We start from the raw sequence: 253543 nt of genomic DNA, 5'->3' as shown, positions 1-253543 counted from the left end.
AAGCTGAATACCTACATGCTGAGAGGAACTCGGCTTGCTTGTCACAGTCAGTGCAGCACAGGGGGACATTGAGCATTGCAATGCTGGCAATAACAGGTTTGGAAAATTCACTTTCCCCTGCAGTTATGTGGTAGAGCAAAGAATTTGCTGCTGTTACCACTGAGTTCAGAAAGAACATGGCTCATCCTCAAACCCTTGACTGTACAAGAAAGGATAGAGTTATAACCCACTTCTACTGCTCATGATAGGATTTCTGTTTTCAGTATGTATAAGTTTAAGCAGGTGGTTGCAGGCAGAGGTCAAGACAATACCTGAGAGCAAAAAGAATTTAATTTTAAAAAATGAAATCTGTTTTATTTTATTGAAAGGATACATTAAGAAATAACAATGTGCATAAATTTCAGTTGAGGACACCTATAAACAACAAAATGGAAGAATTTTTTTGTGTTAGTTAACAAGAACAGGAATAATGGGATGAAGCTGAGAAAAATTAGGCAAAACAACCTGGTGGGATTTCAGATAGGTGTCTGAATGGTCATCCTTGAGACAACAAGGCCAGAAAGAATTACCCCCAGAAATGCCTCTGCACTAGTCAGAAATGGTCAAAGTGATCTCACAAATTCCCATCTTTCTTTATGTTTTGAGACCTGACTGTGAGAATGGCCTTCCAGGTTACTCATAGAAATAGGGATTCAATTAGTTTGTCAAGGCTTGTGATAAGAAAATATCATACTGTAGGATTAACTTGAGGAGTTACAGGTTCTGCCTGTGGCTAAACAATAAACTCAGTTCTTGCCAAGAACCTACCATATTACATTGTGTGGCACAAACATCAGCCACAGCAAAGCAGAGGGACAAGCAGCACTTGGAGCCCAGTGGGAGAGCAAGCAGGGTGATACAGGGAGGTGGCACAGCTCTGTCTCCAGTGCTCATGCTGCTGTTTGGGTGCACTAGCTCAATCTTGTGTCATAAGCCATGGTCACAGGCCTCTCAGCAATTGGCCTCTGCTCTGGGCAGGTGTCCCCCAGCTCAAGGCTGCTGGTAGATAAACAGTTTCATGTTTTCCAGAGTATAACATCTCCTGTGGGGCAGAGAGCACTACTGCCCAGCTTGACCAGTAAATCCTTAGCAGAAATATATTTGAGAACAGTAGAGTTTACAAGAAACAGAGAAGTATGAGAGGCTGTGATACAGTAGAAGTCCTTTGGGAACCTGTAACTGATTTGGTGTCAGGAGCATAAGTACCTTATTTTGAGGAGTTTTCATCCCACAGGAATTTTGAAGTAAGGCAGACAAACCTCTGCTGTGGACATTTTCCTGACCTTCATGGCCAGCAGCCTCAGAGTCGGGCTCATAGAAAATTACCTGGTAGCATGGACCTCCCTTTCTGTGTCTTGTCTAGCCTTGGGACAAGGACTACCCTGGACAGCAGAGTCGATCTGGTTCACAAGGGACATCCCACCTCCACCTTCGTCCCCTGTTCTTCTGGCCCATCCTGGAGTGTGGCTGCTCTCTTCATTCTCTTCCCAGTGCTTGCCAGATCATCCATAAGGCCAATACAGGTTCCTAACTTTCTCACTCACTTTTGATCCATGCCAGTTTAATGAGCTAATGGGGTTCACGCAAGCTCAGATGAACACCAGAATCAGGACTCAGAGCATGAAGAGAAGCAGGACTTGTTGAACCCTCAGCTCAGTTCAGCCATTTCACCCACTGCACCCTTCCTTCCCATACAAGGGCATGTTGACATTGTATCTAATGTCCTTCCTCTCTTGGCAGCTCTCCTCTCAAAGGACACTTCCCTCCTTTGCTGATGGGAGATGTTACCCCCCCACCATATAATGCCATGGCTTTGTCAGCAGCCAGGGAGCCACAGTAGCAGGGAAGATGGCAAAAACCTCCCCTGTAATGTTTTACTCACAATCTGTTTTAGAAAGCAGGAAAGGAAACAAAGAGCATTTGCTGCTCCATCTGTTTCTGTGTCCCATGCTGCACAGTTGGGTTAGAGCCAGCTGCTGCATTGCCAAGCAGTAACGCGGCAGCACTGCTGCTTACTCTGCAAAGGTTGGTAAGGCAGAAAAAATTAGGACCGGAGGATTTTTTAAAAGCCCCATTGCAGAACATCTGGCTAGTTATATAAACGTACATCATGACTGCTAAGGAAAAAAAAACAAACAAACAAACAAACAAAAAAAAACAAAAAAAAAAAACAAAAACACACCAAACCTGCTGATTGGTGCTTAAAAATGTGTATTTTACAAATGGTAAAATATCTTCAACTGTCCTTTTCCAAAGGACTGTCCTGGGCTATTCAATATCATCATCTTCAAAAAACATAGGATTAATGAAGAACAGGGATGCTTTTTTCTTTTCCTCATACTTGCTAAGACCATTTGCCAAAGAGAACTCTCACAGCACACAATCCAAAGAACTTCAGCCAGAAACGCCTGCAACCAAGTCAGCCTGGTTCCATACAATAAGGTCTTTGAGACACTGGATACAAGATGTCTGTGCTGAAATACTGGAGAATTCACCACATATGGTGAATTTGAGCCCAGCTCAAACCTCTAGCTCCCTGATATGGAGTTACAGATGTGTTGGTTGGGAGGGATCTTTCATGAGCATTAGCTCAAACTCTTGCTTGAAATGAGATCATCACCAATACTAGATCAGGTAAACCATGGCTTTGCATAGCCAAACCTTGAAAATCTCCAAGGACAGAGATCTCATCACCCATCTGAGTGAACTGTGCCCCCAATCAGCCCAGCATGTGATCTTTGTTGCAGCAAAGAGCTCTCCATGGTGAGCCCACATGTAAACACTTGTAGGAGTATCTGGGCAGTAGTTTGACCTATTTAACACAAGGCTTTCACAGCATGTTTTGTGGTATTATTGGCTCCCTCATCACAAGAGCACACTGAGCTGCTCCTGCTCCCGTCCCCTCTTCCAGCCATGGGGGCTTGGGGTGCTGGAGGCAGGAAGGGATGACAGATGAGCAGGAGACAAGGTGACGGCATGACAGCTCCATATTCACCATGCAGAAGTAGCAGAGAGTTTGGTGTCAGTAACCAGGGCTAGCCAGGGTCGAGTGACTGCTGACCAAGTGAGTGGGCCCAGCACAAGCTTCAGTGGAGTACAGCTGAGGTGAGATCAAAGCTGAGGACCTGAGCTCAAATGCAGTTCAGGAGTAGCACAGGAAATCTCCAGTGAAGCATCTCCCAACTTTCACACCATTGCTGGTGCCCTGGAAGGTGCATCCAAGGCTACAGATGCACTGAGGCAGTGCTGGATGTAAGCCTAGCCACACAGACCTTGCCAAGTATTTTAGGCATCTACTTCCAGTATCACCAGTCTCTCAACAAAGGAGCTGTTACTCCCCTCCTTGCTGTACATGGAGTTACTGTGCGTCTGGTGCTGGACTGGACTGGTTCCAAGTTGTTCAACCCAGTTTGTTAATAGAGGCAGAGCAAGGGCAGTGCCTGCTGGCCCAAACCTCTAAGGCAATGTGCTGTCTGCACTCACATCTGTAGTATACATGCCCAGGGATTGCCAGAACTCTCAGCCTAGGACATACAAGGAGGACAGCAGCACTGCAATCCTAAGCTTTCCATAGCTTTAGCATCACTCGTCCTTCCACACTCCCACATGAGGAAGACCTCTCATGCCAGGACCTCCACCTGCCATTTCCTGACATGGAGTGTATGCCCAAGTATGAGCACCAGAAGAGCTGTTTTATGAAAGGGTGTACAACTCCAAACAGTTAATTCCACTTGGGAGCAGAATCTGAGGAACAATTCAAGCGTGATCTCAGAAAACTGCCTCATTTTGCAGTTCTGCGGTGACAGTTGTACAGTATATCCTTCAGCCAAGAACAAGCAGCAAAAAGATGATTTGGCCTGGAAACACTGATCTCTTACTGCATCTTACAGTGGTCTGGTGTTCAGAGCCTTACAATAAATTAAGGCAATTTCTTCTTTTATTAGCACTAGAGCCAGGGCCCTCTGCTCTCAGAGACACTGTGGTGTTTTTTCCATGCTCTCAAGCTACTTCACATTCACCTCCTGCTGCCACTTTTGGTGTATTGATAACAGGCCTCGTGACTGGTGGGCTTGATCTCCCAAGTATGTGTCACAATGACCCACCTGTATCTCTGAAAGAGAACTGCCTTGTGTTATTGCATCAGGTACCACTAGCAGAAGTTTTTCTCAGCCCCTGACTGTCCGAGCTGTGAAAGTCTCCGAAAAAGTTCCCACAAAAGAAGCTTTTCCTTTAGATGCTTCATTTTCCCCCTCTGGGATTACTGTCCCCCTCCCTGAGGCACTAGTGCACCATTGGCACCTTTGTACAAGGTTCAGCCTCAGAGCTGTTTGTTGTGCTGGATAACTGAACCTTCTGTCACCCAGCTTTCCTTCTCCAGCAGTAGGGACCTCTGCTCCCAAGTGTCCTAGATGTCAGCAGGTGTGTGACCCTCCTCTAGTGGGGAGGTTCTGCTTTTAAGGTGGCTTCCTTGCTCTGCATTTTGATGCCCTTCTGCTGTGTGACTTTGTGCAGGTCAGCAAAGAGCTGTCAGCTCATGAGTTGGACTGACCTGAGATGTCATGTCAGTGTGCCCTTTGTGTCCTTGAGAGCCTCCAGTTTGCCCGTTTTGGCCTGAAGAGAGACAGGATCTCTCAGTGCAGAATAACACCCCAAGAGTTTGAGCTGTGGCAGCCAAGAGGTGATGTTTCGGTTCTTCAGCAAGGCTGCCAGAGGTGTAGGTCGAAAACAGCCTACACATTATCATCAAACCCTGAAATACACAAAATAAAATTAGAATGTTGCAAAAAAGATGAATATTTTGTCTGGTCCCTCCTGCAACCAACTTCCCACTTACTGTGTCAGGTCACTCATTTTGGGGGGCCCTGAAGCTGGGCCTTCTGAAAACTTCCATGTCCCCAGCATCTATTTTCAGCATGTTCAAAGGACCTTGCTAGCACAAAAAATACAATCAAACTGTTACAATTCTTACACACTAAGTCTATGTCTATGGGAGTCCTTGAACAGAGACTATCAGGCTGTAATAAGCATTCTCCTAGTATTATTGTTTTCCTGAGGACAGGTGTAGCCTGTATGGGCAAAGATAAGCAATATCTGCATCTCCACAGGAGGGATGCCAATTTAATCATGATAGAGCTACACCAGCAAATTTTTGTTTTCAACACAGACCTGGTTCAATTCCTCCTTTCCTTCCCTGCTAGTCTATGCCTCAGCCCCTGAACTTTGCAGTCCCACAGAATGCAACTTCTCCTGACTGCTTCCCCACAGCACCTCAGACATCTCCAGCATCTTCATAGCCCCTGTGGGGGTCCCCACTTGCCACTGGCCCCCAGCTGCAGGGACACACTCCCCTCCCCTACCTGCCCTGCCGCCCTCCCCCCCCCCCCCACTAAGCACAGTGCAGCTGTGTGACCAGCTCACAAGTGCAGCAGCCATGATCTCACTATCTCTCTATTTGCTATTTAAAAACGCAGTGCGAATTTAATGGGAACATCTTCAGATCAAGTTACCCTCAAGTTCTCAATAGTGCCAAAATGCCATTTGAAAGTAAGAGCAGTGTTGCTCTGGATAGGACCCTGAGCCTTGGTTTGCATGAAGTCATTAATAAGCTGAATGGACTAATTTCTTACAGACATTTGCTCCCTGGTGTGACATGGGCCCCAAACACTCTGTTAGTGGGAAAATCCACCAAGTACCTGTCAAGCCTTGTACCCCCAGTTATAGGGTCAGAGAAATCTGGGCAGCTCAACCCTCAGGATTTGTCTCCACATGGGATTGTTTCTATTCTGGAATACCAGGATAAAAGATTCCTTAGAGCAGTGGCACATTGCAGCAATTACTGAGATATACAAGCTGCTCTGTACCACGCCAAATAACATACCCCAAAACAGAAGGTGATCTAGCAGGGCTGACCTTTAAGGCACGGCTTGTTTATTCAGAGTACTCAGCTGGCCGAGGAGCATGGCTCTACTTGTTCTTGAAGTCTCTGAACCTATGCTGTTTGTACACTGCTGGTGGATCTGTGCGTCTGCTGGAGACACACCTGATGTTCCTACACAGCTTTGACCAGTCTCCTATGTGCTCAGGATAGTGAAGAAACAGCAAGTCTGTAAAATGTGCCCAGACAAAGCTGCTGGGGCAAAAAAAGAGAACACATCTGGGCAAACCCAGAGAATGGCAGCCTTACAGCTTAGGCTGACTCAAATGTCTGTACCTTCTCCCCCTGGAAGGAGAGACAGCTCAACACCCAACATTGGCAAAGGAACTTCCCTCTCTCAATGCTCCACACTGGTTCAAGTCTCCCCTGCCACTTTCCATCCACACTCTTGAAGGATGCCAGGAGTACCAGAGGGCAGAGCAGAACCAATAAAGCGTCATGTGCCCAGGGCAGGGGGAGGCAGCGTCAGACAAGGTTCACCGGTACAGCTGTAATCCAGCGGCGCGCACAGGCCGCATCTGGGGCCCACAACTACAGCGCTGCCATAAGGTCCCCGAGAGCAAGATGTGACCTGCCAGACCACGGCTTTCCTCACAAAAGGGGTCACGACCGCTGACTTTTGGCATTGACTTGTTACTCAAATAAGGCTTCCGCGGCTCCAAAACAGATGTCCCGGCTCCGCTTCCACTCTCGTTTCCACTCCTCGAGCCGGAGCTCCGCGACGCCGGAGCTCGGCGGACTCGGTCGGATTCGACAAAGGCCGCACCCGCTGCCAGAGCCTGCCCTCGACCCAGGGCTTCGCCACTAACGCCGGCCTCGTCAGTCCCGACCAGCCCCGGCCCGCTCTGTCCCAGTGCAGCAGCCCCCGGCAGAGGGACCCGGGGAGCGGCCGGGGGTCCCGGGTCGGGCCGCACCGCCCCCGGGCGGGGCTGGGATCGGGTTTCACATCCTGCCCCGCTCGCACGCAGAGCGGCCATGGCGGAGAGGTGAGTGCGACCACCACGCACCTGTTGAGCGCCGGGAGAGGGGAGAGAGGCGTTGCCACTTCCCTGGGCAGTGGGCCTGGGCCGGGGCTGGGGGCTGGGAGCCACTCCCGGCTCGGGTGGACGCGGGGCCGGGCAAGCCGACGCGGCAGGTGAAATGCAGCCGTGCTGAGCCGAGCCGTGCCGAGCGGTTAGACTCGTGCGAGGCGGTGGTCCCGGGCCACTTCCCGTCGCGCTGGGCTGTCTGTGGTGGGACCTCCTTCTCGCACTGCTCGAGCTCTCGCCGGGGCCTCCGCTCGGGGCCGGGACTGGGCTATTTGCTGCCTCCGAGCAAGGCGGGCGGCCGTGAGCTCGGTCGAGCGGGGCCGGCCCGGCCCTGACTCGAATCCTCCCTACTCCTTGGCCCCGGCGCCTCCTCGGAGGCTGCGGCCGGATTCTGTCGGCGCCCTCGAAGACGGGCGGCTCGTCGGGACCACACCATGGTTTTGTGCCCGTTCCAGCCCAGGCTCGGTGGCGCTGGGCTGGGTGCCCCGTAACTTTCTCTCTTTCGCTTAAAAAATAAGCGCTTTTATGGAATGACATTGAAAATACTGTCGGGTGTGGCTGTTGCACTGTGGCCAGGAGAGGGTTCTGTCCTCTCCTGGAAGTGAGTAGGGAGACAAGATCACCTGTTGGCAGTGAAAATGGAGGGCTAGGTAGCCAGGCCAGTTTCCCAGGCTGCATCCGGCTTCCGACAAACGCAGGCGGATTTTACGGGTCCAATGAATAACCCTGTTGAAGGAGAACTCTTCCTGTTCCCTCTGTGCCTGGGATCGTCGGCCAGAAGTGGTTAAATTAAGTTTGTTTCTGCCACGAGGAAAGTGCAGAGCCTAGGAGAAGCGCTATCCTTGCTGTTGGTGATGCTACTTGCTGTTGTGCTGGTTTGCCGGTGTTTTTTTTCATCCTAGGGTAAATACATGACCGATTTAAAATTCCTGCAGTGCGACTCTCCAGGGGTACCAGATTTCAGCTGGCTTCTCACATTCTTGTTGGCTGGGGGAGAGCTGCATTGGCCTTTTGCTCAGTGCCTCATTGGTGATGCAAGTGTTTGAAATAATTTTTAATTGCTCTTGCATTTGAAGTTGTTTTATTTCTTTTTACTTCTGCATCTCCTGCAGCAGACCAGGAGCATCTTGGGATGGGATAGCAAATCCCATTGAGAGTGGCTCTAGAATACCAGAATTCAGACAGAGCAAAATGATGAACACAGTCACATTCTCACATCTTGCCAGGAACAGCAACTCACAGCAGCTGCCTCTGCCTCTGTGCTTGTGACAGCCAAAGATGCTTGGAGATCAAGGTTGTAGATTCCTCATTTGGGGTAAATTCTAAAGCCTGACAAAATTGTGTAGATTTGAGGGTATCCTTCCACTAGCTAGTGCAGATGAGTACGGAGCTTCTTGTCCTGGATTTTACTGTGTTTTACCTGTGTATCCCTCGCTGTCTCTTTAGTGCTTTTGAATTTGTTTTTTGTTGGGTTGATGAGACAACTCTTCCTATCAGTTGAATAGAGGCCATTTGGAGCTGAGATCACAGTGGATTATAGGAGTGCAGATTTGGAAGCCACAATTTTGTTCAGATAGTTCACATGACTTCTGTATTCACAACAAGTTTGCCTAGCTGAAACAGATATCTTGGCCTTAGCTGGGTGAACATAAGCTACAGTGAGATCTCAGTCCACAGGTTCGGTGCATTTTGTAACAGAGATTTTTACGGTTATCCTTGTGATGCAAAAGTCTGCCTTCAGCCTGACCCTGACTGGATTTGCAGCAGAAATCCTCATGGGAGACATGCATGCATAATATGCCATGCAGAACAGGACTTACCGAGTGCTGCCCTGCTTTAGGGGCACAAAAAAGTGCCTCCCATTCAACTGACTTACTTTCTAGAAAAATGTAATGTGTAGTACAAAGATGAAAGGAGAGCTTGGAATTCCTGTAGTGAGGTGCCTATGGGGTAAGAACATCTTGTGGATTTCACTCTATTAGTGTCTGAGCTTTGAGGCATTTTTAAAACCTGTTCTGCCATTCTTTTGAGGCTGCCTTCACAGGATTGGGGTAACTGCCTGATAACAAACGAGTAAAGTTTTGTAAACCAGGGACCAAGGGATTTTTTTCTCCTGAGAGCCATGGAGGAAGAATTATTAGCATTGTTGAGGGACTGTGGGAAGAGCTTTAAGATACACAAAATCAGCATTAATGGAATTACTTCTGCAATTAAAAGTAACAATGCATAAACAGCTGTAGGATTCTGACTTTTTGGCCCATGAGGATGGTTTGATTTTTTCCGCTGACAGTGCCAATTTAATAAATATTCATGTTCATTAATCCTTTTTTTGAATCATGCATGTCATATCTGTATTTCCTGATGGGTAAATGCTTTAGTAATGATACTGCTTGGGTTACTATTTTACTTATGGAGAAGAAAGCTTTTAAGGTTGGACTTGCTGTTTTAGTAGCATGTTTTTGGCTGTTTGAGTTAAACAGCCTCAGGATGGGTGCAGAGGGTGATCTTCCAGCCTACCCAGAACTACTGAGGTTGCTGAAGTCATGTTAACTGGGTGGAAGGACTGGGAATGGTACTAAGTGTGCAGGAAACAGGAAACCCGCTGTTCTGGTTGGCTGTTTTAATTTGATTAATACAAAATGTAATGTGTTTTGTTGTGATTACAATGAGGACTCTTAATTTTGTTATTGAGTCTTGAGTCATTTTAGTATAGTTTGTCATTCTTAATTAATTCAGGCTTTAATTTGAGTTTGCATGAATACCAGTTTCCATGTTTTTTAGCAACTTTAATTTAGGAGTGAATGAAAACTTGGACACTTCGTCACCCTGCCCTGGAGCTGCTGATGGGCTCTTTGTGTCTGAATTCAGCTGTGACTTTGCAGCAGAGGAGTCTTCTGGTTTTGGCAGAGCATCCAAGCCTCTTACTGTTGTGCCATGCAGAGCCCTCCACATCCTCTGAACTGGGTTCATGTGCCCTGTTCTGGTTTAGCCTCTTCTTAGCTGGCTTAATAAGGCTGTGAATAAGCATCTTCTCTGTAGCTAACTTGGACTGCAGGACAAGCCCATGCCCCTCAGCAGGTCATCCCACTCTTGTCTGCTGAATTAGCCTTTTCCTGGATGGGCTGGATTCTGGTAGTTCACTTGGCAATAAATAAACTGGGATAGTAAAAGTCTCTGTTAGCTCTGCAAAATCAGTAGAAATAAGTGCAGGTGGGAGAAGTTATCAGTAAGCCTGACCTCTGCCATATGCTTGCTCCTGTTGTCACCTCTCCTCTAAACATGCTGCTGAGCTGGTAAGCTTACCTGGGAAGTTTCCTCGGAATTAAATATTTTAGAGGTGACGGGCTTTAAGTGAATCCAGGAGTTTGTTTTCCTTCAGTAGCTCTTCTGGCAGAAGCAGAAGAGGTACTGTAGAGGACAAGGTGGTTGTCCTGTCTACCATCACTGCAAAACCTTTTTAAGGTGCTTCTATCAGCATGGCCCGGAGCTAGCTCCAAAGGGCAGTCAAGCCTTCCAATGTTTGCCTATGCAGATAAAGCCGAGTCTTTAGGAAACGCCTTTAGCCTAATCAGAGTCTTTTGATGGAAACTAATCAGAAGTTCAAAGGAAAGGACTGTTTCCTCCTTCTTGTTGTCTCCTTTTCCAATGTTTTTGTTCCTGCTGTACTCCTCAAATGGCTTTCTCAGTGGATGATGCAATTAGGAGATGCTTGCAAGCTTTCAGCAAATAGATAGGTCAGAAACTGAATTGCTCCATTTAGGCTCCATCAGTCCTTCCCAAGTGGAGTGCAATTATTTGTGCCTTGTTGTGATGTTTGCATTTCTATAAAAAGCCCCACAGGCAGATTCAAATAGTTCAGGAAGTCCCTCTTATCTGTAATAAAAAGAAATTCCGGACTAGGCACTGGGATTTGGTTTTAGCTGGATTCATAGGAGCTTCCTGAGTTCTGCTGTCATTATTACGTATTTAATGTTAATACCTGCCTTTGCCAAGAAAGGCTGTTCCTGCATAGGAAAGACAGCTTTAATGAACAAATAATTTCTTGTGCTTTTTAGTAGCTCAGTCGTGAGTATCTATTGAAGCAAGCTGTCTGTTTGATGGGTTTTATGCTTTTCATGAGGAAGAGTAATCTGCTTTGGATAGTTTTTTAAAACAATCAGTTCTTGGTGTGGCAGGAAAGTATTAACTAAAGCAGCAGCCATGAGGTCTGTCTGGTTCATACATCTGGAAGAGACACTGTAGGTCAAAAGAAAATTCTTTTGTGCTTGGTCTTTTATCTCATGGGATAATGGAAATACCATTATATGGTATATATTCTCTCATCCTAATTATGGTTCCGAGGGTTTGAGGTTACTGCTGTATGGATTAAGTGTTTTATATTTCCAGTTGAATGTAGCCCAGTAAATTCCAGTGTAGCTGGTGTCAGCTGTCTTCCAGCTACTCTCCCAAGCTTTTTTCTTTGTGCGTTGTCAGCTGCCATTTTTTGGTTATGCAACTCACACAGCCAAGAGATATTTGGAAAACTTAGAGTGCTGGAGATCAAGACTGTTTGCTTGCAGTGAAGCATGGGAGAGGGAAAGGAGTCTGTGATTCCCAGGCGAGTATTGGCATGGCAAGGAGACATGGCCTCCCCTTGTTATGTGCTTCAGGCAAAAAGAGGGGTTTTGAGGTAGACGATGTCAGCTTTAGAAAATTCTTCCTGAAAAAAACACACTGAAAGACTAAAGTGCCGGAGATGCTGAGTTTATTATTTTTTAGGCTCTTTTGTCTCATTGTACTTTAGGTCTTGTATGAAATTCCAGCAAGGGCTCTATGCTGCAGAGTGCTAGAATTTCTGAAATAAAAAGGTCTTAATAAAATTGTTTGCTGACATCTTCATGAGCCACCAGAGGCAAATAGAAGTCTGGTTCTCTAAGGAGGGTGTATTTTCTTACCCCTCTTGTATTCTGCTTGTGCCCAGCTCTCTGAACCAATCTTTTGGTATGCTTTGCGTTCCTCAGTGGCAAGTACTTCAACACAGATGAAATGAAGATGAACAGGGAGCAACCAGTGCTCCCCAGAGTTGCTATGTGTTCCTGTCTCGACTTGAAGCAGAGCAGTCCTGGGCCTCTCTAACCAACCTTTTTCTTAGCTGCAGGGTTTATGATCTACCAAAATCAAACAAGCCAAGCAGTAATGGTCCCCCACACAAACCTGTGCTGGGTTCACTTGTGTGGAATTTTGCAGCTGTGGGACACTGCCATAAGGCACTTTGCTGTGATAGATGGGGCTGCTTCCTACCTGAGCAAGCAAGGTTGCTGCTTTTTGCCTAGAAACCTGTTAAGTGAGGCAGATAAGACTAATGTAGTAGGATTTTGTATCATTGTGGACATCATGAACTCGTGGCCCAGGGCCAGGTGCACTGTAGCAGGGACAGTCTCTTTGTTCTGTAGGTCTGTTTTTTTTGTGTTATCCTTTGCTTGTATCATTCATCTGGGAAAAAATAAACAAAGAGGCTTACTGTCTCCATCACTAGTGATACCAAGAAAATCCCTGCACAATGCTGCCTGAGGACCTGAGACTGAGCTCAGCAAATCTGCTTTAACCATGTGGAGTTCAGCTTTCTTGGGTTTTTCTGACTGAGGCAGTGCAATATGTTGTGTACAAGCAGCCAGGGCTCAGGTTATTTTTACTCAGAAATGAAAATCAGAGAAAAACTTACAGGAGACTTTATAGCTGAATAATTAAATATAGGCCCAGAGAATGCAGTGTATGAGCTGTGCTGTGTAGTCTTGCTTGAAAAGGTTCCTCTGCACTGGCTGGAGTGGCTGACCCACATTCTGTTGGAACTCCAACCTGCCTGCTGGTTCTGGCCACCTCAACTGCTCCAACCTGCTTCTCACCCCCCCCTGCTCATCTGCTGGCACAGTTGTACCACACTGTGTAGTCTTACCTGCTCTGGGCTTGTCCCTGTATGCTGTTGGTGCCATGTGGGAAATATCAAGTGCAGGGTTGTTTCCAGACATGGAATAAGCTGTGGGTGGTCCTATTGTAATCTAGGCACTGAGTCTTCCAAGTAGGTGTTTAAATAGTAACCCAAGATTCAGCTGTTGGTTTCAACATGGTCAGTTTCCTGTAAAGTGATAAATGCCATATTTGGTCATCTTCTGGTCCTGTACCCGTTTCTTCCTTGTGTACATTTTAGTTCTTTGATATCTACAGCTATCCAAGGGTGCATCAACCACATTGTTTAGCTCTTCCTGGCTCCCTGGATCCAGTAGTTATGTTTGGGATTTTTTTTTATTAGACCTTCCAAGTATTGCTCTAAGCTACAGTGAGAGGAGAAGCTCCAAGTGTTTTATGTGTTCTTGATCATCATCGATCGACATGAAGTGAAGCAAAGAGAGATGGTGAAATGGCTGTGAGCTGAGGTGCAGAGCTTAGAATGCAGCTGGCACAAGGAGGAGCGTTTAATGTAGGTCTGAGGACAGTTGCTTAGCACGTTGTAAGGTAGAGGTATATTATGTTAGCAATGTATGCCCCTGTCATACAGTGAATAGTCTGGGTGGGATATGACTGAGTGTATTTAATCAGCCCTGTAAAAAGAGTGTGAAGGAAGCAGCATTGGGGCTTAAAGGGCAACTTTGTGCTTCAGTTGGTGCTGCCCTTGGGCTCTTATCTGCTGGCCTGAGTTAGAGTACTAATGGCTTTTGAATTGCAGTTTTGGCTTGGAAACTCCTTAGGGAGCTTGCTCCTGAATGATCTACTCTAATTCTCATAAAATTAGTTTTAAAATCTCTGAAAATAATGGTGAGAAGCAAATATGCTGCTTTTTGTACAGTGGGCTTAGAAGCTGCTGAGGAAATGTCTGGTGGTGGTATGACAATCCAGCCTAAATACACTAAAGCTGTAATTTGAAATTAGTCTAAAACACAGGTTTAAGATTCTAGAGAATTCCAAAGTAGAAGTCTGTTTTGGGATGGCAATAAGCAGAAAAAATAAAAAAGACAGTGATGATCTGGAGGTGAAGCTGTGCACTGCTGCCTTACTTTTTTTCTGGTTCTGAGTCTTTGTTACCAGAGTGCTTGAGTTCACTAAAGCAAGAGAAAACCATCTGCTGTTAGTTACCAGGGTGAGTTATCCCTGTGAAGGATTTGAGGAGCTCTACTGGCCTCATGTGATGAGTGCTGGGGATGGGGAAGGAGTGGGAAGGAGTAATGGAGAACACATCACTGAATCATCCACTCTGATTTTAATGTGCCAGTGTGCCATTGTGCCATGATGTTATAATCCTGTTCCCTCTCCATGGTCTGCTGAGCCAGCTTTGAATGTAGTGCTGTTGAAGTGACTTCGGCCTTGAATTCTAAACAAGAGGAAGGCTGGCAGAGAAATACTGTGGGCAGAACTTCCTTTAATGGTGACAATTCTTTGGATTGCTCTTGTTCTTGAAACAGGGAAGGCTGTATGAGTTGGCAGTGAGGGGCATGTCAATGATTTCAATCTTTCTGTCTCCCCATAACCCTTCCCTAGGAAGGTGACCTCTCAGTGTCCAATGATGCCTCCCCGATAGCCATCCAGAGCTCTAATAGCTGAGCAATTTTATGCTTAAACTTTATTTGGTCTTGGAGGGATGAAATCACTCACTATTTTCTCTTTAGATAAGCAAAGCTGCTATTGAGCTGTGACAGGTATGTGAAGAAGCTTTTTGGGTACCTGGTGTTCAGTGAAGTTGTACTTGCTGTGGGCTACAGGGAAGTTTCACCTTAGGCTGCTTTGTCTATCCCACTTTCCCTGGGGCAGGACGCAAAGACTTCAGATGGGAAAGAGTGAAAAGAGCATGGTGATCACCAAATAGTTTAGTGAAACTACCTGGAGTTCAGCTGGAAATGCAAAAACGAACATCTTTCAGTAGTTGTTGTGCTCTGGCCTGGATGGCTCAGGTGGTGAGCTGAGCTCCAAAGTTGTTGATTTTGAGCTGCTGTGGAGTCTCACTGGGGAGTAGCAAAATTTTCTATTTTAAGGTGTCTCCTGATATAAGGTACATCTTGTACTCTGGATGAGAAATAAAATAGCCACTGCAGCTGGCCCAGAGGGCTCTGTTACCCTGGTCTTGCCAGGGCACATGGCACCAGCTTCAAAGTGGAGTTGGGCCTCCAGGACCTGCACATGGTGTGCCCTTGGTGCAGGCAGAGGAGGGCAGGCAGTTAATTCCTATTGCTTTGCTCAAGCCTGTGCTGTTTGCAACGGTAGTTATTTCTTCAAGAAAGAGCATGCGGGTGGTCAGAGAACAGACAAATTTGTCATGGAACTGCCAGCAGTGCAGCTTTCTTGTCCTTCAAATTCTGGCTGGACCTGGCTTAAATCCAGAGGTATTACGGGCTGCAGAGATTTGAGGGACTTTAGATGAATTAACAATATTCTCCAGAAATTACCATTTTGGGTCTGTTTCATATGGTAAGAATCTGTACTGCTTTGCCTATAGATCTGTAGCTGTAAACCGTGCTGAATGGTGTGGCTGTTTGTCCTGGGAAAGGCAAATATGAACTGTGACATGAAGAGCTTTAACAGTGAGATGTGTCTGTGCTAGAGCTTGGACTGCTCTGTTGACCCTCTGGGAAGTGTGGCCTGTCATTAGGACAGGCAGTATGTGGGCCCATGGACACAAAGCAGTATTGGGGTGGCTGACTGTGAAAACTGGGTGCTGCTACCAAGGGCATTCAGCCTGCCCCTTCTTGGGTGCAGCTCTGTTGTAGCAGAGGTCTTTGTGCTGCTCAAGATGCAGGACAAGATTGGGCTTCATCTTTGAACTTCACACCTTGCTAAGCTGTGAGAGAAGATGGGAAAAGGAATGAACAGCTGAGAGATGTAATCCTCACTTTCACTGTGCTTCAGGCAATAATTGATCCATGATGCTTTTATTTTTTAGATTAAAACCTGTTGCTGACTAAACTTGTTTTGCAGTTTGTTAGCCATTGGACACAGCTTTTTGTCTCTTGCACATCTCCTGCCAAGGTCCTGCTGGCCTCAACCTTGGCTACAGTTCTATGCTCAATAGTGCTGAAAATAAACAAGGGACAAGGTCCAAGCTCTGGCAGTTCCTTGGAAGGGAAATGCTCTTGCAGGGTGCTGCTCTCCTGGAGTATTTTCTGCCCTTTGATGTCATCTTGTATTCCTCCTGGGAAGGTGAAGCCTTGACCCCTCTACCTCTCATGTGGTGGGTGCCTCAGGAGGTACTTTGTTTGTGTAATATGTTTCCAACTGGAAAAGCATCTAATTTTGGGCATCTGGAAACTGTGACTGTGCAGTTACCTGTGAAAACTCAGTACATATGTGCTGAATAGTCATAAAAATGCAAAACCTGGGGTTATGATGGGATCTTTATGACTGACAACATAAAAATAAAATAAATGAGATTTTTTCCTCAACCTAGAGCTGGTGTTTACTCCTAAGTCTGCTAAAAAGGGGCTGTCTGTTGTCTTGTAAGAACCCTGAGATCTGTTCCTTGGTTATAGAGGAGTTGATAGGAACAGAGGTGGCATGGAAAATATTTAGTGGTTCTATTACCAGCTTAGAAGGAGTGGGTACCTCCACCAAGAACAGATCAGACTTTTTTGTTTGGTCTTTTAAAGAAAGACACAAAAAAAGGGAAAGAAGAGGAAAGAAGGACAGTGGAATGAGAAGCAGGCTTACCAAAAAGGGGAAGTTGTATCCCAGCAAGAAGACCAAAACACCTATCTATTTCAGCAGATTGCATGTAAAATCAAAATAAGGTGGGCCAGATTAAGACTTTCAAGGAGTGAATTTGCCAGGTATGATTAATTTTGAAATGCATTGAAGCCTTTTGGAAACTGGAAGCAGAAGAGATCAAAGTGTGAGAGGCACAGAAAATAAGCTATCACAAAAAAAATCTAAACCATTTTTGGCCATCTTGACTCCTGTGGAGGAGCTTTGCAAACTTCAGGCTTCCTACAGAAGAACTGTAGGACAAGTTGTCTCACATGGTACATCAGTAGAAATAGCTTTAGAGCAAATAGAGGAACTGACAAGAAACTAAGGAACAGATAGCATTTACTCAAGGGTGCCAAAGGATCCTAAATCTGAAATTGCTGAGATACTTTCATGTGTATCCTGCTACTAAAGTGACCTTGGTATCACATAAATTGGTGGTGGCAAATGCAATAGTATTTTAAAAAGTTGAGAGTCTTGAGGAAATTGGGGAAGTGGCTCAGTATTTGTCCAGGTGCACTGCTAGGGAAGGGCTGTGAAGAGTATTCAGGGTTCCATGGACTGTTGGGTCTGACCCCTGTGCCTAAGTCTCTGCAATGAAGAACAAGTTTGCTGAAGGCGTGGCCGAGCACAGCTGCTTGGAGCAGTGTTAGAAAGGCTATTGTAAAGGCAAGCCCTGCCTCTGTCTCACTGACCTGCTGGAGGTTGATGAGCATTCTGGGGGCAGGACCACTGGGCTTCATGTGTCTGTGTTTTCAAACAGCCTTTGTCAAGGTTCTCTGCCAAAGGCTTTGAGGAAAGAGTCGTCGTGGAGTAAGAGTCTTGTTATGGACCAAGAGCTGGTGAAAGCATTGACTGCAAAGGGTAGGGCTTACTGGTCATTTTTCAGCCTGGGGAACTCAGCAGTAAGGCTCGAGAAACTGGTTCTGGGAGTGTTTTGCACCTTATGGGTAACCTCAGGTATAGAGGGGCGCAGGGACATTCCCAGATTTGCAAAGCATCATCAGTTTCTTCAGTGGGTTGAATAGCTCACTGAGGATGAGGAAATCCATAAGAACTTCACAGAACTGAGGAAGTGGACTGATATGTGACAGATAAGCTTTAGTGTAGGAAAACATGGTGAAAAGGGAAAAATTACCTGTACTGGACCTGTTTGATACTCAGCCTGGAACTAGTGGTTATAGCTTGAGAAGGAGCTTGGAGTCATTGACAGTTCTCTAAAATCATCAGTTCTGTTTGCCAAAGAAACCAATCAGTTTTGGTCACCATCAGCAAGGGAGTTAATACTGAAGCAGAGGGCATCAATTTGACCCTCTTTAACACTTTGTTCATGTCTTGGAGGCTGCATGCTGTTCTGATGTCTGCATTGTGAGAAGGACAGTGGTGTTAAGAGAGGCTGCAGTGAAGATAATTAAAATAACTAAAGGACAGAGCAACTGCCTTATGAGGAGAGAATGTAAAATTTGTGATTCCTTGGTTTGAAAAAGTCTTCCATCGCAAGATCAAAGTATGCAAAGTCATGAAGGTAATAGAATCAGAGAATGGTTTGGGTTGGAAAGGATCTTAAAGATTACCTACTTCCAACCCCCTGCCATGTACAAGGAGATCTTTCTCCAGGCTAGATTGCTCAGAGCACCATTCAGCCTGACCTTGAACAATTCAGGGAACAGGCATCCATGATTATTCTGGGCAAGCCCATTCCAGTGCCTCACCACCCTCACAGCAAAGAAGTACCTAATCTAAACCTACTCTCAGTTTGAATCCATTCCTCTTTGTCCTGTCACTACATGCTCTTGTAAAAAGTTCCTGTCCATCTTTCTTGTAAGCACCCCTTAGGAACTGGAAGGCTGCAATTATGCCACCCCTAAGCCTCCTATTTTCCAGGCTGAACAAGCCCAATTCTCTCAGCCTTTCCTCCTAAGAGAGTTGCTCCATCCCCCTGAACTACCTGGTGGGCTCCTCTGGACTGGCTCCACCAGGTTCATGTCTGTCTGGCACTGAGGACTCCAGAGCTGGATGCAGCACTGGATGCAGGTGGGACCCCCACCTGAGGGGACCAGAGGGGCAGAATCCCCTCCCTTGACCTGCTGCCCACACTTCCTTTGATGCAACCCAGGACATGGTTGGTTTCTGGGTGCCAGCACACACGGCTGGACGTGTGCAGCCTCTCATCCACCAGCACCCCCAAATCGTTCTCATCAGGGCTGCCCTCGATCTGTTCCTGCCCTAGTCTGGATCAGTACTGGGACTGATACCCAGCCCAGGTGCAGCACCAACATCTGTCCTTGTTAAACCTCAGGAGATTCTCATGGGCCACTTCTCAAGCTTGTCCAGGTCCCTCTGGATGGCCCTGTCCTTCAGGTGTGTCATCTGCAAACCTGCTGAGGGTACACTTGTTCCCTTCATGTACAACACTGGTCCCAGTACGGACCCCTGAGGGACCCCACTTTTCATGAATGTCCATTGGGACTCTGAGCTATTGAGCACTACTCTCTGGATGCAACTGTCCAACCACTTTCTTATCCATCTAACAGTCCACTCATCAAGTACATTTCTCTCCAGTTTAGAGAGCAGGATGTAGTGGGGATCTGTGTCAAAGGCTTTATGGAAGTCCATATAAATGACATCTCTGTCCCCTCCCTTGTCTACTGAGCTATGCCATTGTGCAAGGCCACTGGGTTGGTTAGGGAGGACTTGCCCTTGGTAAAGCTGTGCTGGCATCTTGAATCATGTCCATGTCCTTAGCAGAGCTTCCAGGAGTGTCTGTTTCATCATCTTCCCAGGCACAGGGGTGAGACTGACAGGCTGATAGTTCGCAGGGTCCTCCTTTCTACCCTTTTAAAATTTGGGGACAGTGCTTCCCCTTTCTATGGATAAGTTGATTTTTTTTCGACCAAGTCTTGTGGCCGTAGAACTATAGGCACTTGGTGAAACCTGAAGGAGATTGGTTTATAGCAGATGGGAGGAAGGCTGTTTATTTTACACAGTCTGTGATCAACTTCTGATTTCAGTGTTCTTGAGGGTTGTGGATACAAAAGGCATCATCAGGTTGAAAAAGTATTTGGGTAAACTTACAGTCAGACTGAAATAGTTACTAGGAAGAACAGCTAGCCATCTGCCTTTAGCATCTGTAATACGTGTGTGGGTTCTTGAGCAATGAGGAGGAAGATGGAGAAAGGGCATGACCAGGCTTATATGTTTTGCTTAACAAACCTCCTTGAGTGTCTCACCTGTAGGCAGAATGGAAGGGGCACTTGGTTTTATCAAAAGTGCATGTCTTACACTTCAATGTTTCCAGAAACCAGTAGTAAGTGGGAACATAAATGGGTGTGACATGTTGGGGAAGAGCTAATATGGCTTTTGTAGACCAAAACTCAGCTATGTGACTCCACTGGTACTTGGAAGTTATTTCCAAGTACATGGCAGGGCTGATCAAGTGGAGTGGGCTCATGGACCTCAGTGAAATGTTTCAGCACAGGATATCAAGGAAAAGTCCATCATGGGTGAATAAATGGTTAAAAGAGTGGGCTGCAAAGATGAGGAGTAGATGGTCAGACTTTACAGGGGAGGGAAGTCCTGGGGAAGCCAGACTGGGATCTCTGCTGCTCACAGTGTACCTGATCTAGAAATGGGGATGAAAGTAGTGGCTGGGGAAGAGCAAATGAGGGAAGAAATCCTGAGCACTGAAATTCAGGAATGAGTTGAGGGTAACAGATGGTTCTGGAAAGTATCAGCACTTTCTACATGCTCAGTGCTTGGCAGGGCTACAGGAAGGGAAGAGGAGGCTGGGAACTGTGAAGATGAAAGCAAAGGACAGAATAACACAGCATCATTGTGTTCTGCTGCCATGTTGGATATTGAACGTCAGGTCATCCCGTCTTGGAAGAGGCCTTGCTTTAAGTGCCTCTTCAGTTATTTGCTCTTGTTTTTTTTTATCAGTAGCAAATACTTTGTATTGGGTACATAGTGTTTGGCAGATGAAGACTGTCTAGATGGATATCAAATAAAAAGTGAAGTTGAATGTGGTCCAGTTTCTGCCCCAATCCATCAACCATGCCATTGCAGAAGGACAGAGAGTGGTGCCTGCTTTAATGTCTTCCTGAATTTGTCTCTGTCATGGTTTGACACGGAAAAAGAATTTTCTTGGAAGGAAAAGGTCAATTTGGGTATTGACCAATTGAAGGTGGGCACACCTCTGAGAACACAGAGTGGCTAAAAGCAGAATTCCCAGGAGAACTCGGTCTTTTTGGTTCCAGTCAGGGTGCAGTGCAGGCTCTTCACTGCCCTGCAACGAGCTGGGTGGGGGAGGGGAAAAGCCATGTGGCCTTCCGAGGTAGGCCCAAGGGTGCAGGGACTGGGACCGGGTCTGGCCCTCTGCAAATGGAAGGGTGGAGAAATCTGGGATGTCTCCATTCCCCCCCAGAGTTTCTCTCTCTAGAGAGAGAAAGAGACAGCGGCGGTTTTGTCATCAGTACGCAGCAGGGAAGGAGAAGAGCAGGGTGGGGCGGGCTGCAAGGTGCCCAGCCACCTGTGGGAGCCAGAGCCCGGGCAGTGAGCCATCCTTGGGAGTCGGGACTTTTAACCCTTCCTTGAGAAATGAAAGCTTTGTGAAATTTTACTCCTCCTTGGTTTGAAAGAGAGGAAGAGAGACAGCTTGGACCCTGGGATGTTGGAAGGAGAAATTCTAGGTGGGAGGAGATGATAGAGTGGCTTTTTGGCTGGACTTTTCCTTGGTAGCCACAGACTGAACCAATTTTCTCCTCCAAGAGAGAGACTGTATTTTAGGAGGATGCTGGTGAGCCAAGAGACCTGCTTCAGCAGCTGAGAAAAGACAGGAATGGAGCAAACAGAGAAAAGTTGGGGAGGTTTGTGGTGGTGCAGATCTCTGTTCTTGTACCCTCCGCCCCAGGGGGAAATGGGGGGGACTGTGGTCCCAAGAATGAAAAACTGAACTGTTGTTTTTCCCCTCTTGGCAGGGCATCCTTGAAAGGAAAAATCCTAAGAGCAGTCTGTCCATCCATGCATTGCTGATGAGAGCACTGTGCATGGAAAGGAGAGGGCCACTATGGCAAACGTTTTTTCTCCGGGCGGTGCCATGTGTGACATGGAAACACAGGATGTGGAGCTGTGTTTCTTGGGGGGTCTGTGGCACAGGAGAGACTCTTTCTCCCTCGATGGACTGAGTATCGATTGTCTGGAAGGTGGAAACCTGATTGGGGTCCAGGTTGTGTCTTGCTGTGGTTTGTTGGAGTCGGGTGGTGGGAGGAGGAATGCTTTGGAAGTTTTTAATTCTGAATTTTGTGTGGTTTTTTTCCTTTCTTTTTTTCTTTTATAGTAGTATAGTAGTAGTAGCTTAATAAAGTTTTTTCCCTTATTATTAAGTTTGGCCTGCTTTGCTCTGTTCCCAATCGCATTTCACAGCATTCAATTGAGAGGTTTCATTTTCATGGGGGCGCTGGCATTGTGCCAGTGTCAAACCATGACAGTCTCTTTTTTGCTATTTTCCTTTCCACTGTTGAAAGTGAAAAGCTCAGTTTTGGACTGAACACAAGCTAATAAATATGTGGGTTTTGGTGGGAGAAAACAAAAGGAACTTGTTTTGGGCATAAAATCGAGAAATGTATTGTTCTCACCCCACTGTTCACTGTTACCATGTATAGCAATTACTACCATGGCAACACGTTTTCATGAACCAGCCAAGATCTTCCAGGGCTGCAACATAACTTCTGAGACTTGCTCCTTGTTATGCTATTAATAACTGTGTTTCCCCCTATCATAGCCAGGAAGCTGCTTCTTCCTCATGGGCAAAGTACAAGGAATAAGCTCATTTTAAATAATTGTGGGGAGAAGTGACACTGCAGATTTCCTGGGTTTTTTTTGTTCTGGAGATCCTGTCTAGTGTTGCCAGCTCTGCAGCCACCCACTGCACTCTTTTGTGCCATTTATAAGAAAGTCATGTCTCAATTTTCTTTTTAATTCAGTTTCTTTTTCTTTTTCCTTTATCCTCCTTCCTTTAAACCAGGACAAACAGATGATACATATTTACTCCTCCAGCTATGTGAAGTAGCTTAAGTGTTTATCTCGGACTGACTTGGTGAAAGGGAGAACCTTGTGCAAATCAGACATGATCTGGGCCAGGCTCTGGTGTACAGGATTTCTTTACTTGTCTCCTGGTTATTTAAACAAGATAAACTCTGAGTATTTAAAGTTGCAGTTCAACTGTTCTTGGAACTGGTTGAATTCAGTGGTGTTTAAAACCCCAGAGTGCATTAGCATGCTTGCATGAATCTGGTTTGAGTTGGAACTGTGTCAAAAATACCATCACCAGTGTGGTTTTTTGGAACCTTTTAAAGAGCTCTGGAAAAGGTGAAACCTGGGCTTTTGCTTAAAAGGGTGGTTCCACTTGAGCCTGAGCATCTGTGGAGAGCTGTGATGGGTTTGAACCAGGGTCATGAGTCTGTCCCCAGCTCTGGTTCTAGGTGTACACAAGTCACAGTTCTCCAGTTTCATCCCTCCAGAGGAAGAAGTTGTTTTGCCAGACCAGTCTCCTCTCATCTGGGGTGTCCACTTTTCTTCTACTGAGGTGTAGATATTAACTGTATGTCACAGGTTGATAAGGAAGTGAATTTTCACGTGAAATTATAGTCAAACCAATCAGTGGTCAGCTTTGAATATTGACACCTGGTGTGACCACTGAAGACATTGGACATGCCTCTGAGAACATAGTGGGTTAAAAGCGGAGAGCTCCCATGGGAAGGCTCTTTTTTGGTTCTGGTCAGTGAAGAGAGCAGAGCTGCTGTGCCTAGCCACAGGCTTGGTGGAGGAGCGGCAGCTATGTGGCTGTGGCTGAGGGAGGCTGGAGCCCCAGAGAGAGAAGGGGGGTGAGGGGAATGGAACCTGGTCAACCCCTGCAGGACAGAAGGGTGGAGAAACACTGAGATGTCCTGGGCAGGCCCCCCAGAGGGAGAGAGAGAAAGAGAGAGCCCATTCTACCTGGAAATTTGATATGTTCTGGCAGTACAGTACACACACAGAGGAGGAAGAGGAGAGGGAAGGTGCCCAGCCGTGGGAGTTTGGCAGCCTGCTGTGAGATCTCAGCTGTCCTGGGAGCCCGAGACTTTTAACCCTTTCTGGGCAAAGAAAGTTTTGTGAAACACTACTCCTCCTTGATTTGAAAGAGAAGAGAAACCGTCTGGGACCTGAGATGTTAGAAGAAAAAATCCTAGTTGGGAGGAGATGATGGAGTGGCCTTGGCTGGACTTTCCTTGTATAGCCATAGACTGAACCAATTTCTCCTGCAACACAGACTGCATTCTAGAGGGATGCGATGACTTGAGCCAAGAGAGTGACAGGAATGGGAGTGACATCATGTGCAGGAGTGAAATGAACAGAGAAAAGATGAGGAAGATGTGATGATGCCCTCTGTCTTCAGGGAAGAAGATCTCTGTTCTCCAGACCCTCAGCCCCGTGGGAGGAGAAAATGGGGGGGGGAACTTTTGTCCCAAAATGAGAAGCTGTTGTTCTTTGGTCCTTGGCAAAGCATCCTTAAAGAAGCTCTATGAGCAGTCTCTTCGTGCACGGTGGTGAGAGCACTGTGACATGGAAAGGAGAGTGTCACACTGGCAGATTTTCTCCGGGCAGTGCCATGTGTGACATGGGAACACAAGAGGTTGCAATTGTGTTTCCTGGGGGAGTCTATGGTACAAGAGAGACTCCTCTCTCCCGTGATGAACTGAGAATTGATTATCTGAGGGGTCGTAACTTGATCGGGAATCCAGGGTTTTGTCTCACTGTGTTTTGTTGGAAATTGGTGGGGGGAGGAAGAATGTATTAAAAGGTTTGCATTCTGAATTCTCTGTGTTCCTTTTATTATAGTTGTAGGTTAATAAAGTTATTTTTCTTTATTTTTAAGCTTGAACCTTCTCTGCTCTGTTTCTGATCACATCTCACAGCAGTCATTTGAAAAAAATATATTTTCATGGGTGCACTGGCATTGTGTTAGCATCAAACTATGACACTGTACAACCCTGTCTTCCTTTCCTCACCAACTTGAAAGGTTTTTTTTAGCAGCCTTGAAACTTGCAGCTTTGGATATCACTGTCTTTGATATTGAACTTTCCCTGATCTCCCTGACCTGCTGGATTGATAGCCTACTGTCATTAACTGAAAGAAAAAAATACAGTGAAAACAGGGAATTCTTTATCCTTCCGACCTCCTTGGAGAGGCTGAAGAAATGAGCATATGCCCTGCAAAAGGTTTGTCCAAAGCAAGGAATAATTGTGATGTCCCCAGTGAGTGACTGCATCCTTCTTTAATTGTTGCTCTCCCTGTTTCTTGGGGGCAGTCTGTTCAAGGTAGTACGTCCAGACATGCAGCCTAGGGCTGAGTCTTTCTGGGGAGGCATCATGCGCCATGCAGGACTGCCTCCTTCTGCAGCTCAGTTGGTTTTTCCTGAGCATCTCCAAGAAACAGCTGAGAGTCTTTGGTGGCTGATGCAGTTATTTGCCATGAGCTGCCTTCTTGTGGACTCTTGGGAATCATAGAATATGCTGAGTTGGATGGGACTCATTGGGGTCACTGAGTCTACAACCTCCTGGCCCTGCATAGGACACCCCAGTTATCCCGCCCTGTGCCTGAGAGCATTGTCCAAATGCTTCTTGAGTTCAGATGGGCTTGCTGCTGTGAGTGGTACCCTGGGGAGCCTGTTTGAGTGCTCAGCCACCTATTCGGTAAAAAACTTTCCTGGTATCCAACCTAAACCTCCTCCAACTTCATGTTCTTTCCTCAAGTCCTGTCACTGGTCACAAGAGAGAAGAGATTGGTACTGGCCCCTCCACATCCTCTCATGAAGGAGAAGTAGTTGAAGACCACAATAAGGTCTCCCTGTGGTTAATCCCACCTGTTTCTATGACATGGTGAGAGCAAAGGCAAATTTGGGCTTTAACTAATTGTGCTTTATTTTGTGAAATTTTATATCTGTGAGATTGAAGAGATGTTCAGTTTTAAAAAAGATGTGACTGCATTTTAAGGCAAGGTCAAACATTTCAGTCTTTCTTTCTCATTGAATCAAGCTCGAGCTTGTTAGTGACAAAGCACTGAAACTATAGATAACTAGTACTTTGGTTTACTTGGAGTTCAAGGTGTTACTGTAGTCACTGCTGGTCTAGAAGATGCAAGTGTGTAGCAGACAAAGAAGAGGCTGAAATACAGCTCACAGGATGTGACTCCTACTCACACTGTAATGTTGTAGAGACAATGAGGAAAAGAATGTGAGTTTGGGGCAACAATTAAGTGTGCCTTTCCTTTTGGAGGAAGCTTTTTTCATGGTTTATTACCTCAGAATAAAAAACAAGATAAAATAGTCAAATATGGCCTGTGTTTTTCATCCCAAACTAAGAATTCACATAGGGATAGGTAAGCTTTCCAGAGCTGGAGCTGTGCATAGAGCAGGGACCCATGTTCTTCCTTGTGGGGCAGGCGTGCAGGAGGGGAGGCTTTGGGGCCGCAGAAGGGACCGATGCTCTGGGTCCAGTGCATTGGCTTTGCAACATCCTGACTCCGTTGTGTCTGATATGCTTGTTGTTCAGCAATTCCTGTAGACAAAATAAATGGAAGGACCTCTTTTCCATGATATATTTATTTTCCTTGCTTGCTGTTTTATAAAGAGCTTATGAACTTTGTGCCTGAGGTTTTCAGCTACATACTTACTATCTCTCCTTCTTTGCCAGAGGAAATTGGTGTGCTTTGGGCTGGAGAAAATTATGACACTGAAGTGGCTCCTCTGCACAGGGTCCTATTGGGATGAGCTTCCTGATGGCATCTCACAGGACGGGAGAGAGTTGTTTGTTTGCAGACTGTTATTCCTTTGACTTACTGCCAACTCCTGCTCCTGTTCTTTCCTTTGACTTGCAACCAAATTCCTCTGCTAGCCTGGTGTTGTGGTGGTTAACTTGAGTCACACATAACAAGCTTGGACAGCTAATACTTTCAAGAGCTTCACTGCATCTGTTCTCCCATTATTTTTTTCAACAGAATTGGCAGAGACAGCTGCAGTTGGAGTTCTTGCTGAAGAATGAATAACGCTAAAGAACTTATGATGAAGTACTGTTATATTTGTTTTGTGCTTTTAGCCCACAGTGTTTTGTGGACCCTGATATCTGAGGAATGACTTGGTACCTTGCTATCCGTGGCTATGTTGTGCATGAGTTTTAAAGAGACTCTGTTTTTCAGCTCATAAATGACTGGTAGCCCTTCAAATGAGCAGAGACACAGGGCCATTATTTTACTAATGTCATATTCTGGGAACTTAGCTGCCTTAGATATGTAGCTTTGCTGAGTGGTGCTTGAAAGCATTATGCTCTGTGATCTGGCTGTTTGTAGGGCATCGTCTGTTGGCACCTGGGGTGACACAGTCCAGTTGTGCATGGTCTGGCGGTGCAGGTTCTCCACCCTGTAATTACAGTTTCAGTCTTCTGTTCCTGACCATTGCCAGCTGATGTTCTGCCTTTAGAAAAGGTATGATTGTCATGGTTTTTTGATCGTCTGGTGCAATTATTTTAGATCAGAGGTCTTGAGAGGTCCTTAAGTCCCAAGCCCTGAGTGCTCTCACTATGGTGGCCATTTGGTCCTGAGGACCAAACAGTCCTGGATTTCCCTTTCCTGGTTCTTGAAGTTTCTTTTCTGTTCCTGTCTTCCTCCTCTTCACTCTCTGACACTGTTCAGAAGTCTGTGTAAATGTTTTATTGTCATTACTCAGTGTTCCCTTCTGCAGAAAAGAAACATCCCTGTGTATGATGCAAATGAGCCTTGGGAGCTGGCTATTTACTTTGTTCTGTTCTGGCTGCTATGGGCTCTCTCTTCCCTTCAGTGAAGATGGCAGAGTAATGGTTGTTCTTTTGTCCTCCTGTATGGGGAAACTATGCTGCACTGCAGTGTGTGTATGTCTGTGCACTTCCTGGCGTGTCACCAAGCCCAGGATGATCCATATACAGAAGTGACAATCAGTCACTGCTGAGTCCCAAGGTCCTGGAGCAATTGCTGGGTTTATGTGGTAATGTGGCTTTTCTAAAACAACTTCTGATTGTAGAGCCTCCTATTCCCAGACTGCTTTGTTTGGCATCAACTGTCTGAGGAGGCAGCTGCTGTGTTGGCTTCATGGCAATGCTGGGAGAAATCCCTGAAATCAGGAGTGGTGACATAGGAGGCAGTGAAGAGTAAATCTCAGTCTTGAAGCAGCTGGGGAGCAAGCTAGATAAATCAAGATCTTTGTCAGTAATTATAGGATGACAGGGCAGTGGCTGCTGCTGCGTCCTTGAAATAGCAGGGATATCACTGATGTGACATTACTTGCTTTGGCTCAGGGAGAGCACTTGGTGTATGCTGCTTTTCCAGAGCTCTGGGCTCTTGTCCTACGTAATTTTGGCAGATACAACTTTTTCACCTCATTCCTGCAGTTTAAAAGCTAGATGCTCTTCACCCAGGGTGCAATTTTGTTGTCATTGGGAAATGTCATCCTGCTTCACGTTCAGTTTACTTCTGTTCAACAGCTGCCAAGAGGTATTGGGGCCTTACAGGTCTGTGGAGCCATGTTCAGCTTTTTAGTCACTGACAAGGGTTTCAGTCAGCAGGTAGTGCTAAGAGGTACTGGGGCTCATTGAGAAGGCGGGAGACTTAGGGGTTCTATCTCCATCCTTTCCTCTTGTTTGTATGTATCCTTCTTAAAAAAACACAAACAGCCCAGGCCTGATTTTAGAGTTTCATTCATGGTGGGAGGCTCTTAGCTGCTTTGAGTACCATTGTGGGCAGATCCTGTATGACTTGGTGCCTGCATACACTCTCAGAAGAGGATGAAGCTCAGGTCTGCTTCAGCTGGCATCATGTATCTTAGATCGGTGTGTCCCAAGAAGACATGGAGAAAGTAGATCTACTACCTTGGATACCTGCCTGTAGAGATTTACACTCCTGGAAGGATGGCTGGTGTATCTGGTGATGACTTTACAAGAGCCCTGCTGCCCCCTTTGGTGGGATCCTGTACAGGTAGGATGACCATGGTGATGCTCATCGAGCCATGCTTGCAGTGTGCCTGCACAAATCCTCCCTGAAACCAGGGGCATCACCATGGGAGCAAATGGGAAGGCATCAGGTTGCCTCCTTGGGGCTGAGCCCAATATGCTGCCATGGGGGAGCACCAGGGGTGGAAGGTAAGCAGTATGCATCCCAGCCGTGGTCATAATTTGTTGCTGAACTGGCAGGTTGTCCTGTAATGCCTTTACCTAAGCAACTGTGAAATAATTTCCTCTCTAGAATAATGACAAAATTGAAGTTTTCCCATTTAAATCCTGTCTGTTGGGGACAAAGTCTAGTTATTAGCATGTTGAGGTGGGATGTAGTCACTATCAGGTGCAGTGGTGCTAGCATTGGTCCCAATCCTGGTCTCAGTCCTGCGACAGACCTGACAATGTGTCCTGGGATTGATGCAGCCTAAGGCTGTGCAGGTAGGAGGCCATCACTGAGCTGTGCCATGTCTCAGCTCCCTGCCAAGGCACCTTGTGTCCCCTGGGCAGGGACCATCCTTCCAGCACTGAGCTTCCCTCCACAGCTGCCTGCCTTCCAGCAGCTGTAGTTTAGATGCAGCTGTGGATGCACACAGCACATTTTGGAAGGAGAGGGGATGAAGACTGCAAGTTTTTTTTTTCTTCTGCAATTTGTTCTTAAGTACTCAGCCCCTTAAAAGGAAAAATAACTCTGCTTAAGCTTTCATTGAGCTTAGGAGGTGCCACTTCATCTGGGGCAAACCAGAGCTTTGGGGAGGCTGTTTAAGTACTGGAGTTTTGAGCTTGTGCTCTGACCTGCAGAATGAAAACTCCAGCCATAATGGCACAAGAGACCCAAGGTATGCTATGACAGCACTTGAGGGCTGGACAGGGTGTCAGGGCAGGTCCCATAGCCCAAGAAAATTAGCTCACTTCTCTGCTGTGGCCTGGGGCTCAAACTCCACAAATGATTTTGCTCCTCAGCATGTGAAACTCATGGGCTGGCTGGGACAGATAGGCAGGAGGGGCTGCCTGCCAGATATGTGCCCTGGCCAGCCTGTGGATTATTGCAAAGAGTAGAGGGAAACATTTGGAAACTTATTGATGCTGAATGTTTTTTGACATGTCTTTTGCCTTCTGCAGTGGCAACAGCTGGTCTCTAGCCATAACACAGGCCAAAGTGCTCACCCTCAATGACAATTTGAGGAGAGAGAGAAGTGAGAGGCCCTTGGCCTCCAGGGAAGCGGCAGGTAGCTCTCTGGTGGAAACCTGTACCTGGTTTGCATTGCCAAGATTTTTTTAACAGGAGTGGATTTTACTGCCCCTCCTGCCCTCAGGTTCAGTTTCCTTTAGTGTTGGTCTGCTGGTCACCAGGCAGTCCCCTGGTGCCTGTGTCTCCAGTACATATCCTCCTTCTGCTCAGTGTCCAACCAGCACGTGCTTTGTGTTTTTTCTCGAAGCCATTAAAACAGGGACGTTTTCTGTCCCTTGATCTTCTCTCTGTTGCAGAATTGCCCATTCTGTGATGGGGGGCTAAAGGATGGGGTGGGGATGAGCAGCAGTTCAAGCCCTTCTGTCTTCCCCTCCCTTGGAGTGCTCCCTTTGTGGCTCCAGGGAGTGATTTCAGGACTCAAATCACTCCAAACCTAGTGGACAACATTCAGCACAGAGCGGATAATAGAGAAACATGAAGGTTGGTGTGGGAGTGTCTGTGCTACCTTCCCTCCTCCCTACTGACATACAGAGCTCTAAGATGTCTGTGCATCCATTCCACCCAAGGTTCAGGTACTGGTCTTGGGCTGTTGGGCCTTATGCCTTTGAGACTGTTCTGGACTTTATTTTAAACTGATTATCATTGTCATAGGTCTGTCCTTCCTTATGCCCTTCCTCTCTCCTTTTTCAGAGACCCCAAGACATCTCATCTGTGTCCTAAAAGTCCTTTTTTCTTACATCTGTCTCTCTGAGACAGGATATTGGGGGAATTTGCTGGTAATTTTGGTGTTGCTTCAACCTGCTCCTGTGGACTGAGCTACCCCTTTACTGTCTGTTCTGCTCTGGACTTGGCATAAATCAAGAGGCTAACAGCAGCAACATGGAGCCAGCAATGCTGGTACCTGGGCTGGCGGAAAGTTTGGGAAAACTAGGAAAGAGGCAAGAGCTGTCAGAGTCCAAGCAACCAGAAAGCCATCAAGTTTCCCATCTGACATCATCTTTGAAAATACCACCTAGCAGAAGGCTTGTGGCTTTGGTTTTGTTTGTTTTGTTGTTTTTTGTTTTCTTTTCTTTTTCATTAAAAACACCAAAGTAATAAGATGTTTTTTGTGATAAGACCTTTTCCAGGCTCTCTTGTATCACTAACCCACCCAAACGATGGTGTTATTCTCTCTCTTCTGTGCAATGTGATGCCAGGCTGCGCTCTGCTTTCAGAGGCCTGTCCCTGTTCTGCTCTTGCTGGAGCTAAGCATATGTGCTCAGACTTTGAGCAATCAGCATTTGTTCTGGATTTTCGCAGTGTGGTCTGTCTTTGGCAAAGCAGAGGTTGGTTTGTTTGCATAGTGCTTATTTTCAGGAGCAGGAGAATTTTATGAACAGCCTGACATTATTTTTGTTCTCTATAATTTTTTGTTAGAAGGAGGCATGGGTATTCAAAAGAAGTTATAATGTGTATATGTGTGTGTGTGTGTGTGTGTGTGTGTGTGTGTGTGTGTAGGAGGGAGATGTTTGTTTTGGGTACTTTTTTCGTCCTAAGATATAAATTACAGCTTTTCTGGACTCAGGTGAGAGAAGCCAGTGAATAAAGCCTGAATTCTCTCACTCAGCTGAAGGAGGATTCCCATAAGGAGCCGATGCTAGAGACCTTCTGGAGGGTCTCTGCAGTTCGAGGCTAGAGATGAGTTTTACAGCCTTGTCCTGGCTTTGATACGGAAATCTGAGTCAATCAGAACCACCTGGAGGTTGTGCTTGTTTCTCAGCATATGTACTAAGTGAATTTTTCTGAGGTGGCTTTGCCTGTTTTGAAGAAGGTGAAGGGGCAAGTGTGATTTTAAAAAGTCTGTAGTGGCTTGAGTTCTTTAACACAGCCCGTGCTGTTCTTCAGTCAGCTGGGAGCCTAGACCCACAGAGGAGCAGCAATGTCAGTAGCAGTGGAGCCTCTGGGTTGATACCCATTTCCCATTCCTGAACTGGCTTGCCATGATCTGCCTCAGGGGCTTCCTTTTAGAGGACTCAGGATGGTGAGCATGGCATTATTCTCTGTATGACTGCTTCTGCTCCTTTTCATTGGTCCTTTGTCCTATGCTCCATTAACAGCAAATGAAAGAGGATTTGAACTTGTTTCTGTGGGGCAGGTTATTTCAGATACCCATCCCCATCACCCCAGTTGGTTGCTATACAGCAAGTGGCCTTCCCTGCACACACTTCCCTGCCTTTGGCTGGTGTCACCATGACACTGTGGTCAGTCTCTGAGAAACTTCACTCTGTGTGTGATGGCCAAACTGCATTCCTCCTCCTCAAGGAGGACCTGTTAACAACGCACTTTGTTTTGGCAGTGGCACATCCTCAGCTAGATGATCTCTGATGATGACACCAACTGGCATTTTGTCTTGGGACTGGCTTTGAGTATGCTGCAGGCCTCCATTGAGGGCATTACTCTTGAAAAATCCCACTTGGTATGGAGCCATGTTTGGCCAGGAAGGACTTAGTACTGCCTCAACTCTCTGCAGGGCTTATTCCAAAGAAGGGAAGTGCAGGAAGGAGATGGGATCTTGGCTTGAAACACAGAAATCCAAAAATTAGAGTATGGATGTTGCCCTGTTCTTTTAAAATTTTTAAAGTTCTTTTGAAAGTTTTTTAAGCCTTCTGATGTTTACATATTTCTACTGGAGTTCTCATGCACTGTTCACATAAATAATGATTGTTTTGCATTCTTTGTGGGAGGAGAGAATTGATGGACTCTAAGTTTGACCAGTGTGGTTGGAGAGGTGGCCATTTCATCCTCCAATCCACTGTCACTTTTGGAATTCTATATATTGGGGAGTCAGAAAATAAACTTCCTCTTTTTCTTCTTTTAAATCATAAAGTGAGTGTGTGAGTTATTTTGTGTCGTAGTGCAACACATGGAAGTGAAATAAGTCATAAGAGGAGTCCTTGTAGCCATGCAGAAGGGTTTGTTGGCAGCCTGGTGTGAAGCTCCCTGAGGCAGTTGTTTCCCATGGCTATACTTGGTGCTCTCTTCCCCTTGGTGGATGTTTGCCTCCTCAAGCTGGTGCTGAGCAGTTTCCACATGTGAGGCCGTAGATCACGCCAAGCTGATCTTGAGCTGACAGGTCCAGCTAAGAAAACATCTCTACTATTCTTACGGCCTTGGGAAGAAGTTTTGCTGTCCCAGGATTGTGCTTGGCTGCCTGGGCTGTGTTGTCACTTGGGTGATGGTGCCAGGAAAACCAGCTGTCCTGTGAGGGAGTGCCTGTTTGACTTCTTGGGGTTCCTCAGCTCTTCCTGCGAGTGACTCTTCTCTTGTACCTGGTCCATTTCATTTCTGGTCCTGCTCAGTTCTCTGTAGTTAAAAAAAATGTATTCCTTCCTACTAAGCATTTACAGGCTTTGTGAGAAAGACCTAGTGAGGAGATGCTTGCAGATGCCCTTTCGGGATGAAACACCATTTCTTAAAAATTACTGCTATTATTTTTTATTCCGAGGCTTTGCCAAGCAGGAGTGGCAGCCAGGAAGAACTCAAGCTGGTTTTGAGGGAGCAAAGTTTGAACATGTCCATCCCCTGTGACCTTGAAGATGCAGGACAGAATGCACCAGCTTGGCTCTTAGCTGTACTATCTATTACAGCACTTTATTAAAAAAACAGCTGTCCATCTGTGAGGCGAAGCCTTCAGATCTGTCTCCATGTATCACCGCAGGCCCCCAGACAGCTAATTATTAGCATTGACTCTGTGATTGCAGAAAGCTGATCAATTGCTTTATTATATCATCCTATACTATATTATACTGTACTTATTAAGAAACTCAGTAACCTTTACAGCCAGTCCAGTACAGCTTTGAACTAATTGGTCAATCAATCCAAACATTATCCAGTATACAATTAAGAAATCGCCCTTTGGTAAACAAATCTCCATGACACGTTCTACATGAGCAAAACAACAGGTGCAGCAAGTGAAGATAAGAATTGTTTCTCATTCTTTTCTCTGATCTTCTCACCGCCTTCCCAGGGAAAATACCTGGGAAAGTCTGTGCCTGCTCTCTGTGGCCAGAGACCTGCTGCCACATACATGAGATGTGATTATGCACAAAAAGCCCTACACTTTCTTCTGCTTTTTGCATGCCTGATGCACTATCCTGTTCACAACATGCTGCTGCTTGGGGGCTGACCCCTGCAATGGCCTTGCCACTCCTCCAAAACATCAGCATGCTCACAGCACAATGTTGCCGTGCGAGACCAGCTCAGGGCGGGTGCCTGTGGGAGCACGGCGGGAGCGGGGAGAGGCGGCGCCGCTTTTCGCCTTCGGCTCTGCGAGGCTCAGTTCTAGCGCGGGAACAGACGAAATGGCGACACGGGGCTCGGGTGCAAACACGTGTTTATTGTGGGAGCGTGTCCCCGAGACCCCGGGGCACCGACCGACCGAGGGTCGGTTATACCCCGTGCCTGCTGGGGGAAACATGAGCCGCGGCCAGGGAGGCAGGGGCAGGGAAACCGCGGAGACCCCGGGGACAGCGATGGGAAGGGGGGGGGCAGGGACAGACCGCGTGGCGGGGGGGAGTGATAAGGGAACAAAAGATCAGGACAAGGAACCGTGCGGGGAGGGGGAGTGATAAGGGAACAAAAGATCAGGACAAGGAACCGTGCGGGGAGGGGGAGTGATAAGGGAACAAAAGATCAGGACTAGGAACCGTGCGGGGAGAGGGAGTGATAAGGGAACGCAGGGTCGGGGGAGGGGGGAATGGGGGGGTGAAGAAGAAAAAATTACAAATCCCGCAGCACAAGCCATCACAGTTGGGGGCCTTTGCCTGCTGGAGTGAGCAGCTGGAGCTGCGTCCTGTTTCCCAGCTATGAGGTCTGGAAAGTATTACTCAGGACACAAAGGAAGCTCCTGGACTTTCTGACAGTACAGGAGGATGCACCTTGGGAATGTGGGTTGCTTTTGGAAGCGAGTGGGGGTTTTGTTGAAATCCCTCCACCTTGCAGGCTCTGGTGACTGCGTTAGTTCCCTGGAGCCATTGCGATGCCAGCAGGCTGCCTGTCCTGTGCTCGGGCAGTGGAGGGGTCGGGCAAATGGGACTGCAAGCAAGTCGTGTTTTGGGGACACTGAGTCACAGGAGCTGAGATGAACTGAAACTATTGCCGTGATCCTGCTGGTGGGAGCAGGTGCTGCAGTGCTTGTGGGGTGGGTGCACACTTTGTGCCTGCTGCATCCCTCAGCACTTGGAGCTGAAAGGACGAAGAAAAGCATTATTTAAACCACCCCCAGGAAACTTCTTTAACCTTGTAAAGTGGAATATGAATTAATTTTGGTTTTTGTGTGTCCAAGTTACAGCCTTATCTCTGCAGTCCTGGGTTTATCACATCTTTCCAGAGTTCCTGATGTTATTTTTGAGGCTTGTGTGGCAGCCTGGGGCTGGCCCTGCTCCAAGAATGTACTCCTTGCTTTTCCTCAATTTTGAGGACTGGCCTGATCTAAAAATGATCTCCTGAGTTCATTTTTATGAGTACATGCCAGACTGCTCAGCATTGATTGCTGTCAATCAAACCCACAATTTTCCTAGCAGGGAGGTGCAATGGGCAACTAAACCCTCACCTAGATTTGCCTGGTGATAGGAGACATCCTGACCATTCTCAGAAAGCCAGGACCAGGCACAGGAGCCTGGGCTGCCATTTCAGGCACTGCAGTGCTGCCACCATCTCCTGACCCTTCTGAGGACCTGCAGGCTGGCAGCTGAGGGTGTGAGAGGGATGCAGTGGGATCTCCCTTCTCCCTCTTCTGCTGTGACTTCTGCTGTCATACCCTCGACGGAGAGCAGCTGGCGGTTGTGTCAGAGTGAACCCATGGGCAGGAACAGGTTTCAAGAGGGGCCTTGGACTTGTCATCTTCATACGGCTTGTATCAATAGAAAAGTAGCTTTAGTTAACTAGGCTCTCCTTCCTGCAGCCTCCACCAACATTTGGATGGAGGCCAGACTTTGGAGTGTGGGAGCAGTAGGGGCTCATGTTGTTTTTCAGCATGCTGAGCATACAACTTGGTTCAGGATCACTTTAGGCAGCATCTCTCCTTTGTGGAGGGAGACTTTGCTGGGATTGCACTCCCTTCATTTACCTGGGCTATCCAAAATGGTTTGGGCTACTGCATTGGCTTTGCTGAGCTCCTCAAGCCAGCTCTTAAGGGTTGATGTGTCAGTGATATGGTTGATATGCCATGTATGATGGATGTGCAGCCCTCTGCACGAAAACCACTGTGCTGATCTGCCTGGAAAGCAGTCCTTCAGCACTACCTGCCTTGCTCTCACTGACTGGGCCAGTATGGGTGCTGATAAAGGGACCCTGGGGTTCAAGGAGTGGATCTTTAGGGCTGCAAAGGGTTATGGATCAGCAGCAGGGCCTGTCCATAGGGTCACCTTACACCCTGCTGAAGGCTCTGTCCCATCAGACAAGGGGTAGGGGGAAGAGCCTGCAATGAAGATGGTCTCATCCACCAGGCATACCCCACATATATCTTTTGGACAGAAGTGTGGGCTCTGAGCACGGTCCATGGGACACAGAGGTCCCTCCCAGCCCCACAGCATGTAGAGCCTGCAGGCAGGCACTTGCATGGAGCAGGTTGCTCGAATTGTTGGGAGCCAGGGCTTTGGTCTCCCCAGGTGGAATGTGCAGCTCTCAAAAGGAGCAGATCTCCCTGCTCCTGAAAGTCAAGTCCCCTACACTCCTGCATCCTGCACCCTGCATCTCCCAGGCACTGGCACTCCTGTGACTGGGCCAGCCCTTGATGTGAGTCATCCCAGCATCAACAGACAGTGCTTGCCCAGCCCCATGGGTTAGTCTTGGGCTGGTGAGTGGGAAGTGACGGGGCCAGGCTGATGGGGCTGACCTCCCCTTCCCTGTGCCAAAAAACTGCTCCTTTGTAGCAGCCCCATATCCAATCCTTGCCCTGGCTTCTCCTAAGATCATTAGACTGCTGAATAGCCCCAAGCAATGCTTTGATCTGCAAGCAGACTGCCTGGCCCAGTGGCAGCAGTTCTGTAGGACTCTTCAGACAACCTGTTTGCTTTGGGCCTCTGGCCCAAACTAATGTGGCTCTTGTGTCCCTGCAGCTCAGACTGGGTGGAGATAATTGAGCCTCGCTCCCAGCAGCAGATGTACGTGAACCTGACCACTGGGGAGTGCAGCTGGGAGCCCCCTCCCAACCTGAAGGTGCGCCAGTCAGACCAGAAGCAGTGGTGGGAACTCTTCGACCAGAACAACAACCGCTTCTACTACTACAATGCCATCACACGGCAGACAGTGTGGCACCGGCCCCAGGGCTGTGACATTGTGCCCTTGGCACAGCTCCAGGCCATGAAGGGCAGCTCCCAGCCTGACTGCTGTGGCCGAGAGCACCGAGGCAGCACCAGCAGCAGTGGCAGAAGCACCCCCATCCAAATGGCTGTCTTTCGGGAGATGGAGAAGGGCAAGTGGAACAGTGCAGCGGAGAAGAGGAAAGATCCTGCCAGGTATGGGGAGAGCTTCAGCCTTCTCTATTTATATCTACTGGGTGAATTTAGCTGCCAGGCAGTCCCTGTTAGGCAGTTTGGGAACCATGCTTCCTCAGGAGAGTGCTGTGCTGCCCCAGGAGGGTGCAGCGCTGGGCAAAGTACTGCCAGGCCCCCAATCACTGCCATGTGCCCTCCTCTTCTTGGGGTACAGCTGTCTGCTTTCACCACTGCCTGAATGTCCCCAGCTTGGGCCAGGCCATCTTTGTGTGATATACCATAAAAATACATGTCAAAAGATAATCTTTGCTCTGGGTGCTACAATAGAAAGACAGGGGGACAGGCAGGAGTGTCATGTAGTGATGAAAACTTCTCAAAAACTTGCAACAGGGTTTGTTGGGATGGCCATAGCTCCTGTGCAGTGGGTCAGGCTCCTGTGGGGTGTGGGTGAGCCCATCTGGTCTGGTTCCTTCCTTTCCTACTTGCTCAGTTGCTGATGTCTTGCAGCTTCAGCCAGGGCAGGAGGTGGGGCTGCAGGGACAGAGCTGCTGGCATAGTTACGTGATAACATCAAGCCTGAAATAAAAGACCAATAACAAGATGCTATTTTGTTTGACTAAGAGATTTTATTTTACACTAAAACTAGTCTGACAGCAATTGGGGATTTCTTTTATTGTATATGATTTCAGCTTCAGCTGCACATAAGTATCCCTTCCCCAATCTCTGTTGGGTTGGCCTCTCTGCCTGGGATACTGTGTGGGGCTGCTCTGCCTCCCTCCTGCTCTACCTGGGCATCATCCTCCCCTGGAGGATGTGGTACTGGTAGCTGGGGAGGCCATGCAGCAAGCAAAGTTGGGTCATATTGAGAACTGACCTGAGGGCTAGAGCAGTGCTTGGGTAAATCTGACTCTCCTGCCATATATGCTGGGATGCCTTGTCCTGGTTCTGGGCAGTGCAGCAAGTGCTAGCACCTTGGTTTTTAGATCAAGACTGCCTCTCTATGTGCAGGCAAGGATAGAAGAAAAATGCCAAGTTAATGAAAGCCACATAGGATGGCAGTTCTGGAAAGTATATGCACCCTTAAGTGAGGCTTATCACATGTCTGCTTCCTGTGAGACACTCCTGTATTCAGTGCAGTTCTTAATGGTTGCAAGACACTGGTGATGCACATAAAGTGCACCAGAAGGAACCCAACACTTTACTGGTACTTGTGATGCTCCCTGAGCCTCCTGCCCCAGAAGCAGCTCCTCTGAGCTTCCTATCCATGCTGAGAATGATCCCTGCCCTGCCAGGAGAACTCCAGTAAATGTCTTAGGCACATGGGATTTGACATGAGACAGGTGACTTTCCTTCCTTGTCGGTCTACAGCCTGCCACTCCAGGGCAGCCGGGATGGGCACCATCAAAACTACATTACATGTTTCCAGAGAAATGAGTGTAAGAGTCCTGATAGAGTGTAAGATATCATGAGCTTCACAGAGCCCAAAGTATTCCTGACTGTGCAGCAATCTTGGGGCACCTTGTGCCTGCAATGAATTGAAGGGCAAGTGCTGAGAAAGGCATGAGTGGCAGCTTGCATAGGAGCTAATAGGCTGCTTGGATATGCAAGGCTCTTTCCTATTACAAGGCTCATACCAGGTTGAATTAAACTCCAAATAAGCCACTCCTCTTCCCCTCACTGTTTCCGGTAAGGGAGAGACAAAAGCAGAGATTACGGGTTGAATTAACAATTAACAATTTACTGAACGCATAAAGCAGTGGAATAAGAAACACACAATAACAACAGCAATGTTAATAGCAATAGTATACAAAAAGAGGACAGAAAAAAATGTTAATAGCAATAGTATTCAAAAAGAGGAAGTGTTTTGCCCACGAAAAGTTATTCACTATTGGGAACAAAACCAAGATGGCAGATGCTCCTTATAAGCTGCATCCACATGGCTTTCCCAGGCAAAGACAATGTGGTGGCCATTCATGTACTGCCCATGTGGCCACTGGGAACAAAGGCATGATGGTGGGACAACTTCTATGACTAATGTTTGTTTCTTCCAGCCAGAAAACACAAAAACCAGTGACATACTTCCTGAAAGCTGAATTGTCCAAATAGTGTCATGCAGCCACTCCACTGGGCTCAGTTCTGCACAGGTAACTGTGCCACCATTTCTACTGCCCTGCCGCACTAGAGGTCAGCCCTGCAGGTCACTGCTGTTTTTTTGTCCTACTGCTCAAATGCTCTCCTTTGGGCTCAGTTCTGCTGGGTTTGGCAGGGCTCCTTTCTGCTCAGTTTGATGGGCTCAGTGGGGTTGGGCTCACTCCCACTGCTGGACTGTTCTCTTCCAGCAGCCTCCTCCTTGCCAGTGCTGATGGTTCAGCACTGCGATCAATTTGCGTTTTCACTGCTCCCTTTCTACACCATGTTCCGTAGTTGTGTACTGAGAAAACAGGAGGGGAACCAGCAGGGGAGCAAAGGGACTGGGCCCCTCAGGGGTTGATGCTGACAGTCCCTCCTCTGGAGAGAGAGGCAAAATGGCACTCTTCAGATAGGGTGCCTGGCTTTCCCTCCTGAAACCGTGGTGTGGTTCAGGAGGGAAAATGTTATTCTATACCATGATATGCATGGTTTAGAGTAACAGCAGCACTAAGCTCTGGCCTTGTCTGCAACCAGGACACTGACTCAGTCTCTCAGGAGGAAACATGGCCTCCTCTGCCTTTGTATGGGGAGTTGCTGTGCCTCAGGGGAAAAGTGATGCCAGTTTGCCCTCTCAGTAGGGAAGAGCCTTTTACACAGTCCCCTCCTATAGAAGGAAGGGGGAGTGATGCAACATGGGCAGCATTTTGCTGTACCTTTCCTTGCCTGCCAGGGTAGCATCACCATCACTGCTCATTCTCCTAAAAGGAGGGGAAGTGGGAAGGAGTTCTCCTTTGTTCCATCCCTAGATCAGGTTTGTGCAGCAATCTTGGGGCACCTTGTGCCTGCAATGAATTGAAGGATAAGTGCTGAGAAAAGCATGAGTGGCAGCTTGCATGGGAGCTAACAGGCTGCTTGGATATGAAGGCTCTTTCACATTACAAGGCTCATACCAGTAAGGTGACGTCTGCAAAATGTGCTTTCTTGGAAGCAGGAGATTGGGCACTTTTTCCTTGCACATCTATCATGTGTTCTCTCTACTGTGTGAGCGAGAGTTTGATTTCTGTAGTCGAGCCTGACACCCAAGGAGAGCTTTTGCTAGCTTGTAAAACAGGGAGCAACATGTTGAGCCAGAAGCAAATGCTCTCAGGTGGGATCTAATGCCACTGCTGAATGTTTGGTATACTAATAGCATGACCACACTGAACTTTTAAGTTCTGTTGTCTGTGTTGTTCTCCAAAGACAACCTCAGGTATGTCCTCCTCTGCTCAGAAGAAATGCAGCTGCATAAACAGAGGGTGAACACATGGAGTGCTGTTGGTAGTATTTGACATCTTTATAGTTACTTGCACCCAAGACAGTTTCATTTTTGTCTCTTAATGCCAGCACAAAAAATAGTGGTTTTCTTTCCTTCAGGTTTGTCATCCTGTGATAGATGGAGAGACCAGCAGAGACCAGTGTAGTCCCCAAGAGGGGCCTCCTGCAAGCCTATTCCACAAAGATCTGGTGGAAGGGATTTCATTCTAGTTTTAGTTATACTTTGTGATCAAGGTTTTTTCTTTTAGTAAACTGGTTTTTACCACCTTTCCTCTCTTGTGCCTTCTATCAGCACTGCTGAATTTGTTGTGCCCCCTGCCACATCTCAGTGCTGTGAAACCCTCAGCAGCCTTGAGAAGAACATAGAAGTTCCCCAAACCTTTGCTGCCTGTTCCCTCTGTCTCTATGCCCATGCCACCCTTCCTTCTCTGCCCCACAGCTTGCTGCTGCTCTTCCAGCTCTTGCAGTGGCTTGGAGTAGTCTTCTCTAGATATCGGCCTTTGGCTTCCCCAGGCAGCACAGGAGGGTAGACTCCCTAGGGAAATGGCAGCTTCTTGCAGTGGGCTGAGATGCTGGTGCCACTGACCATCTCTGAAGCCTTCTGGAGAAGCTCCTCTGCCCATGCTTTTGCTCCCATTCTGTCTTTCAGCTGTGCTCCCTGGGGCTGCCCAGCCCAGTGGTGACTCTGCTTCTCCCTTGCTGGACAAGGACAGCAAACAGCACTTGCCTCACAACTCCAGACTCATCCTGAGCTCTTACAATCCTGTTAGGAAGCAAGATGGACTCTCGTCAGCAGAAATGATGGCCAAATTATCCTTTCACACACTAGAGTTTTTGGTTTGGGCAGTTTGCATCCCTGCCTCCAGTGTGGGAATTAGGGGCAGAGCAGCAGTGCTACTGGAGTACAAACATCCCTGTTCACTCACCTTTGTCACAGCACTCAGAAAACAACTTCTAAAAAGGGCAGAGCTAAGGTGCAGGGCCTTTTCTCCAGGCTTCTGGGAAGAAGAAAAACAAACATGGGAGATCTGGAGCCTGAGAAGAACTGCTAGATATGCTGGGCCTGTTGGAGCTGGGTGCAGGCTGAGAAAATCAGTGCCAAATTGAGACCTTTATATTGGAGCTACTTGAAAGCATTCCTCACAGAAACAGTCCCAGAGGATTCATCAGGGTCTCTGCTGCTGGTGGCTGAAGAGCTCAGCTGAGAGGCTGCATTGGGACACTTCTCCACTACTGGCTTTGCTTTTTGTCAGAACTTTCACAAGGACAAAATTGAATCTTCATGCTGGGAAGTCAGGAAGTCCCTCTTGTCTTCTTCTTGGTCTTATCAGGAGCCTGGGGATAGAGTTGAAAGAAGCTGTATCCAGACGTGGCCCTAAGAAATCATTCATGGCTGTGGAAATGGCCTTTTCAAGACAGCTTTGTCTTTTCTGTGAAGTTACTTCTTTCCCCTCATCTCTGGCAGCCAGGGAGGCTGGAAAGGGCATGATGTGTCCACAATGGGAATGATGGGTGAGGTGGGATACTGTACACATTCAGAAGTTTCCCTTCACTATCACATTCCTGGGTCAGGGAGCATGGTGGCACTTGGTGACATGGGAGTGGCACAGCTTCTCAGTTTCCTCTGGCCCCTGCATCTAGGTGCTTTGCCTCTTACCAGTGCCCATGGTAGACCAGCTGTGGCAGTCTCATGTGTTTCTGTTTTTCCTCAAAAAAAGCAGTGTCAGTGGGTGAGCTCTGCCAGCTCCAGGGGTTTGCAGCGGTCTGGAGAAGGTTGAGTCCCAATGTGCGCCTTGACCTAGGCCTGAAGGAGAGAACATGTTGGGGCACAGACTGTAAGTGCCAGAATCCTGCTACAGGGAGGCTTGCTGCCTGTGGCAGAGCCACTTCTTCATTGCCTTGCTGTGGCTGTCTGTCTAACTTGTCTTGCTGTCCTGACAGCTGGGCTCAGGGCAGGTGCAGAGAGAGTCCTGTACCAGTGCAGAGCTCCTGCCTCTCTCCGTCATGTCCCACCCATGTGGCCAAGTCTGTGTTGAAACCCCAGCACATCTTCTTGTCCTGGGTAGGCCCAAGGTGAGGGATGTCTTCCTTGCACCCTGATAAAGGGACTCTGGGCAGTGAGAAGCTGTTGTTCTTTGGATTGCCTTTTGCCTTCCAGCTTACTGGGGCTCACAGGTAGGTAACTTGCCTCTACAGAAGGCTGTTTGTAGAAAACAGCACGCTCCTGCACGGTGTGGGTGGAGGGAGGCAGAGATCTCTGAAGGTTGCTCTTGGGGAAAGAGGTTTATTGGGGGTGCAGGAAGGTCCTGCCTTGTGCACCCAGACACAGCACGTGGCTGGGCCTGAGAGGGTGGGGGAGGGGAGTGACAAAAGGAGGGTTTAGGAGAGGGGAAGCTCCAAGAGGGGAGGAAGTTCCAAGAGAGTGCGTGGCCCCTCGAAGCCTCCTTATCAAGGGGCTTTGAGGTGAGTTGGAATGAGGCATGCCCGATGGGGTTGCATGCAGTAATGTTTTCAGGGAGGGACAGAGGTGTGGGGTGGACCATACATCTTTTGGGGGGGTGGGATGGAACAATCCATTTTACCCCAGGACCCATCCAAAGGCAGGGGCATTGTCCGGCTAGCTGGGAGAACTGTTCTCATCCCGATGTATTATTTATGAACAATTATATTTATCTATCATCTGCAACAGCTGTTAGCACAATATCCTCTTTTCTTTTTCAGATCAAATCCCTCATCACTCATCTGAGGCCTAAAATCTGGCCTATGCTCTTTAGCACAGATGCAGGGGCAGAGGTTGTTGCCAATTGAGGTCCCACAGGGCTCTAAAAGTTATAATGCCACACTGGAGCAGGAACCTGCCTCTGATGGGCAGGTTGGTAGTGTTCCGGAGATGCCCAGGCCCACACCTGAGCAGTGACCAACAGGGATGTTCCCAGTGCTGCTCTGGGGGTGTGAACTGGGACAGATGGGGCAGGAGGTGGTGCCAGTGCCTGCTGTTTGGACAGGGAGGGGCTCCTTCCTGTGGCTCAGAGCTGAGCAAGGAGGTAGCAGAGCTTCAGGCTGAGTTCCTGTTCATTTATTTTCTGGTGTCAGACAGTACCAGTGCATGATGAGCCTGGATGGGGGGCACAAGTCTGGCCATGCTGTACCTGGCTGAGGCAGGTCTGTCAAGCCTTGGCTGAGTCAATGGTTCAACTGTGCACAGCTAGCTGGGCCTGCAATGGTGCACATCAGGGAGAGGAAAAACTTCAGGAGGTGGCTTGTGGGATGTGAGTGTCCAGCACCTTTCCACAGAGCACAGGGTTATTTTCCAGCCCTGCCATAACTGGAGATCTTTTAAGGCAGTGGGACACATCTGCAGCTCTGGGCTATCGCTCGGCAACCTCACAACTGGATAATGTTGGTCCAGATGCAATGATGATTGCTGTAGGGTTGAGCTAAAATATGTCCCAGTCACACATTTGTGGCCTGCCTGCTGAGTCAGGAGCCTGTGGATTGTTCTGTCCTTTGCCAGTCTCCTGTGCCATAAAACGAGAGACTGGCAGTCTGTCTGATACAGCCATGGGGATGTCAGAAATCCTCATTTAAAAGCCTATCAAGTGTTGCTGTTCTGGTTCTTCCTGTTAGTCCAGGCACTCTTCGAGGAAGAGCCTAGTCTTCAGCAAAGCTTGGGATTGAGACTGGAGCTTGGCTGTGCACAGGGGAGATGGACTGATGCAAAGAGCAGGCCCTGTGTCCCCCAGGGAGGGATACCTGGTGGGTTGTTGAGCTGGGTCTCCTCATGAATGCCACCCTCATCCTGCTGTTACCACTGGTGGTTCCCTGTGTGCATCCTCACTTGGTACTGCTGGCGCTCGACCCCCTGCACTAGGCATCATGCCCCAGGAAGAAGCATGTGGAGGACAAGCCACTGAGGGCTAAACAGGAATGGGAGAGCAGGGGCTGTGCTGGATGGTGGCTTGGTCAGATGGAGAGAAACCAATCTCAAATTTGTCAGTGTTTCCCAAGCTACTCTTGGCATAGGGCTTAGGTCAGCGCTGGGTTGCAGTGCTGTGAAGGGAATGAAGGTGGAAGCTGGGAGATAGGCCTTCCTCATGGCAGTTGCATCACCATCCAGAAATAGTGTCAGAAATTCCCTTAAAATAAAATCCTTGGTGCCTCAGTGGGAGGCACCAGAGGTCCCAGAGCAAGAGGGGGCCCCAGGGTTCGAAGCAGAGGAAGACAGCCCTTTCTCAACGTTCTCTGGCCACACCTGGGTAGTTGCACAAGAGAGCTACATGGACTCTGTTGCCTGAAAGGAGCCAGCCCTGCAAAGATGGAGGTGCAGCTAAGTGTGATCAGGGTGTTGTGAAGCCTTTGGACCCTGGCCAGGGGTCAGGCACTGCACCCATGGCAGGGCAGTGCCAGCCTTGTCTTCGCCACTCCTGGTGCCATTGTGTCAAGATGGGATTCACAATGACACATTGCCAACAGAGAGCATGTTTTGCCAAAAATATGGTAAGGAGTCGATGAGGAAGGAGCACGCCACCCCTTTAGAGGGGGCAGCGATTGGGAACAGATGTGAGACATGAGGTATGGGACAGAGGATGTGGGGAAAGTGATTGGAGTGTACCAGGTGAAATAGGACACCCACAGTGATGTGGGGCAGGTATGGGGAGAGCAGGGGGTGTGTAAATGCACTGGCAGGATAACCATGGGGGAAGGACAGGCATAATACCCCAGGGAAGCTGTGTTGAAGGAGGAGGCTGGCACCTGGCCAGGTGAAAGGGCTCTGGAGAGCACGAGCAGAGCAAGAGGGCTGGGGTATCCATATACTTTGGGGTTTGGCAGGGAAGGTACAAGAGAGCCAGACATTGGTGGGAGGCACCTCTGGACATGCAGCAGAAGTGGGGTGTCTGCCAGCACAGAGGCTATAGAGGGCAGGTCAGCAATGTGGAGTGGGGAGCAAGTTCAAGGTGCAAACAGCAAAATAGTTATGAAGGTGTTAGGAGAACATCTCTTGTCTCAGATGGAACACATGTAGTAAACCCTCAGGTCCTACCCAGTGATGGTTGGTAGCAGATACATGGAGGTAGGGCACAATTCAAGTGGAGGTAGAGTCAGACTCAAGTAGACCTTCCTGAGGACTGTGATATCTTGGAAAACCTGGAAGCTCTGCTGGTTTAATATCCTTTCCATTCCCTTTTCGTCGGAGCTCACAAACACAGACTGGCCATGGTCACAGCCTGACAGCAGGTTGTTGTTGCTACACTGTAGAATATACCCTGGGAACTGAGGTGTTGCAGTGGGCATGTTGGGTTGTGGTGGATCCCAAGTACTGCCACGGATCAGAGGTGATACTCCCAGCAGAGGAGGGTTTCACAGCCGTGAGAGCCTGAGCAGGGCGAGTTGGTGTGGCCAAGGATACCAGATCCAAGTGCATCTGGACAAGATTGAGTGGAGGAGTGGCAGGTTGTGTGGGAATGTAAACTGTGAGTGGAGAGTGGCCACCCCCATATACCTCCCATAGACCTTATAAATTTTCCTACAAAATAAACGCACATCTGGAAACTAAAATAAAAAAACAGCATGGTCTGGAAGGACTCTCATCATATTTGGATAATCTGAAGGCAGGTGCTTGGGATTATTTTCCAATTTAATGCTTGAGTTTTATGTTCCAGAATAGCTTGGTGGTCTTCAGCCAGTTGTTCTGGGTGCCATGCTATCTGCTGAGCCTTGAGAAGCATAGGTTGTGTCCTATATCAGTGCAGCTGATACCAGACAGGTTATAGTATAATGAACTAATTTCATCTTGTTCTGCTCTTCATGATTTAGAAATTTATTATGTGAATAACAGCAACGTTTTTCTGTTTCAGCAAGGGGGATCTCCAGGAAAAAATAATTTCCTGATATTACTGGTTGGGGAAGATTCAGGCACTTTGAGACGAATTATTTGGTATTTGAGTAGACATAGAAGTTACTTCAATAAATACAATTCTTAAATAATTGTGTGTATTTGTACCTTTCTTCTTTTAGGGAGACTCCTACCCACTGGCAGCCTCTGCCAGGCACAAAAGCAGCCTTGTTGGTCAAAGTGAACAGTTTGAGGCAGATGCAGAACTTTTCAAGCAGTTCTCTTCAGCTGCAGGGTACTCCAAAGCCTAACAGCCCAAAATCTCTTCCCAAATCGGCTATATGTGCTCAGCCTCAATCCATATCCCAGACCTCTGGAGCCACAAAGCAAATACTGGCTGGAGAAACAAAGCAGTCTATGCAGATCAAAAAGACGGAGAGTGGTGGGTTTTGCCTGGTGATGACGAATGGTCCTACTTCTCAGACACCTCCAAGAAGCTGGACAGGAACTCCCCAGCCTGCATCCCCCACATATGCCTCTCCTGCACCTATATATGATGAGCCATCTTTAGAGTTGCCAATTTATGACGAGCCACCAGTAGATATGGACACTGAATGCATTTGTGGCAGTGGGATGTCTCCACCAAGGTCACCAAGCAATAGCTTAAAAAAGCAGTTGCCACCAACCAAGTTATTGCAGCATCCTAGTATGCAACAACAGCAAGCTGCAAAGAAGCATGCAAAAAATCCCTCTTCCACTGAATACAGCCCAGCTGGCAGAGAATACATAAAACATATGGTCAATGTTGACCAATCTGCCAAACTCTGCCATTCTTCTGCTGCAACAATGGATACCTCCACTAAACTGCCTGGTCAACTTGCTTCAAAGGAAAACTTCAAGGAGTCTTGGAGGATCTTGGAAGCCAATGTCTTCAAGAAAATGGAACTCCACCACAGTCAGCAAAACAGCCTGCAAGCTCAGGAGTACCCAACTGGTATAAGCCATCAGGATTCTGGTTATTCAACTGGCCCATCTCTAAGCTTGAGAAAAAGGAAAGGAAGGAGGCAAGGAACAGGTCAAGCAAGACCTGGCTCTGTGGGTAGCAGCAGTGAGCTCACAGCTCTGAATGATAGAGTAATTGCTGAGATGCGTACTGTGGTGGGCAGGTCAGCAGCTTGCAGGGGAAGCAAAGCCAGCCTGGATGCTGAGAGCCCAGAGAGCGATGTTCCAGCAGAGAGCAGCAAGGTCAGGTTTCAGTCTGACCACTTGAAAAAATGCATCAGCCAGAGCTCCAGGGATGATGTCTCAGCCAGCAACAGGTCTCTGTACAGACAGGACCTGGAGATTAGGGAATTCTTTCCCAGCAGTGTGGCTCCACAGGACACAGTGAGGCAGAAGAGAACTTTTGAGAAAATAGATTCTTTAGAAAAGAACATCACCAGCCAGACAAACTTTGCTTCATCAGGTGCTACATGCCATTCTTCACAGGTACTTCCCCATCTGTGCCTTTTCTTTTTTTTTTTTTTTCCTTTGCTAGACTTGCTACACTCATAATACAGAGTCTGGAGGGGGGTTTAATTCCAGGGGTGTGCTGCTGGCAAGACATGTCTGTTCCTGCAGAATAGCAAACAGGTCATGAAGCTTCACAACTTTCCTCATGGAAGGCCTGTTTCAGGCCCAGTTTCAGGCCTGGCTTGAGAGAAAGCAGAATTGTGGGATGGGGCTCATGTCTAGCAAGGCCTCAGCACTGTGGGTAGCTCTGCTCTGTTATTTGGGTAAATGTGCTTGCCTGATCATGTTACTGGCACTCATGTCTTCCCTCGTATGTACTTTCTTCACTGGAATGGTCTGAGTTGGTGGGTACGGCATCAAGATTTGCATAGCCACACAACAGCAATTCCTCTTTTTCTCTCTCTTTTTTTTGAATGGCTCCTCATATGCTATTCTCCCTCCCAATGCCTGAACACGGAATAGCAATATTTAGAAAATCAGTGTCAGTGGCTCTAGCATCTTACTGGAAATTGCTATTTTAAAGCCCCATTAGTGTGCCTGCTCAAGGGGAGTGGTTTTCCTCTCTAACACAGCACTTCTGCAGGATTATTTTGCCATCCTTTTTTCCTGCTTGGATTCAAAGGACTATCTTGCTTCCTAGTTTTAGTTCGTATTTTGGTTCTTTGTAGATAGTTTTATATATCCTGAAGCTTTTGCCCTTTTTCCTCTTTTCTCACTCTTCCAGTTATTTTGCTCCTATTTTGAACAACCAGAGTTTCTGCATTAATTTGATGAGGCAGAGCTGATAATCATGCCCCATGCTGAAAAGTCTTCTTACTTTTTTCTAGTTTTTCTCCTGTTTGCTGCTACAAAGTCTTTCATGAAGAAACTTGGGAAAGCTCCTTGACTATTCCAGATTGCTCCAGCAGATCTGTGAGGTGTAACTTTTCTTTGAAAGCTAGGCTGACACCTCTGCTTTATCAGATTTATCCGTATATGTTCTCTTTATTACCATTTTGGATCAGTAAGTGCCTTGCTTTCATCTGAAACCTTTTGGAAAACTGATATCATGTTCCCAGATTTCTCACTTTTCAGGTACAGAGACACATCAAGTTTACATTACTTACATCTTATTATTAATAGTTCAGCAATTTCATTTCATAGCCTCTTTGGACTTTGTAGGAGACTGCTCTCCAGTCTTCTGGCTGTGTTTCACCATGTTACATTGACAGAGAGAGCTGAAACTTGATTATGCACGACAGATGGTGGGTTGGGAATAGACTGTGAATGGCCTTGAAAATGAAGAAAAAAAATTTGTATGTGGTAATATGGAGAAGCAGAAGACGAAAGGAGACTGATGTTGTGGTAGAGGCAAAAAGAGTCTATAAAAAAAAAAAAATATTCACAGAAATACTCAAGAGTCCAAGTAAGGAGGTGAGGAAGTTGCAGAAAATATGGCGGCAAGATCGCTGCCTCACCTGAAAAACCTGAAAATAACATCAAGTGGCTTGAGTGAGCAGTGATGTCCTGTGCTGGACTTGCATGATAGAGAGGAAAATCCAGAGATAAGAAAACTTAGTGTCGGAGGAGGATGGGCAGAATTTTTGGGACAGGCTAAGCAGAAGTGGCTGTGAATGAGAAGTGAGAGAGAAGCCTCAGAGAGAGCAGAGGAGAACTGAACCTCAAGATAGTAAGAGGAGGTGACTCTTCAGAAGGAGCATGCTGAAGGAGCAGGTAGGGTGATAGAAGGAAAAACAACTCCAGGCACATAAGCTGGTTTGAAGGAGACCAAGGATGTTGAGATGGCAGAGAACTGCAGGTGGGGATTTTTAGTCAGTGTGTTGAGTGAATTCAGAGAGGGTGAGGAGGTAGAGGAGTAACTCAAGGGATAAAAAGAACAAAGTAAAAAACCAGGAGAGATTATTGTGCCCCAGGCTGGCAATGAGGGGTGGAATATGATGAGTGCTAATCCCGTCATCTGCATGCAGAGACGTGGGGTGTGAGATGGGAAAGGGTTGGACTGCAGAAGCTTCTCAGGAGTTTCTCTATACTAAGAAGGAAACACTGACTTGCTCTAAACTTCTAAGAACTAATGTGTATTTTGGGGTTAACTGTAGACCAGTGTCCCACCCTCCTCCTGGGCTCCTGGAGCTCCATTGGAACTGAGGAGTGAGGAGTGCAGAGATACTTGGTTCCTTGGTGCTTGGTGCCACAGAGCTGTGCTGCTGCTCTGGAAATCAGCTCACCTCCTGCTTGTCCCCGTAAACCTGGCGACAGCTGGGACACTCAACCCTGTTACTCCATGTCCCAGCACTTCCCTTAGGGGACAGCATTAGTGTGTGGCTGTGCCAGCCAGGCTCTTTCAGAACTACAAGTGTCATCCACCAATTCAGTATGCATCAAGTCATGTTTGTACAGATTCACCATTGTGCAGTTCCTGGCAGCTTCCTGTCTCACTGTGGATAATTTTTCTAGTTGGGTAAGGAGTCACCTAAGCTGATTTTAACATGTCTGTTCTTCTTTGCAGCCTGAGACCATAGAGCTGGAGCCCAAGCAGGAGGGCAGCAGCCAGCTTGGTGGCTGTGTGGGATGCCATTTCTCTTACAACACCCTACGGAAGCCCATCTCTCAGAGCAGCATGGTGGATTGGGCTTCCAAAAACCTGAACATGCACACGCAAGGCATCTTCCGACGAAGGATCTCCATCTCAAACATGCTGTCCTGGAATGGTGGCTCCATTAAAAAGCCAATGCTCATCACCAGCAGCCGGACCATCAAAAAAGAGGCATGTGAGATGTTCAAACTGGTGCAGAGCTATATGGGAGACCGTCAGACTCGCATGGACCGCAATCACGTGGCATTGGTCACAGTCACCAAGTGCTGGAGCATGCAAGGCTTGCGAGATGAGCTCTACATACAGCTGATCCGGCAGACAACAGATAACATGTGCTACCGAAGCCTGGCATGGGGCTGGGAACTGATGGCCATCAGTCTGGCCTTTTTTTCCCCATCACCCAAATTTCAGTCTTACCTGGAAGGTTACATTTACCGTCACCTTGACAGTGATGAAAAGAGTAAGTGCCTTGTGCACCTCCTCTGTATGCAGCAGCATCTTGGTGGGTTGTGCCACATAGTCAAGGCTCTCTGGGTTTTAAAAGTACAGGTAGTCCCCAGCTAGTACTGTGGGCTCTGTCATTGAGAGCACAGTGTGTTGTCTAAATTCATCTTTCATTGGTGGGATGAAGCTACCACCAGCTTTATCTGGCAAAGAAATGTGAGCCTCACACTGCACTCAACTCATCCATCAGCACTGAAATGAGTTGATACCAGCCCTCCAAAGGCAGAGCTTTTCTGGGTTCTCTGATGACATAATTTACTTTAAGTTCCTTGAAGCTGGTAAAAAAAAGGAGTGTTAGTATCTAATGTTTTTTAAGGGAGCCTTTGCAGACACTTGGCTTTTTGGGGATCCTGAAGAATGCAGTCTTTTAGTGTGAAGAGATGCAATTTATCTGTCTTTCAGAAGTTTGGGGACCAGCCCATCTTATATTCTGTTATTACCCCAGCTTTAAATTACTATAGCATCCCATGGGGGGTGGGGCACATGAAGAAAAGACAAAAGCTAAGTACCAGCCTGGAGAGTATTAACTGGTATTTATTGGCTTATTTCATACTATTTCAGCTGCACTCACTGTGTCTTGTCCAATCTCAGGCCAGAAACCAGACACCAATTTTCCCCTTGATCTCTGGGGACTTCAAGCTGTGTTTGAAGCCCCCCCAGGTCTCCAGGGTGGCTACAGGAGTTCTGCCTCAGCACCCCTCTGCCCCTGTTCATGAGCATGGCAGCAGAGGTTGGACCAAGGGGCAAGTGCTACACTGGCAATATTTGCTTTCTCTTTTTATGATTATAGCGTTAATTTGACATTTCTTCACTGAACTGCCAGGTGTGCAGCATTAGTTTGGGTTTTATAAAGATTTTCAGCCCTTGTCACTTCTGTCCAAAACCATTCCCTCCAGCTATGCTTTGCCCAGAATGCAGGCAGCAAGGAAGATTACTCTGAGATATTAAGAAGATGGTTCTTTTGCTGGTATTTAGGCAGCAAGTTTATTTAAGTATGAACTTTTCAACTGATTGGCCATTTGGAGAAGATGAGTGATGTTCTGAGCCCCTCATTCAGGTTCATTGGGAGCTGGCTGTGGTGCAGGACCTTTCCCCTGACAGAGCTTCTTATGCTGGAGTCAGGCTGGCTGCATATCTAAGGGCAATTCTGTATTTTAGTATTTTAGTATATACCACATTATTAATCCAGACCCCCTTCTGAATTTTCAGTTGCCCAGCACATCAAGGAGCTTGTGGATCTGAAAAACAAGAAGATCACAAAATCCAGGAAAAAGAGGAAACAAAACACAGAGGATGAAGGTAGGGAGAGACACAGGGAGCTGAGAGAGAAGTCTGCACTGACGTCAGGCAGGCGACAATGCTGAGCTCTGCTGAAAATCAGACCATTTCTTTAAATACAGAGACTTGGCTTTGCGAAAATTTATCTGATGGCAGGATGGTGTGCAAGGCTAGATCGGAGCATGGATCAGCAGTGTGAGTGGCAGCTGGGCTGCATTTGGGACAGGTGGGGGCCCTTTCAAGCACAGTTGTTCAAGTTGTGTGAGGGATTTTAAGTTGGATGCAGACCTGGGGCTGTAATTCCTCTGATCTGTGCATGCTGCATTTCCTGGAGTATATTCTGGTGGGCTGAGCAGGCTGTTCTGTGCAATTATATGTCTAAATTGCGTGTGCTAGAGATGTGCTTATGAAAATAAATGTAGTTTTTACCTAAACACAAATGTTAAATTTAAAATTAAAAAAAAATACAAGCAAAACCAAACATAAGCAGTTAGACTCTTTGTAGGTCCCTTCCAATTGAGGATTTTCTATGTTGCCTCTGATAATATATCTGTATGAAGTGTTATGAAAAAGGCATGCCAGGATAACTTCATGAAGTTTCCAGAAGGAAGCAGTTGAAAGTCAGCTGTGCCTATATGGCCTTAGCTGTGGCTCTGGTGACAGGTCACACACTGTTACCTTTCACAGAATCATTAAGGTTGGAAAAATCCTCTAAAGTAATTGAGTCAAACTGTTCCCACAGCACTCTCAAGGCCACCACTAAATCATGCCTTCGGATGCCACATCCATACATTTTCTTAATACTTCCAGGGATGGAAGTTCCACCACTGCCCTGGGCAGCCTGTGTTCCAATGCCTAATTACCCTTGCAATGAAGAAATTTTCTCTTATATCCAACTTAAATGTGCCCTGGCACAGCTTGAGGCTGTTTACTCTTGTCTTTCTGGTTCAGGAGGCTGTTCTGGCAGGGACCAGGCTATGAGTTGTTCTGCAGGGGTTCAGTGGAGGAGCCAGCAGGGCTGGCAGCTCGCTCAAAACAGCTTTTTCGCTGTGACTGACTCTGAGGACCTTTTCTGGAGACTGACCTCAGAATTGCATCTGAAGTAAGGGGAAATCTTGCAGGAACATGCCAGGTTGTCTCTGCTGCTGGCTGGAAAGATCAGGTTTTTCCCTGGAACACCTACTTCTGTTTGACCAGCGCTGCTTTCCAGATGTGCGAGGGGTGGGTAGGATGTACCTGAAGCTGCAAGGCTGTTGTGAGAAGTTCCTTAGTGGCTCTGAAATACTAAGATGCCTACGGATGCTGTAACATCAGAGAAATCCATAAGGAAATCAAATGTATGACTTCAGTCAGAACTGAATTCAAGATAAGTAGGCATCTATGTAAGTCTTTCAGTGAAAAGTTGAGTTGAAGCAGTGATTCCCCATACATATGCATATACTCCTTTCAGTCCAGAAGCTCATAGATGAGTAAACATTTACTGTCATAAGTCATCTCCATACGGGTCTCCAATTGTTGGCGTCGGTGCTTGGCACCAATTGATGGTGGATGTGCACTGACTGTCACCATTAGTTTATTATCTTACTGCAAGACTTTCATACCTTCTCTCTTTGAGTTCTCACAGGCAGCATCTCACAACACTGACTCCTTTTCTCTTTCTTCCTCGTGGCTGGCTGACTTCTGTCCCTATCATGATCGCCTAACCCTATCTGTCCCTAGTAGCACATGCTAACCCTTATTGTCCCTAGCATGACCACCTGACCCTTGCTCCTTGCAGCAGTACAACTGACTGACTCCAGCTCTGTCTTGACCAGTTAATCCACTCTTTTGTAACAGCCATCCTTATTGGACACAGCTGTGCCCTATTAAGGGCAGGCCTGTTCCTACTCTTTGGTAATTAGTACAGATGCAACTCCTCAGGAGCGAGATTGCCTTCAGCATTATCTCTTATTCTCCTACAATCTGTCCTCCCACAATTTACTATCTGGCATATATCCAAAGAAAGAATTCTGAAGTCTCCCACACTTAACCTGTGCAGTATTCATCTTCTAGCTTAATTCTCTATGAGTAAATGAAATACAAATGTTGTGCAAGGTCTTTTCATGCATGAAGAACCTCTTGGCAGGCAGAAGAATGGGTAGGAATAAATGCTGTGTTTTCAGAAGGAGGATTGTCTGCTGATCCCACAGGAATGTAAACTGGTCTTTGGGTTTATACAAGGAGACAAATCATGAGCTGACAGCTCAGTGTTGATAGAAAATTATTCACGGCTATATAAATGAAGGGTGCAGAGGGATCTGGCAAGGGTGACGAATGGAGCAATCAAGCAGCAGAGAATATTGTGTCACCAAAAGCAATGTTTTTTACATGGGGGAGAGGTCCCTGACTGCAAGTGCAGGGGGAGGCCCCAGTTGAGCCTTTTTGAGGAGGGAAAGACATTTTCCATCTTGTATATGAATTTCCAGAAACACATACGCATTTCTGGGAAGTGGTTAGAAACCAAAAGAGGGATGAGGAGCTTGCAGGGAAGGGACAGAGAGCAAAGCAGCACTTGGCTGTAGTTGTGCTGTGCCCACTCTATATGTCCTGCCCAGGGTCCCTCCAAGGCTGATGAGTGAGGCAGGGAAGGTAACATGCGAGCTGGACATGAAGGAGGGAAGAGGGGAGACGGTCAATGGGATAAAAGAAACTTAAGATTACCTAGGGAAAGCAAGAAGAAAATTTCTCACTGTGTGCAATAGCAGAACAAAATGCTGCCTGGTTTTGGTGTTAGGCAGCAGGCTCAGGAGCAGTCTGTCCTGAAGCACAGAACGTTACTCTCTGTAGGGACAGTGTTGTGTGGGATCACACGGATCCCTGATCTTGGCACTTCTCCCCCAGGCGGCGGTGGTGTGGCAGCACCGCAACAGCCAAGCAGTGTTGTGACTGAACTTTTCCGGTCTTGGTGTCGCAGCTGCTGTCTCGGGGCTTTCCAGCATGGCGGCTCAGTGCGGGTGGACCCGCCAAGGTCAAATGGAAAGCTACAGTACTGTGCTGTCTCAGCAGCAGCAGCATCATCATCTCTGGTGTATCCCTAGCAGGTGTAACAGAGCTTGGCAGGGCAGCAGCAAACCCCACTCCACGGCCAGGCATTGTCCCACAGGGGCAAGGCATCTCACAGCCACTGGATACTGTCTCACAGCAACTGGGCACGACCCCTGGGGGCTCAGCTGGGTGGCAGAGCCTGGAGAAGCAGCAGAATGCCCACTCAATGTAGCTGGGCAGCACGGTGCCTCTTCTCCACCTGGTTCAGTGTGGCAGCATGCTCTGCTGACAACATGCACAGGCAGGGGCTACACCCCCAGTTCCACGCAGCAGCAGAGTGGCGTGCTGTCCCCGCCTGGGGCAGCAGCACAACTCCAGATGACCAGGGGACATTCTGCTGAGGAAATGTCCCTGAAGGGGATTGGCTCCCAGGAATTGTGTGATGTTGTCCTTCTCCCCTGTTTACACGCAGCTGGGAAGGCCAAGATTTTTTTGGCCAGTTCCAAATCCTCCTCCCAAGTGGCTTCCCTTTGTGTTTGGGCTTAGTGGTCCTCAGACTCAGGACAGGAATCTGAGTCTGAGGCATTGCTATTTCCATCCTCTGAGGAGGATGGAGGATGCTTCATGATTGTGCAGGGCTTTTTTGGGTGACTGGGATCTACCAGTTGGTGAGTGGCAGTGGAAGCCAGTATGGCCTCCTTCTGGTCGCTGTCATTGCCACTTCCAGTTCCAGTGTTATGGGAGAGAAGCCAAGAATGGAAGGAGTGGAGGAAGAGATGGGGTCCACAATGGGGAGGGGATTCCCGACGGAAGGGGAGAGCCAAACAAAATGGAGGGCATGGAAAAGGGCGGAGGAGAGGTGAGGAGGTTGCCATTTTGGGGTGTAAGGGCAGGAAAACTTGGAAACGGAGTCACCATAACGGCAGGACTGGCCACATTGCTGGCACCATTTTTTGAGGAGTCAATAGAGGTGGAACAGGGTAAAGAGGCATAGGGTGGAGGATGAGGGGAAGGTCCAGGGCAGCAGGCGCCTTGCTGTCCTGGAGAGGGGAGAGAGGGGATCGGAAGGCGTCAGGGGATTGATAGCAGCCCTGTGCTGAGTAGCAACAACCACCTGCTAATCGCCCCTCAGGTGGGGAAGAGGGTTTGGGTATATGGGGAGAGGAAGAAGGTTTCTAACTGGTAACCCAGAACTTTTCCTGAATCATTCCCTGAATCATTCATCATTTTTTCCATTGACTTAACAATAATGCAAAACAATGGATGAAATTTCCTAAAACTAATTAGAACAGTTAAAGTTATAAATCTCTTAAGATTCCCCTTAGAACCCCCAAATTTCCCCGCTACAAGGGCATCCACAACTTGGAAATAGATGTCTCCTTGAGGAAGGTTCTACTCAGGGTAACTAAGATTGTTGTCCATCCTCAAACTTCACTGCCACACCCAGCAGAAGAGAAATGCAAGAGCAGAAGACCCTAATATACATACAAATTACAGTTGCTCTTTGGATCAATGCCCATTGGGTCAACAAAAACCTGCTGAGGAGGTGGTCAGCCCATTGACTAGCCTCTGGTATTCCAGCACTTCTTCGGCCTCTTCAGTCTTCGGAGGGTCCCAGTCACCCTTCAGATAGTCCCCACTAAAACATGAGGGTTCTCCTTGGGGAAGTGGCTGCGCTGACAGCGACTTTTGTCCTGCAGCCAGAGGCAGCACAAAAGAGGCTGCAGGAGATGCTTCTTCAGGGACCTCTTTGCAGTGGCCACACCTTGGGCGCCACTTGTCATGACGGATGTTGTTCAGAGTGCTGTGACCTTCCCAGAGAAGCATCTTGAAAAAGACACCTTGGGGGCACAGACATGTCTGTGCTCACTCCAGATGATTTCAGCTCTTCTGTGATCTGGGCAACATAGAAGGAGAGATGGGGTCTTTGCTCCAAGGAGAGCCTTTATTGCGCTTCTTCCTCAAAGGGATCTAGCGACAAAGAGCCACTCAGGCAGAGAAAACAGGGCTTTATCTAGGGATCTTGTACAGTGGGGCAGAACACCAGGGCCAATGGGATGAGGGCACAGGGGTGGAGCAAGGGGGGAGGGCCAATGGGATAAATTAAATTTGCATGTCACAGCAAGGCATGCTGGGAGAAGACCTTTTCCTCAGCCTAAAAATGGTGGTTATGGCTTGAGGGGTTTTCCATCCAGGGGAGTATTGTGGATTCTTTCTTGTTGGCCCACCAGCCTCCACAGTTCAGAGCATAAAGAGATTTAGAAAGAAATGGAACAAATGCAAAGAAGGGAGGCCTGTCTCTTGATGATTAATAGTCTAGGTACAACACTGCCTTAGGCTATTGCCCACCTGCTGTAAGCTAGGAGTTTTTTGAAGGGGGATACTAATTTTTAAGACATTCTATATCTGTTTCTTATCTTGGTGACTGGTGCAGGCTGCTGGCTTGTCTGGCTGATGAACATGGCATTTCCCATATAGAGAATGGTGGAATCAGAGCATGCTTGAGCTGCATGGTTCAAGCTTTGTTGGAGAAGGTTGCAGGCAGGATTAAGAAGCATTGTTGGGATGTAGAAGGAAACACTGGTGGGTGAAAAAGCAGAGTTAAAGTGGTGCTGTAAAATGGGGGATCCTGGGCAGATCTAAGCCAGGAGAACAGCACTGCTGGTGCCAGGCCTAACTTACCTGCTCAGGAGCACCTACCCCTATGCTATAGAGTGCAGTGAGATGGGATCCTGGTCTGGTCTGAGAACTTGCTCTGGCTGTGCCAGGCTGAGATCCAAAAGGCTGTGGTAGATCGGAGGAATATTCAGACAACAACTTCTCTAGTGCTAAAATACATATCTCATGGCCAGGTCCTAAATCCACACTGTTCGGTGCATTTTTAGAACTTTTTTTTTTTGCAGGAAAGCATTTAAGTCTGTTCCAGAAGGAATATTCCCGCACATGTCCAGTCTGAATTTTAACTTTTTCTAAAAGGAGATGTTTAAGATGCTGTCCACACATGTTTCTAGGCTGGCATATGAAGAAATATTTTCCTTTGAAAACTATTTTTCACTGTGTGGGCTGTTAGTAGTCATCTGTTCCTGACCTCCTGAGGCTACCATGATATCATAGGGAATAACAGATCATCTTGGATTTCTCAGATTCATTATGTGCTCACAGAAGTAGAATTGCCTTCAGAATTAGCCCTTTCCAGGTAGTGCAGATGAAGCTGCACCAAGAGGTGGGAGCTGGGCTGTGGAGGGAGTTTGGAAACTCCTATGTTTGGCCACATGTTTGTGGCTCGGTGCCAGGAGTCAGCCTCTAGCTGAGCATTCTGAAAGCAGCAGATGGTTGGGACAGGTTGCTGGTTTGGAAAAGCTGAGGCTAAAGCTAAATTCTTCTCCTCTCCCTCCTGTTCCTTCCTGCAGCTCAGTGTGTGCCTCCTGGCCTCTCCATGTCTCTCTCTCCATTGTTGCCCATCCCACTCTGCACATGCCCTAGAGCCAGGAGCACTTGTGTTGGAACAGATGGTTTCTACTCTGGAGCAGGGAGGCTGCATGGGAGCCATTGGTCTGTGCCCTCCAGGATGAGTGCTGCTCACCCTGTTCCTCAGGGCTCCTGCCTATTTTTTGGCCATTCAGGTATATGTACAGTAACTCCTCCATCCTCTTGTGCATGCAGAAAGTTTATTTTTCAGTTACTTAAATTTGGTCAGCGTCATGTGTGACCCCATCAGACCCCATTGGGTCAGAGGCTGCAGCATGGTTGTCATGGGAGCAGGAGGCCTTGCTGCAGAAAGTGCTGGATGTAGGTTTTAGGCTTTTTCTGGGACTAGGGAGCTTCCTGGGAAAGTACAAAATAGGCCTCAAGGAAATGTGTCTGACTGCTGCCCATGCATCAGCCATGCAGAATCTGCAAGACACCAGTTTCTTTTGCAAACATTGTTAAGCTTTTAGGGTGATTATGTGTTTCATGGTCTAAATAAAATGTGAAAAAAATCTCTTCTTATTAATTTTAAATATGCTGTCTCCTGTAAAATTGCAGGGCTGCAGGGACACAGTTCAGCTTCTTCCTCTTCCCCTCTGAGAAGGGTGAAACCTCTCTTCAGGGTGTGTCTCACACTGGACAGCAGAAGCTGGAACCTGGGATAGTGAAGCATCACAGGGTAGCTTATTTGGTTTGTTTCCTTTTAATCCTTAGATATTCCCAGTGTAAGTCATGCCTAGGATTAGCAGGATTTTTGCTTACAGTGAATATTTTTCTTTAGATATTCCCTAGAGAGAAATTCCTAAAACTGGCTTTCCTTCCCATTGCCTGTGGGAGATGGGAATGCTGTTGTACCTCCTCTGGTGTGACTCCAGCGGTGTTCAGAAGCTCTGCTCCAGCTGTGAGGCAGATTGATGGAGGCAGGAGGTGCTTGTTTCATCGAGAGGAGCTGTGGTTTATCTGCTGGCTGAGAGGACAGTACATCTCCCACCTCTGGGAATTGTTCTGCTTGGGAGGAGTTTGCCCTCCCTCCTCATTAACAGGATTTGAAGACCTCCAAGCTCCCAGTCAGCATACCTAAGCCATAGGGTATGTGAAAGGCTGATGTGAAATGCACAGTATCTGACTAGAATGTAGACTTCCACAGCCACAAGTATTTGAATTGTGCTGGAAGCTTTGGGCCTGGCAGGGAATCAGATAGGGCAGATCTGTTCACTGTTTTCAGTGAGCAGTTTTGGGTTTTACTTGAACGAGAACAAAAGGCCAACGGTTTTGGAAAAACTCTCAGCAACCAGTGCTCTGTCATTGCAAACATTTCTTTTGATGTCACGGAGGGATTATCTCTGTGAATTGTGGCTTGCACTTGCCTTCAGAGTACACTGAACCAAACAGAGCAGGTGCTCTTGTGGAGGGCAGCAGCTTTTAAGGTGCAGTTCCCAAGCTTTGGGGTGTCCCATTTTCCTTGTCTCACAGAGCATGCCTGAGCTGCATGCTACAAGCTTGGGTTGGAGAAGGTGGCAGGCAGGAACATGAGGACGCCTTCTGCAGGTCTCTGGGAAGATAAGATCCCATCACCTTTCCACGCCTCTTCTTGTGTCCTGAAGTCACTGTTGGTGCTGCTGCTCTGTCCCCACACAGCTTTCTCTACTGCTCCTCTCTCACTAGCAAAGGAACCAAAATTCTCGAATAATAAACAACCCTGGCTGTGCCCACCAGGCTAGGACCCAGGCATGTGTGCGCCCAGGCTGTGAATGCTGGGTAGGTGCACGCCAGGTGCAAGAGGCGGAGATCTGCAGGATCAGGAAGTGCAGAGCTATGAGCCTTCGTAGCAGTCCTGCCCTGCTGCAGTGGGCTGTGCATTGAGGGGGCTGCTTGTGCCAGAATGATCTGCTGTGCTGGAGTTCTCTGAAGGGCTTCAGTGTGGGAGTGCATGGCGCTGTGGGCTGACCACTCATTTCCTCTTTCCCACCAGGTCTGCCCATTAGCACCTATGCCAAGTACTGCTACCGGAAACTCCATAAAGTAGCCATCACTGGAGGCAAAAAGGTGAGCAGTTGCCCTGGCTGCAGGGCCTGGGGGCTGCCTGGGCGACTCTGGCAGTCACCACTGATTCAGTGATGGGAAATGAATATAGAGTGAGCAGGGGAGGCTTGCTCAGAGTACATCTCCCCATGAATGTGTGGGAGAGGGCTGCTGTCCTGTTCCCTTGATCCTTCTGGCAGACAGCAGTGCCTGCTGTGCAGGTAGCTGCACAGCTGGCTGCTTCCTGGCCTCAGCGACAAGGACAAACCCAACACTTACCTGTTTCCAGGGTAAAAGGAGCTGTCTGTGCAGTGGATACCCATCATTTTGTTTCTTCAGGTGAGGGAAGAGTCTCCCTTTGCACTGATAGCTTATATGGGCTGGTTCTTGCAGCTGGTTTACTGCAGAGTTGTTAATTCCTAGTTCAAACAGTCATACAGCAATGTTTGGTGCAGGGGGGAGTCTGTGCTTTGTTTTATCTGAAAATCTTCCTTTCTTCCCTCTGCATGGTTCTGCCTGTGGCCATGAAAACTAGCAGATGGCCTCGGCCTGTCAGTTCTAGGTCACCAAGACAGATCTGGTCATCAGGGTTTTTGGTTTGGTTGTTTCTTTGTTTGTTTGGGTTTTTTGTTAGTTTGGTTTGGTTTGGTTTGGTTTGGTTTGGGTTTTTTTTTTTTTTTGTTTGTTTGTTTGTTTGTTTTTTGAGTTTTTTTTGGTTTGGTTTGGTTTGGGGTTTTTTTGGTGGGTTTTTTTTTGTTTTGTTTTGTTTTGGTTTTTTTGTTGTTGTTTTTTTGGGGGGGTTGTTTGTTTGGTTTGTTTTTGGTTTTTTTTTTTTTTTTTTTTTTTTTTTTTTTTTGTTTGTTTGGTTTTTTTTTTTTGGAAAATCCTCTAGGGTTTCCTTGCCATCTGAACTTTGCATAGTGAACAAATTAGCTGAAATACCTTGAGAGGAGTGAAGGCTCCTGGCATCCTGCCAGGGGCAGGACAGTAAGCCTCCAAACACCACATTGCACACAACTGCAGCCCTGGCCACTGACCCTCAGAGGGCTCAGTGGGAGCTTCCCCCTGTTGTATTCCCCACTTAGCTGCAGGGATCACTGCTGAAGACCACTGTGCTGGGCAGCCTGTTCCCCCTGTGACAACTCTCTGCTTTTCCAAACTGCTGCCACAGTTCAATTCAAAACCCTTTTAAAGTGTTGGTATTTGTCAGAAGCAACCGGTACCAATGCCCACTTTTCAGGTTTTAGCACCTCTGAGAGCAAAGCTTTCCCTGGAGTTGGAAATACCTGGAATTCCCATCTCCAAAGGAATGTTGTACACCTTCCGTGGCTAAGCACACGCCTGATGCTGGGTTGGGGTGTAGGTGCCCTCTGCTGACTTCACCACAGCTGGGGCTGGGCTGGGCTCCGCTCCATGCTGCCTCCCGCAGCAGGGGGAGCTGCAGCCAGAGCAGTCCCCTTGCTGTGCAAAACACAGCAACAGAATCTCTGCAAAACCAGCCCATACTCTCCAAAGTGGTCTTCTCTGCTCCTCCTGGACCTGATGAATAGAACTGCCCCTGATTCTAGGCAGCAGAACAAGAACCATGCTGCCAGGAGACTGACGAGGTGACCACATGCAGGGTCAGCCTTCTCTCTCCTGGTTACTCACTGTCCCCATCCCTGGGTCACTCTTTCTCTGTGGACTGGGTGTGCCATGGCTGCACTAAGCTTTTCTCTGTCCTCAGGGCCTCCGTAAACCAACAGTGGAAGAGATAACGCACGCCAGGAATGCCATCCTCACGCCATCACTCTTTGGCAGCTCCCTGGAGGAAATCATGCTGCGGCAGCAGGATATGTACCCAGGGAACAAGCTGCCCTGGGTGCAGACACAGCTATCACAGCAGGTCCTGGCCCTGGGAGGGGAGCAGACTGAGGGGATTTTCAGGTGAGTTTTTGCGGTGCTGTGCTACTTTTGAGCAACCCACGTGTCAGTCCTCATAGCCAAGGAGTTAAGATTGACCATGCTTCCTCTTCCCTAGGAATAGCACTTCACTGTGGACTGGACAAAATCTGACTTTCCTCATGTTCAGGAATCACCTCTTATAGTAGCATTAGCCAATTTGCATGTGTTAGCACAGAGGGAACTGGTGTAGGTGTGACTTAATTATGCGGACAGCTCATCTCCAGGCAGGGCGATGAGCTTTCATCAGATTTGGCAATGGTAGTTAGCCGGTGTAGGGGAAGGAAGAGCTCTGGCATCCTGGCAGAGAACCTCATCTAATGCGGCACATCAGCCTTGGTGCTGCACAAGACAAAGGAGTCAATAGACACACAGAATCTGTGTGGTGAACACAGGGGATTCTGCTTTGGGTTTGAGTTTTCTTTGTTTTCTTTGTGTGTATGGTTTTGTTTTGCATTTAAGATTTGAATTAGTTTTTCTGTAGCTAAACTTAAAATAGTTGTTAAAAGACTCAACTTTACCTTGTATGGGTAAATTTTTTAATAGCTGGACAGATAGAGAGATGTATGTGTGTAGATATATATAACTATATTTAGCCAGAGATGCTGCTCATCTTTGGACTGAACACGCTGCAAAGAAGCCTGGTTTCAGAAAATAATCACTCCTGAGAACAGCAATAGTTGATATCTAGGTTAGTGGAGCCCCCACTTCAAGATGGTGTATAAAAATAAGCACCCTCTTCTCTCTGAGGAACTGCTGCTGTAGCTGTCACTGGTGCCTGAGGCCTTCTTCCTGAGGCCCCAGAAGCAGCTTTGGAGCCATGCTTTGCTTGGCCAGCTGCCTCACCAAGCACATTGCCTGGCTAACTCAAAAGGACCTTTTCTGTGTCTCTGCAGGATACCTGGTGACATAGATGAAGTCAATGCATTGAAATTGCAGGTGGATCAGTGGAGAATCCCAAACAGTCTCAGTGACCCCAACATACCAGGTACAGGACTGCTGCAGGTGTGTTGCTGCAGCTTCAGCCACGGCACAGTGCAGAGGGGCACGTGCAGGAGCAGCTCAGTGGGTGTGCTGCTGCTTGGGAATGTGTACACAGGCTGTCTCCACTGACTGGGATTTTGTTCCGTGTCTTTTCACTGCCTTTCCAAACACTGCCCATAGAGGAAACACTGGGAATGGGGAAGAATGTTTTTCTCTGACGCAGTAAGGCTGCGCAAGCTGGGCAGAGTGGTGGGAATCTTTCAGGTATCCTTGTCCTCTTCTTTAGGCAGCCCCAGTGCTGCTTCCTGGACAAGCATGTAGGTAGAAGCCAGTATTTCCCACTAACTGGTCTGTTTGGGTGCCTAAGACTGAATTAAGGTGAAGCAGCACAAGCTCAGAAATCCCTTCTCTGCCATTTCTCTCACTGCCAAGTTTGCCCCTGAAGGGAGTGGGGAAGTGACCAGAGCTGTTCTCATGCACCTGTTTTCTGCCCAGCCTCTCTCCTCAAGCTCTGGTATCGGGAACTGGAGGAGCCTGTGATCCCACAGCAATTCTACAAAGAGTGTATTAGCAACTATGAGAACCCTGATGCTGCTGTGGCTGTGGTGCAGCTTTTGCCAGAGCTCAACAGACTGGTCCTGTGTTACCTCATACACTTCCTGCAGGTAGGCAGCCCCCACAGCCCTGCGCTGGGCCCAGGAGCATGTGAGGCACAGTTAGTGGGACAGCTGTGGTGGGACCATCAGCATGGTTTTAAGACCTCTTAGCTATACTTAAGGTGGGATTGATGGAGGGATGTTTGCTGGCCTTATTCCTTATGGGAGCAATAAACCCTGATCCTGATCTTGTAGATTCTGGGGTTGTTTTCCTGTTTGCCAAGGCTGCTGCTCTGTTGGTTGTGTCAGAGCACAGTGCTCTTCCCTGTGGATGTGTGGCACCTGGGGCACTGTCCTTAAGGCAGGCTTTATATCTGCTCTCCTTGCACTTTTTCTTGGGCCATGTGTTTGGATTTCCTTGCCCTTTTCCAGTGCTCCATCTGAATGTGTTCTTGCTACCTGCAGATCTTTGCTCAGCCATCAAATGTGAGCAGAACAAAGATGGATGTGAATAACCTGGCCATGGTGATGGCCCCCAACTGTCTGCGCTGCCAGTCTGACGACCCTCGCGTTATCTTTGAGAACACACGCAAAGAAATGTCTTTTCTCCGCATGCTGATAGTACACTTGGACACGAGCTTCATCAAAGGGCTGGTTTGAGCCATTGACCCCACAGTGTAAAACATTGCTCTGAGAAGTTGCTAGATTAAGTCTTCTCCTCTCCATGTAGGTTTCTTCCCTTGTCCTTGCTGTTGTTGCACCCTTGGTTAGCCCTTCAGCATTTCCCAATATATGATCACAAGGACTGGATATTTCTGAAAGGCTTGGTTCTGTCAGCAGCAGGAAATCCTTGGGCATGCCAAGTCAGGTTTAGCAGTTCCTGGCCTTTCAGTGCGTGTCAGAGAAGCACAATCCTCTTCCTGAGAGCTGCAAGATTGGGTGCTCAGTGAAAGTTGTGACATGTGTGAGGAACTGCTACACAGGGCAGTCAGACTCTCCATTTCTCTTCTGGAGACAGAGTTGGCTTTAAGTAGGAGAACAACACTCCTGTGCTGTGGCATGATCTGGTCCTAGGGAAGATACTGCCTCATCAGGAATAATCCTACTACTATGGGGACAGCCTTGTTCACCTCCGCAGACTGTTGTCTGGAGGTGTCAGGGTTGTTCTGACATCCCACAATGCTGTTGGCAGAGGGCTGTGAAGGTGTGGAGATTCAAGAACTGTAGAACTATGCAGCAGCATGTGAGACCAGCCCTGTGCTGAGTACCCACCCACACCATGGTGCTGGGCACAACAGGAAGGCCACAAACCTGACAACAAACAGGTAAGCAACTACTTTGGCATCCTCTTAATGAAGGCTGTATCTTCTGGAGCAGTGACCCCACTGGTCTTGCAGCTCCTGTTTGCTACAGACAGCATGAGCTGACACCAGCTTTGCTGAGGAGCACCTGAACCCATGCTCAGAACAGCCTTCACAGCTCCAGCTCCCTACACCCCCCTACCTAATACCACATCTTTCTCAGACCACTATGCCAGGAACTAAATACCAGTTTGACCCACCCTTCTGGCTCAACCCAAGTTTAAGAAAGCCCCCAATAGTTAGAAGTGCTACCATGCTCAGGTACGCCCTTCCAGGCAGAGCAGCAGCAGTGCTGTGTGTTTGAGAAATGCTGGTACTGCCTGTAGTCAACTGTGGTATCCATGCTCTTCCTTCGAGGTGTTTTCCTTGCTGGAGGCAGGTCTGCTGCTAAAAAGCGTGTTTTGGAATTACTGATGCAGTTCCAAGTCTGCCAGTATCATGCAAGGTTGCCTTTGTGTTTCTGTATCCCCCTCCCTTTCCAGTGGGGACCTGGGATCATCCTCTCCAGACTGCAGTGGGGAGCTGAGCCCTGCAACAGTGGGGTTTAGAGCTGATGCCTGAATCAGTACCAGCGTGGGTGTGAGGTGCCATGTGCAGAGTCTTTCTGAGAGGGTTCCCAGAGCCGATGTTCAGATGAGTTTGAACACTACAGCAAGAATTCAGTTTCTGCCCAGCTGAATAAAGGTTCCTCATACCAGATGATTCTGTGGGCAGAAGTCTTGCTCCCTTGTCAAGATCAGTTTTGTCAAGCATGCCCACAAAATGTGCCAGCATCTGTTTCACATACACACCCATCTCCATGCTTTGATGCTGCTCAGCTTGCTCTGTCCTTCTGCAGTGCTGAACAACTTATTCTTCAGATGTGGAGCTACTGCCCCAGAAGTGTAGAGACGGGCAGAGGTTACCAGCTCTGACATGCTGTCCTGAGACTTGAATTGCTGAAAAGGCTCAGGCTGTCCTGTTCCCTGCCAAGGGCTGGAGCAGCCATGTGGGACCTGCCCTGCTCTTTGGGCTGCAGGTGCCTGTGTCTGTGTCAGGCTTTGCCTGCAGCCACTACTACTGCTAGTAGTAAAATGGAGCACCACTACTAGTGGTGATCAATTTTACTTCCTGCACTCAGCCAGTGGCAATCAAACCATAGGCATTTGCTTCTAATAAAAGTGAAAGATTCTGGCAAGAGTTGTAAAACATGCTCATAAAAGACACTGGATATTGTCTTTGCCAACAACAGATTTGTAAATACCAATCAGTAAAGTAGCTTTTCCTGTGTTCTAATAGTAATAAATACATTCTTCATGTATCTTTTGTGAATTGTCTTTTTTGTGAATTTCTGCAGCTACCAAATGACACTTAATGAATCTAGGAAGAGAATGGGTTGAAACAGGTAGAAGACAATAATGCTTTACACATATCTTCTGGAACCTCTCAGGGTCATAAAGGTATGAGAGAAGTTTATGGGCAGTTGGAGGGTAAGAGGGATATTCTGTTTATGTCCCTCCTCCAGCAGCTTGGAGTGCTGCAGGTGGACTGTAGGAGGTGGCCACACAGGCATCCTCGGTGTGGCCCCCTGCAGGGTCTCTGCTGATGGAGATGTAATAAATTGGGCTGTTAGGCTGACCTGATGGGGACATTTTTATGTTCAGACTGGAGCATTCTCTCATGTTTCCTCACTGGTGGTCCAAGGAACCACTGGAAGCAGTCTGTTGGTGCTCAAGACTGGTGCTGGTTGCACAGCATCGAGCTGTAAGGCAGGTGCCGGCTGTGCTACTTCAGCCACACAGGAATGAGCCCAGGCTCTGGGTCATGTTGCTTGTGCTCTGGGTGTGGTCACTGTCCTGTCAGTCTAGGAAAAGCTGCTGCACTTCAGAGAAAGCCAGTGAGGGCTGCTCTGTCACACCAGCAGTTTAGGATCACATATGCTGGCCATACCACTGAGTCTTTCCACCAGTCTGTTTGGCAGAAGCATTGTAGGTGGGTTGTAGGACAATGGAGCACAGAAAGAGGACCAGGAACATTGTAACCTCACACAACCCTTTCCTAGTGGGATGTCTGCAGCCCAATTTCTGAGTGTTCCCCAAAGCTTTTCTGTGAAATGAGCTGATTTTTGCCAAATCAGAAAAGGCCAAAGCCAAATGCTTCAGCTCAGGCTCCAAGACTCAGGCTCACTCCTGCAGTAACACCTTCATGGCTTCAGACCTCGATTCCTGCCAGCATCCAGCTCTGACAGCAGAGGTCACACAGTTCTCCAGTTCTCAGACACAAGCTCCCTTTATGGTACCAGTAAATACTAAGAACTTCAGACAAAATGGATAGTTTACATGGCGAGACAGAGGAAGGTCCAGGCAGAGGCTGGGGCAGGAGATGCAGGTTCAAATCCTTGTGACCTGGACAGAGTCCTCAGCTAGTGTCCCCTGCTTTGGAAGGAATAGTTGAGCTGATGAGTGACTCCATATTTCCCAAAAGCTTTCCTGCATGGCTACCTGTAGGCACTCAACTCTGGCCCCATAGGTCCCTATGTGGTCCACCTCACTCAGAACACCCATGCTCTTTCCTGTTCCCTTGTCATGGGATGATGAATGCCTGAGCTGGTTTCCCCAGCCCATTGCACCCACAACCAGTTCTTGCCACCATTCACCATGGCTGACAAATGGTGTAGGACAACAGAAGCTCTAAAAGCAGCAACCTCAGCAGCTAATTCATCTTTTCTCATCTCATTTTTGGTGGGTATCCCACAGATAGTCCATGGGTGTATCAGAGCCAGAGCCCCGCTCCACACAGCCCTGGCTTGGCATTGGTCTCCATGGGCCAAATCTGCTCAATCTGCCAGTGAATCCTGTGGAGTGCACAACTCTGCTCATGCTGATCATAAATAAAGACTTTACAGGTGACACCTGAACTCTTTCACAGAGAAAGCAGAAAAGATCCAAACTGATCGTTCCATTTGCTCAACAGCAAAGCTTGCTCAACAAGACAAAAATGCTGGCTACTCCTTGCCTCCCTGCCTCAAATTCCCTATAAAATTTGGTCTCAGCATGACAGAGGCTGAAGAATGGAAGATAGGGCAGGTTATATATACTAGGTAAAATGCCCAGAGACAGTATGGTCTAGCTTGAAGAAAGCACAAACAAGGCCTTTGAAATAAACTCTTTATTGCCACCACAATGATGTGGTCTGTGTTTACTGTCTGAGGGCTCTTCAGCTCTCCAGTCACACACCTCACTTGTGTCAGATGAGCTTTGGGCACTCTATGCCGTGCTCTGGCCTGGGCTGGAGGGATGGGCTGTTGGGAAGGCTATCGGTCCATGGCAGGGAGAGTGTCCTCAGTGGCACAGCTGTCCATTCCACCTTGGGATGTGGGTGGGTTTGCAACAGGCCCCTGAAAATTCTTGTCAGGGGCTGGTGCAGACCCAGATTCACTGATCTTCTCTAGTACTGAGTCAGCAATCCGATTTGACATGGTCTTTATATCCAAAGTGTTGGCTAAGGCTGTTGACTCTAGGTTCATTTTTCTTTTTAAGTTCTCCTTCACCATTGCACAATCCTCAGGTTCCATGGTTTTGGCACACCCAGCCCCTTCTGCAGGGGCAAGTAACGTTGCTTTCAGGCTCTGCTGTTCAGATGCTCTGGGGAATCCTTGTCTTGCTTCCATGCCCTGCTTTTGAAGTGTCTGGGACAGCTGCACTTGTCTGTTGGAGACATTACCCTCAGGAAGCTCCAGGATTTCAGTGTACTCACAGCTAGTGTCTTGTTCAAACTGAGAAGTTATAGAGGATTCTAAGGTGTAGTGAACACTTTCAACAACTTCTGTGGTGAGTGTGTCAAGGGAAGTCTGTGAAAGTGCTCTGTCTGCAGTGTCCTTGGATTTGTCTCCTTGGGTGGCTCTTCCAGAAAGAGGCAGCTCCTCCCACTTGACTGGCACCCCTGTCTCAGCAGCTTTGGATGTGCTGGATGCCAGACGGTCCCCCAAGATCTCCAACACTGTTGCTACAAGCTCTTTTGCCACCACTTCCATTTTCTGATGGTGATCTAGAGAAGTATCCGAACATTCTACTCTCATGCAGCCTAAAAGCCTTTCTCTGATTCCCCGAGAAGCCTTCTGTAAAAAGCTGACATGCTGATCCCCAGGAATCTTCAACCTCTCCAACACTCTGTACACCACAGTCTCAACCAGCTCTTCAAGCTTCTTGGCTTCTGCTGCAGTCAGTTGCTCAAACACAGCATTCAACAGGCCATTGGCAGTACCATCTGGTTTCCTCTGGGAATCACCAGCAGTGCTGACATCCTTCTGGCCCAGCTCAGCTGAGGAGTAAGTTTGGCCCTTGCTCAAAGCTACTGTCCCTTTTCTGCATCCCCCTGATTTTTGGCCCTTGGGTAGGCTAGAAGGCTTTTGAGGCTGCAGCCGCCGTTTTCTCCGGCAGGAAATGTTCGCGATTCCTGGCAGGTTGGGGCCATGCTTTAATTTGGCCCAGGATGGCAGAAGCCCTTCCTGAAAGGTGACACCAGGTTGTGGGTCATGGTGCCTGGACCAGCACTCAGCCCCTGCGTGCTGAGGCTCCCCGCAGGCTCAGGCTGGCCCTCTGCTTCGGCCAGGCCACGAGGGCAGGAGAGAAGGGCTTCCCTCCACACGGGGTGTGCCTGCACATGGCCCTGCTGCCCGTGCCCAGCTCAGCGCCCTGCGCTGGCTCAGCTCTCAGCCGTGGAGTCCTTTCGTCACCACAGCGCCCAGCCCAGCAGCACAGCCCTGCACAGTCCCATGGCCCTGAACACAAGGCTTTGCCTACCTCTCTCTGCCCCAAGATCTGCTCTGACTGCAGCTTGGTCCTGGTCAGGTACTGCCTGTACTCGTTGAACTCTTTCACAGTGCAAATCACCTGTGGAGGGATGAGGGCAGAATCCCCCAAAAACTGTCAAGCCATGCAGTCGGCCTTCCCCAAAACAGCCTGACCCCAGCAGGAGAGGAGCCGCCCCCAAGCCCTCCGCCCATACCCTGGTGTTGGGGCCACTGATGTCCCCCCAGTCAGGGCTGAAGAGGCAGCGTGGGGCAGGCTGAGAAGGGCAGGCCTGGGGCTTGCCAGGCCCATGTTGGTGCTGCTTCTGCTCCCAGGGACACCAGCGCACGCCTCTGTCCTCTGGCAGCAGCAGGCGGCTGCAGCAAGGGCTGTGGGAGCCCTGTTGAAGAGGGCTGTTCTTGATCAGCCTCAAGTCCAAACCTACCTTGTTGTCACTGGTGACAAAGCCCTGTTTCTTAAGCAACCGTAGCACATCCTTGCGCCTGTGGTACTCCCGAAGGACAGGGTCATGCAGGCAGTTGTATACCAGGCTGAGGTGGTGGCAGTAGGGATCATCCAGAGAGAAATAAGGAAGTGGACAGTGGAGCTGTAAGAGAGAGTTTCCAGAGTATGAAGGGGGCAGGAGAGTGCAGCGAAGAGGTACAGCATAGTACCTGTGAAAAGTTAAAGATCTTCTCCATCCTTCTGTAGGCACAGAGACCTGCATAGACAGACTACAGGAATGGGCTGGGCCAGGCTGGACTGGGATGGGTTAGGGGAGAAAAGACAAACCCCACAGCAACCCCACCAGCAAATAGGTATCTTAGGCCACCAGGAAGAACTGCAGGCCCATCCACAAATTAACCTTCAAAGGTTCAAATGAAGCCTGTGGAGGGAGGATGAAACCAGTCTCCTTGGGTTAGGCAGGCCCAAGGGCTGTGTTGGCTACTTTCACCTCCACAAAATCTCTACCTTGGGAAGGTGCAGTGCAAGCTGCAGGACAACAGCATGTGTATACCCCAGGCAGGGAAGCCCAAGCCTTTCCAGAGGTGCCAAGAAGGCAAGCAGAAGGTTGGAATCTCCCTCATAGGTGCCCCAGGGCCTGGCTTGACATTGTGGCATGAGCTGGAGGGATGAGTTGCCCTGGCATCCAGACACACACCGCTGCCTGCTGAAGGCAGAGGCCCAGCCACACACATGCACAGTGCCAGAAAGCAGTGCTAAGCTGGACAAGTGCTTTCTCCTCTGTATTCCAGGAAGCCTGGAGCTTTCCCTGCCTAGTCCTGTCCAGTTGAAGGGCTGCAGCTCCTGCTGTAGAACAGGCAGCTGCAAGAAAATCTTTGCATGGTGGGGACTCAATGAAAGAAGAGAGATTTTCTACCCCTTTCTATTTCCTTTACCTTTTCACCCAGCTTTCCCCTGCAGAAGACAGGCTTGGATCCAGGTGTCACAGGGATCTTGACTGCAAGTGGGAGTTTTAGCAGTTCCACGTCCATTTTCTTCGGTATTTCTTTCTCCTAGGTGTGGTCTTCTGGGACTGAGATGGGAAGACACAGACACTCAGGTGTTGCCCAATAAGCCTCCTGCATGGCAGCCCCAAAGCCGTAGAGCATCACCCATGTCTCAGGCTCCCCAGCAGAGCCCTCTATATTGGCCAAGTAGTCCCCTCCCCCCTAATTCCCAGTACACTCAGCAGTGCCTCTGCCTTTCAGCAGGACACCAGCAGTGAGATGGTGCTCCATAGCTCTTGCCAAGACCTCTCATGGTGTTGTGATCCCACTCTGACTCTTGCTCCAGAAACACAGCAGCTGGTCTCCTGGCTAAATATAGCCATGGGGCATTGTTCCATCATGTTGATGTCACATCACTGCATTGTCACATCACTGTGCTGATACTGTGTCACAAGGAAACTGCCCACCACATGTGGGGGGAGAGGTTGGCCTGCCTGAAGGCCCCTTTGGACAGCCCTGTGGGCCACCCCCACTCTGGGTGACCCATCTGTGAGAGCTGCTGTCCACAGGCCCCTTCCCCTGTCCCCAGTTGTGTCATTCTGTCAGGCAAAGCTTCCTCACCAACGGGAAGGAATGGGAGGAATTGCCACTCCAAAGATGCCCAGTGTGGGGGCTGTTTTCCTCCCTTCCCTTTTTAGACCTTCTTCCCTGTCATGGCCACAGCTGGGGAAATTGCAGCAAACTGGATATTTGGCCCATCCCTGGCAACATCTAAATCCTGGTTCACATCCTGAGAAACAACAGAGACTTACAGGCTGAGGGAAAGCCCTCTCGTCCTCTTTTGTCAGGCTCCCATTCAGCCCAGACACCTTTCTTCCACCTTCCCAGTTTCCCCTGCCCTAGTGTCTGCCGTCCCCATCTGCTCTCATTTCCTACCCCCTTCTTGGCTGTGCTGCATGATCACCCCCTGCTTTTGCAATTCTTCAAGATTCTTATTTAATGCTATTAGGTGTGGTTGTATTTGTCTGTCCTTTAATCTCAGATGCCCTACAAGCATACCGTGGGTATAAGGCATCCCATATAACATTTCAAAGGTAAAAGTCCCATTTCGGAATGAGGCATAGTTCTTATCTTTAATGAGGCCAACAGGAGGCATTTTATCAATTACATTTTTGTTTCTAACATCAGTTTGGCTAATTGGGCTTTTAATGTTTGATTCATTCTCTCACCTTGCCCTGAGCTTTGGGAGTGCCACGGGGTGTGGTATTCCCATCAAATGCCTAAAGCATCAGCCAATAGCTTAATAATTTTTGTTGTGAAATGTGTTCCTTGGTCCAAACCAATGCAGCTTACTAACCCACATCGAGGTATAATTTCTTCCAGTAAGATTCTTGATACTGTTCAGGCTGTAGCCTGGGAGCTTGGGAAAGCTTCCACCCAGTGGGTTAGTTTGTCCACTATGACTAATAGGAATTTGTATCTCCTGACCTTGGGTAGATCAGTGAAATCTACCTGGACCCTTTCAAAAGGCCGGTAAGCTGCTGGGCGACTCCCCATTGTTAACTTTTGGGAATTTGCCCTATTTATTTTTTTGCAAATTATGCACCCCTGCACCTCCTGTTTAGCCAATTCATACATACCTCTGCAACCAAAGAATCTCAAGAATTGTTCTGCCAGAGCTCGGGCTCCCCATTGTGTTTGTTGATGTAATCTTTTCAAAATCTTCCTAGTGTATTCCTTTGACAACAATTCCCTCTCATCTGGTTACTTCCACTTACCTTCTTCCAAACTTCCTGATCTCTTGATAACCCTCTATCTCTTTTACAGAGGGGTGGAGAGGGAATTCCTGGGCTTCTCCTTTTTCAGCCTCTGGGGTACTTACCTTTAACAAAGCAGCACTTTTTGCCTCTTTGTCAGCTAAGTTGTTTCCCTGAGTCCTGAACTGCATCCCAGTTTGGTGTCCTTTTACATGAACCACGGCAATAGCTTCTGGTTCTCTAATGGCTTTTAGGATCTGTTTAATTATTTCTTCATGAATCAGTCCCTTTCCCCATGTGTTTAGCAGACCCCTTTCTTCCCATATTTTTCTAAAGGTGTGCACTACCCCAAATGCGTATTTGGAGTCAGTGAAAATTGTTCCCTTTTTCCCTTCAAGTCCCAGCAGAGCCCTGTATACTGCATACAGCCCACAGGCCTGAGCTGACCACCCTGCACTCAGGGGCCCGGATTCTACCACCCTTCCCATCTTCCCGTCTATGACTGCATATCCTGACTTTCTTTTACCTTCCACAATTTTTGCAGAACCATCCACAAACCATTTTTCCCCTTCTTCGAGTTCTTCTTCTTCCAAATCTGGTCGTATTTTGGTCTGTAATTCTACGATCTCAGCACAGTTATGGAGGGGGTCCCCTGGGACTGCCCCAAACAGGAATTGGGCAGGATTTTGTGCTGGGGTAGTCTTTAGCTCCAGGTCCTGGGAGTGGATTAGAATGGCTTCATATTTCAGAAGCCTGGTGTCTGTCAACCACTTGTCAGCTTTTTGCTGCAAGATGCTTCTTACATTATGGGGGGAGTAGATGGTTAATGAAGCCCCGAATGTTACCTTTTTGGCTTCTTCTACTAATATTGCCACTGCCACAATTGCTTGTAAGCAGGTGGGCCAGCCCCTGCTGACAGGGTCCAGGAGCTTGGATAGATAACCGACTGGTTTCTTGGCCCCTGCCCAGTCCTGAGTTAGAACTCCATGGGCAGTGTGATTACTTGCATGCACAAAGAGCTGAAAGGGCCTTTTTACATCAGGGAGACTTAATACCAGAGCTGCCATGAGGGTTTCCTTTAATCCTCTGTAACTCTCTTAATCTCTTTCAGTCCACTTAAGTCTATCCATGGTAAGCTTGTCATATAAAAACCTTACCTTTTCACTGTACCCTTCGATCCATTGTCTGCAATAGCCCAAAAGTCCCAGCAATTGCCTGATTTCTCTTTTTGTCTTAGGAGAGGGTAATGCAATTATTCCTGCCACCCGGTCTGGATCTAGTTTCTTTTTCCCTTTTGTCAACCAATACTCCAAATATTTTACTTCAGGTTCAGTGAATTGCAATTTAGACTTTGAAACTTTCAGCCCTTGTCCTCCCAGGAAGTTCAACAAAGCTATTGTTCCAGTCCTTACTTCTTCCTCCTTAGAGCCAGGTTAGAGTAATCTACATATTGTAGTAGTTTGGTCCCAGGGACTGGCACAAATTCGCTAAGCACTTTTTCAAGGGCCTGACCAAAAAGGTTGGGTGAGTCTACAAACCCTTGAGGGAGGGAAGTCCATTTTAGTTGTTGTTTTCTGTGGGTGTCTGGATCCTCCCATTGGAAGGCAAAATAATCACGACTTCCCTCAGCTAGAGGACAAGTCCAGAAGGCATCTTTTAGGTCGATCACACTATACCATTTATCATTTGGGGACACATTGTTTAGCAAAGTATATGGATTAGAGACTGTGGGAAACAGGGGTTTTGTTCTCTGACTTACTGCTCTTGAGTCTTGTACCAACTGATAATTACTATCTGATTTTTGAACTGCCAAGATAGGTGGATTATGTCTTGACATGCAAGGCTCTAGGACACCCCTTTTTATTAATTCCTTGATTATTGGTTTCAATCCCTTCCTTCACTCTAGAGGGATGGGATACTGTTTCACCCTCATGGGGTCTTCTGGCCTCTCAATTTCAATGTGAATTGGTTCCATGTCCAATTTTCCAGCTTCCCCTGGAGTGTGCCAGACCCTGGGATCAATCTTCTTTTCATCCTCAGTAGTTAGGTTGTATAAACTTACCATGAGTTGTGAGTCCTTTGCAATTATACTTATTCCTAATATTACCATTAAATCTCTCCCCAATAAATTGTATTACATTTCTTCTACTAATAAAATATCCCCAACACAGATTTTATTATCAGATTCTATTTCTGCATCTTTTAGGACAGGGACCTGAAAGGGTTCCCCTTTTGCCCCAGTCACAGTCATAAAATTCTTACCTTTGATACATCCAGGAGGCAGTCATTGGACTATGGTTCTCTCCGCTCCTGAATCAACTAAAAAGACTAACTCCTGTTTTGGGGGTTCAACCTTTAATTTTATCAAGGGCTCTCTAGATGTCCGTGACCCCAAATTATAAAGCCCCTGACATATCTATTCTTCTTGAAAGACCATTCCATCTTTTATTATTTTCTTATAATCCCTCTTGAGGTGTCCTTTCCTTTTACAGTAAAAACATTTAGGGGTGCTTACCCATTTGTTTGTCTTTTGTGTGTATCCCAGCTTTCCCTGGGGCTTCCAGGCTGGATCTGACATTCCAGACATTTGTGCTTGTGCTTCCCTTACTGCTGCCACCAACACCCTGGCCTGTGTCTTTTGTTTTAACTCATTCCTTCTCAGATACACCTTTTGTGCTTCTCTCAATAGTTCCTGTAAACTTTTTTCTTGCCAATTATCTATTTTCTCTAACTTTTTTCGAATGTCCTCCCCTGATTTAGCCACGAATTGCGTTTTTAAAAGGACCCCCCCAACAGGGGATTCAGGGTCCATACCAGAATACATTTGAAGGCTTTTCCTGAGCCTCTCCAGCCACTCAGTGGGAGTCTCATCCTTCCCCTGGCATTCCCCTTAACGCCTTGCTAATATTTTGTCCCTTTGGGACCACTCCCCGAATACCTTGTATTCCCATGTTTCTCAATCCCATCAATTTTGCTTGGTCCGCCTCCGCCTGAGGGTTCCATGATGATCTTTGTTCTGGCCACTTTTCCACCTCGCTCCCACCCTGGGGGTTTCTGAATTCCCAATCCTTTATGGCAGCCTGCCTTATCATATCTCGTTCTTCAGCATTAAACAAGGATCTTAATATAGCCGAGATGTCATCATATGAATATATACTATTTCCCAAAAATTCATCCAACCTCTCTGCCACCCCCAACGGGTCATCCATTAATTTTCCCATTTCCTTTATGAAAGCCCTTACATCCCTGGTGTTGATGGGAACATTTACAAACCCGATGATTCCGGGAGCTGTGGGGACTTCCCTTAAAGGGTATAGATTATGTCTGTCCCTTTCATCATCACTATCTCCCGTGTTTTCTCTCCTCGTTTTCTGCCGGGTTCTACTGGCAGGAGGAGATGTGTTTTCCCCGGTGTGGTGTGCGTGTGTGTGTCTCCCCGTGCTGTGTGGAAGGGGGGTTTGGGGGCTGAGAAGGTCCCAGAGCACCTGCATCAGGCATTTGTACATTATGTGGCGGTGCAGGCTGAGCCGGGGGCGCTGATGGGGGAGCTGCCGGGACCCATGCTTGAGCTGGGGGAACCTGGTATGGGGGGGGGGGGAGGGTTTTCTAGGGGTTCCCAGGTTTTTTCTGAGCTTACCCTCTTGCTAGAGGTCTTAATAGGGAACAACTGTACACTGGCATATTCCCATAGCCTGGCATAGTCCAATTCCTCATCATCCCACTCCTCTTCCTCATACAAGTGATCTGAAAGTGCTTGGCAGAGCTTACTTTCGAAGATACCAAAAACAGGCCAGTATTGGTATTTTCCAATTTCCATATTTCCCCACACGTCTACACAATAGTGTATAATTTTTGATTTGGACCTCTTCCGTCTCACAGATCAGTCCTCCCAGTGTTCTAACATCCAACGCAGGGGACTTTCCCTCGGAATCTCAGGGAATTCGTCTTTTCCCCCCTTTCTTGTTTTTGAATGCTTACCTTTTCCTGGTTCCAGGTGTTTACCCTTTCCTGGCTTAGAATTTTTCCCTTGAGGTCCTCCCTGCACCTTACTGTTCTTTTGTCCCATATTTAAAAGTTTTCCTTACCATATTCTCAGTGTCTGTGAGTCATTCCAAAAAGTCTGTTGCCCGCATGCTAAATGTATACTTCGGTCCTGTCCCGAACTAAGCCTTACCAAGTGTCTAAATTGGTCTGTCTTTGACTGAGCCTTGCCAACCTAATAACTGCACAGCCAACCAGCCCATGGGTTTTCAGCTGGAAGATGGGTGTGCTCTCAATGTGCCTTCCCAAGTCTCAGCTAGCACTAGAGCTCCTGCTGGGATTCAAACCCAGGCTGCTGGCATGCCAGGTGGGAATGCTACTGCAGAGCCACCAGAGCTGTTGCTAGGTTATTAAGTCTAGCCTAGCCCAGTACCTTTAGCACTGTGGCAGCAAAGGCCACTCTCACGTGCCGTTGTGGGCACGAGGTATGGCCAGACTGAAAGACATGCAGAGCGACTCCGACAAAAGCAAGGAGCTGTCCTTCTGGGGGTATCTGTGTCCCGAACTTATTGGCTCGAAGAAGATAAGCACCAAAAGGCGATGAGCACCATGTACCCTGCTTGTTAAAGGGGGGTGGTGACAAGGGGAGGAAACAGCAGCCAACCAGTGGGATAACATCTGAGGGTGGTAACAGGGGTGACACGCAGGGGAAACTTCCAATGAGGTAGGAGGGAGGGAGGGGGTCCCGGAGACCAGCTTATCACTCGAGGCCCTGGATGGAACTTTCTAGGTGGAAGGGAGAGGTATCTGAGAGACAGACAGGCTCCGGGGTGGGGTTGGGGGGATACCTCAGCAGGAATACAATGAACTGGGTGGAGGGAGGAATGACAGGCAGACCGAGGGGGGAGGAGAAGGGTGGCTGGACCATTTTACAAAAAGAGGGGAGAGGGAGCAACCATGACTGGGGGGAAACTTAAAACACACTCCAACAGTGTGCTCTCTTCTTACTTGTTTTCCTGGGCTCCCCAAACCCATAGTTGGTGAGGTTTACCAATTTCTTGCATCCACGAGAACGTAATTTCCCTCCCCTGACCCATCTGTGGGTGGATTCCCATAACTCCCCGAGTTTCAGGTTGTATGCGTGTTCTGAGTATACCCGATTTCTTTTGCTTCCCCCATAGTCAACCACCTCCCTCGCCGGCTAGTGGAACTGCGGTTTATTGGGGTCCGCTCTCACCCTGTGACTATGCCACGTCTCACACACACATCCACTCACACCCCACTCAACCACACCATATTTATGGCTCTTTTTCCCACATGGATTCTTTGTGCACGTTGATTTAACGAGTGAAGAATTGCTGCTGCAGCCTCGGAGATTTAGTTCTGAATTCTGAAATCTTGGGACCTGTGTTTTCTATGTTTTTTATTTCCTTAATGTGGCTTTGGCAGCTTTTGGGAATCCAGTTGGTTCCAAGGAGTTCCTCCGTCCCGTCTGGCCGCTGAACTCAGCGGGGTGCTGCCCGGATTGAGGATAGGGAACCCCCTGGATACCCCCAAACCGGATCATCTCAGGGGTCACCAAGATTGTTAATAAATGGAAATTTATTCAGCCAAATTAAAAATAAAAATAGTTTTATTAGCAGTCAAATTCTATCTAGCCAGCCATGGAAAAAACAGTGCCGAGCCTGGGATCGATGCTGGGTGTGCAACAAGGAGTCAGCCTCAGGAGAGGTTTTCCCCTATGCCCACACACCTCCATCCTGGCACAAGTGGTTTTTTATAGGGAAAATTCCACCTAAGGCCAAGATTTCGGCAATCAGTCTTTTCTTCAATTCAGAGTCCATAGGTTGATGAGATTTTCTTTTTTGGTGATGAGAAGAACAATTCAGTGTCTGGAGTTGTTGAATCCCTTGATGAAATTTACGGGAACACTGCATTCACATGGATCTGCCCAAGGATTTCCATGATATCCATCTCGGGTTGTTCACGTGATAATCAGCACCTGGGCATCCCATATCTTTCCAGACATGGCCCATCTCCTGGCCGAGCCACATCCTTTTACGTGTAAATCGGGTTTCAACATACACCAGATTTTGCCTGCGAGGGTGGGGGGGGGCTTCTAGTACAAACGAGTATAATCTAACAAGTATCCAATATTACATATTTCATACAAGGAATGGAACAAATTATGTTTTCTACACATAACATAGATAAGAATTGATCCAGCCAAATTAAAAATGAAAAATAAAAATCTTATTTTATATCTAATTCTCTCTGAGCCAGCCACAGGGAAAAGGACAGTGCCAAACTGGTGCTGGGTGTATGACAGGAAGGACGCCTCTTGGCAGAGGTTCCCCTGGACACCCACACCACCCTCTTGGACCAAGCAGTTCTTATAGGAAATTTTCCACCTGAGGCCAGGATTTTAGCAATCTGCCTTTTCTTCCCATTCAAAGTCCCACATGTTTATAAAGTTTCTTTTCTCTCTGTTGAGGTTGAACAATCCAAGTCCAGGTGTGGACAATTTTCCTTGATGGAGTTACAGGAACGTGGCTTTCAGATGTATCAGCCCGGAGGACTCCAGCGATCCCAATATAGGGTCGTTACTGGGATGATCAATGCCTAGGTGTTCCAGTATCGCCCCAAGGAACAATCCATCTCCAGGCGAGCCAGAAGTATTAAACTGTAAATGAGACTTCGGTTTTTGGTGTAACAGATATGTGTGGGGGGTGGTGGGTAGGTTGTAGCTCTTGGTGCTGGCGTGTGTGCTGGCAACAACAAAATATTACACATATAAAGTTATATTTCCATGGACCAAATATAACAATGTTACATTGGCACAAATTATAGTCAACATATATGTCAATTTTTTCTGCATTTTTTTTCTCTTCTAGACACCTGCCATATTAAGACCACTTCTGAGATTTCCAGGTTAAAATGTAAATCTAGACTGAAAACTGTATTTTCAACCTTTTTTTTTCTTCCTGTTGCAGTATTTTTAGCAGGACACTCTGCTTCCACAGATTCCCAGCACATAGTTCACAGGCTCTGTCAGAAAAGCACTACTGCTGTACAGTGATGGGGACACTCTAGTTTAAACTATCCTGTGTGTTCTCTGGGTCCTGCAATGCTTGTGACACTGGGCTGAGGCTGATGTCAAAGAAGCAGCCAGATTTGTGTAGCAACAGCAGTTCCCACAGCTGGGGGAGGAGGAAGACAGAAGGGAAAAGCACTTGGGCCATGTTGTGTCTTCCTCCAAAGCCCACAAGCACCTGGCACTATGTGGACACCTTGGCCACAGCAGTTACTCTTTCAATCACAAAACCTGATGGGCAGCAACCCTCTGCTGGTCTGTGGCCTCTGAGCAGAATTTCAAGGATTATCCCAGGAAACCTACCTGAACCAGGGAGAATTTGTGCACCCACAGTGAACCACTGTAATATTTGACATTAAGAATTACAGCATACATAGATTTTTGTTCTTCTGTGTCAATCTGGTTTGGGCTTTAACCCAGCATGAAACTATCAAAAAAAGAAAATGAAATTGTTATAGATGAATAATGAGATGATTTGCTCTCGCAATTAAGGGATGACTATTGTGTGAATATTAAGAAAAGCTTTAATGATGTATAGTGTTGCATTGTGTTATTGAGTTTGTTCAATTTGTGAAGTGGTTTAGTCTTGCACCCCCATGTAAGTTGTCCTGCCTTCCCTTGCCTCCTCCCATCCCTATGCCAATCCTCCTTTCCCTCCTCCCCTGAAAGGTAACCCTTCTGAAGAGCCCGCCCCTGGACCCATCCATCACTCAGCAGCCCTTCCTTTCTTTCTAGAAGGTTCCACGTGGGACGTGGAGTGATAGGCCTGACAGCCAGGTCTCCTCCTACCCTCCTTTCCCATTGGTGTTCTTTCATGTTTGTCACCCTGATTTCCGCAGCCCTGTTTGATCTCATTGGCCCACTGTAGGGCCATCCTCTGGTTACCACCCACTGTTATAAACCTGTGTGAGAGGCTGCACGCTGCTCTTGCAGGCTGTCTACCCTCTGACTTAGGAAGCTCTTCTGAGCTGCCAAATAAAGTTGGGTTACAAACCCCTGCATGAGACGACTCCTTGCCTTTGTCGTCACCGCCAAGGTCTCCCTGGGGTTCAGGAATTTGCCGTCCTTACGTCCCAAGGTTTGGGAAGGTGGCCCGTGCTGACCTCGCTGTCCAGCTGAGCCAGGCACACATTTCCAGGGCAGATACTGCAGCAGTATAGTTATGTTATTGTAGTTTAGATGTTGTGAAAAAAGCATATTTATGATTGGCTTTTAGCAAATGTTACAATGAATATTGTATGTGTAATGTTAGAAAGTTATGCTGTATTAATTCTCTTACGTATTAAGTGTAGTTTTAGGTTACAACATAATGTTAAAATAGAGACTATGTATGTGGGGGGGAGTTTTCTTTTTAGGAATGAGATACTTGCTTCGAGGAGCACCTAAATCTTCCAAAGGAGAGGAATTTATGGCTTCTTATCAGAAGAAGCTAATTTCTTCAGGCCTTGCTCAGACTTGAAGATGCCAGGGGATTAAAGGGAACAGTTGACATACAACAGACAGAGTTTCTTGTTTAGAATAGAATGTATGCATAACCATAAAAGATGTATGAATATGCAACAAGTGTATTGTTTTAAGGGTGATTCCTTTGTTCACAAGTCATGCTTTTCGTGACTTAGTGTCTGAGAGCATCCGGATGTCCATAATTCTTTGCTTTTTATTGTCTTGTAATTGTCCTAACTCTAAACTTTATTACTCTAATTGTATTATTATTTTTATAACCATTTTATTAGTATTAAACTTTAAAAATTTTAAAAACCAAGTGATTGGTGTTTTTCACAGAAGTCCTCTGTTCTCCCCATAGTTCCCTTTTCCCCCCTCTGTAATGTTGCCATCAGACAGCCTGGGTTGTTTAGGTCAGGTAAAAAGAAGGCGTGCACATCTGCCTGTTCCATGAGGCAGCTGGGAATGGAAAAGCTTGTTGCTTAGGGGGTGCGGCATGGCAACACCTGACCTCCAATCCAGTTACAAGAAAGCAATCTCCGCCATCAAACGGCAAAGAAAAGCTGTCTGACAGACTTGGGGAGGGACCGGGGTTGGCTGATGCAAACCCCCTCCCAGGAGTATAAAAGACCTAGCATCCATCTTGAAGATGAACCAGCCATGTGGTACTCTTGAGGGCTATTCTCAGCGCTGTGAAGTTTTCCTTATGTAGACCTTTTGTTTTATTCCTGTTAAGGTTTAATATACCTTTTAAATTTTCAAAGTGAACAGTTGTTTTTCACAAAATTAATTTACCCCTGAATAATTCTGTTATTCACAGCAGACCCCAGTCTTCTGGCTGTACCAGAAGGTGAACACGACTGAGGGACAGTGACGACCCCCTCGGATAAGCACCCACCCGCTTCCCGGCACATGGGGCACCAGCGGAGGGAACCGAGCCTAGCCGGCGGTGGCTGCGACAGCCGCGGGCGAGTGTGTGCAGGAGCGCCCGCATCCCGACACCCGCCTCAAGGGGTCAGGCCGCCAACTCTCGCCAGTATTTCACCGTCGTGCCACCGCAGCACTCGGGCTGCCTGCAGAGCACGATGGCAGCGCCGCGCTGCGGGCCGAGCTCCCCGCGCTGCGGGCCGAGCTCCCCGCGCTGCGGGCCGAGCTCCCCGCGCTGCGGGCCGAGCTCCCCGCGCTGCGGGCCGAGCTCCCCGCGCTGCGGGCCGAGCTCCCCGCGCTGCGGGCCGAGCTCCCCGCGCTGCGGGCCGAGCTCCCCGCGCTGCGGGCCGAGCTCCCCGCGCTGCGGGCCGAGCTCCCCGCGCTGCGGGCCGAGCTCCCCTGGCAGCACCGCCCGCCCGGGGCCGCTCCCCTCAGGGTCTCTCGCCGGGGCCGCCAGGCCCCGCCCCCTGCGCGCGCCCTCTGGCCGGAGTGGGCGGGCCTCTCGCGGCCCCCGCCCCCAGCGGCGCCGCATCGCGGCGGCCATTTTGTGCGGCTGCGGTTGGTGGCGCGGGGCTTGGCGCGCCGCGGGCCCGGGCGGGGTGGCTCCATTCTAACCCCTTTTTCCCGTACAGATCCCTCGGTAAGAGCGCGGCGGCGCCCGGGCAGGCCGGGCTGCCTGCCCAGTCCCGCGCTGCGAGCCCGCGGCTCGGCGGGGAGATGCGGGGAGGGAGGCCGGGCGGGCGCGTCACCGCTCACAAAGGGCCGGGCCGGGCCGGGCCGGGCGGCGCCTCCCGCCTCGGGGCGCCGAGCGGGGCCGCTCGTGCCTCGCTGCGGCCCGGCGCGCTGAGGCCCGCGGCTCGGGCCGGCCTCGGCCGCTCCCCCGTCCGTGGCTCCCCCTCGCCGCCCGCGCACGCCGAGCTGCGCGGGCAGGTGAGTCTGTGCGGGCCGAACGCAGTCGCCACGGGCCCGTCCGGCGGGGACGGCCGAGTGACCTTGCGGCGGTACCGGGGCCCGAGCCGGGGCACGGGCCGCAGGGCGGGGGCAGTGCCGGGGCCCGAGGCGGGGATTTGACGGGTCCGGGGCTGTGTCCGGCGAGCCGGGTGCGGCGGCGAGCAGGGCCCGGCGGGTCTGGATTCCGGGGTGCTTGGCGAGGCGGCTGTGCGTGACCCGGGAGTGGGGAACCCGCGCAGAGCAGGTACTTGCCCTGCTGATGTGCCGCGTGGCTTCCGTACCGGCGGCTGGAGGCTGGAGGCTTCTGTTCCTTTTCTGTCCCATTAGATGTAGAGCATTTCTTTATCGCGCTGCATTCTGTTCCTTTAAACCATTTAAAAGAACAGAAATTGCGGTGGATATTTTCACTAAACCCAAAGCTGCCTCATGTCATACCTGTGTATTGCGTACGGTTAGGAGACACTGTGGTGTTCTTCCTAGCAGGTCTGTGTTCAGATACGGCTTTTTGCCAGCAAAGTGGATTTTTGTACCAGTTGGTAATCTGTAGCCATTCCGGGATTTAGTTAATCTAAACAGGTACAGTTTTGACAGACCGTTTTATGTCTTTTATTGACTAACAATCAAAGATGTTTCTGTGGACCCAGGCTGTTTCTACCCTAAATACTTAAAAATAAGTCAGGAGAGATACCTGAAATTTTATGAGTCCAAGTTAAGTAAAATAAATATCACTAGGCTACAGAATTTTGTTGTGTTGTATGCAGTAGGGAATTAAATGAAATGCTAAAGCAATAGTGACTTGAATTAACCTTTTGCAAGTGTCTGTACAGCAGTTAGTAATGGACCATCTCTGCAACTAATGCTTTTGACCTGGGTTCATTTAATTTTCTATAATGAGTAAGGATCCTTTCACAGAACCAGTTTCTAAAAGAAGTCAAGCAAAAAGACTTAAGCAAAGATGAGTCATAGTATAATCCTCTCTTTTAGTTTTTGTGTGACTTCTAAACTTTCATAGTAATAAAGGAACGTGAATTAGATGATTGCATGTTTTTTGAGCTAAGTCAGCTTGTGAAGTAGTTCAGTAGTTTACGCTCTTGCTGACAACTTCGTGGATGTTTCCTCAATAGAAATAAAATTTTACTTGAGCAGGCTGAGAGTAAAATCTGTCTGCCTGTAATTTTAAGGTCAAGTTGGGAATGAGGCTGGAGTATTAATTCCTCTAACTGTCCTACCTTGTCTGAAATGTAAAAAGCATGTAATTGATTCATACCTTTAATTGGCAAAGCTCTCTGTACTACTTGTTATTGCCCTTACAGTTTCTGCATGACCAGGCAATGATATTGACTTAAATTCTCCCTCTTGGCCAGGAAAGGAAAACACAACCCCTAATTTAATAGTAGAGGATGATGAATTCTCTGTAACCGCACATTTTATTTATAACTGCATGTGCAGAAGATAGGTATTGTCTGTAGCTGTAATTCAACAGGCTGACACTAGCTCTCCTGCCTGCGTGTTACTGTCCTGTCCACATGTGAGCACTTGCATTGTGAACTGAGCTAAAGAATGTACATGGGACAGGGGAAGGATTTATTGCTCAGTCCTACAAGGAGTTGTTGTCTATACAGTGTTAAAACTGTACTCTTGATATTTGTCTAGTTGAATAGATACAGTAGGGTAATTTACCTTTTAAGTAAAAAGAACAGTCCTTTGGACTGGTGCATCATACAGAGAAGTCTTGTGAAGTGCTAATGAGTTCATTGTATGTCTGAGTAAATCATTCTTTCTTTTGCTTCAATGAATTCCTTGTCTTCATACTTCATACTTTTGCTTGCCTACAGGTTTGTTTTGCTTGTACTTCCTGCAGGAAAATACTTTCTTCAGGTGAAAAATGGTGGCTTGGATCTCTTGGTTTGTCCTTGCTGTCCCAATACCAATAGCTGCATGGCCTATATATTTCTGAAGACCTTTCAGAACTACTGGCATTCCAGTATTTTTGTGACTGCAAACATCAGGCTTAAATGATTATGCATGCATGGGTGTATACTGTGTCTGTGGTCACTGGCTGAGGATAATAATGCATGTTGGAATATAAGCACACATTTCGGAAGCATGTTAGTTTGTTGACATGTCTGTGTGTCTTTTTACTGGACTGGAGAACTTTCAACCAGCCTTATTTAAGTGTAGGCAGCTACAGTCAGCCTTATTTTTTCATAAATCTACCTGAAATTGAGTTCTTAGTTAAAAGGAAATTGATTAGAAAAGAAAACGTGTCTTTAGCTTGGTAGCCTGTATTAATGAAAAGAGAGAAAGCGTGATTGCTTATTGTGCGGGGGTTTTTTTTGTTTGTTTTGTGGGCTTGATTGTTTGGTTTGGTTTTGTTTGGTTGTTTTGGGTTTTTTAATATGAAGTTAGCACGAAAGAGCTTTCCTGATCTTGTTGCTAATGTTAAAATACTAGTTTCAGAATTGACTCACTTTTCTACTGCTTAAATTCAGTACTTCTTTCCCAAGGAATTGGAGAATATCCTCTTCTTCCACAGTGTTGTTGAGTAAGGAAACTATCTTCCACACCTCTGTGCTCCATATGCAGAGGTGAGCATCCTTAGCCTAGACCTGTGCATCAGTGGTGCAAAGACTGTGCTATTGGTAGGGTTTGGGTCAGAAGTTTAGTTAGTCTTAAAAGCATGTGTTGGCATAGCAGGGGTTGTGAGTACACCAGGGTGGAATTGCTTCTTCCCGATACTGTAGTTTGCTAATGGCTTTTTTTGCTCTAAGACCCCATGTGTTTGTATTAGTCATTTCCCTATGCTGCAGCTGTCTTTTTTGCTGCTACCAGGCTTGCAGAAATAGGCACTTATGGTGGTTTTGTTTTTCCTGCTGTCCTTTCATCTCTAAGCTGAGGGACAGGTCTGCAAGCAGCCTTGAAGTGCAATCCTTCCTTTTGTTTTAAAACAAATAGGCAAGGTGCATCCTTCTTACGGGGTGACATATGCACAGATGATCTGTCTACTTAATGAATTATCTTAAATAAAGACATAATATGGCAGTATAACTTTGAAGATTTCCCTTTATATGGATGTCTTGAAAATATCCTCTTTATCTACAAGTAGGGTAGATTTGGTTCTGTCAAGGCAGGAAGTAGTGAAACAGAAGGCCGGATCTAAGAGTCAGAATACTGTATACTGACTGGATGAAAGCAGTGACCTCTGGGATTTGAAGTAGCCAGTGTAGCAGGTGCTGCAAATTATCTGTGAAAAATGTTTTTCAGACTTTTTTTTAATGAATATTTTTACAGGTATATTTCTGTTAGGAGTCAAAAGTCCCAAGTCCAGTTACTGCTGCAGGTACTGTAACCAGATAATTTTTGTGCTTCCTGATTTGCTCCTTGCATTTTTGGTCATAATTTTTTCATCTGATAGCTAAAATTAATTTTGATGCTTGGTGATAAAATCTTAGGTTCAACATCCCACTGTAAGTGTATACTGTGCTGCTGGAACGCCCAGAGCAACGTCAGAGCTGGGATAGCACAGCTGATGGGTGTGGTGCTGGGGGGTAACATAGCTAGGTAACTGGGATCCCTGTCCTGTGATGCAGGCATTGACTGGGAGATTAGGAAGAGGACAAATGTTTAGCCTCTGGAGGTAACTCCTGTCAAGTGTGAGGGAAGGGTACTCGCTCAAGGATGATGTAATAGCGGTTGCAAGCAGGTGGACCACCACAGAGAAAGGTATCCACTACCCAAGAGAATTAGCTGTGCTGGGGGTAATCTATAGGGATTCAAATAACAAGCAATCCCCTATCAAGCCACATGAAGTCCAGAGCACATAAATGTTGAGCCCTAGTGCTCACTTGCCAAGGTTTTTTAAAGGTACTACTTTTCCCTTAGGTGGATACACAAGAGAAATGCTGCAATATTCTCAGGAGGTTAAAAAAACAAACCTAACTGGCAAACTTTAGCAGAGCAGGAATTTGGCAAAATTTAAAACAGGCAATCAGAATAAAGCATTTCATTTAGCAAACTCTATGCATCCAGCCTTATTTTCCAAGAAGGGGAAGTTAGGAGTGAAAAAGAGAGAAAACCAAGATACAGCTGCTATCTTTGATCCAAGTGCAATCTCAGCTATCATCAGCTCCAAGGATGATAGTGAAATTACCATATGCATCTTAAAGCAGTAGGTTTTACCTGCTCTGACCTCCTGTGGCTATGCCTCCCAGGTGGGACTTCTGGTTATCCAGTCCCTCTGGAGCTAGATTGAGGCTGCAGGCATGGGGTGTGGGGCATTGCTTTCAGTGTGCCAGTGCCTGACAATCATTCTGGGCTGGACTAGAGGTTCCTGGGGGCAGGGGTGTGGAATGGAGCAGTGCACCTCCCACTTTTGCACAGAACTGCCCCCTCCTCTTCAGTCGATTCGCACTAGTAATAATTTTCTCTAGTTTTTCGCAACAATCCATGTGGCTGAAGTTTGTATGGAACGCACCATTGTCGTACACCAGGCCGTTGACATTGATGTCAATGAAAGGAGGAGGACAAGAAGTGCTCCAGGTGGTTACCTGATTCAAGCAGTTTGAGATCATCTTTTTTCCTCCTGACTGATCTGTGGCTTTGAACTGTCTGAGACTCTGGACAGACTTGAAAGACTCAAGCAGGTTGGAGAGGAAATGTCCTGTAGTCCCAATTGGCCGGTACTTGAGTACAATGGAGAGTGGAGACTGACAATGAAGTATTTTGGCCTGAATAAAGTCATACGATCATTGCACCATCACTGAATGCTACTGTGCCAGACATGCTGGAACGTCAGTATGACTTGAAGTCCAGGGCAGCAAAGTGGTGCCACTGTTGAGATTGCCAGTGTGTTTTTCTCCATTCCTTTAGCACCAGAGTGCAGGCCGCTGTTTTTGTTTACCTGTAGTGGCATCCAGTACACCTGGAAGCGGCTGCCCCAGAGGTGGAAGCGCAGTCCCAGCGTTTGCCATGGGCTGGTGTAGGGTGCTTTGGAAAAGAGTGAGGTTCCAGAATACTTGCAGTACATTAATGACATCAATGTATGGGGGCAACACCACCAAATATGTTTTTGAGAAAGGGGAGAAAATAATCCAAATCCTCCTGAAGGGTGTTTTTGCTACTATCAAGGAGTTGCCCAGAAAATTCAGTTCCTAAGAGTAAAATGGCAGGATGGATGTTATGAGAGTCCAATGAATCCAGTGGTCATCAAGGTAGTGTGTCCAGACAGCAAAAAGGAAACACAGGCTTTCTTAGGAACTGTGGGCTTTTGCAGGATGCGTATTCCATAAGATGAAGTACGCATCCTGTAGTCAAAATTGTAAGCCCTCTCTGTCATGTGACATGGGAGAGAAACAATTCTAGGTGGGATTGTGAACAACAGCAACAAGTTTTGGACAAATTCAACAGGAGATTGTGCAGCAGCCTTTGGGCCACTCAGGACAGGATAAGATGTGAAAAAATGTGCTCTACGTTGCAGCTGGAAAGCATGGTCTTTCCTGGAGTCTCTTGACAAAAAGTACCCATGACTTGAAGACAGCCCCTGGGGTTCTGGATTTGGTGATAAAGAGGAATCTGAGACCTATTACAGCCCAACTGAAGAAGAGATCTTGACAGGTTATGGAGGGGTCGGAGCTGCCTCAGAAGTGGTTGACACTGAAGCACAGTGCTTTCTGGCATCCATAATGATAGTGCTGGACTGAATGTCCAAGGGAAATTCCCTTCTACACATCATGCCACTGATGCCATGTGGAATAAGTGGATAGCTTTGACCACACAGTGAGCTCAGATAGGAAACCCCAATCACCCAGGGATATTGAAAGTTGTCACAAAGTGGCATGAAGGCAAAAATCTCCATACCATCAGAACAAGAGGAGGAAAAGGTGCCACTATGCTAAGGAGGCTCCACCATATAATCAGCTACCAGAATATTAAAAACAATGCTCTTTTCACTACTGCTTCCTGTCATACCATAGGGAAAAATTGAAGATGGAAGGCTGCCATATGGAGTCTTACACAGTGAGTCGTGGAATCTATTGAAGGACAAGGTGGTCCTTGCAGAACTGAAAGCCATCCAGCTATCTTTAGATATTGCTGAATGAGAGAAATGGACAGTGTTCTACCTCTGCATTGGTTTGTGGATGGTGGCAAATGCTGGGGGGAGGGGGTCTGGACTGAGGGAAAAAAAACAAACAATTGGCAGGTGTCCTAGTTTAGGGCAAATTTGGGAGAAAACCTCTGGGAGGAGCCCCCAGAAAACAAACCCACACAGCTCCTCCCTCCCACCTGTTTTGGGAAGAATTTTCTCGGAGAGAAGTGGAAAAGAACCTGTTTATTTAACAAACATAACACTCCCTAGCACCAGAAAAAATGAACAACATCAGATGACAAAAAAACTCTTTTCACTACTCTGAAGGGATGACAAATGCAGAGAGTCTCTCTTGGGAATGATTGCCCAGGTCTGGGTGCTGGGGATTGCTCTCCAGCACTGGGGATGGCTGCTGCAGATAACAAAACACAGGCTCTCGGTGTTTCTCAATGTTTCCCAGGTCCCAGTCCAGAGCAGGTTGGGATGATATTCAGGAAAGGGAAAGGGAAAAAAAAACAGGGAAAAAATTGGACTGCTTAGCTAAACTAACTAACAAGCAAAAGCAAGGGCAGAAGCAGGAGCAAGAGCAAGCAAGCAAAACAAAGCCAAGCCAGCCAGCACTAGCCTCTTCTAGACAACAGACCATGGGGGAGGTGAGCTGGCTGATAACAAAACAAACCTTCACTTTCAGAGTCGGTTCTGAAAGCACAGAACATAATATCAAACATAAACAGAATACAGGACTGGGGATACAAACACCATAACGTCACGCTATGGCAGCAGTGGAGAGGGAAATGTATCTGGGCTGCTGAACTGTGGCAGGACATGGCTGCCTGGGTAGAGAAACCGACTGTTGAATGTTGTGTAAATGCACACATACCCAAGAGCTGGACTACTGAAGAGTATTGCAACAATGAACAGGTGGTTCAGTCTGCCAAGGTTAAATTGCCTCAGGTGGATTATTTCTGGCTCCAGGTGGGCAGCCTGTGATGGCTCGTGTTATCTGGAAAGAGGTGCAACATTATGAATGGACTCATGACTATGGGGTAGACTTAACCATGGGCAACATCTCCAGGTTATCCATGGCTGTGAAATGTGTACTGCAGTCAAGCAGGGCCAAATGGGTAAAGCCCCTATGGTATGGGAGGCAATGGTCAAAATATAAATATGGGGAGACCTGGCAGATTGATTACTCCTGCAGACCCACCAAGGCAAGTGTTACGTGCTGACAGTGGTGGAAGGAACCACTGGATGGTTGGATCTACCCCATGTCTCACGGCACTGCCCAGAATACCATCTGGGCCTTGAAAAACAAGTCCTGTGGCAACATGGGCACTCCAGAAAGAATTGAGTCAGATGACAGACATCTGGACCAGATACTACGGGATTGAGTGGGTGTATCATATTCCTTAATATGCACCAGCCTCTGAAAAAATTGAACAGCATAATGGACTGTTAACAACCATATTGAAAGTAATGGGTGGGGAACCATCAGACATTGACATCTACATGTAGCAAAAGCCACCTGGTTAGTTAACACTTGAGGTTCCACCAGTCAAATTGGCCCTTCACAATCAAAACCTCCATGTTCCATAGAAAGGAACATGAGGGATAGAATATGGGGAATATATTAGGGAGGGCAGTTTGGGTTAGTCCTACCTCAGACAAAGGCAAGCACATCTTGGGGGTTGTTTTTGCTCAAGATGAGAGACCTGGGTTCACTTTGTGGGTAATGCAGAGGGATAAGGAAACATGATGTATACCTCAAAGGGATTTGATTTTGGAGTCTATAATGAATCTGTAATGTTGAATTGTATAATACTGGTTGGTGAATAAGTGCCACTGTGTGCCATAACTGCAATTGACAAGGTGTATATACTGCTCCAGATATACCAGTGATAAATTCCTGATGCAGTTTGTAACCAGCCCTCCTGCCCTAGAACACCTCTAGGATGAATGGAATCCACAGTCTTAGACTAAATTAACTCAACAGACATCTTGGAAGAACAGCCACTGATGATGGAAATATATATATACACATATGTTTATGTATGTGTGCGTACAGTTGGAAAGGGGTAGGATTTGGACATGATGTATGTGGTACAGAATAAGGAATGGATAATGTGAAAAATGCCAATCACTTGGTTTTTAAAATTTTTAAAGTTTAATAATAATAAAATGGTTACAAAAATAATACAATTAGAGTAATAAAGTTTAGAGTTAGGACAATTACAAGACAATAAAAAGTAAAGAATTACGGATGTCCAGATGCTCTTGTACACTGAGTCACAAAAAGCATGACTTGTGAACAAAGGAATCACCCTTAAAACAATACACTTGATGCATATTTATAAATCCTTCATGGTTATGCATGCATTCTGTTTAAAACAAGAAACTGTCTCTGTTGTATGTCAACTGTTTCCTTTAATCCTCATGGTGTCTTCGAGTCTGAGCAAGGCCTGAAGAAATTAGCTTCTTCTGATAAGAAGCCATAAATTCCTCTCCTTTGGCAGATTTAGGTGTTCCTCAAAGCAAGTATCTCATTCCTAAAAAAACTTGCCCCGCATACATAGTCTCTATTTTAACATTATGTTGGAACCTAAAACTATATTTAACACACTACTTAAAAGAATTAATACAGCATAACTTTCTAACATTACACATATAATATGCATTGTAATATTTGCAAAAAGCCAATCATAAAATACACATTTTTCACAGATAATATCCTAATAGCCAGAAGAGGGTGTGGCTAGAATCTGATGTGGATATGCAGAGGGGTGTCTGTGTATGTGTAAGGGTCTCTTAAGTATCTCTCTAGTTTGGATTACAACAGCCTGCTGACCTGTACTGAAATTCCGTGCCCCTTCACGTCATTTCTGGGATAGTGTGGGGGAAAGGGGTCCCTTCCAGATTGGGGTGGCTTGGGTGTGGTCATGTTGCTGTCAGGCTCTGCAGTGTGCATTCACATGTGAATTGCTTGCCTCTCTTGTATGCTTCTGTTCTTAATACCATTACTTTTACAGTTCATTTTCTTATCTCATTGCTGTTTTCAGTAAATTGTTCTTATCTCAACCAATGATCTTTACATTTTGTGCCTGCAAGTCTCCTTTCAGTAGGAACACTTGATGGAAGAATACTGTTCCTAAACCACAACACTTCAAAGCAGCTTCAGTTCAGGGAGAAATCTGGAGCGATGTCGTTAGAGTGCCAAATCTGCAGCCTAAATTTGGCTTCTGGGAACAATTCAAATGGCTGTCTTTGCCGCTTCTGCAGTGTGAGGAAGCCTACGTTTATTGACAGGAATTGGATTTGTGGATGAAGAAGCAATTCTGGAGAAACTTTTGTAGTTTATTCTTGTATTAGCAAAACACAGCTAACACCTTCTGCCATGTGGTGAATGTAGATAATCCAACTGAGGATGTCTTCAGTGACAGGAGCGGACTGTTAATGTGTAGTTTGTTAATACTGCAGTACCTGTTACACTAAAGTAGGAGTAATGATAAAGTTATGAAACAGTAAAATCTGATTTAAATCCTCTACTTCTTCTTTTGTGTTCTATATGGCCTTCTACAAATCTAGAATTGTAGAATTGTACAGTCTTGATTTTCACCACAGTTCAGTTATTGGTGACTTTTAGGTGACAATTGATAAGTAAATGATGGAGAAATATTATGTGAATATGTAGAGAGAATGTGTGTCTGTAAGAGTCTCTTAAGCGTCTCTCTAATTTGGATCACAGCAACCTGCTGATCTGTACTGAAATATTTTCAGATTAAATTTTTGTTCTAGAGGTGTTATATTATGGAGCTACTGTTGACTGTGGAGAGAATACTTTTTTGAACTTTGAATTACTTTTAGTCTCAGAATTCACATGTTTTTATTTTTCCTTTCCTGTAGTTATACAGCTCTGGTTGGAATGTTTGCAGCAACATAAACAAGTTTCTTGGTGAGTATAAGTATAGATCCTTTTTTTTTATTGTGGCTTTTCCTGAAGCTTTTGAAATTTTGCTTTAAAATTCAGGTTTTACTTAAATACTATCTACCATGCTTCTGCAAGACTTACTTGCATTGAATTCTTGTATTCGTAAAAGCTGCCTTTTTCTCCTTAAACAGAAAATACACAGTCTCATTAAAGGTTTTCATTAATATTACTTTATTTAGGAAAAACCTGATTTATTTTATGAGACTTAAACCTTTTTCCAAATTATTTCTGTTTGTTCAGTGCTTAGGTGCTTGTTTTTTATCTTTAGTGTTTACAGGAAAAGAGAGGGGAAGCCAGAACATGGGACATGATCAAATGACTGAAAATTATTGTTTTCAATGACAACTGTTTATTTCTTTAATTGCACTTGGTAATTCAAATAGATTTCATTATAGAATATTTTTTTGTTCCGTTGAATTGCTTATTTTCATAATTTCTGCTTCCATGTTAGTCTGTCCCAGTCTCAGCACCAGTTGAAACTGACAGCACAGTTACATGAGATGTTGATAAGAGGATGAAAAATTATGTTCTCCAGGCCCTGTAATCTCAGGGAGAGAGTGAGGATCTTGTTCAGAGGCTCATTCATGTAACACCTTTTCAGTTTTTTTACCAAGTACTTTGGGATGGCCTTGGGTTCTGCCTGAGGAGAAGAGCAAATGTAGATTTTTTACTGGTCAGTTATCTTAATCTACGTGTATAAACTAGAGAAAAAATAGGGGACTGAAAGCAAGTACTCAAGTCTTATGGTTTGAGGAAATATCAGTGGTGAGGAATAAGCTGTTCAGCATTCTTGTTACAGAAATGTTAAGTATCAGTTCAGGATCCAGTTTCTGTGTTGTGTGTCTCACAGTTCACCTATGTAGTTGTTAATTGAATCTGGGAAGCTTTTAAATCAAGTAAGTGCTGGTGAATTGGTAGTTGAGGATGCTACATCATGCAAATAAGAACTGCGTATAGTCCAGTGTCTTGTTTGAAATGTGTCTTTTGGATTGAAGAAAGGGGGTGATGCAGTATTCCCTGAAATTTGTTGCAGTGTCAGGTCTTCCTGTCTAGTTTAAGTCTTTCTTGTTCCTGTTACTTTAAAAAAAAATCCAAACCCAAAACTATGCCTGGAGATCTAAGCATGGTGGTTTGAAATACCGCTGTGAAGGACATCATCTGAGACTTACGGTCACATCTGAAAACAGTAACCTACCTGTGAAATGATAAACCAACAAGAGGAAGGAGCAGACATCCTTGGATGAACAGAGGCTGTACTTGAGTTAACATGTTTGGCAGGTATAGGAGTTTTATATCTGTTTTTATGCATAGGGTAAAACACAGTAAGGCATACTTCATGGTAGCACTGCTGCTGTAGTCAAAACCTGCCGGGCAGAGGGTTCTTTGTCTGCAGGCAATAAAAGTCTGATGTAATCCCCAGTGCCGATACAAGTTTAAGTGGTGCTTGTGAAACTTCCGCTTAGTCTTCATAACATGCCATTAGGATTGTATAGTGTAAATAGTGTCTGTAAATACTGTTTTGCAGTCTGATATGATACCTTTTCTCATCTGCAGGTGTGTGGTTTCATCACAGCATGGCTGTGGTCATCCACTTGCAAGTTGTTCCGATTGCGGTGGGGACCATGGACTTCTCTGGACTGACCATTCCTGATGGGGGTGTACATATTGTAGGGGGTGAACTGGGTGAGGCTTTCGTTGTTTTTGCCACTGATGGAGAAGTGAGGCTGGTGTCATGGGTGCAGATGATAAAAGTAAAAGGTCAAAACTAACTATATTGAAGAGTAAAAAAAAAAAAACTGATGTACAAAATGTGAATGCACTTAGTCCTTGGCAGTTCCATATGTAGATGTGCCAGCAAATTTGGAGCAGTGGTGCTAGAGAGGATGTCAGGGTCAGTCTTAGCCTTAAGCTTTGTGGAATCAACTGTAAACATGCTTTGTCTTAGAAGGAAACAAAACAAGCTTGTGTTACTTGTGTAGGAGTGGCAGTGCTGCCTGCAGTACCCCGGTCAACAACATCTGTGCTGCATCTTCACAGAATACAAGACTATCTCTGGCTAGTTGCTTTTTCTTCCTGGTTTTGCCAGTGCTTTTTATTGCATGTCCTACCCTGCAATCCTGCGGAATCACCATCAAGGTACTGAGTGCTTCCTAGGAGTTGGGACAGCAAGCTTCCCATCCAGAATAAAATATACATTTTCAGTGCAGAATAGAATTATATTTATGCAAACTATCAAAATTGACTGTGCTCCTTTATTGGGTCATAGAACAATGGGGTTTTTTTTCATGGTGTTCCTCTTTTTTTCTTTATTGTATCCTTATGGCAGAGGGGGGGAAATCCCTGGGTTTGGCATGGATGCATAAAAAAATGAAGGAAATAGTCTGAATTGAGAAAGTGTGTTGAATTTCTTCTGAACTGCATATGAAGCAGCAATGAGACAGAATGAAGCTTGAAAGTGGAGCTGATTTCAAGGAAGGGGTTTTGGTGTGACACGTAAAGGAATGGTTTAATCACTCCACAGCGATTTGGAAAATAGTTTTGCTAGGGTAGGTGTAGTTTGGAAAAGGCTGCAGTGATTTTGGAGTTTCCACAGAGGAAACAGTAAAGGCTGTTATTAGTGAAAGTTTGCCATAACTGCTTGGGTTTGCTCTGTCTTATAATACTAAACAGATTTTCAGCCACCAGAGGAGCCCACTTCTGTTGGTACTTGGTGATATGCCAGGTTTGGGGCTCTGCACTGACAGAGCCTAAAACTGGAGCGAATAAGAACAACTACAGGACCTGCAGTGTTAGCAGAGAAAGTTTGTTTTACGAGTCAAAATTGGGATCCCTGAAGGGATCAATACTAATATATTTTATGTATAATATCTGCATTGTCCTGTACCTTCCTCATTGATACCTGTGTGAATAGTTGAATAGTCTTCAAAAGTTTAATTATCTTATGATGACTTTGATGGAGAAGAAAAGACTGTCTCTTTTAAATAATGTGCATTTCAATAATATAGATTTAGAAACATTTTGTTTTGGAAGTAGTGCTTATCTAAATCCTGAAGTATTTGGTCCTGAAACAGATCTGATCTTCATAGAGAAGTAGGAAGTTTTGGAGAAAGGTCATAAAGCTCTTGGGGTAGGTCTAGTCTCCTTGTTTCAAACATGGTCTTGAATATGTGGGATAAATGTATTCTCAGAGCAGAAATCCTGTTCATGTGTCAATTTAGGTACCAAGTTAATACAAAGTGATTTTCTGGTGAAGAAAATTTTAGGAGAGATTTTCTGGCAAAGTATTCTTATTTCCAAGTTGTAGCTATTAATGTCTGATCAGTCTGGGGTTGTTTGTTGACAAGGTGTTTTAATGTCGTTCAAGGTTTTTAAGCAATCTTTGCTGGAGGGGACAGGAGCAGAAACATAAAACCTCAAAGAAGGCAAGCCCCTGTGTTCAGTGCTTGCTTTCTGAGAAATAAGTTACCAGTATGGTCATGGTCATGCTGGTGAAGCATATTTTAGCACTCCCTCTTGACCTAGTTTGTACAGAGCCATCTCATGGTTCTCAGTAAAAGTTGTGTCTCATGGTTTCAGTCTTGCTCTAAAGCTAGGTATTTTGGAGTAAAATAGTTGAGACCCTCTACTGAGTGATTTATCTCATGTAATGTTCTGCCAAGCATATTTCTGCTTGAGACAGATGTTCCTGAAATTGGTTGTAAATGGAAAAGCCTGCCTGCTTTCATGGTCTGAGAAGCAGGACCACAGTGCAAGCCAGTAGTAGGATGTGAGAGAGAACCCAAAGCAGGCCAAGTTTTGTAACTTGGGAGGGGAGAGAAATGAAGACTTGGGAGGAGGGGCCAATGATATGAGATTTTTGCTCACAAAATTTTTTCTCTCTTTCAACTTTGTGACCTATTGCCTTCTAACAAGCTTAGCTGAATTAGTGAAGTGCAGTTAATATGTGCTTTAACTAATGTTGGTGTTAGCTGACTAGCCGTGTTCAGACTTTCATGGAATGTGCTGCCTCTGTAACTCTGATTCAATGGCTTTGGCTGTTTTCTTCACATTTCCTATTAGTTGTGATACTAATATTTTAAAAATATTTGAGTAAAACCATAGTAAGACTTTCTGCACCAAAGTGAATGTGTTTATGAAAGCCCTATTGTGTGTGATCCTGTTACTGAAGTCAGGAGATGTGTATGTTCTTCTCCAGCCCCATGGAGGTGAGCTGAGATGAATCCCTTGCATGAGGTGGCATCAGATGGCAGCTCTTACTGAAGGGAACCACTGTGGGAAGCTGAAATAATGCATTGAGAGTGCCTCTGGGTTGGCTTTGCTTGGCCATTCTTAGTGAAAAGGAAAAATAAGTGTACTAGGGAAAGAATCACCTTGCACCTATCATTTCTTCAAGTGTTAAGCAAAATGTGTATCTGCTCCATGTTTGGAGGCATGAAATTCCATTGCTAGTGTGAGAAAGGTGTATTTCAATTATGTAAATCTGCAAAAAAATAGTGGAAATTTGAGGTGTGTGTGGATAAACCTCTTAAAATATAGCTTTGCACTTGCTGCCTTTTTCTTTTTTTCAACTTCTACATTCTGATGCAACATAAACTGTAAAATCCCAACCATCTTAAATTTTTCTTAATTTCCTTTCCCAGTTAAAAGTTACAGACTCCTGCCCCAACAGTTAGAAGACTGGGCTGATTCAGGTCCAGTGTGATACTGTGAGAGCTCAGTATATTATCAGATATTACTCTAGGAAATTAATTTTTTTCAGTTCCTTGCGTGGCTAGAATACTTTGTCTTTTGTTGTAAATCAAACTTACAGGCAATAGTATTTTTTCCCCTGTACCCTTGCAGGCTGCTTTAATAGAGGTGAGGATCAGTTTAAAAGCACTGTTTTAGAGGAAAGTAGCAGATGACCTTTTGATAGAGAAGTTTTTTTGCAGTGTGGTGGTTGAATGGAGTGGTTAGGCTGTCTGTGTCCAGCCCTTGATAAATGGCCTGGCTTAAAAAGTGTGGTGAAGGAGTAGCTTTTCTCTATCATAAAAGCTCTCTGATATTCTTAAAGATCTGTGATTTCTGAACCACACTTGAAATTAGAGTAACTCTTCACGATGTTAATATTTTTGTAGATGCAGCTTAGTTATACCATTGCTCTTTATGCCTTATGTGAAGGAAAATGCTAGTGCTTATTTCTGTGCATGTCTCCTTGTTCATGTAGTGCATGGCTAGGTTTTTTATTTTAACTCAAATAAATTTTGTCCATCTGTAATTAAATCTTCAAGATACAGTCTTACTATAAGGACAGTGATACTGAATAAGACTTATTTGTTTTTTTGGATCTTGTGAGCTTGAAGACTACAGGAATGGATCATAATTTGTACATTAAAATTTTGGGAAACAACTGACCACAAAATCAGGGAAAATAGCTGTTGACCAGGCTTTTTCACTATGTCTATGTTGAGAGAAGCTACTAGAGTAAGATTTCTTAAACTTTTATATTATCTGTTGGAAACAAATATTAATGAAGACTTTTAAAATATTCTGGTTAAAACAGAGAAGTTGGACAAAAACAATGCAAATATGCAAGGAGTATAGAGAGTCTTCTAAAATTGATTAAAAATATCTACATATTTCTAATGTCTTTGTACTTTATTGCACTTGTAGTGATGAGGTGACATAGTGTTCCAGAGTGTTTCGCTAATGTGGTAGCTGTTGAAAGATTGTTATTGTGTTTGTTTTACCCAGTTCCTGTTTACTGGATTCCTTGTTTTCATCAAAATGGAGAAGGGGGGGAGAAAATATTATGAAACTTCCATCTCATTTGTGAATAAACACTGGGTTATGTGGTTCTTAATTGACCTGGAACTTGGACCAATGGATAGAGGCTGAGCTTCACTCTTTCATGGTCCAGTAGCTGCCATTTTGAATACACTTTTGGAATTATTCTGCACACTGCCACTTGGGAACCCTTGTTTAAAAGATAATTGCCCCCTTACTTTCTGCAAACAAAAATTACAGTGGTTCCTTAACATCTGGCTTCTGGGAATTATAGTGCATAAGCTTATTTTGTGTATGTCTTGATTAGTGATTGATATTTAATTGCATTTTTCAGGGGAATAAAATCAGCAGTGTTGATATTACAAAATGACAAAACATCCTCCGAATAGAAGAGGGATCAACTTTGAGGTGGGAGCCCAGTTGGAAGCCCGTGACAGATTAAAAAACTGGTATATTTTTAAAACCATTCATGTTATATTAATTTTAAGTCTTTACTATCTTAAACATTTTGTATTGGTTCAATATTTAGAGTTGTAGTCATTGATTTGTAGGAAAGTAGTTAATTTATAAAAGTTTATATACCAGTGATTGAGATGGGCAATAGATGCTGAAGTGTACTGGTGTTGTGTCTGGGAATAGGACTGCTTCTAAATCTAGTTGTACTTCAGGCTCATTCTCCTGAAGTCACCCTTTAAGTTCTATGCTATACTTAGTATTGCAGAGCAGATATTACAGAAGAATAAATTCTTTGCAGTACAGAATATCCTTGCTGCTTCCTTTCCTGGTGCTGTTGTGAAATCATAGGCTCTGAAATCTGATTGAGTCTGATAGGCCTGTGCTCATTTGAGGGTGGTCAGCTTTAGAATTAAAGAATTGTGTGGAGAAACATGTTCAATGCTAACAAGTCTGGTCTGGTGCCTGTCTTGCAGCTCTCAGCTGTGACGAAGAACACTTTTCTTCACGAACCACTGCATTAGGAAGATGAAAAAGAGCCTACAAATTACTTAGGCTAACTTTACAGTTTTCTAACTGTACATTTCAGGTAGTCAGCTCAAAACTTAGCATTTAATAATTCTCAGTGAATGAGAGATAAAACGAAAATTGCCAAGGACTTCTTAAATACAGGAATAAATTTGGTTTTATTAGCTCATGTAGATAACTTCTCTTACCAGAAATCACCTGTAGTTGATTTTTATTAAGACATCTGTGTGGGTTAGATATGACTGTATTTAAAGCTCTGGAACCTGCCAACAGGTGAAATGTGCAAAGTCAATATTGAAAACTATTTGGGCCTCTCAGGCCCAAATACACGTGATTTATTGTTCCAAAACGTCTTGGTTGCATGCAGAGTATGTTCTCTCCAGGTACAAAGGCATTGGAATTGTGAAAATGAGAAAACATAGCTATTTCCATAAAGAATGTAAAGTATGAATATTAAATCCTATTCACATGCTAATTTGGCTTAGCTGTGTATTCAAGAGTTGTGTAGGTAAACACTGATTTAAACTTTACTGCATTTTCTATAATTCTTGTGTTTTGTTAGTATAGCAAAAAAGTCAAGCTTACAAAAATAAGATCTCTTAGCCTGTCTGTAATGTAGGTTTTTTAAAGATGCAGTTTGGTGTAGCTGGTATTTGAGTAAGGCTAATAACTTGTGTCCATGACTCTTACTCTTCTGATGTTTGCTCATAACAGTGTTTGAGTGTACGTAACACTTGCATGGGAAAAGTTTGTGGGGGGGAATTCAACAACCTGCTCCACTTTCTGCATATCCGTTGGCTTAAATTTGAATTTTGAGTGTGCTATTTGTTCCATGTTCTTTGTTTTTTGGAAACACTTGATCTTAAATTACCTGTCCTGCACACAGTGCTTTGCAACTCTAGTCTCACAACTTAGTTATGAACTCTCCAGTTCTGAAATCTTTTATTTACTTGCTAAGCTTTGAACCCTGGATTGTGTGCATTTGCATTTTCATGGTTTCTTAATCAAAATTTTTAAGAGCTAGGGGCATAGCAAAGCTGTCAGCGCTGACACAACTCACTGGGTGTGGATTTGTAGAAGACAGCAGACTGGTTTTCTTCCTCTGCTGCTTTCATCTGCCCCTGTGCAACCAGGAACACTCTGTGGTATGTTTACCGTGCTCTCCTGTGGGGTCACAGGATTTTCTGTTTGGTGACACTTGCTTTTCCCAGTGCTAGACCTTTGAAGGTCCAAACTTCTCTTGTGTGTACTTTTATTGCTCTCTTGGTGCTAAAACATAGTCACAAGTCTCCTTTAGTTAAAGTGCTGGCTTTGATTTCTGCTCTCAGTATCAAATACATCAGTAAATTCATGGCCACTATTGACAGTTTACTGGCAGTGATGCTTTGGAAAATATTTCATGTTATATATGCCATATACCTTTATTTCATGTCAATGGCTTGTGCTCCAAATTGATAGTTAAGGACTTCAGGGTGTTTGGATGTGTTGTCGACCCTAGTGAATTAAAAAACACTGTATGCCAGCAGAGTAGTCAGTGTGGAGCCTGCTCCTTGTCAAAATGCAAAGAGAATTTTGCATATTTGCTGCTTGTCCCAGAGGTTGCTTTGTTGTATTTGGAATCATAGCATATTGGCAGTGTGCTGCAGTTGATGGTGCAGTTGTGTGTTATGTTGTATACTTGAACTCCAGGGAGCACGAGTACTTTTGGTGTTTCACTTTAGGTTCTTAGGGCTTGAGTTGATGCATCAAAACTGTCATGAAAGATTTGTGTGTTGCCTCAGTTTGCTATAGGGAGATAGCCTCTCTGAATGCTGAAAGGCCTGATAGTGCTGGAGTATTAGAGGATGAAGGAGCAGGACTGCTGCAGTAGGGCAGCCCTGAGTGGAGAGATCACAGAGGGGTTGTTGTAGCCATGGACATGGGCACACTGTCCCAACTGAATTGACTTTTTGAAACCTTTTGCATTGAATCATTTAAATGGATTGAGTGGTGGCTAGCTACATCCTCTCTTACTGAAAAGAGGATGACTGCACTGCATGCCTGCAATAGGCAAATGATGTTACGTTTTGTTACCTTATTGTAAAGACACCTCCAAGTTTTTCTGTCTATTGTCTTGGTAAAATGGACGTGAAAGGGGTTTTGATTATGGTTAGAGCCCTTGAGTAATATTGAGAGTATGGTGCTACCCTGTTAAGATTCAGATTATCAGTCCCATGAGTTGAGTTGTTCATGCTGTCAGGAATTGGTCTAAGTACTAAAAAGATGAACCACTGTAGCTGTTGTCCTTCACAGTGCTGGTTCTCCTGGATGCTTCCTTTCCTCTCTGCTTTGCTTTGACTGCACTAAGCTTGTCCCCTCCTAGTTCAAGGGAGTGGGGCTTTATAGCAATTCAATTTTGGTGTGTAGGAAAGAGAAGGGAAACAGACCTAGTCCAGGGAATTTCCAGATATTTACCTCTTTCCAGAAGAGGGTAATTTTACATTTGTCTACCATAAACTCATTTTCATACTGTTTGCTGTGCTTTGACAGCTGTAGTCTGAGGTTGTCAGTCATTGCTAACCACAGTTTGTTTAGTTCTTTGAGCTTTTGATTTCCTCCTTAGGTTTTTAGAAAACTAATGCCAGCAGTTTGGGCATCTTAGAGATTTTCCCTTACTGTTTAGCCAGTTCATAAGTCCTTGAGTGCATCATTCCTTTCAAATTGAGCTGGGAAACGACTTGTTTTGCCCTTCCTGTATGTTGCAAGGTGTCTCCAATTTCACAGTATTCAGATAAATATTTAAATCAGTACCATTTGGAGTTTTCTTACCCAGGATCCCTTAGCTGTTTTGAATACCCATTGAGTCAGCTGAATACTTCCTTTGTGGTTTGGGGGAGGATGTGTTGGGCCACCCTAGACATATCTTAGTTGTTCTCTGGGGCCTTATTCAGGCTTCAGCTATTGACCTTTCACTTTGTGTATGCTCTCATGTTATATTTTTCAATAAACAAGTCTGGATTTCTTTTAAGTTACCTCTACTCCTATGTATATTAACAGGCTATTTGGAAGAAGTGTATGGGTAATGTTCTGTTACTCTGTTGTATAGATCTGTGAGCACTTGCGCCTCCTGATGTATGCTTGCTCAGTTCAACAAAAGGTGTGGGAGGAAGGAAGCTTGGCCTGCCAGTGTGTGGTGCTCAGGGCTGTTGAGATCCTGTGAACCTTTCTGTGACCCTTTCTACTTTGTTTTGTAGCTGCCAGTGCTCTCATCTGAAAGGAAAGTGGTGTCAAAGTCTGTCGAGAGTTCATGGATAGGTCTAGCACAGCTTGTAATAGGTTTACTACTTCAGTCAAGAGCACTTGATTGTATGTTAACTGATGTTTATTGCTTCAAAAAGAGAAGATGTTGAGGCTTTGCAGCATGTTCTCCAAGAACTGAAAGATCTAGCTCAACCACACTCAGGTAGACTGAAATTTGATCTCATTGTTAGATATGCTTTTCTTGACGATCTTGACTCCTGTTAGTGAAGTGGTTTAGCTGCAGATGGTACTCATGTGTGATTCTGGGATGCCAGTTCTGGTGGAGAAAGTTCATCCTTTTGCTGGATATGAAGCAGGGAGCAGTCTTGCTTCACTGAGTTAGTTGGCTCTTGTAACTTGGGTTTGTCTCGTTTCAGTGGTAGAAAATGGATTGTGTTTCTTAGAGGTGGTTATCTGCTTGGACAGGATTAGCTTGATACTGAGTCAGCATTCTGTCCTTTTTATCAGCTTCCCTCTTCATCATTGAAAATCTGAGTCCTAGGCATACTGCAATCCCAATGGCAAGAGCACCCTTCTGGTTGCTCTCTTGTTGAGAGGATCTGGGATTTCTTAACCTGTTTTTGCTGCTCTCAGATTGTAGAGAATGGGATGCTGATTTTTGTCATTTTGTCATACTTAGCGATATCCAAAAATAATTTGTTTAGGTGTTTAGGTTGTGACTGTGACTACTGCCCCTCATGAACTTGTGGAGGACAGTACTTGAGTTACCTAAATACAAAGTAACTTGACTGTCACAGGAAGGAAGTTTCTTTTTTTTTCCTCAAGAAGTTAGTAACCAGTTACAGATGTCCCTGCCATAAATATCTCCCATTGGAATTCCTCTCCTCCACAGTCTTTGCTGCATGCATTTTGGCAATACATTGGGATGAACTAATGGCGTAGTTTGACTTGTGTGGCAGTGAGTATCCTTAGTGTGTAGTTGCAGTATAAGTCTCTAGTGTGGCCTATTCATAGCTCTTTGTGAAATCATGACTGGACATGTCTTAGATCTGCTGGAGGATTTCAGTTGTAGGTAGATTTGCTTTCTCTTTGTGTATGGTTGTAGAATGGTTTCCTGAGTTGTATCTGAGTCTTAATTCTTACATGTCTAGGCTTTACTGTTAGTATCATGCTTGATCTTTTCAAGATGCCACTACTTTGTACCACTTGTTCTATCTTTCAAGTGTAGTTTACCAGATAAAGAATACTTGTGGATTTGAGTTTTGTCTTCAGCCCTTTGTTCAAGAATTCACCGAGGCCTTGTCTTTCTTCCAGAATATTGAAAACACCAACCAATGGAAATTTTCTCTTGATGTTAATACTGTGGAAGGGAAAGCTTTGTACTTAAAATGTTATGTTCAGTGAGGATAGTGAAATAGCTGTGATTCTGAAATCTGTACGGAAGTTACAAATTACCAATGCAATTTAAAGAAACACAGAGTTTACAAGGTCTTCCTGATCAGAGACATTTGAATTTGACTCATCTCAGATTCCCCTACTACTAATGTATTAAGAAATTTATATTTTGAAATCTCAGGATTTTGCAGATGAAATTTAACTTTGAGAATCTAAAACTTAAATTACATTTAGTGTGCCTGCTGGGTTTTTGCTGTTACATTGGGTGAATGATTCATGGTGCCTGGTGATGGATATCTTAGAGAAGTGATTGTATTGGCACCCAAGTGTTACTCTTGACAAAAGTGAAGTGAAGCTATTGATTTTGTCAAATGTTTTATGTCTAGATACAGGGAAAGTCTTTCTGGCTTCTGACTCTGTAGATAAATTTTTTTTCAGCCCCAAACTAAGAACTCCTTAGCTGTCTTCTCTTGCTGCAGTCAATGTTTGCATTTGCTGTTCAGTTTTGGGTTTTCTTACGTGCTTTGCTCTGTCATTTTGTAGCATCTTTATTACTTATACAAGTGGTACATCAAATTAATATGATTGGAGGAGCTAAACTGGGGTTAATTTGTATAAAGTGTCTGAGACAGTTTACCTTATTCATAATTAAAATATTTTAATCTACCTTTGACTAGGTATCCAGCACATATTGAAGAAATTGATTATGAAGAGGGGAAAGTACTTATCCATTTCAAGCGCTGGAACCATAGATATGATGAATGGTTTTGTTGGGACAGTCCTTATTTGCGTCCCCTAGAGAAAATACAGTTAAGAAAAGAAGGGTTGCATGAGGAAGAAGGTTGTGCAGTAAGTAGAAATTTGAGAACATTTGTGTGTGTAACAGTTTAATGTGTGTTTGTATGAATGATGACCTTTAAAATGCTTCACTGTTGCTGTGTTACCTGCTGGGTAAATTTTATGATTTCTTCTAAACATTGGAAAACTAGTAATTGAAATGTTTTAATAAAGTTGTGTGTTTCAGTAATTCTCAGATGAAGACAATTTTAACTGCTGTTTTGTAGGGATTTCATATCAATGATCGGGTATTGGCATGCTGGTCTGACTGTCGTTTCTATCCAGCCAAAGTTACTTCTGTTAACAAAGATGGTAAGGATTCCTGGTTTTGTCACACTTAGTAGTCATGTATTTCTAATTGTTCTGGAACCTCGTTTAGGTGGGGAGATACTACAGCAGATGGAAAACAGCTGTGAAAATTTGCATTTTCAGTTATGTGTTTTAGTCTGTCATTAACTTTTTTAACCTCTTACCTTTTTTATGAGAAAAAAAGCTTTCTGTTGGGATATCTAGTCAGTACTTGCTTTAAGTATATATGTGGGAAAAGTTTCTTAAATTTCTTGTTATTACTTATAAACCGCAATGAAACCTATTGTCAGAGCTGCAGAATCCCCTTAAAAATCTCCCAGAATGGATGGGGGAACTGTGAGTTATTTGTTCTAATGCTGGACTTGCTGTAGATTGTCGGTGTTGTAAGATAAGGAGAAAAGGGCTGTGTAATTATATATTGGAATATTCCACCAAAAATATTCTGAGGTTTTGTGAGTAAGGTGCATCTGAGGAGCAACTCTTAAGATTAGACATGCACCTTTATTTGACTGGAATTGTTTTAGATAACTTTGCTGTGATAGGAGCTCTGTGTTGAGGGTTCTGACCACACAGGTAAAGCAGCTTTCATATAGGGCTGATTGTGCAGTTGGAGTATTGGAGATGTTAGCTGGTGCTGTGTTAAATATTTTCTGATCTTTGAACTCTTACAATTTGTTTTCATATTTTAGGTACATACACTGTGAAATTTTATGATGGTGTAGTTCAAACAGTCAAAAACATTCATGTCAAAGCTTTTTCCAAGGATCAGGTAAGTATGGTGTTTGTGCAGCTAGTATATTCTTAAATGACCAGTTCATGTGGCTAGATTTGGTGAATTATAAAATGTGAAATTAATGAGAAACCTTTACTGCTAAAATACAGTATTGTCTGAAGTGAAGTCCTTTAAAATGAGAAGGGGTGATAGATATCTCAAAGGGGAAAGGGGACTTCATTTCCCCTTCGTTAAAGGGAATCCCTTGAAATGAAATGTGAATCTTTGTGATATGATTTGGAAAACTCTCAGGTTCCTTAAATGCACCTCTTGAACTAAAGAAGTCATAGGTTTATAAGTAAAACAGATTTCTAAAAGTCATTGGAAAATTCAGAATGTACATACTAAAGCTAGTGATAAGGTTTTGAATCATGCTGTGATTGTTTTACCTGTTTGAGATTACTTAAAAAAAAATAAAAGAATGACAACTATGGAGTGGACAAAAACTGTTCTTTCCCAAAGTAACTGCTTAATATTCATGAGACACTTAAGGAACATGGCTATTAATCTTTCACCTCACAACTTTGAGAAGATCAGCTTTTTTTGACTATTCCTTGTTTTCCTTCTGTGTTTTGGCTGTTTTACCAACCCTTAATTTACTCAGCACAGTGGGTTCAACCTTCAGCTCATGACAGAAAGTAGTAGTGAACCATTACATTTTAAAAAATAGAAACTGTACTGCTGATAGGGAGGAGGAAGTGCTTCTCTGTACTTTGATTTTCATGTAGAGGCAGGTAGGAAAGGCTGACCAAGTTGTGGTCTTGAGTAACTTGGTTAAAACTTCTTGAATACTGCTTCAGAATAATTTTCATTACAGATAGGGTTTTAAGTCTGATCTCTTGCCACACATTCCTGTGTGGTAACTGTAGCATGTGGGTTTTTTGGTCATGCTCTCTGCCTTTAGTTTTCTGAAACTTTGAGCAAAGAAATTGAATCTGAACCCCCAGTACAAGTCTTATACACAGATTCCAGTCGTGAATGTCATTGGTACAATTTGTATTTGTCACTGTTGTGGAGAGGTATGGCAGTCCTCCAGATTTCTGTATCTACTGGGCTGGGATGGAAACACTATTTCACATTTCCTGTAATTTGCCCTTCATAGCTTTTAAATGGTTATCACTGTGTGTGGTGGAAAGTTGATTAATACTCGCAAGTGAAGTACTGCAGAATCTTCATTTCCATGAGAAATGTTTTTATGATACTTAGCGTTAAATAAATGGAGTTGAACAATCTGAAGAAATACTCTGCATAAGTAAACAAAAATAATGTCTCTCTTTTAGGAAGTTTCATGATTCTGCATAGCTTTGGAAAGGTTTTGAAAAGAGATGAAAGGGGTTTTTGGTTGGTTCTTTCTGTTTTCTCCTTTTATCCTTTGTCCAAGAAGATTTCTCTTTGCTTAGGCCAAGAGAATCTCCTGAGTTATGATAGAACATTTTTTCTGTCTTTTAGCATAAAAAAGCATGAAGTGAGAATTTGCTAGTGAGCTCTACTTATATAACCAGAAGTAAAGTTAAAAAAAAAAATTACTTGACCCGCTGGAGTGCTCAAGAATCAGAAAAAACAGGTACAGCAGTAGTGTAGCAGCATGTTGGAAGTGGAGAGGAGGTGGCTTGCTCCTGTTCTTCAGGAGGAGAGAGTGTAGTCATGAAGGCACACATGGCTCAAATCTTAGTACTTATTAAAGAAAAAAAGTGCTCCAAACCACACAATTCCTAAAGGGAGCAGCGTAAGTAGGTCATAATTCCTTCAATTACAGTATTACTCTGTCCCTGTGTAGAGTGTGTAACTGGCTATGTTGAGCAGTGATGGTAAAATGCTAATGAACTGTAACAGTGTGAATGTGCCTTTGCAAGTACACACAACTTTTGAGGAGAGTTCAGTAACACCAACAGGTAATTCAGACATACTGTATTCATTATTCAGTTTCTTGAGAATATTTTGACTAGGATGGCTTAGGAGTGTTCCAGTACCACTTACTTGGTTCAAATCAGATGGTTTTGTAAGTATGGAAAGTGTTGAAACATAGTTGCCTGGGGGCTGTTTTTTGAGGTGGTAGGTGTTCCTTTGTTTGGGGTGGGGTTTTTGTGTTATGTTTGTTTGTTTTCCCCTGATGTTTGAGTTGCTGCTGAAGCCTTTCCCCCATGAAGCTCCTCCTGTAATGAATTTACAGAATACAGGCTTACAGGATGTCTGGTAAAGGGAGTGCTCAGACATATGAAAGACTTCCTTCCCCTTTACCTGTTTTCATGAATTAGATAGCAATTTTATTTCATTCTTTTAAACAGTGAATTTTTTTTTTAATCACATGTGTACAAGTATGGTTGAAATAATATTATAGAGGATGGAGTAGATTGCTTGTTCACCGTTTTAATGCAGCAGTATTACTTCTTAAGGCTATGGTCTGAAAATACCTTAAAAGGTATCAATTCATGTAAGCCACAGATAAAACAGGAATACTGGAGTAGGACAAGGCATGATGTAGTGCAGTACAAGGAAATAGTCAGTCTTAAGTTGATTCTCAGAATTTCATATGGCTTGAATCATGTGTTCCACTTCCTTTCCCCAAGCCTGTCCTCTGATCTGGTTCAAAGTTCAAGATTGTTGTGCCCTGTAGAACTGTCTGGGAAGGAGCATGGTTGCCCTTTAATGCTTCAATTAGGCAACAGGAAGAGAGAATTTGTTGAACTAAAGACAGTGTTGATACATGACCAAATATAAATTATTAATCCATATGCAAAGCTAGAAGATTTCTGTTCATCTGGGACAGCCTGTAGCAGGATCACTGGAAGGGGGAAAAAACATAATCGGCATGCATCGTCTTCCCTGTCCCTTCCCAGTGAAGTAAAGCCTGATCACAAAAGGGGAAGGACATGGAGTAGCCTTAGCAATATCAGCAGCAATGATTAGTGCAAACAAACTGTGTCTGTTTTGAATGAGACTCTTCTGTGAAAGAATAGAGTTTGCACATACAAGTGTTGAGCTGTCTGCCATTTTCTTTGCTTGTGACTCCCATTCTTTCTGCAGTGACCCAAGTAGGTTTTATGCAGTACTGCACAAGCTGGTAGGGACCCAGCCTACTGCTGGGAGCAAAGGAACAGCAAATGTCTTTTGCCATTGCATGGTGAAGAATGGATTTCTTGCCCTGTCCTGTTCACATTGTACACCTTCACCAGTTCAGGTGCCTATTAAGTTTTAATCTGTGGGTTGTAATAGAGTGTGTACTTTTATCAATTGAAAAACAGGACAAAGATGCAGGGGAGGGTGGCTTTTAGACTACAGTGAGTTGATTTTCCTGTCATTCTGTTTATTCTAGAATATTGTGAGTGATGCTAAGCCTAAGGAAAGAGGTAATGAAATTCCATCATCTCCTGAAAACCAGGAGAAATTTAAAGAGCAGAGGAAAACAACAGGTAATGCAAAGAAAGACGAAAATGAAAAGACATTAAAGACTGAGAAACGAGTTAAACAACCTGATAAAGAGGGAAAATTTATAGTCATCTCAGAAAAAGGCAAGATCTCAGAAAAGAATATATCTAAGAATGGAAAAGAAGATAAAGAGAATATATCAGAGAATGATATGGAATATTCAGTAGATACGCAAGTTGAGAAGAAGCCTGAGAATGACAAGGTAAAGAGTCCACAGGAAAATGTGAAAGAAACTAAGCGAAAGCGTGGCAGACCACCAGTAACACCTCCCACGGGTATGTAGCCAAGCTTAAATGTTTAGGTGTGTACCAGAACACTTTTAAACTTACCTAAAGGAATAAGAAGTATCTTGTTCCTTCACAGCCTAAATCTCTAGAAACCCTTAAAAAAAATACAAGTTAATCTTTGTTCAGGACAGCCAAGAACATACTGAAGTTTGGAGCCTTGGTGGTTTGGCCAGAGATTGGTTTTAGGCAACTAAACATCATGTAATATAAAGCATACCTGTAGTAGGATTAAATACTACTATATGGGTTTTAGAAGGCTGGATGAAGCTGTATTTATGCAAGTCCAGTATTTTAGATTGTGAGGCTTGGGAATTTGTGTTAAAGTGTTTCACAGCTTTGTATTCAATAGATTTTTCTTCTGTTACCTAAATATGTAGAGCCAAGTTCTCAGACGCTGCAGCCCATTACTTTGGAGTTAAGACGTCGGAAAATACCTAAAGGAGGTGATGTTCCACTGAAGCGTCCCAGGATTGAAAAAACATTGTGTGAGTTTTTTGATATTCAGTTCTCACACTATGTGTGTTTGTATAAATATAAAAGTTCTTCAAGCTTAATGGGTGGGGTGGAATAAAATGGCTGTGGTATTAATCTTGAACTGTGATAGATGCATTGACTGAAATAAAGCAGCTGTTTTTCATAAATTTGCCATTCATATGTGGCATCATCAATCTGAATTCCTCCCTAAATCTCGGAAGTTGGTTTTGGATAAAGGAGGCATAAGTTGTGAGCCTTGATGCAAAAGTTCATAGATATATGGGTGGCAGTGATTATATTGCCTCCAATATATAGAAGGCTATAGAAGCCTTAGGAGCTGTAGAAAACTCTTCAGTTACTAGATGGAGAATTTTAAAAGCAAGGGCACTTTAATACTACGTAAATATTTATGCCACTGCAGTTAAATAGCTTCTACTTTATCTTTGTGTGCTTTGTGTGGAGGCTAAAGAACTTGAGTGTGCTGATGAGGAAAGAAAATTGTATTCTCTTAATAGTGTCATGTCCATGGAGGTGGAGATCTAAAGAAAGCTCTTTCCTTTCCTTAATACCACAGTCTTAAACTTCAGTGTGTGTAGGTTATCCTGCTCAGTAACAGCTTTTTGTGTGTCTGAGTTGTCTCATCTAACTCTTGATATTATTTATGTCCATGGAACAGCTTGTTTAGACCGACTCCACTATAATGTAATGAACACAACCCCACTGCTCTGCAGTATGCTTCTTTGTGCATTTTACTCAGTGGAATTTTTTTTCGCAGTAAGAAAACTAGTAAGATACTGATCTGTAGTCATACATCAAATCTGTTACTGGATGAAAAATGTTGAGAGCTTTTGCTGTATTTTTATGCTTATTTGTAACTTCTTGTAGCTTTTACACAGGCCTAATTTTCCAGGTGTTTTAGCTTTTGGTGTTAGCCTTAATCCTTAAAACACACACTTTCAAGGCAGTCACCAGGGAGGAAAGAACGTGAAAGTTTGCTTGTGATCTGTTTGTACTCCTGTAACTGCATAGTTCCATTAAATACAACTGTTCCAGCTCAGGAAAAATTTAAGAACTCTTCAGATAATGCTGAGAGAGACCAGATCAGGAGGCGATCTTCAAGACTCTCATCCAGTATTAGCCATGAGATTTTAAATGCAGATCTTGTCACAACTTCCACGGAAATTCAGACTTGGAAAGATGCAGTACATAACCAAAATGAATCTGAGAAGGGTAAGTGCCTTCACAGTGTACCCCGGGTTTTTGTAATGAGGTGGTGGTAGTTGTTGTAAACTGTTTTCAGTTGCTTAACCTGCAGGCTCCATATCTGCCATTAAAACCTGTTTGCATCAGCAGTGTAGGGAAAACTCATGGGAAGTTTCTATTGCTCTGCTGCCCTGATTGCTTTTGGCTTTTCATTCCCTTTCTTTTAGTAATTCCCTTTTTCTGTCAGCATTTCCCTTGGGTGATGGGAGCTCTTCCAGCAAAGGAGAGCTCCATAGGCTAAAAATATCCAAGGAAATAGTTTGGTTTGGGGTTTTTTGATTGATTGGTTTTCTTCTGTAGGGAATACAGGTTCTGGTTGTGGAAATGAGATAATTTCAAAGTTTTAACACTTTGAGATTCTAGGAGTAACAGCCCTAGTACACCACTCTTACATTTCTTACAGTTTAATCCTGTTGTTGCTTTTATACTTAGCAGGGTTGAGATAACACTTTTCTGCCATGTGCTTTACTGCCTTTCCGTTTTGAGGGAGCTCTTGTAGTGGTTTGAGATCCGTCCTATCTTGAGTGTTTCTAAGCAGCTGGTGTAAATTTAAAGGGGTGCTACAAGTTGTGTTGCAAAAATTTATGTGACCAAGAGCAAGCAGTCAAGAGCATGGATGGGTATTTTTCTCCATTATAATGTGGTGAGGATTCCCCCTCCTCCCCCACCTCCAGTGTTCTGAAGTATGCTTTTGTATGCATTTTACTCAGGGGAAATTTTTTGCTCATTCTAGTCCAGTTAGAAATTGCTGTTGAATCTGACCAAAGTTTGGGTGAACAAGGATCACCTGGAAACACATTGCATAGCACAGCACTCAGTACAGATGCCAGTTTACAGCAAGAAAAAGCTGAAGACACTGAGTCTTCCTCTGTTCCTGTCAGAACTCAAGAACCTTCTGCTGCTACAGGTTTGGATTTTTCATATTTAATGTTGATGCATTTCTTAAGGCAGTTGACACCAGGTGTTTTGTACTTGTGCAAGTGTTAAAATTGAGCATTTTTGCAATGTAGCCTTGGTAAAAAACTCAGTTTTAATCTTATGCTTTTGAGTTGGACAGCAACCTTAAAAGTGGAAATTTTAATTTTTAAATGAGTGGGTGTAATATTTTCAGCATGATGATGAAGTTAACAAATTATTGTTTTCACTGCTTGGAATTCTGGATTAAAATGAACTTAACACCATAAAAAAGGTCAGGTTCTTTTCTCCTTAATGTGCTGCATGTGGTAATATTACTGTTACTGCTGTTTGCCTTTTTATATCCTTATGTTTAGACTTGGAGACTTTAGTGCAAATTTATGAAATAGTTCAAACATTTCAGTGTCTATCTTCATATATTTACTCTATTTTCTCTTAGCTGGGGAGTGTTCTTACCTTGCCTTTTCAAATTCAAATTTCCTGTGCAGATAGTAGACTGTCAAAACATGGTGCTATCCTGTGATTATTCTCATAACTTTAATCTTTGGATCTACAGCTAACTGGGGAAATTTGAAGTACATATTTCCTAGTTTATGCTCTATTAAACAAGTTTAAGTGTAACAGAGCACTTAGAGATTTATGGTTTCTCAGCATTGCTGGAGTAATCTCTGTGTGTTGTTTGCTGGTTATTTTAAATTTACCTCTTGTTTGTACTTATCTTCTCTCACTTACTTGCGTGTAACTGTTCTCTCATGTCCTCTCCCTTTCCACTAATGGGTACCCTCAGTGCTGGAAGTAACTGACCTCTTCCCTTACTTAGGTTGGATGTGTAAAAGAAAATTTACACATTTTCATTTACACTATTTAGAAATACAAGCTCTTTTGTTGTTGGTCTCCTTCAGCTATTGCTGAGCATCTGTAATTTGGGTTTAAACTCGGGAGAATTCCAGTGGAATGTGTAATACTTGTGTGTGTTGTGTCATTCACATTAATGGAATGTGTGGGATGTGGCCTGAGCTTGCTTCATTGGATACAAGCAGCAAAGCTGTGGGAACGGGGCTTGGCTAGCACCTGCCCAAAGACTCTGATAGAATTTGTGCACTCTTGTTCCTGGCTCTTCTGTCAGGACTTGAGCAAGCTAAATTAAAATTAATTTGGAAATATTCACTTATGTTGAATTCTGACCTGAAGTACAACACTGTTTTTTACATGAAAATCCATACTTCTGAATGTGGATTTTATTTAATTGAAAGTTGTTTCAGTTAACATTAGAAATCAGACATGCATCTCAGTGGAAATCCAAATGTGGCAAGCAGGTGTTTTTATTGTAGAGCACTCTTAAGGATTGGTGATAAAGCTATGCAGGGTCTTGGGAGTAAATACTGTCACCTGAAATCCAAGTGCAAAAATCTACATTTCCATACCAACCAACATTAAAAATGTTACTAACAAGCAGTTCTAGACAAAGGTTTTAAAATCCATATATTCTATCAAAGGTAAATCCTTTGTAGTTAAAAGTGGATCTGTGTTTCCTTCTTTGTGCTCTTTGTCGTGGGATTGTACTGGTACACCCCAGTGCTGATGAGCTGCCTGATGGGGGAACAGCAGAGCATGGTATTTTACCTGGTAGTGGTTCATGTGTGTAGCATCATGACAGTGCCAGGTGCCTCTAGGTGAGATCTGAAAATGCCTCTGAAAATCACCAGTGTCTTCTGCTCTGTGGAGGGGTAGAAATGTTGCAGAGTCCAGGCATGCTGTCCTAAAAATAGCTGGTGTTGGAGACTGGGAGCTGAATTAAATAATTTATGGATGATTATCAAGGGGGCAGATAGGCTCCAGATGAAATAACTGTGTGTAAGACAGTTATGTTCATTAGTCTGCCACGTGTTTTAAAGAGATCTGGGGCTTGGGCAGGGGTGTACAGAGTACATTGGTGAAGAGTAGGTGGTGTGTATGGGAGAAGAGGGTATCTGCTGCATGTGAGTTTCCCACAAAGTACAGCGTGGAAGTTAGTCATTGGTAGCTTTCCATATGTAGAACAAAGGCAGTATTGTAACCCAGTATTACCATTATTATTTGTCTGTAGACTTCAGTTCTAGTCACTTAGTGAGAATTAATTATCTTCTTGTGGGAGAATGCTTTAAAAAACCTGTTTCTCAGTGCGATTTGTTAGTGTCATTTTGACATTGTTGAGTAGTACATTCTGGTAGTACGAATTTTATCTTGCATGATATATAGGATGATATATAGGAAGAACGTTATTTTTATAGCATTTGAATATCAGGAATTTTTAAGGACATTAGCATTCCTTTTAAAGGGTGTTTTTCTAGTCACTGGTTGGTAGATGATTCAAAATTAATAGTGGTTGCAGACATTTATAACAGCACAGTCTGGAGTCTTCGTATGACTGAGATGTTTTAAAATGTAACATGTTCTGAAAGGGCAATATAGCATTGCTTGTCAAAAATGAAGTTCCTTTTTAAAACATTTCAACAAAATTCTGAATAATTACATGTATTGAAAGATCAGAATCCTGTTCTGCTGGCTTTCGGCACCTCTAGTGACAAGGGACCAGAAGTGGTGATCAGAATTTGGCTAAATCAAGCTATCTTTCCAGAAAACATGTGACAGTCTGTTGGCAAATTTTTGCAACCAATTAAAGCTTTGCATACATTCTAAAACAGAAGCATTTCATAGCTGTTTAAGTTTACGCTTAAAAATTCCTTTAAATTTAAAGGTGTGCTGCCTTTGCTTTGCATACATCTGCTATCAAGTTTGTGGTTGTATTTGCTAGCACTCTTGAAATTACTTATTTATTTGCATAGACATGCATCAGGGATTCTGTTTGCCTTATACTTACACCTGCTTTTCTGATTTTGTTCTGTTAGCTTTGTGTTTCAGTTAAGGAGAAGCATAAGACCTTTTCATCAGTTTGAAAGAGCTGCTATTTCTCCTGCAGCTCACCTCAGTAGGCTTTAATTGCTTAACAGTAGTGTGAAAGTTGTATTTTTGAGCCTAACAGTATATGGTAGGTAAATAAGTCCATCCTTCCTTGCTCTCTTAAAGCTCCCTAGGGTGGGACACCACAATCTGGTCGCAGTGTTTCAGTTACAAGTCAAAGTGGAGGTAAAGCCTTCACATCCTCCCCACCTGGCCCTTCCCAAGGATATGTTGAGGTGTGAGTGGTGCACTGCAAGGCTTATGCTTTACTGCCCAGTACAGACTGCTTTTCTTGGTACCAATTTATTTCCAGCACAGGGGGAAACTGGTGAGTGGAGTGCCATAGGAAATACTATCTTGAATAATTCTTGCAATGCTAAGTAATGTTACAGCTCAAAACCCCACAAGTTTATAAATATTTAATGATCAGTGATTATTATTGGTGCTGTTATGTATTTCTTACACCAGGCATTTCCTTCTGTGGTTTTTGGATGCATTGGAAATTCTTGGATGCTGTCCTTACCTAAATCAGCTTGAGAAGAGCAATTAAGCAAGATGGTTTTTGTTTCACAACTGACATATTGAAAGAGAAAGGGTTTTTGAAAATAAAGGAAGAAATGTAGTTTGAGAGCTGAAATGATGAAACACTTGGTGAGCTCAGGAAAAACAACACAAGATTTCAGGAGAAATAAGTTGAATTAAATAAGTAATTAGTGAGGACACTGGCCCAGTGGTGTGAAATGGTCCAAAGCAGTGTGAAAACTGTCAGCTCAAGCTTGTTTGTTACCATGACCTATCATGAAGATAATGTGCCAGAGAACATGAGTTTTAGAGAATTTCAATGTGTTTGATTTAACAGCAAGTGAAGAAATAATTTGATGTTTACTTAGTATTTCTTTGGAGATCAGGAAATAGAAAGTGAAGGTCTCCTCATTTTTTATCCAGCAATTGGTGTGTGGAATTCTAATGGCTCAAAACTGCAGTAAAGCCATCTTTAAATAGGGGAAAATGGGAATAGTTCTGTGCACTGCTGGCTTCTTGGATTGTTTACCAGGGTGTTGCAGGAGATGCCACAGGATGGCCGACCTTCAAGGTACCATGCTGCTGCCAAATATTCCTGTCCCAGCAGGAATTATGTCAAAGAGAGAACTGATGATAGTGTAAAAACACCTCTGGTGGATTTGGAAGCTTCACACTGTGTATTTTACAGTGAACTTACTGCTGAACATGGTCAAAGCTTGACCCTTGGATAATTCAACCCAGTGGAAAGTGGGAAGGGTTGCTGATGAGAGCACTGAAGGAATGTTTTTCTCTGTAGTGAAACTTAAAGGACACACTGATGTTTGATCATGAGTGTCTGTGCTTAATGTTGTAGTGGCTGACTGAAAAGCAGATGAGGAGTTTGAATTTTGATTGTAATCATGGGAGAAATAGCAAGTGTCATATTTACCATTTATTTTCCTCTGTACTCACAGAAAATACCCACCAAGCTCCTCTGCAAAGTGAAGGGCCTGAAAATCTGAAGACAATACACCAAACTTGTTTTTCTAAAAACCAATTTTAGTGTCATATGTTGTGAGCAAAAATTCTGTGTGTAAGGATGGTAGCTGCCCCTTTAGGTGTTGGTGTAGGATGTAATTTTTAGTGTACAGAGCAAGGGCTCTCCAGAGGCTCCCCTGCGTGGCAGAGTTGGTTGTCAGTTTCCTACTGTGCCTGGGTGAAAGGGAGTTCTGTTGTGCTACTTGTAAAGAAGGAAAATGTAGTGATGGGAATGACTGAAGCTTTTTTTCAATTTTTGGGATTGTCTGTATTTTTATTACTCTGAATGCATTCCTTTTGCACATTGCAGTAAGTTTTTTGTCTGCTTCCTTTCCCTTTGTCCCATGTCTTTGTTATCCCTTTTTCTAACTTCACCTAATGCAGTCCTTTTCTGACCTGTAGCCGATCAGTTAGAAGCCATTCCCTATATCTTCTCCAGAATCTGTCCAGCTCAGTGGAGGGGAAGTGCTCTGAGCTTGGATGCGGGGCCTCATTCTGACAGTTGTGTGATGGTGTAATAGTTTCCCTTGTCATCTTTGTAATGTTTTTTTGTTAAGTTTTTGGACCCCATTACTCCCTACCGCTGCAGTTGTTTTCCAGCTTCATGTTTGTTATTACATAGTAGCAACTTCTCAGCATCTGTAGTCCCAAATGCTGGTTTTTTTCCTTTACAGTCAAGACAACCCTTCTGTGTTTGCTTTCACCAAACCCACAGGCCATTGCACTGAGCTTTCCTGGAATATTTTTTCATTCTTCCTGAATGCAGTTTTTGATGGCCTGCAGTATATTTTGATTTTGGTATTGGCAAACTTCATCATTCTGCAAGTGTGAGTCTGGCTTTGCTGCAGTTTTATTGATGTTCTTAATGTCTCTCTGCCACAGTGTCTTCCTCCTGGTCATTACCACTGTGAAACACCCAAAACTAGTGTCTTTCTTTGTACTATTTCGTACTTCAGTTTCATTGCATTTTCTTTCTTTTAACCAGCTTGGTGTTACATATGACTTAATCTTTCCCTATGCATTAGGGTGCAACTACTTGTATTTATTCTGTGTTAAAGATTTGTTTGTCCACGGTACTTAAAGTCTGGATGTGCCTCAGATATGGCTGTCTCAGATGCTTCTCTGCACTGTGACAACCTTTAAGTGTACTGCTCAGTAACACCATTTTTGTTACTGCATGCTAAAATCTTGGAAACTACCTGTGCAGTGTTTTTACTCCAGGATCATGTTGACACTGCCTTTAACACTCCTTCTGTTCAAAGCAGAAAATCTGCACTTAGAGAAAATCTAAATCTTGTTCATAATGTTTCTGTGTACTTTGGTCTCTTCCTTACAACTACTTCTAATACAGTGTCTTAATTTTCATTCATGTGCTGCATCCCTTCAGTTTTTGTCAATGTTGCTAGGTTTGGGTCTTGCAGTTAAACACTGCGTTCTTAATCCTGCAAGTCGAAAACTGTTGTAAAGATGGAAATAGCACTTCAATACTGGCAAAGCAAATTGAAAAATTGTATTTGGAAGGTGTTTGTTTGTTTTGGGGGTTTGCTTGGTTTTTTTTTTTGTTTTTTTTTTTTTTTTGTTTTTTTTTTTTTTTTTTTTGTTTTGTTTTGTTTTGTTTTGTTTTTATAATATCTCTTCTAGCTGTCTTCTAGCTGGAGAGGGATTATTTGATGCTATGTGTATTAGTGGTGGATAATTGCGTTGATCCATTTAGATCTGTTTCTTCATTTTTACCTCTCATGTGTTGTATTGAGTACAGATACTTGTGACAGTAATCTGATTTAGTTGAAAAGATTTCTTTAGTATGTTTCTTAGAAAAAAAAAATAAATAAAAGTTCCTGAAATTCATGATAGCTACAGCCCTGGGTTGCACAGCAGTGCTCTGTGGAATAGGTGCCTTAAAATGTTCTTACATTTGATTCTTTAGACTTTCCTTACTTTTTTGAGAAACTAAGTAAGTGTAGCTCATAGGGAACATTTTGTAACAGATGCAAGCAATTTTGTTTTTCATTACTGCTTAAAAATTGAAATAAATTTCAATTTTACTTTTAAAATTTTCTGACATACTGTTTTTATTGTCTTTGGAAGTAAACAGGCTTTGGTGGTAGAACTGTACACCCAGAAAGCAGGTAGAAAAATAATTGTAAACAGAGAAGCAAAACTGTTTTCTTGCTTTCACCAAAGATGTGAATAGTTGCAAACAAATAACCTTTAGTGTTTGGATTTAGGGATGTAATCTCTGTGTGATTCAGTCTTTCATCTTTAGGAGCACCAAACAGTGATATCAGCTGTTTGGGCAAGGACTTGGGGAAGCAAAATATTTTAACTTACTCATAAAAAGCAGTGGCATCATGACAACCAGTTTTTATGAGCAGTGTAGGGTAGACTTTTCCCTTTAAAGTTACTAATCTTAAAGGCAGATAAGGCATTACATTTTATTTCTAGCATTTCATAGCTAATATGTGTGAATGCATGCTTCTTTTTGCAGTTTAAGTTTAGGAAACCATTTGGTAAATATAGCATATGCATGGGGCAATTTATCTGTTTTGTTCTTACAGTAACAAAACCTTGTAGGAGAACAGATTTTCTTGCATCAAAAAAAGCTGCAACTGTTGACCAAGATCACAAGTTTAGATGCAAGTTCTTGGACTGTTCAAAATCCTTCCGCAAATCCAAGTTATTGCATTATCACATGAAATACTTTCATGGAGTGGAGAAGGCTTCAGAATCACAGCAGAACCCTGTAAAAAGAAATATTCAAACCAGAGCTTCTTTGGCTTCTGAAAAAGCTAATCAAGAAAGGTCAAAAAGAGGACGGACCACAGCTGGTTCACTGTGTAAGTATGTTGTTCATCTCTTTCTTTTTTTAAACAGCAGCAGGCAGGACAGACAGAAAATACCAGAATTCAATTTTCTTTTGGGCTGAAGGAGTCTCTTTCAGGGCTGTGTCTTAGCATGTTTCTGTGTGGAGAAGAAGCATAATACATATGTACATCATATTGTAGAAAGGTATGAAAATGTTTCTTCTTCTAGAATTCAAGATCATTTTCTGGTAAAGATCCCACTGTGCAGCTTCTCGTATTTTTCTGTAGCAGCCCACTTGTGTATTAAACATCTGTTCACTTTTAAAAACCCCAGTTCCCTGAGTTTCTGACTTGGTTTTTATTTTTCTCCTGGCTTACAAATAATATTGGTGGAGACCTCTGTCTTTTTCTGTGTTAGGGATCAGTTTGGATACCTCTAGTTCTCTCCTATTCCTTCTTTATCTTTAGATTTTGACTTTACTTATCTGTACTTTACTGCCTTCAAACACATACCTGTCTGGAAATCCAGTACCAGTTTCTGCAGTATTTACTCTTCTATGTAATGAAAAATCCTAGTATTTAACAAATGCAGTTGCTTCAGCTGTGCTTGAAAAAGATCTTCACACAACAGATGGTCAGTGGAAGGGGATTAAAACTTATTGGTTAGCCAAAAAAAGGAGTAAGTTTTAACTGCTTTGCAATTTGCAAAATCACGTTCACTTCTACTTCACCCTCATTCTCTGAAGCAGTCTCTGCCTGTCATGACATCAGAGTGGCAGTCTAGGTCTAGTGTGAACTGCAGTAGTTGTTGATAACCTGTCCAGACTTGGTGCCCATGGACTGATGTCTCTGTGTACTGCAAGTCCATAAAACTAGTCATGTCTTCTGTCTTTTCATTGAGCCTTTTTTATAAAATCCACCTTTCTCCTTGCTGAATTTCCTGACGTCTTTTGTCTTTGCTGTTGATCTTTCATTAATAATGTTACTTAAGAATTACAAAGTATTCCAACTTGCTCACAGAGTTCCAGCTCACTACAGCAGGATATATCCTACCTTACATTGCTTCGTGGCTGCTTTTCTTAAGAGAGTCCAGAAAATGAGTTTTCATTTGAGGTGCTACTCCTTGTTCCTAACAAGATAAGTGTGACTTCAGGTGCTGTAACTACATGTATACCCCGAATATTTCTGTATCTTTAAATAATGCAAAGGCATAAGCTTGGATTAGGTAGGAAAAGAGTTCTCTTTAGATGCATTAGGATGTAATGATTTGCATGTATATTTTACTTTGCATGCAGCTTAATTGAACCCAAGTATTGCCTGGAGGAATGTACCTGAGATAGGCATGGTGTGAAGAATGGCTGCTGACAGCTGCAAGTTGATTGAAGGAGGCTTTGTGCATGTCATGGACTTTTCAATAACCAGACTTCTGTTTGGCTCTTTTGAACTGTGTAATTTTTTTTTTTATTTGAGAAGTTGTTTTGTCACGATTGTCTTGCATGCACTGCCTAGTGACTCAAGATCTTGTCCCTTCCATTTATGCTTGCATCCAAGTGCATGCAGTCAGATGCACCATCATCACTGGCAGGTAATTCCTTGTGGAGCTGAGATGTAACTGTATTTGCTTATTTTAAGCCTCCACCCCTCTAATTCCCCATTTGTGGAAGGATATTTCTTACCTGGATTGTTTCCATGGTGTATTCCGTAGCAGCTCTCTGCACAGAGTGCCTGGGGTGTGCTCACAGCTGCTGAACATTGCATCAAGGTGAAGGGAGGGCTGTAAAGTTCTCATGTCATCTTCACAGTTGAACCCTGCTGTTGGTGGAGCTATAGTACATTTTTTCTTGATAAGGAAAAACAATGTCATTATGTATTAGTTATATGTCTGATATTAGGTGCTATTGTTTTCTAACTCAGTGTATTCTTAATGTCCCTAATTTTTGTATGGTGGTGCTACACAGTTGAAAGCAGACTTAATGACATTCATGAGCTCTTACTTTGAAGTTGTATTTGAAGTTCTGTTCTTCTGTCTTAATGGCATGTATAGAAAGCCCATCTTCTAGGCAAGACTTTCTGTCTACTGAGCACTTATGCCACCTTTTCAAAAGGCTTTTCAGGAGGTACTGCTTAGAGTGAAAGCTTTTGAATCCATAATTCAGTCTGGTACTCGGTGGGTATACTTTTCATCTTTAAGATCCTTTTGTGAGAAAAAATTCTCCTGTTTGAAAAGAATATATTTAAATAATTTTACCTTTTGATACAAATGTCCTTTTCTTGTATTTCACTATTATTAGGTAGATTTTAGTGCTTAAGAAAAGGTGACAATTTCTAACAGATAAAACTTGCAGCAATTATGATTTTGCTATTCCATAAACTTGAAGATGCTCTTGCTTTAGGAGCTTTGTCACACTTATCTCACAAGTTTTATTCTAGACTCCTGGAACTCCTTACTCTTTCAGCTACACAGAAAATAAATCATGGGGGTTGTCTGGTGATTTCAAGTGAAAATACTGCTTCTAAAGTTGTAGAAAAATGTGCAATATCCAGAGCTGTAGCAAAACCTTTTCTTTGCAGTGCTTAAAATTTTAACACATAGAATAGAAGATGGATGTAAGTGGTCTTCAGTGACCATGTTGTGAGATTTGGGAAAGAACAGTTCAAATATAGTTGCTTTGCAGTGGAGTGGAGAGTCCAAAATTAAAATTTCTAATATGTAAATTATGCCTTTTGACATTGCAATCAAAGCTTGAGTGAGCTGGAAAGGTTAATGTGGGACTGATTTGAGCTGTCTCCCCCTCATTCCAAAGGATCTTGCCTTTGCAGTGTCAAACTTGACAGATAGGTCTTTAAATTCTGTAGTTGCTCTGAACAGAGAAGAAAGGAACTGCCATTGCCTGCAGCTTGTATTTTGCATATGCTTTACAGAATATCCCTGAACAGAATGACTACGACTTCGTGGCTACTGGATATGGTCAGGCAATACCCTTCTTCAATTTATCAGGAAGTAGTATGAGATCATTATGGTGAAGCAGCTCTTCCCCCGAGTGCATGTTACAGTACTTGAGTTGCTGCTGCTTTGGTCTTCAGGAAAGAATTATCCTTGCATAGAATAAGGCAGCTGATGCAGTGTGTGTCCCCAGGCTAGAGGAGATGCAGGTATACCTGCCCTCAGCTCTCAGGTTACATTACACCTCAGGTGCATTGCAGAGCCACCTGCAGGCTTCTGTTAGGAGAATCAAGATCTGTACAAAATATGTGTGGATGTATAAGCCTAAAAGAGGCTTTCTGAGTCTGGGCTGCAGATTACTTCAGTGTTGGTCTTAGATGAAAGAGTTGCTTAGATTTTGTGCTAGTTCAAACCGAGATGCAAACGGAATAATTTATTGGGAATTAAATGTGGTACAGTATCTGTGATAGTTTGTCAGTTAGCTACTTATTGATTGCTGTAATAAAAAAAAATTGAGTACAGATGCACAGAACATTCTTAGTTGGAAAGGATCCACACGAATCATCGAGTCCAACTCTTAAGTAGAACTGGATTCTGTGCCCATATGCATTAACCTTAAGACAGGTTTCTTTCTTTGTGGTCCCTTCTCTTTTGCTGCAGAACCCCTTAGTTTACTATTGAAGTACATCATCCTATACTGTGACTTGTGCCCTGGTGACACTGTAAACCATTTTCTCTGAAGGTACCAGTTTTCTCTTTCAGATATGTCTGTCTGTCCATGTTATTTTGTATAAAGTGCTTGAAAAAGGTTTTTTTTAATAAAGATTGTTGTTTCCTGACCTATAAAAATGTTTTTTTTCCTGACTTACACCACTCCAAGGGCATTAGGCATAGAATAGTTTCTTTGTTACCTATAAGTCCCAATTTTGACATCTTGACTTGGAGTTTTTCTGTATTGGTGACTTTCATCTTTTTAGTGATGTGTGTCCTCACCATACCCTGGTGAAGCTCTGTACTTGCTGGATGTTGGAGATTTCTCAGGAGACACAAACCTCATGAACAAGCAGGGGAGTTGATAACGGAATTGCCATCTGAGGTGATGGGTGTGCTCTTAATGTTCTTTTAATAACTACTTAGTACTGGTGTCAACACAATTGTATTGACAGTGACTTCATGAGTTGATATGCATTGACTCCAAGGATATAGTTTAGCTCCTCTCAGGAGTTTTGGTAATAGGCTAACTCAGTTTTGGGACTTCAAAAGCAACTGTACAGTATTAGGCTTTGATTTAGAGTGTGGGTGTAGTACAGTAGTCTCAGTCTGGCAAGTTGTTGCCACTCTTGGCTCTCCTGTGTTCCTTGCCATGAGGAAGAAAATAAAGGAACAGATCTGCAATTCTTAGTTTGGCTACTGTAAAAAATCTGTCCCTAGTGTGGAAAAAGTAGGGAAGGAAAAAAACATTTTGTCAGTATGTTTAAATTTTTTTACATAACCTCATTTTTAGAAAATTCTGCCTACTCAGTTAATTACAGTATATCTTGTTAGTGTATAAACTAACAGGATATAAACATGAAATAATTCTTAACATGAGTAAACAAAATAGGTATTTTGTCCATACTTGTGTTACTGATGAGAGCTGAATTGTGTGTGGGTGGGGTCGGCAAACTTGTTTTGCCATCTTAAAACATCTCAGGCATCTGGTTGTTTCTAACAGCTGTTCACAGGCAAACCTCTGGTCTGTTGTGTAGTGGTTGTCAGATGAATCCTTTGGGAAATTTTCCTGTTTCCTCTTGATTCTGGCTGATGTCTCTTTGCTAGGCAGTGAGTGTGCATGGTGAACTACAAATGTGGTTTTTTTTTCCTTGGAGCCAGGGAAGATCTGCATAAACACCCTCTGTGTTTGCAGAATTGCTGGTTGTATTTGGCTTATTAAGACAGTAATGCATTTGGCTTCCGGGGGGTGGCTGTAAGTCAAGATGAAACATGGTCTTTCAGTTCTTGAAAATACCACTGGAAGTTCCCAGCAAATGATCTCACAGGTGTGGATGGTAACTTTGCCTGATTCACATATGTAGGAAAGCAGTCTCTGCTTCATGTGAATGTTATCTTCTTAGCTGGGGTCCTATATCAGAGTTCGAAGGGATAGAAAGCTACAGCCTTGTCTGTCACTGAACCTCAGTGTGTTTAGTAGTAAGTTTTCTAAAGCTCTGTCTATTTAGTTTCTGCATGGTTGAGGTAATTTCATAACTCAGGTCTGTATGTGTTAGTTTCTAAGATCCTTCACAGGTTCTGGGTCAGCTCTTCATATGACAGGGGATGCTTCTTCCAGGCTTAGGGGAGAGAGGTCTGAAAGAACTCCATGGAAGAAGGCTGGAGGCAGTTAATCAGCAATCCTGTTCGTCTCCAGTATCTTGTGAACATACCTCCTGTTCCTGTTAGTGGTATTCAGTGTCATCTGAGCTGGAAATTAATCTGCTCTGATGTTTAATCACAACATTACTGTTCAACAGCAATGAAAGTGTCACTGCTCAGGGTGTCAGGAGGCTTTTTGTGCCTTTTGTGGTTTCCCTGAGTTGGGACACATGTGTATGTGTCTTCATGGGGCCTGCACAAGCAGCTCTAGGAAACACATAGGGATCCCTTGTGTACTCCTCGTAGGAATCTCTGTGAGCATGGTCCTGCTATCACTGCAGTCTTACAGCCCAAACTGTGACTGGGTGGAGGCAGAAGAGGGTTAATGTTGGCTTGGGGAGACAAGAGATTGGAAACAGGTGGCACACTCTGGTTCTAATGCAGAAAATCCAAATGTGAAAAATGTGCAAGTTTTAAAGCCACATGCCTAAATATAAGGTGTTAGTTGTGTTTGTTATGAATAATTGTTCTTTATTCTTTAGGGAATGGTTTTATAAACTAACCTGAGTTATACTTCCAAATGGAGAGAAAAAAAGGACACTTTGGTATGGAAGGCTTGTAAGTTTGCATCTCCATGGCCTCAGTTTTAATATTTGCTGTCCCAAAAGTTCAGGATAAATTTCCAGGTTTTTAATCTCATTATCTCAAATTTATTCACAGATTCTAAAATGTATTTTAGACTGTTCAGCAATCTTGTAGATCCTCTAAATTTTCTTTTCAATGGAACGAAGATGTTTGAAAACCTAGCATCTTTGTATCAGTTACTGAAAAAAAAAAAATGCACCCAGTGTATGATAGAGTGCCATGACTCCTCCCCCAGGACAATGTTAGAGTTAACTGAGAAATCTTACAGAAATATATTAAACCTGTATGTCATAAAAGACAGGATGGCAAAAATATCTTTGAAATTAAGTCTCACAAAGCTGCAAAAACCCAGTGGACATGAAATACAATTCTATTCCACCAAGAGCCTGTGTGTATCTTTGTCAGCCCACAGGAAACTAAGAGGCCTTGTGCTCTTGTAGACTGCTAGGATCAAGGTGTCTATGGTGTTCTTAAATGTTAATTCATGAGATTGAGTTGAGCTATTGGGAGAAGGGAAAGTAAGGAGGCCTAAATGAAGGCTGTCAGGTGTGTACAGATTTTTGTATTGTAATTTTGAGTTTCACTAGTGTGGTGTTCTGTAAATATTTTGGAACATTATCACAGAGTAGTAGATAGTCAGGAAAGCTGCAGAAAAGATTGTTTGTGTGACTTTTCACCCTATGAAATAGACTGTTTGCATTTCTTAAACTTTGTTAGGGTACTGGTGTTCCCAAAGAGACTATGTACTACCTGAATCTTATTTCTCAACTACTGTGTACTATGGGAAAAACTTCTCCTCTGAAACTTTTTTTTTTTGTTTTTGTCATCTGAACTGATGATATCTTGACCCCTAGTCATGGAAGTCCTCAGAGGAACAGGAAGTCAAAATAAACCTGACTTAAAAACAGACAAGTAAATAAAGACAGCGCCAAAAAACCCAACTGGACAAAAAAATTACCCAAAAAAATGCCTATCTGGACAAAAGGCATCTTTTAGAGAGTCTTGTGTGGTAATTGGGTTTTGGTTTAATTTCTAGTTTTTGTGGCTGCTGTAGAGCACTAGAGCATGTGACTAGAATATAAATTTGGTTGTGGAAATAATTACAAGTCGCTTTTCTTTTTTGTTTGGAATTTTTTTTTTCCTTTAAGTTCCAACTTCCTAGAGAGAGAGGACCAGGGAAAATGTCATCCAGTTTCTGCATCTTGGAGTTTCTTTTGCCTGAAGAGATCCACGTGATTCTGAGAATGCTAGCAATGACATTTCTTAATGTGCCTTGTTATTTCTTCAACTTTAAATGTTGATCATGGCAGGGTGCTTGATCCAGTTTCTTCTTTTAAGTGTGCCCTCCGGGACTCTTTCCCTTCCCTTTTCAGTCACTCTCAGGTTCTGCTCACAATTTTTTTATTAAAGGTGTCTAAGTGTGGCATGTTAATCTTCAGATTAGAAAGAAGTTGCCTTATCCTCTGAACTTTTGAGATGCATATGATAATAGAACTGGACAATTTTGATAAATGCCAGCAGCTTGTCAGTTTGGCTACTGGGTCTCATTGACCAGGATACTTGATGTAATACTCCAGAATGGCAACTGATATTGTTTAGTCTGCTGTCCTATCTGCCATGCAACTTAGCTTTTATCACCTTCACTGCTCTTTTTCTGTGTCCAGGAGTCTTTCGGGAGGAGTTGCTACTTGCAGTTAGGAGGATGAAACTGTTCAACTTAATTTAAATAAAAAATGTAATCTCATATGAAACCATGTCTGCATCTTAAGATTTTTATGACTTTCAGGCAATGGTTCTGAATTCTTGCATCTCACTCTTGATTGAAACATTGTTGTTTCAGTGCTATATATTTAAAAAACTTATTCCTTATGTGCAGAGCTGCTTTGTGCCACTTCTATGTGTGTTACAAAGTATACTTTCAAGAACTGGCTGTGGTTCCACTAAATAAAGCTACTGGGCACTTTTCCTCTTGGAGTAACTAATAAAAATTACCTAGCTTATATCACTGCCGAACTGAAGTGTTTGTCTTTTCAACTTTTCTCAAAAAAAGAATCAATTTTTTTCTGGAAGAATAGAAATTTGGGGAACGCATGGACATCCCGTGTTTATTTTTGAAAGAAAAGCCCATCAGCAAGTCCAGCAAAAGCATTGGAGGTTTTAGCTTTTTAGTCAGGGCTAGGATTGAGTTGAGCAATGTCTGATCAGAAACATTCTGTATGGTCTGCCAGAGCTGCTGCTGCTGCTGAAATAGACTGACTTTGGAAAGTATTTAAAGCATGGACTTGGTCTTTGTTCTATTTGTAGATGCTCCTCTACACATAACCCTCAGGAGTACCCCATATAGAGATGAAAAAGTAGAAAAGAGACGAACTTCACCTCCTGTAAGTGCACTGTATAGTCACCGACACTCTATTAGAGACCAAACCAGGAACCACATAGCAAGAGCACTGCGGAGACCTCGGGAAAGAGAAAGAGCTCAACATGGTACGGCTTTTGGTTTAACATGGAAAGTTAAACATGAAAAGTTAACTGGAAAGGAAAAAGTCTTTAGAAAGTTTTAAACATTGTAAGGAACTGATAATATTCTGTGTACCTTTGTTATAGATGAGTAAATGGTTGGCTCTCACAATTAAGGGGTAAACATTATATGGCCAAAGAAGTTTTATAAATGTATAGTTATGGTACTGCAATGTGCTCCCCCCAGTATGTGTTGTCATGGGATGGTCTTGGTAATCCAGGGATTTGGGAAGGTTGGCTTGTTACTACGGCAGCATCTGACCTCCAATCAGAATGTGAGAAAGGGACTTTTACCACTGGACAGCAAGGAAGCAGTTAACTGACAAGGCTCTAGGAGGGGCTAGAGATGTAAAAGGTGGAAGCATCCAACTTGATGATGGTGGACAGCCAGCACTAGGACACTTCCTAGGTCTGCTTTTCCTTATTTAGTCCTTTTGTTGTATTTTTGTTAAGGTTTAATAAGCCCATTTTTTAAAGTGAGCAGTTGTTTCTCAAACCTTCATTCTGAGAGAATAATTTTGTATAAATGTATGGCATAAAATGTAAGCAGTCTTTTTTCACTGTCATTTTGTAAGTTTTCATGCTATCTGCACTGGGGTTTATTCTTCCCAGTCAGCTGGTAATATTTATAAGATGTAAAAAGTACTAAAGTATGAAAGGTCATTAAAAGGTTGAAGGTTGTAATTCTGTTAAACTCCTGGCTGCCCAAATCATTAAATATTTTAACTAATACTGTACCTACTGAGATACCTAAACTTAAAAGAGACAAACGGGGGTGGGCATGAGGCATGATGACCTAAGGTGGTTTATTTTGTAGGTGATTTTTTTCAATAGCACTTGACCACTTCTGGTAGTCAGCAATTGCTACTAGACATCTCTGAAGAACTTCACAACTTTGACTGTTCAGTGGTACTGGGTAAACTCTGTTTATATGGAAGTCTACTGTAGTATAGGTGGGTAACAGCCAAACGAGATGTGGGGGGATGCATGTATACACAGGCACATGCTCATAGAAACAATACATATATTTTAATATTTTGTATGTATATAAATAATTCCCAACACACTTCTAGACTATTACATCACCACTTTTCATTCAGATGTTAAGAACTTGAGTCACAATGATGAAGAAAACACAAATAAAATCTTAGATTAGACTACTGTGTCTATGACAGATGCTCTAGGTGCTGGAGATCACCTCCTTAGCTGCCTGTCTCCGTGTTGTTCTGTTGATCATAGCAGACAGTGCTTAGCATCTTGTTTATTCTTGGGCATCTCTCACTGCCCTTCCTTGTAGGAAGGTAATGAAACAGTGAACAGAGTAGAAATCTATTTAAATTTAGGTGAAATGTGCTGCTTTGAGCTTGCTTAGTATAAGTAAAATATGCTGTTTAGTCTAGTAACTCTGCAGCACTAGTAAAACTGCCCCAGCTGAGGAGAAAGTATGCGAATTTCCAAGCTAAAGAGATAAAAGAGGCTCCTCAAACCTTGAAAGAAACAGGGCAGGGTGACCTAGGAGGTTCATTAATTTTAAAATTAATTTTTAAATTAGTTTTTAATTTCAGTCTAAATGCGATCCTTCAGTATCTCCTCAGTGTTCCTCACTCAGTGGGATGTGTCCTATGTGCAAGTGTGGCATTTAGAGATCATGGTGAACTTTCACTGTGGTGATGTGATGGAGGATGGTGTGCACTCATCCCAGTTTTTATGAGTCTCTGCCATTCAAGGAACTTGAAATCCTTTGTTTTTTCAAAAAAAACCCCAAACAATTAAAAAATATAGTAGTTTCGTGCTTTTTTCAGTTTATCTTTGATCATGTGAATATATGAGAATACTCATAACCTAGACAAGTGTCTCTGTCTGGTCTCATGTCAGTGAAAATTCATTACACCTCAGAGCACTTTGAAGAAATAGCTTTAAACAACAAGATTATTTAGTACCCGTTTTTTTGGAAGACTAGTACAATACTTGAATACTTGTTCTTTGAAGATTTTTTTTTTTCCATGGAAACATGCATTAACTGTGTTGTGCATTTCAGAAGATAGCTCCAGAAAGAAATTTGAAAATATTTAGATTTTTTTCAGATTTTAAGACACGTGGAGAAGGTTAAGGGGACAAAGTGGATAAAGGGACAGTTTCTTTTGTATTTATCTTGGATATGTTAATACTTGTTGAGGAAGCTTACCTTGTACCCTTGGATATCTTCAAACAAAGCCAGCAATCTTATAATGTGAATCTGAATTTTCAAATGAAAAGAAGCAAAATTTTCCTATCTCTGTTGAGCTCAGTTATTCTCTCTTTGCCCTTCTGGAAGAATAAAATGGTAGAACTTCCTTGCATCCTTGTGAGCAGAGCAAAGGGAGTGGTACCAAGAGGATCCTGACCATTAGAAGGACAGGAGATGAGGACAGAGGAAAGTATGAAGGAAGTTGGAAGCACTTTGTTTGACACTTGAATATGCACCTTTTCGTTTCCTGTTTTTTGTTTGGTTCGTTGTTTTCTTCAACCTCCCTCAACACCCATGGAGAGGTGGAAGAAGGTGTCTTTTATGCTGCCAGTCCTGCTGCCTTTGAAGGCCAGGTGTGGCCATGTGGGTGAGGACACTGAGGTGCCTTTGCTAACCTCATGCTAAGAGGGGCACAGAAGTGGCAAAGTAGCGGGAAATCTTTGAGGACTGAGAGGGATGGGGAGATGCAAAGCTAAAGAGTCTCCTGAAGACAAGGTATTAAGCTTGTCCTGCAATTTTACCAGAACTGATTAAATGTGACTGCGATTTGCAGTTTTCTCAATGAACTGTTTGTGCCGTAAATACTCAGCTGATGAATCAGGGAGTTTAGTGTTGACATGTATGAAAGGGATTGACATAATACGTTGGTATTGCTGGTTTACGTCATAAATGGTTACAGACAATCTAAGGCTCTCAAATGGTTTGTGCAAGTGAAGATTTCTTACAGTATAGACTGTCTTCAGGTGCTTCTTCAGATCTCTGTGATCTGATCTTGAAATAGGTTTCTGAATGGGATGTTGAGTGGATTAATCAGCCAAACATTCTGAGAGCAGAGCCATTTTGAGATACAAGGCATCCTTCCATAATAGGTGTTGATTACATCTCTGAGTCAGGATAATTTACATAAGGAACTGCATAAATATCTGGAAATTCTGCTGCTGGGACCTAAACCTGAAAGACACAATGTAACCAAATACTGGGTCTAGAAAGCAGGGATTTGTGTACATGCCCTTGCAACAGGGTCATACTGAGCTGTGCATGCTCTGGAAATGTGCTTTAAGGATAGACTTGATTGACAGCTGTTAGTCATTCAAAAATAATGGTGTGTTTTTAATCCCATAAAAATAGGATAGGAAACAGATGTTGAGAGAGTAGTTAAAGCCGGCTGAACCAATTACTCCATTTTCAATATAAGTAAAATATTTGATTGGGGAGCTGAACTGAAGTCTGGGGTGTTGGAGTTTTGTTCTGTTATAATGCTAGTGAAATGTCCAGTCATAATAATTTAGAAAGTGGACGTAACAAATCCCTCAGTCTTTTGATGATCTCTGAAGCTTGTAAATAATAAATGGGTGCTGCTGTACATTTGATTTCTCTTACATGATACTTATATTTTGTTACGGGACAGTCAGATTAGGACTTAAAATAGATAATTCCAATTGAGAGCTGGGAAATTCTTACAAATAAGTTTCCTTCTTGGGTTTTGTTTTGTTTTCTTTTCTTTTCTTTTGTTTTCTTTTTTGTTGTTTTTTGTTTGTTTGTTTGTTTTTCAGGGAACTAGCCTTGATTGTCCAAAGAAATTTTAAGACTTTTAAGAACATTATGAAGTAGAATAAATGTATATATGCTTTTAAAACTAATTTGGAATTTTGTCTAATTTCAGCTGTTAAAGGGCATGAGAAGAACAAAGAAAAAAAATCCAAAGACTATGAAAGATCCAAGTCAAAGAAAAAGAAAAAAAAGAAAAAGAAAACGAAGCCTGGTAAAGTTAATTTTTCTTCTGTAGATGAAACTGGTTTCATTATTTTGTTTTATTACAAAAAATCACTTTACATCTCTTAAGAGCAGGCACTGTAGTTCAGCCGTTTTCTTCACTTAGCTTTTATTTTATTAAATAATTTATTTTTAATTGTGATTGACAAGATAATTTATTTTTTGGTTAAGCTTCATCGTTAATGCTGGGTAGCGGCTTGTAGTAGTGTTTGTAATGGCATAGAATTAATGTCACTCGTAAATTAATGTCAGTCTGTAAGTCAGGCTTTTCCTTAATAAATGTGCTTCTGTGCAAGCTTTGCCTAATTAAGAGGGTGCAGATGCCATGTGTACAGGCTGTTCTCTGTTATGTTAGTTTTGGGACTGCTTTATGAATGCTGGAGTTTGGAAAAACTGAGGCCTCTTTTTCTGCTCTTAACCGTATTATTTCTTACACCTTCACTTTGGGAGGGAGTGGGCTGTAACAATGAGCTCAGTTAAACCTGTCACAGCCTTAATTTCTTTCTTAAAGATTTTTTTTTTTTCTGGAGAGATTTAGTAAAAGCCCTATTTGAAGTCTATACTCAAGCTGTGTCCCTCTTTCATGTCTCATAACATGCTGTTGCACTACATTAAAATGCGTGTAGTAGCAATGTGTCTTCTTGGTTTCATCTCTGGAGGCTTGGGAATGCTTTCCTGGGGCCACGTCAAGCTTTCAACTTGAAGTAGAGGCCCAAGCATTAGACGTAATGGATTCTTCACTGCTGAAAACACAGCTGATTCTGGAAAATTTCTTTGGTGAAACGTTTAAGGATTCAAGTGTGACAACTTCCTCTGCTATTGTGAGGATGCAGCATACTTCAATCTGCTAGGCATCATTTGTGAAACTAGATCTCCCCTAAAGAGGAGTTTCTGAGATAGAAATGCCTTACTTCTCTGATGACTGCCTTGAATAGGGCCAGCTATCAAGAGAGTGGATTGGAAGAACCACAGGCTAAGTCAGTAAGAACTGTACTGAAACAAATAATTTTAATTAATTTCTTACTGTATGGTGCTCACAAATATAATGATAAAGTGCAAAATATGATTAGTCAATTCATGCACCAAGTCCCCACAAGCTACATATCAGTCTGTTGTTGGGTGTTAAGATGTTACATGCCTTTTTTTGATGTTGACCTTATGGTAATTCAGTCCAGGAACTGTGAATATTTTTTCCAGATAACTGGAGAGTGCTACTTGTAATTTCAGCCAGCCTTGATTTATGTCCAGTGTAGGCCTCACAGAGGAATCATTCAAGGTGTTTTCTTTACACACTCTTAAACTGGGCTTGTCCACCTGTGCATTCTGTTCCATTCATAGACTAGGAAAACAAGTGCTTTCTATCCACTTTGAAGTCTATGAAATTAGAGAATGTGTATAGCCTTGTGTGAGTAAGAGTGGGATGTGAGGGGGAGGTCTCCAGCTACTAATGCTTCTGTGGAAGTGCTTGTAAAGCAGAGGCATTTGTATACCTATGCAGCCTGAAGAATAGTTGGCTTGGAAAGGCTGGTCACTTAGACCTTTATAATTTCTGACAGCAGTAAACAGTGACTGGGTGGCATAAAATTGCCTGGTTCAGAAAATACCTTCTTGCTTCTGGAAAGCTTGCACATCTTGCAGCAGCATCATGCAGTCCCATAGCTCCAGCATACTGGGATCTGGCTCAGTGAATTACACATTTCTGCTATGGGCATGCATGGTGCTGTTTCTTCTTTTTTTGACCATGAATTTCTAATAACATTTACTACAATTTTACAGGGTATTCGGGCATTGGGGACAGCACAGATATCTCACAAGAGCTTTCACCTGAAAAATCAGTTGTCACAAAATCTAATTCTTCAAATAAATCATTTGCTCACCCAAGTACACTACTTCACTGCACTGACTCTGGACAGCACAAAGGAAAATCAAAAGCAAATGGTGAGATGACTCTCCTCTGTGGCTTTCTGGTTTGCTCTTTCATTACCAGTAAATATGTGAGCAGCACTAACATACCTGAAAACTGGTTCTTAATTGTGTAAATTTGGCTATTCTTACTCAGGATCGTGTATATTTCTTTTCCCCCCCACTTGATAAGGTGGGAACTAGTTCATTTGTCAGAGCTTGATGCTGCTGATTTTTATTTTGACTTTACTTTCATATACACTTCAAGACTGTTGCCTTTATTTCAGAAACCAAACTCATTTTGTGAGGGTTTTTTTTCAGTGCCTTATTAACTCTGAAAATAATTGAGTTACAATTCAATAATTAAATTTTTTATATTGCCAAAAGTTTCTACAAAGTAAGAGCTCCTTCAGAATTTAAAAGGGGTGCTTTGCAAGCTTGCTGTGTTCAAGAGACCACTGGGTGTGGTGATGTGTAATTGTATAGATACAGAATATAGTTATAATGACTTTCTGAGCTTCATACGAGAAGCTCTTGAGTAGCTGTGTACTGGTGTCTTCATAGTACTTCATACACAGAATCCATAAAAATCTGGCTGCTGTGTATCATCTTTCATAATTCTTAATATCTTGCTCCATGTTGCTACTTACTGATACAAACTGGTACAATAAAAATGATAAATGTTTGTTTTTTCTCTTGTTCTTAAAACTCTTGTTCTTAAAACTCACAGATTTGAAGGAAATAGAAAATATTTGACAGCTTGATTATATTACAAGAACCTTAAATTCGTTTTTGTACAGATACACTGTTGAGAACCATTTGAGCTTGTTTTGGGGGTTTTTTGTTTGATTTTTAGGGTTTTTTTGGCATAGCTTTGTTTGTTATTGGACAAAAGTAAAATATAACTTCAGTTAAATTTCCGTTTATAGGCCAAACAGGAAACATTAAAAACTACTAAAGTGCAGATAGCAATAATGTCTTGAAAAGCGTTTTGCAAGTCTGAGCAGTTGTGTTTCTGGAGATATCAACCATAGGACATACCGTTTAGTAGCTTGGCTATCAGTTACTCAGACTTCTTTTAATCAGTTGATAGATATTGAAAGAGAAATACCAGAAATTATTTTATTTTATTATTTTAAAATTGTTTTGTTGCTTTTTGCATCTGCAGGACTTGTGCCTAGACAGACAAGGTCTGGTATAAACAAAAGTGAAACTTATTTGTAATATGGAAGTGTAGTGTGCCTGCCTAACCTGTAACTTCCGCAGTACCTTAGGAAAGGGTGTCCTAGTTCAGAGGCAGAATGAAACTTTTAAACATGGAAATAAATTATTGTGTTGGGTTCTCATCCCTTTTAATTTGACAACAGATGTTTCTCTAAAATACACAGTTTATGCCACAGGCTGGTAGTTCTGCTTTTGCATTTTATGATTCTGTGAGCTAAATGATGAAAGTAGTTATCCTCACTGTAGGTGAGACCTCACCATTGTACTGAAGACTAAAATTTTTACCTTCCATTTCCCTTTTATTCATTAAATTATTTTCAAATAATTAAAATGCCTCTTCTTCCTCTGACCCTCCCATTCTATCCCCAAGGAAGATGCAGACATTTATTTAATTTTATTGAGGCAAGATTCTCAATTAAGCTGTTACTGAAGCAAGATTCTCAATGCTGTTCAGTCTAAATTTTCTTGGTAGTTTTATTCAATCTAGGATCCACTAATGTTTCAGCTAAGTAGTGCGAGTGCATTCTGGAAGAATACCTTGTGCAGTGCACTGCCTGTGAGTTTATAAATGCATCCTAAACAGAAGAGTAAATGAAAATAATTTCTGAAGCAGGATTAAATTCTGTGTTGGACCCAGTATTTCTGTCATGGAAGCATCACTTTGTGAGACTGAATGGTTCATAAAACAGAACCCTCTTGCCTCCTTTTGAGAGTTCTACATTAGAGGTGCCAAGTCACAATTCTATACCAATTGCAGCAATGAGCATGAATCCTGTTTGAATGTACAAGCCTGGTTTTGTTGTTTATAGTTTTGTCTGAAGAGACTTGGTTTGAGATGCTGTATGTTGACAGTACAGTTTTAATGACAAAAGCTGTTAAGGTGGATATTTTGAGGGAGCCATTAATGAGACTTTAAAACTTCATTATATAGTAACCTTCAATAAACTGTTGAAACTGTGGTATTCTTTAAATTACACTGTGAACTTATGCTTTTTGGAATGTATGTCTGCATACTTGGGATGAGATTTTGAGGGACCTTTTTCATAATTACTCAGGATTTTATATAAATACTTCTTGTACAGAGGATGACACCCTGAGTGAGTCATCTATGGATAGCTTGCCTTGGAGTGACAATGACTGCAGTCAGGATGTTGATGTAACCACAAACCCTGATGAAGAAATAGAAGAAAGTGATTTTGAGATTGTTCGGTGTGTTTGTGAAGTAAAAGAAGAAAATGACTTCATGATTCAGGTATGAAGTGGAGGGTAAATACACATTTCATTGAATGCAGTGGAAGGTGTCAGTAGAGAAACTTCTGTTTTGTACATGAAATAATAAACTATTGTTGACTTCCAAAGTCATAACATTTTTTAAGTAATCTGTCAGGGTGACTGCTATGATAATTAACTTCTGCTTCATAGTACAATTTAGGATTTTTAATTGAAGGAAAGAGGAAACATTCACTCCAAGTAAAAAATGATTGGCTTATTATTTGTGAATTTTTCTAAACATTGAAGACATCATTGATTGTGAGAATGCATATTTGAAATCAGTGATTTTTTCGGGCTCCCTCTAATTTAGAGCCTGTTCAGAACATTGCCTTGAGATACCTAGTGTACCTCCCATTCCTCTGGCCTGGTAAGAAGCTTGACTTATACATACAATTCTCCAGACAGGATGAACATCCAAAAAAAAAAAAATTTGAAGGCTTTGCTTTAAAGCAGAACTGCATTTGTCATTTGTCCATTCTGCAGTTGTCTGCAAATTCGAAGTTCCTAATCTGCCTAAGGCCATCTGTCCATTCCACATGTGCTCTTTTTAAAACTTGGAGAGGCTTCTTTTATCTCTCCTGCTTAACACTGTTGATAAGAGCTTCCTTGGAAGTTACCTGCCTATTACTTTGAGATGTTTGTAAATTATCAGGAAATAATTTCCCTACGTAGCTGCTTTAACCATCTCACCCAGTTCCTATTAATTTCAAGAGATGAAGTCAAAAAATCAATTCAATTTCTTAATAATTTTTTGCTCTACTTAATTTTCTTTGAGTTTCTATGCTACTTCATTTCCATGCTATTTCATGGAGCCTTGCTGTCGAAGGTATGATGCTTTTTCTCTTAGTAGTGAGTTCACTTTGCACACCTTTGTTCTAGTGTTGGATCCTGACAGTGCAGGGCAAAAAGTACCTTATGAATTAATAGAGAAGGGTGGAGTGATGGGCAGTGGTCAAGTGTAAGTAAATAGCATCAGACTGTACAGGAGGACAAAGGAGTCCCAACAGTGGTGACTAAAGGGAGTAGATGTCCTCTGAGGAGATGGCTTACAGAAAATCAGAAAGAAATAGCCTGGGAGAATAACTGGCAAAAATAAGTTCAACACTAGGTTAGGATTGCAGAATGAAGAGAACTGTCACCTGGCTCTGGACGCAGCCTATGGATGCCTTTACTTTAAAGTTTCATGAGCTGCTTCTAAGATTACCTTGCTAGGTTGAAGTGGTTTGGGCGGGTGTTTTTAGCATATTGCAAACATTTTAATAGTTGAATTGATTTGTGAAAGAATTGGTTTCTGGAAAAGAGATGTAGATCAGCAGTATTTGTGAGTATCTGCATTCTTTATGGGGATTGAGATAACAGGAAATACGCTGGCACCTGGGAGATCCTGTTTGGGTTTGCTATGTACCAATCTTGATATTGGAATGAGGAGCCAGGGCTCCTCGTGGATCTGGCTGGAGGTTCATTGCTCCCAATATACATGTATACCCTCCTCTCTTACAAGAGAGAGAATGCTAAGTGTTCTCTTTCAGCTGTGTTCATTGCCATGAATGTGTCAAATTTAGAAATAATGCAGGAAAATATTAAACTCAGCAGCACCTTCTTGTCCATGAAAGATTAGGGAACATTAAAGTTCCATGAAACTCATACACAGTTAAAATGGGAGTTCCTTTAGATATCTAAACTAATAATTTGCCCCCAGATTCAAAATATTTTATAAAAAATTTTCTTTGACCTGTACTTGCCTTAAATTAATTGTCTTGAGCCATTTGTGCATTAAGGATGTCATTCATAGCACTGGGATGCAGAAATCTGGGTTTGCGTTTATAAAAGTATCTGCTTCAGTTAGTAGAAATTAAACCTGGAAAAGTAAGTACAGAAAAATAATGTATTGTTGGTTAGTGCTGTTTTGTTCCGGTCTCTGTAACTCTGCAGGGAGGTTACTAGACTTGATTTATGGAGCTGGTGTAAAGCTGCAGTGTAGCATTGCCCTGTGTTCCTTCTGGAGACACAGCACTCAGTGAGGCCCAAAGAGATCCAGACAGATTGTCATTATCCCTTCTTTTTAGTTTGTATACCTAAACACTGGTGAATGATGCAGAAAATTCTGGGGCTGAATTTGATAGCCTCAGAGGTGATGGGTGTAAACGGACTTGAGACAGTCTTGTTCTAGAAGGTAAAAAGCTGCTTTAAATACACATCTTTCAAGTTTGGTAATTTATTTTGTGACATGAATTTCAACTTAAATACTTTTTTGCACAATGCTGTAGGTTTTTTCTCTTCTAAATCTCCTTCTTGGCGTGCTTTGAAACTCTCTGCTACCACCCGGGGAGGGGGTAGTTACCCAGTAGCATGTGCCAGAGCAGTAACCTGTAGCCTAGCAACCACAGTGTACAGTAGAACCTGCAAGGTAAAGAATGGACCTGTTCCTTGAAGGGATGGATATTTAAATATCAGTTGAGTAAAATTTTAAAAAGTTGAGATGTTTGTACAGGTTTGAAAGTAAACCAGTGGGAGAAACGAACCCCACACAAATACCTTGAGAGAGATTTCAGGTCAGAGTTGCAATGTCATTAGAAAGATTAAAGTAAATGCAACAATACACTAAAACTGGCTTCAGGTCAGAGGACAGCTTGGTACCCTGGTGATCAGGGTGGTGATCTCAGTCCTGTCAAATAGTGACAGCAGTCTTGTTGAAATGATGGTTGAAGCTGAGAGCAGTGATCCCGTGGGAGGTCTAGTCCTCCTGTGGAAATTCAGGTCCTCCTCTGGATTTGTCCAGTAGTCGTGGTGTCCTAAATTCCCAAAGCACCCAGATTATTTATGGTCAGATACGGGCAGGATGCTCAGTACCTCCCCCAGGTTGGGGAATTTCACTACGGAATGATGCAATCCTAGGAGTCGGGATGTTTTGGGGAGTCCTTGATGGCCTAGGTCCTTATAGCTGCCCATTGGGGCATTATGGTCCACTGGCAGAGATTATGCCCTTGGGCTGGATGTTAATCATGGTTCAGTCAGTTTGTGAAGACAGAGTATCCTGATGTACCTGGATTGGGGAGGGGGTGAGGTGGCAGTGGTGTGAGGAGTTTGCCTCTTTCCTTTATTTAACACCTGCAGCCTGAGGGCCAGTGTGTGCTGGGCAGTTCTTGCAAACGACCCAACATTAACAGTTCATCAAGAATAATGTAGATGGGAGTAGAATGCATAATTTGGTTACAACCCCATTTGTAACCTTCACTAGAGTTCTGGGCAAAATTGCCTGGAAAAACACTGAGTGCAGCTCTGTACAATATGGCATGATTCATAGGATGCAGGTGTAACTAGATCCAGGAGCTCCCTTCTTATTTTTAGTACAGTCTGTTTCTCTTAATCTGTTTTCTTTGTTTTAGAACACCTTTTTCTGGCTCTAATTTGTGAAAGGAGGATTGTCTCTGCCTTTTTTGAAAACATCTCCCAACTGCATTAGGACTATCTACCCTTTTTGGAAGGCAAAACATTGTTGATTGCATCCTTTCAGAAACCTGTTTCTCTCTAAATTTTTATATTCTCCAATCCCAGAGCTCCTATCTCCTCCAGTGAAATATTCAAAGTCTGGTTGTTCTTTTCTGTCCCTACTAGCTCGAGGAAGGGCAGGAGATAAGAGCATTAATTAAAGTGGTGTTGAACATACTCAAAATTTTTAGCAAGTTGGCATCTTTGTAGGTCAATGAAGGGCAACACGTTAGGGTTTGGTTTAGCTCATATTGCAGTCCTCTACCAGCATTGACAACATTTCTGCTTTTGGTTTATGCTCTGAGAAATAAAGGGTATATGATGTCTTGTCTTGCTGCTTGGGAAAATAGTAACTTCTAACTGACATCACAGTTTCCAATCAAAATAGACTTAATATTCTTATCTGGGGTTTTGTTCCATGTTTCAGTGATCTGTCGTCTACAGTCACGATTTTGTCTCTTTAAAATACTGATGGGGGATAAAATGACAAAACATGAATAGTTTTTTTCCTGTTCTAGAACAGCATGGCTTTAAGAACAGTGACTGCATTTTAAATAGTATAACTGTGCTAAAGAGATCAAAATTATATTCAGTCGTTGCCATTATGATTGTTCTGTCTTTGAATGACGTTGGATGCTCCTAAAGCTGGTGCAACTGATCTGCACTGCAGGTTTGTGTTAGTAGAGCTGCCTTTGAAATGGATAAAATGTTGGAGGTACAAGAATCAGTAAAGCATAATATTGCTTACTCCTGTATAACATAAATATCTCTGGGATTTGATAACTGAATGCGGATTGATGTTTGAGGGTATCAGGAAAATTAATCTGCAAACATCAGAGGTTTATATCCAAAAAGGAGACAGAGGAGTCCTTTTACTTTATTTGAATAAGGGGAGAGGCCATGGTGCATTCCCCTGGGGTCTCTCAAAGTTTTGGAGGATGCAGACTCCTTTTTATCCTGATTTCCTGGCCACATTTCCCTCTCTCTTTCCCCATTGACTGAGGTATTTGAGATATCTAGACTTCCCAATACGCCTGATACCAAAGTTAATCTCTAATGTATAACCCTTTTTAATTTTTAATTGTTATGGAATTTAGGGCTTTTCCCCATTGTTTCGTTTCTCAGCAAACCTACAGTTTGTTTGTAAAGGTAAATATCTTTTTCCATTCATCAATCAGTGGAATCTTTCCCATTGCTTCTTTTATCTCTCACTGCTAGTTTTATCTAACAGCAGACCCACAGTTAGTTTGTGAAGACAAATCTGTCATTCCTCTCAAGGGGAAGGCTTTTGAATTCAGAAGAATGGATCTGTTTTGGTGATAAAGGCTTGATTACTCTTTTGGCTATCCTTGTTATGCGCACATCCATCTCATGAAAGATTTTCATTTCCAAAGGGAGTATTTTTGTATCTTTCAGAATGTCTGCTTCTGCATTTTAGTTGTCATTCTCCAGAAGCATACATGAACAATGTGTGGGGAGGGCTCACATTTTACTATGGTCTGATTCTGTAATGTATTTGTTAGTAAGTGGAAGATGGGGTGTGGATATTAATAGACCTTTTTGTTTTAAAATACGTAGATCCTGTGTTTCTTAATTGACATAATGGTATTGAGTTCCTCTACGCTTCATTTCTGTTAATGTGCACTTCTTGACTTTGAACAGTGTGAAGAGTGTCTGTGCTGGCAGCATGGAGCCTGTATGGGCTTACTGGAAGATAATATACCTGAGAAATATACCTGCTATATTTGCCAAGATCCTCCAGGTACAGAAATTTAAGGTTACAGTCCTTTGTTACATATGTAGTAAATCTGCTAGTTTATCTGTGTCTACATCTCTCACTCTGAAAAACTACACTATTTTTTCCCCCCACCTGTGTCTGTCACTGTAGGTAAGTTTCAGTTTCAGAAGGTTTAATTTATGTGAATGTCCATGAGTCAATATTAAGGAATTACAAAAGGACAGGAATGGGAGAAGACTGTTTTCACTGTGATGACCATCACATATTTGCTGTAGTAAGGATTATACTGGCTATGCAAATGAGTGTAGAAAACACTCAGGAAGCCCAAGCAAAGACTTCCATGGGTACATCTTAGGGGATGTGTCTGCAGCTCTCCCCCAACAAATTTGGCTGATGCATTCTTTCAAATAAGTCAGTGGAAGGCTCCTGGCTCTCCTCAGCAGTGGCTCTTGCAGTTGTCTGCATTACCTGCTGTCCTGGTTTGACACTGGCCCAACGCCAGCCACTTACAAAAGCCACTTGCTCACTGTCTCCTGCTTCAGCTGGGAAGAAGAGAGAAAAAATTAACAAAGGGTTCATGAGTTGAGACCAGGAGAAAACACTCCAAGAGCAAAACAGGCTTAACTTAGAGATACAAGGTAAGTTTACTACCAGCAAAATCAGAGGAGGATAATGAGAAATAAAATGAGCCCTTAGAAACACCTTTCTTCCCTCAGTCTCTCCCTTCTTTCCATCGGCTGTGCAGGGAAACAGGGTGTGGGGGTTCAGTCAGTTCATCACTCAAGGTTTTCTTCCACTGCTCAGGGAGAGAAGTTGTTTCTGCGTGAGACTGTGGGGTCCCTCCCATGGGAGACAGTTCTCTGTGCATTTCTCCAGTGTGATTTACCAATCTCACGAGCAGCAGTCTGCCCAAAACTGCTGCAAGGTGAGCCCCTCCCATGGGCACACAGTCCTCCCAAAACTGCTGCAGCTGAGCTGTCCACTGAGAATATCTGTAGTAAATGTACATTTTACAGGGTGTGGGGGAGCTTTTGTTAGGTATTTAACATTAAGGTTTTTTTGTGTGTGTTTGCAATTTAGCAAGCATCTTTCCTTGTAATACTGTTTGTTTGGCAGTTTAAGTTACTTCTATTGATGCATTTATCGCATTCAACACTTTTTCATTTCAGCTGTTGCTGATACTCAGTATAAAGAGATAATATTGATATCTCTTAAGACAGAATTATCATTATTAATAGCTTGAATTATGCAAGTTTTCTATCAGAACCTTTTCCTTGATTCCTTAAAAATGTATTTATGCACAACTGTACTAATACATGTTGATGTTAAAAACAAGACCACTGGGAAGCTGATTGCCTTTTTCTGCATTTTACTGTCTGCAAAGAGCTGCAGTCAGACTGTAACTTCTGTCATAACCATGGTTAGACTAGACAGTATGATACCCTGCTAAAAGTACACCTTTCTGAGCTTCATCTGTAATTGCCTGTTGTGGAAGTTGGGGTCTGAATTTTTTTACAGTTGGGCAGAGGTTTTTGGCTTCATACTTGACAAGTTCTTAATTTCTTTATTGGTTATGTCTGCTGTTACAGGATCTTCTTTGGTTCTGTTGATAATAACAAATAAGCTGTTGCAGTACCTAGAGGTAATCAGAATTACTACCAGCAATGTCAACATTTCATTTTAACTCGCTCATTACTGTCACTTTAGGTCAGAGGTCCAGCTTAAAGTACTGGTATGAAAAGGAGTGGCTAAGTAATGGTCACATGCATGGCTTAACATTTTTGGAAGAAAATTACTCCCATCAGAATGCCAAGAAGATAGTGGCCACTCACCAGCTGCTTGGTGATGTACAGCGAGTGATCGAAGTCCTGCACGGGCTGCAGCTGAAGATGAGCATATTGCAGTAAGCAGTACCTAAGTACCAGCCACCATGTTCGCCTCGGGAATTAGACCAGAAATTCAGACTTTAATTTGTGTTCTGTGGATTTATAACATAGTTTGAATTGCTCATGTGATCTTGAGAAAGGACTTGGCTGTTTGAAATCTGTTTAAGTGAGTGGAGTGTAAATGGACAATGTGTATAGAAAGGATCAAACTAATAAAACTAATGACAGTTTTTCCTGAATCACCCAAATGGATTTTAAGCAAGAACAGGATAGGCTTGTAAGCCATGGTACCATTTTTGCAGCACTTGCTTTCTCCATTCCAGGAGATCTGGTCATGGCTTGTCCAAGAGGAATCAGATACTTTTCTTTGGTACAGTATCTTGTTTTGGTGCAGTGGGAGAGTGGTTGCACTCTCAGCAACCTGTAGCACTTCATTTCTGAAAGGTCATTTCAGCTATATCTGCAGAAAATAACAATTATATACATAAAAGATTTTTTTCTATCAAGTTGACTTTTTTGAGTATTTTCCTATTTAAAGTCATCCTTGGGTTCTGATGACTGAAAAAAAATTAACTTAAATCCAGCAGTTTTAAATTTATTGAATTCCATAGTTGTAATTTATTAGTTGATAAATTGCACGGCAGCAGCAAAGTGATTTTGTCTTTCTTTAGACCCTTTTCCCTAATCTGTGGTAATGAAGGAGGTCCGCTGACATGGAATAATGCTTAAAGCAAGAGAGGAGCCATTTTAACATAGGGTTTTGCTTTTCCATTATAGGATCCTTTAGTTAGATCTGTAAGTAATCTCTTTCTTTTTTGGAGACTGAAACAAATATTATAAGGCCACTCCTTGGGCCTTTTTCTAAAGAGCGACATTTGAGTTTCAGGCTTTCCAGCTGTGAATTGAGATTTACATAGTACTGAGGTAGGGAACACTGGGCATATATGTGATGGGTGCTGCAGGTTTTGTTCCTTTTCTCTCCCATGCTGAAGTCAGTATGATGGCCTGGCTTAATTAAAGGTGGCATGCAGTCCTGTTTGGATCATCTGGTTAAAAGATTCAGCTGCTGTTTTCTTTATCATGATACAAATTAGAAGGGATTTGAAAAATTGCCGAATTAGAATAATTATTCTATTGTTGATGTAGATCAACAGATAGAGAGAAGATGATTTCACAGGTGCCTGAAATTATTAGGAGTTGCTCAGTGTTTCAAGGTGGTTGCTCAGTGTTTCAAGGAGGTGACAGAGGACCCAAGGTAACCCTGGCAGTGTCATGGGGGGGTGACCCTTCAACAGGCAGGAGTTAAAAGGTTATTCAAGTATTAGCATTTGAATTTTCATCCTTAGGTAACTGGTGCATCATTTTTCAGAAAAAAAACCCTATCTTTTGTAAAATTATACCTTGCTCTGTTTTGAGCAAAATACAGTTTCTTTAGGTGTAGCAGATGAGTGGAGCTCAAGCAGAAAGCTTTGGTAAATGAACACCTGGCTTTCACTTCTGCAGTCATGCCTTCAGGATGGTTCACCAGGGAGATCTATCTTTGCTGTGCCAGCACTGGAGGCAAAGGTGCTTCTATGAAGTAGTCTGAGCACATCCTTGGCAGCTCTACTCACTTTGGTTTCCTCTGAGAGACACTGAAGAAACCTGAGCTGCTGCAGGTTGGGTTAGAAAGCAGTTACTACCAAAGTCAAGTGGTCATGTTTTGTTGAGTGGTTTGGTGAACAGCTAGAAAAGCTGGATCAGCTGAATAGAGTAAGTCTATCCACCTTTGCAAGGAAGCAGAGAGGGGAGCTTGAGGGCAGCCCCCCCCCCCCCCCCCAACTTTCTGAGCAGCCCAGTGGAGCAGGTGCTTTAAAGTCAGGATTTGCGATTTGCTCTGCTGTTTTCCTGCAGCCTGTATCAGATGAGCTGCCAGCCCTTTGAAGATAGCAGAATATTGTGCTTTGCTCTCCTTTCCTTTTACTGCTGTTTTAACGCCTTACGCAAGGAAGAACATGGGTTACAGTGCTCACTCTAAATCTTTCATTTGTTGTATCTATAATAATTTGATACCTACAGTTGTCCCTTCTGCTGGAATAAATAATGTATTAGTCAATTTGAAGACAATTAAAATAAGAATTTTTCTAAGAACAGATGAAGGGAACTATGGCCACTATGGAATACCACTACAATGCACAATATTGGTGTACCATACCTTTACTAAAAATAGCCCAGTTAAAATTAATTTCTGCTGCTAATAAATTGCAAATATTGAAGCAAAGTGTTCCATGAAGGGCCAACATTGGTGAGAAGTTGTATGTATCTATTTGCAACTTATTCTTCAAGTTTTTTCTTAATCCAAACTTTGTTGTTTTTTTTTCTTAATTATTACTTAGTTTCTTTATGCAAGAGGGTAATTTGCTTAGTCACTTTGGCATTTAAATTGGATGGTTTACTTTTTTATGTTTGAACAGAAATAAAGAACACCCTGACTTAAAGTTTTGGTGTCATCCATGGAAGCACATCACAGTGGATGAAAAAATCCATACAAAACACATCATTCATTTCGAGGAAAACTCTTGCAAAGAGGAGACAGCAAGTTACAGAACTTGGAATGGGACAGTTGAGAAACCCTCAACAATTCCTTCTGTGGAGGAATCTTACATTACGAGTGAACACTGTTACCAGAAGCCTCGGGCCTACTACCCTGCCATAGAGCAGAGGCTGGTTGTGGAAACAAGAGGTTCAGCCATGGATGATGGAGTAAACAGAATAAGAGAGAATGGGGATGATACCTTTTCAGAGAAGTTTGGCTGGAATCTGGACCAAGAAATATGCAAGATAGAAAATGAATCTAAACACAATTACTCTAAGGTATTTTTATTAAAATAGCCCTCTCTGGCAAAGAGCATCTGTTTTCCTGGCAACCTGTAAACCTCAGGCTTTTTTAATACTTTTTGGTCTGTTTGTGTTTATTTTTTGTTAGACTGTTTAAGTTGCCAGTAGAAGTAAAATTATAAATGTGATCAACTGCTTCATTTTATATTATAATTTAAAAATCTAGGTTGATTCTGGACCTCAAGTTGTTTGAAGAGTGTGGACCATGCATTATGGTCCACTGGTAGTTCATTGCTCCTTACTTTTATGTGTTAAATGAAACGTAAACACTAGCAGAGAGAATGGGCCAAGCATGTATGTTACTGCCAAATACACTGGTAGGCCAGCTTCTAATTATGTCCATCTTGTTTTCATGTTCTTTCTAATAGCTAAAATAATGTTAGGTTCTTCAGGCAGCATTTCAAGATTGAAAAAAAAAAAAGGGTATAGCCTGAAGTGATTTTTTTTAAGACTGATCACCATGGAACAGTCCTGTATTTTCTTCCTACTGGAGCACTTCAGGTTTAGCTTTTCAATGCTTGGTTCTCATTGTCAGCTCTGTCAGCCTAGTAGAGGCCTTTCTGCTCTCCAGTGCAAAATTTGTTTCTATTAATACCAATTCCAATGAAATGTAGGCTGAAAAATATTAAAAACCCTCTGGGAAATGAGTAAAGCCCTTCTGCTCTAGGGGAGCCAGGCTAGGGGAGCTGTGGGTGTTTACCTAGAGAAGGATCCAGGTAGCCCTGAGAGCCCCTTCCAGTGCCTAAAGGGCTCCTGGAGAACTAGACTTGGGACAAGGGATGGAGGGACAGGACAAGAGGGAATAGCCTTAAAATGAAGGAGTCTAAATTTTAGATGGGATATTAGGAAGAAATTCTTCCTGTGAGGATGGTGAGGCCCTGGCACAGAGTGCCCAGAGAAGCTGTGGCTGCCCCTGGATTCCTGGAAGTGTCTTAAGGCCAGGTTGGACAGGGCTTGGAGCAGCTTGGGATAGTGGAAGGTGTCCCTGTCCATGGCAGGTGTTGGAACTAGATGACCTTTAAAGGCCTCTTCCAACCCAAACTATTGTACAATTTTATGGCTCCATTAAATACTGAGCTCGCTTTTTTTAGATTAAAGGTTAGGATATCTCTTATTTCATCCATATGTAAGTTGTAATTTACTACTTTTAACTTTTCTATCAGTCTATTGAGATTGTGTTAATGTTTCCTAGAAAGGCAAATACTGTAGTTCTTCAATCTTAAAGAGCGTTTTTCTAAAGGGCCATATTTCAGCAGAAGGTTGAGGAAAGTAGTGGAATAGAATAAGCTCTGCTGATGTTGTACTCAAGTTTTATAAGGACCTGGTAATGCTTGTTTGGAGTTGGTTCAGCAAAAGTTGTAGTAGGATTTAGATTAGATTCCTTAAGGAAAAATCCCTTTTCACTCCTAAATTGTTTGCTCTTTAGTTGGATTATTGTCGGGTGAAAAACAGCGTCAGCATTCCCTGAGATGCACAGATTCAGTGCAGGATCTTCCTGATGAAAAGTGGCAGGATGCTTGTACAAATAGTTTTTAGCAAAATATCCATAAAAGTACGTTTGTATTTCGATCTTCTTTCCCAAACCAGGTTAGCATATGGTCTGTGTCTCTCTTGCTCACTGGCCTATGATGAATTCAGCAATTACAGGGACTGGGAGGACTCAGGCAGTTCAGCTCTCCAATTCCCTTTCACTGTAACAAGTATTTAATGTGTGTATTTCTGCTAGGTGAGAGAGTCTGTCTCTAAGAAAGTCTCTCCAGAGGAAGCTATTGAAATGAAATTGCTGGAAAAAGACAAAGAAGGAGTAGTGAACTCACAGCTGCAGTGGCAGCTCAATCTTTTAGCTCACGTGGAATCTCTGCAAGATGAAGTCATACACAGAATGGATTTCATTGAGAAGGAGCTAGATGGTAAGTAGTGTTATTCTAGTTTAAAAACTTTTAACTGAACTACCTGTTCAAAACATGTTAACCAGAATTTTACTTCTTCAGACCCACAAAGAGATTAATGTTTCATTATCTCATTTTCTAAATAGAGAATATACATGCTGCTGATGTAGGGAGTAGATTTTAAAACAAAGGGCAGAATTTCACAGAACAAGTTCTAGTTAGGTCATCTCTAAATAGTTGCATCAGATGTTGTACTGGAACATCTTTGTGTCTTTTTGGGATTAAGTTTTTGTCATTTTCCAAAACTCTTGTGTGTCTGCATTTCTCTGTTCTGCAGGGCCTTGCTGGCTATGTTAGCCCATTCTGAGTGGCCTCTTCAGTGCACAAGGCTTTTGTCCTTTCCTGTCTCTTCCAAGATTTTCATAGTAATGGAAAACTTATAAACCCTTTGTGTTGCATTAAGTGATTCAGGATAGGTCTTACTTACATTGTTAAGTCTGACCACTGGTTGTGTAGTGGTTATAACAGCAGCTTTACTTGCAGGGGGATTCCAACTTCTACCCAAGTAAAAGCCTTCTCTTTGTAAGTAAGGTACTGAAAAGTTGGACAGCTAAAGGGCTGTTTCAGGTAAACATCAGTCAGGGCTGTATTGCCTAAAGAAGCTCCGGTTCCAAAAAGTTAGACTCTTTGTACCTGCTGCTGAGCAGGGGTATGTGCAGTGTGTTGCTGCTTTGAGCAGGAACTTTCTTACTCCAAGGTGGGATGTGTCAGTAATGAGTGATGCTGATGGTTTTGCAGCAGCATGGGTAAAATTTGCCTGTTGATCTGGTTGGTGGCAGTGGCTGCTCTTGGTAGAGGTATTCTGTCTTCAGGATTTGAGTCTCCATCTGCAATACTGTCAGCATCCCCAGAACTCATCATAGTCCAACCTGACCACCTTCCTAGTGAGCATGTTACATTGTCACTTGACTTCTCTTCTGCTCAGTGGGATTTCTTGTTTCCCACTGAGAAGCTTTTTAAAGCAGGAGTTTATTTTCCTTGTGAAGCACTCTGCTGATTCATGCTTTTGCTCTTCATCCCCATTTTTTGTTGCCCAGTTCTGTCTTGGTCAGTTGTGTTCCGTATTACGACAGATTTCTTTGGTTACAACAGTCCCATCTTTGATGGTGTAAACTCCATGTACCACAGTGTCTTTGCCCTGAAATTGACTTGGATCAGAAGAAATTTAGCATGAGGTTTCACAAAGTCTGGTCCAGAGTTTTCCTTCTCTGCTTTTTCCTAGGAGCAGCAACTTCTCCCCCCATCCCCATGTGAATTATTTGGTTAAGTATGAAAATTTACTTGCAAAGATTGGTGTGAGGTGTTCAGTTTTATGATTTCTCAAATAACAATGTTAAAAATATTGTCCACTGCCTTCTCAGGATTTACAGAAGTTTTAAAGGATTTGTGTTTTGTGACTTCAGATCAGCTGTTTGCAGAGAACTGCAGCAGTGACAGATTTTGTTTCCTTTGCAGTTCTGGAGAGTTGGCTGGATTACACAGGAGAGCTACAACCCCCAGAACCACTGGCTCGACTCCCCCAGCTCAAACACTGCATAAAGCAGCTGATAACAGACTTGGGCAAAGTGCAGCAGATCGCGCTGTGCTGCTCCACATGAGGCTGGACAGCTCTGGGCTGTGACTGGTTGCAAAGCTGGAGTGTCTGATGGGAGCATATCTGAATCTGTAAATTAAACTAGCATGCTGGTTGCATGGGATGCAGATGGACTTCAGGGACTTGAGAAGTGTTGCTCAAAGAAGAGCAAAAGGTTATTTCAGGTCTAGTAGACAATTATAATGCTGTGGAAAAGGCCATACTCTTGTCTCCAGAGGTTGCCTGTTGATAAGTTACACTCAAATTTTCACTCCCTACAAGTTGCTTATCAAAACAGTAGACTTTTTCATCATTAAATTGACTAAAAATTGTGCCACTGAAGAACAGAGTTCTAAGAGCCAAAAAAGTTTGGTTGACAGGGGTTGTAAATAACTTTACATAGTTTGACTCATTTCATATTTTATTTCTTCTGGTTTATGCATACTAGCACTCACTATTTAATCGTTAGGAGATGTTATAACAGTTTCAGACTTAGTAAGTATGAATGTCCAACTCTTGACTCTTAAGTGTTATGTGGAGGTTTTCAAGTAACAGTGGCCTGACCCACACTTCTGTTACAGTAAATAATGTAGCAGGAGGTCACAGGTGGATTGCACTTATTTTCAGAATAAATGATTGTTTTCCATATTTATCCTCTCACTGTCACATGACTTTGTACGGGGGAAGCCCATTAAGGTGGTGTTTATGTGTATTCTTGAGCTCTTAAATCTGGCTATCCTGTGCCTCCTGCAGAAGTTGCTGGGGGGATACCTTCATTGCAGTAGTATGGAATGCCCGCGGGAAAGGACTGGAGCCATGCTCTGAATTCAGACTGCAGCATGGTCTGTCATGGGTGTGATACCTTTTCTACCCATTTGTTAAAAATTGCCATTCCAGTTATGTTTGGAAATCTAGATTTTTTTCAGAACTCTGGATGTGTTCATTGTAAAGACATGCTATGAATGCGTGGTTTTGGGAATCAGTTTTTGTGTAAATAAAGCCTTAAGATCTATGCATGAGATGCTTTCCTTGCAGACAGTGAGTGGCTTGTTTTCTTAAATGTTCACAAAGTCCCTTTTTATACCTTAAGTTTTAATTTTCAGTTTGTATTTACTTTGTGATATAGGTGACAAGGCTGCTGATGGTCAGATTATACAGAACCTTTGGAACATTGTGAGCATTTGAGAGGTTCAGTCTTTCAGCTGCACATCACCGCTCCTGAAATAATGGCTGTAACTTCAGTTTTCCTTCACAGACATTGCTGAGTTCAGTTCCCTATGGAACACAGTGAGCTGGTTTTGCAGTGAGAGGGTGTCCTTAAAAAGCTGGATTTGTTACCCTTATTTTGTTGTGTGCAGTGGTACTACCAAAAGGTAACATTCAAACAGAGTTGTGATGGAAAGGCATCTACCTGTACAAATTACTAATTTGGAATATATATATATTGGTGATGTTTTTATTCTGCAAAAAATAACGAAAATTTGAAATATCCAGTATTCTTGTAGGAGTCACAGTCTCTACATGGTGAATATTTTATTTCCTTCAGAAAACAAAACAATTTGGCTGCTCCAGGTAGTAGCTAAGACTTTTGTGCCAATATTTAGTTCAGGCAATAATTTGTCTCACAGTTTTGTAGTACTATGTTAGTATATAGTGAATACAACATATTCAGTGTAGCAGGAAAACAAATTTTCTGTAACACAATTGGAATAAGGTTTACATTGTTTTTTAAGGATCACTGGGCTCACTGAAGATGAGAACAATGCTTATACCTGGGCTCATTCCTGTCAGGTACCTGAGTTCATGTAGCTCTAGAGGCGGTGGTGGTGACCAGACAACCAGAACAGCATCAGAGGAGCCTCCCAGGCAGCTGCTGATTTTCAGGGGAAATAGACCGGAAAAGGTGTTTGTGGTTACAGTCTGTAAAGCAGGACATGGCTGCATGGGAACAGTTGGTTGTGCTCCCAGTCTGAGGGCATTCAAGCACTTTGTCCCTGAGCTGGCTTCTTGCTCCAACGGGGGATTTGGCAGAAATGGCATTTCGCATGGGTAGATCAAGTTGCAGACCCTGGAGACTTGCATCCCTTCACTAGTACTGGGGAAGCCCTTGCAGATAAAGACTGAAAATATTTATTTAAAATAGAGTAGTACTTCTCATATTCAGGGAAGATTCTTCATTGTGCTCTGCTGGATTAATTTCTTTCCCTTTCTTTGCAAGTTTCCTCATTGTTATTTTTAGTCTGGACCAACTGTTCAGACTGACAGGTCACTTTTTTCTTTCTTTAAATCACTGGTAAGCAAATGCAATGTGGAGCCTTGATGAACTGAGCAAACATTGCACTGTGGGTACACATGTGTTTGTTGATGCACTACTAGAACCAAGGGGGCTGTACATAGAATTGTGTTTTGGAGCAATATTTGGAAAACTTGAAAACTTCTGTATCTTGGTGTTTGGAATAAATAAAAAATAGGTTTTTGTTGTTTAAATTCATAGTAAAGTCTTTGTTTCAATTAATGATAATAATTTTGGAATTTTTTCCTTCACATCACTTTGAAATGCAAGTACTGTAGTTTGTCAGGTATATATATCTCTTAACTGTTGCAAAAGTCTGGAAATCACTGTTTTCCAGATCTGTTATAAATATTGTTAATAGTGTGTTGGATATTGTATGAGGAGCTCATACATTTTGTTCCCAAATCCTAATATGTGTAGTATATTAGTACCAATCTAGTATGTGTGATCTGACCCTGCTTTTTGTTCTATTTGGATGAGCAGCCTGTCGGGCAGCCACAGCAGCTCAAGGCAGAAGACACACAGCATCAGCGATGGTGTGAAGCAAGGAGCTCTGGATGCAGTTGAACAATCCACATAGAGAAAATGCATGGGAAGAGAAGGAAGCTGGGGAGGGCTGGAGCAGCAGTGTACTTGGCCAAGGGTGCCTGAAGGCAGGGACAGGCACTGATGTACCTTCAGGTTCCAGCTCTTCCCTCTCAGTTTCCCCAGTGGGAGGAAAGCAGATGTGTTCCCTTGACCTAGCAAATTTTGCATTCTAACTTCATTCTCAAAAAAAAAAAAAAAAAAAAAAAAAAAAAGGATACTTGTGAAACTGGATTTTAAGGCTGCAGTGTGCATCACTGCTGGAGCCTGGCTTGTGAAGCCTGGAGAGACTTGAGCCACTGATCTCAGTGTGTGTCACTGCATGGTGTCATCATAGTTCAATGGGATGTGTGCTGTGGCATGTCATGTTTTGATGCGCCCTCTGATTTATTTACTTGCCTGATGAGATTTCTGTAGATGAAGACTCAGAGAAGGAGGCAGCTCTCAGTCAACAGTGGGCCTTCATGTGGGTGGAGTCACCATATTCTCACTGTTATTTGAACAAAACATCATCTGTAATTACAGGATCTGCTATTGATCATTGTCCAGCCCTTCTTATCCCTCCCTCCTTTTCTTTTTCTCTTTTCCATTGTACATGTCCTTGGGTGATATTTTTGTGGTTTTATGTTGTGGGAAATTATGTAACTTGTACAATTTTTTAAGTAACTAGTCATGTGACACTGTTGAGGCAGGATGGTGATGAAGAGACTGAGTCAGAAGGCTGGGAGAGTGGAACTCCAATTTATTTCAAAATGCATCACTCTTTATACAGAGCTTCGTCCAGGCCAATTCCATTGGTCCTGAAGTGAAAATAACCCACCACCATTGGTGCAGAGTGCTTGATGCACAGTGATAGAACTTAACTATAAACAATGTGAACAACAAGGAGATAAAAGATTATTTACATTCTTCTCCAACTCTTTCCCAGGCTTCTGCCTGATTAGAAACTCTCCTTTTCTCTTTGACTGAATTTGAGGTGCACAATTTCCTTCTTTTTGTTTAAAGAAGGAGGCGGTGGTTGTCAGGGTACTTTGAAGAGAATAGGACAAACACGACTCCCGAGGTTCATTAGCTGATAATTCAAAACCTCACTGGATTTTGGGTCAGAATGGTCAAAGAGCTTCCAAACTTAGAATTTTCAAGGAATCAGTTATCAACTCTAAGATTGTAACAACTCATTGTCAGACTGCCGAGGGACTGGCAGTCCAACTTGTCAAAACCCATTTCCTGGTGTGAGCCTGACATGACAGAAAAGAAGGTATTTGCAACACGTGCACATACCCAAATCAGCCAAATTTGAATTTGGCAAGATGGATAACATCTGTTTGCCACAGCTGCAAAGTCTTTAGGCCTCTGGGATTTGTCCCAGCCAGTAAGGTGCAGCAGGTGAAGCCTTGGTTGGCATTCATCAGAATTGCTTTTGCAAGAATCATGCAAGGCTTTGCCATTGCAATCATGTCTGCAATGGACAGCTTGAGTGATGGAAATTAAACTCGGGTCCAAATTACATCCTCAAAGCTTTCAAAACAATTGAGTGAAACGGACCCAATTCAGAACTGACCAAATTCAAAACACTTGAGAAGCCTCTGAAATGTCATGAAATCCCTGAAATGCAATGGCTACAGCCCTTAATTCAATCACTTGGGCTGAGGTTGATTCATGCCTTTCCAGTACTTTGAGATATTAGTGCAAACACAGCTCTTTAGCTCTTTCCGCCTTTTTTTTTTTTTTTTTTTTTTTTTTGTTTTGTTTTGCTTTGTTTTGTTTTGTTTTTGGTTAGTTGGTTGGTTGGTTGGTGGTTTGTTTGGTTGGTTTTTGTTTTGTTTTTTTTTTTCCAAGAGCCAGCGGCGGGCTCTAGGACCCAGCAATGCTTGGCAAGGCGGAGGACCTGGCCCCGTGTGTAGGGTCAAATGTCGGGAACCCAGAGTCTCTGCTGAGCCACGATTCACCCGGCTCGGCCCCCAGCTTCCCTTTGGTATTTCCTGGGGTCCCTGGGACACCCTATGGCCACCAATAAATGAGCGACCTCTCCCAACCTTACAGTTGAGTGCACGCTCCCAACAGGCTGCGAGAAACCCGGCAATTCTCTCAGGTTTCCACCCTCTCCCCACCCCGCCGAGCAATGGGTTTTTCCACAGCTCGGCATCCCGCTCTGCGAACAGGAGCAGGACACGCAGGGTGCGAGAAGCGGGGGTTTCCCCGGGAAGATAAAATTCCAGCCGGGCTCCAGGGCTCTCTGCACCGCCCCCGCCCGCCCAGTACGAGGGGCGTCCCTTGTCCCAGAGTGTCTGCGCTGCCGCGGAATACAACCGAGAGCTGCACAGCTCCCTGGTCTGCGGCCCCATTCCCCTCCACCTCAACCCCGGGACCGGCAGCCGCAACGCTGCTGCGGGCCAAGCCGGTGCTCCCTCCCGCTGCCTCTGTCAGAGGGACAGAGCCCGGTGCAGTCTGGAGGAAGCGAAGGGAGTGACGGCCTGGGTTCAGGCTCTGAAACAAACAGGCTGGATTCATTGTCCAGCACGAGGCTCTCGGTCGCTGGATCGCAGGGCGGAGTCGCTGCTGAGGAGCGAGCTTCAGGGGGCGGCGCGGCCTCGTCTCCCGGCGTCATCGGCAGCGACGCTGCCGCTCCCAGGATTGCGGCGGCGCTCCTGGCGCTAGCGGCAGGCACGGGTACCGGGGCCGCAGCGGGCGGCACCGCGGCTCCAGCGGTTTCTCCCGGGAGTGATGCTGGCGGTCCCGGGGTGGACGGAGGCGAGGCTGCTGCGGGAGCAGCGGCGGGCGGGACAGTGAACCCTGCTGCTGGCAGCGGCGGCGCTTGGCAGGCGTGGCGTGGGAAGCAGTCACCGCTCCCGGCGCGGGCGTGAGTTCCATGGCAGGGAGGACTGAAAGCAACATGGGGGTCCCACCCCTGACATTCTGCTGCGCGTCAGTCGCCGGCACTGTAAAGAAAACAAAATCAGTCAGTCCGCACAGCACGCAGAGGGGCGGACCGGGAGTCAAGGCCTGTCCCGGCGGCACAATTAAAACCCCCGCAGGTGGCGGTGGCCGTGCCAAGGGATGGACCAAAGGCTGCAGTGGCGTCTGTGCAGGCTCCATCACCGAAGGAGTCGGGAGGGAGGCAACCCCCACTCCGTGACGTGCCGCGGGCAGTTCCAGCCCCCCGCACATGCAGTTTGGAAAGCGGGGGGCTGCGGGGCCGCGGGCGGCGGCGGCTCCGCCAGCCCGGGGCCGCCCCGCGCAGTCCATGCACCGCCGGCTGTGCTGAAGCTGAGCTGCGGCAAAGGCAGCCCGGCTGCCTCGGGAGGGGCGGGCGGTGTCAGCGGCACCGCGCTCTGGGCAGGGTGTGCCTGCGCGGCCCGCCGCCGCCCGGGCTGCAGCGCGGTCCGCCTGCGGGATACCGAAACGTTCCGGTCGGAATCGCTGCCCGTGTCCAAGGCTATGTCGACGCCTACCCAGACTGGAGCGAGTCGGGACGCTATAATGTCCCCTTTGCACATCTGCGTCGTGAGATAAGTGTCCCAAGTCGAGCCAAGTCGAACCATGCGATCAAAGGGGGACCTAGGATTCGCAGAAAATCCCCGGTCCCTAGCCCAACTCAAGAGTCTGACCAGGTCTTCCTCAGAGAGCCAAGCTCCCACAAGAGGGATGCAGGCTTGCCAGGCAGTCAAGACCGCCTGCTCCACTGCAGAAGGAAGGTTTCCCATTATTAGGAAACCTTCCCCTAGCAGATGTCAACTTCAAGAGTCCGACAGTCCGCTATTTCAGGGAAAACCCACCCCGTGCAGTTCCGGCCTCTAAGAGCCGGCCCGCAGTCCAAACGGGACCCAGCCTTCTCCAGAAGGCAGGCGGCCTCAGCGTTACCTTTCTTTAAGAAGGCAGAGGTGTCCGAGCAGAGCCTCCAGGCTGCTGGCGTGGAACCGCGCCAGAGGGAGACGCCAGGTGGGGGTCTGAAACCGAGACTGCAATTCCACATCAGGGCCCCAGACCCCGTTCCTCAGGGTAGGGTGCAATAGCAGTCGGGGTCACCAGATGACGCTGTTGAGGAAGGACGGGAATGAGGAGACTGAGGGCTGGGAGAGTGAAACTCCGATTTATTTTATAATGCATCACTCTTTATACAGAGCTTCGTCCAGGCCAATTCCATTGGTCCTGAAGTGAAAACAACCACACCATTGGTGCAGAGTGCTTGATGCACAGTGATAGAACTTAACTATAAACAATGTGAACAACAAGAGAGATAAAGAATTATTTACATTCTTCTCCAACTCTTTCCCAGGCTTCTGCCTGATTAGAAACTCTCCGTTTCTCTCTTTGACTGAATCTGAGACTGACAATCATGTGTTTGTTTGCCTTTGCCAAAGGGAGAGAGGGGTGGTCAGGGGGATGGAACTGAGGTTTCTCTTCAAAAGACTACTCACCGAGGGTTTGAATTTCACTCAGGCCTGATAGACTTCAATCAACAAAAAATCAGCATTTACAAGTTGGAAGTAGCAAGAAGATACAAAGATAAACCGACATTAACAAATATTCCCTCATTAGGTTGGAGTCTTCTGGTCTGGAAAGACTGATAAGTGAACAAAAGAATGAGGACTAAATTAGCATCGAAGGTGACGGGATCCAATAGGAGAGATCGAGTACTGAGAATTGTATAACACAGAACCCAATGAATGAGAATTTCTTTGGGTTTTGAATGTATAAATATGTGAAAAGTCTGGCAAATAATGAGGTGAGCTGGAATGATTTCTAATGCACATCCTGTCTGGAATAAAGTAATGCCTGATTCTCTAACACTTGAAAGATGGTATTGGAGAGTTTATTTTATTCCTGCAGTTTCAGTGACAATTTTGCAATGCTTTCATATTATTATATTACCATAGATAATAATAATCAAAACTACTAAATACCTGCTTTCCTTTGAAATCAAATTGTTCAAAAATAAACCCTGTGTACATGTGTTTATACACATTGAGCATTTCAGTATTGTTTCACTCTAATCCACCCCAAGGGATCTATTAGCAAGAATTTGGGTTACTCTCATCTCCAGGGATAAGTTTGTGAGACAAAACACTTGTCACTCCAGAGGAAGTGATGACACGACTCTTGGGGAGGTCACAATTGCAAGGTACCCTGAACACTGGGGAGCAGCTAGGAAGCTCCTCTCCCCTGTGAGGGTCCTGGGCACTTGGAACACCACTGGGGAAGACCTGCTGTGTCTTCACAGCTGCCCATGCTGGAGTGACTGGGGTAGCTGGTGAGTCCTCCCCTGCCCTGGCACTTGTGGGTCTTGCTGGGGCTTGTTCTGTCACTTCAGAGCCTTCAGCGTCCCTGTCCTGCACTGCCTAGGAGATGAGCCCCATGGCCAGCATTCTTGCTCTGCTCTCCTCTGGCTGGCAGAGCACTGCTACTCTTGGGAGCTGTTGGACTCACTCTGTGCTTCAGCTGTCAAAATCTGCTTTGTGTCCGTGGTGTTCAGAGGCTGCAGCATTCAGCCATAAGAGGCAGGGAATGGGCCTGGCAGTGCCCTGGGAAGACATTTCCTAGTATGAGTGGCATGTGCCCAGGACAACAAGATTTTCGGGACAGGGAAGTTGGAGGGCTCAGAGGCTGCTGGCAAGGATTTGAAAAGCCTTTACAACCACATCTGTCCCATTTTACCTGGTTTCAGGTTACAAATGGCACGCTCTTGACTGCGGTCCTTTGTGTAAATGCATCCAACAGCCTGGGTGCAGATTGGTGATGGAGGGAGGTTGAGCCACATTGGTTCACACAACGTGGATCAATAGCAAAAATAAATTATGCAACACTCCTCTGAGTTATCTTGGGACCCCAAGCGTGACAACAGCAGGACGAGGCCTGGGACAAACCCCAGCCTGTTCTGTGCTGAGGCCACCTGGGCTAGAGGCTGGGGCTGAGCAGGTCTGTAAAGCTCTGGGTGAAGAAGGAAACAAGAAAATTATAGTAGGTTGCAAGACTGAGCTTATCAGATAGGAAAATGAAGAAGGGATTGGAGCATGTCCAAGCAGGACACCTGCAGCTTTTGGGTTAGGGGCAGGTCTTGCTGCACTGGCCTCAGAGTGCAGAGATGGAAGGGAGGGATGGTGCCAAGTAGCAAAATTGCTTCTGCACCATCTCTAGCCACAGAGGAAGCTCCAGCTTTGCTGATAAGAGCCTTGTTGAAAGTAGAGGCTCAGAAGAGCAGCTGCTCTTAGGCCTTTCTGCTGCTGTTCAGGCCCCTCAGCCCTGCAGTGTAGCTGGGATCGGGGCTGTACCCCAGTATTTGCATTCTTCTTCTTTGAATAATGTATTCCTGGCACAGACCCATTTCTTTCTCCATTGTTCCTAGAACAGAAGTTGTGCATGTTTAATTACACATTTAAACCTATTGGGCTAATGAATTTGCCTGAAGAGAGTTAGCTGAGGGCCAGCACTGCTGCCTGCTCACTCCAGCTGGGCCAAGGGCCATGGCAGGAGCAAATCCCCCCACGTTGTGGCAGTGAAATTGGCCCCATGAACAAGTCACAACAGGTTCACTTCAGCTGTGAACAAGGTGCCTTTTAATTTATAACAGATGGTTATTGCTGTATATCCAGCAGGATCCTGTTTTATGGAATTTACAATCTATGTGTCAAAAGGTTTAAAAATCAGCTGCTTCGGGCACAGTTAAAGGCTAGTTCTCCCCTGGCTGCTGGTCCCAGCAAGCAGAGTGGTGAGTTATGGGGGTGAAAGCACTCTGATGATCCACAGCTGCTGCTCACAGGCCTGCACAGACACTCACTTCCCTAAAACAGTTGCGCTTGAACTTAGGAGGTCTGATAGGCTTGGGCTGTTCCTCCACCTGGGCCGGGATTTGGTTTGTTGAACATTTCTATCCCCTCTCTGCTGCTGTGGGAGTACAGATGCCAGGGGGCCCATTGCAGCCTGTGGGGTACACATGGCTCTTTCTCTGCGCAGCCTCTGCCTCCTCCCTCTTGGGTGTTGGGTGAGGCTCAGGGTGCTCATGCATCCTGTCCCAAAATGTCCAGTGAGGGAAAGACAGGCCCACAGGTTGCTGCCTCCTCCAGCGTTGCTGCCTGCCTGGCTCTGCATTGGTCTTGGCTGTCCTAAGTTCTGGTCAGTGGGCCCCAGCATGAGCAAGAGTCTGTGGATGAAATTAGAAGGCTGAGCTGGGGAATGTGTGTCCACCACAGAGCTGTGGTCAAGTGGGGACCCTGACCTGAGCTGTTCTTCACCATGTGAGAAACGACCCTCACTTCAAAAATTTTAAAAGCTTTATTAAACCTTTACAAAAATTACAAAAACTACTGAATAAAGAAAAATTTCAGTGACCAGAGTCTCCGTGACTAGCAGCCAGCTAGCTGCTCATCGACATCATACCCTTAACCCCTCCCAACATTTTGTCAGTCAAGTCCATCTCTGCCATCCATTGGTGGAGATTACTTTTTTGTATTTTGACTGGAGATCAGGTGTTATGCCAAACAAACAAACCGGCCCTCTCAAATGTCCTGACTACCAAGGCTATTACAAGGGTGTCCTAGATTGCAAGGCAATATGTATTCTATTTGCCAACTGTTAGAGGTGTGGCAGTTGTCTTCTGTTAAGTGGGCAGTTTTCTTAATCTCTTCCATAAACCAATTCTCCTTCCGGGGAGACATCTGCTGTTACTGGTCTATTGAATGTCACTGTGTAACTGATAAAATTAAAGCATCCCACTGTGAGATGCTCTGCCCAGAGGGAGGAGCCAAGCATTCCTAACTGGATATAATCTGACTTTTTGGGACACTAGACTCAGCCTTCCCAGAGTCTTTTGACTGGACCTTCAGAGGAAGACCCTTCTACAGAATCACTGCTCTGACAGAACCACATCTGCCACTCCAGGAGGACTGTAGCCATTCCAATTTGGACTGTTATCAACACCCTGACCAAAAGGGTGTCAGGTTGTATTCTGACTCTGTGGCTTTTCTTTTGAATTATTGCACGTATTTTGTTGCTTTGGTTTTGTTTTCTTTTCCTAATAAATGGTATTTCTGACTTGGAGTCTCTCACTGGTTTTGCTTTCAAACCAGAACAAAGCGGGAGGGGAAAGAGGTATATGGGAGGACATATTACAGTGACATCAATATACCTCCACATAATATCTACCTCTTAACTGTGAGAGCTATTACATCACTCATCTATAACAAGCACCTTTCCTGTGGGGTCTGACTCAAGGGTGTCAGTCTCTGAGAGAATCAAGTAAGAGCTGATGGCTTCCCTCAGGCTGTGGCTGATTAGAGTCCACGGTGGGGATGTGAACAGGAGGGAGCTGCTTGAGAGTAGAAAGAAAGTAGAAAGTCAGCAGGCAGCCCACAGCCCCCTGAGGGTCAGGTGGGGGGAGGCCCAGCCCCTGTCCCAGCTGCCTTCACCTCTCAATCTTGTCCCAGTGGAGTGATGCCTTCCTGAGGACAGTGAGTACTGCCGGGGCTGGGGCTTCCCTTGGCTCTTCCACGGGCAGGGCTCGCAGACAGAGTAGCAGAGCTCCTCGCTGAACTCTGGGCAGGGAGCCAACAGCAACAGGGGTACAGCCCTGCCCCCCAACCTGGGCGCACCTGGGCAGGGGAGGGACCAGCTGCCACCTTTTCCCCCTCTCTCCTTTCAGGGCATGGGACATCTCCCCACACACTGCTCAGGGTGCTGCAGGACTGGCAGGGCATTACCAGACTAGTGGTCCACCAAGCTGTGCAGGCTGGGGAAGGTGAGCCAGGGTGAGATGTAAAGCCGTCCATTATACAGCTGGTGGATGTGGTAACAAGTCACTGGCAGAGCGCTTGCCACAGCACCAACAGGGAATAGCAGTCTGGCAGGCACAGGGCAAAGGGCATTTGGCTGGGCTGTCCCAGGACCCTGTCCTCCTCAGCCCCACTGACTGATGCACTCTTAAACACTACAGAGATTCAACCATCCTACAGAAGCAGCAGCAACCCTTCTCCCCATGGGTCTTGTGGCTGCAAGCACCCCTGTGCCAGCCCCATGCCATGAGCACCTTCAGAACAATGTAGGAGATAGGGAATGGCTGGGGCATCAGGTGGCATCGGTGCCACCAGCCACATGCACAGTGACGGCACCTGGCAGAATCTCCTCACCGGGTGTGATTGTGCCCTGTTTCTTTTTGCGGGCCGAGTCTTGTCACTTCTCTGTGTAACCCAAAGCTGCAGGAACCTGATGGTGGTTTGCTCTTTTGAGGCCCCACAGCACAGGCTCAGCACAGACTGGGGAGCAGCAACAGCCGGAAGCAGCCTTGTAGCCTGTGCTGTTGCAAACCTGTGTTGTTTCCATTCTGGACGTTTCTAGTTGCATTTTGGCAGAGGCCAGGTCTCCAATGCCCTTGGACAGCCTTCTGCCAGGGGCCACAGGGCTGCCAACCACTTTATTCTGGTTCAGAGGTGCCCAGTCCTCTCCCTTCCCTGGGGACAAGTTCGCTGTACACAGCAGGAGACACTCAGACTGCCAAACCCCCAGGGGTGCAGGTCATGCCAAGAGAAACACCAAGAGTACACAGCATAACAATGAAACTCAGTTATAGCTTTATTCAATAACTGGTACAAAGTCCCCCTCAGGCAGAGCCTCCCGTTCCCATTCCCTACCTGAAATGGAGCAGAACATGAGCATGACCCCTGGAAGGAGTTAGCTCCCATTGGGTCAGGGATGCTCAGCAGTGAGGAAATGAGGTTTTGCTTATCAACTGAGACTTGCAGCAGCCTGACACTCATCCCTTTTCTCTCATTAACACCAGACCCTGGCAGCAGGCATCTGCTGTCCACCCCTGGTGACCCAGCCAGGTGTAAAAAGGTAGCACAGTTGTGAATTGCACAAAGACAGTAAAATGTGTGATTGCTGGCTGCCACACTTACTGGTGTTCCCTGCCCCCATATAACTGCATCCTGTGCAGATCCTGCCTGGGGCAGTGGCAGTGGGACACAGAGATGACAGTGCAGGAGATTCTGGGATCTCCACCCGGCAAGAGGCAGTGCTTCCCATTTCACAACCTGTTCAATATTAAAGACGCACCTGTGCCAGGGGAGAACAGCGACCATGTGTCACTGCATCTCGCTCTTCTGCTGGGTCAGCAGAGGGCTGCAGAAGAGGTCTAGAGCCAGGGCTGCTGGAGTTTAATCCCTTGTACTGGGTTAATAGTGCACCTTGTTAGTGTTGTTTACTGGTTAATTGCTTTGCTTTTTCAGGAGGCTCAGGTAAAAAATCACTCTGCTCCTTCTTAACACACATACACAGGTAAGACCAAGACAGTATTCCTGACCATTTGTTATTCTCAGGCTGCATGGCACATGAAACAGCCCTGGGGACACACAAATCTTCCAGTGGGTTCTGTGTCCCAGGTACAGCTCCACACTGCATTTCCTGCTCCAGTGCCTGGAGTGCCACATCTTCATGGTCTTACTTTCCCACGTCCCACCAATGACATACCAACTGCATCACAAGAGTCCTTTAGCAGAAGCACAACTAGGAAGCAATTCTAAACCTCACAAAGCCACAGAAATTATATTTAAATGAAGAGGGGGGACAACGGCTGTCATCTGGATTGATACACAGCACAGACAGGAGATGGCATCAGCACGTACAGTAATGGGACTTACTAAGACTGTGGAATGTCAACAAGTTTTAAAGAGACTGTTGCCAAGGGGATACAGAAACGATCAAAGTAATGTCAAGTACAGACTACCAAGGAGATGGCTGCTTGGATGGGCATGCACAACGTTAGAGAGAACAGTTAATGCCATGTCGGATGAAATGCTAAATTCTGAGTGGGTTCAGTGGGGTGAGTGGAGCTATCTGAATCCAGAAGAAGGGCTCCTGCCTAACAGGATACTTCCATGGTTTGAGGTGCAGCCTGGAGGTCAATTCCTTCTGGTGTTCCAGCACTCCCTTCCCCGTGGGTGCTGGCATGAGACCGGCTGCGGCTGCTCTCACCAGAGCCCACACTGGAGGAGGAGTGGCTACGGGAACGCATCAACCGGGTCATGCTGGCTGCTGGCACTGCAAGAGAGAACAAACGTGGGACTCAGGCAAGGAGGCAGCTCCTGAAGCCAAGACTACAGTCACTCAGGTATGTGTCACTGGGTAAGCACAGAAAGAGCTGTACCCTTCGGAAGAAAACTCACTCTTCACTCTCAAAATTAAGTCTCTGCATGTCTAAAGCAAGATGTTTAAGGCCCAATTTCAAAAGGTCCAAGGTGAGAAAATGCCAGCAGTGTAACTGATCCTCTGCAAGTGCAGCCACAGCCAGTGTCTGTGCAAACCAAGGCAGCTGTGGCATGGATGATCTTTTGAAAGCTAGTCTCATCACTCTAGAAAACCACAGAGCTGAAGTCATGCAACAATCAACAAAATACAAATGAAAGGTGGAAACCCATAGCACACATGGTACAATGATCAGCCTACCCACAGCAGGACATGCTGAGACAGAGCAAAGCACCCGGAGAACAATTCCACTCAACACACAGACTGGGGCCAAGGTGGATGCACAGTTGGAGGTACCTGACTCAGTGCTTAGGTGGCTGAGCTGCACATAAGGGACTGGAAACAACATGAGACAAGGAAAGGGATGAATACAGGAAAGAGCCCATTAGTTGTGGTGTGTGACTAGTAGCTGCACTACTCCTGGGACTTCTGTCTACCTTTCCTTCCATTCCCAGCTCACACACTGCACTGAAAGCTCCCAGGATTTGTAAGAACAGCTGCTAATAAGCATCTCAGGGAAATGCCAAGCTCACCTGAAAACCCATTGGGGCCAGATCTCTTCAATGCCCTTAGCTGAAAATCACACTGTACCTGGTGATAACTCCCCACTACACACCCCACACCTGCTCAACAGAAATATGGTTTCCCTGGAGTATACTGTGTAACTCCAGATACAGGACAGAAGTTCGTGTCTTTGAGATGACATCAGACTCCTGCTGCAAGTCTCCTTCAAGGCTGGTACCTTCCACCTGCAGTGTCAGCAGAATTACATCCAGCTGCTTTAGCCCATGTACAGAAGGCACAAGAACAGCTGTTGGAGAACTGGTTTCTCTATTTCTAGCAGTGTTCAGCTGTGTTTTGCTTCTACCTTGTTCTCCCCAACAGAACTGCCCACACTCCACAGTGTCCCACAGTCTTTTCCATGAAAGCTAGGAAAACTATTCTGGGACCAGCTACTAATTCTGGAAGGAGAAAATTGGCTTGTCCTTCTCCAGTGCTCCATGTCCTGTTGACAAGACAGCTGATCCAAAAGTGATGCCAAAGTGCTGCTCCCCCTTGCACTGACAACAGCACTTGCTGACTTTATTAACTCCAGGAACACAAGAGACATGAACATTGAAACACTCTCAGTGAGGCTGAGGAAACCTCCTCAGACAGCATCTTCCTCTGCAGGATCAGACTCCTTTGGCCAACATGACTCTCATTGGAGAACATGACTGTCCTACATGTTTATGTTACCTGCAGAGCCCTCAGGAAAAGGACAGGTTCTGCTAAGCCCTGACCATGATCTGGCAAAACTGTGAGGAGACCACTGCAAGTGTCCCAGCTCTCATGGTGGCCATGCTGAGTGGTCAGCCAGTCACACAAACCAACCCCTTCCCTAAGTTCAACTTTTGAAGGCTCATCATCCACAAAAGCGAACTCCTGACCCCAGCAGGCAAGAAAGAGCTGTTGTAGTGCACTGAGAAGCCCTTCTCCTGATGTTTCTGAGTAGTAAAGCCCTTTTTGGAGATAAAGAAATAAAGAAGCCCTTCTCCTCCAATTCCTCAGGAACACCAAGGGCAGGCAGCTGAGCAGCTGTTAGTCTGACACACTCAGGGGACAATGTCTTCTGCCTCCAAGCATGGAGAGGAAGCCATAGGGCAGGGCATGCAGTGGTGCAAAGCACAGCTCTCTCTGGGCTCCCTGGGTGCCTCAGAAGTCACCAAGGTACCTGTTCTGCCATTAGAAGGATTTGTTGTGGTGAGTCTTAACACTGGTGAGTCTGAGAGAAAAAGGAACATCTGAGGAGAAAGCGGGGAGCTCTCATACCCAGACTAGTCATGGGGCTGCACTGCTACCTCCTTCCCCTTTGGAGAAGGTGTGCACAGATTCGTTGTTCTTGGGAAGACATTTTTCTGGATTGGCACAAAGACAGACTTAAAAGGTTTTACTAACACCAGCAACCAGAAAGGAGTCACCAACACATGTCAGGGAGCAACACTAGCTTGCTAAGGTATGTCAGCACACTAATTGATTTTCTAGCATGGATGGATCTCCTGGCAACCACACTAGCTCAGGGGTAGGAACACAAATGCCATTGGGCTCAGATGGACCAGAAAGCTTGAGCTCCCTTCACAAAACCCTGCTCCAAACCACAAAATTGTGTTCACCACTTACTGTAGCCCATTCCCTGCACAAAGTACTTGAAGGCTTCAGTCAGCTTGCCAGGCTGTGGAAACAGAGAGGGTGGCTTTAGTGCAAACAGAACAAAGGGCTCTGTACCACTCAAATGCCATGGAAGAGTCAAGGTGTGTCTCACCTGAACCACCTGGGGTAAGCCCCCGCAGTCAGCCATCTGCAGCAGGAAACAAAAAGTAGGGTGAGCTGTCCTTTCTGCCCGGGAGGACAACCCCAAACTAAGCCAGCACCACCCACCCACCAGAGCTGAGAGCACCACACTGCAGTTTCCACCACCTCACCTCTACAACCAGAGTTAAGGCCAAGGTGATACACCTTCAGGGACCTGCTGCTGAGGGAACCCTGCACCTTGGAAGCCATGTAACCAAGTGATTTCAGACCACACTCCAGAACCTTCCCAGCCACCTCTCCCTCAGCCACTCTGCCCAAACCTGTCACTTTGCACTTCCATACAGCTGCTGTCTGGCACATTGCGGGGTCACAGGTGAGGGTGGAAAGGACCAGTACAAAGCTAGGAAAAAGTATGTTGTTGCTGCAGAGAGCAGGGTGAAGGCAGGGCATCTCTGCTAATTTTCATGGGTCTTCCCTGCCAGTTGAAGGTAGCCATAAAGCAGGGACTGGGGGACTCCCTGACAAATTCTTCCCTCTCAAGCCCTGGCTCCATGGAGGAGAGAGCACAGCCCTGAATAACTGTCCAAAAACTTGTCAAAGCCAAATGTATGGAAAGCAAAAATCTAAGTAGAACTAAGCAAAAATAGTGTCTTTATGCTGGCCAGAATGATTCTGGAGTGGCACTTGCCTTCAGAAGGGTAGTTTTGGTTGGGTCAAGACGTGAATTGCATTCAACCTAGAAAGAAAGAGAGAGGGACATGGTGTCACACAGAAAACTCAAAGACTCAGATGTAAAATGTGGAGTAGCTCCACCAGAAGCAGTGGCTGTCTTCAGCAACGGTAGCTTCTCTGGAGCCAGGAAGGACCAAGCAAGAAAAGATCATGTAGGAAGTGAACAATGAATAAAAGATCCAGGGAGGAATGGCAGGTGTTCCATCTAAGGGACTTTGTGATGACAGGTCATGACTTCAGCTGAAATCATCCCCTAGTTTTGGGATGCACTATAAAACCCTGGAACATCTGTGCTCTGACAGCAAAACTGGGAGGGAAGGAGACTTCTGTGCAATGGAGCATAAGTCCCCTGGCCAGACAAGGAGGCCACGACCACCTCTTCTCAATAAGACTGCTGCAAAAGGGGAACAGGCAGGGGCTCTATAGGAAAAGCAACTTCAGCAGGGGAGGTTATTCTGGGCAAGGGAGCCTGGGCAGCCAGACAGGCACACTAATATGCAGAAGACCCTAACCTGTACTGTACTATGGCCAGTAAGCAATGGGAATCTTCAAGGACAGTATCCTAGAAAAATCAAAATTTGCAGACTTAATTCCAGATCAAACAGACCAAAGCAACAGGCCATGGCCAGAAAATGTTCTCCATGCATGGCTCCTAAGTTCAAGTTACTGCTTCAGGAGACTCCTATACTCTTCCAAAGTTTTAGACAGCTGCTTTTGCTCACAACCCCCTGGTCTCCCCACAATCCTTGGCCGACAGGGGGAAGCAACATCCACCACAACCACACTACCCTGTGCCATGCCCCATTTATAGCTGTACTGGGAGGGAAGTGGGTTATGGGTGTCTGCAGAGGACAAGCTCCTAAGTGCTGCCTTCCTGATGATGCACTACTCTAAGAGATCTCTGCCTGACTCCCCACCACAAGAACTGGAGTCACACTCAGTTATTTTTAATCCCCAGGTAGCTCCAGTGTAACAACGAAACAGCAGCAATTCATGACTTGAGCCAAACTGCAGGCAGCAGCCTGGCAGAGCTCAGGGAAGGATGCATGGTCCTGAACAGGGTCCTTTGCTTCATCTGTTGAGCAGGGTGATCATTCAGATTCTGCCATCCTCATCATCTTGGAGTTGCCCTGAGGGCCATTCAGGGCCCCTGAGTCTTGGCTCTCCCATGAGTAGCTGGAGGACTGAAAAAGAGCTTGGGACAAAGAGCCACTGTCTGTAACTAAGTCTGATCAAGGTGAAAGCACTGCAGGGTTGCTAAGTGACTTGTAGGACTAATATCACAGGAGAAAAGAGGAGGAAAGAGTTCATGGATACATACCACTGCTTCCACAGCAGGTGAGTTGTCACCAACAACAAGCAAGGCAGGGCACCTGGTCAAAAGCCAAAACAGAGGTGTTACTCCAAGTGCATCAAAGGAGCTTCTGAGAAGGTTGAGCTCTGTGAACCAACACCCTCATGGAAAGGTTAAGAAAAAAAGGCTCAACAAAATCCCTGCCTGCCATCACCTTGGCATTTTTTTGTACCAAATCATTCTCCAGGGCTTGCAGATGCACCCGGACTGTCCTCTTCATGCACACCAACTGGTACTGCTGTTGCACACATGTGCCTCTGACCCTGCCTTCTGGAGAAATTCAATGTGTTCTTAACGAGAGGACTCCCAGACACCTCTGCCCCATTGCAGCTGACAGTCCTGTACCACAGCCTGGGACTGTCTTGGACAGTCTTCCCAGTGCTTGCACTTGGTGCAGCTCTTGCTGAGAAGCAACAACATCTTTTCTGCTGAAGAGACTGCAGAGTCAGCAACTGAGATAGGCTCATTCAGACAACTTACTTGAGTGTTTTTGCAATCATTTCATTGACACCAACAACTGGTCTCTCAATTTCTAGATCTTTACGACTGAAAAATAAAACAGAACAATTCTCCATTAAATCTGCAGAGGAGACTGATTATCATGGGGGCACATAAAATTCAAGTGCTGACTCCAGCACCCATGCATCATGCCCTGAGCAGTAGCCCCAGCAGTCATCCCCAGAAAACAGGATCCATCCTTTCATGGTATTGCTGTGTGCCCAGAGATGAGCTACTGAGGTGTGACAGGGTCTGGGGGCAGACACAAGGGCTAGGTTTGGCTCAGGGTAACAGCTGAAAACTAGGCTTAGGACAAAAGTTCCCCTGATACAATACCCAATAGGATAATACATATGGCAGCAAATCTACTAAGCAGGGAAGCTATGGGAGCTGTCTGTCGGGTAAAAAGGTATCCGATACCTGTTGTATGAGGTGAGGAACAGCTGAAGGTTATCTTGGTTGATGTCCTGCGCAATATGAAGCCTGTATGTTTGGATCAAATCTAGATTTGCCTGCAATTCCTCCTGTACAAAAGCAGAAGAATGGAAGAATAGGAAACATATTTTTCACAGGTAAAGGAAGCAATAGCCATAAAAATGTCAAAGCATTAAAGTATGTCCATATACATAATTCCCTGTGAACAGTGACACAGAGGGCAGCAACTCCACACTGCAAAAGGATCTCAGAGACATGAGGTGTTTATGTGATGTGCTGGTACATGCCATGCTTTGGTAATGTAGCTACACTTTTATAACTGGCAGTGCACAAGCTGCTCCCAGAGTACAGGCTGAGATGGGATGAGTTAACTCCTAAGCCTCAGTAATGCTTACCGAGATACAAATCACTCTGCATTTGGCAGGCCTTCCACTCATGTTTAATGTTTAAGAAGCAAAGTACATAATAACACTAATAAATGTAATAAAGTAAAAAAATACGTAAGCTGTAAGACTGTGACCAGGGGAAAGTTCAATTCCAGCACCCAGTTCTAAGAAGAAACTACATTCCGAGAGAGCCAGAGAGAACAGGGAATGCAAGGAAGCACTACATACAATGAAGGGGCTTGACAGTGGGAAGAGCGCAGGATGTGCACAGGAGGAAGTGGTGCTGGAGAAGGAAGCATTCCTTTCAGTGCTGATGTGCTGTTGCAAGAAGACTCCAGGTCAGAGATTGATCTGCTGTGTGGCATATACAGTGTGCATGCGGCACTATCCCTGTCATTGCTCAGTAAGCTTGCTGGTTGAGAGAAAGCTAATCTCAAACAGAAGGCATTGCTGTATTCAAAGTTTTCAGGAGGGGCTGGTTTGCCTCTGCTGAAACTGAAGGGTTTCAGATGAAGAGCAGAATGAAGCAGTTCAACATCTGGACAGACACAAGATCCCACTGTCAGCTCCCAGCTGACATGTGCTTTATCCACAGTCCAAAGGCTTCCATGCTGGCTACAGAGAACTGGCTGACACTTGTTTCTGTGGACAGTGTCCTGGGCACCATAAAGGAGTTCTATCACCAGTGCATGGTCTGGAGGCAGTGAGGACAAGAGTGAGGATGTATGTGCCCCCCAGCATGCCAACCCCAATGTGACCTTGACACACAAAGAAAAAGGTACTACCTGTGGCAACCCTTATCTGATGGACCAGAACTATTTGGGAGCAGACACATACAGAAGTTATAGCTTCATGCACAGTTGGACAGGCAACACTAGCATCTGCTGGGTACTTACATGGCCAAAATGATGTGCCAAGACAATATCCACTATGTTGGTTGTCCAGCCTGAAAACTGAAGAGTGACCATGAATGAGGAGGAGAGTAACAAGAAAATGCAGTTTCATCACACATTGCAAAACAGCTAATCAGAGTAAAGGAAACAATGAAGAAACTATTCATATTATATAAGAAGCAAATGCCTGAAGCTTGGGATGGACGTACCAAGTTTCAAAGAAATTGTGTATACACAACCCAGCTCTCAAAAAAAACTGAAACCTTAAACAACTTCAAGGGACCAGAATAAGAGAATAATTAAGAGATCTATTCAATATCAATCAAATGAACCCTGCAAGCAGAAGTACTAAATCAAAGGAAAGCTGAGTGATCCAAGCAGTTTATCTGCATTTTTCATTCACATGATCATACCCACCCCTGCTCCTATGGCAGAGGCCATACTATACCCAGACTTAGAATGCAGCAAGGACAAGAAATGAAATTGTACAGTTTTCACCAGAAATGGAAAAAATCCTGCATTCTGTCCTTCTTTTTATGTTTACTCTACACAGTGTTCATTAGATGCTACGGAGAGCACATGTGTGGAAAAGCAGAATCTCACCTTGGATGCTGCCCAGTCAATCCACCCTTTTGCACATGGATCAACATTAATAAGAACAAGTCCCTCCACCAGGTCAGGGTGGCTGAGCTGTGGGGAGAGAGCAGAGGCACACTCAGAATGATGATTCAGTCCACACAGTGGCCAGCTGGAAAGCTTCTTGCAAAAGGTGTAAGACAAAGTAGGGAGCTCTTCTGTGCTGGGCAGCCACTTCTCTTCAAGGAAGAGGCAGTTTTCCAGTGGAAATGGAGCAAATGGCAGGGGAGTTAGTGCTGAGGCCCCCAAGCCACTGCACTAGAGAAGCTTGAGCTACAGGGGCACCCCTCACCAGGCAGCACCCCTGCTGCCCCCCACCTGCAGACACCCCTTCCCCTGCTCCATCCAGCAACCCAAAGCTCTCCAGTGTACCTCGGGCTGTATCTGGGCAGCACAGGTACAAAGCTCGTATGAGAAATGCTTGCAAATAAAAACTCAGAAATCAGGTAACCAGCCTCTGCTGAGTTTTGAGTTCGCTCCAAGGCAGCTCTCCTGCTTTACTGGACTGATGTGAAGGAGAAGGAAACATCTCTGTCCTCAGCAGAAAACTGACCGCAGCCCAGGGAGAGTGGTATGAGCACATTTGTGGCACTTTGTTGAGGACTAATGCTGATTTGCACAAACTCCTCTTTAGCAAGGCTGAAAACTGTCCAAGATACAGAAGGTAATGAATAGTGAAACACCAATGCCTCACATTGCCCCTGCTCAATCCTGAGTGTACGGAATGGAAAACAGAGAACTTTGTGTAAGGAGGGGCAGCTGCCCTGCACAGTGACTTGAAGAAATTATAGTGGCCTAAACAACTGGCAATTCTCTACATGCAACAACCTGAAGCAATTTTTCCTGAAAATGTCAGATTTCTGTGATTTTTTTAACACTAACTCTGAAAGACTCAGGCAAATTCCTGGGCTACTAAATGATACCCACTGATTTCACATGAACACTACACTAGAGAGAAATGTATAAGCAGGTACCAAAATAGAAGCAGCTCTCTTGTGTAAGGGTGGAGCAAAATCTGCTTCCTTCCAGTGACAAAGCACATTCCACATCAACACCAGTTTACAGTGCATCATCACATCCATTCCTTGGTGCTACAAGCAGTGAACACAGCACACAGCAGTATAGTAAAATGCGGCGAACCCCAGCTCTGGGAAGAAACAATAATGTCTGGCTCCAGATCAGAAGACTGAAGGATAGCTTTATTGAAACTATACTATAGTACATTCATATACTATTTAAATAGATACAATACTATTCTACATACTTACTTTCTAACTTACTATCTAACTGTATCCAACTGACAAACTCATGACTTCTCAGCTGAGAGTCTGAGCCACAGCTGGATCCAATTGGTCATTGAACCCAAACAACCAGAATCCAACCCAGCAATCACTTCAGGTAAACAATCTCCATACTACATTCCACATGGGGAAAGCAAAGGAGCAGAGACAAAGATTTTTTTTCTCTTCTCTCTGTGCTTCTCCAAGAAATCCTGAGAGACAGAATTATGTATCTCTGTCTCTGAGAATGTGAATGTCACACAGTAGTGCAGCGGGTCTCTCTGAAGATTCAACACTCAGGATGGGCTCTGCTGACTCAAAGGCATCATATTACAATGTTTCCATACCTGGCACAGCTTCAGAGTAACCCTGACTGCTCCAACAAAACCATCTGGATGGAGGTAGCTCTCCCATGGCTCCCTGCAGCCCTGCTGTAATTACTGAATGTTACTTCACCCGTGCCCCACACAGTCTGAACAGCAATGATCACAGCCCACAAGTCATAAGCAGTGAAGAGATACTTACTGCACACCTGCTGAGGACATAAGCACCAGCTCCTAGGCCAATCCCAATGAAGCTTTTCAGGCTGAAATACAGGCATTTCACAGTCAGCACAACTAACTTAGCTCAGCTGAAGCATCCCTAGAGGCATAGCCTTTCCTCTCTGGGTCCAGCTGTGCACTTATGGATTATTTTCAAAACAATGCAGCAATGATTCAGAAGCCATAAATTGCTTCATGTAGCAGACAGTGTCCCCAGCACAAAACTAGACAGAGTCCCCCTGGTTAACAGATACTTGTGCCTCTTGGGGCACCTCAGTGAGCATATCAGTCATGGCAAGCAGAGACAGAAGCAGGTGCTGGAATAGCAGTATCCAGCTGGCTCACCCCATTTCCTTTCAGAGACTTACTTCAGGTGTGTCAGAACGGCAGGTAACATTTCAGCCAGTTCATCCATACTGGGATACTGGTACCTGAAAAGCAAGGAAGCACCTCCAAATACAGCCTGACAGAGGTTACCTTCCAGTTCCACTCAAGGTAGGAAGGACAAAGAATATCTGGCAGACATGTGCACAGGTTATTAACATGGAACAATACTGTCAGCTGACTGTGTGGATCCCATCCCTCAGAGTAAGATTAACACAGAGCTGTGGTCTTTTGGGCAGTCAGACTTCTGTGGCAAGATGGAGAGATGAAATGCCAGCTCGACTGCAGTGTGCTGGGTTGATGTTCAAGTCAGAAAGGTGGTACCAGACTCAGCACTAGTGAGGGCTTTACCCATGTCTTAGTAATTGGAGAGTTCCCTTAACTCTTCCTTGGGAAGCTTCCTCATCTTGCCATTTCCTCTGCTGCTGGCACCAGCTTGCCACTACACTCAGCCTGGCAGTCCCAGCTGGCTTAAACTGGGTGCTACCTCAGTCCAGATTGAACAACATGGGTCATTGCAGAGCTCTTACCCAGATGGGAATGGGGGGGCTCCTTCTTGTTGGCCTGGTGCATCCACATGGCACACAGCAAAATGATGGGTGATCTCTTGCATGTCTTCAAAGTTAAAGAATGCATTAAAACAGGATTTGTCTGAAACAACAATTAGAAGAAATTAGACACTTATTTAAGTTTTATTGCAAGCCACCCTCCAAACACCATGGCACACACCTGCAGGAGCTCAAGTCCCCGCTGACACCATAAGGCAGTGGGTGCTGGATGGTGTGTGTGCTGTGCCCAAAACTGCAATGCAGCAGTGAGTCTCAGCAATGGAATTGCTATGACTGAAGGGCAGGCAGACAACAGACAGCCTGCAATGCCCTGGAAAGCAGGGTTTCGCACCACTTGGGCACTTAAAGCACTAACAGAGAAGTACCTGTGTGGAACTAACAGTACATTTTGGGTGGGAAGACGTCAAAAGAGCAACTGTGTCCACCAGAACATTACACTACTGCTGCAGCCATGCAGAAGGGACTTGTTCACCTGCCAAGCACCCAAGGAATGGATGCCCTATCACACAGTGCAGCAAGTCAGCTAGAGCACTACAGTGTGCTGGGTGGACCTATTTCCATCTTTCCACTTTGGCCCTACCTTTCAAGGGCTGTTGGAATGGACAGGGGCATGCCATGTGCTCTCTCTCTCCTGCAGACCTTTATCTTTTCACTTTGGAATGACCTCATCTCAGCTCCATACCAGGCCTGCTACTCCCCATGCTCAAAAGCAAATACCACAAATAATCACTTTTTCAGGGTCCTGGCAATGCAAGGGCTTACGGTTGAGGCCAATGTCATGGTATGTGAGGATGACAGGTCTGTTCCCCTTGGGTGTGCCCCGCATGGTGACATGAACCACTCCGAAAGCTGTCTCAATATCATGTTCCTGCAGAGAGAGAAGAAGGAGCCCCAGTGTTACATGTGCTGCCTTCACAGGGAACCCTAACTGAGGGCCAGCAGCAAGAGCCTCATTCCCACTTTAACACTGCTCTCCTACCCATAGTACAGCTCTTGAAATCACAGAATGATTTGGGTTGGAAGGGACCTCAAACACCATCTCATTTTACCCCAGCCAACTCACAACCCTGTCAAACCTCTGTATCCAATCTCTGTGTCCAACCACTGCCCAAAGCAGCTTGCTTTTGTACAGATGTGCAAACAGTCTGGGGCTGCATCTTCTCATGATCAAGATCTCTGGGATAACTATGGACTTTGGAAAAGCTGTATAGATGTCAGGAAAGCTGGGTACACAATATTACCTCTGGATCCCTTCTCTGATCTACAGAAATCAATGGAGAGACATGCTCTTACAGTAACTATTAAAAGCACCAATTATTTTCTTGATATTAAGAAAGTATCTGCTTAGGAAAAAAGCCACATGGTTCAGCTTGAAGATGGGACATTACAACCTCAGAAATATGTTTTACTAGTTTACATAAAGTATATGAAATATTTGTTTTTTAAAGAGTCATTTTTAACAGCCTGAAAGTCATTAAATCAAACACAGGACTGGTGAGAGTACCTGCCTTGCAGCACATCACAAATCCACCTCACCTACTTTCTGGGCACTCCTGAGTGCTGGCTGTGGGGCACACTGGTTTAGTTCCTGCAGTGCAAGACCCTCCTTCACCCAGCTGTGCTTCTTTTCAAGAACTCCAAAGCCTCTCTCTTCCCTTGCTCCAGGAGTGTAGCAACAGTAGGATGCTGGCCCAGCCAAATCACATGAGGTAGCCTGAAACTTTCTTGAGGCTTGTGCTTGAAGGATAACAAGACACCCCTGTCTGTCCTTGTCCTCAGAATGGGTCTGGGTTTTGCCTGCATGCAGCTGTTGCATTGTGCATGTATATAAAAGCTGGAGTACTTATCTACAAAGCAGCAGAGACCCATCTGCAGATGACAATACCTTATCTGAGGCTCACCTGGCTCCCTTTTCCTTTGGAGGAGACTGGGGGTAGGAAAGGACTCCTCTGTCTGTGCAAAGCGAGTATGTGTCCACATCGCAGGAACTCCTGTCCTCACAGCAAGGCTGCACAAAGCAGCCCAGGCTGCAGTCCCTGCTTCATCAGCCTCCAGCAAACCTCCAGGCTCTGCCCCTTGTCCATGTCTCAGCTCTCAGGGGAGCTCTGCTGAGCTGGACAAAGTTCTGTCCTGCACCTCTGAAGGATGTGCTGTGCAGCCACAGCACTAGACTCCAGTTTAGTGCTCTCCAAGCCTCCAGGTCCTTTAAACTGAGTCCTTTAAATAAAGTGGCCACTTTTGGAGAAGGCAACTGGCAGTGCAGGTAGCTGGAAGGGTGAAACACAGCGAACTCAATGGAGAGCGCAGCAAGTGCCTAAGTGGCCAGAGCCTGTGACCCTCACCTGCACTTCCCTACACCCCTGAGGACTGGACTAAGGACTGCCACTAAGAGCAGGTCTCTCTGCCAGCTCTGGCACTTGCTAGGCTCTTCCATAAGCAGCTATCCAGTTAAGCTTTTTTTTTTTTTTTTTTTAAATTAACCTTCCTTTGTTAGACTACTGGCAGGTCAGTGAGTTAAGAAGCTCATAGGAGGTCTGGCAAATGCTGGTTCTGGTTCAGAGCCCAAGGGGAGTGTATGGAGTGGCAGAAGGAATAGCCTTGCCCTGAGCATATGATCAATGAAATTGACTCACAGCTCATGCCCCCCAAAAGTTAATATTTAGCTACATTATTAATGGCTTATTACTCTCTCAAGTGTGGAGCAGAATAATCCACTTACAGTGGGTACCAGAGCACTCAGTGAGAGAACAGGAACTCTGCAGGCTGCACCTTCTGCCCTTGACAAACACACTTTCTTCATGTCCTTCTTGTAGACACCCTTTACAGCTGCCTAGTGAGACATCCTGCCTGTGCCATGCTGCATCAATGCTGCCCAGTTCCAAAACACAATTCTGGCACGTTCACTCCTGGTATTTGCCATCTGCTTGTGTAGAAGTGTTGTGTTGGAAAGTAACAGACACTTCTAGACTCTGGCACACTTGGTTTCTTTCTGCTCTCTGCTCAGGTCAGCTATGACACACTATATCAGTGTAGTTTGAAAAGAGATTCAAGGTTTGTTACTTTGCAGGTGTCTAATTCCAGCTAATGTCTGAATGCTTATCTGGTCTAGTGCAGGGACGCAGTGATACGAGAAGGCAGGTGGAAAACATGTGAGACAGCCAGACTTTTGCAAACCTGCAGTCCTTAAAATAAGGGAGATGAATGCAAGAGAAGCTCATGATCCACAGGTTGTGTTTTGAAGAGCTGGATAAAATTCAATTTTTATTTAGGGACTGGAAACTTTATCAGAAGTTTTTCTTCTGAAAAAAGGTATTTTTATCTTTTGCCTTTATTTGTATAGTAGGTAAAAATAAACAGCAGCTGCAGCCCACCTGCTGCAAATAGGAGGTGGGTAGCAGAGGCAGCATGGCTTCCAGAGCTGTCTCTCAGCAGCCGTGGGCACTGCCTGTACCACACTTGCTGCTGAGGCACAGTGCTGAGGCTGGGCAGGCAGCTGCCATCGATCCACTCAGCTCACCTGGGATTCACAGCTTCAAACAGCAGCAGTGTATGGAGGTCGGGAATGGGAAGAGCAATGATGGAGGAAGAACAGAAGGCATGGAGACCAGCTACAGGTGTAGCCTGCTCGGATGATTTCAGGAGCCTGTGCTTGTGGAAAAGTATAAAGTGATACAAGTTCTTAAACACTTGCATCTCTGTAACACTTTCCCATAACCTTCCCAGCTTCCAACAATCTGTACGTCCAATGAGACTTCCTTAACTGGAGGTGTGGTCTTAACTTTCTGACAATGAGGTTGCAACTGCCAAACACTTGAGCCTTTGGTACCTCTCTCCCCCTGTGACCAGAGCAGCTGAACCTTACTAATTTGTGGGGTAAAGAACCACGTAATTCCCCATCTCGTATCTGCTGATTTTGCATGAAATCTCCTGGCCCTTGGTTTGGAAGCTGGGGAGCAACTGACTCCATTTCCATACTCCTCAGAAGCAATACCTTAACAGCTTGTGACCCTCACACGCTCCTTTTTGGGCTGATGTGCTTGCGACTGTCCAGACAGCCCTGGTACAGCAGCTGACCCTGACCATACTGTTGCTCCTCCAAAACAGCCCCAGGGAGCTCTGTCATTGCTGAGCCAAGGGGCCTGTGGCAGGATGCCAAATGCATGCAGGCCCATGCTGTGGATGCACGAAGCAGCACAATGGAGTTGTTTTGTTCTCTGTTCCTGATGAACAAGGATTGATTTGCTTTGCTGAAAGCCACAAGCCCTGTGCTGACATTGTCACTCATCCCCTGCAATGTTAAGGTTTTACGCCTCTGGGTTATCATCAGCCCTGAGCTCATGCTTTCATTTTCCACTCTAGGAAGGTTTGACTCAATGTGTAGCACATTTTGAGTGTGCTTACCCAAAGGCAAATTAGTTTTGTCACCACACCTTCCATCACTTTTTCCATACCTCTAAAGAGTATATTTAAGTAGCACAGGTCCCAGTACAGATCTCCAGAGTGCTCCTCAAGTGATCTCGACTGTGAAGACAAATGCTGGGTTTCTTAAATAAGTACTTCAGTGGACTTCTCTTCTGACTGCATGGTCTCCTAAATCCCTTAAGAGATATGTTTCAAGACTCCTTTTGGCCCTGTGTCTTGGAAATCCAAGCAGGCTGCATTGACTGAATTATCTTTATTTATATCACTAGTGATTCATATGAAGAATTCCAACAGCTCTGCACAGCAGGACTTCTTCCATTTAAAAACTTACATTACCCTTTCCCAATATTTATCAGTGTAATTGATCCACTGTACTCTGCTAATCTTATCAGTCTGTCTGGTATAGCTGGTCAGGGAATTTCCAGAACTCCTCTGAATTCTGATCTGTCTTATAAAATGTCTGACAGATGAATCATTTGGCACTATGGCACCTTCAACAGAAGAGCATAACCTCTCAACACTTCAACTATTTAATATTTAAACTTATTTAAAACTCCTGGTTTGATACTTTCAGTTCTGGCAACCTGCTACAAATGCATAAATATTTTTGTAGAGCCTCTGCAGCAGACACTGTGGGGTAAGGCAGGGTCTGCGCTGACTCCCCACAATCTCTGTGAGTTGCTCTGTGCCAAGCCTGCATGCAGAAAAAAATATGTTTTGTTTTTTCTGCTATGACTAGCTGTAAGCCTACCTTCCAGGTTCCATTTTGACAGATCTGAAACAGGACACTTGGGTTTTTCTCCTTTGCAAATCATCTCTCAAAAACCCCTCTGTTCATATATTTAATCTGTTAGAGTTTATAACCTCTTCCATTTTCTCTAGCTTTTTAAAAAATGCTTTGTTTACAATAATCTCCCTGCCCTTCTGTTAAACATGCTGGCTTTCTGGCACCATTCCTTGTCTCTGCTGCAATGGATGGTGGGTATTTGCTCTCTGCTCAGTTTATGTTCAACAATCTTCTCTATTTCTGTGCAGGCTTTGTTCTGAACTTTGAGTGCAAAACCAGTGAAGTTTTCTATGGTTTGCTGCTTAGTTTTTCTCCTTTTCCCCAAGGATGTTGATCTGGAATACATTATGGTTCGCATTGCAGAGCAGCTCTTGGAAGGCAGAGAATACATTTCTCTGCCCTCAGAGCCATGTCAATGACGGCTTCTCATGTCTGGAGCTCCTTAAGCTGCTGCTCCACAGAAGTTTGTGGCTAAAATGCAGTGTTGTTACCATGTAATGGATGCAACTTTGATTGGCAGACTTCATAATGAAGTGCCACTGGAAAGAGTCCTTCTCCTGTCCCTCTGCCCTGCCCCATGTCCAATGAGCTGATGGTCTTATGGAAATCTGTAGGCGGAAGTGCAGGTTTGGGTTCACTGTCCTGTGAGTTTTGCTATAATCTCTATGGTGCCAGCTCCTGAGAATCTCTGTTCTTGATCAAAGAGCCCTGCACTTCAGAAGTGTGTGTGAACCATAGTGGTTCAGATACTGGAAGGTGACAAAACACAAACCAACAGAAGCTTTAAAATATCTGAGATCAAACTCATATAAGAACTGCTGGAAGGCATTCCTTGCTGGGCATTTGCAGGTCAGACAAGGCTGAGACATTATTCCATTTGCTCTTAACATTTCTGAATGCTTCTCAAACGAAAGAGGAAAAACCCACACCCAGATATGACTGTCAAAGCCAAAATCTACTGTGGGAATGATTGCAGAAAGAAGTAGACACATGGTAAAAAGGTTCAAATGTAGGAACCATTTCTGACTGCCACCCTCCGCCTTTGGCCAGAGAGGGAAACAATGACAGTGCCACTGACAGGTGCCACCTGTTAAAGAATCCATTCAGTGCCAGTAGCTTCAGGGGCAGCTGCAGTGGAACTGCAGGCTTAGCTCTGGAGGGGCAGGAGCCTAAGCTCACAGCAAGAGGCTGTGAACTGAAGATCCTTTGCAGAAAAGGGTCCAAGGATCTGAGGCCCAGAGAGGGGAGCCAGACTCAGAGACACTGCAGCAGCTGAGGACCCTCAGACTTTCCCTGCACTGTGAAGGGATAAAACCCCAGGGGATCCTTTGTTTGGGGTGCCTCTTTGGAGGCACCAGCTCAAGCTCTTATTTTGCTGCTTTGCTATTCAGCTGTTGCACCATGATTAAATTATCTTAGGGATCTGGACATCTGTGACTCTGCTATGGAAAACGTGGGGTAGAAGCAGTAAGAAACTTGCTGTGACTGAGTGTGGGATGTGAGCTGCCAGGGGTTTGGTCCCAGTTCAGGTGGTGAGAGTGTTACTGCCAGAGTAGCTCTGGGAGGGTTGGACAGGGAAATTAATCCTTAACACCACCAAAAAATTCCCATATTGAGAAAAAAAACATTCTGAGTGAAAGAGTGAGGTATCCAACGGCTGTTCTTGAGGTGCTCAATGCCTTGAGCTCCAGAAACTCACAGGAAACAGAGGTAGCAGTCCAAATTCCAGCTATGCTCCCACAGACTCAGGTCACAGTGTGATCCAGTACTTGAGTTTTAAACGTTATTAAAGGTTGAGGAAACCATTTGTTTCACAGTGGGAGTGATTAATTACTAGAATTCATATTACCAACGATTTTCATGACTAATTTATTAAGCTTTTTTTTGGCATTACCAGATAAATTTTACTCTCAATGTGAAGCTGCTCAAAGTTCAAAATTAGTTCCTTAAAAAATTGGGATTTTTTTTTTTATTTGGACACTGGCAATAAAGAACACATCTGTGAAATCCCTTCAAAAAACTTTTCTAACATGAAAACCTGGGAGAACACAGAGCAGCAAGGTGTCTGTTGCTTGAGCTCTGCTCAAGCTTGCTGAATGTCTGTAGTAGCATAGGGCTGGAAACACTTCCAAAAAGCCTTTCAACTTAAGGACATTTTGTTCCTGGTTCACCTAAGGCAAAGAGAACTGCCTCTGCTGCTTTGCTGTAAGGTGGAAGAGATGCAGATTACTCAGGGCAGGCTTTCCCCTTTTTCACTGACTCTGTGGCTACAGATATTTACGTCATCTTTGACAGTCTTGGCAAAGGTGAAAAACAACCACATCATGCTCCTGGGGCAGCCTATCCCAGCCACTAACTATGGGGAGATTAAAGCAGAGATTCTGTTGTCTTGCTCTTGGCAAGAGCTGCCCTCAAATTTCTACATGTTACTAAAACAATACCATAAACTATGACTGTAATATAAGAAAAAAATATTGTAAGACTGTAAAACATCACCACCTAGTAACTCTTCCCATCATAATACTGCCAACCATAAGGCAACTGACAGCTGAGTGCTTCCCAGCTCCTTCTCAGGGCAAAATTATTTTGGAAATGGTAGAGTTGAAGGAGATAGCTGCATGGGAAGCAAATTAAAATCAGATTTAAAACAACATTTTGAAGTAAATTATTCATTTCCATACAGAGCAAAACTTGTGGGAACCCAGGACGTCCCTCTGGCTTGTCCTGGCTGTCCCGAGACCCTGGCAGGGGGCTCGGAGACCTTGGCACAAAGTCAAAACCACCTGTGGCTTAAATTTTAGCCTGTGGAAAAAATTGCCAACTTTGTATGAGGAATTACAAGCCACAAGGGTTTGAGTAATGTGGCAGTTGAATTAACACAGGGTGAAAAAGTAGAATTTTAGGGTTTTAAAATAAGGGGTTCAAGGGAACAAGATGAGGGATTTGGGCATGTCCCAATCTCCTTCTCCTTGCCCTCCATGTCTTGCTGTGATGGTGACACTTTTCTATTGGTTTAAGGTAGAGACACACTGTCCAACATAAATGATAGATATTGGCATGAACATAGTACACATAGTTTTTAGTATAAAATGTAAACACCACCCTAGAGGGCAGATAGAATGCCACGACTAACTTGCTAGACAGAGCTTAGCAGGTCAGAGAAAGAATGTTATAGATAAGAGAAAATAAACATCCTTGAGAAGTCGAGAGAATGAGAGAATGAGAGAATTTCTATTACTGAGAGAAACTCATTAATAGAAAATACAATATGATCTAAGCAGGCAAGGAGTAGTTTCTGGTACTCTGTGTAATTGGATTAAGTGTTAAAGTGTTAAAGAGAAATTCTGTATGAGAATTGAGAGCAGCAGAAGAATGACATATTCAGTCTGCTTTTACACAAACTCAAAAGCACCAGAAGCAAGCACCTGCTCCAAAGGCAGGTGATGGTGAAGGATGGACCCAGTGACTCTGTGACCCTTGCTAATGCTCAGTGTCAGCCAGCAAGAACTGTCAAGTAAGTCACTTCCAAACACAGATCCTGCCAGAGAACAGACACTGGCTTTGCAGTCAGAGGAACTGAGTCAAGTGAGCTACAACACAAGCATGACTTGACAGGCTGGGTTTGTGCTCTCAAAGCAGAAATCACAAACCCCTTCAACCATGCAATGCTGAGACCAGTAAGCAATTTGTGACAATATATCTGAAATGTAGAAAGATGTACTTCTCCATCTCCTTAAAACCACAACTTTCTTGCACTCCAGTCAAGTATCCAGTGTCATGAGCAAGGCACCCAGCACAGACTGAGGAATACATGGTGCTTTCTACTCCCGTTCTGAGAGTAGAGCCCCTCTTCCCCACTAAGGAAGGAAACTGGACCTGCCTAGACCTGTAATAGTTCAGGGTGAATTAAACCATGGCTGCTGAGCTCTGCTCTGTGCAAGACTGGCAGAGGGGCACTCTGCACTGTTGTTTTGAGACAGCAGAGTGTGAGACTGCAGCCTTCCCCATGGGCTGCAAACAGAACAGAGAACCTCTGGCTCTCTCCCATCCCCTGGGCAGTGGACTAAGGGTGCCACCACCTGCAGACACACACACAGCCTTTATAAACCTGAAGCCTGAAACCAACAGAAATATGAATGTGCTAATACACAGGTGAGCCTGAAATAGTTTGTGTGACTGCTAGACCCCACACCACCTTAACTTCTCAAGGAACCTGGAAGGTAAGCCAAGGGCCATGTTTCTAGCCAAGGACAGTCCTCCTACTAATATGATATTCCAATCTGCATGTCAATACCTTGCTCAAGACAGTGAACACCTTCAAATCTCTCGAAGAAGAGAATGCAGGACTATGTTTTGTGTTTACAAACTTTCCACATCCCTGGAAACTAGAACTGCATTGAATTAAACCTGGTAGTACAGTTACTCATTAATTGCTGTGAGATAGCATTAATGGATGCTGCATAATGGATGAAAATGGCTCAACCTAAAGCAAATTTATTTGCTTTATTCTCAAAACTCACAAGAACATAAAAAGTACAGGAACTTCAAGTATTACAAATGCATAATCACCCCTTTGGCACACTGTTGTCAGAGAATACAGAAAGCAAAACTAATGTTTACGTAAACCCCAGGGAAGGACTGTGCACATACATTTAGAAATAAGAGTCATGTTTCAGTCCAAGTCCAGCTAGTTAAAACTTCTCAGAATTCAACATGGCAGTTTTACAAAAAAAGTGAGCTTTTAGATAGAAAACCAGATGGGAGGAATCACAGGAAAAGCTTCCAAGAAACATAAATGATGCAAAAAAAAGGAAGCCAAAATAAAATTCTATTTTAGTAATTGTTATCTTCACAGTGGTTTTGCTGTGAAGTCAGAAGTCAAAATCAGTACTTTAGTGGTGATGCTAGGTTTAATAAGATTAGGAGCAGCATTACTCTAGCACGTATTGAATAGACTTGCTTTCTAGATCAAAACATCTTATATGTTCTAATTAATTTCACTCTAGAACTTTAATCAAAAGAACTCTTTCTACAAATCAGAGGAACAACAGTCCTCAATATCCCAGACAAAATGTTTCAGTAGGGGTGAGGACAGCTCCCATCATTCACACACAGAAAGCAAACCCTTCCTCAAAAGTGCTAACATTCTATTTTATTTCCACTTAGTAAACAGAAGACGCTTTAACACATGTTGTATTCAATGTCACTGGGTAGCACTCACAAACTGTCTTAAATGAAAAATGAACACAGTTTCAAAAAATGAGGGCAGTTTCAATTCAACCTCTGCAACATCAGGAAATGCACACAATGGAATATGTCACTAACCTCTCAGCAGCACATATTTTTGACAGCAGAGCAAGTAAAAATAAAGCAGAGACTAGGCAAGGATTTTAAAACTTTTAAAAATTCAGATTAAAAAAGCTTCAAACTACTTTTCAATTTACATATTTTCAAAATAACTTCTCCAAAATTGAATCAGTACAAACATGGGCTTATTGAAAAGTGACACTTTTAGTAAAAGTGGCAAAAAATTCCTTATCAAGGTCTGACATTAACTCTGCACACATTGTGCTGTCTTTTACTCTGGGCATAACCAACTGAGTAACTCCACATTTTCCAATAATGCCAGTAAGACAGCATATTTTTATACCAGGCAATTTCTTTCCTCCAAGGGTTTATGCATACCTTGTCCTTGCTGTTTCAGATGAACCCTGCATGTCCTGGACTTATTTATTCCCACCTCCTCCTCAAGAGCTTTCTGCAAATACTCAGCCAAATCCCAGACCACCTCCACACTCCTGTGGGAATCCAGGGCTTCCCTCTGGCTGCCCTGGAAGGCCTGGCACCCTGGCAGGGGTCAGGAACCCCCCTTACAGAGCCCCCAGAGACACTGGCTGTGATCTCTGTCCATGGAAAAGAGTTTTCAATCTTACAGGGTGAATTACCAGCTCTGAGTGTTTGATATAAGTAATAATTAAGTGTGGCACGGGTGCAGAAGTAAAATTTTAGGATTCTAGATGAGGGGTCCAAAGGGGACAAGATGGAGGAAACTGGGTGTGCCTTGTCCTTTTTCTCCTTCTTCATGCCCTCCATGTCTCACTGTGGTGTTGGCATTTTTCTGTTGGTTTAGGCTGGGGACACACTGTCCAACGTAGGTGACAGATATTGGCACGTTATTGTAAATCCAGCCCAGGGAGTTTCTGGTATTTAATGTTTGTCACATCCCACTGAGGGCAGAGCCCCACACGCTGCCCTGCAGGACAGAGCTGGGCAGGGCAGCAGAACATGTGAGAGATAAACAGAATAAACAACCTTGGAACCAGCACAGACCAATTATGACTTCTTCTTTGGCAACGGAGCAGAAAGACAGACACTTTCTACAATCTCGGAATCACCAATACCACAGATTCCGACACACTCCAAGCCCCCATCTGTAGGGTGTGTGCTGAAAAGCCAAACACTTCTCTGACTTCCTGTTGGTGGGAAGCAGCAGCGGCAGCTCAAATGACCAAATCAACTCATCAGATAAAATGCCAGCTTATTTTGGACTGAAACATAACACAGGATAGTTTTACAAATATATCAGCATATTCCTTGATTTCTATTTCAAGCAAATAATCTGGAAAAGAAGAGGGAAATGTAGGCTGGGACAGAACATCTACTTCTGAAAACAGCAGAGGGTCTGCAGATAATAATAAAAGCACAGGCACAGCTCTATTAACAATGCAGATTTATTAACAGACCACTATACCATCCATCCATTCCAGACTGTTTATTTGACCATCTGCCCATGGACATCAGGAAAAGCCAAGCCTAGACTTCATTAGGGTTCATACCACTTTCAAGTAAAATGCAGATCTCAGATTTAGGTTAATACTTTTTATTTCAGAGAATAACCTAAATTCATACTGATAAAGACTACTAAGACCCCATGCTAGCTCTCCACTTCATCTCCACTGGAGTTACCAGATTATGTGGAGTTGTTTAACTGACACCCATGCAATCTGTTATGTATCAGGGATAGCTTTGGATGCTTGCACATTAACAGTTTAAGAAAACCAGGACAGCTGTATCTGGAAGTCAGCTGTACCAGAAAAGCTAAAAGCTTCCTCACACACATTCACCCCAGAGTAACAAACTTCAGAAGTAGGAAGGAGCAGAAACTTGTTCTGTTGACTTTGCTCAGATCTGATCCTGGAAAGTTACTCAAAAATAAAATCAAATATACAGGGAAATTAATAGAAATTCACAGTGGCATTACCCCTTTTCACCAAAGGAAAGACCTTACAACCCTTAAATATAAATCTTCCATTGAAAAGTAACACATGTTAAATATACAGAAAACTGTGTGAGGAGCCTGTGGGACTGGCCCTACACACTTCCTAGAGTCAGTGGCAGTGCTAATGACAATATCCTGAGATGAGATTAAACTAAACACTTTTCCCATTCATAAGCATGGCCCAGCTGCAGAGAATATTTTGAAATTCCAGATTTCAGACAGAGGAGGTCTAAAAGCACCACAGAACTAACACTGAAGGTGGCTGTTACCCTGGCTGTATCCAAGGAGAAGCTAGGGCAGGGACATCAGTCAGTCCTAGAAGGAGCTGGGACCCTGAGGTTAGTTCAGGTGGTTAGAGCATGGTGCTAACAGTATGGTCATCTCTGGTGATAACACCAGAGAATGGTGGGTTCAATACTGGCCATTCACTTAGGAGTTGGACTTCATGATTCTTCCAACTCAGCATACTCTGTGAAATTCTAGCAGAGACTTACAGCAAATTACCTCATGGCACAGAATAATACAGACAAATAAAACAGGACTTGTTCCAATATGTCAGTGTCTTTTACTGGGGAGCTCAAACTGGATCTGCACTGCCAACTATCAACAACGGTGACAGAGGCTCACCTTTCTCTCACCACCCCCTTCCTTCACTGCACTGCCTGCAGCCCTGCAAGCACAGCTCAGCATGTGGTCAGCCCCAGTGAAAGCTACAGCTTTAAATCCATTTAAAACAGCTTTTTTTTAGCTATTAGAAAAATAAAAAAGGTCTGAAATGCAGGTCTCGCATCACTGATGCTGTGGTCTCATATTGCAAACACTACATTGTATAAGATAATATAATCTATCTCACAAGTTCTTTAAGCTTTACCTTAAAACCCACCAGGGGCCTTCCAGATATTGATGCTATTGGAAGCTGACTGAGAACTTCACTGCACTGTAACTGGAAGCCATCTTCCAGTTATCAGCCTTCATCAGTCTGTGGCCAGTTTGTGCCTATTCTTGTCAAACTGAGATCCTCCCCAAGACTCTTCCTGCCTGTGAGACACAGGACAAATTAAAACTGCCCCAGCCTAAGTGCTTTTAAATTGTTCTCTACACAAGAGAATGTTCCTTCTTCTGAAAGGAAGGTTACATCCTGGTAACCTTTTTCACTTCAAATTCCCCTGACTGGTAAAATCACATGAGTTTCACAGAGGCCTGGATATGGCAGCTGGATCTGCTTTGCTAAATTAAAAAGCAGTAGTAATTTTCACAGAACACAAGCTCAGTTTCCCAAGTATAAGCAGAGTTCCTGGTACTAGCAAGTGAGACAGAAAATCCAAGGATCCAACACACTACTCATCCTCTCTGGCAGATTTCAGAGACTTAAACCAGCCCTTGAAGTACTTTCCAGGTATGATGTGAGGGAATGTCAAGCCAGGTGTGCCCTGAAACTACACCTTGCGGGGAAGGATGCTGGAGGAAGATGAGGCTGGGACAATATTTACAGTCATAAGAGACACTATGTTAACATATTGCTAAAAAAAAAAAAAAAGGTATTCTACATTAATTATATGGTTTCCTGGAAAGAACGTCTTGCCTCCTGCCCAACTGTTGCCAGGGCCACCAGCTCACTGGTGGTCTACAGTAAAGCACAGAAGCAACAAGCCTGTCCTTCCTGGCCTAGTATTCCTCAGAGTACCACTCCCTGGCTGCAGACCACTCAGCTTTTCCCAAAGTTCAGCCCTGGAGAGGACAACCACAGCTCTGGGACATGCCGAGTGCACAGGTTGGTGGCTGCAGCGCCAGATTTCTGCAGGGCTTGCCCAGCTTCAGATCCAGGGCTGTTTAAAGAAAAGTGCAAAGAGGCTTTGCTTGTTGAGGGCAAGTGTAGAGCGAAAAGGCAGCAGCTACACAGAGCTTGCGACAGGGCCTCTTTCCTACCTTGCCACTCTGCTCCGGCTCCCTCGAGCCATGCCACCCACAGCCAAGCAAGGCGTGGGCACGCCCAGAGCTTTGGGGGGTCAGTAGAGAATGGGCAGTGGAGGCCAATACACAATATTCATATTCTTCCCAATCCTGGCACACAGACTACAGTAGGAAGTGCCTCTGCTGTCTACACTTATTCAAAGCTCTGCACTTATTTTTACCCATTAACCATGTGACATGGGAGCAAACTCTACCTCTAAAGGTAAAAGAAGATATAGATAGACGGAGACATGACAGTACAGGAAGGTGTTTTAAACCAATTATCTAACTTTATTTCAAAAGAAAAAATATTACTTAACATTACTGCTGCTTTCCAGAGAAGGAAAAAATATGGACTACCTTCATAGGACTGTATTTACTATGTTCCTGCTGTGCATAGGCTTGCAAATGGTTTTCTGGAATCACCTACATCAACAGACTTCTAGTAAATTTATCACAATGTTGCCAGCCCCTAGTGTTCTCCAGCAGTGCTGTATGACCTGCCATGTGCTGAGCAGAGGACAACAGACACAGCAGCCTCCAACTGCTAGAGAGAAACAGCCACTAGCTGCATACCCATATGCTCAGTGAGAAGGCACCAGGATAATCTGGTATGGGAAATGACCCCGTGCTCCACAAAATGCCCTACAGAATCTCAATGCTCTGCTCTGCCTATCACAGATCATGTCCTCTGTCTTACATGCTGATGGAGTAAAAACTTCCACAAAAGGATTATTCCTATGCCAACTAGAGCCATTTGGCTCATCTTTGTACCATCAATAAACTCCTGGTAAACAACCATGGCTGTGTCAGAACAGACCCAGCAAAACAGTGTGCTGTATCTGGGGCAGCTCTCTCACTTCCATCTCAAGACAAGCAGGTAGAGCATGCAAGCTCCTCCTTTCCCAGCCAGTGAACCAGACAGGACATGAAAGAGTGGCAGTTCTTCAGCATACTGCATTTTTCCAAGAAACTGCTGTTCAGGAGACCAGCCATCCTGCAAGATGTTGTGCAGCCTTGGCAGAGAAGTCTGCACCTCAGAACTCAGAACCTTCATGCTGTTTGGCATGTAAGGGTGAAGGGCAATTTCGGTCACTGGATATATTCCAGTTCTTATTGAATAAATCTTAACAAGAACTAAAATTAAAATACAGATACTTTTTTTTTATCGTTCTCAACATTACCGCTGAGCTATGGGGAGTTACCAACTGATCCTTGTCTCCTGTACATGGTCTTACCTGACAGTTGAAGTCCTGGAAGTTGCGAGCATTCTGTTAATGAAAAACAGGAAAAAAGAAAAAAAAAGAAAAAAGGAGATAAGCACAATGCTCCAGAACACTCTCAATAATAGCATGAGTTTCCCATAGAGAACTCTATTATAGCACAGTTGAGACTGGCTGCAGTCTGGTAAGCAGTGAAATGCAAGACCTGTACAAGCAAACTCCATGCAAGATCTGCCCATTCCTATACAAGGTTATAGAGCTGTAAGAAGGCACTGGCCAAGGGAAATGACTGTTGGTGCACACAGCTGAGAGTGTTCATGCAGGGACAGATGCACATAAGAAGGACACTGGCCACAGCTGGACTGCATATGGGTCTGGGTTTTGTCTATGCCTGGCATCCATTAACAATTTGGACGCAAAACTCCTAAAAGACTAATCCTGGGATCTCACATACTGAGTGCAGGAAAACAAGCCATGCAGTCAGCTTCTGTGCAGCCACCTCTGTGGGTATGGGATTGTTCCATGACAGACACAGGGACTTGCAAGCTCCTGAAACCTGAGTGTATGGGAACTGTGTGCAGTAGCTTACCACTGACTCCTCCCCGAGGGTGACCCTATGCATGCAGGTGAACACAGTCAGTACAGCATCCACTTGGCATCCTGCAGGTTGGAAGATCTGCAGGAACCTGTCCATGTGCCCACATGTTTGAAATACTGTCTCTAACTACACAGTAGGTTACATCACTGACAGCTGTCAGCAGAAGGCTGAGCAAATCACTTGAGATGGCATCCCAGCTTTGGGATGTGTTTTAGGCTTAGCACCTGTTGTGATTTGATACTGACCAAATGCCAGGCACCCATGAAAGCCATTCATTTACCCTTTCTTGCTCTCATCTGGGCAGAGGAGAAAGACAAAAAATTAACAAAGGGCTCATGAGTCTCAACACATGAGGAATGGGAGAAAACACTCTAAGGGCAAAACAGGTTCAAATTTAAAGGTGTAAAGTAAATTTATTATTAACAGAGTCAGAGGAGGATAATGAGAAGTATACTAAGCCTTTAAAACATCTTGTTTTTCCCCCAGCCCCTTCCTCCTTCCCACTGACAGTGCAAGGAGACAGGGCACAGGGGTTTTGGTCAGTTCATCACTTGAGATCTTCTGTTTGCTCAGGGAGAGGAATCTTTTCTCTGCTATGCCATGGGGCCCCTCCCATGGGAGACAGTTCTCCATGAACTTCTCCAGCATAGCTCTAATCTCACAAGCAGCAGTCTGCCCAAAACTGCTGCGACATGAATCACTCCCACAGGCAAACTGTCTTCCCAATACTATTTCAGTGTGGATCACTTGTCCACGGGGTGCAGTCCTCCAAGGATGGACTGCTCTAGTCTGGAAGCAAAGGCCCTCTCTCTGTCTCTGGAGGCAGGGGCTCTCTCTCCATTTGGATCTCCCACTAGATCACAGCTTTCTTTGGCATCCACCCGTTCTGGCATGAGCACTTCTCCCATAGGCTGCAAGCGGATCTCTGCATCCCCCATGCACCTCATGGGCTGCAGGGGCATAGCTGCTTCACCCTGGTGCTCACCATGGCCTGCAGAGGAATCTCAGCTTTAACATTTGGAGCACCTCTTCCCCCTCCTTTTCCACTGACTTTGGTGTCGCCCTGTTGTCCTCCCTCACATGTTCTCACCTCCTCCTCTTCTCTGACTAGAAGAAAAACTGCTGCTCATAGGTACTTTTGATAACGAGTTCTGCTAATTCAAAGATTCCTACAGGATCCCACAGCTCTGAGAGGTTGATCTCGTCTAGGTTCTGTGCCGGAGAGTTTCTCACCGTATTTCTGCTGCCGGCCATGTGGCCCCACCACCACCAAGTGGGCAGTGACAGCCACCACAGCACTGGTGCTATTTAGTACCTCTCTTCATGCAGGGCACTGGGAAGAAGAAGCTGCTGCCACTGCCCCTGCCCTTCTCGCTGTGGCACAGCTGGCTAGGGTGGGCAAGTAGTAAAGGCTTGCCATGCACTGCGCTGGGATGGCAGGACCTGTGGCGCCTCATCACCTCTGGAAAAAACTGCATGCATGCTGTTTAATTTTTCTTTTTAAACATGTCATCACAGAGGCATTACCAACCTCTCTAATTGAGCCAGCAGCATGTCCATCTTCAGAGCCATCAGAGATTGGCTCGGTCAGACATGGTGGAAGCTTCTAGCAGCTTCTCACAGAAGTTACTCCTGTGGCAATCCCTTGCTACCAAAAACCAGGCTGTGCCAAATCAACATAGCAGCTTAGTACTAAAATTAATAGGAGAAAACAAGGATCACATATGGACAACAGAAACACTCCAAACATTTCTTCTGACTGAACACCCTCATTCCTCTCCATGTGTAAACACATAGCTGTTTTCCTTGCTGCAGAGCCTTGCCTTGTTAATAAGAATAAGGGTTGCTACCTATACTCTGCACTTTGAGACATTTGAGATATCCGCAAATCTGTTCTAAGAATCCATTCCCCTCTTTCCTCCTGTGTGTTAAGTATGGAACTGTGGCCACGTTTTGAGCAGGACATAGCAAAACCCACTAAATCCTGAGTATTGGGGAAAAGAAAATAAAAAGCAGTCTCCTCCTTATTTCAGTTTGAGACCCTGAAATTAACTGAGTTTTCTGACACCAGCATCAGCTCACGAAGTAGGTCAATTCAGTCAGTCATTTCTTTATGGAGAAACGAGAAACTTCTGTATATGGCACTGGATTTGAATGGTGCATGCTAAGCAAAAAATAAGGTGATCTGAATTTGTACTTAGAAAAGTCTGACATTCCCCAAGTGAGTAGGGATGAAATGACACAAAGCAAGGAATGAGGCTCTGAATTGGGCTGCTTGTTGTCAAGGCATACTATGAGGCAAAAGAAGCTGACATGCTGACATGCCCTGACTCTCACATACTTGATTTAACACGCTGAAAATCTGACTTTAAACATTTATTCCTTGTCTTAATTTGAGAAACTTTTAGGCAAGTTTTTCAAGCCTCTGAACATGCCATAGCTGCACCTCAAAGCACAGAGCTGGCTCAGCTGACTCAACCCAGCCTAAGGGCTGCCCATTTAATTTCCTGAATCTGGCTCTGACAATTTAGTAACTTTTCACTGAGGCTGAATTAAGAGGAAGCAAAGGTGCCAGAATAATAAAGTGTCATTGGGTAGTTTTTCTGATCAGACAATACTCTCTTTTCCTCTCTCTTTCAACTAAATGGGAACATTTGAAGTTCCTTTGCTTCCCCAGTAAAAAGTCACTGCATTTTAGTAAGCCTCAACAAGGTGAACAAACATAATGTATTTTACTTTACTGCACTTGATATTAGGCTTAAGTTACACACAAACAAAACATTAAAATATTCTTCAAAAGTCAAGCTTGTAACTTTTTGCTGATTTGAGGCAGAACAAAGCCAAGACTCAGTGGTCCACAGTGGCATTACCTATAGCTCAGACAAGTGAACAAGATACAACCCATTTCCACTTCCACTGGTAATTCTACTGGTTTAAGAGTCTGAGACACCAGAGCTCCTTCTCTGTGTACAGTAGCCTTTGTGTCTGAGGAGTTCATGAGCACTCAACTCATTAGCACTTTAAGTGTTACTGCACTATTTCTGGCCATTAAACCATGCTGGCTCAAACTCCTATATCTAAAGTGGGTTGTCAGTAAAAACCTTAGTGAACTGCCACCTCAATAGATTTTGGACTCTGTTATGTCGCACAAAATGGTAGGTTATTGCACCATACCCTCATGCTCCTTAAACTGTCTAAAAAGTACACATGTATTATCTCAAGCTTGAAAGCCTTAATAAGGGCCAGACCTTGGAAGTGGCTGCTCCCTGAGGCCCTCATTTTGGTAAAAGTGTGACAAGGAGAGCCACAGCATACTTCTCCTCCCGTGTAGTAGTGAAGATGATTCTGGAGCTACCCTTCATATTTCTCCCTACTGAGATACTATATATTTCTTGTAACTTCAACACTGAGTCAAGCAAAGAAGTAATCATTCTCTGTGTGCCCTTCTGCACCCTGGTTAACACCACTTGGTGTTCTGTTTGGGTGAGCACTCTGCATTTGAACCACAATGGACACCACAGCAAGAACTGGATGGGGCTGACCAGGCAATACTTGACAGAAAGACTGGAAACTTATAAAGTGCAAACCACTTTGATTTGGCACATCTCAATGTCTCTTACTTAGGTCAGCTGACTGAAGCAAGGGAAATCTACCCAGTTCAAACACAGAAAATCCTAGGAGAATCATAAGCAAGATCTGGGCCACTGCATTTAGGAAGCTTGTCTTCTGTAAGTGTTTATCTCTTGTTTTGAAATTACAAACTGCCCTCAAAGCCTGTATTCCATATTTTTATTTGCTGATCTACACTGATTTTGTACTTTCCAGACTCACCCTTCCAGGAAACATTTTTTTTAAAAATGGAAGCCCAGTAGTCAGCACTAGTCTGTCAGATCAGGCAGCTGGACTGCAGATTTCAGTTGAGTTTTTAGATTTCACAGATACTAAAAACAGGTATGCTAGAACACCAAAGAAATGAGCAAAAACTAATCTGTACAGGTTAAAACATAGCAGAATTCCAGAGATTTCGCCCATTTTGTGGAGGACAATGCAGTCTTCTGCAAGCACACAGTGAGTGGACAAAGCACCACAGACAGCCCTTGGCAGCACAAGCCAGGTCCTGATCATCAGCCATCAAAGAGCAAAGCCTTAGGAACTCATACCCACACCACTGGACTTGGCTGCGAGCTATGGAAAGTGACCAAACCACATTGCTCATAATCACAGTTTGCAGATGCAAGATGCTAGATCTTGCCTGTAATGAACTTAGGCACTCTCGACAACAGTTTGTGGCAGAATCCACTGAGCCCAGATGGCTCTTCCCCAGCCCATAGAAGACAGAGGGAAAGACAAACAGCTACTGCAATACAATGATTTTCCAAAGTCTCAGTATTGCATAAATCTGGGCTGCGCTAACTGGCCTCTGCAGACATTGAAAGGAAATTACTCTCCATTACTAAATACAAGGAGACAGGGCTGTTTTAGGGGTCAAAACACTAAAGGATCATTTAAGACAGAATATTTTCAACAAAAAAAAAGTAAAAACCAAACCAAACAACAACAACCCAAAACCAAATTAAAACCAGGATACAATACAGCATTTCTCTAACAAGGAGAAATTTATTAGGGGTTCTACAGCTACACTAGGTCAGGAATGGGATCACCATTCCAATTGCTGTCCAGCCTTTGCAAAACCTCAGTACAGACACAACGTACTGTTTGGCCAGGACTCCAAAATTACCTGAGTTGTGGTGGTCTGTCTTTCCCAGAGACTTTGGAAGAGTGGGTAGTGGTAGATTACCAGAGTGGGGATGAATTTATTGGGTTTCAGTACTTAAGGTACTTCAATCTGTGGACAGATTCTGGCAGCTAGGGCTCCTTGCCAGAGACAAAGTAATCCCGAGTACACCTGTGAGGACATAGCAGCAGCCAGCATTACCTTGTCATTCAGGAGTGGCTTGATCTCTGTCAGCTGAACATCCTGCAGTTCATCCATTGTGCTGGAAGTAGAGCTGATTAATCCTCAAAGCAGCAAATAGGGATTCTGAAACAAAGGCATATTGTTAGAAACAGCATTACAAGATAAGCTAATCAAAGAATGCTGAAAGATTTTTCATTAGACTCGTCTGTGCTTCAAATTAAGCCTGCAAGAAGCTGCTTGTTGATGCAACACAAAGAACCTGTAAATGCAGAAGGCAAACCTGTGCTGCTATCACTGTGCTAGTCTGGTTACTCCTTGCCCTGCCCACTGAAAGCTGCCCCTGAAAGCTCAGGTCTTTCAAGTGAGAAACTGCTTCTACTTCCATGCATTGCTGGTATTTCAGCCATAGCTTGTCTGGAAATAAACTGGAAATTACTTGATCAGCAGAATGAAAAACTATTTAATATGTGGCAATACTGACTTCCCCTGCCATGCCCTACGTACCCAAACCCCAGCATCCTGCTACCAAAGGCAAGGCTGTGCTGTATTCCTGAGACATACAGTCAAAACCACATCCACACACAGGAGACAGAGGTGTGGAGATCCACGGTCCTTTGCTGGCAGAACATAAGAGAGTACACAACTCAGGGCAGCCCTTGCTGTACAAGGTGAGATACAAAAATTGCCCTAGATAGTGCTGTTCCAGTGGAACATGTGCAGACAACACTGTTAGCTTGGCAGCCCAAACCATCATTCTATCAGATAGTGCAGAGTCAGCAAAGGAAAGAAAAAATTGTAATCAACAGTATAAGAAGCTGCCATATGTCTGTGGGAAATTGCTGCTACCACAGAACCAGAGGAGAAATCTTTGACTATAAATACAGCAATGAAGATGGAAGAATAATATGGATGAGTTTACACGGCATTTAATTTTTACTCTAGACACTCTAGCTGTGTTTCCAGACAGAAGAATTTCTAGTGCAAGCACCTGCAAGCAACATAAAAATGGCTCTGGGAAGAGATGATCATACCTGATGGTGCAGACTACCTGGTTGTTCAGGAAAATTGTACCTATTACTGCAGCTGAAATAAATGAAGCCATCAACTTCATTTGATGGAACAGAAGTAAGCATGTGGTGGACTTCCTGGGCATCAGCTGAATGTGCCAGGAAAGTACCTTTGAATACTGTCACAAATCAAATTCTTTGACTAAGATATTACAGGCTACTAACCACAGAAGAAAAAGAGTGGAAAAATAACAATTGTGTTTGCCACCCACCTTAATTCAACACAAACATGAGCTGTGGAGGAGGGATCCCCTTCACCCCAGATGCTGTGCAAAGCTGCACCCTTTGTGCCAGAACTAACACTGGGTGGGGGATGAAGCCAGTCTGTCATGAAAAAAAAACCCAAAAAACAAAATGCCTTTCCTTCTGAAAATCAGCCATAGGGACATCTGAAAATCAGCCATAGGAACATCTGTCTCCTTTCGCTCCTTTGCTTTGGGAAACTCAATTATTTTTCTTTTTCAGACCTTTTTTTGCTGTAAAACATACCAGTTGTGAGAGTTCCAAGAAATCAGTTAATCTACAGGCAACAACCCCCTTACTCCACAATGAATTTTTATTCAAAAGAGGAGTAAGAGCCGTTATGTACTGCACTGTAAGCCCCAGAGGAAAGCTCTTTACTGTCATACTGCTAAGATATTATGGAATTTAAAAAAAATATTTCTAACAACTTCCATATACACTGGGACTGATCAAGAGCTCAACATCTACCAGGTTCTCTCCAGAACAGCATCACATGAGGCTACAGACACAAAAGGAATTGCAAACAAGCATCACAAAGCTTATCTGAAGATAAGGTGCAGACAGGTGACACAGTGCTAGAATGACCACCTTCACCTTATTAGCTGGAGAGCATATTCCTTCTCTTATGCTCCTTTGAAAAGACACCTACTGGTGGCAGGCAAGGAGGTCATGCTTATTCTTGGGGTCACCCAAGAGACAAAGAATTTGTCCACTCTACCCAAAGGAATGAAAAAACTGGTACACACCAGCCACCATTCTCTGTGAGTTTGTTTACATGTGGGAGTTTTCCTGAGCCTTGGGTTCACACCTTGCACTTTTGCCTAAACCAGAGTCTACAGAGAAGGAGGACACCAATATAATAACCCCTCTCTACTGAACTGTGGCTGACCAAAGAACACCTCAGAGCACCAATTGCTCTGCATTAGATTGCTCAAAGAAACTTTTGCTACAGCCTTGCAGATATCTCTTCTAGTTTCCCCTGAGCTATACAAAGTTCCAGAGAGGCCCAAGATGCATCCTACACAAATCTGCCCAGGTACACTGTTTGCTGTCAATACAAGCACATCCATGAAGTGCGCAAACTCTAGAGACGGACTGACACACATTGTTAATCATTTATTACATGAAAAAAAAAAAAAACCTAGTAGGGGTTCAAAGCAAGGATTATCAAATGCATTAATCTCATCAACTTTGATTTAATACGTGGTCTCTAGATACAACTACAGCGCACACAATAAACAATATTGAAACAACTCTGAAATTAATCTGATGTTTACCTTCCTAGTCCATTATTGCTCCAAATGCTGTCTCAAGGGAAGGAGGTTCTCTAGGGCAGCGGCTGTTAGCCATAATGTGCAATGTGCTGCCCCTTCCTTAAAGCAGGCTGGACAGCAACAAAAAAGGGCTGCTGATTTAGGTACTGAGATTTATATGAAACTTCCTTGAGACAGAAGAGACAACCTTCCTTAACACCAGCTGGGTTCAAATAGCTGTGAAAATCTCTGTAGGGAAGTTCACAGAAGAGTAAAAGACTTGCTTTCCAGAGAGTCTGCAGCACAGTCAGCCTGGGAAGCTCCTCAGCTCATAGCACATTCTCACCCAGAAGTAAGAACTATGAAGGGTGCATCCAGTGGGACCCAAACACTTAGGTGAGCCAGGAAGCCACTGACAACTGCTCAACTGAGAGCAAAATCACACAGAAAGATTAAACCTGCACAGCCTCAGATGGTGGATTTTTTTTCTAAACATTTTGATTCTATATCTAATCACCTAGCTTGTAAAGTTTTTTGAAGGCTTTTTGAAGGAAAAGGTACAGGGGGTCACCATTACTCCATGCAAGCAGCTTTTTTAGCTTGCTGAACCAGCTCTTCCCAATCCACTCACTAGTGAGCTCTCCAGAAAATGGCTGGCACAGCCTCAGCACATCATTTTATTCTGGTCAGAAGGTATTCTATTGGCAGATGTACATACTTTTCTCTTCCCAAAATCGTGGCAAGCTCAGTGTGATTGCCCTAGATTAAATCTGGGTAATTTGTCACTACAGCATGAAATCTACTAGCTCTATATGACTATTTGCCATAATTTCACCTAAACACCTTGCTATGCCAACAGTAATGTGTGTTTTGGTTTGAAACATAGCAAATGGGCACATTTGAGCAAAAAAGGCCTCAAAAACTCTCAAAAAAGGATGCTTTGTAGTAGAGAGACCTTTGTAGAACACATCTCCCATCTCCAAGTGCAGAGGCATAGGAAAGGGAGAGGTGTTGGTTAGCTGGGCTATCCTCTCTTCCAACCATTTTCCTAAAGACTACTTGAAAAAGCTCTAGGAGCCAATTCTCTCCCTCCATTCCTCCTATTATTTAAAGAGACAAACATGTCATTTCATAAGCTGAAAGCAAGTTTAAAATACCACAACAAAGCAGCATAAATATCCATAACACTGAAAAGCCTTTTGTAGAAGACAGGCCACAGGCAAAGCAAAAGGTTCACCTGAAACAATCCATGTATAAATCACACTTTTTTTTTTTTCCATAAATGGCCCAGTACCACTTGCTTTGCAAGTATTCCTCTTGCTTCTATTTATATATTACTATAAACACACTCAAATCCCCCCAGCTGAAACTGTCTATCCCTCTCCAAAGGTTTCCTAAAGGCTGAAGTAGATTCTATATTCTTTGAAAACCACTTAGACAAATCCAGGAAAGATGTGGTGAATTATTAAGCACAGAGACTAGAATCAGGGTAGAAGACAGAAGGCTAAAAAAAAAACAAGGCAGGTGAGCCCCAGAAAGAAACCTATAAATAAGATCTTAAATATGTGTTTGCATGTTTACTCTAAGACAAGGCTGATCTCAATTTACACCATTTCAATATACAAAGAAAGAAACTGGAATTCAGCTCAGTAGTCAAGAGCATGAGCACTACAGGCCTGGACCTCCCAAGTGTGAGCGGCACTATCTGCAGGTTCCAAGGCTCTGCTTTCTGGTCATTGAAGCTCTGGCACAGCTGCTTCCTGCAGGGTTAGGAACTGCAAGAGCTGCATCTTGAGTTCAAATGTTTTCTTATGGAGGTACAATCTCTCCACACTATCTAGGAACTCAGTGCAACAAAACTTTGCATTCAGAGTATAAAAATTCTTGGATTTTCACCTCAATTTGACTATAGCTTATAATGTGTCACCTCCATAGCCACTTACACTCTTACTTCATATATTAACCACACTGAGGCAAAATTACACCCATCAGTTGTCAAGCTATGCTGCAAAACATGGCATTAAATGTACCTACACATATACTCCCTCATTTGGCAGACAACAGGGGCAAGCTGAAGAAGCTCCTCTCTAGGGACTCACAGCCATAACAGTCTGGGTAAGGTTCCAGAGAACCACTCCCTGACAAGCCAGCTACATCTTATAAGATGGAAAGCAGAAGTGTTGCTCCCAGGTATGCAAAGGAAGATTGGAACAATCCCACAACTTACAACCCATGCCAGAACCAAGGTACACCACCCATGGTCTGCAGGCTTACTGCATTTATTTCTTGAACCATTTTGCTGTGTAGCTCTCCACTGCAACTCCTCCTTTTCTTTATCAGGGGATTCCCACTTCCTGTGCCTCCTGTGTTGCTCTCCCACAGACGTGAAAAACAGCTACCTGACAGGGCTCCTCAGCCTGGCCAGGCAGACCACAGTCTTGGCATATAGATCTCAGCTAATTTTCATTTATGGGCCTTGAAACCCTTGTGCATTCCTGTTCTGTTGCTCCTCTACCCTGTGCAAGCCTCTAGACAGTAGTGTGCTTCCCAAAACCTGCACAGGCTACTCTGTTTTCTATACTAAAATGCCTGCTGACATGATAAACTTCCAGAGAAACAGACAAAGGGCCCAAATTCAGTTTCTAAATATCTTCCAAGGTTGCTCACTTTGCATTCCAGCTCATGTATTTTTGGAACTGTGCCACATGGTGCTCCACCTCCAAGATAAAATGTGTGCCTACAGAAAGAAACTGTGTTCTGCTTCACCAGTGCAGTCCCAGGTTTCACTGTTGCCAAAACGATTTTTGCTTTTATATTCCCTTCATATATATGTGTAGCTCTGTAGATTATCGCTGCATAGTTATATAGCTCCTAGCTAACTCTGGTACTCTTCCCTACCCTGATAGGCAGAAAGACAAAACACATTCCAGAAGCTCCAAGCCCTGGGGGCCCAAGATTAGATTCTCTAGGAGCCAAGGCTGAAACAAGGTTTTCGAGATACATTTTCATAAACAAAGTTTAGTTCTTATCTAAGAAGGGGAAGAAATCAGAAAAGGGTAGAACCAGGGAGGAACTACCTGTGCTTCTAATTGGAGATTCTTGTCAATTATGCTAATTTGATAAACTTACAAAACCGTATTCACCCTGTGTGGAGGTTGGCAGTTTTCCATATCTGCCCCTGGAGGTCCCCAATAAAAACCAGCCTGTATATTACCTCCTATACTAATATTGTCTCAAAAGTGTTTTGTTTTATTCCTAACTCTTTAAGGAATCACTGCACTTGAGCAAAGCAATAGCAGCTTCCTAAGCCATTATTTTACATCCCTGGAACCTGAGCTACACATAGGACAGAACTGACAGCTGGTGCATATAGTTTCTGAAGTGTTTAAACAAGACCTACATTTAACAAAGGTTTTGTAAGGAAAAGGTCTATGCCCAGCTTTCCATTAATTCTGGATTAATCCAATTTTAATTAAAAGCAATGTCATACTGCCATAGGCGTAACTGAGCTCAGCAAGCAGGACACAGCTCCTGCCGATTGCCTGAATTAACAGGCATTGACTATAGGGCTAATTAAGCAAGAATGCTGTGTCTTTGAAGTGTTTTACATATACCTGGACCAGTGCCCATGAAAACACTGAACTATGCTGAGCGCCCCTATACAGGACAGTCCAAGAAGTTTTAGAGCGGTGATACCCAGGATCTAAACTGGAATGAGAAACTTCTGTGATGAAAATTGTGCAAATTATTGTCTTTGAAACAGAGTCTCTTCTGATTATAGCATCCCTTCCAAACAGTTTTGCAGCATTTCCCTTCTCCCCAAGGCAAATGAAATAAGCTGTGACTGTTACTACCAGTCACTATTACGTATGGGTCACAGTTTTGGAGACAGGCACACAACTTAGCACACCAAAGGTCACACAACAACAGCCCAGATTTGTTGATGGATGCTCCCTTTTACAGGGGGCCCAAAAATCCCCACAGCTGACACCTGATTAGTCAAGATCTCAACACTGCCCAGCTTACTGGCCAGTGATATGCCTGCATTCAGGACTGAATGGGAGTGGCTGGGGCCCCCAGTTTGAGTTCCAATCCAACCTAGCACTGCCTCACCCGGGGACTTGTTTACTTCTATAACAAACTAGGCTGGCCAAACTGGGTTTCTATTCTTGCCAAATTTATCTGTTCAACTTCAGACCAGCTGTAGCTGTAACAAGTCATGTTACTCACATGATGTTCTATGTCCTTTCCTGCCCAATGGCATCACACTAAAACAATACTGGTGTTACCCAGTGTCAGAGCTCACACAGCTCAGACTAAACCACAGACCCCTTATTGCCAGTTTCAGGGTGAAGGACATGTTCACATGGATCTGTTCCAAGATGCTTTCACAGCTACTGGTAACTACTTCCACTAGCCCTGTAGTTCAGAAGATCCAACCCTGGCACAGGCGAGGGCTCTTGAGGGTTTTGGCTAGATGTTTATCCAAATCAGTTTTGATTTGCTTTTTGGATTTGATCAGCACTGTCACCATCAAGGCATCCACAGCACCTTCTCCTCCTGCCATCTCCTCCCTTGTCCTGTGTCCCCACCCTTCAGTACTCACTATGTGTAACTGACCTCAATTGCTCCCCAGCACACATCCACCCAAGTGGGGAAAATGCTGTCTTCAGCAGGAACATGCTTTTAAGCAGCTTATGATGAAATCTGACTGCTTTCCACCAGATCCTTCAATTTCCTCCACAGTATTATTTTCAAGCTTGTTTCTGCATCATTTCAGCCATGCTTCCTACTAACCCACTGTTTTCACACTTTAAATGAAAAAAAATTAATCAAATGTGAATACATATTGCATTGAGCAAAGTAAAGCGTTCCAGAGCAAAGTGGACTGGAAATCTGTTTAAATGAGATTTGAACAATGATTTTTATCATTAAATACCACTTTTCAACTTACTGAAATACTGATTTTGCATTTTATTTATCTTATTGAAAAAGTTGCATTTTCACTAAACATTTAATCGCAGTGACTCAAGGCCAGGTTAGATGGGGCTTGAAACAACTTGGTCTAGTGGAAGGACTTAAAGGGCCCTTTCAACCCAAACTATTCCACCAAACTGAGCCTTTTGCTGTCTGTGAGGAACCAGTGTTTAAGTTACTGTATAGCTAAACAAAGAACTAGTTAGACCTCAGTTTTCATATTTTCTAATGCAATTTTGATTGATTTTTTTATTTCATTTGTGTGGGGTGCTATTGGGATAGAAGAAAAATATTGAAATCAAATGCCTAAGAAAAAATTTGCAGAGTAACTTTTTTTTAAACTTTGTGTTCACTCAAATACATAAACTGTACAACCTAAATCCAACATAGTAACGTATTCACTGGTGAAGATTATCTTTTTGCATGAACAGTGTAATACACACACACAAATATATGTGTAGTCTGGATAAACCAAACTTAAAAATCATCAGACAGGAAGAAGATCAGGAAGAAAAAATAGTTCTGCTCCTCAGCAGCTAAGAAGACAAAAATGCTTCTGGTTCAGTTCATTCAGGTAAAGAAGAGCCCTTCACTGTGCTGTACATGTATATACATATAAACCACTTCTAGTGTCTTTGCAGCTTTTCTTCTTCACTCAAACTTGAAAAAAAAAAATTTTTGGCCATCAGAAAGTAGTATACTTCCAGGCAAAAGCTGACCAAACACTTCAACAGCTCCAATTCCAAGTCATCCACCATGTGAGAGAATTCATACATTTTATCACAGCAAATACATATTGTTAATATTAAATACTGATTATTAGTAAAAATATCGAAATACATAGAAGACAGACATTAAGTCTTGGGATGCAGTTTCACTATCTTAATCTGCTCTAGCTGCAGGCTGCTTGCAAAAGGGGCATTCACAGGACAGACAAATTTTAAGACCATATTGTATGAAAAACAAATTGCTAAAATAAGATTTTTATTATATGCTTTTTGTCCTTTCATCTTCATTAACGAAATATTCCTCTTATGTGTGTAGTACTGCTCCTTGAGTTCTCAGAACAAGCTCTTTCCTTTTTGGCCCAACCTCTGTCATTGAAGGACAACCTTTTGTCAAGTATCGGTGCCATTACTTCAGACTCATTGAGACTGCCACATAGCTGTCCCTTCCATAATTTCCAGTCTGTAAATTTGCTTCCAAGCAGAAAACATCCCTGTGTATGTCAGGATGAATTGCATGTCCCTCCTGAGGCAGCTGGCCAGGAGAAGCCACTTCACTTAGCACACTTAAAAACAGTAATGGATACAGGACAGACAATTCAGGACCAGTTCAGGAGGTAATTGCATTACTCATTTAAAACAATTGTGAATTTCTGCCAAAAGGGATGCTCCTGTCTTCCCTCCTGTCCTAGGTTGTAAGATAAGCTTGTATTCTATTTGCCATCTGTTGGAGGTTGGGCAGGTTTGTTATCTTTTCCAAGAACAATGGTTTGCTCCGAAGAGGTAATGGTTTGTTAATGGGCCATTGACTGACTCACTGCAGGGCTGGTAAGGTAATACCATCCCATTGTGAGATGCTCCACCCAGAGGGGGAAGCCAAGCACTCTTTTATTGTATAAAGGGGTACCTTTTGGGAGACAGAGCAGCTCTCTCTTTGCGGGATTCCCAGAGAAGCAGCACTCTCTCTTTGCGGGATTCCCAGAGAAGCAGCTCCTTCGGCGAGATTCCCAGAGAAACGGCCGGAGCGCGGTGAGGCGGCGGCGGCGGAGCTTGGAGGCAGCCCCGGCGCAGAGGAAGACCTGCCCAACTGCCACCAGATCTTCAGAGAAAACTATACCCTTCTAAAGATCACCACTGCAGCTGCAATTCATCAACCACTGCAAGAGGAGCAGCTGTCATTTCAACCGGACTGCTACCAACACCCTGAATCCTCAGGTTGTGGACTTTATCACTAGTTTTGTTTGTACTGATTGCATTTGCCTTTTTTAAATTGTTATCTAGTTTTCTCCTAGTAAAGAATTGTTACTCCCATTCCCATATCTTTGCCTGAGAGCCTTTTAATTTAAAAATCCTAGTAATTCGGAGGGAGGGGGTTTACCTTCTCCATTGCACAGGAGGCTTTTGCCCTCCTTCACAGACTCCTGTCTTGTCAAACCAAGACACCTCCCTACACCAGATAGAACTTCCTACCTCTCCTTCCCTTGCACCAGGCTGATGATTATGCCGTAACATGGCAAATCAGATCTCCTTACCCTCTCTCTCGTGTTTTTTCCAGGGCTACCTTTCACTTGGATCAGTGAACGGACTGATGAAAAGGCTCCTCATGTGCCATCTTTTTTTCTAAATCTGTTAAGTATCTTGATTTGAGGTTAGATTGTTAGAAACTACGTGTCTGGTCAGTGTTAGCTCTTCAGCTGCATCAGAGAGCAGATAACGTACCTACACGCTCAGGACACTGATGGAGATGATATGCAGGGGCCTGGACTTAGCTTAAGGTTATGATAAATCTAATCCATTTAGAGAGAGTGTATACAGAACATAGGACAGAAGTCTAATTTTGCTGATTTGAGTTGCCTTGTTGCAGGGTATTATTTCAGGACATATAGAGGAACAAGAGTTTCATTTCACAGCCTCTGAAAGAAAACCCGGACCCTTAAACTCTCTCCTTTGCTTCCCTTGCAGCCAGGCCCCAAACCCTGCCTTGGGGTCTGGCATGCTTGACTGCAACGTCAGCCGGTGTAATGCAGACTTTTTGCCAGGCTAGCATTTTGCTACCTTAGTGAGCTGAAAGAGCCTATCAGAGAGGCTCATAAACTTTAGAACCAAGTCATGTAATGAGGACCAGACATTTAGTGACCTCTGGAACTGCTTCCAAATCCTGCAGTCTAAGTTAATGATCACATACAAAAGGGTAGGGAAATACAAACACAAACTCACTAGAGTCTTCACAGTGCTCTGTGGATACAAATCACTAGGGCTATAAATGAATACTTGAGTACACATCAGCATGGACATTCATGTTATAAGTTTCTGAAATGGATAGAAGCCTTTTGATAAATGAGGTAATAATGTCTTATTTCACAGAGAGTAGAAACACCCCTTGAAGTGCTCAAGGCCAGGTTGGATGGGGCTTTGAGCAACCTGGTCTAGTGGAAGGTATCCCTACCCATGGCACAGGGGTTGAAATAAGATATTTGAGGTCTCTTCTAACCTAAACCAGTCTGTGATTCTGTGATGCAACAATGGACCACATTTTCTTTCAGCCACTGTAAGCATCCTCCCTTACAAATTACGGGGGCAGTTTGCAACACCTGCATAAATACAATAGAGACATAGGTGTCCTGGGTTGTAAGATAAGCTTGTATTCTACTTGCCATCTGTTGAAGGTTGGGCAGGTTTGTTATCTTTTCCAAGAATGGTTTGCTCTGAAGAGGTAATGGTTTGTTAATGGGCCATTGACTGATTCAATGCAGGGCTGGTAACGTAACACCATCCCATTGTGAGATGCTCCACCCAGAGGGGGAAGCCAAGCAGTCTTTTATTGTATAAAGGGGTACCTTTTGGGGGACAGAGCAGCTCTCTCTTTGCAGGATTTTCCAGAGAAGCAGCTCTCTCTCTCTTTACGGGACTCCCAAAGAAGCAGCTCTCTCTCTCTTTGCGGGATTTCGCGGAGAAGCAGCTCCTTCGGCGGGAATCCCAGAGAAGCAGCTGGAGCGCGGTGAGGCGGCGGCGGCGGAGCTCGGAGGCGGCCCCGGTGCAGAGGAAGACCGGCCCAACTGCCACCAGATCTTCAGAGAAAACTATACCCTTCTAAAGATCACCACTGCATCTGCAATTCATCAACCATTGCAAGGGGAGCAATTGTCCCAGCAGAACTGCTACTGGCACCCCGACTCCTCAGGTTCTGGACTTTCTCACTGGTTTTGTTTGTACCGATTGCATTTGCCTTTTTAAATTGTTGTCTAGTTTTCTCCTAGTAAAGAATTGTTACTCCCATTCCCACATCTTTGCCTGAGAGCCTTTTAATTTAAAGATCCTGGTAATTCGGAGGGAGGGGGTTTACCTTCTCCATTGCACAGGAGGCTTTTGCCCTCCTTCACAGACTCCTGTCTTGTCAAACGAAGAAAGATTTTGGTGCATCAACGTGGGGCTCGAGGGCATTGAAAGGGAAAAAGGATTAACAGTTCTTAAGTAATTTGGTTTTTTGTTGTGTGTAGAAACATCTTAAGCATCACCATGTGGTCTAGTTTACCTTGGTTTGGGTGGCACGTGACCGTAGCTATACTTTTCCCATTTGCAGACCCTTATCTAAAAATGGGTCCTACAACTAAGGCTACTGTGTCTGTTATCAAGTTTGGCTTCTGGGTTAATTGGGTGAGGAATTCATGGATCTTTAATTTCCTCTGGAAGGCAGGTACATGGATTCATAGCTATCACACGTTAACTGTATGTTTTTGGGGTTACTTTAATAACGGTACCTACTGCGAGGAAATAGCACCTGGGGAAACTTTCTCCCAACCTTTTAACCATCTTTTTGGGTCTGCTCCACCAGTTCTCAAAGGGTTAAGATCCTTTCTAAGTGCTAATGATATCATACAATGGGTGGTGTTGCTGATAGGCCTGTTATATTTAGCACTCAGAGATAAGGGAAGATTAACCTGGATAACTACCCTCACACCTACACCAGAGGCTAGGTATGCTCCTGCAGAACCTGACACTGCCCCAGAGACTGGAGATGCTTCTCCAGAGCCTGACCCTGCCCCACAGCCCACCTCAGAAATGAACCGCCCAGATTGGGTGAGGGTTCTGGTTAAGGAGATACAAGAGATGCTGAAGGAGTGCATTTCCCCAGCTGGTGAGAAACCGGCCCTTTGCCTTGAGGAGGGACAGTCTAATAGTACAACTGTGGAACCCACAGATGTTACAACTGTCCAGGTTCCAGCTGAACCACAAAGGCAGCCTAAACCTAAACCAGTCTGTGATTCTGTGATGCAACAATGGACCACATTTTCTTTCAGCCACTGTAAGCATCCTCCCTTACAAATTACGGGGGCAGTTTGCAAACACCTGCATAAATACAATAGAGACATAGGACAGAAAACACCAGCTACTTAAGCCAAACATCATTCGTAAGAATGACTTGTGTTTGAAGTCAGTTATAAAACTGCATATAAAGCAAATACTTAAATACCATTAGAATGCAAGTGATGTTTTTCATAGAATTAGAAATTCTTTTCTGCAAGCAGCTGGAAGCCAAAGGCAGATGGCACTCTGTACCAAACATGCCTTCCCAAATTTGTTAGATAGGCCTAAGGAGGAAACTGACCTACTCACCAGGTTCCATGGTCACCCAAACCCAGTTTGCTCTCTGCAGATTTCCAGTGGATGTTCTTGGTTCTGGCTGCTTGCGAGTTGAGCTCTTCCTGCAAAAGCTCTGGTCATTACTGCCTGAGATCTGCAGAAGTCCAGCAGGCACATCCTCCTATACTTCTAGGATCCAAGGCCTTGCCTTCCTAAAATGCTAACAGAACTTCTGTTTCCCTTTTTCTCCATCCTTCTTTCCCTCCCTTTCCTCATTACCCCCACACCAATTCCTGTTAAAATCTGAGTGATCAAAATAAAAAACCAAAGCTATCTACTGTGTGAACTGAACTGGGTAAACAACTTATACCAAAAAAAGATCAGTTTTTAGAAAGATAAGCTGAATCTATATAGCTTTGGCTTGCAGTATCTATCAGGTAAAAGCAGTAACTTCTTTTTTCCTCACCCAAAATTCTCCACACTGAAGCCCATTGGTTAGACCAACTCGGACTTTAGTTTTCATTAAGAAGTAACAGTGCAAGTCAAGGTGGTTCCTATTAAGTGAAATTTAGTTTGGTACATTTGGGATATAGAAAACATTCACAAGCTTAAGACAGTTTCGCATCGCATATCTTATGATGGAAATCCATGACCCAAGGGCAACTGCCAACTAGGATAAGCAGTTATTGTAAACAGACCCCTGAAGATGTTAAACCACAAATATTTTACTTCTTTCAAAACTAACTGAAGATCTCAATACAATTGATTTAGTTCTAATACTCTAGTCCTGAATAAAAGTGAACCATCACATGGGTTTCATGTTCAACCCCTCCATGTTTAGAAAGACTTGGTTACAGCAGATCAATTCCTGATTTCAATCCCTAGAAATCAGCATGAGATGAGGATGTACTACACCAAAGCAACAGTGAAGAAAAAAACTGACACCAAAGTCTAAATTAGTTCCTCAACTAAGAGGCTCACAGCCTCTTTCACAGGTAAGGACAGGACAGCAGGAACATGGCAAGGTTTCTGGAGAAGAGATTATTCTCCAAGCAAGAGTAATTTCAAAGCTGGATCCAGTTGTTCAGGGCCTTACAGATTTGAAAATCTCCAAGGATGTAGATTCTAGCATTACATAGCTTTCTCGTGGCAAAAACAGTTTCCTTTTATCCAATGGGATTTTTTTTGCTGCAAGTGGTATAATCAATGAGATTTTTAACCTGAAAGTATCACAGGCCAGAATAAAAAAGAAAAAAATAAAATTAACACATCAGAAGAATTTAAAAATTCCCTTTCTAAAACTGTTTTATACTGAATAAGGAGTCAACTCAGATACTTTACATTAAAGTTGGAAGAGAAATTCATTTCCTTGTAAATTTTTCAGGGCAGGTGTTAATATATCAAAATAACAGGCTTAATATTAAATTGATTGCCAACTCTGGAAAGTGTTCAATACTTTCCAGAAAAAGAACATGTGAAGAACTGTGCAAGATCTGAGTAGGGCATCATCTAGTCTGATTCAGTTCAAGAGCAAATGTCTAGGATATGGCAAAAGAGGAGCACCTGACAATAATTCCCCTTGGCTTGTACATCCATCTGTACTTAGGCAGCATCTGTCTCTCCTGAGTCCTGTAGAGGCTTCTTCTCCACTGCACTGAAACACTGCTGTTCCTTGTGAACACAGAAGTTATTTATTCTCACACTTCGTGCTGCAGAAGAACAGTAAGGCAGCCTCACCCGTGAAATCACCCATGAAATTTTGTGACTCCTTCCTTGAGTCACAAAAATTATCAAGAGCTTGATCTATTATATACAGAATACTTTTACCACACTATTACAAAAATCCCCCAAAATATGCAATATAAAGTAACATACCCTGAAAGATTTTATCAAAAACTAACTATTTCTGACAGACTATTTGAACAGCTCTGAGCAGTCACAACTCCCATTGCCCACACAAGCTGTCCAGAGAAGGAACTTTCCAATGCCCTTAGCAAACAGCAAGGATAAGAACACCAGCCTCAACCCTACAAAAGCCTGACAAAACCTTCTCTAAAGACAGGCTGGCTTGCCAACACTCACCTGGAGAGAAATTATCACTTTTACCTGGTGTAGTATTTCCTTTCCATAACATTACTTGCACATTTCTCCCATATTAACCTTTAAGCAGAATTTAAGCTGATGCAGGTATCTCAGACATAAAATGAAAACCCTAGTTACTTCTGTGTTTATTTTATTCATTACAACATTACTCTTTTTTCCTCCCTTTCCAAGCTTCACTGCCATATCCTTTTGGAAAATGGCAGCTGTATATATACCCCATGTCCAGTATTGCAATGTCATAGTTGGGGTATCTAAAAAAATCCTCAGAAAATATTTTAAATGTTCCAAAGAAGGGTAGTCATACATAAGATGTAAGAAAGACAGTCAGGTGAGCTGTGGTACAATCAGGCACCAAACCCAATTGTAAAGAGTATCATATTCATTTAAGTCACCATGAGGGAACCAAAGCATGGGTACTCTTTGGAGCCTTGTCCACAGCAATTTCAGCTAATGAGTTTTAGCTGACTAGTGGAGAGGTCTGAAAGCACCCATGGAGCACAGGACATGCAGTTATCTGTGAAACCTCAGTAATACAATTACTCTGGATCATAATAACACTTTAAAAGTAAAATGATAATAACTCACTTTACCACCAAACATTTCCTCAGCACCTCAAGAGGCAGATTCAGTCTTGAGCACAGCCGTGCTCTGTTCAGGAGCAAAGTGTCCCCAAGGAGACACAAGGTCCTTGAGACCACATCCTAACACAAGCGACCATGAGTGGCTAGCTCAGCAATACCAGCAGACTCCACCACTCCACTCCCTACTCTTTCAAACTCCAAATATCTCAAGGATTTGCAGATTAAGGTCATAGCTTTTATTTCATGAACTGGAAATAATGACATGCTTATCTGACTAGATACCCTTCTGCAGGTCAGAAGCAGATGTTAAACAACTCAAAAGCACATTTAATTTGAGCATTTTATGAATTTGTTAGTGAAGTTTGTCTTTACAGTTCAGTAAAGAAATGTTTAGCAAGGTGCTAAATTGGCCTAAAACTGCAAGAAATGAATTCTGCCAATAAATATGCAAACACAACAAAGCACAGGTAAAAAACCACAAATAATAGTACCTGTACACTGAAGCCATGTCCAGTTTCCATTAATCCAAAACCACCTGCTTTTCCAACTCCTGTGGAACAATCCAAAAATAATGCTATTTAACTGATTGCTATTTTAATGTCATATTATTTCTGTAGTAGAGGCAGCTGGAACTAGCACTACAGCGTAAGAAAGTGCCACCATCCCAGCTCATGGTCACACAAAGAGGGTACATTAAGTCTTGCTGTCACAGAAGTTTTAATACTCCAATCACAACCTGAAAACATCAGACACAAGGTGAGGCTGTATGTCCTGAGCTGCAAGAACTGTATTTGACTTTACTAGGTATTTCTACTATAATATTTTGTTGAGAAGTTGTACTGATTTTCCCAATGAAAACTGATCAGAAGGGCCATTTTAGCCTGTCAGGCTGCATATACCTTCTCCATCATTTGAAAGGATTTCTCTTGTGCACAGAGCTCTAGAGCTAAGCTTACAAAGCTCCATGAACAGCATTCTGATGAAGTGTTAACTGCAGAATAAATCAGCTTAAATCCAGGGAATTGCTCCAACAGATTAAAGACTTGATGCCAAAGAAGGAGGTCCCGCTCCCACTTTAGAAATATCTCACTTTGTTTTGAGCCTGCAATCTATTATTTCCATTTGGTGGTCTTAGTTTTTTTTATCAAAAGAGACAGTGAATAATAGGTTCACATACATGCCATGCTGCTAAGACTGTGCTTTCATCATACCCTATTCAAAGACATCTTTTTGAAACTTAAGAGCTTTGATCTATTTATCATTCTTTACAAGGAACTCATTGCACACCTTTGATCATTCACATCAGCCTTTTCAGAATCCCTCCCAATTTCAGTGGGTCTTTGAGAGCGATGGGACTAGAACTCATGCAGCACTCACAACACAGCTGCACTGTGAGCTTACATACCACTGTTTCCTAGTTTGATCGCTATTAGTTTTCCATGAGCATCTAACCTTCAATTTGCTTTGCTAAACAATTAAATTGTATTTTGATAGAGCTGCCTATTATAAACCCCAGTTCTGCCTCTGAATGGAAAAGAAATTCAGAACTCATCACTGTAGACATACAGTGGTAGCTGCAGTCCAGCTGCATTACTTCCCTGCTGAATTTAAAATGCTACTTTATCACTTAGTGCCACAGGAATTTTTTTAATGTTTCCTCAGAGCTAACAATGATAATGTAGGTTTATTGATAAAAATAAATGTCATCTGTCTTCAGTTTCTTTCTCCAACTTTGACTTACTGTGCTTTTGGCTTCCACATCATTCTCTGGCAATAAATAAAATAAATTTTCCATCTGTCTGATTATAGCTATGTTTTTATTGGATGTCCCAATAGCCCTCATAGTCTCAGAAATGTCAGTTATTCTTCACTGACCTCGTGCACCAGTCACTCTTTCATAAAGCTTTATTACTTCCCTTTGTCCTCCCAGTGGCTTCCTTCCAAGGTGCAAAGTCCTAAACGGTTTAATGTCTCCTTCTCTCTTCTAATTCCATGCCTTTGCTCTCTCATCACCATTCCCTCTCTTTTCTAATTCTCTTATACTCAAGAGTTTGCCAGATTATGCCGATAACGAGCTCCAGTGTTGATTATTCATATGATTTTACTGCTTTATAGGACTTCCTCAAGGAGATATATCAGAGTTTCTCTTTGGAAATGTGCCTTAATACTGCCACAAACCTTCATAAATGTTTATGCAACCTTTGACATGATGCCCTGCTTCACCCACCACTCCCAGAGTTGGGAATTTCATTAAAAATATTTTATTACATAGTTTTAAATCTTATGCTCATACACTCCTCTCTTGACCTCAAGTTGACTGCAACTTTTTTGTTTTCTAATGAGCCCTTTTCTGTACATTTGCTCCATTTGTGTATGAGGTACTCTAGGAGCTACAAAGAGAAAGTGTCCATCCACTACAGAGAAGTCCTACATTCCTCTCCTTGTTCAAGAGCTTTTATGAAACAAAGGGTGCAGAGGAAATCATCACAGGCTCAGGCATTCATTTATTTTCAAAACAATGACTTAATCTGGTTTAATTGATTAAGTTCATCATGATCCCTTTCTAGGCTGTACTCTTGTTCTTTTGGACCCTTCAGGCAATGCTTCTTATGTCAATATTACTCAATACAGTGAAGTCAGAGATCAGTTTATTTGATCTGTCTGAACCTCCTGTTCAGCACAGGAACACAAATTTTTCTCCACAACTCCTTCACCAAACCACACATTGGGATTAAGTAGTCTTGTTTCTCTTGGGATCTTTTGAGTCAGCGTAAAATAACTTTGCATTTGATGAAGGGACCAACAATTTCCATTGCAGCCCAATACAATGGCACCTGATACACTCCTGTTAAATATTAATGTCAGTTAGAGATTAAATGTTTTGATTTTTCTTCAAATGAAGATGTAATCAGGGGAGAAACCCTGAAAGAAAGGGGTAAAAGCTCCAAGGCTACTTCTCCTGCAATGCCTCTGCAGCCAGTTTGGAGGAAAACAGAGTCCTCACCATCACTGACTGAAAGCTGTTTTCTACCTTCTACTATGCAATCAGCAGTAATAAAAGTCATGGCTCTTCATCTAGCCACTGCATGAGAGAGACAACACAGCACTGCTCAACCAAGCTTCTTACCAGATTGAGGGTGACTGTGCTAATGCAGGTGCTCAGAGGGAGAAGCAGTAGCTGTCATTGTTAAGATGTGATTGATCATCTCTTAAAAATTAGGAGTATATAGGCATGCCAGTAAAATAAGGATGGAACTTTCTAATAGCTGCTCAGAAACCACTGCAGGCCTTGTCTGCTTGGCCAGACAAGAGAAAGAAATCCCCTTCCTACTGCAACTGCACCCAGTAGTTCAGAAGCACCAGAAGACACTAGAAGGAAGGCACCTATGGTCCCCACAGCCTGGCTTTCCCTGTACCTCTGATCCACACAAATTATTAAACCCTGCTGCAGGGAAACAGGGACAAAGGGCATGGAACAAGTCCCTTGACAGATGGAAAGGTAAGTGCCAGTCTTGAAAACTGAGGTCCCACACCCTGGAATCACTGCTGCTCAGAAACCTCGGTGTTTCCTTAAAAACACAAAAGAAAATTTGAGTCTAGTGATTTAGGACAGGATAAAAATACTTCAGACTTCACTAAATGAAATCTTTAAAGATCAGTATTTAAACTCTGTGAGCCTTTCCATACAGAATGTTTTGACAATACAAAGACCATTTGCTTAAGTCATTTTTAGGCCAACAAGGTGATTGATGATGGCTTCTATATAAGCAGTTCATTTTGACAGGGAGACAGGATAAAAATAGCAGTATAAGTGCCATGTTTATAATCAATCCATAGCCCAGAACAGCTGAAGTCTAGAGATCTGAGAAAACATTAATATATTACAACAGTGAATAAAACTTTTGGAAGGCAAGATATCTGCATTACAACACTTCTCAGTTCAGAAAATTAATGCTCAGGTAACAAGTTAAGCTTTCCGGCACAATATGTTTCAAGCCAAAACTTGTTTTCTCCCAACAACTACTACCTACCAATGAAAGAAAGCAGAGAGATTAGTATAGTGGAAACCTCCCTAAATGGCTGAGCAATATGTGCTTAAACAGTTTTTATTTTATTAAAATGAAGTACTGAGAGTATTTCTCCTGCATTTATACACAATTTTAAATTCATATTTCTATTCTACTGTGAATTTCTCCAAAGCTTACTATACCATACAAGGGACTTTATCCCATTTCTTATTTCTTACTTTTTTTTTTTAAGAGAGCACAGGCTTCTCTGGCTATTTTAGTGCTGTTATTGTTAAGAAACTCCCGTCTTTATTAAAGAAAAATAAAACAATTACAGTCAAGAGGGGAAAAAGAATTTCTCTTTTCTAAGACCCAAGGAAAATCTCTTCTACTACTGACAAAAAAAGATAATATAATGCTCAGTGAATGTCTCCTCCATCTGTCTGAGAAATCCTATGCAACGCAATTTCCAAAGCCGGAATTTGAAGGTTGTCTTGGGCTTGTTTTGCAACCTCAACAAAACATTCTTTTAAACACGGAAAAAAGATGATGAAAGTTTTTTTCCCAGATCAAACCAGCTCTTGAGGACACTTCCTGAAGTTCAGCCCCAACTGACACAAGCACTCAGCTCACTGTCCCTTTGCAAAAGCTGCTTCTGCACTGCCTAGTCTCATCCACTCTCCACTGCTGATGCAGGAATTCCTACAGAAATTATGCTCCCTCAGGATATCACAGTTAATAACATAAAAAAAAAAAAAAAAAAAAAAAGGCAGAATGACAGATTTCTTAAATGTTTCCAGAAGTCATTGTACTGCCAAGGAAAACAATGTTCAGTAAGGAAATATAATTTTTTAACACCTAAAACCACTGCCAGAAATGGAATGCATTCATGTGGAACAGACACAGGCCCTCCTGAGAAACCAAATGGTAAGTTCTGCAAATAGTTTCAAAGACATTTTTATACTGGTGTGAGTGTAGCATACATATAATTATAGTGGCTTAGAATTCCCCCTTGAAAACACTTCATTTAGGCGATTACTACCAAATGTCACAAAAAAAGCCATTTCTCACAGTGTAAGCTCACTCACTATCCAAAGGGCTTGATGGGTTCATTATTCTTGTGAAGCTCCTGGAGTACACATGACCAGGCAGCCCTGGTGTTGACACTGTTGTTTCCCAGCTATCAAGAACTGCTCAAATACCTGGATACAGGACTGTCAGGCTACCTAAAATTTGAAAACTGTTGCCAATATTCCTATGCATTTAAAAAGAATTAATGAGGACATACTCAACATCAACAGGAAACCAAACCAAACAAACAAAACAAAACCAGTAAAAAGCATTTGGTTAAGAAAAGCACAAGAAGTCTATTACTGCTTTGGTATGACTGTCTCAGGCCAGAGAGGGACCAGAAAGGTGGCATGACCTTAAGACTGGAAAAGACCTCTAAGATCATTCAGTCCAATAATTAAAACACTAAATTGTAAAAAATCTTCCATTTAACCCAAAGTATAGATATATCAGAAAGTAAGAAGGGGGGGGGGGGGGGGGGGGAGGAGGGGAGGGGAAGGGAAGCAAATAGGACGGCATTTCTTATCCCTGCACCTCTATGCTTCCCAGAATGCCACCACAGAAGTTCAGAACACCCAGGATAGTCCCTAAAGAAATCAGATCAGCAAAGGTTTTTAACTTCCCTGCAGGTCTGGGGTGAGAACTGGAACACGAGCTGAGTGACAGGGAGTGCTGCAGTACAGTCAACTACTTTTAAGGCAAGTAACACTTCTGAGTAACCATCAGAGACCTGAGATGGCGCCTTCCCTTGGAGCACAGCCACAAAGAAATCAGTCAGCAATTACTGTGACAAAAGTCTGGTCACAGATCCTCTGACCACATGCAATACATACAGAGAAGCACATATTCAAGGACAACAAAAATCAACTGGGCCTTAAGTTTTTTCAAAAACTTCTCCAACTGCAAGCATCACACTTTGCAATTCCATGTCAATAACTCTTTTGCATGTTGGCAACAGGAGAAATGCTTATGGTTTCTATTTTCTAAGATTTGAACTGCTGCTGAAGAGAGCAGAGAAAAAGCTTTTGGAGAGCAACAGAGCTTGCATACGTATGGAGGTGCTTTCTGAAGCTTGGCTGACAGCAGGAAATACTTTGAGCTGTTTGGGACATTTTAGGAGAAGCTTAGAAAAACTTTGTGATCCCTTGAAATCACAGGTAACTTGTCTGTGGCTCCTGCCTCGTGGTCAACCCCACAGCTGAGTCCAGGGGCAGGATAGCCATGAACTTCAAGTCTATTTAAAACAGTTACAAATACAGAAATTAAGTGTCCAAAAGGTACTGAATACCTGGGCAATGTTTCTGCTCAGTGTGGCCAAAAAAATATTTTAAACCTTTACTTTCTTATGTTGAGAACCACCCCCCCACATGGCAGCATTCCCAGACTGGGGTACACCTGGATCTCTATAGCACACAGCCCATATTGCTGCTTCTTTCTGCAGTAGAGGCCTCGCTTTTTCTTCAAAAAATAAAATGACATGTAAGCAGAGATGACCTGAACTACTCCATTAGCTCTTTTCTATAAAGCTACAGCCCCCTCTGTGCTTTTGTATTCACTCTGCTGGAAAAGTCCAGCCCTTCTGAAAAATGTCAGTTGAGTGCCCCAGATTGTGCCAACTCTTCAGTTACAATAATTCAGTTCTATGGCACAGCAGCACAAATGAGCATGGTGCCCGACGCTACTAAGTCACACTATGGCCAAGGAGACAAAGCAGGCTACAGCCCAGCACCACAGGCTAACCCAGGCAAGCCAAGGACTCACCAAGGAGACATCCTGACAGACAAGCTTCTAAGCAGTAACTCCTTCCTTATGTTTCTTACAACACCCAAACAGCAGCTACAGTGGTTGCATGATACAGGCATTGCACAGTTTAAAATGCTGAATAATATCCCTCCTATTAAAGCAATGACCTCACTGTGAACCAGCAGCCCTGCAGTCCCACAGTTCTGCTCTCAACTCCAAAGCACTCCTGGACCCCCACAGACACTGCAACCTCACAGCAGTGAGACCATGCTCACCTGTGTGGGGATGAAGCAGAGAGGCCACTCACTGACTGGTGACCTCACAGACCATTTAATCAACATGAACTGGCAGGAATACCTGCCGAGTGTTCCATCCACCTACTGCTAGAAGTAATAAAATAAAATATCTCTTACTGATTTTTTTTAAATAATGAATGTTTTCAATTAACTACTTTAAAAATGTCAGGAAAGAATAGTTTTATTCTGTGGCTGAGCTAATCCACATGAAGATTTTCACCAAACCCTGCGCCTTTCTTTAGGTCAGCCAATGGATAAAGCCCAAATGCATTGTAAAATGAGAAAAAAAAAATCTTCCCTGGCTTTCCTGAGGGCCATATGATATGTATTTGATAACCCTTTCATCCAAACTAAAAGAAAAAAATAAGTTTAATTTGTAACAAGGGCCATTTCTTTCTGAAAAACTGTATCAGAATGAACTACATAAGCAAAATAGCAAATGTAGAGCTCTTATACAATGATTAAAAACACTCCTTTGTCAACTGAGCAGCTGGTCTTGCCCAAGACTCCCAGCACTGTTGTATTAGTTCTCCACTAAGGCAGATACAAACCACGCGGCACGTGAGCTGGCAGAACAGAAAAGCAGACTTAAACCACTCCCCAGGTCACATCTTCTACCATCTGGACTCAAGCCCTCCTTATCCAATGAGTCATAACATTACACACTTAAATCAAGTTTTTCTTTCTGCCTATGCAAAGGCAGAAATAACCTTCACAACCTGAACCCATTCCCCCACCTGCAGATTTTATTGGCAAAGTAATAAATTTCAAAATTACCACAGCCAAAAGAAACTGTTAAAAACACAAGCACCTAATTTCAGTTTCCACACAACAATAGTAGAAAAAAACTAGCAGAAAACTACTACATGTGACAACAGTACTGGAGAATCCAGGCAAATCTGCAAGAACTGATATGAAAAAAAAATTTAGAGAGCAGAAATTTCATTAAAAATCTATGTCCTCTGTATTTAGAAAACTTTAATGTACACAGATGCCAAATAATTCTAGAACACGCCATAAGGGTATCAGTAGCAATATTTGTGACTTTCCAGTTATATTTTTTAAGTATTTATGATGCTTATAAATAAATTAGAATAAAGTCCATATATAGGATAAAAAGTATTACTAGATCCTTATCAATTTACATAAACGCACTAAACCCCTTCCTTAATCACTTAAAGGAATTCCAGACATTACCCAGGGGTCAGACTGTTTATCTGCCCCAGCACAGGGAAGCCATCCAAAACACAGTCACAAAATCAACTGAATTAGTACCTAGGTGTCATTCATTCAGCAAGCCCTGCTAATCTGACTACAGCATCAAATGGGATCATTTTAAATAGGGAGTGCATGCCCAGACAGCCTCAGTCGAGACTGCAGTTTGGCCGGTAAGGTCGTAGTTTCAATCAGCAGCAGCAAGCACAGATATGCACTTACCTGACTGAACTGATTCTAATTAAACCCCAGCATGTGTATACTGCCAGTACAACACCACTAAATCAGCATTAATTTGTAATTTGTTGGGCTCATTTTCAGCCCAAGCTGTCTGCAGACTGGGCTCACTGCGGGGCAGCAGGAGTGCCAGAGGGGCACAGGACATGCAGAGCCTCTCCCTGGACAGTGCTCACAGCAGGCAGGACTGCTGCACCACAGCTTCAGAAAACCTGAGTGGGAAAGCCCCTGCCTGGACTAACATGCAGCTGAAAGCAGACCACAGAGGGTGGGTGTAAGTGGTCAATTTTCCCAGGGAGAGAGACTGCAAGGAGCCTTTTGCAGCACTTTACTATACACTGTATTCATAAAATCTGCGAAAAGGGGCAAGGAGCAGAAGGAAAATCTCCTGAGGATACAAGCTATTCTGAGAACAAAGAAAAAGGCTGGCTGAAGATCTGCAGAAAAACCCTCTGAAGTAATAATGGAGAAATAAAACAACAGATAAAATTCAGCACAAATAAAGTTCCAGTCTGAAGAGAAATGGTCCTTATTTCACATATAGAGCGGTGTGCTCCAAACTGATCGTTAACTTTCAGAAAATCTTGCTGGAATCACAACAGATTAATTAAAGCATCAGTTCAAACCCATTCAGCACATGAAAAAATAATGTTAGAAAATTATTAGTATTAAAACTACCATATAAAAATATAGAATGGCTACATCTTAAATCCCAAATGCAGTGCCTGTTTCTTCCTTTCAAGGGAACATAATGGAAAGGAAAATATTTTCTAAAAGGAAATAATGTTTTAAAATACCAGTGAGGAATAATCGATCAGGCTAGGGCTCTTCTGCCTGGAAACAGAGATTGCTGCAGTGACATACAACAGAAACCTGTAAAATCATCAACTGAATGGAGAAAGTAAATTGAGATCAGTTCTTCTCTGTGTCCAAACAATACAACAGCTAAGAGATAGGAAATTAAGCCAACAGCTGTCAAGTTCAAAACAAAACAGAGGAAGTCAGCACCTACAAGGTGATTCTGTGCTCTGGAAAATCTCCCCTGGGATGTGGCAGTGCCTTACATTTAAGTGGACGGGAAACATGAGCTAGTTCACAAAAGAAAAATGCATTAATCATGAACAAAATAAAAGCAAACAACATCTACTTCTTGATATCCTACAAATGACAAGAGACAGAAGGGCCATCAGGCAAAGGTTTATATTACACATCCTGACCTTATGATCTTCTCTTTTTGGTCACTGTTAGAAAAGAACAGTGTTCTTACATTATAAAAATCAATTACATCTCTGGTACTCCTAGACCTTTTTTGAACTCACTCAGCTAACTTACCTGGAAAAGCTGATCTTCTCAGGAAATGAGGACACAGAGGGGTTGGATTAGTACTCTGATTTTCAACAAATTGAACTGGATCAGGAAAACTTCCTCAGTAAATGCTGAAGGTGGCACAAGACAGAGCAAGAATATGACCACCCCTTTTGCATGGCAGCCAGTCTTTTGATCAGTTTAAGATGTAACACACAGCTTCATCATCAAAACAGAGATGAAAAGGAAGCAGCTGACTGCCTATCTTCTCTGTTCAAACACACAGGTAAAAGCCATAATTCCAGCTCTTGTGGAGGAAAAAAATAATGCAGCTTCACATCTTTAGTTCATCTGCTAACTACAAAGAGAGTCTGGTTTATACATGACCAAACAGTAAAGGTTACTTTAAAATTAAACATTACATTTATAATCTCTCCTAGTTTTATGTTATGTAAAATAAGGAAAACCCCTTTGGGGAACTAGGCCCATTGTAAATACAGAAATGCATCAAAGTCTGGAAAGGACAACAGCCAGATGAAAACAGATGCTTCCCACAGCACCCACCGGATTACCATAATAAATGGTGCTATACCAGTCACAGAATACAGTGGGGTATGACCAGATAGAAAATGGTGAGTGATCAATAAGACCATTAAAAATCCAGCAAATTCCATTTATAATTCAGAATTTACAAGAGCAGAACTGAAAACTAAGTGAGGTTATTTAAGTCTCTCATCAATTTTGCTTTGCACATTAGTAGGCACAGTCACCCAACCCTTTCCACAGCAGGACCGAATCACAACCGCTCTGCTCAATAACTGACCGGACTGGCCAGAACACTGAGAATTCCAAGGGAAAAGCAATACAGGATTTTATTATTCCTCTCAAACCACATTCACATAAAGGAATACTGAGACACCTATCAGGAACATTGTCTTCAGCACTACACAGGAAAAGTACCAAACCACTCCTCTGCTCCTGGAACCATCACAGGTTAAACCAGGCCATAATATTTACAGACTTAAATAGCCTGAGCCACCCCTGCACAGTGCCCAACATGGGCTTAAGCAGCACAGACATATTTACTTCTACCCATGACACAGCTGGCACAATGAGCACAAGATAAGCTCTGCTCAGGGAGGGTTATGGTGTTAGCATTGCCTATGAAAACAGAACTGAGGTTTGACTTTGCCATTTTCCAGGAAGAAACTAAGATGCTGTTTGTGAGAATGAAAATGAGATAATTAAAAATTAAAACCCCTAGTCTCTTCTTACACATAAAAAACCAATTCCCCCAAAAAATTTAAAGCTGAATTACTTTCTTTTTTGTTTTTATTTTAATCCTTAAACTATACTACGATTATAATTTTTTGTGCTTCTTACTGAGATACCTATATTACTACTTTGCTGTAATGCTTACCTTGAGCATACAACAGAGAAATGTTTAAAATAGATGTCTCAGAAGTATCTCTAAAAAGATTTTCTAGTATATCTTTAAGGAATCATAATACATGTTGCATGTAATAAAACCTCTGAAATCTAAAGGTATCGCTACACTTACACTTTCCAATGGAAAACACTGAGGTCTATATAACCAATGCGAAATAAGAGCTGCATATGGGAGCACTGGAGGGTTTCTGAAGGTGAGGTTAGAAAAATCCAAACCAAACATATTTATTCATTTCAATTAATTTTTAACCTCAGATGCAGAATGAGTAGCTAGGAATATAGTTACAGGTTTCAATAATGCTGCTTCCAGCAGTTGTAAGATTTTAATTGTATAATTTGTTTAATTTTCACTTTGTAACATTTCCAGCTTCTACCTTTGCAAACATCTTGATACAAGACAAATATAAGGCACATAAAGCTGCTACCCACCCTAAGACATGGTGCTTTATGCGCCACACAAGGTTTAAAATCCCAAACAAATAACTGAAATCGGAACAGTCATTGCCCATCTCGAGCCCCCTCAACAATCCCCAGTCCAGCGGCCAATAATCCAGATGAATCCTATGATCACTTTGCTTCTTTCAGGACTCTACCCCAGTTCACTAAGTGAAGCATGTGGTAAGCTCTGCTCGCCTAGCGCAAAGAAATTATTGTGCTAGAAAACCTTCATGTTAATTTTAAATTGAGATCCCTCACTCTACATCACCTTTCTGCTTTTTCCCATAGACTGATGCACTGCTGCACCTGGTTTGCCAGGTTCCATCATTTGGAAGACAAATGTTGTTTCTACAGACAAGGCAAAGCAGAAGCTAAAGCAATGAGCCTCCAGGTCCTCTGAACATGGGAGACTTACAAGCATGCCTGACACATGCAGCAGAAGCATATTCTTCAAAGAATGGCCTGGGTTGGGAGGGACCTTAAAGCTCACCCAATACTAAGCCCCCTGCCAAGGGCAGGGACAACTTCCACTAGACCAGTCTGCTCCAAGCCCTGTCCAACCTGGCCTTGCATACTTGTATTCCATTCTTTTCCACTTGTAACCTCCATCTTCTCATCACCCCAGTATTCAAATACAAAAACTCTTTTGGATTTCCCAGACACAACCCCCTGATCCTTACCAGACAATTCCTGTTCTCTGGAGCAAACACGTGGTGTGACCAAGTCACAACCTCACAGCAATTCATGCTGGACTGTACTTTATCATCGCACACTGGCTTCAACCTCCTCTCGAGCCACCAAAGAACGGCGCAGCCCCCAGGCTCAATCGGCAATGCAACACCCAAAGGCAGTGCCACGAGCCGCCAGCCCGGGGCAGGGCTTGCAGCCCCACTGGTTCTGTAATACCCCACCTGCTGTAGTGCCGCTTATAATGGTGCTCTTTAAGATAGCAGAAGCCTCTGATTTCGAGACAATGTTTTTAATTACTCCTTGTGACTTACGCTAAATACAAAATATTCATTAAACAGAAAATAGCAACATGTTTCAAGCCAACGAAAATCTTCAAAAGCTATTCCCTTCCCATTCATATCCCTACAAGACTGGGCCGAATTAAAGATAAAAACCTAGTTTGCGTTGTCCAAACTAAAAAATACAAAGGAGAATTCTGAGATCTGAATACCAAAAATAAAAGCTATAATGAGAGAAAACAGAACGCTAGACGCACTCCCCTCCGTTATTTACATGCAAAAACCATCTCCGCAATAACCTCGAGCACTTCCGAGACGTTTCCCCCACTCCCAGCGCAGCCCGGTGTGACGAGGATCATTTCCCACTCCTGCGGGGGGAGTGGGTCTCTCGGCCGGAGCCTCGCAGCGGAGCCGGGCTGCGATGAGCCCCCCCTCAGCGGCGCGTCTCGGCCGGGGCCGGCGGCGGCACCGATCCCCGTACGGCGAAATCACCCCCACCGCCGCCGGGGCGCGGCTGCCATTGACTCTGGCCCGCCCGCCGTTGCCGCGTGGAACCTGGTGCCCCGGGGCAGCCGCGCGTCCCGGCTCCGCGGAGTCCCGCGGGTGCGGAGGGATCCCAGCGGGGCCGGCCCGGGACTCACCTGGACCGCGGTGCCGCCGCACTCCGCCCGCCGCGGCACGGAGCGCTCTACGCCTGCGCGGAAGCCCCCTCTGCGCGGGGTCGGGACTACAAACAACATGGCGCCGCCCCCCACCGCCCTCGGGCGGCGCCTCTCGCAGCCTCCCCCTCCCGCCGGCAGATGGCGCCACCTCGCTGCGGGCGTCCGCCGGGACCCGCCCGGCCGTGCGGGCGCCGCGGGCGCGGCTGTGCCGCCGGGGCTCGGGGCCGCGCGGTGTTGGCGTGCCTCGATACCTGACCTGACTTCATCTGAGCACGGCTGTCCCTCCGTCCGCGCTCGAGGGCCGCAGCCATGCCCGTCCCGCGGCAAGCTCGCTGCCCCGCGGAGGAGGCGTGCTATCCTCCACCTCCTCCTGCCTTCTCCCCTTTCTCGGAACGTCTCTAAGCTTCCTGGAGTAGTGTGGCGTCCCCAGGGCCTCTCGCCTTACCCTCGGTAGGACCTTACCCTAAACATTTAGGATCGAGGTATTTCCCAAAGGTAACCTGTGTCGTGGTTTCTGGTGCCACCCTGTGGTCTTTGCCCTTGAATAAGTATTTGGAGCAAACAGCAGTTCAGGCCGACCACACCAGCTGTATTGACTGTGCCTTCCTACGAGGATCGGGATTTTCTTTGAGATCCCTCGTCAGAAGTGTGCAGTAAGTGATCACTGGGTACAAGCTAGCCTTTGAGCGTGCTGGCTGAGATGGCCCCTGGGGGACCTGAGCATACCCACAGAGGCCTGAATGGCCCTGGCCAGCCTCACCTGGGAGCCCCACCCTACCCTTGGGAAGTCCCATTCCCACTCAGCCCAATGTCCTCCTCCTTGCCTCACTTGCAGGAAGGTGTCTGTCTCCAGCTGTGCCTTCTCAGCTTGGTTCTGAATGGACCTTGGCTTTTAAGTATAGCTTGTCCCTTGGGCAGACCCCTATAACTTTATGCTAATTGGATAATTTTTTAATTACATATTTTAGCTTTGTTTCATATAGGTACTTTTGCATATAAAAGCTATTAAATAGTACCATGCTAAGTAACATCTACCCCTTTTTGCACAATACCAAGCATAATTGCAGCTCTTTGTAATAGCTTTGAGCTTGCCTGGGCTACCTAGAGCTAGAGAGGAAGACGGGGTAAGTGTGGACTTGTGCAGGCACTATAAGCAGAAACATCAATACTGCTGTTTACATTTTTAGGGATTATGTAAACTAGATGAGTTAGTTTGAACAGAGGTAGAAAGAGGGGATTTCCTGCCACATGACTGTAAATCATTGCGCTGGCTCTCCCACACAGGAAGCTGCTTTTAGGCTCTCTGGTGTGGCTGGTCCCCAGAGTCCTTGATGTTGTCCACATGGATTAGGTGCTGGAATGTATCCAGAGAAGGGCAATACAGCTAGGAAAGGGTTTGCAGCACAAGATCCTGAGGGGTGGCTGAGGGAGCTGGAGGGTGTCAGCCTGGAGAAAAGGAGGTTCAGGTGAGACTGTGCAACTCCCTGACAGGAGGGTGGAGCCAGGCTCTTCTCTCTGGCAACAACTGACAGTATAAGAGAAAATGGCCTCAGGTTTCAACCAAGGGAGGACTAGGTTGGATATCAGGAAAAGTTTCTTCATTAAAACGGTAGTCAGGCATTGGAACAGGCTGCCTAGGGAAGTGCTGGAGTTACCACTCCTAGAAGAGTTAAAGAAATGTGTGGATGTGACAGCTGGGTGTTAAGGAAACTTCCCAGTCTGACCATTCCCAAGACTCTCTCACAGTCACTCTTCCAACACCAGTGACTTTAACTGCTGGGACTGAAGCCCCTTTGCAGCAGCAGCTCCAGTGAGCCGAGGAGTGCCCTGCTTGACTCTCTGCACTTCCCACTCTCACAGGCAGACCCTCTTTCCTCACCAGTTTGACTCCAGGTTTCCCATGGGAGTCTGAGATGTCTTTTTCCATCAAGTCCTTTATTCCTGGCACAGTAACACAGAAACAGCTTGAGCTGGTGCCTCCAAGGAGCATCCCCAAAAAGGACTCCTGGGCTTTTATCCCCTCACAGTCCAAGCTTGTGCAAGTCTTGGCTCTTCCTCTCTAGTCCTCAGCTCTTGCAGTGTTGGAGCACCTGGCTGGGCTACAAGTCCAGTGCCCTTTGTTATGCACAGTGTCAGCTATTTGAGCTCAATCTGCAGCTGTCACTGCAGCTGCACCACCAGCTCCTGCACTGAATGGATTCCTTGACAGGGGGATGTGGTTCAGTGGTGGCCCAGGCAGTGAGTTAACAACTGGACTTGATGGTGTCAGAGGGCTTTTCAAACCTTAGTGATTCTGTGATTATTCCATTATTATCTCATATGTGCCTGTGCTGCAGAATAGTAGCCCAGGACCCTACCAAAAGGCAGCGGCGTTTGCCCTAAATAACACCACCTCCTCCCTAAGTGTTTTTGAATAACCTGTGTCTTTTTTTTTTTCTGCAGTTCTCCCAGAAAGTGTTAGTTTCTATTTTTCTCCCAGAAGACACTGAAGCAAAGTGGTGCTTTTGTCAATGTCGTGCAGAATTATACACTGAGATGTTGAACATCCGATGTAGCAATAACCACCATGTGGGTATAGGTGAGGGCTGGGAAGCAGATGAGTCTCTGGCTGTACAGGCAGTCAGGGCTGGGGTTCCTTAGTGCTTTTGGAGTTGTTCAGTCGAGGCAAGTGTCCTCAGTGTGGCTCTGGGCCAAAGCTCCAAGAGGATGGAGCTGCTGAGGCCCTGGATGGGCCAGCTGACTTCACAGTGAAATTGTCTGGATAGAAACTTTGTAACACAATTTTGAGTATTAGAAGAAGGCATTCCTTATTGCAGCGTGCTGGTCACTCAGGGTGATCCTTCCTCCATTTCAGTGGGATGAGTGTTGGGTGAACAGGGTTTTTATCATGCACACTAATTACATATTCATTAGCTATCCCCACTTCCTTGGCTTTATTTTACATAGTAGCACCCCTTATCAAAAGTCCTTATATGTTTCTTTGATGTCCATCTTCAACTTCTGGTGTCCATTTTAGGTGGCTGTTCCTCAACCCCTGCTTTTGAGTTAGCGCAATATCATTGTTTTGCGTAACTTCTGTTTTGTCACCCTTGCAGACCTAAGCTGGCATCCTGCTTGCAATTTTTTGCCTGCTTGACTTCTGTTTGCCTAATTTATACCCTTCATTTGTTTCTCCAAAGCTGTGCTGTTGTGTTCCATTGTCCCTTAGTAAGAGTAAATACTGTTCTGTTCTACTGCCCTTATCAACATCAGGAGAGGACAGGTTTCTGTTCATTTCTGAACAAGCAAGATATAGCTGTAAAAGTCCTCCTGTCAGCCTAAATCTTTCACAAAGCTTTGGCTGAATATTCTTTCATTTCAAAATCTACAGTTTACATGAGTCGATCTAGGAGATCAGTAGCAACGAGGCAACTACTCCCTCCATTCAGGTCTGTAGTTAAAAATACTAAGAGTATTGAAGCAATATTGAATTTTAATTAAATTAATTATTTTTCAAGATTTATAGAAAAATTAATTGTTCAAAGTGATAAAACTGTCTTAAGCCAACATAACTGTCACCTATCACTTGCACAATGTGCACATTTAGTGCTGTTAAATTGAGTGTTTGCATTCAGAGGAAAGGTGGATATGGAAAATAACAGCTAGAATTCAGTCTGTCTCTGCCAGCCTCTCTTCTAACTAATCCAAGTCAGATCTTCCAAAACGAATTGGTTTTTGTTGCAATCAGAGATGTTGGAACATCTCTGCATATTTGCCTTCAGTCCTCTCTGAGGAGAGAGTATCTGCCAGAGATACAGCTTTGACAAAACAGAGTCCCCATCAAAGCATCATCTAACAGGGCTGGAAGGCTTCTGGGATTGGTCTGATTCTGCAAGGAGTTTAAATGTGGGACTCAGATTCAGTCAAAGGAAGAAACTGAGAGTTTCTATCCAGGCAGAGGCCTGGGAAAGTGCTGGGAAAGAATGTAAATCATTCTTTATCTCTCTTGTTTTTCACATTGTTTATAGTTAAGTTCTATCACTGCGTCAAGCACTCTGCACCAATGGTGGTGGGTTGTTTTCACTTCAGAACCAATGGATTTGGTCCTTGCAGAGCTCTGTATGAAAGAGCAGTGCATTTTGAATAAATAGGAGTTTTTCTCTCACAGCCTTCTGAATCAGAGTTCTCTTCATTCCCGTCCTGCCTTGACAACAACATCTGTGGAATTACACCTTACCCTGAGGAACAGGGTCTGGTGTAGCCCGACGTGGCACTGCATCCTGCCCTGAAGGGACAGGGTCTGGTGACCTGAAGTGGAATTGCAGCCTCGGTAGCAGACCTGAACCTCAACGTCTTGTGGGGGATCTCCTCTGGCGCGGTTCCACGCCAACAGCCTGGAGGCTGTGAACGGACACCTCTGCCTTCTTGAGAAAGGTAATGCTGGAAGTCCACGCCTTCTGGAGAAGGCTGGGTCCTGTTTGGACCGTGGACTGGCTCTTGGGAGCCTGGGACTGAGCGGGACAGGTTTTTCCCTGTAACAGCGGACTGTCAGACTCTTGAAGTTGGCATCTGCTAGGGAAAGGTTCCCTAAAAATGGGAAACCAGCCATCGGCAGTCGAGGAAGCAGTCTTGACTGCCTGACAAGCCAGCATCCCTCTTATCGGAGCTTGGCTCTCTGAGAGGACTTGATCAGACTTTTGAGTTGGGCTCGGGACTGGGGATTTTCTGTAAATCCCAGATTCCCCTTTGATCATAAGGTCTGGCTCAACCTTGGACGCTGTCTCACGGCGCAAATGCGCAAAGGAGACACTGCTGCGTCCGACCTGGCTGCAACTTGGGCGGGGATCGATATAACCTTGTACACAGACATGGATTCCGACCGGAACGTTTCGGTATCCCGCAGGCGGACCGCGCCGCAGCCCGCACGGCGGCGGGCTGCGCGGGCGCACCCTGCCCAGAGCGCGGTGCCGCTGACACCGCCCGCCCCTCCCGAGGCAGCCGGGCTGCCTTTGCCGCAGCTCAGCTTCAGCACAGCCGGCGGTGCATGGACTGCGCGGGGCGGCCCCGGGCTGGCGGAGCCGCCGCCGCCCGCGGCCCCGCAGCCCCCCGCTTTCCAAACTGCATGTGCGGGGGGCTGGAACTGCCCGCGGCGCCGGGCGCAGCCGGGGCGGATCCTGCCCCCCCATCTCCTTTGCTGATGGAGTCTGCGTAGACGGCGATGCAGCCTCTGGTCCATCCCCTGGCACGCCCACCACCGCCCGCAGGAATTCCGATTGCGCCGGCGGGACAGGCTTTGCCTCCCAGTCCGCCCCTCTGCACGTCATGCGGACTGGTTGATTTGATTTAATTTACGGTGCCGGCATCTGCTGTTCAACAGCACGTTTTGAGCGGGGCACCCGTGTTCTTCTCCGCCCTGCCCACTGTGGGATGGATTCCCTTGCCGGAGGTGGTGCCTGCCTTCTACACCACCCCTGCCGTGGCACCACCCCTGCCGACAGCAGACTTCACTGTCACGCCCACCGCTGCTCCGGCAGCAGCGGCGGCCTCGACTCCGCCCGCCCCGGAGCCACCGGCGTCACTGCCGGGAGGAACCGCCGCAGCCGCGGCGCTGTCTGCTGCGTTCCGGCGGCAAGAGCCGCCGCTGCCACCGCTGCTGACCTCGGGACCGGCGGAAGAGCAGCAGCCGCCGCCGGCCCCGGCCCCGCCGGGAGATGCGGCCGCGGCGCCGCCCCGCGGGACGCGGCGGAGGGGCGGTCACAGCGCGCAGCGGCTCCGCCGCCGTGGCCCCTGGAGCGGCTCATCAGGAGCGGCTCTGCCCTGCGATCCGGCGGCCGAGAGCCCCGTGCTGGACAATGGGTCCAGCCCTTCGTCTCCTCCAGACTGTACCGAGCTCTGCCCCTCCGAGGGAGAGCCGGCGGGAGGGGCCCCGGCTTGGCCAGCGGCAGCACCACTGCTGCTGGTCCCGGAGCTGGGAATGAGGGGGGCGGGATCGCGGATCAGGGAACTGTGCGGGGACAGGAGAGCAGCCCCTTGTATCGGGCGGGCGTGGGTGGTGCAGGGAGTCTGGAAGCCCGGGTGAAATTCTGTATTCCCGGGGAAACAGCCCCTTCTCACACCCTGCGCGTCCTGCTCTGGTGGTTCGCAGAGCGGGATGCCGAGGAGCTGTGGCAGAAACCATGGCTGAGCGGGGTGGAGGAAGGGCGGAAGCTCCGAGGGATTGCTGGGTTTCTCACAGCCTGTTGGGAACGTGCACTGATGTATGAGGTTGGGAGAGGTCGCTTATTTATCAGTGGTCTTGAAGTGTCCCAGGGACCCCAAATTCAGGGGCCCCAGGAGATCCCAAAGAGAAGCTGGGGGCCGAGCTGGGTGACTCTTGGCTCAGCAAAGACCCTTGGCTCCCCCCGGCCCGGGTTTGGGACACATGGCCCTGCCCACGGGGCCAGGTCCTCCGCCTTGCCCAGCATTGCTGGGTCCCAGAGCCCGCCGCTGGCTCTTAAAAAAAAAAAAACGGAAAGAGCTCTGTTTTCACTAACAGCTCAGAGTATTGGGAAGCCACGAATCAACATCAGCCCAAGTGGTTGAATTAAGGGCTGTAGCCATTGCATTTCAGAGATTTCATGGCATTTCAGAGGTTTCTCAAGTGTTGTGAATTTGGTCCTTTCTGAATTGGGTCCGTTTCACTCAATTATTTTGAAAGCCTGGAGGATGTAAGTTGGATCTGAATTCAATTTCATCACTCAAGCTGTCCATTGAGGACATGACTGCATAGGCAAAGCCTTGCATGATTCTTCTATTAAGTGAACACACCTTGCAAAAGCAATTCTTATGAATGCCAATCAAGGCAAACCTGCTGCACCTTTCTGGCTGGGATCAAATCCCAGAGGCCTAAAGGCTTTGCAGCTCTGGCAAAAGATGTTACTCACCTTGTCAAATTCAAATTTGGTTGATTTGGGTATGTGCACGTGTTGTAAATACCTTCTTTTCTGTCTGGTCATACTCACGCCAGGAAATGGGTTTTGACAAGTTGGACTGCCAGTCTTTTGACAGTCTGACAATGAGTTGTTACGATCTTAGAGTTAGTAACTGATTCCTTGAAAATTATAAGTTTGGAAGCTCTTTGACCGATCTGAGCCAACATCCAATGAGGTTTTGAATTATCAACTAGTGAACCTCAGAGTCGTGTTTGTCCTCTTCTTTGCAAGGTGTTCTGACAAACACCGCCTCCTTCTTTAAACTAAAGAGGAGGACATGTGGGACTCAGTCAAAGGAAGAAACTGAGAGTTTCTATCCAGGCAGAGGCCTGGGAAAGTGCTGGGAAAGAATGTAAATCATTCTTTATCTCTCTTGTTTTTCACATTGTTTATAGTTAAGTTCTATCACTGCGTCAAGCACTCTGCACCAATGGTGGTGGGTTGTTTTCACTTCAGAACCAATGGATTTGGTCCTTGTGGAGCTCTGTATAAAAGAGTGGTGTATTTTGAATAAATAGGAGTTTTACTCTCACAGCCTTCTGAATCAGAGTTCTCTTCATTCCCGTCCTGCCTCGACAGCGACATTTAAAATCTAACCTTTTCCTCTCTGACAGTTCTTGCGACAGCACAGGAAGTAGCATGCAGCATATATGCTCCTTCAGTGCACAGTGAAGGGAGCCTATTCCATTGATTTTCCCACAGGAGACTTGACGCCATTGAGGCAGGATGGTATGAAAGGACTCCAGTTCAGAAGGCTTGAGAGTAAAACTGATTTATTTCAAATACACCGCTCTTTTATAGAGAGTATCGTCCAGACCAATTCCATTGGCCGTAGAGTAAAAACATTTCATCCCATTGGTGTGCAGTTAATGACACACAGTGGCAGAACTTATCTATAAACAATGTGAACAACAAGAGAGATAAATTATTTACATTCTTTCTCAGCTGGCTTCTGCCTGGTTAGAAACTCTCTGTTTTCTCTCTGATGGAACTGAGAATTTCCACAGACTCATTTGATTGTTGAGGGCTTTCCCAGTTGATGGACGCCTTATTTCCACCGAGCACCAAGAAGGGCCAGAAGGGAAATGAGTAAAAAAGGAGTGACAAGGGAAACAGAGGGCAAGACTGGATTGAGCACTGTACTCACCAGCGAGAAGATCACACGTACCTGCTGTGGGCAGCAGCCCCACAGGCAGGGGAGGTGGGGGTATAAGCCAAGCCAGACCTCTGTCATTCCTGTTTCTGTCTCTCATTTGTTGTCTTTTCCCTTCTGAGATAGCAGCAAGATCAGATTGTGTCACAAATGCTACAGAAAGTATCACATGGAAAGAAACCAAAGTTCCTTTTTGTTACACACACCCATGTCAACAGCCACTGTTATAACCCATCCAAATTAAGTACCTGCAGGAAAAAGGGGGAAAATTATTACATTACAAAGAACTTAGGAAAAAGCAGTAATACATGGGGCATGGAACGTCCAAAAGGAGAGAGATGGATTTGTTTTACATTTGATCTTAGAAATATAGTCCAAGATTCGGTAAAGAGACAATTAGTAGGAAAAAAAAAGGTAAAATCAGCACAGTAGTCTAGCTCTGTATTGACCCCAAATTATATACTGAATCATATTAAAGGACTCCAAGCAGTTATAGAGAAGATAACAAACAAAGCTGCTCAGGCATTGGAATTAATATTGAGTCAGCAAAGCCAAACAATAACTGCAGTGTATTAAAATAGGTTGGCTTTATCCTATTTATTGGCTAAAGAATGGGGTGTACAAATTGTTGAAAATAGATGGCAATGGGGAGGTCATCCTGGAAAAAACAAAGGATGTCAGAAAAAAAAAATATGACCCAGGTATCAGTCCAAAAATGGGAACATAATGTTAAAAACAAGCAGGTGGGGTAATGTATTGAGAACGGGATGGTAGAAGAAATTAGGATTCTTCCTTTTATGTGTTACAAGTGTTTTGATATTTCTTCTTTGTTTAATCCCATGTTTTATTTGATTACCAACAGAGTCCAAAGAATGCAAGAGGATAAGAAATATTGCTCAAGCCAAATGATTTATAAAGAATATGAGGAGGGATTGTGAAAAATGCATATTTATGATTGACTATTCGTAAATGTTACAATGAATATCATATGTCTAATGTTAGAAAGTTATGCTGTATTAATTCTCTTACATAGTGTGTTAAATGTAGTTTTAGGTTACAACATAATGTTAAAATAGAAACTCTGCGATAGAGGATTTGTTACAAGCTCAAGCAGGAAGATGAGATAATCAAGAAACTCTTCACACAGAAATGTCAGTGAAGGGGGCCCCTAAAAAGTTACAGAAAAGACAAACATTCTTCCATCTTCTCTTCATCTTTGTGGAACCAACAGGATTAAGGAGAAGTTGAAAAAAACAGAAAAGTTCTTAATTTGCAAGGAATTTATGCATCATGTATGAGATATATGAATATGCAACAGGCTATTGCTTTTAAGGTTATTCCTTTGTTCACAAGGTATGTTTTTCATTACTTAGTGTCTGAGAGCATCCGGATGTCTGCAATTCTTTGCTTTTTATTGTCTTGTAATTGCCTTAACTCTAAACTTTATTACTGTAATTGTATTACTATTTATATATATTATATATATATAAATAATAATATATTACTAATTTATATATTAATATATTTATATTTTTGTATTACTATTTTTATAACCATTTTATTATTATTAAACTTTAAAAATTTTAAAAACCAAGTGATTGTCGTTTTTCACATTATCTATAATATGTTAATGATATACGACATATATGTTAATGTAAAATATGTATCAAACTGATGTAAATGGGTATAGAATTAACTGAGCACATATTTCTGGAAACTGAGCAGTTTGGGCTGGAGCTTTGGATTGGAAATATGCTTAATGTTTGTAAAATAATTAGTGAATTAAAACATTAATTATAGAAGACATCCTCTCCTATGCATGGTGCAGTATAATAAAAAACTGATTAAATGCTTACTAAAAAGAGATCTACTTTAGATACAATTTTCTAAAGCTCAGTCACACCTGAACACTTGCTTCTCTACAGCAGACCTGTGCAACAAATTTTGTCCCTGGTCCAGCTGGGCAGGAAACATCCTGTTTCTCACAGGGCTCAGAGCAGGCTCTGAAGCAGGCAGTTGTGAGCAGTGGTGTCTTTCTGGGCAGGAGGGTTGGGATGAAGCTCCCAGGCCTCTGCCCAGCTGGGTGCCAAATATGGGCAGGGGGAGAGCCACACTCAGGACGAGCAGCTGGAGATGGGTGTGATAAAAAATTTCTCTGAGGTGCAAAGTTGTCCTAGGGTGACGTTATGGTGTTTGTATCCCCAGTCCTGTATTCTGTTTATGTTTGATATTATGTTCTGTGCTTTCAGAACCGACTCTGAAAGTGAAGGTTTGTTTTGTTATCAGCCAGCTCACCTCCCCCATGGTCTGTTGTCTAGAAGAGGCTAGTGCTGGCTGGCTTGGCTTTGTTTTGCTTGCTTGCTCTTGCTCCTGCTTCTGCCCTTGCTTTTGCTTGTTAGTTAGTTTAGCTAAGCAGTCCAATTTTTTCCCTGTTTTTTTTTCCCTTTCCCTTTCCTGAATATCATCCCAACCTGCTCTGGACTGGGACCTGGGAAACACTGAGAAACACCGAGAACCTGTGTTTTGTTATCTGCAGCAGCCATCCCCAGTGCTGGAGAGCAATCCCCAGCACCCAGACCTGGGCAATCATTCCCAAGAGAGACTCTCTGCATTTGTCATCTCTTCAGAATGGTGAAAAAGTATTTTTTCATCTGGTATTGTTCATTTTCTGGTGCTGAGGAGTGTTTTGTTTGTTAAATAACAGGTTTTTTCCACTCTTCTCCAAGAAAATTCTGCCCAAACCAGGTGTGTGGGGGGAGGGGCTGTGTGGGTTTGTTTTCTGGGGGCTCCTCCCAGAGGTTTTCTCCCAAATTTGCCCTAAACTAGAACAAAAGTAAAGAAAAACTCAATCTCTGTCTGCTAATTATCCAACAGAACTGAGGTTCATGCCTAGAAAAAATCTGAAAGGTTTTCGAGAAGACAGATGAAGCCTTTGCAGTGCTCTTTATTCCAAACCAACTTCAGACTATTCATTGCCTGAGATGTGGAATGAGTCAGCAAGACTTATGTGGAATGAGTCAGCAAGAAACTCTGTTGTAAACTGAAGTAGAAGAAATCTTGAGAAAAATTGCTCATAAGAAGAAATTTCTTGCACTAAATCTTACTCCTGTGTTGTAGACTAAACAACCATTAGTCATCTACCTGTTTATGCAACCACAAAATGATAGGAGGAGACCAGGACATGGAAAATGCCATTCCACTTTTTAAAAGGGATTTGAGGAATCATTGATTTTACCATCTCTATCAGGCAAACATATGTTGTTGCTGCAGCTCTCTCCACAGAGAGTAGCAGGCACAACTTTTCCAGGTATTTTCCTTGGGAAGGCTGTGAGGAGATCAGAGAAAAGAATGAGAAACAATTCTTATCTTCACTTGCTGCACCTGCTGTTGTGCACATGTGGAATGTGTTATGGAGATTTGTTTACCAAAGTGTGTTTTCTTAATTTGCCACTAGTGATGGTGTTTGGATTTCTATTGACCAATCTGGTCTGTCTGTATTTGACTGTCTGTAAGAGTGATGAGTTTCTTAATAAGTATAGTATAGTATAGTATAGTATAGTATAGTATAGTATAGTATAGTATAGTATAGTATAGTAATAAAGTGATTGATTCTGGAATCAAGGAGTCAATGCTAATTATTACCGTCACAAGGACGCCCTGCTACGATAAGCAGTGGACACCTGACACTGGGTGCAGGCTAGGCTGGAGAACCAGGACCCTAATGGATCCAGCCAAGTTAGCAGCCAAGGCTGAACATGGGAGGGTCTGCTGACCCCTCACAGAAATCGCATCTGACAACTCTTCGTGGAGTTGCAGGATGGGCAGAACCACCTTGGGACCCTGCTGGGACTTCGTCAGGACTTCCTCAGGATGCTGTCGGACCCCTGCCAGGACCTGCAGTGCCTCACACAGCCTGCTCATAAATAGACACCTCCTGCTTCCCTGGAAAGGTAACACTGACCTTTCTCTGCATCTTCCTGGAGAAGATCTGTCCCTTGGGACTGTATTTTGGCCCCATAGCCTAGAGGCTGGGGTTTGGAACAGATCTCCCAACAATTGCACCACCCCCTACCCAGGGTGGACTTGCAGTTGGGAAGAGATGCCTGCAGAACTGGCCATCCAATTTTCTGTGTCAGGACACCCTTGATGTGTGGAAATTTCTGGCTCATCATCACAGTCTCTGTGTGTCAGAAGAGGTTCTCTGCAAATTTTTCAGTTGGGTGAAAGCTCATGCTTTCCCCAAGGATGTGGTATCCTCCCTGGATCCGCGGGTCTGGGACTCACTGGGTCTCTATCTTTTGGGGAAACTCAGGCAAGGTGGGAGATCACGTCAGCAGCTACCAATGTGGTCACTGCTTTCCAAAGCAGTAAGGGGCCAGACCCCATTGTAAAGCGAATCCACCTTGGTAGGCACATCCCAGTCGGGCTTGGAGGAGCACTTCCCTTTGGGCAGGTGGCCTTCAGCCTTTCCAGCGCAGACAGCTGGGAACAATCCTTCCACGGACAGCCACCGCTGGCTCCTTCCCCCGCCGCACCGCGGGCTGGGGGGACATTGCCCACTGAGCACTCGAAGCAGCTCGCTCCGGGCTTCCTGGCACACCGAAGCCTTCAGCGGCTGCACTTTCGCGGCCTGCACTTACTCCGACCGGAGCTGCGGTCGCTCCTGCCCCTTTGCCTTCGCCAGCACAAGAGGGACCATTGCCTCCTCCTCCCCGTGTGGCATGTGGATTGACCCGCCACTGGGTTCGCCCACCCTGCACCACAGGACGGGGCAGAGCCGCCTCTGCCGCCAGCAAGGGGGGCAGCAGGTTCCATGACAGCGGCCAGCGCTCCCGTGCTGCAGGGCACGTCCAGCCCTCCTGCACCACAGCCTGAAGCCAGTGCATCAGCAGCGTCACCCGGAGCGCCAGCCGGGGACGCCCTTCCACCGACTCTGCCAACTCCAGCTGGCTCGGCTCCCGTCTGGGACGTGACCTGTGGCACCAGCCCGCCTTGCTGCTCCTGGCTGCCTCGCCCCCGGCTGTTTCCCTCGGGTTCCCAGGGGGCACAGACAGGGAGATGACAACAGTGAGCATCAACAGCCTGTCCCTGGGCGGGGGGCGTGCCCTCACAGCTGGGCACCAGCCCGTGCCGCGAAATCTGAAGATCGACATTCCTCTGGGACAGCACCTTCCCTGCCGTGCTTTGGTCCCTTTGGGTCCCTTTGCCGGTGCGTTCCGCTCCCGTTCCCGGGATGGGAGGAGTGGGGTCCCGAGAAACTGTGGCTTGATCGATGCCTGGGAGGGACGGGGGAAGGGTGAAACACAAGGGGGATTGCCAAGACATTGGCAGCATGGTGAGGGTGGGCAGTCAAGGAAAAGATGGAAGTGAATCGCCCATCTGGGGATGGGCATGGGCTGTCCCAGGGACCCCAGATCCAGGGGCCCCAAATGATACCAGTGCAAAGTTGGGGCAAGGGAACAAGCTGAATGAATCTGGGCTCGGCAGCAGGACCCGGTCCCCCGCCCACTGGGTCTGGGTCCCTTGGCCCACCCATTGCGGACTGGTCCCCTGCCCTGCTCATCGTGGCAGGGTCTGTTGTGGTTTGAAAACAAAACCAGTGAGAGACTCCAAGTCAGAAATACAGTTTATTAGGAAAAGTGAAAAAAGAAAACAAAATACATGCAATAAGACAAAAGAAAAAACCACTGACAGAGTCAGAATACAACCTGCCACCCTTTTGGTCAGGGTGTTGGTAGCAGTCCAAATTGGAATGGCTGCAGTCCTCCTGGAAATCCAGCCGGAAAGCCTGAGTCTGGTGTCCCAAAACCCCAGATTATATCCAGTTAGGAATGCTTGGCTTCTCCCTCTGGGTGGAGTATCTCACAATGGGATGCTATAGCTCTTATCAGTCATGCAGTGACATTCAATAGCCCATCATCAGCAGATGTCTCCCCGGAGGGAGAATTGGTTGTGAAAGAGATAAGGAAAAGCTGCGCACTTAACAGAAGACAACTGCCATACAGATGGCAAATGGAATACACCTTGCCTTTCAATCTGGCACAGGGTCCTGTTGAAGTGATATGTGGAATAAGTAAATAGACTCCACAACCTGGGGTAGTTATGAAATGGGTATGTATTATCAGCACCCGGCACAATTGAGATGTCTCTCCAAAAACTTGTACTGGGCACTGACAATGTATACCCAATATATTCATAACTACCCCAGTTTGTGGAGTCTGCTTATTTATCCCACGTATCGCTTCAGCTGGCAACCACAAAGGGACCGCTCTGCTCACCCGCAGGTCCGGCTGAGAGCAGACGCCCGCAGGTGCCGCGGGGCTTTTTCCCGGAGGGACTCTGCGTCTCGGCTGTACACTGCGGGGAGCAGACCACAGCACCTTGCGACTGTGGACAGAAGCAGTATCTATTAATTTCTTTTCTAAAGGTTGGCACTGATAAGTCGCATTAAGATGTTTTTGCACGCAGTTTTCCCCAGGGGCTTGCAGGCAGAACGCCACCAGGGGTGAGACCGGTGGCGGAGGATTCCCCCCCCCCAGCTGATAGAGAGGCTCATGTGGGGAAGAAATCATCATTTCAGTGTAGCGTGTCCCGTTCCGGTGCGGCGTGTGTTACGTCCGGAGCGAGTGCGCGTGCGCGCATGTGAGTGACGCGGTGAGGCGCGGCGGCGCTGGGAAGCGCAGGCGCAGCGCGGCGTTGCTAGGACACGTAAGCGCGGCGCGGCGGCGCTGGAAAGCGCAGGCGCAAGGCAGCTCCCAGCCGGCAGCGGCTAATGAGAGCGCAGGCAACGCGCATGCGCGGCACGGGCTGTCTTTGGCCAGGGGGCGGAGCGCAGCGCGGGGCTCAGGGCGGGCCTTGCAAAAGCGCTCTGGGCGCAGCCCAGCTGATAATGCAGCTGGTGGGCGCGGGCACCAGCCGCGGTTTGTGGGGTTGCTTTGAACGCCGCTAGCTGATAAGTGCAGCTAGTAGGAGCATGGTACAAGTTGGGACTTGCAAACACCACTTACAAGCATCGCTGGTTGATAAGGGGCAAAATCCAGCTAAAAGTAACCAGCGAGTCCGACTAGGCTGGGAGTTAAGTGTTTGTTGTGCAATAACACTGCCCTTTAGTGTTAGAAGCTGTCATTGGGAGATCCTTTGCGTTACGGGGTTTGCAGCTAGCTTCTTGTTACAAGTGAGAGGCGATATGCCCACAGTGGCTGCAGAACTTCAGGCCCGAACCGAGAGAGCCCGGCCTTCGAGACAGGCTCTACACAGGTGGTTTCAGCTTGGACCAAGTCAGGCTCCTCATCCATCAGGAGATTGGGTAGTCATAGAACGGGAGGATGGAGGGAGAGACAGAGTGTTCTTGGGAGGGATGTACCAAAGTTCAACAAGTTGCTGTCTAGCCTTTAACTGGGAACAACCGCCAGTCGACCCCCCCCTTGAGGTGGGGTCTAGAGGGGGTAATCCCCTGTTTCGTGTGTGGATTGACAACCTTTTGCTAAAGCCAGAGTGGCACACATCTTGGGTTCTCCTCCAATGCTTGAAGTGTCAGAGGAGGTGGTATTGTATTTCATATAGGCGGAGATCCACATGTCGTGCGTGTACCCCTGAATTACTGAGATACTATAACCCAGGGGTTGAACAAGCAAGGTGTGAAATAGTGAATTTAATCTGTGGGAAAAGCCACCTAGTTCCTGAAACATTGAAGAAGATTGGGAGAGGATGAAGGAGTGGTACAGCCTTAATATTAAAAAGAACTAAGAAAATTTTTTATTTCCTCCCCAGTGGTTTGGATTGAACCCTTAGGCATTCATAAATTTATGTGGGACTGGGCAAACTACAAATTAACAACAATTGATGGTTAATTAATTAATACAATAAAATTTTAGTAATAAAAGTATTACTGATTATTAATTTAGCTATAAATATTTTAATTTAGTTATTTTTATAACTATAATTTTTATTAATATTTTAACTTGAATATTTTAATAATTATTAATTTTTTTCATAACCAAAAAATGTTTTTTTTCCTTTTTATCTGTGATTATATTTGAACACTCAGAACTGAATAAGTTTGCTCTAAAAAACATAATGGGAGCAAAACAGAGTAAGGAAGTATCTATGGCCACCCCACTAGACTTTCTTTCCACTGGAAAGAAATAGGAGGCAAAGGGGGCATGGAAAATAAAAGCAGTTTAATCAAATATTACTCCCACTGGTGGCCACTCTGTCACCTAGAGGAGGGGGCCAGATGGCCTTCTAGAGGTACATTAGAATATAATATCTTGTTACTGCTAATGTCATTTCTACAGAAAGAAGGGAAATGGGAGGAGGTTTCCTATTGTGATATGTTCTACTCCCTCCAAAATAACCCTGATTGGCAAAGAGACCGCAGCATCAGGGCCCCCTCTGACCCCCTTGTTCTGGCTCTTGAAAAAGAAAACAAAAGCAAAATGGGAGAACTCAAATGGTGCTGCTCAGCCTGTAGCATAAGACAGAGGTGCATCCGAACAGATAAAGTTTATTATACAGCACTAGAGGGACAAGAACGAGATCTAGGCAACCTGTTTAGCCCTCACTTGAGAGGGCAGGGGGGGAGGGGTGTAGACTTGGGAAGGACATCAGCACCACCTACACTGCCTCCTATTCCACCTGTCCCACCTACGCCCCCCATTCCATCTATTCCACCTATCCTACCTGCACCTCCCATTCCACCTATTCCACCTATCCCACCTGCACTCCCCATTCCATCTGTTCCACACATCCCACCTGCACCTCCCATTCCATCTATTCCACCTATCCCATCTATTCCACCTATCCCATCTATTCCACCTATTCCTCCTACTACTTCTACTCCTACTCCTTCTCCTCCTTTGGAGAAGACATCCGCTTCAACCCCTCCAAGCAGCCCAATTGCATCCCAAAACAGAGGACAAATATTACAGGCCCCTGTACGGGAGACAGTAACACCAGGCAGGGAAAAGATATTAGTTAAGGTGCCCTTCTCCATCCTTGATTTGGAAGCATGGGAAAGGGTTCCAGGAGATTACTGAAATGACCCAGTAAACACTGCTAAACATCTACGATACATTATGAAGCAGCACAATCCAGACTGGGGTGATCTCCAACTGTTACTAGATGCATTCACTGAAACAGAAAAACAGTTGGTTTTAAAAACAGCAGGGGATCTGGTAGGAGACCACTTTAGACAACAAGAAGTTGATCTAAGGGAACCACTTTAGACTACAACAAGTGGATCTAAGGGAACACTTTCCACTTCAGGACCCAGGCGGGAACCTGAACCAACCAGAAGAAAGACAGAGGCTAAAGAAGTATCAGGATTGGATTATATTGGGAGTGGAAAGAGAAATACATTAAACTATAAACTGGTCAGCTTTATATACTACTAAACAGGGACCCTCAGAATCCCCCACAGAGTAGCTAGACCACCTGAGAAATGCAATGTGACACTATACACCACTGGACCCTGCATCTTATGTGGGGACACAACAATTAATTAATCTATTTTTGGGACAGTCCACGGGGGACATTAGGTGCAAACTCCAAAAAATCCAAGAAGAAGATGCACACAATTTAGAAACTTTACTGGGGGAGGTTTGGAGGGTCTTTAGCAACAGGGAAGAGGGGTATAAACAAGGGATGAAAAACTTAATAGCAATAGTGCAGAAGAAGCAGAGAGAAAAATGTGAAAGTGGGCAGGGGTCATCCAAGCAAGGCCCTCCTCGATTAGGCAGAAATCACTGTGCAAACTGTAAGAGACAGGGCCATTGGAAGAAGAACTGTCCAGAATAGAAACAGAATGGTCAAGGGAATCAAAGGGGAGGGGTGGTTGCCCATGTGCAGGAGGATTAGGGGGAACCAGAGGAGACTACCCCAGCAGGCTCTCTGGTTGTAAATCTGAAGCTGGGGGAAGTGGAGAAAGAAGTAAAATTCCTAGTCCATACTGGGACAACGTACTTGGTTCTAAATACAGCCTTGATGCCCATAGGGGATGATTATGCTATAGTTACGGGAGTGACTGACCAAACTGAAAAGGCATTTTTCTTTAGGCCGCTGAAATACAAACTGGGAAAGCAGTGGGAGATCCACAGATTTCTATATATGCCCAATTCCCCTGAACCACTTTTGGGCAGAGATTTGCTGGGACAATTACAGGCAACTATTACATTTAAAAATGGGGAGGTGACTCCGGAAGTAAATTATCAAAAGTATGTAGAAGTACTGAGTTTGATATTAACCACTAGCAAAGTCACGAGAGGAACTGAAATTGATGAAGAGATAATGAATCAGGTATTCCCTGGGGTATGGACCTCTGATGTACCAGGGAGAGCGAAAAACACTCCCTCTATACAGATCAGGCTAAAAGAGGGAAAGCAACCTGTCAGGGTTAAACAGTATCCCTCGAGCAGGGAGGATAAGGAAGGGATTAGTCCAGTAATTGAAAACTTTTTGCGTCTAGGATTATTAAAAGAATGTAAATCTGATTTTAATACTCCTATCCTACCAGTTCTCAAACCTGATGGGTCATACCACTTAGTACAGGATCTGCGAGCCATGAACAATGTAACTGAGGATCTGTATCCTGTGGTAGGCAATCCCTACACATTATTAACTTGCTTAACATCTGAACTAACTTGGTTTACCATTTTAGATTTAAAAGATGCCTTCTTTTGCCTTCCTATCCATGACGCCAGCCAGAAAATTTTTGCATTTGAATGGGAAAGTCCTAAAAGCAGGTGAAGAGCTCAACTTAAATGGACCAGACGCCCACAAGGATTCAAAAACTCACCCACTTTGTTTGGAGAACAACTTGCAAAGGAATTAGAGACCTGGGAAGCCCCTCCAGAGGAAGGGAGGATGTTACAGTACATAGATAACATCCTGATAGCCACACAGACAAGGGAAGCATGGTCTGGGCAGCAAGCCTCTTGAACTTTTTGGAGCTCCAAGGGTACTGGGTATCAAAGAAAAAGGCCCAAGTAGTAAAGCAGAAAGTAACTTATCTGGGTTACAAAGTCAGTGCTGGACAATGTACCCTGGGCCAAAGTCAGAAGGAGGCAATATGCCAGACCCCAAAACCTCAGACTGTAAAAGAACTACGAACTTTCCTGGGGATGATGGGGTGGTGCAAGTTATGGATCTATAACCATGGACTGTTTGTTAAATACTTATATGAACTGATTGCAACTGAAAGCAGGGACATTCAATGGACAAATGAAGCTACACAGGCTTTCAACCAACTGAAAAAAGCCCTCATGTCAGCTCCAGCTCTGGGATTGCCAGACGTGAGTAAGCCTTTCCTTTTGTTCTCCCATGAGAAGCAAGGAATTGCCTTGGGAATATTAGCACAGGACCTCGGCCCGTACCACAGAGCAGTGGCTTATTTCTCTAAGCAATTAGATGCAGCCGCTAAAGGGTGGCCTGGGTGCCTCAGAGCTGTGGCAGCAGTTGTACTGAACATCCAAGAGGCACGTAAATTCACCCTGGGCCAGAAAATGACTGTGCTAGTGTCTCACACGGTGTCTGCAGTGCTAGAGGTGAAAGGCAGGCATTGGCTTTCCCCACAACGATTCCTGAAATACCAAGCTATTATGGTGGAGCAAGATGATGTAGAGATAGTGGTGACTAACACTGTCAATCCAGCCTCCTTCCTCAGTGGAAACCAGGGAGAATCAGTGGAACATGACTGCCTAGAGACCATCAAGGCCACCTATTCCAGTTGCCCTGATTTGAAGGACATCCCTCTTGAGAATGCAGAATTCTGGTTCACTGATAGAAGCAGCTATGTCATCAGTGGAAAACACTGGGTATGCAATTACTACCTGCAAGGAGGTAACAGAATCTGGGGCCCTGCCAATGAATGCCTCTGCACAAAAGCTGAGATAGTTGTTCTAACTCAGGCTTTAGAATTGGCAAAAGGGAAAGAAATAAACATATACATGGACTCAAAGTATGCATTTGGAGTAGTGCATGCTCACAGAGCCACTTGGAAAGAGAGAGGACTCCTAAATTCTCAAGAGAAAAATATTAAACATGCATCAGAAATACTGCAACTTCTGGAAACAGTCCAGTTGCCAGAGAAAGTAGCAATCATACACATTAAGGCACATCAGAATATAAACTCAGAATTAGAATAAGAGAACGAGCTGGTGGATAGGGAAGCAAAAAAAACAGCAAAATTGAGGTAATGACTGAGGCAGCCCTGGTTCCAGACAGGCAACTTTCCCTTGAAGGTAAACCAAAACACAACAAATTAGATGAAAAACTGATCCATGAGCAAAAAGGAGACTATAAACAAGAGGGATGGGCTACCATAGAAGGAAAATTAGTTATTCCCTCCTATTTATTATGATCCCTAATAAGGGAGGAACACCAGAAAATACATTGGGGTATTGATGCCCTATATAAATATCTAAATGAAAGGATCATAGCTAGACGTTTATCAACTATCACACAAGTGACTTGACAATGTGACCTTTGCCTCCAGACCACCCCAAAAATATTCCCAAACCAAAACTTGGCCAGACTGGGAATGGTCATGGGCCAGGGCAGCAATGGCAGATTGATTTCATGTAATTGCCAAGAAAAGGCGGGGGTATAAGTTTTTACTGGTGCTAACAAATACCTTTTCAGGTTGGCCAGAAGCATTCCCCACCAGGACTTCTAAAGCTCGGGAAGTAACTAAGGTATTGGTACAGGAAATCATACCATGCTTTGGAGTCTCAGCCACAGTGTCCTCAGATAGAAGACCACATTTTATTGCAAAATTAGTACAACTAGTTAGCCAATACTTGGCCATAGACTGGGAACTTCACACCCCATATAACCCACAATCAAGTGGTCAGGTAGAGAAAATGAATCATTTGATCAAACAACAAATTGTACGATTGGGACAAGAGGCTAATTTATCATGGCCTCAATCCCTCCCACTAGCACTACTGTGGATCTGAACCAAACTCAGGATTAAAGAAAAGCTGAGTCCCTTTGAATTGCTTTATGGGACACCATATGGAGTGCACAAGGGAATGTCTACCCAAGACGTGTCACTAGCCACTTGTATGATTGCTCTAAATAAACAACGAAGAGCAATTGAAAAATATGTGGCTGGAACCCAGGGCACAGGGCTTGCTGCACCAGTGCATGACATACAACCTGGAGACTATGTATGTGTTAAGTCTCTTACAGAGAAGGCCCTGGAACCACAATGGGAGGGACCAACCAAGTGCTCCTTACCACCTTCACTGCAATCAAGATTAAGGAAAAAAACGCTTGGATCCACCACAGCCATGTTAAGAAAGCTCCAGAAGCCATTTGGAGAATAACACCGGGTGATAGTGAATTTAAACTGAAATTTACCCAGACAAAATGAATGCATCATTAATTGGAAGATGTTAAAATATGTGGGCATTCTGACTTCACTCTCTAGAACTCATGAAATCCTGCTGAAAGAGAACTGTCATTATGAAACCTCTGCCATGGTACAAAGGGCATAAGAAAATGCAAATTTCTGAAGCTTCTTGCGTAAAGAACAATGCCTAGGGATGCAAAGATCCCAGATAAAGAAGCTCCCCTGTCTCCAAGCCTATCAAGACTGACAGGCATACTCAGATATGCACCAAAGGATCAAAAAGTGCACACACAAAGGAGAAAAGTTCAAAAGTTCAACCATGAGGAAGACCACAATCTTCAGCCTCGAGAGACTACCAGAGACTCCCCCCTCGCAGGACCATCACAGCAAACCATGCATGCCTAGAAGGCCGTGGACCTATTTAGCATGAGAGTCAAGGACAGGTAGGGCCAGGGGTTGAATATGCATGCAAAAGCTGTGTAATGTAATGCATATGGAACACCTTTGAGAATAAAGGTGTGGGTCAGACTGAAGCTCAGTGCACAAGTTTTCGGAGAAGTATCTCACTTGTGCTGGGCGCCAACAATACATACCCACTTCATAACTACCCAGGTAGCTGGAGTCTATTTGTTTATTCTGTGTATTGCTTCAAGGCCATAGCAGGTTGTTTATTTGCTTTTGTTTTTCAAGAAGAAGGTAACTTTCCTTTCCTTTCCTTTCCTTTCCTTTCCTTTCCTTTTCCTTTCCTTTCCTTTCCTTTCCTTTCCTTTCCTTTCCTTTCCTTTCCTTTCCTTTCCTTTCCTTTCCTTTCCTTCCCTTTCCTTTCCTTCCTTCCCTTTCCTTCCCTTCCCTTCCCTTCCCTCTCCCTTCCCTTTCCTTTCCTTTCCTTTCCTTTCCTTTCCTTTCCTTTCCTTTCCTTTCCTTTCCTTTCCTTTCCTTTCCTTTCCTTTCCTTTCCTTTCCTTTCCTTTCCTTTCCTTTCCTTTCCTTTCCTTTCCTTTCCTTTCCTTTCCTTTCCTTTCCTTTCCTTTCCTTTCCTTTCCTTTCCTTTCCTTTCCTTTCCTTTCCTTTCCTTTCCTTTCCTTTCCTTTCCTTTCCTTTCCTTTCCTTTCCTTTCCTCCTTTCCCTCCATCCCTCCCTCCCTTCCCTCCTTACAGCTAATTGGGAAGGTGGGCCTTGTTGAGAGGGCCTGTAGTTGACTGTCAGGATGGGATTAGGAGCCATTAGGGAATCCTCAATGGGAGAAGGAAGAAGTGAAGAGATACCAACCAAAGTACTCACAGATAGCCACTGAGAAAGAAAGTAGCCAGTGGAATTATGACCCTAGCTCCAGAGATAAGGATGAGCGCATGGCAGTTTAGTTCCATGCTCCCAGCGCTGTCGTTTTCCCTTCTTCATGTGAGAAAGAAAACTCATTTCTAAGGTTTAATAAATTTAATAAATTATTCTAAGGTTTAATAAATCTTAACAAAAAATACAACAAACTGAATAAGGAAAAATTACAGCACTGGGAGTCTCCGTAACTAGCAGCCAGGTGCTCGATTTCAAAATGGATGCTCTGCCTTTTATACTCTTAGTTCTCCCAAAGTTTTGTCAGTCAATTCTTTCTCTGCCATCAACTGGTGGTGATTACTTTCTTATACCTTGATTGGAGGTCAAGTGTTTTCATGTTGCGCCTCCTGGTAACAAGCCAGCCCTCCCAAATGCCCTGTCTACCAAGGCTATTACAATGGGGAAGGAAAAGAAGACTATGGGAGGACATATTACAGTAACATCATATACATTTACAAAACCTTTCTTACCATATACATAATATCCATCTCTTAATTGTGAGAGCCAACCATCACATTATTAATTTATAGCATTCTGTTTTCTGTATTTTTGTTAAGATTTAATAAACCTTTGAAATTTTAAAAGGAAGTGTCGTTTCTCATATCAGGATCCGTGTGTTTGCTGGGAATGGGGATCTTCCATTTTGCTCCACCAGCAGTCATGCTGCAGCTTGATTTGAAGAGAGAACCCTGAGTGGACAGGGAAGAAAGAGATAGTAATTTTAGCTTTTTTGTACATAAATAAAAGTTACATGACAACTGTAAAGGTGCATGAGCCTTGTGATAATACATGGATATCAGGAAAATGAATCCACAAACACCAGAGGTTTACGTCCAAAAAGAAGACAGATAAGTCCTTTTTCTTTATTCAATAAAGGGAGAGGCCATAGGGTGTTCCCCGTGAGGTCCCTCAAATTCTTAGAGGATGCAGCCTCCTTTTTATCCTAATTTCCTGGCCAAATTTTCCTCTCTTTCCCCATTGGCTGAGGTACTTGAGATGTACAGACTTCCCAAAATGCTTAATATCCCTTCTAATGTAAACCTCCCTGTTTTTCTTTTTCCTTTTGTCTCTATTCTTTCTCTCTAAATCCAGAGATGTAGCACAGTCTTGAGTAAGTAACAGTCTGTGTCAATTAGTGATGTTATAAATGAAAATTGATTCAGCCAAATTAAAAGTAAAAATAAAGTTTTTTATGTTTGCGATCAAATTCTATCTTAGCAGCCACAAGAAAAGAGCAATGCCAAGCCCAGGGTCAGCGCTTGGGTGTGCAGCAGAGAAGACAGCCTCAGCAGATGTTGTGGCGCGGCATGCGCTCCTCTCGCCGCGGCACTCCGAGCCGTGCCAGGCTGGGCGGTGAGGGAAGAGAACGGGCGGCCGCTTCCCCCTGCAAGCTCTGCAGTTCAGTTCGTGGCGCGCGGGGACAGACGAAGGCGACACGGGACTTGGGGGTGAACGGGATGGTTTTATTCAGTGAGCCCCAAGACCCCCTCGGGGGCGGGAGCAGAGGTTTTATACAGAACTCAGGAGGAGGGGTGTAGGAACAGTAACCACTAAGGGAATAGCAGGGGAGGAGTTTAGGGCAGAACTAACATGACAGGGAAGGTTCCAGGGAAAGGGGCAGGGAAAGGGGGGTTGGGGGGGGGGAAACAGATATTAAACTAATATTAAATGAAAGAAAAACACACCACCGCATCTCCCTCTTTTCTTTTACAAAAGGAAGGAGAATTTTGTGGTTTAAGCAAATTAATAAAACATGCAAATAATATAAAATCATATGATAACATTGTAAATTACTTAAAGGACATGAAAGACACATTAATGCATTTATAGGGCAGGAAGAGTAGTAACAGCCTAAATCAGACACAAGACTGCACAAAACTTGCTGTTTTGCTGCTCTGAGTAACAATCTAAAATAATGTAAATAATTGAAATAATTGAAATAGAATTGAAATCAGATAAAGTCAGGCGATTGAAATAAAATGAAATAGTTAACAGAAATTAAATTAAAAAATTGAATTAGAATGATTAAAATCACAATTATTTAATTTAAATAAAATAATTAAATGGAATTATTGGAATTAAATATAATAAAAAATCAACTAAATATAACTAATAAATTTTTAAATTTCACAGCAATGCAGCAAGCCTGAAGCGATATAGTAGCTGAGTGATTCCTGTAGCAATAATGGTTAAACACAGCCTTTAAGTCAAAAAATATCAGAAAAGACTGAATTAATTATAATTACAACAAAACAACTTAATATAAAATCAAATTGTAACATTACATATTATTAAAAAAACATAAATTGAAAGACATTAAAAAATGATAAACTAATTGTGATTACAACATATGAAACATATAAAAACTTCATCTGGAATATATAGAATTGTCCTAAACGAAAGTCCAAATTAAGGGTACAAAGCACAGTAGGATTTGTGACTTTATCTGATTTAGAATTTGCTTCGTTACGGCGTTTGCGATGTTCAGCTTCTTAAATTCTTAAAGCAGAGTTAGCGGATAGCAGCGCTTGTCTTAAAGGAGAGTCAGCGGATAGCGATGTGGTTTGTTCAGTTTGAATGTTTGTTTGCGAGGTGGGCATAATATCTTGAGTATTAATTAACTGGGATGGTATTTCTTTCTATAAAATATAACTCAACAAATAGATTATTCAAAAAATAATTAAAAGCAAAAAGAGGAATTCGTAGTTAAATAAAAAGGAGTATTGGGTAGGGTACATTAAGGAATAGGATAGGGGAATCAGACAATCACTTAATTAGTGATTGCCATGATTAACAGGGGGTATCGGTAAGGGGTGGACCGGGGCGCCGCCATTTTAGGGGGAAGACAAAATGACGGATCCCCAGTCCCGGGTTTCGGCTCCATTTCCTCGGAAGAAGATCCCTCCCGACCTTCCCCCCGGAGGAAGAGCCAGAAGGATTGGGGAATATCCAACCCCGCCTCCCCCAACAGGGACTAGCCTCGTGCAGGGACGGTGCAGGGCTATTGGGAGAGAAATGGGACTGGCGGGAAGCCAGGGGCGGAAAAGAAGGGTCAAGGCGGGAAAGCGGGTCCCGAGCGGCGTGGCCAGCGCCATTTTGGGAGGGGGTGCCAGATACACTGCACTTGGCCTGAGCAGTGTCCGGCAGGGCACTTGGGGCGGCTCGGCCACAGCAATCCCCAAGAGAGGATAGGAAAGGGTTTTAGGAAAGTCCGAGGGGATGGGGGCATAGGGAGCTTCACAGAAGCAAAAAGGGGAAATCTATAGGAGGGGGGGGGCCGCCCGACGCAGCTGGATGTCGGCGCAATGCGTGGGTGTAAAGGGCCCCTTTTAACAATGCTCCTATAGCTAACGTGTCGCCCTCTTAGCTGATCCCTACTGGTGTCTTTTCTACCCCCTCCGTCCAGCCCAGAATGGGGAGGGGAGGATAGAGAAGACAACTTTTTTGAGGAGAAGAAAAAGCGATCCAATCTAGGTCCCCACAGAAGACTAGGCGAAGGATAGCACTCAGTGCTAGCTTCCCCCAGAAAAAGAAAACCCACCCGCTTGCCAGGGACATGCACGGCTACAGCCCCAGTCTGGGCGCAGACGGGGGTTAAAACGCGAGAAAAAAAAAAAAGCGGCAAACCCAGCCGTCCGTCGGGGCGATCCCCACCCCGTGTAGCCTACCTTACCTTGCAGGCTCGGACGGAGATGGCTTGAATCTTCTCCTCGACTCGATGGAAAAGTCGCGCTAAAAACTGGGGATGTTCCTTCCCGGTTTTGGCCCTTCCGGAGGCCTGGGTGTTCCTGTTAAACCAAGACTCGTCCCTGAAGCCTTGGTTTCGGCCACTATCAGCCTCCGGTGGTCTCGCTGCAGATGCTGACCGAGGAACCTCTTCTCGGTCAGCCTTTCTTCAGGCTCTCCCGAGCCGCTGCCAAAACCGCCCTCTATGTTCTTCGGGTAAGTCTGCCCGCCAAAAAGCTCTGCAGCCCGGCTGCCCGTGCAGCGCGGCTGCTCCAGGGCGGGAAGATGGCGAGAACAAAGAGGGTCCCGGAGCGTCAGTTTTTCGCTCGGCGCTCAGCTCCTCTTAGCATCAGGCAGAACTTTTACGGCCGTAGATGTTCCTCTTCCCTCCTTCTTCTTCTGTGAGGCGGGCGCCCCCACGAATTTGACCGGTTTTTTTACAAGACGAAGGAGGGAACCATCCTCTCGCTACCATATGTTGTGGTGCGGCATGCGCTCCTCTCGCCGCGGCACTCCGAGCCGTGCCGTGCTGGGCGGTGAGGGAAGAGAACGGGCGGCCGCTTCCCCCTGCAAGCTCTGCAGTCTCAGTTCATGGCGCGCGGGGACAGACGAAGGCGACATGGGACTTGGGGGTGAACGGGATGGTTTTATTCAGTGAGCCTCAAGACCCCCTCGAGAGGGGGGGGCAGAGGTTTTATACAGAACTCAGGAGGAGGGGTGTAGGAACAGTAACCACTAAGGGAATAGCAGGGGAGGAGTTTAGGGCAGAACTAACATGACAGGGAAGGTTCCAGGGAAAGGGGCAGGGAAAGGGGGGTTGGGGGGGGGGGGGAAACAGATATTAAACTAATATTAAATGAAAGAAAAACACACCACCGCAAGCAGAGGTTCCCTCTGTGCCCACACACCGCCCTCTTGGTACAAGCAGTTTTTATAGAAAAAATTCTGCCCAAAGCCAGGATTTTGGCAATTAGTCCTTTCTTTCCATTCAGAGTCCTACATATTGATGAGATTTCTTTTCTTGGGAGCGGCTGTCCCTGAGGGCTCCAAAGGAAGCCCCTTCTCCATCCCTTC

The 253543-nt window shown here is 44.5% G+C and overlaps 3 protein-coding genes across 20 annotated transcripts; 2 read left to right on the top strand and 1 right to left on the bottom strand.

Moving 5' to 3' along the window:
* The first annotated feature begins 6887 nt into the window (after positions 1-6887).
* Positions 6888-67287, top strand: LOC110473800 (rho GTPase-activating protein 39). 2 transcript variants are annotated; one of them, XR_002465935.1, is made up of 11 exons: positions 6888-6960; positions 37050-37448; positions 46887-48192; positions 50723-51269; positions 52523-52612; positions 61056-61129; positions 62832-63031; positions 63943-64034; positions 64526-64695; positions 65092-65951; positions 66345-67287. XR_002465935.1 is itself a non-coding variant. In XM_021536656.1 (10 exons), the coding sequence occupies exons 1-10, from the start codon at positions 6950-6952 to the stop codon at positions 65284-65286; spliced, it is 3084 nt and encodes a 1027-aa protein (XP_021392331.1). In that variant the 5' UTR covers positions 6888-6949; the 3' UTR covers positions 65287-67287. The 2 variants fall into 2 exon arrangements, 1 of the variants encoding a protein (XP_021392331.1); XM_021536656.1 differs by having other exon boundaries at positions 65092-67287.
* Positions 67288-83925: 16638 nt separating this feature from the next.
* PHF20 (PHD finger protein 20) lies at positions 83926-152758 on the top strand. Of its 8 annotated transcripts, XM_021536649.3 has the most exons (24): positions 83933-84049; positions 86196-86238; positions 86868-86948; positions 87652-87700; positions 94346-94394; positions 95985-96113; positions 100531-100645; positions 106490-106661; positions 106877-106961; positions 107648-107727; positions 111044-111431; positions 111821-111928; positions 112971-113147; positions 113914-114087; positions 121133-121411; positions 129624-129803; positions 133727-133825; positions 135613-135774; positions 138045-138214; positions 143386-143485; positions 145169-145364; positions 147801-148200; positions 149951-150134; positions 151629-152758. In XM_021536649.3, exons 7-24 carry the CDS (start codon positions 100563-100565, stop codon positions 151769-151771), a joined length of 3180 nt encoding a protein of 1059 aa, XP_021392324.1. In that variant the 5' UTR covers positions 83933-84049; positions 86196-86238; positions 86868-86948; positions 87652-87700; positions 94346-94394; positions 95985-96113; positions 100531-100562; the 3' UTR covers positions 151772-152758. The 8 variants fall into 8 exon arrangements, with proteins under 8 accessions (XP_021392322.1, XP_021392323.1, XP_021392330.1 ...); XM_021536652.3 differs by lacking the exon at positions 95985-96113; XM_021536650.3 differs by lacking the exon at positions 86196-86238 and having other exon boundaries at positions 83940-84049.
* An 11403-nt stretch (positions 152759-164161) lies between these two features.
* On the bottom strand, positions 164162-226021 carry NDRG3 (NDRG family member 3). 10 transcript variants are annotated; one of them, XM_021536664.2, is made up of 18 exons: positions 225935-226021; positions 197053-197157; positions 191534-191566; positions 176620-176725; positions 175819-175939; positions 175273-175335; positions 174888-174948; positions 174710-174793; positions 173050-173136; positions 172450-172506; positions 171153-171256; positions 170715-170780; positions 170202-170253; positions 168837-168884; positions 168159-168194; positions 168017-168068; positions 166154-166192; positions 164162-165652 (listed from the first exon to the last, which is right to left on the bottom strand). In XM_021536664.2, the coding sequence occupies exons 2-18, from the start codon at positions 197107-197109 to the stop codon at positions 165474-165476; spliced, it is 1245 nt and encodes a 414-aa protein (XP_021392339.1). In that variant the 5' UTR covers positions 197110-197157; positions 225935-226021; the 3' UTR covers positions 164162-165473. The 10 variants fall into 10 exon arrangements, with proteins under 10 accessions (XP_021392339.1, XP_021392343.1, XP_077643185.1 ...); XM_021536668.2 differs by lacking the exon at positions 166154-166192; XM_077787059.1 differs by lacking the exon at positions 170715-170780.
* Between the last annotated feature and the right edge of the window lie 27522 nt (positions 226022-253543).

This window comes from Lonchura striata, chromosome 17 (genome assembly GCF_046129695.1).
Source record: "Lonchura striata isolate bLonStr1 chromosome 17, bLonStr1.mat, whole genome shotgun sequence".
NCBI classification, from domain to species: Eukaryota; Metazoa; Chordata; class Aves; order Passeriformes; family Estrildidae; genus Lonchura; species Lonchura striata.
The sequence above is the reverse complement of the archived record's forward strand: the minus strand, read 5'-3'. Positions and strand labels throughout refer to the sequence as shown.

Coding starts and splice junctions, on each gene's coding strand:
- LOC110473800 (XM_021536656.1), top strand. Junction 48,193..50,722: donor CTACATGCCATTCTTCACAG/GTACTTCCCCAT, acceptor TCTTCTTTGCAG/CCTGAGACCATAGAGCTGGA. Junction 51,270..52,522: donor CCTTGACAGTGATGAAAAGA/GTAAGTGCCTTG, acceptor CTGAATTTTCAG/TTGCCCAGCACATCAAGGAG.
- PHF20 (XM_021536648.3), top strand. CDS start 100,563: ATGACAAAACATCCTCCGAATAGAAGAGGGATCAACTTTGAGGTGGGA. Junction 111,432..111,820: donor ACCAGTAACACCTCCCACGG/GTATGTAGCCAA, acceptor CTAAATATGTAG/AGCCAAGTTCTCAGACGCTG. Junction 148,201..149,950: donor CTAAACACAATTACTCTAAG/GTATTTTTATTA, acceptor TATTTCTGCTAG/GTGAGAGAGTCTGTCTCTAA.
- NDRG3 (XM_031506514.1), bottom strand. CDS start 197,109: ATGGATGAACTGCAGGATGTTCAGCTGACAGAGATCAAGCCACTCCTG. Junction 173,137..174,887: donor ATGTCCTCAGCAGGTGTGCA/GTAAGTATCTCT, acceptor CTCTCCCCACAG/CTCAGCCACCCTGACCTGGT. Junction 168,195..168,836: donor CCAAAACTACCCTTCTGAAG/GCAAGTGCCACT, acceptor TTCCTGCTGCAG/ATGGCTGACTGCGGGGGCTT.